Consider the following 288,358-nt stretch of genomic DNA (forward strand, 5'->3'; position numbering starts at 1 on the left):
TATACAGTCCAGGGAATTCTCCAGGCCACAATACTGGAGTGGGTAGCCTTTCCCTTTTCCAGGGGATCTTCCCAACTCAGGAATCAAACCCAGGGCTCCCGCATTGCAGGCAGATACTTTACCAGCCGAGCCACCAGGGAAGCCCAACAATACTGGAGTGGTTAGACTAACCCTTCTCCAGGGGATCTTCCCGACCCAGGAATCAAACTGGGGTCTCCTGCATTGCAGGCAGATTCTTTACCAACTGAGCTATCAGGGAAGCCCATGCAAACAATACATCTTTGCAATTCTACATCAAAACTAAAATGAACATGTGCTACTTCAGTGTTCTCAAAGCTATATGAAAACTGAAGAGAAAGCAAAATAATTTTATAGTCTAGCATCCTGTATCTGGCAAAAGTTTAGGCAGGTAATCAAAGAACTGACCCACCTGAGGTGGGAGGGAGGAGCACAGTTCTAAGAGTATAAAACCCAATCTGCACCCAAAAGGCCGAGAACCAGGAGCTGACTTCTCATGTCCGAGGGCAGGAGAGGACGGATGTCTCAGCTGAAAGACAGGAAGCGGACTCACCCTTCCTCTGCTTTTCTGTTCTCTTGGGGCCCTCAACAGATTAGATGATGCCTGCCCACCTTGGGGAAGGCCATCTGCTTAACTCAATGCTTTGATTCAAATACTAGTCTCTTCCAGAAACACATCCACACACATGCCCAGAAATAATATTTGGAGTCTGGCACCTCTAGTATTTAATTCCCTTCGTTGCCACATTGTGAGCAGTCACGTGCTCTAAAACAACCCAGGCAGAGTTTATTATTATCCTCATATTTAGCCCAGGTAACACTATTAATTTGGGCCTAAAAAAAAACGAGCATGAATTTTTAAAGGGCAACACGCTTTAGTGGGACAAGCACCAAAAGCCCTGTTCTCAAACTCTGATATGCAAATAAACCACAAATAGGGGATGCCTTAAACTGCAGGTTGTGATTCTGTGAGTCAGGAATGGACCGGAAATTCTGCACCCATGCCGTACACCGGTACCAAGTTCAAACTCTTGAGTAAGAAAAACCTAAACGATAACTAAATCAGAGTCCAAAATACAGTGTAGGCATACTTTTAATTTGCAACTTAATGCTTAAATTAAGTAATATACATACATAATTTATAGACTGTATAATTTGTTATATTATCCATAATAACACGTTATATTATTTCAGACCTCAGAATATATGTTGTTACATTCCCCTTGCCAACATGTAACAAAATTTCTGAAGCCCTTGTTTTCCATATTTATCTCTCGCCTCTGTCTGCTTATATTCTTTTTAATAGGTTCCAAATGAGAAATGTTCACTTCACAGATTTTAATTACCTGAAATCCTTTTTTCCTTATTGATCACCGAGAGCAAAGTAGCTTTTGCGTTAACCTTTCAAAATGTCCAATTTAATTTATGAATACAATATTTTTTCAGCTCAGTGTGTTTAGATGATGCATACTGTTTTATACTGCCGTTATAAAAAGATCGTTTTAATTACCCACAGAAATGTGCCCGGGATGGAGAATTGCGAGAATTCATGAAGAGAAGTGCCCAACCATTTGTTGGAAGAGCACCCGGCACCAACAAAGCAATTGTATCTGTGGTAGATAAAGCATTCTCTCAACTACTGGGGAAATTTGTTTTGACATCACATTAGGATTAAATCAGTTATGCAATATTCCATAATGGCTGCCTTTATTTTGTATTTTTGAAAACAAAAGCCTGATTTTCTGGATTCCTGCTAACATCTAAACATTGGCATAGAGCCTGGAGACATGTCAGGAAGAGGAAGGGGGCTGTTGGTGATGAGGTCATCCTGAGGCATCTGAATCCAGGGCTTCCATTATTCCCAATGTGGTAGCTATTCTGGGAAGCTTCAAGGTCACAAAACCAACACTGCTTGATTGCAGTCACTTCTCTGATGCCTTCAGCAAGTGTTTGCTCCTTTTTCACATTGTCTGGGCTTTGAAATTCACACAGCAACTTTCTCCCCCCAGCCCAATCAGAAGGCTTTCATGCAAGCTATTCTACAAAACACAAAATCAGGGGGAAAGGAAGCTAAATCAAACTCAAATAAAAAGCAGTGATAGAAGGCTTCAACAAAGTCCACACAGGGAATCAAACCTGCTTTCAAACAAAAATATTGACATAGCAATTTAAAATAAACACCAGCTTCATATGCTGAACACTTTATTATTGGCTCACAGGACTGCAAATGTAAGAAGCACATTCTTCTCTGAAACACTGCCAAAGGCAAGCCTCTTAAAACCCAAACAATGTGACATGTTCTTAAGGAGCTTGCCATCACGTCGATTGTTGCATTTGGTATAACATAACGGCTGCCTGTTCATTAAGCCCACATTTTGCAATTAAGGTACATATGTTTTGCTTCTCCAAATGTCTGAAAGCCAGGTGGAACAAGTCAATCGCTCTGGTGACATTGAGCATTTCTACAACAATGCGGAATTCTAGCTCAGTATTTTGCATAGTATTCCTATTATATAGAAAACGGAATTGCCAATATGCCCTTTTGTGTGAAGCTGTAAAAGCTAAGAAGATCTCAACAAATAATGGCTATGTTGCTGCTAAGGTAACATGAAGCAGATGTCTACAATTATCCTGTTTAAAAGTTTCATTGTAAGAGACCCCTCAGATAAAGCACCGATGCCTGTAATTGTACATTATCTGGCTTCATGCCTCTGTGAAGGTCTACCACAGCATGGACGACCCTCTGATTTGCGGCCTTTCCAAAGCACAGTGTATGCTAAAAATATTAAGAGTTTCTTGTTCTTTCATTACCTTTTAATCTTTAAGAAATGTGCCTATAGAAATAAACCCAGTGATCCTATCCTGACATTCAGTATTTCTTCACATTTTTTAAAAAGCAAAATAAAAATGACTTCACTATGACTTGGGACTTGTAATACCTAAAGAAAAGAGGCAGAAACAGAGTAAAGAAACTGACCTAAAGTTAAAACAGTAAGTTTCAGTTCATTGGAACCTTTAAATTGTGAGCACTCGGGCAACCGAAATGTGAGGTGTCAAGCAGCTAAACAAAGTACGGTTTTTACAAATAAATCCCAGCAAGGCTAGAGTTGTATGACCTCCCCCAATCCACCTTACGAGGTAGAGCACAGTAAAACTCTCATTGAGGTGTCAGGAAGAGCTAATTAGCTGAAAGCCTCATCCGGGGTGAAAGGGCAATGGGAAGAACACCAAGGATTGCTTCAAAATTGCTCTTACTCTGTGTCTACAGGAGAGGGGTTTGGGAAGATTGCATAAAGTGCAAAAGCTCTTTCTGATATTTCTGACAGTTAAAGTACCCTAAATTGGAATGCATTCCTATACAACAGAAAAAGGAAGAAAACAATTTTGAGGGCGTGTTGATGGTCATGAGATGGTTAGTCTTTGCTATAAAAGCCCATGCAATTTGGTGAAGTTTAAAAAAATAAAAATAAACCTCTGCAAATAATAGATAAGCATGATGCATGAAATCTTCCATGTTTAATCACTCACCACTCACCTTTACCCAGGCTCTCACCCCTAGCTCAGCACATCTTTCACTGTTTCTCTTTTCACGATTTCAGGAAAAGGTTTAGAGGTACCTGGTCACTTTTGATTTACTCTAGACCAAAGAAAGCAAGGACTGAGGTGAGGTGTGGACATCTGGGCAACCTATGATTTACCTTTCAGGACAGTTAGGTTGAAAGAGCACTGGAATAGGTGTCTGAGGATCCTTCAGTTACCAACAGGCGTGCTTCTTGGACAACTCAGTCTTCCTTTAATTTCATTTCCTCATATGTAAAATGAAGAGACATGTCTGTATCCAGTTTTGACTCACTACGGAGTTACAAAATTCCCACTTCTACATTTCCTTCAACGTTCTTAAATATGGGAATTCTCTTCTTTCCTCTTTCATGGTTCATCAAAATGACAAGAAGAAATTTAACAAGAAATTTAACCTACATCTCCCTCTGTACCCTTTATTCAGAAATTTTCACCTAAAAGCTTATAAGTGATATTCAATGAAAAAATAACTTTGGAGTTTCAATAAATCTAGAAAAACAGAAAGGAAAGGAATAGGACATCTGAAATTGCCAAAAATATCTCCGATCCCGGAAGGAGATCTCATAATGAGGTGTTCAAAAATGGTTTGGGGAGACATTGAAAGAGTTGAGAACATCCAAAGTTACTAAACTAAGATTCCAGAGGAATTCATATCAGAATCACATAGGTGAAGTCCTAATTAATGGTATAACCTCTTAACCTATATCTTAAATAAAAGAATACATAAAGATTTAAAAAACAAATATTGAGATCCTACTGGGTAGAAAGCACTGTCCAACTGCTCCAAGAAAAATAAACACAATGTGGACCCTGCCAGCGGGAGATGACTACTTTGTAAAAACAGCAAAAAATAAAAACGCACAACCTCCAGCCCTTGAATTACTTGCACAACACAGACACCCTGAGGCAACTAGTTAGAGTTTACAGTGAAGGAGGCAAAATAGACTCAGTTAACCAACTCAGCTTACCAAAGGGCAAAATCATAGTATGAGTAAAAAACCATCAACCCAGTCCAGACGAAACTCAGACAACGTGCTCAGGGTGTGAAGGCAAACCGCTGTTTGCTTAGTTTAACAGACGCTTCACTGAACCCGGTGTCTGACCGACACTAAGATTCATCTAGAAAGTGGTATCTGACTTATTTCACTGTATTTGTTCTAAGGCAATATGACCAAGACCAAACACGTGGGAAAACAAAAATAAAACCAAATGACCAGAATGAACACAGAAATCACATAAAATATAAGGCAAAATAAAAGTGAGGAAAGGAAAGTGAGAGAGCTGCGTTAGATATCTAAATGTCTTTTTCAGTTCTTAAGAAAAAATCCCTTTGAGTATTTCAAATATCAGGAATTAGAAAAAACTGGTTCAGATGATTCAAATACCACAAATAACTCCAGGATTATATATATATATATATATATATATATATATATATATACATGAAATAATGTATTTCAAAGTACATTTATCCAAAGTCCTATTTTAATTATTTCTATTCAAAAATTCTAAGAACTTAAGTGCCAAATTCACTGCCAAGTTTGAAGATGAGTAAGACACACTTAACAGTTACATGACAAACACGTGCTTACTTCCATAAATTGACATTTCTTTCTTGTGATCACTTGGGTTTTTGCACTAAAAATATTCCAAACATAATGGTGCTTTTCATCCAGTTACATAATTGTATCCTATTTTGATACTTTTCTTGAGAAACAGATGAAATTAGATCCATATACTGGACTGAACATTTCCAACTTATTTTATATGGCATGTTGCAGGTGGTGGGCAAAGAAGAACTGCTCTAAGAAATATAAACTGAAGCAGATCAGGTTTGTATTATAATTATGGTTCCATGTTTAAAGCTGAACTACCTCTAAATGTCTCTAGATATGCTTGCTCCCTTACATCTCACCCTTATATTTATCTTAACCAAGACTGCATAAATGAATTCTAGAAGTTTCTGTAGTAATTTAAAAAGGTTGCAATTGAAATGCTTTGTTTACTGGACACTAAAATAGTACCTCCTATGGGCTTATCAAGAAACAACACCAGTGGGTAAAACTGCAAGATTATTTTAAATTAAACTAAAACCTGATATAGATGAATTATGTTAACTGATGCTAACTCGAGTTTTCTATGGCAAAATTTAGCTACTACTTTTATATGCTGCTTGCACACACTTATCATGTAGCACACAATGTAAAAATATTTTGAGTAATATATAAAACCCAGAACCTTTAGAAGAAACTGTTATGAAAGATAATAAGATTTTCCAAAAGCATTCACTAAAACATATTTTTACTACCTTACATATAAAATCTTATCATTGCCTTTACTGCAAAGACACCATATAATATACTAGGCATTCCCAATCATTGAATTTTAGAACTCAAAAATATCTTAGAGACTATAAAGTCCAAGATAGCAAAGACACCACACAGGCAAGCTGCCATTCATCTTTCCTAAACCCAAGGCAGACAGCACCAATCAATCTCGGGTTTCGCTTCTGCTGCACCTAGGCGTGGCCGCCAATGCTTATCCACACAGCACTCGAGGCTGCCCTTACCAAACGATCACAGCTGGCATGGAAGACGGACTGTGTTTGCTAACTCAACTCCAGTCCAGAATCCTCAACATACAGAAAGGAAATGGAAGAAATTTTGCCCCATTTTGCTGTTCCATTAGTTCTGCAACAGAGCTAAGATTAAAACAGATTTCAAGCTTTTATAGTGATAGCTCGTTGCCTTGGAGAACTTTTTAATAGGAAGAGACAGGAGGTTTGAAAGTAGAATATTTTTAATTTAAAAATCTCATTGGCTTATTTTCACGGCACTGCAGCTGCTGATTTTCATATACATAATATGTTATTTTTTATGCTGTCTCTCTTTGTAAGCCAAAAACACTTCTTAAGAAAAGGCTATTAGTCTCCATTTAAAAAAAAAAAAATATATATATATATATATATATTGAAGAAGTTACAGTTTGTGACAGATTTTGTTCAAGAATTCATGAGGCCAGTCAGAGCTGGGAACAGTTCCTCCTAACTAGCGTATCTCAGGTTTGCTTTATGACTGAGCAAAAAATTCTGGGGTTGTCCAGCTTCACATGAGGATATCTTACCTGGCTACTCTGAGGCCTAACAAAGCTCATCATCCACCTTTACACTACATCCTCACTCAAACAGGGAGAATCCCCTTCCAAGGATTGTGATTTGGTGCCAAACGGGCGACACCTGGGTTCTAGCCCCATTCTCCTTCCACACATACATCCTTCTCTCCCTCCCCATGATGCCACCCAAACAGAACCCAAATTCAGTCCTTAGAACTTTAAAAACAAATAAGAAACACTCATCTCCCTTACCATCCAGCTATCTACCCATTCAGTAAATATTTACTCAGTACCTATTACGAGACAGACGCTGTTCTAGGTACTAGGACTCAGCAGTCAACAAAGAAAGAATCCTGACTCAGTGAACATACAGCGTGTCAGGCATTGATGAGGGCTGAGGGAAAAAAAAAAGTGGCGGGGAGCCCAGGGGTATCCAGAGTGATGGAGGAGGCTCCTTTATACAGGCTGGTCGGTATGGAAAACCCATTCAGCCACGTACAAGTCAGATATCCTTCATGAAAGCTGTTTCAAGGTCATCAGGTGAGCTCAAAGACAAACGGGAACAAAGGGCACACAGAGTGTAGAGAGCAGCTCTTTCTAGGGGTTTTGCCCTAAAGAAGAGCAAAAAATGGAGGGAAGGGATTTTTTGGAGTTTTATTATTGTAGTTATCTGTTTCTAAGAAAGCGAAAAATAACTTATGTGTTTGCTCATTGGAATTATTTGATAAAAAGCAAAAAAAAAAAAAATCATAAAGGAAGACAGAAAAAGATTTGCTAGAGCAATGTCCTTGATTAGACCAGAGGACAGGGTCTTAAGAGCAAATGGCAGGAGTGTGGTAGGGGAGGAGAAAGGGACAGCTGCCACAGAAAGAAATGCACGGCACCCACCAGTGATGGATGAAATGGAGGATTTAGTGCATAGACAGAAGGGTTGAATAATGTGAAGAGAGGAAAACAGAGAAATTCTCTCCAGATTACCTCTGTGAAATAATACTTCTTTTCTGCTGTGAGATAAGAAACAAAGTTATTGCTTAAAATGAGAAGAAAGAAGTGTTGAAGTTTTGAGGAGAAAGACTTCCTTTCTCTTCTATCTGCTGAACAATCTGAACCAACCACTCCCCTGCCCACGTTAATAGAAAAGCATGGGGAACTATTGACTCTTTGCTAATTATCCACACCACTGCCCCCTTACATAATCAAAGGTTGACAGTATGTTCCAGAGACACTGGCAAATGGTCGGCTTATTACTTTCACCTTGAAGACCGTTTTCAAAAGTCACTTAGCTCACAAATATGTTATATAGGCTCTCCCCCCATCCCCAACCATTTCCTAATCATAATCTCATCATTTCAGTGTTTTCTCTGACTTCACTCAGGATATAAGCAGCTTTCTAAAACAAAGATCTTCACAAATGCATTCACTGGGGAATCAAAAGAGTGGAAAATTACTCACTGTCCTTTAGTCCTTCCAGCCAATTTTCTTTAAACCTCATCTTTATCTCTTTAGTCCCTTAATCCTTACTTATTTTAAGTTGCAGTCTGATAACTATGCCACAGAACTTTAAAGACTGGAAATACCTAGAAAGTGTAAATTATACCATAACATAAAATCTGCTATACTGAAATGAGTTAAATATCATATTGAGACATAAATATAAAGCAGTTCACATCTGTGATTTTTTTTCTAACACACAAAGTAAGCATGTTTCTGTTTATCTGGGGAAGAGGAGTGAGAGAGAGCTAGCAGGATTGAGAGAGCTGTCCAGGGATGCTTCTGGAATCTTTAGACTCACCTTCTCCAACATGCAAAATATATGGCCTAAGTATTCTGACCAGTGTATCCCTGGGGCAGAAATCTGTTGTAGTAGCAAGTCACACTTTGTTTAGGGCAGGACAGTCCCCTTACAGGGAAGAATATAAAAATAATTCTGCTGACTTCATCTGCACACTGAGAGCTAGAGCTGGAAGATCTTAAGACAATCAGAGGGTTCTCCTTCCCTAGCCTTTCTTAGGAAGAGCCTAAAATACCTCTAATTTATTTGGCACTCATTACTGTGAATGACTCAACCCGATTTCCTAAAATCTGACTGACTACTACACAAAGGGTGGAAGAGAACATTCAGAGGATGGCAGATGCCCCAGGGCAGAGTCAGCAGGCTTTGTGACGTCTGGTAGCAGAATGTGAGGGAAATATAGAGATCCAGACTGAAAAAATCAAAAGCAAGCAGAAGGAAACAGAAAGAAAAGGGAAGCTACAAGAAGAGAAAATGAGAAAAGGGAAAAAGAGGAAAGTGGAATTTAAATAACAGGAAAAAAAAAGTAGCTTAGATCTCATGCCCTCACATTAAAAGGCAAAATGTCTAACTGATTCAATAATTAAATGCCAAAAAGCTTAGAAAAATTAATATATTTTTTAAATATCTCAGTGGGGCTGCTGCTGCTGCTGCTAAGTCACTTCAGTCCAGTCTGACTCTGTGCGACCCCATAGACGGCAGCCCACCAGACTCCCCCATCCCTGGGTTTCTCCAGGCAAGAACACTGGAGTGAGTTGCCATTTCCTTCTCCAATGCAGGAAAGTGAAAAGTGAAAGTGAAGTCGCTCAGTCATGTTCGACTCTTCACGACCCCATGGACTGCAGCCTACCAGGCTCCTCCATCCATGGGATTTTCTAGGCAAGAGTACTGGAGTGGGGTGCCATCGCCTTCTCCGCTCAATGGGGCATCACATCTTAAATGTAAAAGGATAAGAAATCACTCCAAAAGATGGACCAATTTACTTAAAGAAAATCCAAATTTTATAACATCAGGACACACCATAAACTAAAAGATGTTTTTTTTTCCCCTACATCCTTCTCCTCCTCCTTTCCTTTCCTGCAAATTCTGTCAAACTGACAGAGAAGGCCAAGCAAGGTAGTGTCAGAACACGGGTTCAAGAGTGCAGCTGAGCCAGTGAGAAGCCGGAGTGTCTGTGGGGAGAAGGGTTTGCTCTAGGAAGCGGGGAGGGAACACAAGCTGATAGAGAGCCCAGCAAAGCTGCCTGAGCTCAGGGGGAAGAGACAGCCGCACCCAGTAAGGCAGCAGTGCAGCACAAGAGGAGGATTAGGAAGCCGGCCAGAGGAATGGGAGGGGAGGAGGCAAGATGGGATGTAAGTTATGGAGAAAGGAAGAAAGTGAAGTCGCTCAGTCGTGTCCGACTCTTTGTGACCCCATGGACTGTAGCCCACCAGGCTCCTCCATCCATGGGATTTTCCAGGCAAGAATACTGGAGTGGGTTCCCATGTCCTTCTCCAGGGGATCTTCCCGACCCAGAGATTGAATCCAGGTCTCCCGGGTTGTAGGCAGACGCTTTACCGTCTGAGCCACCAGGGAAGTCCAAGCTATGGAGAGATCAACCAAGTAAGTCAATACGTGGAGGATAAAAGGAGCCAGGTTTGATACTCTGGAGAAAGCGCGAACGGATAAAGGGCAAAGCTCCAGTGGAATGAAACGACACAGCACTGGACTTAAACACCTCAGTGTGAACTTACTGATCCCATAATACACAGAAGCTTGGAGAAGTAAATGTAGCTATAATGGCAGGTGTGTATCATTCACCTGTCTGTCTGCTGAGAATGCACCACCAACACCCATAAGTACAGTACACCGAGCGCCCCGGTCTTGTTTTCTGGAGTGACTAAAAGATGCAAACTGAACCGAAAACATCTGCAGTGACTGTTGTTGCTGCTGCTGCTGCTAAGTCACTTCAGTCGTGCCCGACTCTTAGGGACCCCATGGACTGCAGCCTACCAGGCTCCTCTGCTCATGGGATTTTCCAGGCAAGAACACTGGAGTGGGTTGCCATTTCCTTCTCCAATGCATAAAAGTGAAAAGTGAAAGTGAAGTCACTCAGTCGTGTCCGACTCTTAGGGTTGTTAAAATGATAGACATTTTCCCATTCTTTGCTCTCTTTAACAAGTCTGTAATACTTTCATCATGACAAAGAAAACACATAAGAGAAAAAGGAGGGAGATGAAGGTTCTGTGGCCTTCATGGACCATGTCCCTTTCACGGGCCTCCTTGCTCTTGCCTTGCCTACAGTTGCAGCTAGAAAACAAACAAACAAACAACGAAGTCCTCTTTTCCAGCTTTCTCTGGAGCCTGTTAAGTCACTTCAGTCATGTCCGACTCTGTGTGACCCCATAGATGGCAGCCCACCAGGCTCCCCAGTCCCTGGGATTCTCCAGGCAAGAACACTGGAGTGGGTTGCCATTTCCTTCTCCAATGCATGAGAGTAAAAAGTGAAAGTGAAGTCGCTCAGTCATGTCTGACCCTCAGCAACCCCATGGACTGCAGCCTTCCAGGCTCCTCCGTCCATGGGATTTTCCAGGCAAGAGTACTGGAGTGGGGTGCCATTGCCTTCTCCATTCTCTGGAGCCAGCTGTGGACATATATCAGGGTTCAGGCCATAACAAAGAGGAGGAAGTCTCTAGAGAATGTGCCCGTGAATCAAACCTATCAGGAACTAGCCTGCTAGCTCTTTTGCTCTCTTGCTTCTTCCCACCTGGAAGACATGTGTTCTTCCAGTGGTTCAGCAGGCATCTCGAGACCCTAAATCCAGGTGCATGGGGACAAAGGCCTAGACAGCAAAGAGAATGGAGTGGGAAGAAGGAGAGCCCACCTCCCCGAGCTTCTGTGACAGCTCTGGACTCCTCACCCATCCATTTCTCATTTCATAAAACTGGGAAGACTCATGAGTGTCAACTGCGATCTACAGCAGAACGCATCCCTAATGATACATACATTTAAATAGAGAGGGAAGGAGAATAACAGAGAAAAGCACTTACACTGGGTACAAACAGAAGGCCTGGGCCAAGGCATCACGTGACCTTCATGGCTGGGCTCAGAATAGCAATTTTGATGTTCTCATTCCAGGATTGCAAACATACCACGTGCCTACCACCAAACACGGGACAGTTTTCTAAAACCTCTTCTTCCTTGGATTGAGAACTACTTGTCTCCTAAAATATGGCATTTAATTCAATTACATATGCCACTCATCTCTTACAAACACTAATTTTCTGATATCTCTTAAATGTAACTTTGTATCCTAAATTCTGTAATATTCCTGAGACTATGAAGTACATTAGCAGACTTCAAGGATCTTGCCTTTTTCATTGTTTCTTGAATTTTCCTGGTTTTAACTTCAATGATAGGGCACTTAAGACCAGGACAGGGCTGGGGAATATGGTACCTACAACCTTTAGTAATAGTGGAGCAAATACATAAGTAAACTTTCATCCTTTGGGGCACAACCCAAAGTGACCTCTTGCAAGCCAAACTGCAACAAAGTCTTATGCTTATGCATTAGCTAACAATGTGTATTCAACACAAGGTATAAGAGAAGATATTTGCAATATAGATACTTGATAAAGGGCTAGTACCCAGAATATACAATGAACTTCTACAAATCAATAAGAAAAACACAAAAACAGAAAACTCAGTAAAAAGGTGGACAAAAAAATGAATGTTTAACCAAAGAGAGTATCTAAAGGAAAAGAAAATATTTAAAATTATGAAAATATCATATTCAAGAGATACAATTAAAATTATAATCAAATATCTCTGCATAGTCATTAGAATGACTAAAATTAAAAAGATAGAAAAATTATGTCAAGAATCTGAAGCAACCAAAACTCTAATATACTGCTAGTGTGAATATAATTTGCAACACCACTTTGAAAAATTATATCTTTTAAAGCAAAACATATATAAAACTATGACCTGGCAACCTGGCTCTTAGTAAATGCGTACATATGTTCATGAAAAAAGTTTTATATCATATCGAAGCTCTTTGTAATAGTCAAAATCTGTAAATTGCCCAAATACCCATAAAGAGGAGAAAGTATAAACAAAATGTAGTATATTCACATAATGAACACAATACAAGAAGAATGAACAGACTACAAGTACTCACAGAGAACAGTGCTGACTCTTCCAAACTCAATGCTGAGTGAAAAAAGCAGGACTTTTGTGCTACCCTATGGTTCCATGTCGATGAAGTTCAGAAACAGGTGGAACTAATCTGTGCTGTTGGACGTCAGGAGGGCTTACTCTTGGTGGAAGGAGGCAGACGCTGGAAAACTGCACAGTGAGGCTTGAGGACTGATACTCTATTTCTTGGTATGCTATTAGTTGTTATCAGTGAAAATTTATCATCTCCATACTTATGTTCACTTTTTTTCTATGTATATTTCAATAAACAATTACCAAATTTTAAAAATGAAAATACACTTTCCATGCTTCTTTGTAAATTATCTATATTTAGTATTTTTTAATTTAGGATTTTTTTCTTCTGGGTGGGCTTCCCTGGTGGCTCAGATGGTAAAACAAAATCTGCCTGCAATGCAGGAAACTTGGGTTGAATCCCTGGGTGAGAAAGATCCCTGGAGAAGGGAATGACAACCCACTCTGGTATTCTGGCCGAGAGAATTCCATGGACAGAGGAGCCTGGAGGGCTACAGTCCAAGGGGTAGAAAGGAATTGGATACGACTGAATGACTAACACTTGCACTTTCTTCTGGCTAGTCAGAAAATGTTGATATTACAGAGAGGACAGGTTTATATATTGGCCTCTGTACCACTTAGAAACAACCACATATTCCAAGATATCTGTTCTTCATTTTGAAGAACATGGAAAGAAGTTCCCATTCTTTGCTGTGAGATCAAAAGCACACATTCAACTCTCTTTAGCTTTATTTTCAGATACAGTTACAGGTAATAATCTATCCATATCAAATATTTACTATTTACCATTGTCTCATTCCCCCAAATCTCTACTTATTTCCATTATCTAGAGGCTAAGACCTAATGAATACTCAATATTTAACAAAATAATAAAAAGTTGGCATGCAAGTTGATGTTCAGCATTGATGGCTACTCTGTATAATGATCCCTTACTCATCACAGAAGTTTCTGGTGGCCACTCTCCTTGGGGATCTGGCATACCACAAACTCCAGACAATTTTCTGCAACAAACAGAAAGTACAAACCATGCCCTATGGGGAATTACATGCTCAGATGTCAGCAGTTAGGATGACAGTTTAAAAAACTAAGATGAACACAGCTTGGTATGTTACTCTCTAGTCTACCCACACATTCTGCACACCCCCAAACCTTCACCTCACCACCACCACCACCACACACACACACACCAAATATATTGATTTTATGTTAAAAAAAAAAAATGTGACTCAGCAGATAAAAGATGGAATAGCCTACTTACAAAGTGTGCACTTTCGGGTCAGACAAATCTGAGATCACCTACTGGTTCTACCTTTCTCAGAATATAAGTTTTTCGACTTCAGCAATTTTTGTCTTCTAATTCACTGCTCTATTGTCAGCATCTAGGCTAGACTGTGGCATATGCCTGGCACTTAAAGATTACTGGCTGAGTGAATATGTTAGATTGGCGGCATCCAAAACTGGGCACAGAGCGTTTGATATCCCCAAACCAGTGATGCTGAAGTTGCTACGCAATTCAGACTTCTTATGAAGAGAGAACATGTGAAAAAATATAGCTGTGTCACCAACAAAGTAGAATCCAAACACTGACCACAAACTTCTATACACTGTACAACTATTTGATTAAAAAACGAAGAAATATGCAATAAATTACACGATCTGGTTTTCAGAATAACCATTCCAAATTTACTAAAACTGGAAACAAAAAAAATTACATTTTTTTTTAACAAGAAACCTCAATTGGAGCAAAAAACAAAGTGAAACTAATTAAAATATTTATCGAGTAATGAATATGCAGAGAGGTGACAAGAGTGTTGGGCTTGGAGTCAGATGGACCTAAATTTTAATCCTACACAACCTAGACAGCATATTAAAAAGAAGAGACATTACTTTGCTGACAAAGGTCCATCTAGTCAAAGCCATAGTTTTTCCAGTAGTCATATATGGATGTGAGAGTTGGACTATAAAGAAAGCTGAGTGCCAAAGAATTGATGCTTTTGAATTGTGGTCTTGGAGAAGACTCTTGAGAGTCCCTTGGACAGCAAGGAGATACAACCAGTCCATCCCAAAGGAAATCAGTCCTGAATATTCATTGGAAGGACAGATGCTAAAGCTGAAACTCCAATACTTTGGTCACCTGATGCAAAGGACTGACTCATTTGAAAAGACCCGGCTGTTGGGAAAGACTGAAGGTGGGAGGAGAAGGGGATGACAGAGGATGAGATGGCTGGAAGGCATCACCAATTAAATGGACATGAGTTTGAGTAAACTCTGGGAGTTGGTGATGGACAGGGAGGCCTGGCGTGCTGCAGTCCATGGGGTCGCAAAGAGTCGCACGTGACTGAGCAACTAAACTGAACTGAAATTTTAATCCAGCTCTGGCGTTTATTAATAGTATCAGTGACTGTGGAAAAGTTTTACCTGCAAAAAGAAGATAATTATATACCTCATATGGTTTTTATGAGGAATAAAAGAGATAATGCATTAAAGTTCTAGTACACAGGCTGGCAAAAGATAGACAAATTCTCAATAAATGTTAGATCTTATTATTAGAGTGACTTCTTGACAAATATTATGATAGATATTTCACACTTTAATTTTTTTAAATATTTTTAGAGAAGATTCAGCAGCACCCATACTTCTTGGAGTTTCTGAACCTGCTGATAGAAAAAATATCAGAAACTTATTTCACTCATGGGGTCAAACTTGCATATGAGATCATCACCCAAACTTCCTCTATTATGTTGAGCAAAATCATTTTCCCAAAGTGATCCACCTTTAATCCAGCCATAAAGAGTTGCAGTTCCCAATTTTAATTGACAAATCTAATTACTGTGATGAGTTTATTTATAGTCACTATTCAATATCTATTGATAGTTTCTTGACCTTGAAGAATATCATCTAATTAACATGGCAGTATGTGTTAATGGATTTTTAAATTACTTCACACTGGATAAAAGGTAAAATGAAAAAGGGAAATTCATTTTCAGAAAGAAGAATCACAATTGATGAAAACAAGCCTTACACATGGCACTAAATATGGAACATGAAGGATTTCCATGGTATGCATTTGATATTATGGTGTATGGGGGCAAGTTATTTTACAGAAGGGGTGGTACCTGTTTTGGAAGTTCCGTCAGAAACATTGTTAATCAACTCTGCCTCAATATAAAAGACTTTTTTTTTTTTTAATTTAGCTCAGAAAAAAAAGACTAAATGAAGTGGTAAGATTGGGGACCTAATTAATTATGAATGATGTCTCTGAAGAAAGTGGAGGATCCCAGGGATGAATGTCCACGGAGGGAGACCAAGTGAAGATACAGTAAAAAGACAACCAGGGAGAAAGACTTCAGAAGAAACCAAACCAGCCAACACCGTGAACCCCAGAACTAGGAGAAAATAAATTTCTGACTGTAAAAAACCCATTCTGTGGTATTTTGTTATGACAACCCTAGCAGTCTAACACAGGGAGTTGTGTACCAGCAACTGGTATAGTAGCTGGCACAGAGTAAGTGCTCAACTTAGAAAGAAAGAAGGGATAGATGAAGTAAAGGAGCAGGATAAAAGGAAGGGGTTTCTTACAGATGGAAGTCCGCATCCACAGGACCCAAATTCAGGACGGAGAAGCCTGGAAGGCTGCAGTCCATGGGGTCGCCAAGAGTCGGACACGACTGAGTGACTTCACTTTCATTTTTCACTCTCATGCATTGGAGAAGGAAATGGCAACCCACTCCAGTGTTCTTGCCTGGAGAATCCCAGGGACGGGGAGCCTGGTGGGCTGCCATCTATGGGGTCGCACAGAGTCGGACACAACTGAAGTGATTTAGTAGTATTAGTAGGCCTTTTCCACTGCAGCAAATGCTGTGACACCTTTCAAAACCTGGAAGGCACTTGGTTCGCATGTGCCCTGCTTAAACTTTCAACCTTTTATGTTTTTTTACCATCTGGCCCCTGCAGGACACTAATGTCACCCTTCATGGGGCCCAAATCGACAAGACTGAAATCAGTAGTTATTTTTAAAGAGAGAAAAGTAAACTAACACCTGTTAAATTCCTATTTTGTTTCTAGCAGTTTATTAAGAAATACTTTCTGTATTGAAAAGAAGTGGGTTAGCTAGGCTACACCTTAAGAATTTGCACAGCAACCACAGACTATTCTGCTCTGATATCTAATCTTTTTAAAACAAGGGGATTTCCTGGTGCCTCGGGGGTAAAGAATCAGCCTGCCAATGCAGGCGTCATGGGTTTGACCCTGATCCGGAAAGATCCCACGTGCCTGCAGAGCAACCACGCTCAGGTGCCACAACCACTGAGCCTGCGCTCTAGAGCCCAGGAGTCGCAACCACCGAAGTGTGCATGCCCTGGAGCCCGTGTTCCAAAACAAGAGAAGCCACCACCGTGAGAAGCCCACACACAGCAACGAAGAGCAGCCCCGCTGACCACAACCAGAGAACGCCTGTGCGCAGCATGAAGACCCAGCACAGCCAAAAATGAAACTACGAAGAAAAACAGAGATGAGAAGGTGTGAGGGGGAGATCTTTTAAGACTCTTTTTATTTGGAAATGACATTTTCTTTCACGACAGAAAATATAAGAAAGGAAACTGTACCTCTGGAATTTGGGAAATACTTGTTTTCTCGGCATAAGACAAATGGGAATGAACTACTGCAGTGAGAACTATCGCTAGTACAGTGAAGTGTAGCAAAGTTGTTGCAGGAAGGCGGACCCCGTCCAGGGCCGCACACTGGGCTCTTGTCTAACACTCGGAAATGAATTGTCCAAGAAGACACGTGCACTGACAAAGCAAGAGGTTTTATTGGGAAAGGACGCCCGGGTGGAGAGCAGGAGCATGAAGGAAGCCAGGAGAACCATTCTGCCACGTGGCTTACAGTCTCAGGTTTTATGTTGGCGGGATTAGTTTCCGGGTTGTCTTTGGCCAATCATTCTGACTGACGGGATTAGTTTCCGGGTTGTCTTCAGCCAGTCATTCTGACTCAGGGTCCTTCCTGATGGTGCCTGCCTTGTTCAGCCAAGATGGACGCCAGAGAGAAGGATTCTGGGAGGTAGTTGGACACGTGGTGTCTCCTTTTGACCTTTCCTGAAAGCTTCTGGTTGGTGGTGGCCTATTAGTTCTGTGTTCCTTACCAGGACCTCCTGTCGTAAAACAGCTCATGCAAATGGTTACTATGGTGCCTGGCCAGGGTGGGTGGTTCCAGGCAGTGTGCTACCCCTAACAAAGAGATGTTCAGTGAGGCTCATTGTATACGAAGATGTTTCAGTCAAATGCACTCAAGCACAGTTTTAGAATGGTTCTTTATTATTTGAAAAGAAGCTAGCTAAAAACCTATTTAAAATCATGTCTTCCAATACTTTACTTTTCTCCATCAGCAACAAGGGTTGAAGGAGGCAGTGTAACTAGAGGAGATGACAGAAGACCTTCCCAGGAAATCTGGAGAGCCAGATCTTGACCAGTTGACAATCACATGGACATGGTCATCTCTCAGGTCTATCTGTAAGGTATTCACAGTTCATGGCTTAGTCCCTATTGATTCTGTGACCCTGTGGATTCCAGAAGTGCCTGCTTGAAGGAAAATCTCTCTCCTTTTCTGTTACCTGAATCTTTTGATACAATTATGGCCTACTAATTGATTTATTTCGGCAGTTTTATCAATATCATGTCTGATCCCATCATTTAAAGCCATTGAACAATTTGAAGGGAAAAACAGTATATATACATATGTATGTATGTGTATGTATATGTATGTATGTATGCATATTTGTATTGTGTGGGTATATCTGAGTATATGTGTGTGCATGTGACTGTGTGTCTTAGAGACACGGGGAAAAGAGTAAAAGACGACTAGTACTTCCATTAAAACATTCTCAGATTTGTTTATGCAACTCATTCATTTCAACCTCAGAAGCTACCAAACCCATCACAAATTACTCTAGTCAAAAAGTGAGTAATGCTTGTTTGGCTACTGAATCTACTGTTACACAAATTAACTTTTTTCTACTTAACCTCCCTAATTCCCTAACATACTTTGATCTACCTACAAAAACCCTAAATATTAAGACCCAAGTAAAACCCTTTTTAAAATTTTTTATCAGACTGAGCCCTGTGTTATAGCCTACATAACGTATAATCTCAAGTATACAAACTTGGCAGGTAATGTGAGTGAATAGTGTCAATACTTGGTATCTGTGTATGTTTCTCGTCTTCCTCACACCTAATACAGTCATGAATATGAGAAATAATCTTCCTCCTCTTTCACAAGGGAAAAAACCTCTAGAAGCAGGAGGGTATATGGCAGCTGGCACACAACATTCAAGTGGGAGATAAAGGCAGTGGTGGGGACTACGGCAAATTGAAGAATGATGCACTTCCAAAGTGAACTGGAGCTACTCAGCTGCAGACACTGCTCTCTCATAAAATCGTGGGTAGAGGATCTACAGCTCTTCCAGATTCTCAAGAGAAGAGAAACTCTGCATATTTATGTAAAATATCTGTTTTTAAATACTGGCAATTAATTAAAATCTCTTTTAAATACACCAAAACTTTTCTAAACAACATGCAGGCAAAAGAGTATGGTCCAAACATCTAAGGGCCAAGTTTAGCCCAAGCCATCATTTGCCACCTCTGAAATAGACATTCCTAATACATACAGCTTTAGGGCATCTCTTCAGTTCAGTTCAGTTCAGTCGCTCAGTCGTGTCCGACTCTTTGCGACCCCATGAATTGCAGCACGCCAGGCCTCCCTGTCCATCACCAACTCCTGGAGTTCACTCAAACTCACGTCCATCGAGTCGGTGATGCCATCCAGCCATCTCATCCTCTGTCGTCCCCTTCTCCTCCTGCCCCCAATCCCTCCCAGCATCAGAGTCTTTTCCTTATTACTATCTAAGACAGTCGGACTGTGTAGCGTACATACTCCGATGCATAGCTGTCTGGGTTTAAATTCTGTTCCTCCAGTAACTTGTGGGATAATTTGGTCAAATGACCTAACCTCTCTGTGCCTCAGTTGCCTTCTTTGTAAAATGCGGATAATAACAGGATTTTTATAAAGATTAAATGAAGTCCTATCAGTACAGAAATTCAGTTCAGTTCAGTCACTCAGTCATGTCTGACTCTTTGCAACCCCGTGGACTACAGATTTTCATAAGCAAAAGCAAAACTGTAGTGCCTTATATACAAATGTAAAATATTTCAGGTTTCATTATGTATCACGTTGTTTAAGACTGCCTGCTTTTGAGCCTAAAGATCAATTACTACTTTGTGGTTTAAAATTCAAACAACACTATAATGGACAGCAGGGAGATGAATCCTATCAATCCTAAAGGAAATCAACCCCCTATGTTCATTGGAAGGACTGATGATGAAGCTGAAGGTCTAATACTTTGGCCACCTGATGCGAAGAGCCAACTCTTTGGAAAAGACCCTGATGCTGGGAAAGACTGAGGACAGGAAGAGAAGGGGGAGATAGAGGATGCACAGAAATTAGAATAGTTTAAATCACAGGGTAATTATTCACTATAAGATGGCTGTTATTAAATTTCATATTGAATTATAACTTATGGTATTTCTTTGATTACTTCTCCCTCACTAAACTGTAAATGTCTTGAAAGTATCATTTTATATAATGTGACACTTAACATAGCTTCTTTTTCTAGAAAGACCTTAGTATATTCTTTAAGCCCCGAATGTAGTAGAAATATTAAAAAGACATTTTAAGAGACTGAGTGGAAATAAGGTCATGACACCTGTCCTTGCCTCTGTCCTATATATTTAAATCTACTGTAAGGCCAGCACATTGCACTGGTTCATGTCAATTTGTTCTATGATCAGTTATAATGAATGTTTTCCAAGTCGCAGACATATAATTTCCTCTTTGATATATTCTATCCAGTCTGCAGTACAACAGACAGGAGCTATTTCATGTCCTTTTCTTTTCTCCTTTTGAAAAGACTAGGAGAGAGTTAGGGTTAGATAGAACAGTAGGTACATGTAGGGCAGACTTGTGTGACTAGAGCCCCTGGGTCTTTCTCACCTGCCTTTACTTAAATTGACAGAGGTTACATCACAAAACCCTGACAGGGGGCTTGTAAAAATGGAGCCATTATTATCCTCATTCTTTTCTTCCACTATAATCCTTGTTCTCTTTGAAAATAAAGAGTAGGTTCTAGAAAGGGAGTGTTACAAAACGGAACCCCCATATTTCGCAGCATGAAATTCAGAATTCTGAGACCGGCAACACAAATAGAGCTTTACACTACAGACCTACGATAATGACTGTACCTCAGAACTCTGGGAGACAGGCGCTAACACACAAAGTTAAAGGCATGTCCCGGTCCAATCTAAACTTCTCTCCTCCCCAGATGATATTTTAAAACGTTGAATACAACCATCACAAATCATGTGTCACTAAGCAATCAAAAACCTTCTCCTAAGACTTAGTGGATTGAAAGTAATACAATGGAATGGGGCCAGAGAAAGAGAAAATACGAGAGGGCTTAAAATATAGTGACATCAATACTAAGGTTTTTTCAGAGGAAACTTTTATTGTTAAAACAATAGTCATGAGCCTTGGGCCACCTTGCTGTATTAGTGCTCATAGGCTACACGTGGGTTTATGTGGAAAGGGAGGGTAGAGAGAGAATCTGGAAAAGATAGGGTTTTGGAAGAAGCCAAATGAATCAGGAAAGCTTAATAAAGAATTACATAAACTATGTAGATAAACATCTCTTGAAAATTTGGCTTAAACAAAGGTGAAATCTGAAGACAATTAACCAAATCAGAATTTACAGTACCCAGTAGTTTCTTCAAATAAATATTCACTGACTGTTCAGTCGGTTCCAGGCACTGGACTTGATTTTGGAGACAACAATGCAAATGAGACATGGTATCTGCCCTTGAAGAGCCACTGATTCCAATGTTTGTTTGTACCTGTGTGTTGGGAGTAAGCTTACCCCAAAACGGAGGCAGGGTGGGAGGGAGGGAGACAAGCAGGGAGGGAGGGATGAAGAAAGGGTGACAAAGAGAGAGCGCGTAATAAAGAAGAATGGAAAGGCCAAGTCAAAGGAGACATCGCTCAGTTAGGAAACAGAGGAGCAGAGGGCAGAAAGGCTTTATGTGACTTAACTTCGCTCTAACTGACCGGGTGTCGCTAGACAGGCGGTAACCGAAGGGTATCACTTCACAAATTAATCTCTTGAAATGCTTATTTTGCTTCTTTTCATAAGCTCCAAGCCCATGCCTGTTAACTTATGGGAAAACAACTCACTCAACGCTCTTGCATACTGCCAGGTACATAACAGCAACCATATCCTTAATATCTTAAAAAATCACCCTTAGTTTGTAAGGAAACGGTAGACAATACTTTGAAAAATATATCCCAAAGTCATACTCTCCAGCTCTCTGATAAACTCTATAGACCCCAAACACAGAAAACAGAAGTCACAGAAGAAAACAGGCTGGAGACTGGAGCCTAAAGAAAAGAAACTAACCCTAGATGATTTAAATTGAAAGAGATTTATTGAAAGGATATTAGATTGATATCAGACTCATTAGAAAAGTCGGGGCGGGGGGGAAGCAGAGGTGTGGACACACAGCCAAGAATAATCCCCAAAATTAGCCTAATGACCTGATGAACTGGAACACCACGGCTGCCATCTCACGGCGCCGACCTCTGCAGCTCGCTCTATCGGCACTGCTGCTCTGTAACCGGGACACAGGCACGGGCAGAACTGTTCTGTTGACCAGTGAGATTCAACCCGGCAATGCAACTTCCACTGCCAATGAGAGAACTCCCCAAAGTGCCTACTGTTCTGGGCTGGGCACATCTCACTTCATGGCACCTAGATCACGTATCCTCGTCCTAGCTGCAAGAGGGGAGGGGCTCGGGAAGTAATATTTTCACTAATGGGGGGAGGATACGCCCCTGCAGAGACTCATAATGAAAAAGCAACTCCCATATTTGGGAATACGGTTCAAATGCTGGCCAACCAAGAGGAACAGGAAGCTAAAAGGTACTTTTCTGTAGCAGAAAGAGCAAAGATTCAATGTTAGCCAAACTTGAATAACCCCTCTGCCTTTTATTAGGTATGTGACAACTTCTCTGAGACTCATTTCCTCATTAGTAAAACCAGGAAAACACTGTCTACATTTCTTATTTGTGGGAAGGAAAACACACACACACACTTTGGAATGGATGGTTGTTCACTCAGCTGTGTCTGACTCTTTGTGACCCCATGAACGGCAGCACACCATGATTTCCTGTCCTTCACTATCTCCCAGAGATTGCTGAAATTCATGTCCATTGACCTGGTGATGCTATCCCACCATCTCATCTTCTGTCGTCCCCTGCATCTCCCACCCTCAATCTTTCCCAGCATCAGGGTCGTTTCTAACGAGTCAGCTATTCACATCAGGTGGACAAAGTATTGGAGTTTCACCTTCAGCATCAGTCCTTCCAATGACTATTCAGGACTGAGTTCCTTTAGGATTGACTGGTTGGATCTCCTTTCAGTCCAAGGCACTCTCAAGACTCTTCTCAGCATCATAGTTTGAAAACATCAATTCTTCAGTGCTCAGCCTTCTTTATGGTACAACTTGCACATCCGTACATGACTCCTGGAAAAACAGTAGCCTTGACTAGATTGACCTTTGTCAGCAGTGATGCCTCTGCTTTTTAGTACACTGTCTAGGTCGGTCATAGCTTTTCTTCCAAGGAGCAAGCGTCTTTTAATTTCATGGCTGCAGTCACCATCTGCAGTGATTTTGGAGCCTGAGAAAATAAAGCCAGCTTTTTCACCCTCCTCTTTGACCTTCATCAAGAGGCTCTTGAGTTCCTCTTCGCTTTCTGCCATTAGGATGATGTCATGTGTGTATATGAGGTTGTTGGTATTTCTCCCAGCAATCTTGCTTAGCCAAGGCCTTTTCTCTCTTGGTATCTTTTAAATTAGGAGAGACATTTCATTTACCATGAAATATTTACATATTATTTGGCCTAAAGAGAACAAACAAAAAACTTGTAAAATTCATTCCTAAAAGATTCAGATCCACTCAAGAACTGTGTGAAGATGTGAAGTAGAGGAGTCTCTATGCTGATTACCTGGCATTATGAGTTTTGAATGAAACCAAAATCTTGCCCCCAAAAAAACAAAGAAGGAAAAAAAGCCCAGATGGGGAAGAAAAGAGCATTCCTGGAGAAGAAAGCAGAAGGGGAGACTTTGCAGCACTGGCACTTTCTCCTCTCCCTTCTCGCCTCTGTGTGAGTAAGCAGATACCTCAAAGCAGCTCACAATTTAGCCGACTGTGTTTGCTGACCACCAGGACCAGCAAACATTTGGGAATAAGGCAAAGACTGCCCTTTTCAGTTTTCCCCTGAGCCAAGGCTCCTTGGCAGGGCCTCTGAGACTTTGTCAGAGCTTAGAGAAGCCTGCAGAAATAATCTCGGACAAGGCAAGGGGGTCACTTAGGGGACCCACCCAGGGACATCCACTAGGGGTTTTGAGGAAAAAGAGGCGTCACTGTTTTCCACAGACATCTCTGAAGTTAGGGGTCTGCACATAGAATGTCCCCTAGGTACCAAAGGCCATCTCAAGTGTCACACCAGAGAGCCAGCATCGGAGACCTGCTGCACCAAATGTCACCAGGCATCCTTGTTAGATGGACAGGAGGCGATGGCCGGTCACAGAGGCACCCCGAATCCTCACAAGGAGCACTGTCCTCACAGGAGCAGCAGGCCCTCACCCAAAGCCCAGGCTCCAGCAAACATGGGTGAGCAAGGGTGTGGGATACTACCCCTCCACTGAAAGACACTGACCATAATAAACACTGAACGTGTCCTGAGAAAACTATCTGCACAAATTGGGATATCTCTACTGTAAAGATCAAGCTTCACTCCTCAGCCTTATCAGGGGGTGGTAGAACAGAAAATAATGTTAACAAGATATTAGGGGAAAAAATTGAATACTGCATGTTTGTATGTTGCTGACTTGACAGTATTCAAGGTATGGCTTTTATAACTATTTGACTGTTGTATGTGAAGGAGCCTAGGAGAGAGGGTATATGAAGGGAACAGAATAAAAAACTGAAGCTGGTCAGCCATTGCTGAATTGAGGAAATTTCATCTAACAGAACTGATTCTATCTGGTACTAGGACACCTTCCAATTTCAACAACAACACAAAGAAAATGTTTCTATGGATCCTAAATAAATATATTGTTCAGTGCTTTTCCAAGAAAAGAAATTACTATACCTGAACCTTGTTATCCATCCCAGTAGAACTCTTATATTATTTAACCTGAACTTTGTTGATTTTTAGCTAAAAAAATACTCAAGTCTTGACTGACAGTGCTGTTTACTCTGAGCGAGTGAGTGAGTGAAGTTGCTGAGTCGTGTCCGACTCTTTGCGACCCCGTGGACTGCAGCCCACCCACCAGGCTCCTCCGTCCATGGGATTCTCCAGGCAAGAGTACTGGAGTGGGGTGCCATTTCCTTCTCCAGGGGATCTTCCCAACCCAGGGATCAAACCCATGTCTCCTGAATTGCAGGCAGACACTTTAACCTCTGAGCCACCAGGGAAGCCCCGCTGTTGACTCTAACGTACCACTAACAATAATTACTTAAATAATAGCAATAATTTACAGTACACAATGTGTCTTTGCTCTGAGAAATTCTTAAACAGCCTCACATTTACTACGTTCCTTGTTCACAGGCATCCCTGTGAGGACTGGAAACGAACACAGAGTGTATCGATTGTGCTGTACAGAAAAAGACCCACTGAGGTTACGTACTAGACCAGATCTGTGGCAGACCCATGACAGACATCTCTAAAGGTAACTACATAAACCAGCATTGGGCTAAACCCAGTTATAACAGATTTAATTAAGACCCACATCTCCACAACACAGGAACTGGACCTCCTCAGCAGAGTCAGGAAATCTTAGCTCCGGATGGACCTCAATCTCTCTCTAAAGAACCTTAAATCAGCCCATCAGCCTCTGTCATCTTACTTTCTTCAGGTTGTGAGGGTTGTGGTACCTTTCTGGTCTGCATCAGGCTAGATGTCTTGGCCAAGAAAATGGGCCCCAGGAGCGTGACTACAAGGGCTTGCCTGACAACAAAGTAATTCTTCAATTGAAGGAAACTCTTTGTTTATCACAATATTTGAAGATCACAAAGTTCCCTTAATGTGTGATCACTGTAAAATTACTGTTAAAGACTACTTTAATAAAAAGATACTATCAAGTTGATATCTGATTGGCTAATACTTTTGCCTTTTTTATTTGCTCCCGCTGCTGCTGCTGCTAAGTCGCTTCAGTCGTGTCTGACTCTGTGTGACCCCATAGAGTCAGCCCACCAGGCTCCCCCATCCCTGGGATTCTCCAGGCAAGAACACTGGAGTGGGTTGCCATTTCCTTCTCCAATGCATGAAAGTGAAAAGTGAAAGTGAAGTCATTCAGTCATGTCTGACTCTTAGCGACCCCATGGACTTCAGCCCACCAGGCTCCTCGGTTCATGGGATTTTCCAGGCAAGAGTACTGGAGTGGAATGCTATTGCCTCCTCCGTTTATTTGCTCCTACCTGCCCTCATACCTGTAGGCATACCTCCCACTTCTGATATTTGTCTTAGGCTAACGATTTTGGTGACTTGGTGCTATTGCCAAGATCGCCTTCAACACGCTTTTGATTCTGGTTTTTGTCCATTATTTATAAAAATCTACACTTTTCAACTCATCTTGTCACCTATTTCTTTAATTAAATATGGAAAAATCTTGGCTAAGAGCTCAATTTTCTAAGACAACAGATTATTTGAATACAAATTTTAGCAAGAATTTGAGTATGCTGACAAGCTGATGGAATGGATTTTTCTCCTAATTACAACAGGTTTTTGAAATTACTTTAGCTCTATGCTAAAAGAACAAATACTTTTAAATCCTCGCTAAGACAGTCAGTGGGCCTCATCTGTTGAAAAATGGAGTCATTTCCCAGGTTTTCCCGAGAGTTTATAAAGTCCCTCTCTACTAACACCTGCCCTCCCTCCCCAGTGCCACCAGTATAGACTAAGGGGAGGACTGAAGTCCAAGAAGCTGCCTTCTCACGCAGACACACAAGTAAGGGCCAGCAAATGAGCCATGCGCTATACTCACGAGTTGCAAATAATCAGGAATTTCATTGTCTGCAGTGCAGTTATCAACCAAGTCATATTTGGTAATGTTAAGCAATCAGGAGACAGTGTCACATTCTAGCTTCCCTATAGGGAGCTGCTTTTATCTCCTTATATTATCATTCCTTAGGAAATTTCTTCAACGTATTCTTCTAAATTATACATAGGGAAGCAGCATATAGGGAAGATTATAGAGATCCATGTATTAATTCTGGTTCAACCATCATTCATTGAGAATCGGTTTCCTTAGCCACACAATGGAGGCAATGATATTCACCTTCTCTCTCTAGAAAAGCTTTAAGAATAAAGCAATGCAAAAGTGCTTGGTATCTGAAAAAGAACCACTGAAACAACTCTACATGTAACACTGATTTTTTTTTCAAGAAACCAGGAGTAGATGTACTCTCTTTTCTCAAGGAGTGAACAGCACTTTTCAAACCCTAATAAATGTCAAGGTTACAAAGGTACAAATATCACTTGTAAAGTTCAGCATAAAGGTAAACAGGGTGGCTTATTAGCATCCACAAGAACTGCATGTAATTTGAACCTAATAAACATCCTGAAAATATACATAAGAAAATAGCTCATCGTGTGAAAAAAAAAAAAAAAAAGTCCCTTTTAATGTCATACTCCACTGGTTTATTGAGCATGCCTAGTTTACCCTTTCGCTGTTTTTATGATGCCACTATCTTCAGCAATAGAGTCTATCTAGTACACAGGTGAGCTTTGAAGTCAGACAGCCTAGATTCAAAGCCCTTCTCCCTACACATTTCTTCTGTGACTTTGGGCAAAGTACATAATCTCGCCATGCCTCAATTTCTTTAACTGTAAGATAGAAAAGGTCAATGCCTGCTGCATAATAAATGCAGATTAAATGAAATAGTGGACATGAAACACTTAGCACAGTATCTGATATACAGTAACATGACACAGTGCTAGTTACCAATACTATTAGTAGCGATTATTATGCTGCTGCTGCTCAGCCATGTCCAACTCTTTGCAACCCCATGGACCGGGGTCCTCCAGGCTCCTCTGTCCATGGGATTTTTCAGGCAAGAATACCGGAGTGGGCTGCATTTTCTCTTCCAGGGTATCTTCCCAACCCAGGGTTTGAACCCACGTCTCCAGCATTGCAGGGGAACTCTTTACCACTGAGCCATCAGGGAAGCCCAACGGTCATTATAATGGCTAATATTTATGATGTATTATTAGAACATATCTGTACACTAGGAATCTTCATAATCACTTTAATACTGAATGACCTAGTATATAAGCATGAGCAGTTCTGGAAGGGAGCAAGAGGTTTCAGTGCAGGGAAATGTAAACAGGACAATTGCTCACCACTAGTTTGCTTTGAATAGGCATAAGCTAGTTACAATCATTTCCTGAGTGTCTTTTTTCCCTCTCTCTCAGTTGTTAATTAAATCATCCAGTATGGCAGAATTCTCAGAAACTTCCATGCTCTAAGTAGGATTTTGAGGTGCTCAACCACAATAAAAAAAAAGATACAAGAAGATATCTAACATAGGTAAATAAAGGTATAAGTATATAAAATAAAGGTATAAGATATATAAAATAAAGTTTAAGTTAGTTAGATGTTGGAAATACATTAACAATTATCCATGACAAGTCACACAAGGCTTTTGGCATAAAGCCTACATTCTATGTTATAAGTGATGACAGTCATAATGCAGGCAAAAGATGGCATCCACTTTTCATGATTCATAGATTTATGTGAAAACCCGGTATCTCCTTCTAGGGACACTACTCCCACACACATGAACACACATGGGGTGGAGATCATAAACAACTAGTATGTATGGAGATTAGAGTCCTGCCCCTTCTTCCAAAAATTAAAAGGAACATTGTTTCATAAACGTTCAAGCCCAGAAAAAGTACGTATTTGAGAAAAAATAACCGTGTATGTTTATCACTAAAATAGTCATAGAAAAGTTTGTAGGAGGCATATTGCAATAATTCAGAACTGCTCTCAGTCCCTGAAAAATTATTTACTCTTTTAAATTTAGAACCCTTCCACTTGCTGCTCCCTCTACCTGCAATATTTGTCCATCCTCAACCAAGTCCTATTTTTACTGGGTTAACTTCTCTTCATTCTTGACTTCTCAGATGAAATGCCTCTTCTACTGACAAAACTTCTCAGACAGCACATGTGAAGATGAACTGCCCTTGCTAAGTACTCACATGTCCTGTATTTCACCTCAGATGTGCATTTTCATAGTATATCTTACCCCTTATTTATCTATGTCCCCAACTAGACAGTAAGCTCAAGAAAGGCAGGAGTTGTGTGTGCACTATTATCACAGCATCCTAAGCAGTTAACACATGTCTGATACTCTGTAGGTTCCTGTTTAATATCTGCTGAAAAATTTTAAATGCTCTCAAATTTTAACATCACTTCCAAATTGCATCTAAGCAAATACAGTTATTATGTGCTTTGTAAATAACTTCGTTGTTTGCTTTTTCAAATAAATATATAATATGCCATGTTGTGTGGTATAGTCTCCATTATGGTTTTATATTTTTCAGTGCCAACAACTAAGAATCTTTTAGTAAATACTGAAAAATAAGCAATCAGACTTAGCTTCATTTTTCTTTGCTAGGAAATAAGCTCAAAGGACTTTCAAGGGCACTTCAGCCATTTTTGCCTTCTCAGATACCAAGGGAGACATTTACTCCAGGTTTTAGTCGGAAAATGCATGATGTAAAGGAAGGATGAATGGACCAGGAGGCAGACAAAAGGCCTGACCTGTCCTTCTCATCTTAGCAAACTATGTAAACAGAAAGTCACTTAACTTCTCCAACTGTCTCATGTGTCGTAGAATAAGACTGACTCAGACAATTTCTAACAGGGAAACATTTATATGACATTAAAACAGAAAGAATACAGTCAACTACTCAAAAACTTGTCAATAAACTGGTTGCTGGAATCTGGATTAAAACCAAAGAAACTGAGGATGAAACAATACACGGAGGAGGAAGAGGTCTGAGCAGTGGGATCTCCAGCAGAACAAGAAGGGGAAGCTCACTTTGGTCCTCACCAGAGCAATGCATGGAGGGACGGGAGATCCAGTGATGAGGCCTGCCTACAGGGATACTGACACCCCTGGGTAGTCAGTCTCATCCCCAATTTGTCTGATGCTGCCTAAGTTCTCATTCATCCACTCAGGTCTAGTGTTAAAAGATTATGTTTGACTTGTTAATTCTAATCAAGGCTTAATAGATAAAAATTGGGACTCTAGAAACACACATGCACACTAATTAATAAGGTAGCTCACGGCACTATTGGTTAACGGGCAGCAATAACTGCTTCAGGCCCCCAGAGTTGTGCTGGACAGATTACTACATCTTTCAGTGTACAAAGCTGAATTCTGCATGAAACCAGATCTGCATGATCTTAGCCTATCATATTATTATGCCAAGATTCTTTCCTCATTTTTGCTTGTTTTTTTGATGGGTTATTATAATGCAAAACAGAAAGGAACACAAAGAACAGATTTTTTCTTGATGATTGCTTTGGACTAGTTTTCCCAGCAACTACTAGCACCTACCTTTTCCTGCTCAGTGATATTCTGTGATAAATGTGAAGATTCTCATGTATAGATGGGGGTAACGATGTGAGTTAGGAGACTAAAATGGACCATCTGGCCCTCTCCTCAGAGAACCATCAGCGGTGCTGGAGTGCCCTTAGAGTCCAAAGAAAGTTACTTATCTGGAGGCAATTCTGGAAGGAACGAAACTATAGGGAATTAGGGGATGTGATATGGGGAACACCTGAATAATATCCCCTCATCAAAAATCTGAACTTCAAGCCTGCCGCAGGGACTAAAATCTCACCATAGGGGCAGATCTTTGAGTTTCAAGGACTTCATTTCTAGTGAAATTTCAAAGTCTGATAACATTTACAAAGTAGTGGAACATATTTTAGGTCATTTCCAGTCATTAATATAATAACAGAAATGAGTATATCAAATGAGTCATTCCTTTAGCAAGATTCTATTGATTAGGGCACCAAATAATAAAATTTAGAATGATAGGGAGATGGAAAGAAGAAGGGAAAATAGCTCCAGGATAGAGCTGCCTATTAGTCTAAAGATAAAATCAAGGTAGGAATACCTGAAAGGTGAATAAGAGTTAATGCAGGTAATGAGCACTGAAAAGGGGAAATGTCTACTTCCTAATTTTGGTAATGTCTGAAGAAACAGCCTTGGCCTTGAAGCCACGTTCAATGCATTCATTCACTTAGCAATTTATTAGGTACTAACATGCTCCAGGCAGTGTTCTAGGTACTTAGAATACCAGCATCACAAGAATGTCTTAATAGGGAGGCAGTCTACAACTGCAGGAACAGAAGCACATGCAAAATATCCAGAGGACATCATGGCCAAAGCTATAGCTCAGGTGAGACGGCAGGAAAGTCTTTTTGAAAGAAGTGACATCTATCGAGATAATTAGAAATAAGACAAAACCACATCCATGTATAAGAACCCTCCAGAATTTTCTCTCAGTGAAGACTGGATTGGAACTGATCCTCTACTGACCTCCACACGTGTGTCTTTCAGAAGCCTACCATCTACAGCAATGAGAGTGATGGTGTCTGGACAGGAAAGACACTAGAATCTTGAGAGGATATGAGATCTCTGAGGGCTTTAAAAGAAAAAGAAAGTAAGTTAAAACAAAATCCAATGAAGTTTCATGATTCCAAAGTTACCAGTATCCTAATGTTATCTTTGAGGATAATATGCTTCAGTTTTACAGGCTTTTCGGTTATACAAAGTTGAGCAAAACTACATTCTGGAATGTCCAACTTACTAAGGAGAGAGACGTATATAATAGTATGATGGTGAAGTAAGTCCTTCCTTGCAGTGTTTGGTAGTACTCCCTAAAAAATGCACCTCTGACTCCAAAGTCTCCAAACGTTTACCTCGTTTTCATTTTTCAGGACACTTTCCTCTAGGTCAAATGATGACTGTGTGCCCTAATTTATAAATAAGATAAAAGCAACATTGTAATAACATAGCAGCCTGAATTTAGGCACAAATGCTTTTTTACTATTTATTATGGAATGATTTGGCTAGTGATGTGATTTGAAATGATTAGTTTATTTTCCATATGAATCTCCTAGCCCTTAAATGCCAGGCCTCTCTCAAAAAGAAGCTTTAGGAAGGCAATATCTCTGTTTTGGAGGGGAAGTGGTCCAGAGAAAGCTACAGAAACACAAAGGATGTAAGATCGCCTAGGGACCTGCTGATAACCAAAGCAACAGTTCAACAAAGAAAACAGGGGAAATATCAATAGTAAACTCTTCAAAAAAATTGAAGTACCTGGGGAGGAAACTGGAAGGTGAAACATGGGTTCAGCTATCAAAAGGAAGGTGAACCTATACACCTTCCTTGGAGAAGGAAATGGCAACCCACTCCAGTGTTCTTGCCTGGAGAATCCCAGGGATGGGGGAGCCTGGTGGGCTGCCGTCTATGGGGTCGCACAGAGTTGGACACAACTGAAGTGACTTAGCAGCAGCAGAACCTATACAACTGCACAATTTGGGACTGACGTGAGTTCAATGTGTGGGGTGGAGAAATGCATGTGTGCCAATTACCAACCTATCACCTCTCAGCTAGAAACCCAGCTTCCTCCTTAAGGTATTGAACCCACACTTTACAATGGTTTGCTTTTGCCTGCTGGTCAAAACGGGGCACTGAGAGACGTGCAACCCTGGAATAAGAAGTAGCAGTTGACATTCTTCTGCACATTTGTTTTCTGTTTCCATGTGGCAGAGAGAAGACCAAGATCATGTGGGGGCACAGTGTCCCCCACAGCGTTCTCTGAAGCACTGACCACCCCCAGGCCGGCCTCGGGTTTCTGTGAGGAGACCCCCGAGTCCTTCACCCCAGTAGAATACAGTGTATTGTGGGCAGTCATGCTCCTCCATCTGAGGCCACATCTCAGCCTTATGGGGATCTTCCCCTAAATTCCTTCCTGATTCACTAACTCTACAATCACAGAGATGGTCTCTGTCTTCTGCAATTGCTAACTCTATTATTCCTTCAAATTTTCTTTATCTTTTTTATCGATTTAATAATCATTATCTTTTCCCTGCTCAAAATATTACTGTTTATTTTGTCTTCTGACTGGACCTGACTGATACAAGGTCACACTTAATAGTCAAGAGTCCCAATTTCCTAGTAGCTTTTCTCCACCTATTAATTCAGAATGTCCCAATCCTACAATGCCCAACACTAACACCAGCACAACTAGATATTTCTGAGATCCACAAAGTGTCTTATACAGACTCACCAAAAAGTATACTCCCGGTGAGTATACTCAAAGAGTATACTCTCTGCATTAACCGACGCAGGGAGTATCAAACAACAGGGAACCATACTTCCTGGGGACTGCCACTGGACCTGCATATAATCAAAGTTCTGGAGAAGTCTATGGCAAAGCACAGCAGGAGTTCTGTCTTGTTCTATTTAGGGAAAAGACTCACAAATCACTGATGCTAGAGTCCTAATATTTTACACAGATTTTGGGAGAACTGAATTTTATGATGGCTTCTTTTGTTTTCATCCCTCTCCTACTCAATCTCCATGGGATTTAGACACGTGTGCAACAGGAAACCGAATGAGAGATGGACAACACGTTGAACTTGAGGCTGGCTTTGTTCTTCTGTGGCCAAGGTTCACTTTTTACAACAGCTTCATCCTTATCTTCCCCTCAGAACAGGTTCTTCTAAAACTGCTCTCAGTGCACAGAAAAAGTGCCCACCCCAATAGTTTTCCAGACCAATTATATTTGCATTTTACTTAGAACCTCTCCATACTTGAAAAAATGTACACGGATGTGGCATAGTATGGCTTAATAGTTCAATATAATTTAAATACAACATGAGAGAGGACAGAGAAGAGAGGAAGAGGAGGGAGATAAAGTCATTTAACTAAAAGGGACTTGTTTATGAGTTCTACAACTCACAGTTATTCATTATTTATAAATAATATAAATAGGAAGGCATTTGTATTATTTATAAATAGATTAATTCAGAGGATAGACTGGGATGAGGAATAAGGGCAGAGGAATCTAAAAGCAGAGAATCCCTTATCTCTCACCTGTCTTTCTAAAGGACAGAGACTATCAACAGAATCTAGGCTAATATTGACAAAATACATTAAATTCCTTTTAGAAAAAATGTCCTCTAACACAAAACAAGATAGAGAAAGTCATCCTTTTCACTTAATCTGATTTTTAAAACATAACATTGAACATAATCTCTATTCTGGCAAAGAACAATGAGTTTGATTTTCAATGGATGCCATTCGTGACTTTCTCATCAATTTGTAAAAAAAAAATGACTATACCTTCTAAAGATGATATATGAGAATTCAATATACAAAAACATCAAAATAGGAAGCTATTGTTAAATGTAAATGGATGAATTCTTTCTGGGATGAAACTGAAATAATCTTTCTGTATATGTCAGTTCAGTGTACTTTCTAAGATGCATTTATATAACTGATGCCTTTTTTCTAACAGTCACATCACTTTAATTCTTCAGGGTAGATTGCTGTCACTATTTAATGAAAAAACTCATTCATCTTATGTGTATTTAAACATTTGTACAACTAAAGAAGCAAAAACATACCCTAGTTGGTTTGTTTAAGTGAATATTTTTAAAATATACCTTGTTAAGGAACAAAAGAGATCTTCTTTACTCAGGTGCAGTGTAATATTAATAGACTGCACCCAGGACAAAAGAGAAAATTCGCAGTCTCTTGTTGTAAAGATATACTTCTGAGCCTGTATGGAAGAAAACTATGAATGTGAGGTAATTATTCATAAGGCAAAAACAGCTTACTTACTTGTGGGGCTGAAAAGTTTCAAAAGATTTGTAACTACCTCTTCCTAACTTCTCAGATGACTGTGGTCCTGGAACTGAATTGTGATCCTTGCCTGTTTTCTATTCTATAACCAAAGGGTTAATAAATTCTATCCTTTAACCATCCCCCCAAACAGATAGAGAAAAAAATGGCTTTATCAGAAAGAATGTTACAGGAAGAGGAAGAAAACATGTGCCTGAATTGTCTATTTCATGAATACCGTTCACCCTCCAAATCCTTGGATTCCACATCCTTGGATTCAACCACCTGCAGATTCAACCAATTACAGATCAAAATGTTACAGAAAAAAATTCAGAAAGTTCCAAACAGCAAGATGAATTTGCCACATTCCCCACAACTGTTTATCTATAAGGAACAGTTTATTTACATAGTATTTGCATTATATTAAGTTGTCCAGAGATAATTCTTTAAATCATCTCTAGATAACTCAAGCTAAAAAGTATCACTATTTTATACGAAGAACTTGAGTATCTGCAGACTTCTGTGTCCCAGAGGTTGCAGAACCATTCTTGAATACCAAGAGACAGCTTCATAAATTTTTTATTTTGCCCTGTCTAAATTTTTTCTTCAGTTTCTCCCTCTCAATCCCTGTTTCCCCCTCTTTCACCCAATTTCTGGTCATTTGTTTTTGCTACAATAGAATGTGTGTTGCTGAAACGTTAGAAAATGGTGGTGATAAAATGAGAGTGTATTAGTTTTCTGTTTGCTGCCATGACAAATGACCACAAACTGGATACCTTGAAAACACCAGAAATCTGTTCTCTGACAGCTCTGAGTAAGAGAAGCACAGAATCAAAAGTGCCCACGTGGCCACTCTCTTCCTCCAGGCGTGAGGACAGACAGCACGCATTGTCTCTTCCAACTCTGGGGGCTACGGGAGCTCCTTGATGTGAGTATCCATCACCCTTCCTCCATCGTCTGCCCTCGACAGTGCACCTGGAGTGTCGCAGGGGCTCTTTCTTCCTCTTTCTTCTTCTGTCTGTCTTCTCGATGTCTCTGGAAAATGGAGGATGATCTTCTCTCAACATCCTCAATTTATTTATAGCTGTAAAAACTCATTTTCCAAATAAGATTTGGAAACTACAACAATTTCAGGATATGCGACTTGCCTTTTTAGAGGTCATCATTCAATCCACTACCAACGTCAGAATGCTGCTGCTGCCGCTGCTAAGTCGCTTCAGTCGTGTCCGACTCTGTGCGACCCCATAGACGGCAGCCCACCAGGCTCCCCCTGTCCCTGAGATTCTCCAGGCAAGAACACTGGAGTGGGTTGCCATTTCCTCCTCCAATGCATGAGAGTGAAAAGTGAATGTGAAGTCGCTCAGTCGTGTCCGACTCTTCTCGACCAAATGGACTGCAGCCCACCAGGCTCCTCCATCCATGGGATTTGTCAGAATAAGGAAGTGAAAATAATTGATAGAAATGATGTATTTCTGTGTGACAAACATTATTAAAGTCATTATTACTGATATAATCAATGGAAATTTGATGAGTCTAGAGGAGAATAAAACATGTACTAAAGAGCTACTATGTACCAGCTAAAGTGTGAACCCAGGTTTTCTATAGCCAGAGGATCTATTTTTTTAGAAAATAATATAAAATTATGAATACAAAGGTAGAAGTGAAAATAAGTACATATTTAGAATAAGAAAAGTGTTCATAACAAATTACAAAGTTTTTAAAAGCTGACAAATACCAAGAACATAAAATTCAGAGAACAACTTAGCACTTTTGCATTAATAATTATCTCTTCTATGTACCTATTCCCTATATTTTGGTGTTAATTCTCTCTGAGAAAGAGAACAGCATTTGTTCAGATTTTTTCCTTTGAAATCAAAAACAGGATCCAGATGAACAATGATATCTACCAAAGTCAAGTGGGTAGACATGGAGATGATGACGAGCCAGAACCACCACCTACAGCACAATCTGGGCTTCCTCCCCACATCCCTAAAGTAGATGCTGACATTGAAAGGAATCTATGCAAGTGAGGGCCCTGAAACTTAAGCTTTGTGGGCTTCATCTTAAATTCACTTTTTAAATCAGGTGCTACATATATTTTAAGAATTACTAAGTTTAAATGGTTGTTTAAATTAGTTTGAGATATAGGATTACAAATAACACATGATAAATATTATTTCCAAGTTAGGGCTTTGTAAAATTTGAATCACATGCATTCAGTCTAAGACGATATGATTAGATTTGGCATTAACCAGTGAAATCTACTACAGAAATAATTAAGATCACTTCCCTTACTAATAAATAACCAAGGGCAAATTTTATACCATGACACGTAGGAATTTGCATATATGCTTTAAATACGGCACTAGTTTTATTTAACACTGAATAAACATCAATCAGAATGCCTGTGTACAAAACAAGGAAATGCCCATTTGCAAATAACCTTTTCCCTCTTTCAAAAAAAATGACCTATGTACCATAAATGTGATCACACAGTAAGAAAATAAGGATTAAGAATAACAAAATAGCATCTAAAGTACTGTCTTACCGTAGTTCACTTAAGCATGTAAGGTGCACAATGCAGTTCCTAAGAATAAACTAGTAGAATAAAATCTGTTTTATGCTTTAAAAAAAAAAATGGCATTCCAAGATACAGCTGCATAGACTATATGATGAATATTCAACATATGAGAAACTGACAAATTTATCTTCACTCCATCATTAAGCATTTTTGTGACAAGCTGGGTATTCATCGCATTAGGGGTCTTTTTTGTGTGTATTCTTTTTGTTTAATGCTTGCTCATGCCCTTTCCTGACATCCTGCAAGACTAGTCTTTTCTTTTCTTTTCCAAATTTCTGATTGCTCATATTGTTAGAAACTCATACTCAGAGAACTCTTTTCAATGACAGGAAGACAGAACCTTGGTCAAAACTCTTTATTCCATCATCAAAAGCTTGATCTAATAGTTTTTCCCTTGGCCAACAACAAAAAAAAAAAGGTATCAGAAATAAATGTAAGTTTTTCATTGGCAAATATATATTCTTAATCATATTTGCTCACTAGAATTTCACTTCCTTTATAACTTTCATATTACCCCTAATTCAGAGAAAGATAACTCCTTATTTTATATCAAAGCCTACCACTTCAAAGATTTCCATTTCTCAAAGTAAATTATTCTTTTCATACATCTTTTACTGCTGTATACAAGGCATTTGATGGGGGGAGGGGGCATATGTCACCCAGTTGTAGATCACTCATTGAAATGACATTCATCTACTAGTTCACTGAAAAAAAAAAATCAATGTCCAAAATGAATTCCTAGTGTTAAGCTGGGAAACAACAGAGGTAATAGGACGAAACTTTGATCTCTCGAAACCTAGTACGCCACCTTCACTAAGAAGCTTGCAGTACGATTTTTCAGTAAATCCTTAAAGTTTGACAAAGCTGTGCACTAGAAGATTTCACAGTTCCTTTCCAAGATTTGACAAGAAAGAATACTGTTCACGTAAAAATAAAATCCATATGAAAGAACACCATCAGTAGAACCTTAGAACTGTGGCTCCTTCATATATTATGTATTCAGGGCCTTTGAGTATTTCACTGTCTCTGAGTTCATAACCAAACATAAATACAGGTTAACACATTTTCAATATTCATAAGCTAAGGGCTTATGTTATCAATAACGGTCCAGCTACTCCATTCATACTCCTAAGCATCTCAATTATACTGCATACCAAGAGGTATCCTTAAGAATTTGTGCAGGCTAACAGTTTTTAAAAATCAATTTTAAGTGTCCTTTAGAGTTTGGAGAGCCAAAGGTCTCACTTTCTTGAAATATTTATTCTAGAAGAGATTTTGTTGGACACAAGACAAAATATGTAAACAGGTGGCTGAGCTCAAAACTATACTTGCATGGTGTTCATACCAAAGTTAAATAGGAAACTGCATTACCTACCAACATAAACAGCAGTGACCAGTAAATAAAATAGATAAATGTCAGAAATGCATGTTTGTCTAAACAAAGATGAGTGTGAAATGGCATGTATTTATCATAAATATCCAGCAACAAAACAGCCTGTTTCACTGAATACCAAACAGAATCTACTTACTTTGTTAAAACAAATGTGACAATCAATGCAAAGTGATTTTTCAAATGATACTGATTTCCCATTAATTATGCACATTCATAAAAAAGACTGATATAAAAATCTTTCCATTTATATAAAAATGCATATCAAACACAATTTTGTAAGTATGTCTAATCAGACTTTGATTTTTAAGAATTTAAAGAATCCACAATTGCCTACTGTCCTGAAAGGGGGAAAGATTTTTTACCTTAAAATTACTGTTGTGATAAGAATTCAACTAACAATACTCTATCAGAAATGGAATGATAAATCCTGGCTATCTGAGAGTTTCCTAGAAAGCCATTTTTTTAATATTGACTTATTACTGAACAATATTTTTTAAACATTAGGTTATTTTATTATTATAGAGTAAAAATTATTGTACTGTTGAAATCTATCTGATTTATGTCCGTAATGTATTGATTTCTAATTAATTAAGGTTTTACTGACTGAAGTCTAAAGTGGGCACTTGAATCATAATATGCATTTATGCCCCAATTGGAAGGGTTACTCTAATTTGAAAGTGTGGTTTTAATCATTCAATAATAAGATATTGCTATGATAACAGGTTATCATCAGCAAGATCTGAGAAATAATTTTTTCAGTGTTCTAGACATTTAGCTGCACACTAGAATCAGAAGAGTCATAGCTCCAACGGGATGTTTTTATGCTTTATTTCCCTTTACATTCACCCACATACACACATCCTAGTGCCTCTTCCAAACTAAATATATTCTCTAAATAGAAGAAAGGTAGGGGATGTGAACTAAACAAAACAATGATGAAGGTGAGATGGCTGTTGGCTGCCAATAGTGCTGACAACTGATTCAGATTAGTGATTGTGCTAGAAATGGGTACCACACAAGTTCTAAGCCATCTGTTTGGCCCACTTCTTTCCTAGGAAGAGAGTTTCTCTCTCTCTCTCTTTCTCTCCCTCTCTCTCTCACACACACACACATGCATACACAATGTGACCATCATGTATCAAATGCTTGAATATAGGATACATTTAATCCTCACAATATATTGATATTTGACCTCCTGTTAACACAAGCATTGCATCAATCAATCAATTCAGTCGCTCAGTCATGTCCGACTCTTTGCGACCCCATGAATCGCAGCACACCAGGCCTCGCTGTCCATCACCAACTCCCAGAGTTCACTCAGACTCACGTCCATCAAGTTGGTGATGCCATCCAGCCATCTCATCCTCTGTCGTCCCCTTCTCCTCCTGCCCCCAATCCCTCCCAGCATGAGAGTCTTTTCCAATGAGTCAACTCTTCGCATGAGGTGGCCAAAGTATTGGAGTTTCAGCCTCAGCATAAGTCCTTCCAAAGAACACCCAGGACTGATCTCCTTTAGGATGGACTGGTTGGATCTCCTTGCAGTCCAAGGGACTCTCACGAGTCTTCTCTAACACCACAGTTCAAAAGCATCAATTCTTCGGCACTCAGCTTTCTTCACAGTCCAGCTCTCACATCCATACATGACCACTGGAAAAACCATAGCCTTGACTAGACGGACCTTTGTTGGCAAAGTAATGTCTCTGTTTTTCAATATGCTATCTAGGTTGGTCATAACTTTTCTTCCAAGGAGTAAGCATCTTAATTTCATGGCTGCAGTCACCATCTGCAGTGATTTTGGAGCCCAGAAAAATAAAGTCTGACACTGTTTCCACTGTTTCCCCATCTATTTCCCATGAAGTGATGGGACCAGATGCCATGATCTTAGTTTTCTGAACGTTGAGCTTTAAGCCAACTTTTTCACTCCCCTCTTTGACTCTCATCAAGAGGCTTTTTAGTTCCTCTTCACTTTCTGCCATAAGGGTGGTGTCATCTACATATCTGAGGTTATTGACATTTCTCCCAGCAATCTTGATTCCAGCATTACATAGAAATAGTCAAATATTTCAACATCACACCTGGCCAACAACATTAAATCTCTGTAATCCTATTAAGAATCAGGAAATAAAGTATTTTATTAAAGAGCTCAAGGAAGCAAAAATAGAGGTCAAAAGCTATGTACAAACTCTATTTTTAAATATTATTCAGTGACTACTTATTCCAGCTTCAGGTAGAATTCTATGAAGGATAGATCCCATCTTTCTAGTTCACAGTAGATTAAAAGTTGCCGGAGCCAGCCGGCAAAGTCGATCAGGTCCTGAGAACATGCACGGCGGGGCTAAGAAAGAAACTAAAGCAAAAGACTACAAAGATGGGGTCGAGAGGTTCAGACACATCACCACGAAGGGATGCAGTCTGACACCAACTTTATTCAACATCTCATATTTATACAGAAAAGCGTGAGAAAGACAAGACAGTTGACATTTTTTCTTGGTTGGCCTATACATCTTACAAACAGTCACAAGAAATCTTGAGAGCATGGGAATGGCTCCCTGTTATTATTTCTTACACCAGATAACATTTCTCTGTGCGTGAGAAGTTTGCACAGAACTCCAGGTGCCTGCAGTAAATAAGCGCCTAATCTCTGGGGTGGCGGGACAGAGAGCTATGTTTGCAAGCAAACCCTCAAGGACTGAGGCAGCTCCCAGAGCTGTGTCCTTCGGACAAAGGACCCCGTTCTCACGGGCAGCTCCCCGCAAAAAGTAGAAAATTAGAGAAGAGGAAAAAAGTGTGTAAGACAAAGAAAAGTCAGCTGATTAAAGACAAATATATATATATATATATATATATATATATATATATATATAAAATAGGGTATCAAAAATCACTGTATATATATATATATATATATATATATATATATATAGTGAAACAACAAAGAATCTCAGTGGTCATTCAATTTGAGGAGATAATGACTCAACGGCCCCCCAGACTAGTAACAGCACCTATTATATAGTATATACGGGTGATGTTTCATCACCTACAAGTGATTTAATTTGGTTCATTATACTTGCTGTAAGTAGATAAATCAGTGATTTCTAGTGAAAACTTCATGTAGAAAATGGCTTAAAAATATATTCTGACAATAAAGCCAAATTTTTGTTGTTATAAAATTTATGAAGAATATTATATTCCTTGGTGATAAGTATTCATTAATTGCTATATCAACTTAATGTTTTTAATACTGCATACTTTACTACACAAGCATATGCAGTCTCATGTACCTACTTTGTATCATGGACTATACTGTGAAAACTGAGAAAACAAAAGGACATATTAATACCTTTGAACCTGTCTAGAAAAATAAGAAATTAATTCATGTCAAGAAAACAATCAGTCTAATTAATGAGCCCCAAACCAATGAAGTTCCATTGTTTCTGAAATAAAAAATAAGAGCATAAAGGAAAAACAAATTAAAAAAAAAAAAGAAGGAAAAAAGAGTGGAATAATCTGCCTCCAGGTGTGGCAAAAAAAGAGTAATAACATATTGCATACAGACAAAGAAGATCCACATTACATGAAATTCATATCACATAAAAGAGGATAACAGAAGGAAGAACAGGAAGAAGGGAGGAAGATCCAGTGTCTTAGGACAGAAGAAAACAATTCAGAATCATGACCTTCTTAAATGGAGCTAGGAAATCTGATCTATAGAGAAAAAGACTGTGATCGTGGTGACCTAAAGATCAGCCTTCAAATCTCTGAGAAAAAGAAAATAACTACCAATGGATACTCTGGTTAAAAAAAAAAAAAAAAATCTGCATTTCTATTGCAAAGTACATAACCATAAGTGTTACTACTTTGGCTTCAGGAACAATCAAAAAATTCAACTACTGTGAAATGATGGACTTATAAATAAATAACCTTGCAAAAGTATTAGAAGTTGGCCCGTGAAACTGGAAGATGATTCAAGTGTTTTCTTTAATCTTTTCCCCATCTCTAATAATTTCTTTCCTTTCCTTTCGTCCTTTGTGTAGAGGACAAAGCCTGTCAAGATTCATGTCTGCAACACAAACACAACCATCTCCCCTCCAGGTCCCAACCCAACTGTAAATCCATCATTTCAAATGACAATTCCATAGGAAATCAATATCTTGGAAGGAAGACTGCTTCAACTACTGCAGCACGGACTGTTGGTACAGGCAGTGAATTCAAGAATTCAGACCCATTTGTATCTGCCGCTCACTCTAGCAAGACTGATTGCAGGTAACTTCCTCAAAGAGGAGCTGGAGGAGCTATTTATTTCTTGTTATTTTTTTCCAACTCACTCCTCTATTCTGGATCTAATAACAGTCTTAGGTTATAAAGAGCAGCAGGAGATAAACAAGCACCCTGGCCCACTCACAATGCTAAATAATAACTCCACCTATTGTTTAAAGGCCGATGCCCTTTCCATTTAACATCCTATTTTTTCATGTTGCACGTTACTGACAGTGGCTGTAAGTCATTGAGGTTACATCTTAGGATATGCCATCCAAGAAATTGTGTTAACATCCCAACTCATGAAGTTTCCTTAAAAGCTGTAACCAAATACAAACTAAAACCTGAGATTTTTCCTGCTTCCAGTGTTTTTAAAAAATATTACATATTTTTAAAATACTTGACTTTTAATTTTTTAAAATTTTTTCTGAGTATGTACAATATATAGTATTGAAAAAATTAAGACTCAGAAGGGAAGAAGAAAACTGGATCAGTGTAAACCATCTCCCAGAGATAATCATTATTATATTTTGATTTATTTCCTTCTAATCTTTTTCTATTCAATTTTTATTAGTTAATCTCATATTGAGGATGCAATCTTAAATCTTTTTATAAAATCTTTCAAAACACAAACTTTCCCCATAACCACGGACACATCCTCAATATCATATTCCAAGACTGGATAACAATTTATTTTCTACAACATTTTGCATAATAATTTTTATTTTAAAATGGATTTATTATAATTTACTTAATCATCTTACTGATGACTGTTGTTCAGTTGCTAACTCATGTCTCACTCTTTAGGACCCCACGGACTGCAGCACACCAGGCTCCTCTGCCCTCCACTACTCCCAGAGTTTGCTCAAATTCAGGTCCACTGAGTCAGTGATGTTATCTAACCATCTCATCCTCTTTTGTAAACTTCTCTTTTTGCCCTCAATCTTTCCAGCAACAGGATCTTTTCCAATGATTTAGCTCTTCCCCAAAGTATTGGAGCTTCAGCTTCAGCATCAAACTTTCCAATGAATGTGTGTGTGTTAGTTGCTCAGTCATGTCCAACTCATTGCGACCCCACGGATCATAGCCTACGTATTTTAGATACATATTTTTAAATACCGCTTTTTGCAGATCCCTGATGTACATCATCAGAACTGTCCAGATATCTTTAGGTCAGTGTATGAAATATGTTTCCCCTAAGATGAGTTGAAATGGAAGATGGTGCTATTAATATATTACTGGCTAAAGCCAAAGAGTAAAGTGACTATCAGTTTAATCCCCCCAAATCTATGTCTTACAGCACTTGAGTTTTAGGCTCCCTAATACCACAGTTTAAAAGTGACCCCACAAAAGTATAGGCAGTATTCTTTACTCTTCTCCCAAGAATGAAATAAAAGAAAAGACAGAATGTAGAAAATCAGGAACTACCATCAGACAGAATGAATACTTCAACCTCAGGTTCATGAAGAAAGAGGAAAAAAGAGCTAACAATCATTAAGTACATGGTGAGAATGAGTTTCCATTCCATGTTAGTGCTTCATATGTGCTTTCATTTTACCAATACTCTGACTTTAAGAAGAGAATGAATAGTGTTAAGTAGAAAAACTGGTGACATGACAGTCAAGAGCCAGGGGTTTGCGTTTTTGGCTCCAACGAGTTCTGTGGCCTTGGACAAGCCAGATGATTATGTCTCATTGAACCGCTTGGCTGGGAAAATTAATGTCTCTGCTTTTCTGTGGTGTTCTTAAATTCTGTGGTTCTCTGTTCTGATTTATATGTATCAGGATAAAATCTGTAGATTTTTTGCTCTCATTTTTCTTACTGTTTTCTGCCCGTATACTCAGAGGTATTCACGGCCAAAGGTGGAGAATAGGATACAGGCCAAAACAAATAATTCAAATGAATTTTCTAAGCACACTGCATAGATACTGGTCTGAAGGTCAAAGCTCTTTTCATTTGCAAGATCCAACCACTTGAAAAGGGATGATGTCTACTAGAATTTAAAAATCTGGCATGGCTTTGCTTAAAAGGAACAAAGAATGACTCAGAACAGAGGTTTAGAGCACTGCTTTTCAAACGGCTGATCAAGGCCCACAGGAAGGTCATGAAATCATTCTCCTGAGTCTAAAGCATTGAGTTTTTGTTTTTGTCTTTTCCCCCTAATGAAATGGAATAGAGTACTCTGCAATTCGTAAGAGTAAGGTAAACGTGTGGTATCTGGGGTTGATAAGGAAATGTGTTATTCACAAAGAGTTTCTATCAGAAAATTCTGAAAAATACCATTTTAAATTACAAACTACCTTGGGCTGGGAGGAGCAACATGCTTACGTATTGGGTGGAACCTTTGTATGTACCTATTGGAAAAGACCCTGATGCCGGGAAAGATTGAGGGCAGGGGAGAGGTGGGACGACAGAGGATGAGACGGTTAGATGGCATCACCGACGCATTGGACATGAACTTGGGCAAATGCTGGGAGATAGTGGAGGGATAGGGAGACCTGGTGTGCTACAGTCCATGGAGTTGTGAAGAGCTGGACATGACTTGGCAGCTGAACAACAAAAGCAACAGATGTGAATGGGAAAGAGAGCTTGGAGAAGCTTGGGGGACGGCAGCAATGTGCAACTGTTAAACTCTTGTCCCTGGCGCCTCCTTTTCTCACTGAAGGCTTGAAACCCAGATAAACAGAGACTTCAGAGGCCACCAAACTTTCATGAGACTATGTGGCAGGAAAAGCTCCACCTCTTGGCAGGATGTTGGAGAGAGAAAGCCTAGCAGTGTGATGCTTAACATGGAGCTGCTGCTTTGGACAACACGGCATGTCTAGACATAGAAATATCCTGAAATCCATGTCCACTCCATCACCCTTTCTTGAATTCTTTGGAATACAAAGAGAATCTAAGAACAGTCAGCTGCCCAAGTACGGCACAGAGATAAGGTAAAAATTGAGATTATGGCAGCCCTAAAAGTTAAGATGATAAGGAATGTTTGGGGGTGGTGAGGGAGACTTAAGAGTACAGAATAAGCTTTTCAGAATAATCACTGCACTTTGCTGACACTGAGAGAACAGAGGGAAAGTTATTAAACAGCAGTGAACACAAAAGATAGGCACCTCAGAGCACACTGTCTTCCCCCAGTGTCAGGAAGATATGGAAGCACTCAAGAACCTAGAGGATCCTAGAAAGGAGAGTAGGAATGAAGCCTTGAAGTTGTCAGAATTGGTTCAGAAGATATGACTTAAACTGGACACCATCTTGATCTGGCAAGAATGTTTTCCAATATGATGGAAATGAGGGCTTGGAATGCATGTTAAGTTCATTTAAACAGAAATAACAAATCTGAGTTTGTAACACTTTATTCATTGCATATCCCTCTTATGTTAGCTTTTAAATACTTTTTAAACCATAAAAGGGCTTCCCAGGAGGTGCTGGGAAGAGAATCTACCTGCCAATGCAGGAGATGCAAGAGACATGGGTTCTTTCCCTGGGTCGGGAAGATCCACTGGAGTAGGAAATGGAACCCCGCTCCAGTACTCTTGCCTGGAAAAGTTCATGGCCAGAGGAGCATGGTGGGCTACAGTCCATGGGGTTGCAAAAGAGTCAGACACAACTGAGCAACTGAGCACCTAAAAGCATAAAATATCTTGTTCTTTGTTTTTAAATCACTTTTATTTCTTAGGCCAGTATCTTTCACAGAATTGCTGTTCAGTGTTTTCATTCTTGTCTGGAGAATTCCATGAGCAGAGGAGACTGGCAGGCTGAAGTCCATAGGGTCGCAAAGAGTTGGACACGACTAGACAACTAACACTTTGAGTGGTTAGGCCAGTATCTTTCACATAATTCTGCTCAAAAATGCTGGATCCAGGGTTTCCGAGCCATTTTATTGGCAGAGCGTGTGTCAAAATTGATATGTATATTTTGTTGGGCTTCCCTGCTGGCTCAGTGTAGAGAAACCACCTGCCAATGCAGGAGATGTAGGTTCGATCCCTAGGTCAGGAAGATCTCCCTGGAGAAGGAAATGGCAACACACTCCAGTAGCCTGGGAAATCTGGACAGAGGAGCCTGATGGGCTACAGTCCATGGAGTCACAAAAGAACTGGACACACCTTGGTGACTAAACAACAACAGATTTATACTGTGTACTCAGTAAAATGGAAGAGGCTGACCTGCCCAAAAGTCTGGGGTCACCACATGCCCCAGTGATGTATCTGAAGACTGAGGGACTCAATCAAAGAGTGCACAGACAGTCATGTCAAAGCATGTGGTCTATTGCATTACTAAATACAATTTGCATAGTGGATTAAACTTGCCTGTGATATTTAACATGGCACCATAAATTTATATAATACCACATTTACTAAAGTGGTAACAGTGTTTATATACAAATACTGTTAATGAATGTCTGTGCGATCAAATCTTTCAACATCTTGTAAACATCTGGAAAACTTCTGCTCACACGTGTCTATAGTGATCCGTGTATATCAGAACATCAGGGTGATAATGCTGTATAGCAGGCAAGTACTCAAGAGATTAATTCAGAATTTATGCCAACTATGAACCATTATTTCTTGCCTATTTCATAAATAATCAGCAACACTTCCCTGCTTAGCAATGGCTCCATGAACAAGCCCCTGAACAAGTACACAGAAATGTCAGAGGTCCTGTTGTAATCAATTACAAAGAGGTTATATATTATTTTTTCTATTGCTTCTAAATACCATGATGATTTTTCCTGTTTCAAAGTGTGCTTTTATAATTCTGAAAAGCCATGAGTTATTCTTAAATCTAAAAGTATATTTTACTGAGTAACCACATTGATGCTTTTGATCTCTACTGAATAAATAATGTTCATTTTTAATGATCTACTATTTCTCTAATAGATAATGAAAATTTTAAAATAATTCTCTTGCTGGAAATCAGGTCAATCAACTACAAATAAACATACAACATAGAATTTTTGGCTAAACATAATAATAATATTCCATAATGATTTAGATAATGAATAATTTTCTTTTAGGTGTTGCTTTTTCCATGTGCAATGGCAGGAGATAAGATCAAAGAGGGTGTGATTTTCCTGTTATAATACTTGGTCAAGAATCCAGCCATATGGATTTATTGATTTCAACTGCTGCTGCTGCTAAGTTGCTTCAGTCGTGTCCGACTCTGTGCGACCCCATAGACAGCAGCCCACCAGGCTCCTCTGTCCATGGGATTCTCCAGGCAAGAACACTGGAGTGGGTTGCCATTTCCTCCTCCAATGCATGAAAGTGAAAAGTCAAAGTGAAGTCGCTCAGTCATGTCCAACTCCTAGCAACCCCATGGACTGCAGCCCACCAGGCTCCTCTGTCCATGGGATTTTCCAGGCAAGAGTACTAGAGTGGGGTGCCATTGCCTTCTCCATTGATTTCAACTATGGATATTCAAAACACTGTGAAAAAGAAATTTAATTACTTTTTTGAAGGTGAATCGTTTACCTGAGTCTTAAGTTTAGTACCTTACAAGCATATTAATTTAATAAAGGTATTCTTATTAGTGTCAATGGTCTCTGGAAAAAAAATAACTTAAATAACTTACAAGGCCCCATCCCAGTACCACCTTGTCCACCAAGCCTTCCCTGATCCTCCAACTCAGCAACTGACCTCTCCCTTTTCTCAACTCCAGCAGCAAGTAGCATCTGAACCACTAACAGAACCTATCTGTGCCCTTACAAAATGATTCAACAAAAAAAGAGCATTAATCCCCAAGTAGAAGGATAGCAAATTATCTTATTCTGTAAAGGCCATAGCCGATATTTAGAGATCTTTTATATCATTTGTATTTTAAAAATCTCTTCCAAAGGAAACCAGAAAGCTGAATATTGTTAGAACTAATGGAAATAACAAAGTGCTTTAGCCATCATGGTTTCAAATCCCTCATTTTAAGGCTTTCAATTCATGAATATTTTATTTATTAATATATACACCAAGGAAGTAATCTACATATGCATGTGTGAATTCATAACAAGGTGGCTTGTTCTTTTGTGCAAAGTAGACTTGTACTTTACTTGTCAACATTAAAATGCCTGTATTAAACAATAAAGTCATTTGTAATGAAAAGTATACTTCTCCAAAAGCAAAAATGTATTGGCAATGCTTGACAGAATGTTTATAACACTTTAGTAAACACATTAGTTTCACATAAGGTTATTTATTTTCATTTGCTCTCTCTTTTTCAAAACAATGAGTTAAATTTTCATTGCAACCAGTGTACAAGGCTGGATAACCCCAGTGAATTAATTATAAAATGCATGTTAAGAGTTTAGCACAGTAGCTAGCTCCCTCTAAGGGCTCAAAAAAATATTGCCCTAATACAAATCTTTCTTCGGTGGCACATGTCAGAAATCCACTTAGAACAGCCTAAAGGGATAAAAAATAGATTTTCCAAAGGACATTAGTTTGTTTTGTGAAATTCAAAGAATAACTGGACAACCAAGTTATGGGATAAACAAATAAGCATCTGGATCTTGGCGGGGGAATGAGATCAAGAACTTATCCTCGTTACAAGTACTTCCTCTCTTCTCACACTACTTTCATTCTTTCTGGTCACACATACCTTCCTCCACATACACTACCATATCAACCAGAAATTCCACTTCTGCATATTTACTCAAGTGACATAAAAACTTAGCTCACACAAAAACCTCACCCACAAAATATTACAGCAGGTTTATACAAAATTACTAAAAATCAGAGAAAACACAAATGTCTCAATGGAAGAATGAAGATGCAGACCATGCTACTGGTACATCTACATGCTGGAACATTACTAAGTGATTGGCAATTAAAGAATCAGTTCAGTTCAGTTCAGTCACTCAGTCGTGTCCGACTCTTTGCAACCGCATGAATCGCAGCATGCCAGGCCTCCCTGTCCATCACCAACTCCCGGAATTCACTCAGACTCACCTCCATCGAGTCAGTGATGCCATCCAGCCATCTCATCCTCTGTCATCTCCTTCTCCTCCCGCCCCCAATCCCTCCCAGCATCAGAGTCTTTTCCAATGAGTCAACTCTTCACATGAGGTGGCCAAAGTACTGGAGTTTCAGCTTTAGTATCATTCCTTCCAAAGAAATCCCAAGGCTGATCTCCTTCAGAATGGACTGGTTGGATCTCCTTGCAGTCCAAGGGACTTTCAAGAGTCTTCTCCAAAACCACAGTTCAAAAGCATCAATTCTTCAGTGCTCAGCCTTCTTCACAGTCCAACTCTCACATCCATACATGACCACATCCATACATGACCAACTCTCACATCCATACATAGCCTTGACTAGACAGGTCTTTGTTGGCAAAGTAACATCTCTGCTTTTGAATATGCTATCTAGGTTGGTCATAACTTTCCTTCCAAGGAGTAAGCATCTTTTAATTTCATGGCTGCAGTCACCATTTGCAGTGATTTTGGAGCCCAAAAAAATAAAGTCTGACACTGTTTCCACTGTTTCCCCATCTATTTCCCATGAAGTGCTGGGACCAGATGCCATGATCTTCATTTTCTGAAGCCAACTTTTTCCCTCTCCACTTTCACTTTCATCAAGAGGCTTTTGAGTTCCTCTTCACTTTCTGCCATAAGGGTGGTGTCATCTGCATATCTGAGGATATTGATATTTCTCCCAGCAATCTTGATTCCAGCTTGTGTTTCTTCCAGTCTAGCATTTCTCATGAGGTACTCTGCACAGAAGTTAAATAAGCAGGGTGACAATATACAGCCTTGACATGCTCCTTTTCCTATTTGGAACCAGTCTGTTGTTCCATGTCCAGTTCTAACTGTTGCTTCCTGACCTGCATACAGATTTCTCAAGAGGCAGGTCAGGTGGACTGGTATTCCCATCTCTTTCAGAATTTTCCACAGTTAATTGTGATCCACACAGTCAAAGGCTTTGGCATAGTCAAGAAAGCAGAAATAGATGTTTCTCTGGAACTTTCTTGCTTTTTCCATGATCCAGTAGATGTTGGCAATTTGGTATCTGGTTCCGCTGCCTTTTCTAAAACCAGCTTGAATATCAGGAAGTTCACGGTTCACATATTGCTGAAGCCTGGCTTGGAGAATTTTGAGCATTACTTTACTAGCGTGTGAGATGAGTGCAATTGTGTGGTAGATTGAGCATTCTTTGGCATTGCCTTTCTTTGGGATTGGAATGAAAAGCGACTTTTTCCAGTCCTGTGGCCACTGCTGAGTTTTCCAAATCTGCTGGCTTATTGAGTGCAGCACTTTTACAGCATCATCTTTCAGGATTTGAAATAGCTCAACTGGAATTCCATCACTTCCACTAGCTTTGTTCGTAGTGATGCTTTCTAAGGCCCATTTGACTTCACATTCCAGGATTAAATTAAAGAATAAACTTTAATTAATTAAATTAAATTAAATTCCAGGATTAATTAAAGAATGAACTATGATAACTGCAACAGCATTTGTGCATCTAAAATGTATTTCATTAATGAAATAACTCAGACACAAAAGACATACGTACGATTTCTTTTATATGATATTTTTGTAAATACAAACCTATAGAGACAGAAAATAAATCAGTGGTTGCCAGGGACCGGGGTGGGGTAAATTTTCAGTTAGAAAGGAGACAGAGGAATTTAAGGGATGAGAGTGCTAGAACTATTTCCATATCTTGACTGTGGTGACATTTACAAGATTTATGCATTTCTTAAAATCCAAAGGACTTTACACTAAAATGGTTAAATTTTTTCTATGTACATTATATCTAAGAAATTTTTGGAAAAAGAAAAGATAAAGATGGCTTAGGAAAAAAGGAAAGATAAACATTGAATAGATAAAATACTGAAGATGTTGTCCTAAAAAGCCAATCCAAAATATAGATCACACAAGTCCCTAAAATAAAAAAAACAAACCAAGAGACTGGAACAAATCTAAAAACTAATATTCAAGAAAACTTCCTTGAATTACAGATTTGAAACTGCATTTAAAACAGCACATATGTACTTGACAATTTAAACTAAGAACTACTATCTAAAGCACACTCTAGTAAAATTACCAAACTTTAAAGGAAAAAACCCTTTGTGCAGTTTTTTTTTTAAAGGAAAACATTCATTTTATATGAAAAATAAAATTAGATTATCATCAGGCTTTGATGGCAATGCTTTATGCCAGAAGAAAATGGAATAATATATTTGAGAATCTCAGTGACAGAATATGTGAATCAAGGATTTCATATCCAGCAAAACTGACTTTCAAATATAAACAGTGTAAGACAAACTATTATCAACATTAAAGAATTCAGGAATGTTCTCATGAGCACTTCCTTAAGAATCTACCAGGCAAAGAATACTGACAATCAAAATGAGAAACAGCAACATAAGCACTGACAGTGAGCATTAAGTTTATAATTACATTTAGAACCAAAAGAAATGGATTACTAAGTTAAAAGGAAAATATAGTATGTAATTGTTATATACTCAGACCTTGTAATTCAACTACCAGAAAATGAGCAAGGAATGAGGATGGCATATGCAAAAATCACACATAAATGTGACCCATAAGCATATTGATAGTCATTATATTAGTATTGTCATTCTAAGACTACTATATGTATAATTTCTTAATAAAGAAAACAAGAAATTATAGCATAAATCTAATTCTGCAAACCCCTATGTTCTTGAGGAAAGGTTAAGTAAAATCCTGTCATACTTAAACTGATTTGAAAATATCAGTATAAATCCCTAAGATACATTATCTTTGGATATGTATACATTTAAACATATATTTCTGTATGTTTCACTTCTGCCAACATAATTAATTTTATTAAAATGCATAGGAACAATGACCAATCCAAGATAAATAAACATCCCTACCATCCAGACTTTAATCCTGAAATTCAATTTTCCACTAAACCATTCAGCTTGATTTCTCAGAAAAAGTGTGATTCTAGGACTGAGACAGGAAATACGTAAGATAAATACAAAAAAATCTTGTCAAATCAGAAAGTAAATACAAAGTAAGCAATCAAGAACTAGTAGGGTCCTGCCAAAACACTCAAAAGTCAAATGGAAGAGGTTTCCATTGGCCAAAAATGAGACAACTGAGTTTCAATAAGACAATAATGCCAATAGATTGAAATATACCAAAATACATTTAAAACTATGAGTCCCTGGATCGGGAAGATCCCCTGGAGAAGGAAATGGCAACCCACTCCAGTATTCTTGCCTGGAGAATCCCACAGACGGAGGAGCCTGGTAGGTTACAGTCCACGGGGTAGCAAAGAGTCAGACATGACTAAGCGACTTCACTTTCACTTTCACTTTATAAAGACAGAGGGAAAAAGCCAATGGGTCTCTAGAAGATGACTGAAAATCAACTCACTCTCCTGGAAACTGGTTAATTAAGAAAAATAAGCATCTATACTGCCTTCCTTATATGAATTCTACCATTGGGTAAATACCATAAAAGATGAGGAACAGCAACATTTCATAAAACTATTCCATCTGATAAATGAAAACAAAATACTAAACTTACATATACCACCAGTTCCCAATTAACACGAATGGTTGCTAACATTATAATACAAGAGTTACAGAGAGGGAGAAATTCTGGCCGGGCTGAGGGGACTGAGATAAAACCAGACAGTACGTGTCTCCTTGATGACAAACCAAGACAATCAATAGGTTTGCAAAGGGATCTAACCCATCAAGTCTTTGGAACCAGCTGCCAACATGCAAGAAGTCAGAGGGCAGAGGAATGTGAGCAATAGCATAGCACTAAGTATGAAATTACCAATCCACAGTGGGAAATCCTGAAGGTTAAATGAACTAAGTTCTTCAACAAATGAATTCCAAAGAAGAAACAGATAGAGAGAGACATTTTATGCTAAAAGATATAAAGGGCTTCCTTGGCGGCTCAGTGGTAAAGCATCAGCCTGCCAATACAGGAGACATGGGTTCAATTCCTGGTTTGGGAAGATCCCCTGGAGAAGGAAATGTAACCTACTCTGGTATTCTTGCCTAGAAAATCCCATAGACAGAGAGCCTGGTGGCTATAGTCCATGGGGGTCACAAAAGTCTTAGATATGATTTAGAAACTAAACAACAACAAAAGATATAAAAGGCACAGCAAATCTGTAAACAAGGTGTTAGACTACAGGGATGCAAAACTGGTAAAGAAGCTCAAGGAAGTGATTAATATAAAAATCAAGGTAGTAAAAGTGAACCTATATTATTCCTCTTTTCCAAACTTATATTTACTAACTTTTTCAGGTTATATTTTGGATCTCTTTACATACTGCTGGTACAGTATGAATTAGATATTACTTTGTAACTGTACTTAATAAACTGTCATTAATTAGATGAATGACTAGTTTCAGTGAGGTGATTAGGATTAGAATAAGGCAAATGGATGAATTCTAGGATGGTAGGCAAAATTCTGTTTCCTAACTCAGGTAGTAGCTAGAAAAGTACTCACATTATATTAATTCACAAAGGCACATATGTGATTTTCTTGTGGTTTTATATCTAGGTGTTTTATTTTAAAACAAAAAAAGCATAATTCATATAGAAGGCTGAGAAATATATTCAAAAGCTTTTTTTAGAGACAATAAATATAGAAGAATAACAAAGGTAAGTTTGCAGAAAAAGAATAATACAAGATCACTTTCTACCAGTTATAAATATAAATGTTTGGTAGTTTACAGTAGTCTGGTATTAGGAGAGAAATAAAGATATCAAAGGAAACAAATAGAAAATTCACACTTTTACCCTCATAGTAGACACATACATATCTAATATGAGAAAAGAACTGGCCATCTAATGTATATGATTATATGGTAACTAAACAAATTTCAAATTGATGTAAGATCTAAAACTTAAAAATAAAACAATAAAGGAGTTATATAAAATATACCTTAGGTTGGCGGATTAGCCAAAAAAAAAAAATTCTTCTTAAGATAATCATAAGATCTAGAAAACAAAAAGAAAATATTGACCTTCTGAATAAATGGGGAAAAAATTTATCTTAAGGACAGAATATAACTAATTTTTAATAGCAGATCAAGATAATGTATTTACAGCTTAAATGACTAGCAAAGTATCATTAGCCCTTAAATACAAAGAATGTTTATATATCAACAACAAAGCAATCATTTAATAGAAAAAAGCCATATATCTTGAGTAGGTAATAGGAAAACAATATATGCATTTATCTATCTTATATAGGAAATGATGTTCAACCTCGATAGTCATATAGATGCAAATTAAATACCATTCACAGTCTTTAAACTATTGGATTTTCAAGAAAAACTAATCAATAACAAGCTTGTCAATTTGTCCCACCCTCTCCATTGACTCACATACACTACCTCCTGTAAAACAAACAGGTGGGGGAGGAGCTGGGTAACACAGGGAGCTCAGCTTAGTGCTCTGTGACCCCTAGAGGGGTGAGATGAGGGGCGTGAGAGGGAAGCTGAAGAGAGGAGGGATACGTATATAATCATGGCTGGTTCACGTTGTTGTATGGCAGAAGCAACACTGTAATTATCCTCCGATTAAAAATAAATTAAAAAAAACCATGATAAGCAACTTTGAATCCTTTCAATTTACTGGGTCTTTGCCAACCATGTAGCTATAAAAGAAGACAAGTTACAGTTAAATGTAGAGAAGCAGAGAACAAATAAATAAATTTAAAAATAATAATCCATGTTTGAGAGTATTCAGGTATACGGGCACTGTCAGAAATTTTTCTCCTCTTGGAAAACTTTCAAATGGATATGGCAATTTTTAAACCCACAAGAATCATTTATTTTGTACTTTTCATCCTTTTGTCTTTGTGCTGAATTCTAGATGAAATCTTTCATTCAGTCTTCTTAAGATCTAATTAAACTTCATCTATGTTTATCCCACTATTCAGCCCATTTATTGAGCTTCTTTTTATTTTGATGATCTCTAAATGATCAACTTTTTTCCCCTAACAGCCTGTTATTGCTTCATGGTTGCATTAACTCATTTTATTTCTTTAAGGATATTGTACTTCCTTAAAGTCCTACTCGTTCTTTAATTCTGTTTTTTCTAGTACTCTCCATGGAATCTCATGGATTTGGTTATCGTACTCTTGCCTGGAAAATCCCATGGACGGAGGAGCCTGGTAGGCTGCAGTCCATGGGGTCGAGAAGAGTCAGACACGACTGAACGACTTCACTTTCACTTTTCACTTTCATGCATCGAGGAGGAAATGGCAACGCACTCCAGTGTTCTTGCTTGGAGAATCCCAGGGACGGCGGGGCCTGGTGGGCTGCCGTCTATGGGGTCGCACAGAGTCAGACACGACTGAAGCGACTTAGCAGCAGCAGCAGCAGCAGATGTTTGGCGACACTCAGTCGGTTGTTCGTCTTCTGCTCCAGCCATGCTGCGGTGTGAAGCTTCTGTCCAGTCACCTCCTTTGCTTCTCTTCTTTCGCAAGATCCAACAATGACAAAATAAACACCCTCAAACATCGTTATATTCTGATACTTTCCCTTTTGAAGGATGGATTCATAGAAGTGGGTGAAATATTTTCATTTGTAATTTAATAGAAAAGTCAGATTATGTTACTTGAAAGTTGGAATAAATCACAAGCCTACTAAAAATCAGTTAGCTACCCTTATTTCCCCATATGACCACCACATTTGCTGACTTCTTCAAGCCAGATTTTGGATTTCTTTAAGTACTGCTGGTACAGTATAAATTAAATATTATCCTCTTTGTTGTTCCACTTAAAAGATATTCATTAATTAGGTGAAGGAATATGTTCAGCCTCTATATGATAAAGATTTAAATGTCAATTTTCCTTGAAACCTAAGTCAAAGATAGACCCTCAGAAGAACAACTCAACTCTTTAGCAGTTATCCGAAGAGAAGCATAATGAATCCAAAGAAGTCACCAAAGGGTTACCTTAACTGTCTTTTGAGGAAATGATACGTTCATTAACTTTGTATGACCTTTTATTCAGTTGTACTAATACCTGGTTTAGTAACTTCACTTAATAAACCATCTGTTCAGCTTTGGCTTCTGGTAAACAGATAAAAATGTTAAGTTCCACAAAATAAGCATGCATCTTACTTTCACTTATATAAATGAGACTGACAGATTAAATGATTATTTAATTACAGTAGTCTCAATAAGACCTTAATATTTTTCAACTTTTAATCAAGTACATTTTACCATAGATAGATTATGCAATACCTCCTAAATGTTCACATACTACTTGTATTTTTAGAATGTTCTTCAATTAAGAACAAACAGAATAAAAGTCATAAAAATTTTTTAATGGAAAGAGTATAGAGACATCATATCCAAACACCCTCATATTTATAAATGAGGAAACAAACTTAGGAAATATTATTCCTAAGGCTAAGGTTATATAAATACCAATAGAAACAAGATGAAAATATAGATTCCTGGATTTCAGTCCAGTTTTCTTCCCTTTACTACAATCTGTAAAAGTCATCTCTGAAATAATTAATTTGGATATCATCACCAAAATTAAAAATCTAAAATGTATTGACTCCCTTCCTGTATTTGGCTGTAGGGATTGTTCATAGCAACTCTAAGAGACAGGTACTATTAATACCCCAATTTAATACCCCAATTTAGGTGGAGAAACGAAGCGTTAAAAACACTAAGCGACTTTTCCAAAGCCACTCCAATAGCAAGTGGTAAAAAGGATTCAAGCTAAGCAGCTTTCAAAACTTAAAATAATTTAGAAAGCATTAATTGAAAGACTACTACCAGTAAGACGCTATCTTGGGAGTTGAGTAAGATATGTAAGATACAGAGCTTAAAAACCAAGGCATACATCAATAACTGTAATACATAGTAAAATAGGTAAAGGGTATTTTTGTGTGAGCTCAGTCATGTCTGGCTCTTTGCAACCTTATGGACTGTAGCTTTCCAGGTTCCTTTGTCCATGGAATTCTCCAGGCGAGAATATGGAGTGGGTTGCCATTTCCTACTCCAAGGGGTCTTCCCAACCCAAGATCAAACCCGCATCTCTAGCACCTCCTACATTGGCAGGCGGGAGATTCTTTACCACTGTGCCACCTGGGAAGCCAAAGGGTATTTAGGGAAGATACAAAAAAGCAAACTGATGTTTCAGTTCAGTTCAGTCATTCAGTCATGTCCGATTCTTTGTGACCCCATGGACTGCAGCACGCCAGGCCTCCCCGTCCATCACCAACTCCTGGAGCTTACTCAAACTCAAGTCCATTGAGTTGGTGATGTCATCCAACCATCTCATCCTCTTCATCCCATTCTCCTCCTGCCTTCAATCTTTCCCAGCATCAGGGTCTTTTCCAATGAGTCAGTTCTTCGCATCAGGTAGCCAAAGTATTGGAGTTTCAGCTTCAGCATCAGTCCTTCCAATGAATATTCAGGACTGATTTGCTTTACAATGGACTGGTTGGATCACTGAGGGACTCTCAAGAGTCTTCTCCAACACCACAGTTCAAAAGCATCAATTCTTCAGCACTCAGCTTTTATAGAAGAGACAGCAATTTCAGGGCAGGGGGTGAACATGAAAATATAACTTGTTGAGATCTACTTTGAGCCAATCTGCTCCCAGTAGAGCCCAATGGATATAAAAATATTTCCTTTTAATATTTTTATAAGCTTGTCATCCAATTCAACTTTTTTTCCAAACCATACTTAACACAGCCCTTCTAGATTTAGTTAGCACTGAAGGCATTTATTTTAATGCCCATGTGCTCAGGGTAAAAAGCATACAGCAAATAAATCAGCTGTGCAGAAGCTCCCTTCATATATCAAGTCATCTTTACAGAAAGTTATTAGAGGCCTCAAAGTCTCCATAAAATAATCCATTTACATTCACTGTCCACTTAAGTGGCAATCTCTAAATTTATGAGTTAGCTACTTGCTGAAATATCATATAACTTGCTGAGTGTTAATTTCTTAGATGACCCTGGTCCTGTAAGAAAAGTGCAAGCAGGAGTCAGAGTAAAGAAATGAATACATCCTATTTCTGGACTCTTAGATATGAACCCAGACCACTCAAAAATCACTGTTCCTCAATGGAATTTTTTGACAAAGGCTTATGTTATGATATACTGAAGATTACAGAATATACTTACAATTTTTCTTTTAAAATACAGCTAAATTTTAGCTATATTTTCTTCAATTGTTACCAAATATGTTTTATTTTTAAATACCCAGTGTATGAAATAAACTTCATATGTTCAAAAAAAGTCAAAAGAAAAGCCTTTTTTTTTCCATTTTCTGACTATAAACATGAGTATTGCAAGCTAATTCATTCTAAGTGTGAGTGTATGGACGTGAAAATTGTATTGCGTTTCTTTTATTTCAAGAGTGGTCTATCCAAGCTTCCATTTCAACTATTTGATTGTTTCCCCTAGTGCTGAACAAGCAGAGTTCTGCCTCCCTCCCAGTGTACAGAGTTCTGACCCTTAGAAGGTGGAAGCACAAAGGAAAGCTTTAGCACATGCTCTGTGGCAAAACGTCTCCAAAATCTCTCATAAATAAGAGAGGGCTTGAAGCGCCTCTCTACACCACTGTTGGCTAAACGACCCTCATTTGCATTCTGCTGTCTTGACTTGTATCTTATCTCTGTAACACCTAGACTCATATACTTATATTCTAATTTAAATAGTATCATTAGTTTTACTTAAATAAATTCACTTAAAAAAACTTTCTACCTTTATTTTAAGTGAAAAGCCAATGCCATGGGTCATTTAAAATGGCCAAAAACATCTTGCTAGATGCAGCTGTTTGCCCAGGTCAGCCTCCGGATTATGCAATAGGGAGACAGCAAGTGCCAGTGGCTAGTTAGGACACATTAGCACCACACTGAGGTTTGGTTTTGCTTTTTTCCTCTCTCCCTAATCTAATTAGGGGAAAAAAAAAAAATATATATATATATATATATATATATATATATTTAAAGTGCTTCTCTTTCTAAAACGTGGCTTGGAGTTTTTACATGTTGCACCCGTGTACCTTCTAAAATCATCTCCAGTTTCTCCAAGCAGCCCAGCGGCACCCTCAGAACACTGCTGTCAATTATTCAGAATTTCACGAGCCCCAACCCCACCCCTTCTAGTTGGTTCACAATTCAGTAGCACTGTGGTCATCTACGGACTTATCTGGGCTCTCCTTGCCTCTCCCCACCCACTCAGACTCAACTGTGCTGTTCTCAGGGCAGGATCAGTCTGGTTGTGTGGAGAATTTCCACTGCCAGCAAGCAGGCACGATTACCTAGCAAACTGCTAGCTCAGTTCCAATTTCAAAAAAATAAAGGTGGGTCCCACATCTATCGGCTCATACTGTGTCTAGATTTACTTTTTCAGGCCAATGCTGCACTTTCAAAGGTTTAGACATTTGTCATAAATAATGAGACGCCTAAAAAGTCTGTCTTCCTTAACACAAACCCTTTTTCTTTATTCTCCTTGTTAACTATATGTTCCACTTGGAAACAAAGTTCATATTCTCGGTTCTGGAATAACTGTCTTACTCATTCTAATTTTTATAAACTCTAACTTTGGACAGGAAATTTTTCTTACCCATAACATTCTTAAAATATAAATTTCCCACATGATGTATTTTCTACTAGAAGATAGTCAAATAATGCTAACACAACACATACTTTCTTTTTGAAACTACCGGTAGAGCTGTGTGACCTCATAAAGAAATGTTAGCAGTCAAATGTAAGATGTTGTGCACCATCTCTACTGCAATAATCTTCTTCCCAATTATCCTAGCTTTAAAAAATCAAATTCAACAATGGTGAAAACTCAGCATTGATATAAAATATAAGTCAGTGGCCAGGATTAGTTAAAGTATATGCACTTGTTATGTTTCACACAACCAAACTTCTCCTAGGGTATTTCCTGAACATTACATGTGATCAAATGGCTTTTCACCCATTTTATGGGCTTTTAAAGGCTCACCATGATTTCACTTACAGCTATTATTTCTAATACAGTTGGGCATTGACCTGACGACCCATCAGATCATCCAGAATACAAAACAAAGGACACATACTGGTCAACTGCTAGCTGGCAAGTTCCTCAGTGACCAGGTCATGAGTGATCTAAAGGCATTCAGCAAGTATACAGGAAAAGATTAATGAAAGAGGAGGAAAATCTTCAGCTAACACCACAGTCAAACTAGCTGTTCTACAGAGACTTTAAACTCAAAATCCAGCTACTTTGGCACAGAATTCTATATCAGGGCATTAACCACTTTCAGACAACTTAAATATTCTTTCTCTAATTAAAAAATGGTGCCTACAATTAAGAGCCAATGATGTGAGCTGAAAAACAATATACACATTATATTGGATGACCCAAATATCAATGATTCATTAAAATAATCTCAAAATGAGTCTTTTTTTTAACATAAGAGAAAAATTGTAAGAAAGAGGCAATTAGATGATAGATATGGAATTTCTGTGGTGAGCTACTGCAGCAGCTCATCATATTCACCCAGGTATCTCTTTAGGGTCTTATTTGTGAAAGGTTGTGATAAAGTAGAATAGAACTCTAAATTCATTTGGCTTTTGAGATTATCACTCTATTTAACCTTGAAAGCTCTCTGCATCTTCTCATGCCTTTGTTTGCCTTCAGGAATTTATCTTCATTTTAACTTTAATCCATCTTATATCTCCTGCCTCATCTTTGATCCACAAGGTTCAACCTTTTAAAAAAAAAAAAATCTTCAGTGTCTACAGTGTAGGTGGGGGGTGGGAGGGCTTCAATCTGCTGTCTATAAAGATATATAATATGGTCATGTTAAAAAGGTTACACATACATACATACATGTGTGTGCACCTGTGAGATTAACCAAGGATCATTTTATGTGTTACACTGAAAAACTAGCCTCTGGGTAATACTTGTTCCATATCAAGTAGCAGTTTCACCTGGGATTTACGACACTGATTCTGTCAGTTACACTGTCCTCAAGGTAACAGCATTTTGTCTCAAGAAGCCCAAGCATTTCAACATTACTTCTTACAAAAGTGGGAGCAAACACTCACCAACGTTGCTATAAGAACCGTGAAACTAGCTTTGCAATGGCTATCTTAGACCTCCGTATAGAACCACAATAGTTTAGACCAGCTTTTCATAATTAGGGACATTTTTTGCATTAGCCATTGCAAACACAAAACCTAAGATCTGTTAGCTTTCCAAGTCTCCTCACCAAATTATATAGCACTGTCTTCAAAAATTTTAAATATATATATATATATATTCAAAGAATGTCCACAAAAAATAATTTATCCTTCTAAAATAAAATTATATTAAAATTTTACGTTAAAATCAATTTAATGAAATGCATTCTAGTAAGTGCATTAGGACTAGAATTTGATATAAGAAGAAGTGGGGTCTACCAAAGCAAACATGCCTGGGACATACTGTGATCACGGTAGATCTTCATTCACGTGTCAGCAAGGCAGTAATTATAGACTGGAACACTGAGAATTTCATAAAGCAATGAAAAATCTGTATTAGAGTTGTCTAGAAATTACTTTCTCGTAGACGTTAAATCAGATTAATTGGGATTTCCCTAAAATCTTACCCAGTGAGGACCAAATCCCAGGAGCCTTGGGTCTTCTTATTATAATTGGTCTTATTCTCATCTCATTTCTGAAGACAGTATGAGGCGAAAGGCTATATTCTAAGATAATAAAATGCAGTTCACACTGTCCCAAAGTTATCAGGAGTATCAAGGTGTCTATGATATATATATATGTGTGTGTGTGTGTGTGTGTGTGTGTGTGTGTGTGTGTATTTTTACCAACAATTTAATCATGCCAAAGATATACCATAGTAGAGATGCTAGGGAAATGTTCCCATACAATAGTAATTGTTTCATATTTATTTTATTTAACAACTTTGGAATATCTAACAATGACCCGCATGTGTTTCTTGCCAGAGAAAAATCAGAAAAAAAGAATTCTCAGGAGAATGCTATGGGCTTTTAAAGGTTAGACTTATAAACTACCTTGTATCAAACCACCACATCCTATTACAGTTCCACACCTTGTTGAAGGCCCAATATAAACTTGGACTTGAAATCAAGCACCCCAGTGTTACAAGCTAACCTGTTTTTTCACAGTAACAATTCCATGGAGAGAAACTGCTCTCACTTTCTAACAGTTTGAGACTCTGAAATGTGACTGCTTCTCTTCAGTAATTTTCCATCACATGTGCAAGCTGCATCTTGAAGGTGAAACAGTTTCTTATTTACCTCTTCAACAAGATTGAAAATATTCCTTCTACATAGGGGCATTCATTTTACTTAAATAAAACCAGGATTGATCTCAGTGGCTTCGTTTCTTTTTCCAAATCTTTCCTCATAAAAAAACATTGATTTCTTAGCTCATAGGACTTGATAGGGAAATTTTTTTTAACACACTACCTGTATCTAAAAGGGATATGCTGGCCTACCATTGTTACATGCTGTTTGAGTTCTATCAAGACAGTCACATTTAGTGGCTAGCTTTCTGGGTAACCACACATCTAGCTGCTGAGAATGCAAGTTGCAATTGTGGACACAGCTTAAAGCCATGAACTGAAAATATAGATTAACAATGCCATGCATATGACGCATGCTGGGGACTGAAAAGTTTTTAATTAAAGTAAAACATTTCCAGCAGTCGAAACGGAAATGAATAATTTTGAAAGTTTAAATCATAGTGATGAATTATCACAAACTTTCAAAACTGTGGCTCCCAATATACCCACCAGAGGATTCACTCTGTTGCATTATGAATGGGAAGCCCGATCCGCTTATAAATCAATCAAAAGCAGGGATGAAGTTCATACTGAACTTCAAGGCCTTTATAGGAATTTATCTCCGTCAAACAACCAGTGGTTCTATTTTCCCCAGGTGCTAATAGCTTGCTCCACTACAACAGTAGGTTTGATGATAAATAATAAGAAAGGTATTTAATCTTTAAGGCTTCCACCTAATAAACTTCAGTTAACTGTAAATGACACTAATGGCCTGAAATCTTCCAAAATTTCCTGGGAAAAGAGTAAAAGGGATATATAAAGTTTACATATGTAAAAGAAGAATCTAGATTTTATTATAAACAGGATAAATTTCACTTTAAAGCCAGGTAAAAAGAAGTGCCATCTGAAAGACTGAAAGATCATAATTATTCTGTCCATCTATAAAGAAATGCTAATGCTTTCAAACTACAAAGGTTGTAGAGATGACAGTAACATGACAGGTTGGCACTTAGGAACCATGTGACCCCAGCTCCCTCACTTACCTTGGTTACTTATATTCACAGTACCTCGGGTTCCCTGACTGTAAACTGGGACAGGTTAAAGGAGACCACAGTTACAAAGAATTTTGCACACTGCATTCTGAAACATTGTGAGTGCTCATAAACATTAACTTTACATCCCATAATAATTATACAAGAATAACAAAATATTTCCAATAACTATTTGGCAATTCTGCCTCAATAACATAAAACATAATTTTATATAACAAATTTTTTGTTTTGTTTTGTGGGTATCAGTTCTATGTGACTAAACACTTCCAGGGGTCTAAAAAACTGCTTATTGTTTAAGAGGTTAAGTAAAATTTTCTCTCTGGTAATTTATTTATACTTTTCATTTAGTTAGAACCACAAACAAAACAAATAAATGAAATTCTTCAGGTTTATCAAAATTTGAAAATTCAGTGTGTCATAGCAAAAAAGGATGGACTTTGGAATTAGAAATAGCTGTGTTTAAATCCTAATTTTACACTATAAACATGTTTAAGTCACTTAAGAGGTTTGAACTTCAGTTTTCTCATCCATCAAACTGGAGTAATACTGCTTTGCCAAATGGAAAGAACTAAATAAAAATCTTATCTGTGTGCCTATGTGTGTGTAATTATACACACCTAAATTTTTAAAAATATGTAAATCTCACAAGGTGTTTTACAGATAATTGCCTTAATTTTTAAATTAAGACTTTGTGATTAATGATGACTTGATTAATAGATATTTCTATATTCCACTTTAATTCCTGGTCCACACTCGTGCTTTAATTCATTTATATAAACCACAAAACCTAGATCTGGCCTTCTGTACCTAAAAGTATATGTTCAGAATCAGTGTGGGATAACATGTTTGCTCCTCACCTAACTGCCAAATCTGACTAGTAGAAAGTACCAAATTAGCAGTGGTCTTACATTACTTCCTTGGGTTATTACGTAGACTAGAGCTTTAGAAGACTCTCTAAACAGTGCCCTTGCTTGACATTGAATTTTTTTCTTCTAGGAAATAAAAAGGGCATAAATGTAAGAACAATATTAATCATTTGTCTTTTTACAATTGAGAAATTGTCTTGGTTTTCAGAATTAAAGGTCAAATTTTAGAAAGATAGCTGTAGGACTGTCAAGTAGGAGACGTGTTTAATGGCTCATGGATCTTTGTTAAAGACGGTTTACACAGAATTCTCTGCAGAGTCAATATGGGGAAATGGCCAGCAAGTTTCTTTCTGAGCATAGCCTTGTTCCCCTACCAGCTGCTGATCTGCTGTGCTGGCTCCCCGTGCTTGGAACATTCAGATCCCCACCAGATCTTCACATGTCACTGTCCTTGTCATTCCATTTTTAAATGTCCCCTCCTCAGAGAGGCTGTCCCTGACCAATCCACCTAAGTCTCCGCCTGATCCTGACCAACCACATCACTTTTCATGCCATCACTTGTCTTGTTTCCTTTTAGCAGTTATCTTATTCATGTACTGACTCACTTGTTTAATAAACATTCAGCTTGGCTTGGAAGCTTCTTTACCACCATACGGTTAATGTGGAAACTACACTACGACTCAGCCTATAACAAACACTCACTAATTAGGAACTGAAAGGATGCATCCTAGGGCCTGTTACATACAGTACAAAAGATAAACATTTTGGAAAAGAAATTGCCTACCTAGACATTCTTTAGGAGAAGGCAATAGCACCCCACTCCAGTACTCTTGCCTGGAAAATCCCATGGACAGAAGAGCCTGGTAGGCTGCAGTCCATGGGGTCGCTGAGTCAGGCATGACTGAGCGACTTCACTTTCATTTTTCACATTCATGCATTGGAGGAGGAAATGGTGACCCACTCCAGTGTTCTTGCCTGGAGAATCCCAGGGACGAGGAAGCCTGGTGGGCTGCCGTCTATGGGGTCGCACAGAGTTGGACACGACTGAAGCAACTTAGCAGCAGCAGCAGCAGACATTCTTTATCAAGGCATAATTCCACCTTCTTTACAAACTGCACTTGCCCCTAAATACAAAAGTCTAATGTGGAACTAATCCACATTAGTTGGCCTAATCCACATCAGGGCATCATTGAGTAAAAGGAGTCACTTATCCAAAAAGATAATAACAAAAGCAGATTCCTGTTAGGATCGAAAACGCATGGAGCCTCATAAAGTGAGAGCCTGAAAGAACAATGCCAGACAGTAAATCTAGGTTTTAGCAAAGTTGAGATTTCTTCACTAGGGCAAAAAAAAAAAACAAACCACTGTATGACAAGCTTCTGTTAGATGGCAAAATCGGACAACATCACTGTGTAGTTCTTAGTGACCTACCATGATGCACAGCTGTATAGTATCTACCCCTCCTGAATTAATTACTAAAAAGAGAAAGAATTTTGACACTGACGGATAGTTTGGACTTTAGGAATTGCTTTTTTTAATATCCATTTTATATAATATATCATCCCCCAATGGACGTGAGTCTGAGTGAACTCCGGGAGTTGGTGATGGACAGGGAGGCCTGGCGTGCTGCGATTCATGGGGTCGCAAAGAATCGGACACAACTGAGCGACTGAACTGAACTGATCCCCCAATATTTTTTAGTTATTTCTGAGTTGTCCCTCGGTCACAGCCTCTTTATATGCACCTAGAATATTGCCTGTGAATATTTCCTGGAAGTACTAATCTGAGCAAAGCCATAAAATTCTGACACCCAGCATTAACCTCCAGTTTTCTCCTCTTTTCTACCATCTTATTTCTCTAGTTTTTTAACTCTACTTCAGGCCTTCCCTTCATTTGCAACGTGTACTTTCTTTGAAAACCATTTCAATTTCCCATTTTTAGTATGTCTGGTTCCCTCCCACAAAAACAGACTCTTCTGGTTTTTAACACACTGGAAGAGAAGGAGAGCTCACACTTCTTCCATAGACATCCAAAGAATATTGTAAATCACACAGTGGTATTTGGGTATCAGGTATGTTATACTGCGTTCTTTATTCTTTGGTCATTGATAGCCTTTTTATGGCAATAATAATAATAATAAAGTATTATTGGGGCTTCCCAGGTGGCGCTAGTGGTAAAGAGCCCACCTGCCAATGCAGGAGTCATAAGAGACATGGGTTTGATCCCTGGGTTGGGAATGATCCCTTGGAGGAGGGCATGGCAGTCCACTCTAGTATTCTTGCCTGGAGAATCCCATGGACAGAGGAGCCTGGCGGGCAACAGTCCATAGGGTCCCAAAGGGTAGGACACAACTGAAGTGATTCAGCACACACAATAATTATTATTAATTTTTACTTAACTTCAAACTTTCCTTTTATGATGGCATTCTGCTTTGTTTCGTCCCACTTTCCATGTTACCAGCTCTCTGAGGACAAGGGCCATGTTTTACTCAGTGTGAAAGCCTTCACAACATGTAACACAAAGAACTTCTAGAGTGCTGTGTTAAAAAGCGGCTCCTCACCAGTCACCTGTTTCACACACGATGGTGTGTACACTCCCCCCCCTCTCTCCTTCTCCACTGTGTCCACACGTCTGCCTACATCTGCGTCTCCCTTCCTTCCCTGCAAATAGGCCCATCAATACCATTTTTATAGCTTCCGTGTATCTGTGCTGATATATATTTTTCTTTTTCTGATTTCCCCTCACTCTGTATAACAGGCTCTAGGTTCATCCATCTCACCAGAATTGACTTCCATTCATTCTTTTTATGGCTGAGTACTAGTCCATTGTAGATACATACCACATGTTCTTTATCCATTTATCTGTAGATGACCTAGAGGGGTAGGAGGCTTAAGAGAGAGGGGATATATGTATAATTATGGCTTATTTGCATTGCTGTATGGCAGAAACCAACACAACATCATAAAGCAATTTTTCTCCAATTAAAAAATAAATCAATAGAAAACACATAGTACTTTTTAAAAACTGTTAAATTAACTGAATTGAATTAAATCCTGAACAAATGGAACTTTTTTGTAAAACTTTAATGTCAAGTTTTAATTTCTAAGACTCCTATTTTATAGATTTTTTTTTTCGGTTAGCTTTATAATTCATTTAATAGTTGCTGCTTACCTGGGAAAACCAAACTTGAACACAAATGTATGCAAAACAGCATATAAAATGTTTCATACAAGTTGATCCTGGTGGTGCATGTTAGAATCAGGAAGATTAGAAAAGGAGAGAGGGCCTAATCCCAGACCTCCTTCCTGAATTAGAATCCCAACTGTCTGGGACACACATCACTATAAAGAATCACGGACAGAGGTGCAGGCAATTACAAAGGCCTTCAGGAAATGAAGACACTTTACAGAGAAATTGTGAAAGTTAAACAGACTTTGTTACAGGAAGAGTAGCACTGTAAAGTGATAAGTGGAACGTGCTGTAAAATGTTAATGATCAGCATCAGCATCATGACTTCCAATAGAAGTTTTTTGGTAGCTACTTGGGGAGAAAGTTTCCGAACTCAGCTTTCAAAGATGCACTGTATATAAGACAGACCATATTAAAATATATATATATTCCATGAGTCTATTTCCTTACTCTCATCTATTTTCAATTGTATACTGATTTTTTTCAACTCAACTTTTAAAAATCACCACTGCTGAACTGATTTATAAATTTTTCATCTTTAAATCTTACTACAATTTTAGATACATCCAATTATTTCTAACTTGGTGAATTATCCTTGTTAATTCTTAACAATTCATGAAAAGGGGACATATTTGTCTATTAGAATATCCAGATTATACACTAATATGTGGTATTTCTGTGATTCAAAGCCCTGCAGTACATTAAATAGTATCACTCACAACTTGATCTGAAAATATGAAAATGTTTATTATATTCAAAAGTTTGGAAATTGGTTGTTTTGTTTCAATATGAAACTTCACCAGATTCTATTTGGACTTGTGCCATAATTCTTAATTAATACTCTGAGGTTCCACAACATGGTTCAAAACCAATGGTAAATCATTACCTTACAGACAGTGATTTCTGAATTAATTTCTAAGCACCAACAGCAATTCTACTATTACAAGCTGTATTTAGATCATAAATTATTCTGTGGGCCCTGATGCCCATGCCAAACAGACATGATATTACTAATGTGCGTGAAGACAGCAATTTGACAACATAATATTCAGAGCACAAAGGGCAAAATTACTACTACTCTTGGTCAGGACCCTCTTGTAGCTGTAAATGACAATGAAAAACTAGCCAATAGTACGTGAAACATATATGTTGAAAATCAGCTTCATCTTCAGCAAACACCTGAGAAGAAACTAGTTAGCAGCTTGACAGATTCAAGACAGAGAGAAGCATCTTTCGTTGGTGCTATTTTAAATTGCTACATGGGAGGATGAGTCAGTGGAACTGGGGTCAGTGGGAAAAAAAATAGGTGCTTCTTAGAAAGGAAGAAGAGGGCAATAGAGAATGCTAAAGAAAATCACCAGAAAATACGTGTTAAAAATAAACCCACAGTAACTTCAATAACGTCATTTAGAAAAAATCACATCTAAGCAATAAAGTATATGCCTAGAAATAAAAATAAAGCACGATTTTTTAAAGTGTTGTTAAACCTCAGGAGTACATTCGAGAGTTAGCTTAATCTACAACTCAAGATACTGCAAGAGTTTTAACAGGCTCATAGGAAACAGGAAAGTATGTTCTGACTATCAGCTTGATGTAAACTAGTCATACTTAAAGAAGATATTGTGACATATTGTGACAGCAACTCTGCATACAGGGGTCAGCAAACATGTTTTATAAAGGGCCGGATTACAAACATTCTCCCTGGAGGAAGGCAGGGCAATCCAGTCCAATATTCTTGCCTGGAGAATCCCCATGGACAGAGGAGCCTGGTGGGCTACAGTCCATGGAGTCACAAAGGGTTGGACATGACTGAAGCAACTTACCATGCACACAGCAAATACTTTAAGATTTGTAGGCCATAAAGTCCATCACAACTGCTTAATTCTGCCACTGGTGGTGAAAAGCAGCCATAGACAGAATGTAAACACCTGGGCATGGCTGCATTCCAATCAAATTCACTTACAAAGACAAGCAAAGCCTAAGACAAAGACAGAGACGAGCCTATGGGAATGGCCAATATCCAGAACACTGACAACACCAAATGCCGGTGAGGATGTGAAACAAGAGCTCTCAGTCATTGCTGGTGGGAATGTAAAGTAATACCATGGTACGGCCACTGTGGAAGCCTGGCAGGTTCTTAAAAAACTCACCATATTCTGACCACACAATCCAGCAATCATGCTCCTTGGTATCTACCCAAAGGAGTTGAAAACTTACGTCTCCATATATACGCGCACTAGACGTTTACAGGATTTATTCATAACGGTCAGAATTTCGAAGCAATAAGATGTTCCTCGGCAGTGAGTGGATAAACAAACTGTGGTCCATCTAGAGAATGGAGTAGTATTCACTGCTAGAAAGAAATGAGCTGTCAAACCACGAAAAGACACAGAACACCTCAAATGCACATGACTGAGTGAAAGAAGCCAACTTCACAACTGAGCAATAACACGTTCTTTCCACAGAGACAGTAAAAAGATCCCTGGATGACGAGGGTTGTGGGGTAGAGGGATAAACAGGCAGAGCACAAAAGATTTTAGGCCATTCTACGAAGCTACAGTGGTGAACGTCTGTCATGATGCATTTGACAAACCTCACAGAATGTGCCACGCCAAGAATGAACCGTAATGAAAACTGTGAATTCCGGTTGATACGATATGTGGATGTAGGCTAACTGACTGTAGCAAATGCGTATCTCTGGCGGGGGACGTTGATGAGGGAAGAGACTGTGCATCTGTGGGGAAGGAGCTATACAGAAAACCCCCAGACCTTGTATTTAATACTGTTATGGACCCAACACTGCTCTGAAAAATAAAGTGCATTACAAAACAAAAAGAGGCAACCCACAGGTTCTGAGAGAATGAAAGGAGTTCCACCTATAAACCGTTCAGGAAAGTCTCTCACACACATGAGATACTTAATGATTTAAGCTATTATTTTTATATTTCTGCCATTCCATAAGCTTTCTCTGAACAAAGGAAACATCTACTCTTTTGACTGCACTCAAGAAAAAGGAAAAAATACAAGAAGAGAAATATGTTAAATGCCCAAAAGATTATCCTGCCACACAGAGTTGCCCCAACATGCCACTGATTGGGATAGGAACTAGAACGTGATCTCCTTAAGATACTCGCTTTGACTCTTAACAGAAGATCAAAAACACGCCATCTCTAAGCAGTTCATCACAACTCTTACGTGTGCCTATGGATTGAGAGAGGGCAATACGGAGAAAATATGGAGAAACTTGATAATAAAGAATAATACCAGCCACAACATCTTTAGGGAACAGACTGAGAAGCAGTACAACTTTTCAGCTCACCACCAGAATAAAGGTGGATACAACAGAGCAAAGGCAAGTGGCTGTGACTTGGAGCATCACCCACTCCAGCTAATAGTCAATGCAGCTGGGCACTGAATCCCAAACAGGCTGTGGCTAATAACTCCGTCATGAAGCAAATGCCTATTCCAGTACAAAAGTAGCACCATCTGAGCCACCAGGGAAGCTTGATATTTCCTATTGGATCAAATAGAAGCAAATCCTAATTTCCTAACATAGGAAACAAGTATATGGGGGTTCATATGAAAATCCTTATTCTCGGCATTTTGAAGAAACTTACCACGTGGACTTTGAAAACAGACACTTGAGTCACTTAACACACACTCAGTGCTGGCAGGTCTGGGCACAAGGCGATATTTATTATGTAACTTAAATTAATACTACCTTAATTTTGTGTGTGTGTGGGGGGGGGTGCCTACCCTTGTGGCTCAGCTGGTAAAGAATCCACCTGCAATGCAGGAGACCTGGGTTTGATCCCTGGTTGGGAAGATCCCCTGGAGATGGGAAAGGCTACCCACTCCAGTATCCTGGCCTGGGGAATTCCATGGACTGTATAGTACATGGGGTCGCAAAGAGTCAGACACAACTGAGCAATTTTCACTTTCACTTTCTTATTTTTTAAAATTCAAGTTACTATTAAGTACATGCTTTGAATTACAACTAAGATACAATAAAATAGTTACTTTGTATCCCAAGATGTTTTTAGGTGTACAATTCATATTCAAAAACTGGCCTACATAAACTTAAAAGCAAGTAACAACTGTGAAAATAACATTCATGATCAGCTTATTACCAAGATATAACAAAATATGTATTATATATATACCCTAAATAACACAAGATTGTTTTAATCATCTTTTAAATACCCAAATTAAAACTTTCTACCTATTCATTCCTTTATTTTATTAAAAAAACATTTTGAGGACACTTACTGGGTAACAATGGTGAAAGTATCCTCTCCCTTGCCAGCATTGCTAATTTTTCAGTATTTGGAGTATTAAATTTTCAACTGTAAGTTGTCTTACATCATACACATGAACAAATTCTGTACCATAAACTCACAGACCCTAAGTTTATCATCAAGTCAGCCTAGAGATGGCTGTACAGAGTAGCACCAAGACTCTTCTCTTCTTATCTGAATACCTACAGCAACTGGTATATTGAATCCCAAATATAATAACTGGTTCTTTACCTGTGCCTCAGATACCTAAAAGGTCTTCAGTCTCTCCTAGGAATCCTTTTCTCCTGTCACGTTGTCCTCCACTACCTCTCTGAGTTTGCTTAAATTCATGTCCATTGAGTAGGTAATGCTATCTAACCATCTCACCCTCTGCCACCCCCTTCTCCTTTTGCCTTCAATATTTCCAAGCATCAGGTTCTTTTCCAATGAATCTGGTCTTCACATCAGGTGGCCCAAGTATTGGAGCTTCGGCATCAGTCCTTCCAATGAATATTCAAGGTTGACTTCCTTTAGGATTGATTGGTTTGATCTCCTTGCTGTCCAAGGTACTCTCAAGAATCTTCTCCAGTACCACAATTACAAAGCATCAACTCTCTGGAACTCAGCTTTCTGTATGGTCCAATTCTCACATCCATACATTTTTACTGGAAAAACAATAGCTTTGACTAGATGGACCTTTGTCAGCAAAGGGACGTCTCTGCTTTTTAATACACTGAGTTTGTCATAGCTTTCCTTCTAAGGAGCAAGCATCTTTGAATTTCCTGCCTGCTGTCACCATCAGCAGTGATTTTGAAGCCCCCAAAATTAAAATCTGTCACTATTTCCAATTTTTCCCCTATTTGCCACAAAGTGATGGGACCAGATGCCTTCGTTTCTTGAATGTTGAATTTCAAGCCAGCTTCTTCAGTCTTCTCTTTCACCCTCCTCACAAGGCTCTTCAGTTCTTCTTTGCTTTCTGCGAGGTGGTATCATCTGCATATCAGAGGCTATTGATATTTCTCCTGGCAATCCTGATTCCAGCTTGTGATTCATCCAGCCTGGCATTTTGCATGATGTACTCTGCATAGAAATTAAATAAGCAGGGTGACAATATACAGCCTTCACGTTCTCCTTTCCCAGTTTTGAACCATTCATTTGTTCCACGTCCAGTTTTAACTGCTTCTTGACCTACATACAGGTTTCTCAGGAGGCACATAAGGTGGTCTGGTATTCCCATTTCTTCAAGAATTTTCCACAGTTTGTTGTGATCCACACAGTCAAAGGCTTTAGTGTAGTCAATTAGACCAAATTAGATATTTTTCTGGAACTTCTTTGCTTTTTCCATGATCCAACCAATGCTGGCAATTTGATATCTGCTTCCTCTGCCTCTTGGAAATCCAACTACCACATCTGGAAGTTTCCAGTTCAGGTACTGTTGAAGTCTAGATTGAAGGATTCTAAACATTACCTTGCAAGCGTGTGAAATGAGTGTAATTATACAACAGTTTGAACATTTTTTCGCACTGCCCTTTTTTGATATTGGAATGAAAATTGACCTTTTCTAGTTCTGTGGCAACTGCTGAGTTTTCCAAATTTACTGGCATATTGAGTGCAGCACTTTAACAGCATCATCTTTTAGAATGTGAAACAGCTCAGCTGGAATTCCATCACCTCCACTAGCTTTGTTTGTAGTGATGCTTCCTAAGGCCCACTTGACTTCACACTCCAGGATGTCTGGCTCTAGCTGAGTGATCACACCATTGTGGTTATCCAGGTCATGAAGACCTTTCTTGTGTAGTTCTCCTGTGTATTCTTGTCATCTCTACTTAATCTCTTCTGCTGCTGTTAGGCTCTTACCATTTCTGTCCTTTATCATGTCCATCCTTACATGGAATGTTCCCTTGATATCTCCAATTTTCTTGAAGAGAGTGCTAGTCTTTCCCATTCTATTTTTTCCCCTATTTCTTTGCATTGTTCATTCAAGAATGAATGTTCTTATCTCTCCTTGCTATTCTCTGGAACTCCACGTTTAGCTAGGTATATCTTTTCCTTTCCTCCTTGTCTTTTTTTTTTTTTTAATTTTATTTTTAAACTTTACAATATTGTATTAGTTTTGCCAAACATCGAAATGAATCCACCACAGGTATACATGTGTTCCCCATCCTGAACCCTCCTCCCTCCTCCCTCTCCATACCCTCCCTCTGGGTCGTCCCAGTGCACCAGCCCCAAGCATCCAGTATCGTGCATCGAACCTGGACTGGCAACTCGTTTCATACATGATATTATACATGTTTCAATGCCATTCTCCCAAATCTCCCCACCCTCTCCCTCTCCCACAGAGTCCATAAGACTGATCTATACATCAGTGTCTCTTTTGCTGTCTTGTACACAGGGTTATTGTTACCATCTTTCTAAATTCCATATATATGCATTAGTATACTGTATTGGTGTTTTTCCTTCTGGCTTACTTCACTCTGTATAATAGGTTCCAGTTTCATCCACCTCATTAGAACTGATTCAAATGTATTCTTTTTAATGGCTGAGTAATACTCCATTGTGTATATGTACCACAGTTTTCTTATCCATTCATCTGCTGATGGGCATCTAGGTTGCTTCCATCCTCCTTGTCTTTTGATTCTTGTCTTTCCTCGGCTATCTGTAAAGCCTCATCAGGCAAACACTATGGCTTCTTGCGTTTCTTTTTCTTGGTGATGGTTTTGATCACTGCCTCCTTACAACCTTTTGAACCTCCGTCCATAGTTCTTCAGGCACTCTGTCTACCAGATTTAATCCCTTGAATCTATTCATCATCTCTACTGTATAATCATAAAGGGTTTGATTTAGGTCATACTGGAATGGCCTAGTGGTTTTCCCCTACTTTCTTCAATTTAAGCCTTAATTCTGCAATAACAAGCTCATGATCTGAGCCACAGTCAGCTCCAGGTCTTGTTTTTTCTGACTATATAGAGTTTCTCCACCTTTGTCTACAAAGAACATAATCAGTCTGATTTCGGTATTGACCATCTGCTGATGTCTATGTGTTGAGTCATCACTTGGGTTATTGGAAGAGGAATTTCCTATATTCGACAAATTCTGCTCCCCTCTAAGCATAATTTCTATCAAGCTGCAAGATACAGGTCAGATGTTAGCATAAGTCACAGCTATGCAAATTTCCACTGCCAGGAAAACAAGGCTTGTATTAATTAGGGGTCTGCTTATACCGACATTTGTCAAGATAAGTGTTGAAGTACAATACTTGCTTATAAATATCCATAATATTGAAAGAATAAAAATGTCTTTGAATTTTCTCAAATATTCAAGTTAATATATAAACTGTTACACAGACCAGCCCAAATTAGAGTCAGTTCTTAACGATCTTGAATGGATATGATCTTTATTCAATTCATCTAAGGAGACTGTCAAAACTGCTGCTGAGACCTGTAGAATCCATAGTATTTATTTGCTAACACTTCTTCCATTAACAGCCATCATTTATCCCACTTAGTTTCAAGTGAGATGCTGATCCCTTTAAGTTCAACTGATCCATTTAAGTTCCTACAATGATATTCAAAATGTTCTAAAATAACACATGCACTAAGAAATTAGACAGAGGTTGTACATAACTTAGAGAGAAAACAGAAATTGCCTTCCTTCTCGCTCATAATCCTGGTGTTCTATGAACATCCTTCTACATTGTGACTCAGGAAGCTCTTTCCTTTTAGTGCCTTCTCTTAATTGTCTGTGACCATCTAGGAGACAAGAAAGCAATGCCTGCTCTTAACTGTCTTGCCCTAGAAGGGATACCCATTACTTCCACACACATTTCATTAGCAAGAATAAGTTATATATCCTACCACAATCCGAGAAGCCTAAGTGGTATAGCCTAGGAATATATTCACTAAGTACAAACACTGTCTCATCATATATAAAATATATTAGAAGATAAAAGAAAAAAGAATGGTTATTTGGAGTGCTGGGAGATAGGTCACCAATTTAAACAGCTTAACTCCAGAGAAGGTGTCACTGAACAGATTAGAGCTGAGCAAAGACTTGAAAGGAAATGTGTGTGTGTGTGTGTGTGTGTGTGTGTGAAAGTCACTCAGATGTAACCGACTCTTTGCAACTTCATGGACTGTAGCCCACAAGGCTCCTCTGTTCATGGGGATTCTCAGGCAGGAAATATGAGTAGATCCATATGCTACTCCTGCTGCTGCTAAGTCACTTCAGTTGTGTCTGACTCTGTGAGACCCTATAGACAGCAGCCCACCAGGCCCTGCTGTCCCTGGGATTCTCCAGGCAAGAACACTGGAGTGAGTTGCCATTTCCTTCTCCAATGCATGAAAGTGAAAAGTGAAAGTGAAGTCGCTCAGTCGGGTCTGACTCTTATCGACCCCATGGACTGCAGCCTACCAGGCTCCTCCCTCCATGGGGTTTTCCAGGCAAGAGTACTGGAGTGGGGTGCCACTGCCTTCTCTGAGATCCATATATGTGTGTGTGTGTATACACACATGGGAGAAGAGCACTTCAGTAAGAGTGGAGAGTCAGTTCAAAGGGCATGATATAGGATGGTGCTTGGACGGCTCAAGAAAAAGAAAGAAGATTTAAAAAAAAAAGAAAGAAAGAAGATTGTCATGGTTTCAGCAGAGTACTGCAGGAGAGATCTGAGAACTAAAAGGAGCCAGTAGTTCTTACAAGCTATTATAGACTGAATGTTTGTGTTTGTTCAAAATGCATATTTTGAAGCTATCTCCAATCAGATGATATTTGGAGTTGGGGCCTTTGGGAGGTAATTAGGTTTAGATGAAGTCATGAAGGTAGAGCACCCATGGCAGAACTTATGGGTGCTAAGTCAATTCAGTCATGTTCAACTCTTCGTGACCCTAAGGACTTCAACCCACCGGGCTCCTCTGTCCATGGGATTCTCCAGGCAAGAGCACTGGAGTGGGTTGCCATGCCCTCCTCCAGGGGATCCTCCCGACTCAGGGGTCGAACTCACATCTCTTATGTCTCCTGCATTGGCAGGTGGGTTCGTTACCACGAGCATCACCTGGGAAGCTCAGTGCCCTTACCAGCAGAGGAGAAGACACCACAGCTGCTTGTCTCTGCCGTGAGAAGATACAGCAAGAAGGTGGCTAGCTGTAAGCTAGGAAGAGGGCCTTCATCAATAATTGAGTCTGCCAGTACATTAATCTTAAGACTTCTCAGCTTGCAGAACTGTGATAAATAAATGTCTGTTGTTTAAACTACTCAGTCTACGGTATTTTGTTATAGTAGCCAAAGAAAGAAAGCTGAGCACCAAAGAATCGATGCTTTTGAACTGTGGTGCTGAAGAAGACTCTTGAGAGTTCCTTGGACTGCAAAGAGGTCAAACCAGTCAATCCTAAAGGAAATCAGTCCTGAATATTTATTGGAAGGACTGATGCTAAAGCTGAAGCTCCAATATTTTGGCCACCTGATGCGAAGAACTGACTCACTGAAAAAGATCCTGATGCTGGGAAAGACTGAAGGCAGGAGGAGAAGGGGACGAAAGAGGATGAGATGGTTGGATGGTATCACTGACTTGACAGACATGAGTTTGAGTAAACTCCAGGAGATGGTGAAAGACAGGGAAGCCTAGCATGCTGCAGTCCACGGGGTCGTAAAGAGTAGGACACAACTGAGCAACTAACTGAACTGAACTGAGCCAAACTAATACATGTTACATTGTAAGGCCTTTTGCTTTACTAAAAAGAACAGAAGATCCCCTTGGTAGATTTTGAGTTGAAGGGTGATAGGATCTGGGTTACATTTTAACAAGACCATTCAGAATTGTATTTGAGAACACACACTGAAGTGGGGCAGACATAGAATAGTAGACACCAGATAGGAAACCATCCCATACAACAGTTCCAGTGAGGGAAGCTGCTAGGTTGGACCCAGTTAGTAGCAAAGAAGATTGTGAGCAGTGGCAATATTCTGGATTTCAGGTAGAGTCAATACATGTGCTGACAGATTGGCTATATTCCATGAATGAATAAAAGAGGCAAAGATGATTGAAAGTTTCAGGGGCTGAGCAATCAGAAAGTGGGAGTTGTCAGTGACTGATATGGGCGAGACAATGAATGAAGCAAATGTGGAGGAGGACAAAAGTAAGAATCCTTTTTTGGACATGCTAATTTTGAAACAGCTACTCGACATCTAAATGGAACTGTCAAGTGGTCCTCTGGATATACAGTTCTGGAATCGGGGAGCAGTCTGGGCCAAAGATATAAATTTGGCAACTGTCAACTCATGGATGAGATTTAAGCCATGAAGCAGATGAGATCACCAACTTAACAAGGAGAAAAAGAGAAGAGGTGCAAGGTCTGAGCCCTGAGCCAAAGCTACATCAAAAAGGTCAAGATAAATAAGACACAGCAAAAAGGAGCTAGAAAAGGCATAGCAGTACTGTAGAAAGTAATCCAGGAGAGTGTGGTATTCTGGGAGCTAAGTGAAGAAAGAGTTTTCAGGGGGAAAAAAAGGAATTATCAACTCTGTAAATGCAGCTAATAGGTCGAGTTAGATGAGAACTGAGAACTGCATTTAGCAACCTGAGAGTCTTTACTGACCTTGGTGAGAGCAATTTTAGTGGGACATAGAGTGTCAAAAGCCTGAGAAAATGAGTGTAAGAGAGAAATGAAGAGAGGAATCAGGGACTGGAGGTGCGATAACTCTTTTAAGGACTCTTTCCACAAAGAGAAACAAAGAAAACAGGTTGGAGAGAAATTCTGTTAACAGACATATTTCTATTTTAAAATGAGCTAATACCAAGCTGTTTCCAATATATATCAGTGGTAAGATGCTTGAAATTTAAATATGACCACAGATATACTCTAATTTCCACATCTTCAGGTGCTACTGATAGTGTCAAAATTTTCAGTTCTAATTTGTTCAAAAACATTATTTTGGTTTTCCGTCTATGATTAACATAGAAATATGCTTATTCGGCTCCACTAAAAATTTAGTACTTTTTAAACATATTCTATCAACTAATACCATCTCACAATTCAACTTAAAGTTAGCATAACTACCATGTTGGGGAAAATGTGGATGGTGTGTACTTATCCATCTTTCCTTTCCTGCCAAAATATGATACACACTAGTGTTTTGCTCTTTAATCCGAAACATCAAATTGTTTCTCTCCTCCAGTTCTTTTGCTTAGAAGCAAGGAAAGATATATCCTCCATAATCAGAAGAAATATGCACAATGCATATGTATAGGAGATGAGTTTAAATCTATAATCTCAGATCCCCCTTCAAACAAGATATCACCCTCACCATCTGCGTCTCTCTCTGCAGACTTAAGGCAAGAGAGGACCATTGCTTTTCTAGAAGCAAGATGCTCCTCAACAAAGTCTGGCTATTCCACAGTCTCCCACCCCTAAGGAAAGTTCATGTGGCAACACCGCAGTGAACCACTGATAAGTTTCCACTGAACGGCATATGGCTGAAGCATTCAAGAACTGACATTAGCAGGACTTCAAAAACAGACTAGAAGCCTATCAATAGTTACCCATTTTCCCCACAGTAGCAAAGCTTAACTTTCTGAGTCATCTTTTAGATCTAATTGAGCAAAAATATGTAGAGACCAGAAGTATATAATGCAAAATTTTAAATATCTCTTTAAATAAACATTAAACACGGAAAATAACTGTTCTAGTATGAAAAAGCAGTGAAGTGCTACTCAATACTATTATTATTTCAGTAAGTGGTTACAAGTAAAATTAATTGAAACTGAACAAGAAGAAATTCAGTGCTTTCACTTGATCAAACATTTAATTAGAACCTATAATGTGCCAGGTTCTGTGCTAGGAATACAAGGATGAAAAAGAAACTTGTCTTGCCTTTGAAGAGCTCACATTCTATCAGGAAAGACAAAACTTGAAACAATGAAAATATAATGTGGAAAGTGCTCTAATAAAATATTAGAGATAGGTACAAAAAGAAATAGAAGCACGGAGTGATTAATTCCATTATTTTCAGTGGGGAAAATGAGAGAGGAGTTAGTATTTGAAGGGTGAAACTGTCATTCTAGAGTTTGCAGAGGGTTGGAGGAGGCCAGAAAGACAGGTGGAATAACTTAAAGCAGTACCTGGACATGGCAACTCACTCCAGTATTCTTGCCTGAAGAATCCTGTGGACAGAGGAGCCTGGCGGGTCACAGTCCATAGGGTTACAAAGAGTCAGACATGACTGAGCAACAAAAGACACAATGGTATACCCATGACTGCAGAGGCTCAGCAGCAAATATTACTTCTCACTACTGTGGAGGCTGAGAAGTCCAATATCAAGATGCTACAGATTTTGTGTCCGGTGAGAACAAGCTCCCTGGTTCATAGATGACCATCTAAATTGCTGCATCCTCAATTGGCAGAAGGGTCCAGGATCTCTTTCATAAGGGCACTAATATCATTCATGGGGGAAGATCCCCTGGAAGAGGCCATGGCAACCCACTCTAGTACTCTTGCCTGGAGAACCCCATGGACAGAGGAGCCTGGCGGGCCACGGTTCATGGGGTGGCAAAGAGTCCGACATGACTGAGGGACTTATCACAGCACAATCCCATGCGTGAGGGTGCAGCCTTCATAACCTAACCACTTCTCAAAGGTCTCATCTCCAAATACCATCTCAGGGACGTTCCTGGGGGTCCAGCGGTTGAGAATCCGCCTTCCAATGCAGGGGCGTGGGAAGACGCCACATGCTATGGAGTACTAAGATGGTGCCCCACAGCTACTGAAGCCCACATGCCTGAGAGCCTGTGCTCTGCGACAAGAGAAGCCACAATAATGAGAATCCCACAAGCCGCCACTAGAGAGGAGCCCCTGCTGGCCACAACTAGAAAAAGCCTGCTCTTATCAAGGAAGATCAAAACGCAGCCAATAAAAAAACAATTAAAAAAAATACCATCACAATGGTAGTTAGGCTTCCACATACAAAGTTTGGGTGGACATACTCAATATTCAGTCTATGGGCTGTGCAGCTGGCACTAGTCGAGTCGTAAAGAACCCACCTGCCAATGCAGGAGACATACGAGAGGTGAGTTCTACCCCTGGGTCAGGAAATACCTGCTGGACGAGGCTGTGGCAACCTGCTCCAGTATTCTTGCCTGGAAAATCCCATGGACAGAGCGGCCAAGTGGACAAGAGTCCATAGGATAGCAAAGGGTTAGACATGACTGAAGTGACTTAGCACACAGGCAGCACGCATTCAGTCTACAAGAAGGGGTAATGGCAAAAGCAAAGGCAGGTAAATATAACACTGTTTCCAAAATGGAAACATAAATGATCCTTATCAAAATTTTAATAGATGTGCAGCTCATAAACAAGACAGTCAGAGAAAAAGATGGATTTTTTTTCTAGAGAGTGTCTCTGCAAAAAAAGACCTGGAAGGGGGTCCATAACTAAACATGACAGGGGCAGACACGGAGGAAGCAAAGGAAGACTTGTTGTCACTCAGTCGCTCAGTTGTATCCAACTGTTTTTGACCCCATGGACTGCAGGCTTCCCTGTCCTTCACTGTCTCCCAGAGCTTGCTCAGACTCATGTCCATCAAGTTAGTGATGCCATCCAACCATCTCATCCTCTGTTGTCCCCTTCTCCTCCTGCCTCCAATCTTTCCCAGCATCAGGGTCTTTTCAAATGAGTCAGTTCTTCACATCAGGTGGCCAAAGTATTGGAGCTTCAGCTTCAGCATCAGTCTTCCAATGACTATTCAGGGTTGATTTCTTTTAGGATTGACTGTTTTGATCTTCTTTGACTGTCAAGAGTCCTCTCCAGCACCACCGTTCAAAAGCATCAATTTTTCAACGCTCAGCCTTCTTTATGGTCCAACTCTCACATCCATACATGACTACTGGAAAAACCATAGCTTTGACTAGACAGACCTTTGCTGGCAAAGTAATGTCTCTGCTTTTTAACAGTCTGTCCAGGTTCGTCATAGCTTTTCTTTCAAGGAGCAAACATCTTTCAATTTCATGGCTGCAGTCACCATCTGCAGTGACTTTGGAGCCCAAGAAAATAAAGTCTGTCACTGTCTCCATTCTTTCCCCATCTATTTTCCATGAAGAGATGGGATCAGATCCCATGATCTTCATTTTTTGAATGCTGAGTTTTAAGCCAGCTCTTTTATTCTCTTATTTCACTTTCATCAAAAGGATCTTTAGTTCCTCTTCGCTTTCTGGCATAAGGATAGCGTCATCTGCATATCTGAGGTTATTGATATTTCTCCCAGCAATCTTGATTCCAGCTTATGCTTCATCCAGTTCAGCATTTCGCATGATGTACTCTGCACAGAAGATAAGCAAACAGGATGACAGTATACAGCCTTGATGTACTCCTTTCCCAATTTTGAAGCAGTCCATTGTCCCATGTCCAGTTCTAACTGTTGCTTCTTGACCTACGTACAGGTTTCTCAGGAGGCAGGTAAAATGGTCTGGTATCCCATCTAAGAATTTTCCAGTTTGTTGTGATCCACACGTCAAAGGCTTTAGCACAGTCAGTGAAGCAGAAGTAGATGTTTTTTCTGGAATTCTCTTGCTTTGTCTATGATCCAGCACATGTTGGCAATTTGATTGCTCTGCCTTCTCTAAATCCAGCTTGAACATCTGGAAGATCTCTTTCAGAAATCTATTATAAAATCTATATTCTTCAAAGTTTTAAGAGGCAAATAGAATTGTCTTGATATCTAATAACATGCAGACTTGGGCTTCAAGGCAAGTGAAAATAAGCCTCACTTTATGTGAGATACCAGAATAAGCCTATGTGAAGACATACTGCCCCCAAATATTTACTTCCTGGGCAATGAGACCATTTATATACTCCTCTGTCTTTATGAGGTAATATTAGTTTACATGCAACAGTCAAAGGCAGTAAGAGCTACGTGGGGACTATAAGTCACGGAGGGTTGTGATAAGGACCTTCTAGAAAAACTAGATACTAAGAGAAATTAAATTTTACTGTGAAAAAATTATGATAAATAATAGAACTGGAAATGTGGAAGTTTCAGAGCTAAAACTGGCTCTACAAAGCGTCCAGCATATTCCACGGGAAAGAGAACTTCATTTAAGAGACATGGACAGTTACCAGAGGGATGTCCTCCCCTGTACGAGATATTCCTATGGCTTTCTCACGGGCTGAATAAAGTCTCTCCCTTCCCCTTGTTTTCATTCCATATTTCCCACACAACCTTCTAAGTACAATCCAGTTTTCCTGGTACCTTGGTGTAGGAAAATAGCTGAGCCAGAACAAGCATTCTAGTCACCAGAAAGGGTGGGATTGTCTGAAGTCCTTGCTGAGATTGAATTACAGTCCAGCTTCTCCCTGTGTCCCGTCAGCGTCCTTCACTGCTCTCCCCAGGTGTTGATCCAAATGCACTTTCTTATAGCCTAATCTCGAGCTCACAGTTCAACGTCCCTGAAAACTCAACCTCCAACCTCTATCTTTAAGCACAGTAGGAACCAGGTGTTTTCAATTGATGTTGTCAGCAATCTATCTTTCAGATCTGCATTAAATTCATTTTTAACAAATTACTCCTCTGTGATAGAAAGAGGTTTTTATGTCACTTCACCAAAGTTTTTTTTTTTTTCAAAATCAGCTCTGTAATAATAAATTTATCTAATGAAAATTGTATAAACAAGCACAAGAAATAAACTAAGCGATTTGTTATCCAAGGAGTTGTTACAAGAAAGCTGAAAATGTCTAAAATTAGAGAGAATGTCAGATTCTTTACCATCTGAGCCACCAGGGAAGACCTAGAGAAAATGCGACATTAAAAAAAAATCACCCAATAGAAATGAAAAGTGATTTTTGTTTTTCACAGTAAACTATTAGATATATGAACCTAGAAATAAGATGCTAAGGGATTTGACTTAGAACAATAAAATTATTCAAAGCAATGTCAGCAAAAATAGGATGACTAGAAGCAATTCATATTATTACTATAATACACTAAATGATTACTATGTCATTTATTGAAAATGAGACAAAAGTAGAAAAATTTGAAGGGTCAACACAGAAATTGGATATAAAAAAGCAAATAACCCAATCAAAAAAATGGGCAGAAAGTCTGAATAGACATTTCTCGACAGAGCACATGAAAGGATGCTCAACATTGCCAATTATTAGAGAAATACAAATCAAAACTACAGTAAGGGATCACCTCAAACTGGTCAGAATGGCCATCATCAAAAAGCCTACAAATAATAAACAAAGAAGATGTGGGGAAAAGGAACTCTCCTACACTTTTGGTGGGAGTATAAACTGGTACGACAGCTATGGAGAACAGTTTGGAGGTTCCTTAAAAAAAAACAAACATAGAGGTACCATATGATCCAGCAATCCTACTCCTTGGCATATACCTGGAGAAAGCCAAACTTCTAAAACATATATGCACCCCAATGTTCATAGCAGCATGACTTACGACAGCCAAGAAATGGAAGCAACTTCAATGTCCAGATGAATGGATAAAGAAGATATATATATACACAATGAAATATTAATCAGCCACAGAAAAGAAGGAAATAATGTTATTTGCAGCAATATGGATAGACCTAGAGATTGCCATATTAAGTAAAACAAGTCAGTCAGAGACAAACATTGTATTGCTTATACACATGGAATTAAAAAAAAATGATACTAATGAACTTATTTACAAAAGAGAAATAGATTCATAGACATAGAAAACAAACTTCTGGTCACCAAAGGGGATGGAGGAGGGGAGAAATAAACTAGAAGTTAGGGATTAAAACACACACATTCCTAAAGTATATAGATAAGAGCAAACAACAAGCCCCTACTTTATAGCACAGGGAACTACACTCAGTATCTCGCAAGAATCTGTAAAGGAAGAGAATATAAAAAATAACATGTATATGTTATATTTCTATATATGTATACTATATGTATAAATGAATCACTTTGCTATATTGCTGAAACTATATTGCTGAAACACATTACAAAATCAATTGGCTAAAAATCCCAAAACTGATACAATTAAACATAAAATTAACTAGAAAGCAAGAGGAAAATCACACCAAATATTAAATTTTACCACCATTTTTTATAAATAATCTAAGGTTTAAATACCACATGGAAAACTGGCAGAAGAATCTTAGTGCTAAATGTTGTTGATACAAAAACTAGCATTAAAAAAAGGTGAAGTAAACAGAAATTGAAAAATTCATACAAAATGGTACTGGTTTTTGATGATAAAATATTGCTTTCCAAATATGAAATATAAGTACTGCAAAAATAAGGCACCCTATGAGCCTCAGAATTCACCAACTATAACTTATTTAGAATGTCCATATAAAGAAAAATTGCCGAGGTCCAGCCCCGGCTGATCCAGGGAAATTTGAAGAGGAGATGGCTTCAGCAAGTTCACTGGATACACTGGCTTTAATCAAATATTAATTAGAGATATAAAGAGTAATAGAATAAGGATAGCTCAGTAGGAAAATTCAGTGGAGAAAAGAGGCTGAGTAGCTTGGTTTACACGGGAAACCAATAAAACTTCAAGAAAAGAAGCTTGCACCACTTACGTAGGCCACAGGCGTCCTTCCGTTCTCCTGAAGGAGAGGAGACACTGAGGCCTCCCCGGTTGGATCTTAGAAGCCCAGGCAAAGTTAGTAAGCTTGGCGGGCTCCACGCTCCAGATGGAGACTCAGCCAGAGTTTGAGAGAGAGAGAGACATTGGGAGACCAGTATTTTGAGGAACTGATTCCAATTCTTTATTTTCCAGGGTCTGTTTTTATACACTGAGATGTTATACAAAAGTCACACGGGGTCAGCAGTCCTGACTTTTATTAAAGTCGGGTGCTTCATACAGTTGTATACAGAGGTCTTAGGGGTGTTACATCATCTTCTGGCCAGGGGGCCTGCTGACAATTTATGACCCTCTCCTTGTGACAGCAGTCAGTCAACACTTATTTCTCCAGGGGTGATTATTCTTAAAACAGACGCCACCCAAATAAAGTTACATTCCTATAGGGTGAGGGTGTAGTGGGTTTTAATTAAGGAAAGAATTTACTTAGCCTAAGATCTAATGTGATTAATATCAAAGGTTAATACTTATTTCTTCTATATATTCATTAATGTGCGTAAGGGCAGGGGATGTGGAGACTTAGCAACAAACATTGGCTCAACAAATGAAAAACCCTTCACCAATACAATTTCTAATCAGCCCACTATACTTATACTAATAGTTTTCTAACTTCTCTAAAGAACCTGTTTTTAGAAGGTTATAAAGCATCTCGTGCCTCTCACGGTTGGGAGGCTGTGAGCAATCACATGTGGCCGGACAAGCCTGTCAGGCAGGCTAGAGAACCTTCAGAGGAGTTTGTAGGTTGAAACACTCCTATCATGCCCAGGAATTATTATTAACTGGAGCTCTAAGTTAACTCCTTCTCCGAAAGAGGTGGTGGGGGACAGCCCCCCGTAAAGTCAGAGGTGTAGGTGAGAGCACAAAGTAGTAAAGTAGGCAGACTCTGGTTTTGGGGGTAGATGCTCGAGAATTTCCAGGGGGACTCCTGAGGCTCGATCCCGCCTTTGCGTATGTCGAGCCTCCTTCCTCATGACCTTTGCCATGGTGGAGGTCCTCACACCGGCTCCCCGCAAAAAAGAAAAACCAAGAATACTCTAAAGCTTTGAAAAGCATCCCCAAGTATAAATTGTGGTAATCTTTGTAAGTAGTTAAAGGACATAAGATTTTGATAAATTGGTAGATGCATCATACAGTGAAGTTTAATCTGGGAAATTTAATTTCAGAAAATTAGTTTTTGTAGAATTGATTTTCATTGAGTTAATCTGCCTCTAGCAAGAAAGCCACTGGCAGTTATATATTCTACCAAGCTGACCAATGCCAGCTAAAATGTATACTTTGTTCCAAGACTTCGAACTGAAGTCCTAGCAGTAATATTGACCAAGACAGTTTGAGTCATGAGCTCATCCCTGTACCAGTGACCATGGCCAGGGGTATGGAATACAGTGATCACTCAAGCTTGATCCTTGTGACACCCTCTGAACTAGAACAATAATCAGGCCCATCTGAATCATGTGAACTGCAAGTAGGAGAGGAAAACTCTCAAAAGGAAAACTGGAATCTATCAGGTAAAAGAGATACATTTGTTACATATTTCATTCTGAGACTTCAAATAAACTTTTTTCTTGTTTAGCAGCTTTTCTCTAACCATTGCTAATGGAGCCAAGTTTAACCATGGCTTTCAAAAGAGGGTATCTTATCACGCATTCACTTGCTCAACCCACTTGAACTCAGAAAGCAAATGAAAATTTTTTCTTCAAAAACAAAAATGTGTTTGCTCCCTAATACCAAGCTATAAAGAAGAAATCTTATCCTTTTATCCACCTTATGATTTCTTTAATCACTCTGCTTTTTTTGCTTGGATTCCAACTTTCAAACTACTATTATTACTACACTTCTAATGATAAGTAAGAATGTTTCCAAGTTCAAGTAGATATAACTTGATGCATGTTTGATATATGATAGATATTAGTTATTACTTAATTTCACTGAAAATAGTCTTTCTGATATACAGAAGTTTTTTTGCTATATACCAGAATTTTTAATTATGTTAATTTTTAAAAATTTGAACTATCATTACTTTCTATAATGTTTAATCTCTAAATCAATTAGCTCCACCATGTGCCGGGAGCCGGTGAGGCATTCCACTCATGACAAAGGTCATGAGGAAGGAGGCTCGGCATACGCAAAGGCGGGATCGAGCCTCAGGAGTCTGCCCAGATATTCTCGAGCATCTACCCCCCAAAAAACCAGAGTCTGCCTACTTTATTGCTTTGTGCTCTCACCTCTGACTCTACTGGGGGCTGTCCCCTATCACCATCTCGCTCTCTCTGTCAAAGAGTTAACTTACAGCTCCAATTAATAAAGTTCCTGGGCAATTAGGAGTGTTTAAATCCAAACCCCTCAGATGGCTCTCTAACTGGCCTGACAAGTTTACCCGGACTCCTACAGCTATGCATACGATTGTTTACAGTCTCCCAGCCTCCAGAGGCACGGGAAGCTTAAGATATTCAAATAGCTTAGAGCCTCTCAGAGAGTTAGAAACTGTCAGAATAAGACTAGTAAGGGATTTCATTGATGAGTCAATGTTTGTTGCCAAGTTTTCACATCCCCTGAATTGTATCCTTGAATGTGTATTAATTAATAGTTGGTATGTAGAAAAAATTAGTGGCCTTGGTGTTAGTAACTTTAGACCCTTAAAGTAATAAATTCTTTCCTTTGTTGTAAACCCATTACACATCCACCCTATAGGAATGCAATTTTATCTTCGGAAGATGGCGCCAAACCTTAAAATAATTACTCTTAGAGAAAATAAGTCTTTGTTGATAAGTCCTTGTCAAGAGTCATAAAATGTTAATAGGCCTTCTGGCCAGATGATGTAAATCACCTAAACCGTTTGTATACGATAAATATGCAGGAAAGAAACCCTGGTTTTTGATAAGAATCAAAGACTGCTGACTTTGCATCCCCTATTATTGTCTATGTGTAATTTAGGGTATATAAGCCCCTGTTGAAAATAAAGCTACCGGCCCTGCTCACCAGCGCTTGGTCTCCCCATGTCATTTTTTCACATTCTGGCTGAAGTATCCATCTGGAGCGCGGAACCCACCATGCTTACTAATTATGCCTGGGCTTCTAAGACCCACTGGAGAAGGTGTCTAGGGTGAGGCACCTTCCGCTATTCGAGAGGGCGCCTGCGGCCTACGTAAGTGGTGCAAACTTCTTGTCTTGAAGTTTTATTGGTCTCCCGTGTAAACCAAGCTACTCAGCCTCTTTTCTCCACTGAATTTTCCTACTGAGCTATCCTCATTCTATTATTCTTTATATCTCTAAAATAAATAGTCACCTAGGCCGTCTCTCCTTCGAATACCCTGGATCAGCTGGGGCTGGTCCCCGGCAACCATGGATGACTGAGAGCTGGCATTTTTGTAATAAAGCAAAATCAAAGTATCAAATACAATTGCCTAAACTGAATCTTCCTGGCGGCTCAGATAATAAAGAATCTGTCTGCAATGCAGGAGACCCAGGTTCAATCCCTAGGTTGGGAAGATACCCTAGAGAAGGAAATATCAATTCACTCCAGTATTCTTGCCTGGAAAATCCCATGGACAGAGGAGCCTAGTGGGCTAAAGTCCATGGGGTCACAAAGAGTCAGACACAACTGAGTGACTAACACTTTCTTTTTTCCAAACTGAATCTCCATGTGATACTGAAAATGTTCTTATATGCTTTCCTTCAATAATCATTCAGTGAATGATGAACCAAGTAACTGTGAGCCAAGCACTGTTCCCAGCACTGAGAACACGGCTGAAACAAGTGGCTTACCCTCATTTAAAAGATGAAGTGGAGAGCAAATAAAGTAAGTACATTATATCAGGTATTGGTAACTATTAGGAAGAAAACAAAGCAGGGCAAAGAAACAAAGAGAGTGCAAGGAGGCTACTTTTGATAGAATGCTCAGAGTTTGGGGACACTCAATAAATAATACACTCAAGTTCTATTTCACTTGAGAAAAAAAAAATAAGGAAGAGGCAAATAAGAAACCAAATGTCATCTGTTTTTGTTGATAGCACTGAATTTGGAAAACGCGTCTGACATCCGTGGGAAACAGGACTACATAATATTAATATCTACAGTTCCACAGACCTGCCAACCCAGTTGTAGTCAGTGTTAGGAAACTGCAGGACCGCCCCCCCCACCAGTGTCAGACCCTTCTTCCAGCAGCACAACAGAGAACAGAGGGAACTCATACCTCCTGCAGGCAGCCAGATCCCAAGGAGGCCAAGGCAAACGCTCCTAATTTTTCATTTCAATCACCCAAATAGAGTAAAGTCCCATCTCCTTTAGTGCAGAGTGAATGAGAGGGTAGACACAGGACAGGCACGCTCCTGAAGCCCTTATACTATCCGCGGAAGGAAATAGAATGGTAAGAATAAGAAAGATCTTCCTGAACATACATTTTTCTCTAACCACATCCTGCTGCTCAGATGCAGGTGCAAAGTAGGTGGGAAGAGAGTTGGTTGGGCTTAACCGGGGACACATCCTGATGTTTACAGAAAGCAGAGGTGGGGAAGAGGGATGGGAGGAGGATGGCTGAGAGTGTCTGGAAGGGACTAATTGTAGAAGAAGATCACTGAATATAAATTGGATAAGGAGAAAAGTGAATCCATGAAGACAGGAGCAGACAGTGAATAAGTAGTACAGTAAATGGATTAGATCCAAATGCAGTCAAACCATGTTTGAGGCAGGGAATCAGTAAGTGACTTGGAAACATAAGACAGTGGACTCAGTAGGGAACAATGGCCCATTAAAGATGTCCACACACTAATCCCCTGAACCTCTGGTTATGTTATCTCTCAAGGCAAAAGGGACTTTGTGGATGTGATTAAGTTAAAAATCTTAAAGTGGGGATCACAAGGGCCCTTTTATGGTGAAGACAGGAATTTGAGACAGGGAAAAGAAATGTGATGATAGAAACAGAGAGTCAAAGTCAGAAAGAGGTTTGAAGATGCTGTGTTTCTGACTCTGAAGAGGAAGGTAGGAAAGTCAGTAGCCTCGAGAAGCGGAAAGAGCTGAGAAAAAGTATTCTCCTCTAAAGACTCACTTTAAACCTCTCACCTCCAGAATTACAGTATAAAACAAACATGTTGTTTAAACTACTGAGATCATTATGGCAGCAATTTAAAACTGATACAGTTGTTCAAAAAGTGGAAGACACGAAGTCATTGGTAATGACACAGACTAGGATAGGACACACGGACAGTGTGTCAGTGAAAATGAGGTCAAGGGGCTCAGATGTGTTGAGTTTGAGCACCCACATCGATGCTGAAGTCAGGAAGAATGAAGAAAGTTATTTAGATGCTCATATCATCAATGAACCAGCGGGGAGGTTTGCACATTAAAAAAAGGAATGTATTTCATAGGGAGGAAGGAGATGGAGCAGTCTAGAAGGGACAATGAAGTAGAATAAGGACAACTATCTCCTCCTCAAGCTCCATTACATGTGAAATATGAGATAAAAAAAAAATAGTCACCAGTAAAGAAAGCTATTGATAGAAGAGAATCAATATCCTCAAAGATGACCAGGATGCAGTTAAAGAAAAAATGTGAGGTGAAGATAATGATGAGGAGAAAGCCGAAAATACCCAGGATTTTAGATTTTGATGACAAACTGTAAGGGCACAATGAAAAAGTGTAAAATACAGGATGGAAGCAAATTATCTGGTCGAATTAGAGAATTTTTCAGGTTTACGGAGCATCAGTCTACTAATAACCTATGAACTGAGATTTTGCGCTTCTAAAGGTGACTTTGATAAACAGAAGTGTAAAGCATGATGGACTTTGTCCTGATGCTTTTCTCAGAAGGGTAAGCAGTTCAAAACAGCATTTGGGGAAGATTATTGTCTTAGGTGTTTGAAGTGACGAGGTGAATCCAAGAGTAACTGTCTTACCAACAAGGAACCTGAGCTCTTTGGATTCCTCATAAGCCTATTTGGGGCGGGGGCCGGGGGTAAGTTTGACTTATCAGCAACACAAAGAACTAGAAGGCTTTGCTAAAATCATTTAAGTCCATGGAGAGCCCTCAAGCCTCCTTTGCAAATTCCAGAAAGTGCACCATGGCTACGGGAGGGGCAGTGGACCTCCCACCAATCTGCTCTGGAGCTATGGTGAAGAGAAGGGCAAGCAAAGCGAAAAATTAGCATTACCTCAGAAGGGTTTTCCTTGGTCTACAGTCCTATTATTTCCATGAATTCAGGTATCTTAGTAATAAATATTACTCTTTTTAGAAACATAATCTCATATTTGGAAAAAACTAATGTATAAGAAAAGCTGAACAGAATTAGAACGGTGAGACCGAAGAAGACAAAGCACACTGCGAATGAGAAGCAGCACAGACTGAAATGTTTCACAAACACAGAACAAGAACTAGTTTTTCGACAACCTAGGAGTGTTTGGGCAATCTTAAAATCTCAAGCCTCTAGTAGAAAAATCCCAACATATTAGAGAAAATTTATGTTCATCAAACTGTTCTAAAAGTTAATTCTGTTTCTTTGCATCTATTTTCCCCAGGCAGGAGGCTGGTGCAAATTTTTCATCTTTACACATTAATTTTAGCTAATATTGAAAGAAATGTAGTTAGTACTTTTTTCCATGTAATAGAAACAACTACACAGAAATTGTAGAAGAAATCTACACAGAAATCTCTCTTGAGAATAGCAGTCCTTTGCACAGCTTCAGAGTGCCCTAAAACCAGTGAAGTTTTATATATGTAATAGGGTGGATATCAGTGAATATAAGGTGAGGGTCCTTAGTTTCCTTCAAATCCTCAAATGGTTTCATCTTTTTAAAAAAAGAAGAAAAACAGCACATCTCTAGGAGTTTCTTATAAAAACAAATTAATTCTGATATCAATAATATAAATTATAAGACAGTAGGCCAAAATGTTAGACTTTCATTTTCTGATTAGCGTGTAGAGAGGGATGTGAAATCAGTGGTTGCTAGACAGTAAGGGGAGAGAGGAATGCATCAGTACAGTAGACAAAAATTTTAGGACAATAAAACTGTTCTGTATGATACTCGAATGGTGAATACGTGTCTTTCTATATTAGTAAAAACCAATGAAAGTACAAAACAGTGAATGCTAATATGCAATATTCTTGTTTTTGTTCAGTTGCTAGGTCATGCCGGACTTTTTGTGACTCCAAAGACTACGGTATGTCAGGCTTCCCTGTCCTTCACTGTCTCCTGGATTTTGTTCAAATCATGTCCACTGAGTCGGTGATGCCATCCAACCATCTCATCCTCTGTTGTCCCCTTCTCCTCCTGCCTTCAATCTTTCCCAGCATCAGGGTCTTTCCCAGTGAGTCAGCTCTTCACATCAGGTGGCTAAATTATTGGAGTCTCAACTTCATCATCAGTCCTTCCAGTGAATATTCAGGATTGATCTCCTTTAGGATGGACTGGTTGGATCTCTTTGCAGTCCAAGGGACTCTCAAGAGTCTTCTCCAACACCACAGTTCGAAAGTACCAATTCTTCAGTGCTCAACCTTCTTAATGGTCTCTCACATCCGTATATGACTACTGGAAAAACCACAGCTTTGACTAGATGGATCTTTACTGGCAAAGTAATGCCTCTGCTTTTGAATATACTGTCTAGGTTGCTCATAACTTTCCTTCCAAGGAGCAAGCATCTCTTAATTTCATGGCTGCAGTCACCATCTGCAGTGATTTTGGAGCCCAAGAAAATAAAGTCGTCACTGTTTCCATTGTTTCTCCATCTATTTGCCATGAAGTAATGGAACCGAATGCCATGATCTTAGTTTTCTGAATGTTGAGTTTTAAGCCAACTTTTTCACTCTCTCTTTCACTTTCATCAAAAGGCTTTTTAGTTCCTCTTCGCTTTCTGCCATACAGGTGGTGTCATCTGCATACTGGAGATTGTTGATATTTCTTCCATAAATCTTGATTCCAGTGTGTGATTCATCCAGCCCAGCATTTCTCATGGTGTACTCTGCATAGAAGTTAAATAAACAGGGTGACGATATACAGTCTTGACGTTCTCCTTTCCCAGTTTCAAACCAGTCTGTAGTTCCATGTCCAGTTCTAATGGTTGCTTTTTGACCTGCACACAGGTTTCTCAGTAGGCAAGTAAAGTGGTCCAGTATTCCCAGCTCTTTAAGAAGTTCTCACAGGTGTTGAACTATAGATTTCTGTTAACAATAATGTATCAAGTATGGCTTATCAATTATAACAAATATAGCACAAAAAAGCAAGACGTCAATAACAGGGGAAACTGCTGGGGCCAGCGAAGTGTATGGAAACTCTACTTTCTACTCAATCTTTTTTATAAACATAAAACTGCAAAAAATAAACCCATTAATTAAAAAAAAAAAAAGATGATGCTGACCACTGTGAATAAAATGAATTGGAGTAGAGCTAGAGTGTAAGTAGGAATCCAATCAAGAGAATTCTACAATCATCAAGTCAGGAGATGATGGCAGACTGGACTAGGGTGGATATGAATTAAAAGTCCAGAATCAATATATATTTAAGGAGTGGTATGAGAATTGGTGATGATTTGAATATATGTAAAGAGGGTGGGAGATATATAGATATGCAACCTATAAATTTTGGGCTAATAGAAAATGTAAAATTCCAAAGTACAGATTTTGAGGAACAGATACTTTTTGAAGCCATCAGAATGGGTCCATGGCAGGAAGAGATTTATTAAAGATAGCATAAAAGGTTCAACAACACACTGTATAAAGAAAGCAATATAGTAATATTTTATGTCTAGAATCATTTTGACATTTCCATCCTGTCTTAGTCAACTCAGGTTGCTCTAACAAAACACCATAAACTGGGCAGCTTAAATAATAGACATTTATTTCTTAAAGTTTTGGAGGCTGATAAATCAAAAATCAAGTTGCTGACAAATTTGATTCGTGGTGAGAACTCTCTTGCTAGCTTGTAGAAGGTTGCCTTTTCACTTAGTCCTCACAAGGCAAAGAGAAAGAGCTCTGGTCTCTTTAGGACACTAATGCCACTGTGAGGATCACACCCTCATGACCTCATCTAAATATAATTACTTCCCAAAGGCCCCACCTCCAAATACAATCACATTAAGGGCTAAGGCATCAACACATAAGTTCTGAGGGGAGATAAACAGTTAGTCTGTAACATTCTTCTAGCCCTAAGCCAGAACTGCATTATTTTATAACATAAATTTAACTCCATACAACTTAAGTGTGCATGTAACACTTATATATTTGTAAGAATATACATGGAAAACAATATTTGGATTTAAAAGCAATTCGTTATTTTAGATAATTTAAATACTCAGGACTTTGAAATAAAACTTCTTTTGTCAAAGGAATGTCAATGTCAACAGATGTTTACAACATTTGTAAGTTCACCCTGCCCCTTCCTCCACCAAAAAAAGGAAGCTCCTGAGCAGGGCTATGCATCCACAACACATTTTATTCTCCAGTTCTCATCAGTGTAGTCTGAAAACTTTCAGCAAGAATATACAGAAGTCTAAATTTTTAATGTATCACATTAGGGGAGAATAAAGTAACCAAGATCCAGATAATTTTGGACTTTATAGTCTACAGTCAACACCTTAAATTTCATCTGGAACCAGACCAGATTACAGAACACTGACGCAATATCCAATGGAAACATTATCACAGCTTGATTATGGAATAATATGCTGCATTTCTCATGTTGCTTTCATTAAAATACCATCATATCCACAAAACTTTTGAACAGACCATCTCTGGGGAGAACAGTCCAAAATTATCATCTTATTAAAATATAACTTCTACTTTTGTTGCTTTTTCTTGTTTTCTTTCAAGTTCTAAACTATGTCGAATGGCCAGGGGAATACAGATTATGCCTGATATAGAACAGGCCTGGCCCTTGCTGTTACACACAGGGCCAGGAGTGTATTTTCTACACTTCTTCAAAACAGAAACTCTTCATCCAGTACCTGGTCCACCCTAATACCAGGGCATCAGCTTCCCAGTTAGGGTGGAGACAAACATTTCACATTTTAGGCCTACCCACCTCATTCACTGTAAGTCTGCTTTTTTTTTAATCTTCTCTTTCTGTCACAGAGTCTCAGAGAGTTTGGCACGTGAATGTCATGATTTGTCATGACCTCAGCACTAAGATCATGGCATCTGGCCCCATCACTTCATGGCAAATAGATGGGGAAACAGTAGAAACAGTGTCAGACTTTATTTTTCTGGGCTCCAAAATCACTGCAGTTGGTGACTGCAGCCATGAAATTAAAAGACTCTTACTCCTTGGAAGGAAAGTTATGACCAACCTAGATTACTTTGCCTACAAAAGTCCATCTAGTCAAGGCTATGGTTTTTCCAGTGGTCATGTATGGATGTGAGAGTTGGAATGTAAAGAAAGCTAAACACCGAAGAATTGATGCTTTTGGACTGTGGTGTTGGAGAAGACTCTTGAGAGTCCCTTGGACTGCAAGGAGATCCAACCAGTCCATTCTAAAGGAGATCAATCCTGGGTGTTCATTGGAAGGACTGATGCTAAAGCTGAAACTCCAATACTTTGGCCACCTCATGCAACGAGTTGACTCACTAGAAAAGACCCTGATGCTGGGAGTGATTTGGGGCAGGAGGAGAAGGGGACAACAGAGGATGAGATGGCTGGATGGCATCACTGACTGGATGGACGTGAGTTTGAGTGAACTCCAGGAGATGGTGATGGACAGGGAGGCCTGGTGTGCTGCGATTCATGGGGTCGCAAAGAGTCGGACACGACTGAGCAACTGAACTGGAACTGGAACAGCTTGGGTTCACTGACAGGAGCTTGTGAGAACATGAGCTGGGAGAAATAGATGTAACCAAAGAAAGTGAAAAAGAAAACTATATGTGTGTGTGTGTGTGTGTGTGTATTTTTTTTTAAGAAGAGGATATTCAGGAGTTCCCTTCAAACTCTCCTTTTCCCATAATTGCACACACTGCCTGACAACTGTTCACAAACTCCATTCTTTCAACATTCGCAGGATCAAGAGGATTTCAGAATACAGGGCAAAGTTAAGGCTGCACTCTTCTCCACAAGAGAAGAGAAGAGATGTGCCTCCCCCTCCTTGTCAGATAACCCACTGGAAATGAAGACTTTTACGTCAAACTGGGATTTTCTCCATTCTTTCTTGTACAAATGTACGAAGGTTTCTACACGCTAAGATGAGTCACCAAGGCGGCATATGAATTTTCCTTCCCTGGAGACCTTTACAGAAGATAAATATCAAACTGTCTTTGAAGGATGGCAAGAAGCCCTGACCACACCTTGAGGAATGAGTTAAAAAACCTCTGCTGTCCCTAGTGCCCTATGAGGAATAAAGACCAAAATAAAAGCAGAAATACTCATGATATAAAACAATCCCTTTTAAATGCTAACTCTTTATTTCCAATGCAGCCATTCCTCTTCTTGAAATATAACCCTCTGTCACCCTGACATTAAAAGCTGAAGTAGCCCCAATTCTCTCCAGTTGGGATACAAAATTAATTGAGTAATATGAAGAATATCAATTTAGCATAATGAACCATAAAAGACTCACGTCAACAATAAATTAGAAGACATAGCTAAGTTATACCCAACCTTGTAGGGTCCAGAAATTAATTCAGGGTAAATACAATGTTTATTAAAAGTACTAGGATATCTGATATATTCTGAGTTAGAAAGGATCTAAAGGAAAAATACGCTTTCTTTAGAATTCCAAGTACTAAGAACTGATTGGTCTTAAAATAGCAACAAGATGACCAATGTCTGGTACATAGTAACAGAATGTTGAATAAATGCACTAAGGGTAAAATCTTGTTTCTTCTGTATTTTCAGTCTTTTTGAAATGATTTGTTCCTTCCCCATACAATATGCTCAGACCTCTCTCTCCTTCAGGTATGAAATGTGAATTAATATATCTTTGTTTTCTTTTTTATTCAAAGTTTAATTACCTACGTCTGTAATCCTATTGGCTTAATTTATACATCTGAAGTTTTTTTTATCTTTTGGTAATTCTTGAGATTGGTATAAATGTTAATGGACCTTCCCAATCACTGTTGAAATGCAGTTTTTAGAGTTCAGCAAGAGCATTAATTTTCTTCTCTTACATTACCATCTTCCTCATCTCAACTAGAAACTGCAAGGCTACAGAACAAGCTGGATTAGCCCCAGAACCTCAATGACAATTTCTAAACATTCATACATAAGTCTATTCAATGCCCCAGAACCTCAATGACAATTTCTAAATATTCATGTATAATAAATCTATTCAGTGACTAATACTTTATCACTCCAAGAATTCTCGTAACACTCTGCATGTAATAAAAGGTATAAGCAGAGATATTCCTGCTATTAGATATGTAGGGCTATAATCTCGATATCTACCTCTTAAGCAAGTTCCAGGAACCTGATTCCTACGTGCACAGCAGTGTAAAGAATGGTGTTACTAGAATATTCCCTTACTTTAGTTATTGAGGAAGATGGTCACTGCAAAGATGGAAAGAGGGAAAATTTTAGGGTCTTCTTTTGAAAAAATGAGGAATGCTGTGAACTTTGGGGCATCTATTAGTAAATGACAGCCTACAACAAAAAAATATTTCCAATGACTCAACATCTCTTGTGAGATTTCATTTTAAAAGCTGATTTTATTTTGAAAAGCTAACATAAAATCACCAAAGACCATTACTTCTAGAGCAGTTTTTTTCAGATATGGCCTTAAAACTAAATACCCAACAAATCATTAATTTTTATTTCCTCTCACAACTAACAGAGAATACAGTTCTCACTTTCTTCTAAGATTCTCATGAAATAAACCAAAGATATTATTTTGAAAATATTTTTACCTCATCTAAATGTCCAACTAACAACAGGAAATGAAACTTTATGTAAACAACCGCTCTGTAACTGGCACCCTGCTTGTGGCTTCTGTCAACTATTAATACTTAAAGTTACTTTTAGGTAAGTTTTTTGTTTGTTTGTTGAGTTTCTTTCTTACAATGTGCAAAGGACCAAATAATTCATTAGAATCTGCCTACAAATATGTTTCATGAAATTACATCATTAAAATAGAAAATAATTCAAAGACCCAAAATAACAAATAGAAACCGTGTTTTGTATTTAGAAGACATTTTATGGCAGGGGTCCCCAACCTCTGGGATCTAACCTCTGATGATATGAGGTGGAGCTGATGCAGTAATAATAGAAATAAAGTGCACAATAAATGTAATGCTTCTGAATCACCGCGAAACCATCTCCAACCCTGGTTCATGGAAAAACTTTCTTCCATGAGATCAGTCCTTGGTGCCGATAAGGTTGGGCACCACTGTTTTATGGCACTTTTTGTCTTTCTTTCTCAAATTTTTCCAAAGCTTCTTATTCTAACAATTTCCTCTCGCCAATCAAAAGTCCACTTTTACAGATAAAATATAAAACAGGATTTATATTTGTCTAAAACAGTAATTCATTACTTAAAAACCCTAGATTCAGTTTAAACAGCAGCAACTATAATTATATCCTGCTTTTAACACTGCTTTACTGATATGATGCTATTCAAGCTTTTTAAGAACCAACATAGAAACAACTTGTTCATTCAAAAAAAATCAAGAAAAGTAAGATTATACTCGAATAAACATAAACTCATGTCATGTTCACCGACATGCTCTCAAAGCCTTGGATGTTTTCTGAAATGCTAAATATTTTGTGGGCACAGAGATGCCCTTCTCTCAGCGGCTCCTCACTCTGGACCCTGGGTCTATTCATCCTATGATGCCTCTGCACCGTCTGAGGGTCAGCGTCTCCTCACTCTGGACCCTGGCTCTGTTCATCCTATGACACTTCTGTGCCCTCTGAGGGTCAGCGGTTCCTCAATCTGGACCCTGGCTCTGTTCATCCTATGACACTTCTGTGCCCTCTGAGGGTCAGCGTCTCCTCACTCTGGACCCTGGGTCTGTTCATGCTGTGATGCCTCTGATCCCTCTGAGGGTCAGCAGCTCCTCAATCTGGACCCTGGCTCTGTTCATCCTATGACACTTCTGTGCCCTCTGAGGGTCAGCGTCTCCTCACTCTGGACCCTGGGTCTGTTCATGCTGTGATGCCTCTGAGCCCTCTGAGGGTCACTTTAGGATCTGCTTTGTTGGGAGCAACTTATTCAAGGTGGTTCAATGGTTTCTTCATCTTGCAAATTTGATTTTTTATTAGAATAATGACATTTATACACTTTCCACCTTCAAATCTGTAATTTCATAATCCCAAATATTAATTGAAGCTCACACTTATTGACACTGTTGAGAAAACAGAAGTATATGGAGTCAAGGTTACTAGGATAATAATTAGGAAATACTGCATATTTTCCAATCATGTCTGGCAGATTAACAAGCTAATAAAAATTTAAGATTCTGCCTCCTAGCACAAAGCAATTCAATAGTAATGCCATCATTAGATATCACAGTCTTTATTTTCTGATACTGGCATGATGAAATCAACTTAGAATCTGTTTGGTCCAGTTTATATAAAGCATGGATATGGCTTCTAACTTAGTACAATATCCTAAAAAGAACAGTATAAATGTGGCTGTCCTTCATTAAGAAATTGCAATAGGAAAATTAAGTATACACACACACACTTTATAATTCAATTGCCTCGTGTCATCTTGGAAACATTAAATTCCTCTTAAGTTCATTAAAAAAAAAAAACAAAAAAACCCTAAGGATCAATTGTTACCTTTCTTTTTTTTTTTTTTTAAGAGTTGAACATGACTTAGCCACTAAACAACAACAACTATCCATCCATATTCCTACCTGTTAGAGGTAATTCGTGTTACTCTTTTTTTTTTTTTTTTGTATTTTTTTACTTTACAATATTGTATTCGTTTTGCCATACCTCAACATGAATCCACCATGGGTGTACACATGTTCCCCATCCTGAAGCCCCCTCCCACCTCCTGCCCCATACCATCCCTCTGGGTCATCCCAGTGCACCAGCCCCAAGCATCCTGTATCCTGCATCGAACCTGGACTGACGATTCATTTCTTATATGACATTATACATGTTTCAATGCCATTCTCCCAAATCATCCCACCCTCTCCCTCTCCCAGAGTCCAAAAGACTGTTCTATACATCTGTGTCTCTTTTGCTGTCTCTCATACAGGGTTATTGTTACCATCTTTCTAAATTCCATATATATATATACGTTAGTATACTGTATTGGTGTTTTTCTTTCTGGCTTACTTCACTCTGTATAATAGGCTCCAGTTTCATCCACCTCATTAGAACTGATTCAAATGTATTCTTTTTAATGGTTGAGTAATACTCCATTGTGTATAGGTACCACAGCTTTCTTATCCATTCATCTGCTGATGGGCATCTAAGTTGCTTCCGTGTCCTGGCTATTATAAACAGTGCTGTGATGAACACTGGGGTACACATGTCTCTTTCAATTCTGGTTTCCTCGGTATATATGCCCAGCAGTGGGATTGCTAGGTCATAAGGCAGTTCTATTTCCAGTTTTTTAAGGAATCTCCACAGTGTTCTCCATAGTGGCTGTACTAGTTTGCATTCCCACCAACAGTGTAAGAGGGTTCCCTTTTCTCCACACCCTCTCCAGCATTTATTGCTTATAGACTTTTGGATCGCAGCCATTCTGACTGGCATGAAATGGTACCTCATTGTGGTTTTGATTTGCATTTCTCTGATAATGAGTGATGTTGAGCATCTTTTCATGTGTTGGTTAGCCATCTGCATGTCTTCTTTGGAGAAATGTCTATTTAGTTCTTTGGCCCATTTTTGATTGGGTCATTTATTTTTCTGGAATTGAGCTGCAGGAGTTGCTTGTATATTTTTGAGATTAGTTGTTTGTCAGTTGCTTCATTTGCTATCATTTTCTCCCATTCCGTAGGCTGTCTTTTCACCTTGCTTATAGTTTGCTTTGTTGTGCAGAAGCTTTTAATTTTAATTAGGTACCATTTGTTTATTTTTGCTTTTATTTCCAGTATTCTGGGAGGTGGGTCATAGAGGATCCTGCTGTGATTTATGTTGGAGAGTGTTTTGCCTATGTTCTCCTCTAGGAGTTTTATAGTTTCTGGTCTTATGTTTAGATCTTTAATCCACTTTGAGTTTATTTTTGTGTATGGTGTTAGAAAGTGTTCTAGTTTCATTCTTTTACAAGTGGTTGACCAGTTTTCCCAGCACCACTTGTTAAAGAGATTGTCTTTAATCCATTGTATATTCTTGCCTCCTTTGCCAAAGATAAGGTGTCCGTAGGTGCGTGGATTTATCTCTGGGCTTTCTATTTTGTTCCATTGATCTATATTTCTGTCTTTGTGCCAGTACCATATTGTCTTGATGACTGTGGCTTTGTAGTAGAGACTGAAGTCAGACAGGTTGATTCCTCCAGTTCCATTCTTCTTTCTCAAGATTGCTTTGGCTATTCGAGGTTTTTTGTATTTCCACACAAATTGTGAAATTATTTGTTCTAGCTCTCTGAAAAATACTGTTGGTAGCTTGATAGGGACTGCATTGAATCTATAGATTACTTTGGGTAGTATACTCATTTTCACTATATTGATTCTTCTGATCCATGAATATGGTATGTTTCTCCATCTATTAGTGTCCTCTTTGATTTCTTTCACCAGTGTTTTATAGTTTTCTACATATAGGTCTTTAGTTTCTCTAGGTAGGTATATTCCTAAGTATTTTATTCTTTTCGTTGCAATGGTGAATGGAATTGTTTCCTTAATTTCTCTTTCTATTTTCTCATTATTAGTGTATAGGAATGCAAGGGATTACCTTTCTATTATATTTAATTTGATAACCATAATAAAAACAAAGACTGATTGCTCCTTTCCTAACTTAAAATCTCCTCTTTCTACTAATTATACTTTCCTGTTTAGAAAACATTTAGGGAAAATGTGTAAACCTTTAATGACAAATTTTATTTTTGAATTCATGCTGCTGACAATTCATTTCTGCCTTTTAAGCTCAGTTTAAGCCAGTGATATGGATATCTGTTTTGTGGTAAAAAGAAATAACTGCTCCAACTGTACATATGGCAGAAGAACTAGTCTTTATAAAGAGTTTCTAAGAATAACTGTTGCACTGCCATACATTTTTTTTTTCCTTTCCAGGGTAACAGCTACACATGTTAAGACGTTTTCAGTTGAAGAGAAGAAAAACTTGAGTAACTCTGGGTTTTAAATGCTAAACATATTACATTCACACTTTTATCAGAAAAGTATATCAGAACATATACATATATTTAAAAATCGATATTTTGGTCTCAAACTACAACTCCTGCTATTAAAAGACACAAAAGAGTACTAACCCAAAGGGCAAGAAATCCTGTGACTGAGTAACAGTTAAGACAGAAGATACAATTTCACCATGCTAAAGTCAGATATCACACAGGCTGATGCTCCAAATATTTAAAGCTCCTATCAATTCCAAAATTACAAACGAAGTTTAAAATAAATTTTGGGTGGTCTATCCAAAAAATATAATTATCACTCACAGTAGGTAACAGCCTTTACAGAGATTGCCAATGCCTGCGAGATATTCATCTGTAGGTTTCCTGTGTGTAATTCACTGTATTAGGTGTGCTGACAGCAAACACATACCTCAGAACATTAAACTTATTACCAGTTGGAAAAATACTTTTTATTTACAAATATACTTTCAAAGAATCTAAAAACCCATGTCATCACTCTTATAATGCAATCACGTATGTAGTCTGAAACACATGGCTCATATTTCATAAATGTTGAAAAACACACTATGAAATTGCCAAGTGAATACTACTAACACCTCTTCTTGTATGCACTCTTCCACAACAACAATCATGGGCAACTGGAATCTGCTTTACAAGCATGTCTATCTTTGTAAAAACTGCACATGCTTTGTTAGTGGGCATTGCACTTGCGTCGGACAAAAGTCTGATAATTTAATTGTATATTCAAAGATACAAAACAGTTAAATCCACTAGCATCAACAACCATCCAGGAAACCAATAATGAGGGTTGTGTGAAAGTAGAGTAACCCAGAGGTCCTAAAGTACTTAACATAAAATTCCAGGCCCTTCAATATCAGCCACAGGATACTACATTTCTTCAGCATTACATGTTTTCACATTTCAGTGATTACACTCTTAGCTCCCTTTATCAGAAATAATTTCCTTTCTTAAAGCTCTAATTCTAAAGATACCTACACCTCAATGTTCATACCAGCACTATTTACAACGACCAAGACATGACAGCAACCTAAATGTGCATCAACTGATGAATGGATAAAGAAGATGTGATACATATACACAATGGAGTATTACTCAGCCACAATAAAGAATAAAACAATGCCATTTACAGCAACCTGGGTGGACCCAGAGATTACATACCAAATGAAGTAAATCAGACAGAGAATGACAAATATCACTTATATAGAGAGAATCTAAAATATACTAATTATTTACAAAACAGAAATAGACCCACAGACATACAAAACAAACTTACGATTACCAAAGGGGAAAAGGAGAGGAGGGATAAATCAGGAGCTTGGAATTCACAGATTAAAAACTACTATATACAAAATAGATAAATAATAAGGTCTTACTGTATAGGACAGGGGTTCCCTGTTCATGATAACCTCTAATGGAAAAATATGAAAGACAATATATATATGTAAGTGAATCACTTTGCTGTACAACAGAAACTAATAACATAGTAAGTCAACAATACTTCAATTAAAAAAAAGAAATAATTCCCTCTCTTACTGCAGAACATCATTATATACTGGGATTTATCATATGATAACATAAAATATTTGACTGTCTCTCCCAATTGACCACCATTTGAATTCCTTGAAGACAGGAAGTGACTTGATTCACTTTTTTCCTTTTTTTGGCTGTGGCTTGTGGGATCCTAGTTCCCTGACCACGACTGAACTCAGGCCCTCAGCAGTTAAAAGCACAGAGTCCCAACCACTGGACCACCAGAAAATCCACTTGATTCATTTTTACATCCCCAGTACCTAAAAACTAGGAGGCTCTAAAGCAACATGACACTTTCAGAGTCGAAAACATAATTCTGGAAAACTATGTTTTAATCCTAGGCTCCACCAGCCAATTTTGCAGTCTCCTTACATGTAAATCAGGACTAAAACACCTGGCAGGGTTGTTGGGAAACTGAAAGGTACCTACAAAGTGACTAACCCAGTGCCTGGCACATCGAAGACTGTAACGTGTACTCATCAAATGTTAATTGAACTGATCTTCCCCTACAGCTCTCTCCACTTATATGCTTATTCAAAATATCCCCAGACTTCTCAAAATTTAAACCGCCACCATGTTCCTTTGTACCCTTTTTATACACCAGAATTAAAATAAAACTATAGCTATAAAAATAAAGGGTTTTACAGTGTTTTCAGACAAATAGGCATCTGAGAGCACTAAGTTCAAGTTTTATCCAGAAATAAAATATCCTAAGAAATGGGAACTAAAGTACCAGGCATTCTGTTTTATTGTCTCTTCTACCTCCCACCAAAAGGGCAGGGAAAAAAAGCTTCAATATTTATAAGACTAAGAATAATGGATGTGCATAATTTTGCCTTAACATACATTTCTGCCTTTTTAGCTCAGTTTAAACTCAATGAAACGCCTAGAACACAGACTAATTATGCATAAAAAAGATGCTTTAACTGCAGTGCACATTCAGTAGACAAAAATCCAAAGAACGCAGACCTGCCTGAAACATTTACAAATCAATTCATTAAATTGATTTGGAATGAATTGTGCTGTAATTTAAAACATAGATTACCACAGGCCAAACTTGATAAAGTTCCATTTTTAAGGCACTTTCACTTGACCTAAGAATTTTCAAGAAACAACAATCTGCCTAATCTTAAAAAAAGCTATTGTATGTAAATACTAGCTTTTAAAGGAGTAATGTTTAAGAACATAATCATAAAGAAATTTCAAGAGTACAAAAAATTATATGTTTGAATTAACTAATAACTTCAATAAATCACTGATATTTTATTAAGAACAGGCAATGTGTTTCCATTTCAAAATGAATTATCCCACATTTAATGTCTAGAATGTTTCCATCTCATTTCATAATTCTAATATAATGGTAGAAGAAATTTTTTAAGTTTCCTTCTCTTTTCATGAAAAAAAGCTGTTCCTTGAGAAACAAATGATTATGCCTGAGTCTTTTTGTCCTACTCAAGTCTCCTGAAGACTTATTCTTGATCTTAATGCAAATTAAATATTTTGCTATTTTTTTCTCCTTATCTTTCTTACAATGTAATGATAATAATAGTTGTCACCACACAGGGTATAGCTCAAAAAGCACCAAAACTAAGGTTCAGAAAGACTCATCTAATTTTAATTACACATCAGGCAAATGGGGGCATGAAGTCAACTATTCAGTTAATTAAGTGGCTAAAATAAGTGCTTCCTGGAGGGGATAGGCTATCTGTTAAAATCACGATAAAATGGAGAAGGAAATGACAACCCACTCCAGTGTTCTTGCCTGGAAAATTCGTTGGACAGAGGAGCCTGGCAGGCTGCAGTCCATGGGGTTACATGACTGAGCATGCATGCATGAGGGTAGTGGGAGATGGGTTGGTAGCAATAAACTGGTAGAACTAAAAAAAAAAAACAAAAATCACAATAAAATATGGACCTAGTGAATCGGGTTCAAGATGGGGAGCACATGTATACCTGTGATGGATTCATTTTGATATTTGGCAAAACTAATACAATTATGTAAAGTTTAAAAATAAAATAAAATTAAAAAGAAAAAAACATAAAAAAAAAGAAATCTAGTGAATCAATCTTTCTCTCTCTCTCTCTCTCTCTCTCACACACACATCTCCAAAAAAAGAAATACACAGGAATCTGCAGAACATAAGTAATCAAAATAATACTGGGTTGACCAAGAAGTTCCTTCAGTTTTTAAGTACAAATAAAAGACCAATTTTTCATTTTCACCAAGGATTTTATTGAACAAAGTATTCACCATTTTGTTCCACTACCTTCTGCCATTTTTCAGGCAACCTGCTAAATCCATCTGCCCAAAACCTTTTATCTTGAGTAAAAAACTGTTCCAGGCACCTTTTACAGTCTTCCGAGGAACTTAAATGGTTTTCTTTCATTAAGAGAATTTTATAAAGACTGAAATAAATGGAAATCTAAAGGTGCAATGTCTGCTGAATATGGCACATAAATCAGAACGTCCTAGTCAAGTTGTAAGAGTTTCTGCCTGGTCACTAAAGACAACATGCAGTCTTGCACTATCCTTATGGAAGACAATGTGTTTGCTGTTGGCTACTTCCAGATGGCTTTTTCAAGTAATGCCTTCAGTTGGTCTAACTGGGAGCAGTACTTGTTGGAATTAATTGTTTAGCTTTTCAGAAGGAGCTCATAATAGAGAACTCCCTTCCAATCCCACCATAGACTGGCCTTCAGTGTGGTTGGTGGTGGTCGTTTCACTTGTCCCATGATCTCTTCTGTTCCGCACTATTGTACAGGATCCAGTTTTTATTACTCATCTCAATTTGTTTTAAAATGGGATGTTTTTGAACCTTCCTGGTGGAGAATTCGCCTGCCAATGGAGGAGACATGGATTCGATCCCTGCATAGGGAAGATCCTACATGCCATGGAGCAGCTAAGCCCTTGCCCCACAACTACTGAGCCTGAGAGCCACAGCTACCAAGGAGCTGCAACTTCTGAAGCCAGATACCTAGAGACTGTGCTCTGCGGGAAGAGAAGCTGCCACAATGAGAAGCCTGAGCTCCGCAACGAAGAGGAGCCCTGACTCGGGGCAACTAGAGAAAGCCCGCACACAGTAACAAGACCCGGTGCAACCAAAAATTAATAAATTAATTAAAAAATAATAATCAATTAAAAATGGGATGTTTTTGTTATGCTTAAGTAGAGGATCACAGGAAGAAATAAGATCAAGAAGGTTTTTCCACTTATGTGGAACCCAAACATCAAGAGATGACCGTAATGTAACCAAGCTGGTGCAAATGATTTTCAATGCTTGATGTGAACATTTCATGTGTGTTGACTATCTCTCATGCAGTATTAGCACTGATTCTTCTCAAAGTCTCAATATGATTTCTATCAACTTCAACTGGTCTATCCGACCATGGGCCATCATCCAGAGATAAATCTTTAGTACAAACCTTCAAAAACCATTTTGACAATTTCCACACACTGTATTAACCCTTTTTTTGTTTCAGTTGCATTTTCACTGTTCTTGAAACAATAAAGCATAATATGCCAGAAATGTTGCTTTTTTTCTTCCATCTTCAATATTAAAATGGCTACAGAAAAATTCATCAGTTTTGATACAATTTTTTAACGCACACTGATATGATAGCTGTCATACTACAATCTAACAAAACTGTTTCAAATGAAGTTAAAGACAGCTAAGCACTATTAGAACCAGTTTATAGAAAAAGCAGAACCAACCTAATAATCTGAACTGAGTCATTTCTGAGTCTGCCTAAGAAGCAAGAACCATTGTAACAGGTCTTTGCATACAATTAAGTCTCCTCCAGTGAAATCCCTGTTGGGCCTCAGTTTCCTCATCTGAGCATAACCCCATTCAACTATATGATTTCTCAATTCGATTCTAATTTTACATGTTCTATATTAAATTAGGTTAACAATAGTAATTAACTAAATTGCTGTTAATGTCTAGATGACATACAGACATGTAAAGATATGAATGTTTAAATAAGCAATATGTAAGTTACTGAAATACATATTATGAATCTTTTAAAATCCAAGAAAGAATTTTTCTTTGCTCCAAACAGTTTTTGATATGTCACCCTTAAAAGTCTTTGTTGTTTCTAGTAATATGACACAAAAGCTGAGAAAAACCAAACAATACCTCAATGAAAACAAAAATTATTTTCTATTCCAGGTTCCTTTTCTTTAAAATGAAAGAAGAGAAATGCAACAAAATCATGGTCTATGAAACAAACTGTAACTAAAGAGGGTATTTTAAATTATTTCCACAAATGCCCAAAGCAATTTGAACTTTCTAAAATTTGTCACCCTGTTGAACTAGAGTACTTTAGCTTTATAAAAGCTTTCTTGAAGTTTGCCACAAAATTTCAAAATAACTACCTTTTCTTCAGTGGAAATAAATGATGTTGCTATGACATTTTTCCTGAAAACTTTACAGTATTCAAACTACCTAATCTTTCTATTGTAAGTATTCTGGTTTTTTTTTTTTTTTTTTTTCTCTCTCTCTTGGTTCTATAAGCAAAAAATCAAGTAAAAAATAAGCTGATTTTTTTTGACTTATTTGGTTCCACAATTAAAACAAAATTTAGTCTCTAAATGAGTATTTTTAAACATATTCATCTTACAATTTTCAACTGAGGCTTAAAATAATACTTGAAATAAAAATTGGCAATAAATTTAAGTCTCTGCATAAAGATTCCTTTCTAATTGTATTATTCATGTAGATTTGAAAGACACATACATTCCAGTTCAAGCTGAGCGTACATGAAAAGTCACAACCTTTGCTAGTACTGCCACCTGCTGTTGATTCTAAATCATTTTCCAGCAAATATAAATTGAAATAAAAATAAATGGAATAGCATGGACAAATTGGTCTGGAAAGCAAACATGGAAGGATTTTAAACACAATTTGTGTGCAAACCACTGATAAAGTTTTTCTAACAAAGTTATATCTACATTGTAATAAGCCTCTTACTATGAAAGAGCAGCATAGTATATGACTGAAAAGACCCTTGAACCTTTTTCATCAGTCGCATTTCATTGAGGTATATTTGCTTTTAAGTTTTTTATTGAAGTATAGCTGTCATACAATATAATATTGGTTTCAGGTATACAACACAGTGATTTGACATTTATATACACTACAAACTAATCACCGTAAGTCTAGTAATCATTTGTCAGACTAAAGTATATTTTTTACAAGAGCATTAATTATGTGACAAAAAAAGAGGTAATTCAGTACCAAAAAACTGAAATTATTAAAGCTTTTTCAGAAAGAATTAAGTGATTTTCTTTTCATTGAGTAAACATGTCTAATAAATGAGAAATAAGCATATATGTACAAGGCATAAACAAAAATCAGTGAATCTAGTTGAAGGATACACAGAATATAATGTTTCTATCCTTTCTTTCTGATGTTTATAAAGTTTCTAAATAAAAAGTTGGAGAAAAAATATAATGCATTGATATTGTTGATCTGTTTTACCAGTGCAGCTAAATTTCAAGGAATTTAAGAGAACACTGAACTTGTATTTGACAAATTTAATACGTATTTTAAAGTCTGAGAAAGGCTGAAATAATACTGAGGCTTTCATTTTTCCTCATTCTAGAGAAACATGATTTAGAGCAACCCTGGTCTTATGGGAGTTGGCTAGTTATACAGTTGGAGCAGTGACCTAATACTCCTTCTTGGGTAGAACAGGAACAAAGTGCATAAAAGGACATGAGTTTACTCCATACTTTTTCCTTTCAAAATTTAACAGCTTTAAAACTGTTACTTAAAGCTTTATCAGTGTCCTTCCATTTTCCGTGTCTATCAAACATTAAAAAACAGAACCAAGACCTTTTTCAAAAAACATGCATGAGAATTTTATTATTAAAACTACAGAAAACTCATTTTAAAGCTGCCTATTTTTTACCAAGAAATCTAACATTTGCATAATAAACAGCTTCAGATTGTCTACTGAACTCTTTATGGATTTCCCCACTCACTTTCCTCATCCATATATGTGTGTGTATGTATGTGTTCAGCCATGTCTAACTCTTTGCAACCCCATGGACTGTAACCCGCCAGGCTCCGCTATCCATGGAATTTTCCAGGCAAGAATAGTGGAGTAGGTTGCCATTTTCTCCTCCAGGGGATCTTCCAACCCAGGGATCGAACCTGCAACTCTTGCATTTCCTGCATTGGCAGGTGGATTCTTCAACACTGTGCCACCTGGGAAGCCCTCCCTCATCCATAGAATTTTAAAATCCTTGATCCCAGAAGGTCATAGTCTATAGGACAGTGCTTATCTCTTCTTGAAGTTAAGAAAGGATGGTTCAGTATCTGATATTTTTGTAAAATGGCAACATATAAATTTAATGGTTATGGGGCTGTCATTGGGTACAAAATGCATTGAAAAGCAGAAAGAAATGCCCACAAGCAAAGAGAAAATAAGAAAAGGCAAGTACAATTTCCACCCCACCCCCCCTCCCCCAAAAAAAGAAGAAAGCACAGAAGGAGAGACAGGGAGTAATGCCTGGCAGCTTTCTAGTCCATAAGCCCAGCAGTACTTCCTTCCACAACCTCTCCCATATCCATACAACCCCCTTCACAAAGGGAACTCTGACTACTTTGCTACGTGATTCTGTTTCTTGAAGCCAAAAACCTTGACTCCAACAAGTCCAAAGAAAATTCTTGGACATTTTTGACACAAGAGAAAAATTCAAACCCAAATAAAAATGAAAAAAACTGAAAGATGTGGATGGATGTTGTCCGTGAAACACAATTTTAGAGACAAGTACTATCCATTAAAAAACTTGTAGTATTGACCTAGAGGAGAGTCCACACATCAGAATTTCAGTGGTTTCTGTGGTAGATGATATTATTTATTCAAAATATTCACTCCTCCTTATAAGTTCCCTCTGTAATGACTTGACTTACATAAGAAATATAATTCCTGCCACCACAATCTCAGGCTTGACCATGGAACTTGCTTTGGCCAATCCAAAGTAAGCCCAAGGAACCTGTGCCATTGTCAAGCAGAAACTTGAATGGCATGGTGCATTTTCACTGAGCTTTCCTTTCTCTCTGACCAAACTGGAATAACCAACAATGTGAGGTTGTATTACAATAATGTGAGGATGTGTTACATACCAACCTGCCACAGAGGTGTAACATGAACAAGAAATAAACCTATACTGTTGTAAGTCACAGAAATGTAGCTGTTGATTGGTACCACAATATAACCTGGAAAAAGCTGCTAGTGCAGGTCTCAAACAGATTCTCATTATAAATAAAGCCAATGGCTAAGAAAGCAAATATTTAATTCTGAGTGAGTGAGTGAGAGTCATGCAGTCGTGTCCAACTCTTTGCGACCCCATGGACTATGTATGTAGTCCATGGAATTCTCCAGGCCAGAATACTGGAGTGGGTGGCCTTTTCCTTCTCCAGGGGATCTTTCCAACCCAGGGATTGAACCCAGGTCTCCCGCATTGCAGGCGGATTCTTTAGCAGCTGAGCAACAAAGGAAACCCAAAGAATACTGGAGTGGGTAGCCTATCCCTTCTCCGGTGGATCTTCCTGACCCAGGAATCAAACTGGGGTCTCCTGCATTGCAGGCGGATTCTTTACCAACTAAGCTTCTGAAGTTCATTTAAATATTGCTAAAAGGTCACGTCTGAAATGTCGTTTTAGTTCTCAAGCTATCACAGTGTTGAATGATTTTAAGGCTCTTTATATAGAATACTCGGGGCTTCCCAGGTGGCACAGTGGTAAGGAATCTGCCTGCCCATGCAGCAAGAAACCCAAGAGATGTGGGTTCAATCCTTGGACCGGGAAGATCCCCTGGAGTAGGAAATGGCAACCCGCTCCAGTATTCTTGCCTGGAAAATCCCAGGGAGCCTAGCAGGCTACAGTCCATGAGGTCACAAACAGTTGGAAATAACTGCACACACACACACATACAGAATACTTACCAAGGAATAGATTTATTACATTATCCATGTTTCTAAAAATTGCCAACAGATTTATCAAAAGATATATTTTTTCTTAATATATATTTCAGAGATATTCTAATTTTAACATGTATACTAAATACTGAATAAAAAAATTTTGACATTTTAAAACAATGTATCAGTTGAGAAAAAGTTTCAACAAAATTTTATTTTCTCCTACTATAATTATGAAAATCTGATTCCAAGGATTTCTCCCAAATAGTGTAAACCAAAAGCAACTGTTAACATCACTCTTATTTTATTGGTCATTTTATAATATCTGAAGACTTACATGATCCAGACATTAATTCTGCTTTAAGTATCTTCTTCTGAAAAAAATATGCCTTATTTAATATTTTGATAACTGGAAAATGTTATCAAATAATTATAAAATTATATGTGAAACGAATTCTATATATCCTGCCACTAAGATTAGTTGCATGGCCTTAGGGAAGTCATTCAACTTCTCTAGTTGGACACAACTAAGCAACTAAGCATATAAGCCAGCAGAAAGGCTTAGAAAAACAAGGAGAATGATCTCTGCCAACTGCATAGAGTAGGAATCAAATGATGCTAGAAGTCCTTGCTCAACCTAAAAGAAAGGCCACATGGTCACAGTAAAAGAAGCAGAATAGTTACATACAGTTTTCATAAACCTTAGTATGAAGAATAAATAGTTTAAGAATCAAGTAGTGTGGGACACCCTTCTACTTCTCCACTAATCCCACCATTTAACCACAATAAACTAACTGTATTAATGAGAGAAATTTCTCATATAATTCACTTTTTTATTCTAGGTGATAATTTGATAAACACTCTCCATTTCAAGTACAAAATAATGTCTTAAAGAAAAAGATATTAAGTAAAGTTTAAAAATAAAATAAAATTAATTAATTAAAAAAAAAGGAATAACCCCAAAGTGTTTTAAGTTACATATGCCAGTATTTCTTAAACTTTTTCTCATTTACTCATCTAATCCTTATAACAATTTTATGAGGAAGATACTATTAATCAACCCATTATCCAGATAAAATAATTGAGGCACAGATTAAATTACTGGCTCAAACTCACAGTTCAAAGTAACAAGAGTCAGGTTTTGAACCAGGCAGGCGGTATTAGATTAACCTCCATGTCAACCAAATATTATCATACTTCCATAAGTGAAGCAAAAAGAATTTGGGAAATAAATGAAATGTAGTAGTGCCAATAAAATAATAAGCTATTATTTCATTAGTTCACATTAAGAATGTCTTTTGATTAATACCATTCACTTGAATTATTGAAATTCCATATTGGTGGAATCATGTGATTCATCAACTAATATAAATGTTGTTCACCTAAATGCATAACTTCCATTGCTACAATCTATTTCTTTCATCACTACTGATGAATCACCTTGGAAAAATCCATTTTGTTTCTTTACTGGGGCTGAGAAATTTTAACCTGTGAACTACATTGTGTCCTTGGTAATGAAAAGGTAAAGTTGGAAAGTTTAAGATCAAGAACAAATAAACATATAGTAGTTGTAACACTAAAAATAACAGCTACTGCACCTACAACAGATCTGTGATACAGCACAGAAGTCTGCAAGAAGACACCCCAAATTGTATATAGAGCATACATTTATTGTATCTTTTGGAGAATGAATCTGTAAAAATGACAATATAAACAAATAGCCCCAGAAGTATCAACACTGTGAAAATGACTATACTACCAAATGCAACCTATAGATTCAATGCAATCCCTGTCAAATTACCAACAGCATTTTTCACAGAACTAGAACAAAAAACTTCACAATTTGAGGGAAACACAAAAGATCCCAAATAGTCAAAGCAATCCTGAGAAAGAAGTATGGAGCTGAAGGAATCCACATTCCAGAATCGGACTATACTACAAAGCTACAGCCATGAAGATCATAGGGTACTGGTACAAAAACAGGAATACAGACCAATGGAACAAGATAAAAAGCCCAGAGATAAACCCACACATCTATGGGCAACTTATCTTTGACAAACAAGGCAAGAATATACAATGCGGAAAAGATAGCCTCTTCAATAAGTGGTGCTGGGAACACGAGACAGCTATGTGTAAAACAATGAAATTAGAACACTTCCTAACACCATACACAAAGATAAACTCAAAATGGACTAAAGGCTTAAATATAAGACCAGAAAGTGTAAAACTCTTTGAGGAAAACATAGGCAGAACTCTTCATCACATAAATCACAGCAAGATCCTCCATGACTCACCTCCTAGAGTAATGGAAATAAAAACAAAAATAAACAAGTGGGACCTAATTAAACTTAAAAGGTTATGTACAGCAAAGGAAACTAAAGTCAAGGTGAAAAAACAACACACAGAATGGGAAAAAATAATAGGAAATGAAACAACTGACAAAGGGTTAATTTTCAAGATATACAAGCAGCTCATGCAACTCAATGTCAGAAAAACAAACAACCCAGCAAAAAAAGTGGGATAAAGACCTAAACAGACATTTCTCCAAAGACATACAGATGGCTAACAAACACATGAAAAGATGCTCAACATCACTCATTATTAGAGAAATGACAAATCAAATCAAAACTACAATGAGACATCACCTCACACCGGTAAGAATGACCATCAAAAAATCTACAAACAATAAATGCTGGAGAGGGTGTGAAGAAAAGGGAACCCTCTTGCACTGTTGCTAGAAATGTAAATTGATACAGCCACTATGGAGAACAGTATGGAGATTCCTTAAAAAACTGGGAATAACACTACCATATGGCCCAACAATCCCACTACTGGGCATATACCCTGAGAAAACCATAACTGAAAAAGACACCTGTAGCCCAGTGTTCATTGCAGCACTATTTACAATAGCGCGGACGTGGCAGCAACCTAGATGTCCATTGAAAGATGAATGGATAAAAGAGCTGTGGAATATAATAATGGAATATTATTCAGCCATGAAAAAGAATGCATTTCAGTCAGCATTGATGAGGTGGATGAACCTATAGTCTATTATACCAAGTGAAGTAATTCAGAAAGAGAAAAATAAATATTATATTTTAATGCATATACATGGAATCTAGAGAGACGGTACTGATGATCCTATTCGCAGGGCAGCAATGGAGACACAGATATAGAGAACAGACTTACAGACATAGCAGGGTTGGGGAAAGGAACAGGTGATACGAACAGAGAGATAACATGGAAACATATGTAAAACAGACATATGGGGAATTTGCTGCATGACTCAGGGAACTCAAACGGGGGCTCTGTGACAACCTTGAGGGATGGGTTGGGGTGGGAGGTAGGAGGGAGGTTCAAGAGGGAGCGGACATATGTATACCTATGTCTTATCCATGTTGATGTGATGGTAAAAACCAATATAATATTGTAAAGCAACTATCCTTCAATTAAAAATAAATAAATTTTAAAAAGAAAAAGTCCCATGGAATGATCCATGTAAATGAATATAAAAACGCTGCAAATACCAGTGAAAGAAACACTTAGATGGAGATCTGAATGCTAATGACAATTTCTTGCCAGCTATTATTTTATACAAGAAGATATGCCACTGAAACAGAGAAATTTGAACTTGTGATTTGAGAAAGCATTCACTAGCTGCAAAAAAAAAAAAAAATACATTTTTCCAAATTTAAATTATATTCAAAACCTTCAAGAAAAAAATCACAAGATTCAGTTTAATTTAAATAACTTACATTTGATATATTCAAATAATTCAGAACTTTAAACAAAACACACACACACAAACCGTGTCCCCAGTATCAGAGAAAGGTGACAAAAATCCATTACTTTCAGGAGAAAAGAGTCAACCATTTCCAAGGAGACTATTTGACTCTCTAGAGGATCTAATTTCCCAGAATTGAGCCAGGGTTTTTATGACTGGTCCATTATGAAAAAGATCTTATGCATTTTGTTCCAATTTTTCAAATGAGAAAATTCACACAGATTAAATATAAAAGAACCTCTATATTTTTACATCTAAATTTGCTCAAATTGTCAACAGAATAGAAATTTGTTTTTATCAATATATCACAGGAAAATGATTTCTCAAAACAACTTTCCTTGGTACTGTAAACTACATAAAACAAACAGCAACTGAGCTATCACTACATCTTAGCTTTCGAGAAGGCTGATCAGGATCACATACTTTCTTTTTCCAGAACATATCTGTTGCTTTTCTAATAATAGCAATAAGCCCAAGAGGGCATCCATACACATTTCCAAGTTTCAATAATAGTCAAAGTATTAAGTAACTATCCCAGTATAATACACTATCCAAAACAGTCTTTGGCCAGTACACCTCTTCAAAGAGATCCTGTAATTGCTTCACTCTGCCTTCAATGAACTGTCTGTAATGAAAGTTGCTTTTTAGGCTTAACCTAGCACTGCGCCCTGTGGGAAATGATGGGTCTTTGTAAAATGTGTTACCGTTTACTAATAAGGATGCAGAAGCAGCAGAGCTGATGAACCAGCAAATCTGCTCTGACTAATTTGGGCTTTGCTGAATGAATTTGAATATCATCAAAATATATTATCCTTACCCATAACCTGCTTCCTATGATTCGCTCTATCTCCACACTCATTTCAAAAGTAACTTTAAGCACTTCAATATTTTACATACCTGTGCCAGTCCTATGGCATTATATAAAACAGGACTTTCCCTCCCTCCCCTAAAGGATAAGCTATAGCAAGCTTCAGATAAAAGTAACCACGTGACTATTTCAGACCTGGAGAAAAATGAGAACATTTATACAGCAATATTTACATTTGAAAACATATAGTAAATGAGAATTTCTCACTTAAATAATAGAAAATTACTTGAATATTTACCAACTAACCACCAGGAAACCATGAAAGAGTAGGTTAAAATTCTTTTACCAGTAACAGATTGTTTTATCTTGAACACACCTTCCCTCCCTCCCGCCCTCTCCCTCTCTTCCTTCCTTTCCTCTCTTCTTGGGTCATTCATGAATCTATTTAACTTCTACTAAGAGTATAACACATGCCAGGCATTATGGTTGAAAAGGATGAAAAGATGGACAGAAGAGTTGTTCCCCAAAGGAGCTCCTAATCTTTTGAGTGTTAGAAAAAGAGAAATACCTATACTATAAATTATTATGAAAAAGGTTTATTCAGAGTGCTCTGGAACCAGCAAAGCAAATATGAGTGCCACAGGATGGTGAAACAAGAACTTAGTTCTGAAAATCAAGTAGGAATTACTCAAGAACAGGTTATATGGGTGAAGAGGTAGAGTGTTTCTAAGAGAAGAAACAGAAGGAGCTGACATGCCACAGTGTCTGTAATAACTGGTGGCGTCCGTGGTAAAGAACCCGCCTGCCGATGCAGGAGACAAGAGACACAGGTTTGATCCCTGGGTCAGGAAGATCCCCTGGAGGAGGGCACATGACTGAAGCAACTTAACACACACATACATACACACACACACACACATACACGTAGAAAATGAGAGTAGGGGAGCTCCCCAAAGTTGGGTACATAAGACAAATACAAGAGTACAGGAAGAAAAAACTAAAACTTTTCTTACAATTATTCTTACCACCTCCTTTTCCCAAAATTATCTTTTTGTACATATGATATACTGTATACAATATTTTAGAATGCTAACCACTGTACATGTATATAATTTACAAATAAATAAATATATTCTAGATGTATGTCCTTCAAAATGCAATTGATGGCATTGTGATTAAATAAAAAGAAAGAACTCATATTCTACATTGTCTTGAAAGTGATGTATAGTAATAAAGTACTTAAAGCAAATGAACAACTGGATTTTAAAAGATCACTCTTTACCTGTAACCTAGGAGATAAATTAGAAGAGATCTGAGACAAGAAAAGTAGTAGCGAAGCCTCTTCAGTCATCCCAGCGAGAAGGTCTTAAACAATGACGGTGTCACAGTGGGAATGCCAAAGAGGAGGCAGAATTGCTTATAAGGAAAAAAGATTATCAAGTGTAAATCAGATTGACTTACGTCATTCATTAGATTTTGGCGCAACACGATTCCATAAACACAATTTATACATTCTTCCAAAAGCAGGCTTACAAATCAAGTTATAAGGTACTATTATCTATTTGAGGTCATTGAAACTCAAAGATGAAATTATATTCTGATTTCAGGAGTAGGACCAATCCTTGAAAAGCAATATGATCACTGTTCTAGCTATATCACTCCAGTTTTTCTCATATATGGTAAATTAAAATCTTGATCACTGAATATGGGAGAAAAAGGGAGGAGGGGGTTGGCAAAGGTGAGGGTGAAATATATTGGCTGATATTAAAGTAAGATGCTAAGACCAGTATCCAATTATGCCCTGGCTTCCCATCAGTGATGGAACAAAGGTAGTATTGTGTTTCTGTTGTTCTCTTTCTGCTTTACCAGGTTCCATAGGCCAGGAACTTTTAAGTAAATCTGCCTCCAAATCTATCACAGATTTTGTTAGCTAAGTAAAATAGAAACCATACAAAAGAGGATGAATGATGACCTATAACTTAGGCAGTTACTGTTGTTCAGTCACTAAGTTGTGTCTGACTCTCTGTGACCCCATGGACTTAGCCCGCCAGGCTCCTCTGTCCATGGGATTTCCCAGGCAAGTACTAGAGTGGATTGTCATGCCTTCCTCCAGGGCATCTTCCTGACCCAAGGACTGAACCCACGTCTCCTGCTTAGCAGGTAGATTGTTTACTGCTAAGCCACCAGGGAACCCCACAACTAGGTTTAAGTTGTAGTCATTGGGGTTTAAAGTTGGATTTTAAAAAATTAACTACATTTTGCATAACTGAAGTATAATATTACTCTCCATCAACATTTTAAGAACTCCTTATTTTTTGAATGAATGAATTAATTTTTAAATTTTATTGCAGATCAAAGTGCCTGGTCTTACCTAGAATGTATCATACTGATGATCCTGTTGCCAGTAAAGTTCCTTGTGATAAACAAGGATGTTTTCACTCACAGCATGTAACTTTTTAACTAGGACAATGTGGGATATTATAAGAGCTATCCCTAGTTGCATTTTGTAATAATTTCTTATTCTGCATTGTAAGTATTTCACATGCCTTGGGACTTCCCCGGTGGCACAGACGGTAAAGCGTCTGTCTACAATGCGGGAGACCTGGGTTCGATCCCTGGGTCAGGAAGATTCCCTGGAGAAGGAAATGGCAACCCACTCCAGTACTCTTGCCTAGAAAATCCCATGGATGGAGGAGCCTGGTGTCCATGGAGTCGAAAAGAATCGGACACGACTGAGCAACTTCACTTCACTTTCACTTTCAGTGGCATAGCTTCTCAAAGCACTCTATAGTTTTCCCACAGTTCTATCAGTCATATTTATTTTGGAACTGACTAGACTATAATGGCAATAGATGAATTTGCAAGGATTTTTCACAAGACCTTCAAATATTAGAAATTATTTTTAACATTAATGTGTGAAGCACGAATGTCAAAGCCACTAATTTAATCCTGAAAGTAGGTTTTCCATCCTAAAAATATGTAAGTACTTTTTGGAATAAAAACTCTGCAAGTTCACTGGATTGAGACTGACAGTTCAGATCAGAGAATAAAAACAAAATGCCATCCCACAAATTCAAAAAGTATTTATTAATCAGTTTAAATTTCACCCCTCTTTTTAATGTATTCTGAGAATATTGAAGCAATCAGCATTCTATTATTGTTGTAATGATAGCTTAGGAGGTGACAGAAATCCTCTCTGGGAGACTGAACTCAGACAAGCTGGAGACAGCTGACAGGGCCCACTGCAGGGGCACTTTGTTTAGCAATAACAGGATAGGTGCCCTCTAACCATACTAAAGTCATCCCAGTTTTTCATGCCAAAATTCCAGATTTACTCCTGAACTAACCCTACACAGGGCTCAAGAAAACAGAATATATTCACCTCCAGCAATAAATTAATGGACATGTGAGCACATAACATGTGGCTTTAAATATAGCACTATATTACCCATCTTCCATAGAGACAGAATGGACTCTGATTCATAGAGCAGGTAACAAACCTAAGGCTCTCAATCATGGCTGAAGGAATTTACGTGCACTGCAGACACTCACTCTCCTCGGAAGGTCATCTCTGCACAGCCTGGGAAATAATCCCTGCCAGCCGATTTGCAAACTGCCTGAGGCATCGCTCCTGAGAGACATAACTCCTCTTCTTTCAAGGCTAGAGGTCAGAGCCATGATCACAGCTCAGTCAAATTTAAAGGAAAAAGTATCTGGGGTCAAAAATATCCTAAGGAAAAATAGAAGACTAAAACTGACAAACTATATTGTGCTCCTCTGAGCTTTAGTATGATGATGGAAAAAAATCTGTTGCAGAATATTAAGTTTAGATTTTTTTTTATCTGACAGCTTCAAAGTAAGTAAAACTGAATACAGAATCTGACGAATGTCATGCTGCAATCAGTTTCGAGGACATTTTTAAATGCTACATACCCATTTAAATCCTCATCAGCCTAGACATTCCAAAAAAGTAAAATAAAATCAAGTGTAAGAGACTTAAACATGAAATGTGAGCAGCAGCTCAGTGATTAAATTACTGCATCAATTAACTTGAGTACACAGATAGAAGGCTGCTCTTTCAAGCAATGTTAATTGTGCCTCTGATCAGACAAGACTCCTCCTCACATCATGCTTGTCGCTTCATAAAACACAATGTACACAGCGAAAAGACAGAGACAATTTGTAAATAAGAACAAACTGCTCCTTGAAAATTCTCTATAAAATACATAAATTGATGTTTGTGTTAAAAAAAAAAGTAGTCATTTCCATACACTTCTAAAAAAAACAGTCATTTCCATACACTTTTAACAGTGAAAAACTCTGAAAACTGTTTTTGAAAATCATAAGACAGATGAAATTACCATTAAACTCAACAAGAGTCACTTGGTACCCATAAAAATCATAAATGAGCACATTTAAAGACTAAAGGCATTTCTGGATGTACACATCGCAAAAGGGTAAAGTGCTTCATTTTGGTCATCTCTGCCAACTGCTATTACATGCTGTCATTCTCAGTAAGAGGAAATGCATTTGAAGAAGCGGAGTGAGTGCAACAGGCCTTAAATCAGGCAAGCTGGGGACCGCAGACAGAGCGCTGTCCGCACTCTGCCGACCGGGGCCCTTGAATATCAGGATTTTATGGGGTGCTTTTCTGATATATCTGACTCTTAGTGGACTCTAGTAACTCCTTGGAATCTGGACTACTAACCTACTCAATATCTATTAATTTTGCTCCCGCTCTTTTTTAAGGTTCCAGCTTCTATCCAGGCAAAGAGAAAAGGAAGAATCCAATTTGTACTTTCATTTTTCCTGGCCCTTCAAAACTGAGGTCAGAGGTCACCTCCTCATTGTTTTCTGTATTACTCGGAACAGACTTGTTATGGCATGCTACCGATTAAGGCTGCTGAAGCTGCAGGGGTTCACACCTTTTATTTACATATGCAAAGTCCACTGCAAGTCTGGTGGCTCTCCAAAGCAGCGCCCTCCCTAGGCTAAAGGCCAGTCCTATCTCCTTAACATGCGACACCCAGATTACCACAGTAGGGTAAAAAGGATCTGGAAGACAACGTATGTCTCATAGCTACTTTGTCCCAAGAGAGCACCACTTCTGTCCAAAATGCATTAGCTATAACTAACCAGAAGTCGTACTGAGCTTGAAGGAAAGTGGGTCATATCCTCTTTCCAGAAGATCTGGAAGAAGAGAAGAATGAGACATGGGTAAGAACTTTGGGTGTCCACTGTACCCCTTCTAACCATGCACTGTACATGTAGACTGGATACCCAACATGGTCTCTGCTTTGTCTTCACTCTGTCATATAATGGAAAATGTAATAGGTTTATCATCTGCTTTACCTCATCAGGCAATGAACTCCCTGAAGGGAACAACCATATAATGTCTTCCTGGTAAATTCCATAAACACACAAACATAACCACAGAAAGGCAAGTGCATGCCATTTGAGAAGTTCTAATTTGGAGAAGACTCTTGAGTCCCTTGGACAGCAAGGAGATCCGACCAGTCAATCCTAAAGGAAATCAGTCTTGAATATTCATTGTGTAGGTAGTTAGAATAGGAAAAAGGGGTCCAGAATGGCTGTGGCTAAAAGACAAGGGGAAAGCCCCCAAAAATAGAACAGAGGAAGGTCCAAGGACCAGACTGAGGACCTCAGTTGGAACAAAGAGCACTCCTGGCTAGCCCCATGTACACAGGGCAGGCCCAGGAGGAGGAGAAAACACATACCAAAAGAGGAGCCAAAGGGCCAGGGGTCTCTCTGGCTCCCTCTCTTCTCTTCACATCTTTTGGGTCGGCATGCCCTCACACCTCGAGGATGTATTTCCTTTATTTTCTGAATAAAGCAGAGCTATAACACTGATCTGTCCAAAAGCTGTGACATGGTCTGTCCGAAGACTGTAATGCTGGTCTGTCACTTCAAATTTTTGTTGTGACAAGACAGAACTGAGGAAATTACACTCTCCCCCAACAACTGGAAGGACTGATGCTGAAGCAGAAACTCCAATATTTGGCCAACTGATGGGAAGAACTGACGCACTGGAAAAGACAGACCCTGATGCTGAGAAAGACTGAAGGAGGGGAAGGAGGGAGGAGAAGGGGACAACAGAGGATGAGATGGTTTAATGGCATCACCAACTCGATGGACATGAGTTTAAGTAAACTTCAGGAGTTGGTGATGGACAGGGAGGCCTGGCATGTTGCCATCCATGGGGTCGCAAAGAGTCAGACACAACTGAGTGACTGAATTTCCAAGGTATGGTAGAAACATCAAAAACACATTTGACTTAATATGAAAGCAACCATTTATTTAACATCAAAAAATATTAACTGAATGTCTCCTATATGCCAATTGAAACTTCAGGTCCTGTGAAAAGAGAAATAAATGAGATAAGTGAGGATCTTCTCATGTAGTAGTTTACATTCTAATAAGGATATACAATAAATAAAAATAGAAACAAGAAATATCAAAAACAAGAATGCCAGAAACAAGAAAATATTTTATCATTAGGAGAGCTACTATAAACAAGGTCATTAGGGAAGTCCTCTACAAAGGTGACCTTTGAACAACCCATGAATAGCAAAAGTGATGTGAAGTGAAGTCGCTCAGTCATGTCCGACTCCTTGAAACCCCATGGACTGTAGACTACCATGCCTCTCCATCCATGGGATTTTCCAGGCAAGAGTACTGGAGTGGGTTGCCATTTCCTTCTCTGAATAGCAAACGCTGCTGCTGCTAAGTTGCTTCAGTCATGTCCGACTCTGTGCGAACCTGTAGATGGCAGCCCACCAGGCTCCCCCATCCCTGGGATTCTCCAGGCAAGAATACTGGAGTGGGTTGCCATTTCCTCCTCCAATGCATGAAAGTGGAAAGTGAAAGTGAAGTCGCTCAGTCGTGTTCGACTCTTAGCGACCCCATGGACTGCAGCCTACCAGGCTCCTCCGTCCATGGGATTTTCCAGGCAAGAGTACTGGAGTGGAGTGCCACTGCCTTCTCTGGAATAGCAAAAGAGGAGGCTACAATTAGAAAATCTATGAGAGGAATAATTTTAAAAGAGGGAACAGCTAGCCCAAAGTCCAGAGTGAACTTGCTGTATTCAAGAATGCAGAATATGTATACGAAGTATGCTCAATCCCTATCCGTAATTAGATGTGACATTATTTTATATTAAAGACCTTATCAAGAGTTCAAAATATCTTCACTTTTACTGAATTCACCTCTAAATCATAAGGGCTTCCCTTGTGGCTCAGACGGTAAAGCGTCTGCCTACAGTGCGGGAGACCTGGGTTCGAGCCCTGGGTCAGGAAGATCCTCTGGAAAAGGAAATGGCAACCCACTCCAGTACTCTTGCCTGGAAAATCCCATGGATGGAGGAGTCCCATAGGCTACAGTCCATGGGGTCACAAGAGTCAGACACGACTGAGCAACTTTGCTTCGCTTCACTTCTAAATCAAATAGAGTTAAAGCACAATTCCCAGCATAGCTCATCACTATCAACTACCAACTTTTACTAAGTGCCCTTACATGTGAAAGAAAAGTGGCTATCACTGTAGAAATTTCTTAAAAAATCAGATTTCACTTAAAAAATTACAGTTTATTACAGGAAAAGGCAAATATAATGAAGTACTAATACAAAATTATAAAAGCAATGTGTAGCAAGAATGAGACATATTTCCAGGCAATATAAGATTAATCACCAAGTAAGATTATCTACATAAACATCTATCTATATGTTGTTCATAAGTTTCTATCTAGATGAAAGAAAATTGGACAGATTTTCACTAAATCTGCAGGAATCAGTTGACGTATTTCTGTCTTAAGAAACAGTCTATGTATGACACACAACATTCACTTGCGCGGTACCAAAAAAAAGTTGAGAGGAACTTTCCAGAGCAGCGAAAACTGGTTGTTGCACCCAGAAGTGCAACAAAGGGTCCATGAGGTCTTAGAGGTCTGGTAATAGTGAGGGATGAACAATTTTGGCAAGTAATACAATGGATGAACAGAGAGAAAAGTGTGATTTTAAATTTGAACGCCAAATTATGTGACTCAAAGGCAATCAATCCAAATTTCATGCATGAATATGCAATAACACTGACCCTAACATACACAACAAAAAATAATGTGAGCCAGAATGAGTGATAATAGTGATTTATTTATTAAATGATGGTTTATGATCCTCTCAAGTTATGCAAAGAAAGCTAACCACTATATGATTGAGGTTAAGAATTCAAAAAAGGAAAAAATCCTTGTCTTAGTTTAGTTTTTCCCAGAAGTAAATTCTGAGTCAAAGATTCACCAATTCATGAAACTGGTTATAAAGGAGGAAACAATTGTAAGAGAGGGAGAAAGTGAGACAGGGAAGGGAAAGCAGGGCAATAAAGAATTGGTTATTAATCAAGTGTCCACTATTGATAAAAAGAACCTAATCCTACTGGAGGAATCTGGTAGCAAGTCTAGACCAGTGTAACCAGGGTAGTGAAAGAGTAAGAAAGGCTGAGAAATTTATACACTCACTCATGTCACTAATTAGCTAAGGCTGTTCCCAGGCAATATTAATTAACTGGAATTGCTGATCTACTGGGTAGGAAGACAAAGTGGTGACAACAAAAAAGCTCTCAGGCCAAAAAAAAAAATACAATTGCTGGCAACTAGAAGAAGGGCTAGCAAATGCTGAAGTGGCAAGGAGAAGGGAATGTTGATGGTGAACTGATAAAAATATGGTCAAGAATGATCTGAAAAAACCAAGAGAAGAGGAACTTGAGCCAGGTTTGAGAAATGGGTTGGATTTAGTTAAGGGAAAACATTTAAGCTAGGAAAAGTGGCATGAACAAAAATACTGAGGTAAGAAAGAGTAAGAGGTATTAAGGTCAGTTATAAGTCAGTTTGGCAGGATCAGAGACAGTTTATACAGAATATTCTAGGGAAAATACAGCTAAATATACACACTGGGTCCATGTTAAGGAAGGTATCTAATGCTAGGCTAAAGAATTTCAACTTTTTATCTGAGGTATCGAGGAACCTTCAAGTTTCTAAATGAGAAAGTAATAAAATGAAAACATTATGGCATTAAAATCTGTGTTGGCACCATTATTGCCCCTGGAATATAAATGCCTATTGGATAGGATCTATAAACTTCCCTAAAAAAGCATTACATGCAGAGAAGTATTCAGTACCACATTAGCAACAAGCACCCCAAGCACAAAGACTGTGGTATCTAAATACCATTTTTTACTAAAAGGAACCAATGCACCTAGGAGAAAGGGCTGATTCCAGGTCTGCACAGAGTATCTACAAGAAGAGTCTAAAACATTTTGCTTTGCCAGAAAGAAAGAAAACTATCAAGCACTATAGTTGCCTGGTCAAAAGAACTCAGAACCCACTCAGTTCCCACTGGCCAAATAAGAAAGAATTTGAGCATAAAAATAATAAACATTTTAGAAATATATGAAAAATGTTAATAACCATGAGTTTATGTGGTGGTGGTTTAGCTGCTAACTCATGTCCGACTCTTGTAATACTATAAACTGTAGCCCACCTGGCTCGTCTGTCCATGGGATTCTCAAGAAAGAATACTGGAGTGGGTTGTCATTTCCTTCTCAATCATGAGTTCATAAATAAACTTAAAAACTAGAAGGTGACAAGGGAATTACCACATTCTGAAAACTAGGAAATACAGGAGAAAATCACCATTTACCTTACTCTTCCTATAAAAACTGTACAAATATTTAATGATGTAAAGTTTATTATTATAAAAGAATTTCTGTTAGTAAATGAAGACTTAATGATCAAATAAGAATATTAACATTTTGTAACTCAACAAATGTCTGTCTAGTCAAGGCTATGGTTTTTCCAGTAGTCATGTATAGATGTGAGAGTTGGACTGTAAAGAAAGCTGAGCGCCAAAGAATTGATGCTTTTGAACTGTGGTGTTGGAGAAGACTCTTGAGAGTCCCTTGGACTGTAAGGAGATCCAACCAGTCCATCCTAAAGGAGATCAGTCTTGGGTGTTCATTGGAAGGACTGATGTTGAAGCTGAAACTCCAATACTTTGGCCACCTGATGCAAAGAGTTGACTCATTTGAAAAGACCCTGATGCTGGGAAAGATTGAGGGAAGGAGGAGAAGGGGACAACAGAGGATGAGATGGTTGGATGGCATCACTGACTCAATGGACATGAGTTTGGGTGAATTCCGGGAGTTTGTGATGGACAGGGAGGCCTGGCATGCTGCGGTTCATGGGGTCTCAAGGAGTCAGACACGACTGAGTGACTGAACTGAACTGAACTGAAAGAAATGAACAGATGCTTTCAGACTGTGATGCTGGAAAAGACTCTTGAGAGTCCTTAAGACAGCAAGGAGATCAAACCTAATCAATCCTAAAGGAAATCAACCCTGAATATTCATTGGAAGGACTGATGCTAAAGCTCCAAAATTTTGGCCATCTGCTGCAAAGAGCCGACTCATTAGAAAAGACCCTGATACTGGGAAAGATTGAGGGCAAGAGGAGAAGGAGTGATAGAGGATGAGATGGTTGGATGGCATGAGTGACTCAAAGGAGGTAAGTCTCAGCAAACTCCAGGAGACAGTGAAAAATAGGGAAGCCTGGTGTGCTACAGTTCATGGGGTCACAAAGAGTTGGACACAATTTAGTGACTGAACAACAACAATGAAATAATGGACATAGACAGCAATCACCAGTGGTTGCTAAAACTATTAGCTGAAGAGGTGACAAGAAAATTTATGTTGTTTATCGTAAACTTCATCAGGTTGACAACATATGAACCCAGAAACCAAATCATAACATGACAGAAAGATAACCAGATAGTGAATGCTTCTTAAAGCTATGCAACAGGAAGTAAACAATAACACCTATGAAGTCTTTTCCAGAGAAAAAACAAAAATCCTGCAATCTGAATAATCCTGTGGATTTAACTATCAGTTTACAAAAAAAAAGAGAGAGAGAGGACATCATATGTATTCATACAATTTGCAAAATTCAGAATGTGTGAAATTCTACATAATCATTATTTTTTAACAGTCTGCAATGAAAAAATTAAAGGGGAACCTACAGACAGAAAAACATCAAATGTAATGTGGAGACTTTGTTTAGGTCTTGATTTCAGCAAATCAGTTGTAAAATATAGAATAAAATTTGAGACAATTAAATTTGAAATTGAGTGTCTCCTTTATGGTATTCAGTTCAGTTCAGTTCAGTTGCTCAGTCATGTCTGACTCTTTGCGACCCCATGAATTGCAGCATGCCAGGCCTCCCGGTCCATCACCAACTCCCAGAGTTTACTCAAACTCATGTCCATCGAGTCAGTGATGCCATCCAGCCATCTCATCCTCTGTCGTCCCCTTTTCCTCCTGCCCCCAATCCTTTCCAGCATCAGAGTCTTTTCCAATGAGTCAATTCTTCGCATGAGGTGACCAAAGTACTGGAGTTTCAGCTTTAGCATCAGTCCTTCCAAAGAACACCCAGGACTGATCTCCTTTAGGATGGACTGGTTGGATCTCCTTGCAGTGCAAGGGACTCTCAAGAGTCTTCTCCAACACCACAGTTCAAAAGCATCAATTCTTCAGTGCTCAGCTTTCTTCACAGTACAAGTCTCACATCCATACATGACCACAGGAAAAACCATAGCCTTGACTAGACGGATCTTTGTCGGCAAAGTAATGTCTCTGCTTTTCAATATGCTATCTAGGTTGGTCATAACTTTCCTTCCAAGGAGTAAGCATCTTTTAATTTCATGGATGCAATCACCATCTGCAGTGATTTTGGAGCCCCAAAAAATAAAGTCTGACACTGTTTCCGCTGTTTCCCCATCTATTCCCATGAAATGATGGGACCAGATGCCATGATCTTAGTTTTCTGAATGTTGAGCTTTAAGCCAACTTTTTCACTTTCCTCTTTCACTTTCATCAAGAGGCTTTTTAGTTCCTCTACAGTACTGTTAACACTTTAGTACTAATCATATTGAGAAGGCAAAGGCACCCCACTCCAGTACTCTTGCCTGGAAAATCCCATGGATGGAGGAGCCTGGTAGGCTGTAGTCCATGGGGTCGCTAAGAGTCGGACACGACTGAGCGACTTCCCTTTCACTTTTCACTTTCATGCATTGGAGAAGGAAATGGCAACCCACTCTGGTGTTCTTGCCTGGAGAATCCCAGGGATGGGGGAGCCTGGTGGGCTTCCGTCTATGGGGTCGCACAGAGTCAGACAGGACTGAAGCAACTTAGCAGCAGCAGCATATTGCAATAATGTTCTTTTTAAAAGCTTTTTTATAATTTAGATATATTCATAATTCCAGAAAGTGTAACCTTAAATATTTATCAATAAAATAATATGATGTCTGGAATTCATTTTAAAAGAATCCAAAGGACTGGAAGGAAGACTACGTATTCATCACTAGGGGATCTTCCCTACCCAAACATCGAACCCTGGTCTCTTGGCACTGCAGGCAGTCTTTAAGGTCTGAGCCACCAGGGAAGCCCCAAGAATACTGTTGTGGGTAGGTATTCCCTTCTCCATGGGATCTTTCCTACCCAGGGACCAAACCGGCATCTTCCGCAATGCTGGCAGATTCTTCACCATCTGAGCCACCAGGGAAGCCCTTATTTACACTAGTTGATTAATACAGGTGCATTTGTTAACGTACTTAAGATATGTATGAATACAGAGATTGGGTATTCCAAGTGAGTTGACTAAATTTAGTATCTGATCTCCTGCCTCATCAATAAAATCATTAAAGACTGAAAACTACTACTCAGAAAAAGAAACATAGAACAAAGTTAGAAGAAAAAAAAAAGTAGTTATGAAAGTACAATGTGGGTGGGCACGCAAAAACTTCACTGAGAAAAGGAACTTCCAATGCTTACAATCGGGGCAGGAAGCAATAGTCTACCTCGAGACTCCTTATCTGTTACGGAATGCCAAGGGAACAATTTAGTAAAGAAAAAAAAACACCTAATCTGGGAATTAGAAGGCTAACAATGCGGAGCTTTGTAAATCACAAATCACTTAACCTGAGCAGGTTCTGGAGCATGACAACACAGCAAATTAAATAATAACAGCAACAATAATAATTGTGTTGCATGTACTAGCTGCAGACCTCGCACTTGTCCTAAGGACTTTGCATACTTTATCCTCAATTTCATAGCAACCCAAGGAGGTGGTGTAGGCGACTGACGTAAACTTTTTTAGAGGAGTACTGAATGAGGTAGGCATCAATACATGGGACAATTTCTCAAAAGAGGAGACTGAGGGTCGGAGGCCAACAACTCGTGTAAGGTTCTACACTGGAACGACTCGGTCCAGCCTATATTCCACGTTTGTTTAAACACGAAAGAATGCTTTGAACACTCCAACGCACTGAACTATACATGAAAGAAGCTTGTGGGTGCTGGGTGTGAAATTCTGGAGAACTCAAAACTGTTCCCACAGACCTACAGGTTTTCGTCGCTTTACACACCTCGGTTCCACGGGGGTAAACAAAACAAAACAGCCCTTCACTCACCGCTAGGAAGCCTGTCCTCACCGCTGGACTTCAAGCCCTGGTTTCCCAACGCCTCCACCCGCCAGCCCCCAGCTTTCTCTCATCTTCGGTGTGTGACCTTCGAACTACATCTCCCATAAAGCCGTGCGCGGACACCTGCCCTTCACCGGAAGTTCTCGAGGCTCCATCCGGCGCCGCAGTGTGGGGTTTCCCCGGCTCTTGGACTACAAACCCCGGTGTCCGTTACTGTGGTCACCTGTGGGTTAGTAGCAGCAGCGGCAAGTTGGCGGGCCCAGGGCCCCTTCTGGAGCCGGTAACCAGTTCTCTGTGCTCTTTGCGTCTCCGCGCTGACGGGCCCTGCGCTGCTGGGTGGTGTGGCGCAGCCTCGCGCTACGGCGCGGACGCAGGTGTGGACTTAAGAGCCTGGGCTTCCGGGAGGGGGCTGAGCGCGCGGACCCAGCACAGTCTGAGAGGTGGGGATTCGCTGTGGGTTCATTTCACTATGTTTAAAGAATTCTCACAGTCCTGGCACGGAAACAGACATTCAAGGAACTTGGAGACGCTGGGGAGACCGTGTATGGGGCGGGGAGGGGAGCGTTTGGTAGGTGAGCTAGCCCTCAGGAATGCCCCAGAAATTCGGGTCGGTGACCGCAGTGACAAAGCTCTTTGTGAGGTCTGCCCTGTCTCTTGAGCCATGTGGCCTTGGACCAGTCAGGGGCCCTGGTCCACACACCCATAAAACTGGGTGTTGGTTTGGCTCAAGGTGTGAGACCCTTTAAAGTCAAGATTCTTTAAAACCGTCTCTGAGGATTGTCCATATTCTTGGAAAGCAAGAGCAGCATTAGGCTAACTGAATCACCTCATCCTGCCTTCAAACACCCTGTCTTCAGAAGAACCTGAGGAGAAAGGAAAAAGTAAATCGAACAGTAGATCTGGACTTCAGACTTTTGTGTGCTCTTCTGGAATGAGTAATGGTTCTGTTTCTAGATGGCCTTTCTGGCGAGAAAGCGTAAGGGGGGAAAGTATACATTTTCTACTTTTTTCTCCTGAAAATACCTTATGCATAACCATTGCACTGTGGGTACTGAATGGTACTGTGTTTTTGGAGGCCAATTTTGCAGTCAACCGGGAGTGAGTGGACTATGGAGGAAGTGAGGAAGTGACCATGACTTAAATATTACCTATAGTAAACCAAACTGAAGAACCTGGATGATATGATTTTAAGGAAAGGCAACTTCAAAGGGAAAACCATACATGAGTCTGTATACAGCAGTGCAAAATAAAATCCTGAAAAGTAGCTTCTGTTATTCATAATGTTTTTAATGCGTTTAGAAATCTTAATATGAAGAGAATGGTGAAGTAAATTCTAGGGTAAATCCAAAGAAATGAATTGTTTTCTAATCCAGAAGCCACCCCTCCTAATTTAAGTTATATACAGAATTTCAGTATTTTGTTTCTATTTCTGTGAGTAGTTTTAGCCTATTTATAGGTAGCAGAAAGATAATAAACAGGCAAGGTGAACAGACACAAAATAAGAAAGTTAATCTCCAGCCCATTTTTTTCTTTAAATATTGTCATGCTGCTACTGATAGACAATTGATAAACAAAATTGTAGTCAGAACCTTAAAGACAACTGCTGTCAAAAATTATGGATTATATAACCTTTCTTTATAGCCTCAGTAGGTTATCCTCAGAAGGTAGAAACCTAGTTAGAATCCCAAATATTTTCTTAATAGAATTTCACAGAAAAAAAAATCATACCATAAAAAAAGTACTTTGAGGAGTTTATAGACAATTGAAAAATGAACCATTTCCCCCAAAATTGTGCCCTACCACAATTCAGTGGTAGTTGTGCCCTACCACATTCAGCCCACAATTAGGAAGCATTTATTAGAGGATATGGAACAATTAGTTTCAATCCCTGGGTCAGGAAGATCCCCTGGAGAAGGGCATGGCAACCCACATCATTATTCTTGCCTGGAGAATCTCGTAGACAGAGGAGCCTGGTAGGTGGCAGACCATGGGGTCCAACAGAGTCGGACACGACTCAAGCAATTTGGTGTGCACACATGCACGCACACGTAGAACAGTTCTTTCTTACTGAAGTAACAGGGTGACAAAACAGACAAAGTTAATGATTTTAAAAGCTTCTGTGATTCAAGGATAGACAAAATGACCAGTAGAACAGTGTTCAATAATAGATCCAAAAATATATGGTCATCTCATTTATGACAAGTCTAAAACTGCAATATAATGGGACAAAGACAATAAATTTGAGAATGACCCTGACTCAAATGGATTTTATCTATTGGGATAAAAATGTATCGTGACCTTTACCTCACACCATGAGCAAAAATCAATCCTTGATGGACTAATCAATCCCTGTGAAAGGTAAAGCAATAAATTTTTTTCACATGAAACTTAGTTCTTTGAATAGGATCATAATTTCCCTGAGAGGACAGATCTGTTTCTAGTATCATGTAGTCTAAGAGAATACTACTTGTCCTCTGCTAAAACCACCTGCTTTATTTCTATCTACTTTAACTTCCCTCATGCTCTGATCTGTATTGGAGTCCCTCTGGTTTGCCTCCAATACACTTTCCTGTTTGTCATATCTTTTACCTTATCCCCCATCCCACTGATATCACTCCCTTCAACTCTTCCACCAAAGTTCTTTATACATTGTTTTATACATCCTTCATATTGAATTACATTTAAAATTCTCAACTGATAACAGTTTTTGTGTCCTGTGATGACACTTGACAGTTACCTTTTTAAGAGTAAATCGTTTTAGAAACCGTAACTAATGTTCTAATTATATCAACACTCTGATAATGTTCAATCACTGATACAAGAAAGCAATTGTAAATGAGTTTTTTCCTATTTTCCTGTTTTAAGGAAGAAATGTCTTCTGTAAAAAGAAGTCTGAATCAAGAAATAATATCCCAGTTTCACTATTCAGCTGCAGAAGGAGATATTGCCAAGTTAACAGCAATACTCAGTCATTCTCCATCTCTTCTCAATGAAACTTCTGAAAATGGCTGGAGTGCTTTAATGTATGCTGCAAGGAATGGGCACCCAGATGTTGTCCAATTTCTGCTTGAGAAAGGGTAAACATTTTAGGCTGTGCCACCTGGAGAGTGTCTGGTTTAATTTATGGATAATGTATTTTCTTTTCAATTTTTCGTATAGCCATATTTATAGTATTGGGTTTGTAAATAACTCATTGAACAGTCTTGTTATATAATGGCATAATTTCTAATTTAAAACTTTTTTATTGGGGAATTAACTTTTCATACTTAATAGCCAAGCAGTTAATCAGTTAATCTAATTTTTTTCTGAAATAAAAAATGTAAACCTGCCCACTATGACTACTGAAAATTCCTTGTAAAAATTTAATATCCCCTTACAGCACATAAAATGTATGCTTTTTATTTTACAAATCTTCCAGAAATTTTAATCATCCACTGTCTCTAACTTTTAATCATTTATGATGGGTTTTTAACCTTTCCATTAATATATTATGTTCTAAAAGAAAATTAAATTATGTAATTATTAAATAGAGGGACTATCATGTATATCTAGAAAATTTTATTGTAATAAATACTGAAGAAAATGTTTGCTATTTTATATTTTGCTTCCATCCATAGATGCGACAGATCCATTGTCAACAAATCAAGGCAGACTGCACTGGATATAGCTAAATTTTGGGGTTATAAGCATATAGCTAACTTATTAGCTAATGCTAAAGGTGGGAAGAAGCCTTGGTTCCTAACCAATGAAGTGGAAGAATGTGAAAATTATTTTAGTAAGACACTACTGGACCGGAAGAGTGAAAAAAGAAATAATTCTGACTGGCTGTTAGCAAAAGAAAGCCATCCAGCCACAGTTTATATCCTTTTCTCAGATTTAAATCCCTTGGTTACTCTAGGAGGCAATAAAGAAAGTTTTCAACAGCCAGAAGTCAGGCTTTGTCAGCTGAACTACACAGATATAAAGGATTATTTGGCTCAGCCTGAAAAGATCACCTTGATTTTCCTTGGAGTAGAACTTGAAATGAAAAAAGAGTTTTTTAATTATGCTGGGGAAATCTCAAAAGAAGAAGAAGATGGGTTGGTTGCCTGGTTTGCTTTAGGTATAGATACTGTTGCTGCTGAAGAATTTAAGCAAAGGCATGAAAATTGTTATTTTCTTCATCCACCAATGCCAGCTCTTCTGCAATTGAAAGAAAAAGAAGCTGGTAAGAAGTGAACACTGGTTTACTTGTATTGGTAATAATCTGGTTTTGGGTACTGGATTAGAATTGCATGTATCTGCAATTTCTAGGAAGCACACTTTTTCCAGGAAGCAATGAAATTAGGCTGTCTTCAGTAGAAACTTCCTGACATTCTTACCCTAGAGGACTACTCTTCTGGGTGGTAACAGCAGTTTTAATCAGCCAAGATTAGTTTCCCCAGAATTAACCCTAGTGCATACTGGTTTCATCTGATTATTCAGTGAATGATTACTGAGTGCCTGCTATACATTAAACATGCTGGCAAAGACCTTGACTACTTTGTTTTCTGTTGCTTGTTATACCAGTTCACATGGGGTCATATGTATCATGCTCAGAAATGAGGGATTTTAACCTAAATTCCATTTAAATGTTGTAATCTGGCCTGTGTTTTAAAAAAGAAAATCACTCTAGCTGCTTTGTAGCTCATGAACTGTAGATAGTAAAGTGTGGAAGTCAGGAATCCTGTTATGAGGAGGTTGAAGATTATAGTAGCCCAGGTAAGAGAATGCAATGGTTTGGATTAGTGGAGTAGAGAGAAAGGGAGAGTTCTGAGATATTACGAAGGTAGAACTGATAGGGCTTGAACAGTAGGTTGAGACTTGTAAGTGAGAGAGAGATGATGCTAACATAGACTACAGCCTGAGTTGTTAAGATGATAATAGGAGAGATGGAGGAAAAGTGATACAGTCAAGGTATATTTGGAGAGAAAATCAGCAGTACTTGTTAACGGAGTGGGTGTGGAGTATATAATAATGAAGTGAAAGATTAAGAAGGACTGCTAAGTTTGAAACTTTAATCATTTGGTAAATACTGATAAGCTTTATTGATAAAATAATACAGAGTCATGGGTAGAGCAAGGGAAGCAGAACAGACTTGAAGTAAATAAATGAAGATTTTATCTTTTGGCATGTTAAGTTTTAGAGAAAGGAAACAGAATCTGGAACAAAGGAAAGAACTAGAATATACCTGTATGAGAGTCATCAACACAATGGTGGTGTTTAAATCCCAGGAAACTTTCAGGTTGCATAAAAATTTGAGAGCAAGCAAGAAGGAGAACCTGAGAATCGCCTGAATCCCCCTGAGTTTTAGAGGTCAGATAGGAGAGGAGCCATCAAAGAAGATGTTGACAGTATGGCCACAAGTAAGAACAGGAGAATGTGCTTGTAGAAACCAAGAGAGCAAAGTGTTTCTTGGAGTTACTAGTCAAATATATTGAATGCTGTGGAGAGTTTGAGTAAGATGAAGATACAGAATTTTTTTTAAGAGTCTTTGGTTTGGTAATATGAAGCTGTTGGTAATTTGACAAGAGGAGTGTCCGTGGAATAGAAGGAGTAGAAGGTATACTACGGTGGACTGAAGAATTAATGGGAGGTGAGGAAGGGGGTCACTTGTCAGTGTCCACTTTCCCTTAGGTAACCTGACAGGCTCTTCCAGAGACCTCTTAGACACTCATCCCAAAATCGGGAGTGTTATGTTTTATTCTCTACGTCTGTGGAAAAAACACTATGAGTTTAAAATTTCTTCTCTGTATATGTAATTACATGTACAGCTTCAAAGAGAGTCGCACAGAGTCAAACACGACTGAAGCGACTTAGCAGCAGCAGCAGCATGTAATTACAATATCTTAAAAACCAGTAAGGAAACAAGCTCTTTTACTCAGCTGCTGTGTAACCTTATGTAGATCCATAACCTCTGTGTGCCTCAGTTTCTCCTGCCAAAAATGAGGATAATAATGGCACCTACACTATAGTGTTTCTCTAAACATTAAATAAGATGATGTGTGTGAAGATCTTTGCTGGGTGCTTGACACACAGTAAGTACTCAATAAATGTTAGCTTTTCTTATTGTAATGAGAGTGAGATAATGGCGGTACTCTGAGGTAAGTTACATATTACAGAGTAACAGAGCAGGCGGATATTTAATGTTGCCTATGTTCATTGAATGTCACTGTTCCATTTGTTTTAATTTATGGCTTATTCATTTTTCCCAGTTTAAAATGTTGCTATTTATGGTTATTTTATTTCAAAATCCTTAGACCAAATAATCTGTTTTAGGGGAGAGAAGTTTTGTCAGGCATTTGAAATGTAGCATTTCTACTCTTATTGCCCCAATTCTACTATTTTTGGTCAGGCCATATTATTTTTTGAAGTATCAGGGTAAAGGTTGTAGACAGGGTGTACATAGTCTAAGATTTATTCTATTGGGCATTTTTGTCATAAACAAAGTTAATCACAAGAGTTGTAAACATAATATTTAAAAAAATATTCTATTACTTTCCAGTTATAAACAGAATATGTTCCACAGTGACACACACCAGTACTGTCTTAGGCACCAAGGAAAGTAGAGATGGATTCCTACAGTTTCCTAGTAATATTTCATTTATGGTCCAAATCTAAGTTAGGAACTGTCTTTGTAGTGTATTTTTATGAAAGTCACTATTGTAAAGTCTTCCCTGGACTTCCCTGGTGGCTCAGATGGTAAAGAGTCTGCCTATGGTGCGGGAGACCAGAGTTTAGTCCCTGGGTCAGGAAGATCCCCTGGAGAAGGAAATGGCAACCCACTCCAGTATTGTTGCCTGGAAAATCCCATGGACGGAGAAACCTGGTAGGGATGGGATCACCAAGAGCTGGACACAACTGAGTGACTTCACTATTGTAAAGTCAGTATACACTAGAGTCATGTATATCCAAAATTTACAAATCACCTATGGTAAAAGCCTAAACTAATACAGTGTATATGGATGTTAGTACATCCATCTAATATGAGAGTTTTACTTCATTAGTCCAAATTAAAGGTAAATCTGATTTTCATTTGTCATCTGTAGAATTTAAATCTTTTAATTTAAAAGACATATACAGATAACAAAAGTAGGAAAATAAAACCTTTGATCACACACCTACAATATAGTACATGTCTTTATTATGACTTAAGAATGTTCTTTCCTTATGTATTAATTTGTTTACCATTTGTCATTGAATTAAAGCTTCTTTTGCTCCCGTCATAGGGGTTGTAGCTCAAGCAAGATCTGTTCTCGCTTGGCACAGTCGGTATAAGTTCTGCCCAACCTGTGGAAATGCAACTAAAATTGAAGAAGGTGGCTATAAAAGAGTATGCTTAAAAGAAGACTGTCCTAGTCTCCATGGTGTTCACAATACATCATACCCAAGAGTTGGTAAGCCTTTTCTTTTACAGTGAAATCTCAGCCATCTGGAAACCCTAGGGAATAAGACATTCTGGAAAGACAAGATTTTGAGTTGCTAAGGAGCTTTACCTTTTCATTAAAAACATGTTTAACCATTAAGACCATAAGTATTAAAGTATTACCTAATTTGATGACTTTTAAGTAAAGTTCATTGTACATAACTGACCATTTCTTAACCTTGGGTTAATTAGCATGAATTTGATGCATTGAGGTACAGGATTTCAAAAGCCCACCATCTGCGTCCATTTAGTGAAGAAAGGGAAAAAAAAAAAAATACACCCTAACAGTCCAGTACCTTCTTGCGGCATCACCAAAACAGCCTGGAGCTAGCTTCTCCATACTGCTGGTGTCTGCTTCTACCTTCTGTCTCCCAGTCACTGCTTTGAATTGGCTGTGGACTTGGAAATCTGATAAACCAGCCCTTTAAAACTTCGCAAAAAGGGACAGACCCAGCCACACCTGAGGGTGTCTGGGAGTAAAGCGCATGGCCTAGTGACAGGTGTTTGCTGCTTAGAGCATTTCACATTTGATTACTGATCCTCAGTCATAATCTAGTGAGGCGAACTCACTGAATTAGTGACTTCTTGAATCGTTCCAGAAGTCACTAATGCAGAGAATATTATTTAAATAAATTATTTTTTTTTAATGGCTTAAACTTAACCATCAAGCCATATTAGCTTTTAAAAACACTTTGTTAAGGACGAGAAAGGGGCGACAGAATGAGATGGTTGGATAGCATCACCAACTCAGTGGACATGAGTTTGAACAAACTCTGAGAGATAGTGAAGGACAGGGAAGCCTGGCATGCTGCAGTCCATGGGGTCACAAAGAGTCAGACGCAACTTAGTGACTGAACAACAAACAACAACAAGGATTGGAATGGAAGGAAATATTTACTATGGTAAAATTTGAATTTTATCCATGCTATATATTAGTTATTTAAAGTTCTTTCTAATGAAAAAAAAAAGCCTCACATACTATAAGTATACAATACTTACAATAAATCAACATTTATTGTATACTTACAGTATGCGAGGCTTATTTTTTTAATGCTTATTTTTTATTTTTATCTTATGCTTATTTTTTATGCTATTAAGATGAGAAAGAAGACAAAAATGGCCTTTCTTTAGCTTACTGACAGTATTCTATGCAATTTCCCTGAAACACTGTCTTTAGGCAGATAGAAACAACCTCTTGTAACTAGAAAAGAGTCTTGTTCTTACAGGAGGTACACATTTGTATTATCCTATTAGTGACTGTACACAATGAGTCTAAATTGTTTTTTCCTGTCATTCATACATCTGATTTTTTTAAACAGATCCAGTGGTAATCATGCAAGTTATTCATCCCGATGGGACCAAATGTCTTTTAGGCAGGCAGAAGAGATTTCCTCCGGGCATGTTTACTTGCCTCGCTGGATTTATTGAACCTGGTGCGCCTTTTCTTTATAATTTTTATAGTAATTTCCATTTAACATATGATTTCTAAATAAAAGTTTTGGACAGCATTTGAAAGTAATCTCTGACAACCTATCATGTTATAAAACTGGGGTATTTTAAAATATTTTCTGTGTTTTAAATAATATAATTTTTGTTGTTACTAGTGGAATAATTTCATCTGTTTTAAAAATTCTTTGCTTTTTCATATATTGCTCTTACCCAAGGCATCACTTCCTTCTGTACTAGACTCAGTTGTCACCTTTTCAGAGAGACTTTCCCAGATGGAACCAAGTAAAGTAGTTAACCCCATATCCTGCATTCACAGTCCCTGTTATCCAGTCTGACTTTTCCCTAGAGCACTCATCAGCACCTAACAGGGTATATATGTAAGTATGTATTTACTTATCTACCTTTCTTTTTATTTATTTATTATTTGCTAGTACCAGAAAGTAAGTTCCATAAAGGCAAGGACTTGGTTTTATTTATCGCTCTATCCCAAACCCTTAGTGCATATGCCTCCTATGTTGTAGAAGTTCAGTAAATATTCAATAAGTATTTGTGGAATAAATGAATATATCTAATTAGCACATGTTTAATCTCAATTTCCAGTATCAATCTACACTGATAGATAATAATAGTACTAAATATATGAACTTTTCCAAAGGCTTTCTGTATATTAAATCATATTGTCCTCATACAAATTTACATAGTAGTTACTATTTCACCATAGCAGCTGAATAACTTGCCCAAGAACAAACAGCTAGTGAGTGAGAGGACAGGCATCCAGCCCTGGGCAGTTTGGCTCTAGGTCCCTGCTCCTAATTACTCTGCTTGCTCTAGTAGCTCTAGGTCATTTTTTTAACTGCTATGTAGCCTCCCATTTATGAATATTCCACAATTCATTTATCCATTCTGCTATAAGCTTTTACCTTTACCAGCAACACTGCAGTGAATCCTTGTGTACATTTGGCCTTCGTAGGGTGTATATCCGAGAGCACGGCTGCTAGCTCATAGACCATGAGCATCTTAATCATTTCCACATATTGCCAAGTTATTTTCTGAAATATCCCTGCCAATTTACACTGCCTCTGGAAGTACATGAAATGTCTGTTATTCCTCATCTTTACAGAGTTAGGAATATCAGGACCATATTTGCTATTCTGATGGATATGAAGTGGTATGTCATTGTAGTTTTAACTTTTATTTCCCTGCTGATGAAGCATCTTTTTCAGATGTGTGTTAGGCATGCAGTTTCTTTCCCCTTGAATTTTATATTTTATATTCTTTGTCTGTTTTTGTTTTGGTTGTTTAATCTTTTTTTCTTATTGATTTTAGAGGTCTTTTAATATTCACTGTGTGCTAATATTTATTTAGGTTTGGTCTTGTAGATATGCTAGTGTAAAAGTTATCTTTTCAATATTTTTTATAAACATACATTAATTTTATATAGGAAATTTACCAATCTATTTGAAATAGAAAGCTATATTTAAATAACAGAATATTTCTAAACTTTCAGATAACCTTAACTTAAAATTATTCCATTTAGTCTAATTCTCAATTTCAATAAATCAGAAATATAAATTCATTTATGGGCATCACTTTATTTTATCATAGCTGGGTCAGTAATTATCTACAGAATAATTATTTGGAAAGAGAAAATGAGTTTCATTTTATGCTGTTTTTAAACTTTTAGTGTTATTTGATTTTTAACTCTTTGGAAAGTGTTATCTGTAATAGTTGTTTGACAACATAAGAAAAATGTTTCAAGATTTTAGTGAGGAAAAGGTTAACCACATAAACAAGATAATACATAAAATGTTTGCATAGTGTTTAGCCAATAGTAAATAGGTACTGGATATTTGTAGATGTTAAAATTTTTTAAATGTAACAAATTTAAGCCTTTAAGAAATGAAAAGTTTCCTGGCATTTTGATTCTGTATGTTATATTTAATTTTTTTTTTAAATTCTGTATGTATATTTAAAAAAATAATGTTTCTTTAATTCCAATCTACTTTTAGGTTTCTGCTTTCTGATTCTATGAACTGGGTTTCTGTCCAAAGTGATTTTCAAAGGTTTGAACCATTTGGAGGACAAAATGTCCAAGGCATGTTCATCAGCTACTTGTTCTTTTGCCCCATTTGATTAGGGGAGACAATAGAAGACGCTGTTCGGAGAGAAGTAGAAGAGGAAAGTGGAGTCAAAGTTGGCCATGTTCAGTATGTCTCTTGTCAACCGTGGCCAATGCCCTCTTCCTTAATGATTGGTTGCTTAGCTGTGGCAGTGTCTACAGAAATTAAAGTTGACAAGAATGAAATAGAGGATGCCCGCTGGTTCACTAGAGAACAGGTAAAGTTCAATTTAATTTCCTTCTCCTATTGATTGTTCTCTGACTGTATTGGTTTGGGCATGTAGCAAGGATACATGTTTTCAGCCAGTTGAATGAATGGCTATGGCCCCTCATCATTCACGGATTACCACGTAATTGATGTGTCCTATGTTACTCCTGCTGTGACATACTTCTAGTGATGATGAGTCTGTGCCATTTTCTTATTTCAGATGCTGTTCCCTGAGATTAATGATCTTTCAGTGGCCTTAAAATGGGTGGTCATTATTTCAGATGAGAAGCAGGAATATTATTATTAGACATAGTTTATAGTATTGAAACAAGTGACTCAAAAAATATCAGTAAAACTGCATAAAAGTTTAGAAAAATTCTTGATCATTTTAAATGCACTTGACAAGACTGACAAAACTGTTTAACAAAGATGCACTGAGAACTTTTTAAAACTCAGCCTTAAGTAGTACAGTGAAAGATAAATTACTTGTCTCTGTCTTATATAACTCAGTGTCTTTGTATAAAAGACAGAGGGGTACACTACAGTAGTGATAACCTGAAACCCTTTGTCACTTTGCCTTCACAGAATTAATTGTATTTTATGCTCAACCTCAAAAAGTAGAAATTAGATTTTTTTCAGAATTTGATAAAAGGAAATTTTTTCTAAAGGTTCATTTTCACTTTGAAAATATATGTGTAGCAAATACTTTGTTCTTTTATCACCTTATTTTCATCAGGAAAAATACCTTTCTGAAATATTTTTAAAATTGAATCACTAACTCAATGAAGCAACTAAAAATACTGTACTGAATTTTGCATGTTGAAAATGGATGTTATTACTTTCTCCTTTTGTTATTCACTGTGAAAGTTACTACATTTTAATTAAATTGTTTTAAGAATAGAGATAGTATTTAAGTGTGATAGTTTTGAAATCCTAATGCATTTTACTGTGGTGTATTTTAGGTTGTGGATGTTCTGACCAAAGGCAAGCAGCAGGCATTCTTTGTTCCACCGAGCCGAGCTATTGCACATCAGCTAATCAAACACTGGATTGGAATGAACCCCAATCTCTAAATCAAATAACTAAACTTTGACTATGTCTAATTGATTTCTAATCCTACTTATTCCTCAAGTGAGATTAGAAATGTTTAATGCTCTTTAGAATGTCAGCTTTTGTCAAATCTGAGTCAGCATTCTCTGAACTTTTTTGAGGGGGTTCTGCTCAAGAGTTTTATCTCACAAAACTGTATCTCTAATAAGAGAAATCATGTTGTAAAGAAGTAGATTCTAAAATGTAAATAAACCTAAATTTCATTGCCTCTTATAAGCATTCACCATTCACTAAAGTCCTTTTATGAAAAATGAGACAAAATATTTTTAATGAATTTTAAGCTTAATTTTTAATGTTTTCATTATTATGAAGGTCCTTTTGGTTGTCATTGGCTGAATTTTGCTCATTTTACCACTTTACGTGATCCACTTTTTTCTCCTGGTTCTATTGTTCTGTCAGTGACACTGTTATAGTGTTGCTACTAATCTGTTTTGATCAGTATTAAGAATTTCTTATTTTAACAACTCTATTAGTGATCAGTATACCACACCTTCAGGGAAGGAGAATTTAAGTGAGAGAATATCATTGTGTCTGGGATCCCCTCTTAAACATAAAATTAATTAATATATCTATTTGTTAACTATACTCAAAGTTGTTTTTTAAGACAAATTAAAAATCTCTTCTTTTTTCCCTAAAATTAAACATATTTGAAAGGAATTCTCTCCAAAGTCAGATATTAAATAAAATCTCAGATAGATTTACTTATTAAATAAAATGGCTTATGGCATTTTGTGATAAGGGAATGTATCTTCACTAGGAGAAAATTGTATAATAATTACTAATAGTGTTTATTAAACTCAAATACAGCATCTTGATTTTAGCCTTATTTCAACATTCTAAGAAGCATTTATACAATAACTATATTTTAGAACAGAATCAGTACGATTTTAGAGTAAGCAAATTGTAGTAGTTCACAATTTTGTAACATAGAACTGTTATATTTCACAAGGTTATTTTGAAATTGTTTTAAAAGTTCTTTTATAAATGTATAAATTTATATAATTTCGCTCTTTACTATTCTATGGTAGAACAGGAAGAGAACTTAAAAACAATATATGTATGTAGTTCACTGCCCTTTTTTTTATAGATAAGGAAATCCTAAAAGGTGAACTTAATTAATTTATCCATTAAAGGTGAATTGATTAATTAATTGGTGACAGTTACACAATTACTAGTTATAATTGTTAATACAATTAATTATAATTACAATTAAGTAACTTAATTATTGATACAACAGTCTGTACTGCACAGTTCAGGATTCTCACTCTAATAGGAAGTAAAAACTATTACTGAAAGTAAATAAGTAATAAAATAAAGGATGATAAGACTAAATTTAATTTACCAAATACTGTTAATTAAAATTTTAGGCACTAAAGTTCATTTAAAGAAGTTAACTTTTCTAAACAAAACTTTATTTTACTAATGAACAATGATTTTCTTAGTAATTGATAAAGATATTGATACTAGGACTTTAGAGAAAATTCAAACTATATAAGACATTTAGATACACAATAAGATTTGAACTATGTAAGTATATAGAAAATGATGTGCCTTGATTATTATGAAATATAATGACTCCAAGTTCCACTTTATCCCAAATGTACTTTTTATACTTATAGATTCCAAGATTACATCATAAAATTCTAGATTTTCATAATGTTAGGATAGCCAAGTAAAATATAAAGTATCAATAAAATTTATAAGTTTAGTTTTTTATATTTAATCCTATACCCAGGGAGAATCAATATCTAAGTAAATTATTGTTTTAATAATTATTCTTAAATTGCTAACCTCTGAGAGGTGGATAGTTCCACATAAATAGAAGGACTAACAAGAAATGTTAGAGATTCAAGTACCGTGATTGTGTCCTAATGAAAAGGAAGGTAACAATACATTAAAATATTTGTTTATTTTCTGTTTCATGTGTCATGTGTGGTTTTTTAAAATATGTTTTGATAAATGTTTTCTGAAAAATGGAAAAAGCCAAATTTTAGTCATCTTCCTCTGTTTAAAATTAGAAGTGTGTAAACAAAAAATACAAATGCCTTTTACAAAGTTGCCATATTTGGAAGGCTTAATTTTTTATAATTTAAATGTATTTAATCTTTTTAATCTTTACAAGTTGGGGTCACATATATTTGTATACATATATATTATGTTTTATATATATATATACACACAGAAACTTAACATATACACATGTACACATACAGTAAATTTTATCTTCTGATTTAAAGTTACATATCTAGTCTAATGTCTATTTTTATTACTTGTCTAACATTACCAGTCTCTGCATTTTAATTTTTCATTTGGCTGGAAAAATGATTAACTTTTTCAAATATAAGGTTAGGGACATCGATTAAGATAGAAGAGAATGAAGCAACAGAGGGTGAGACCATTAGATGGAAGGAGAAAGTATAAGTTTTAATAAGCCAATAAATTCAATTAAAATCTTATAAACAACAGTAGACAGATAGTCCTAGGACTGTGTTGCTAATGCGTATATAGCAAAATACTAGGTGAGACTGTACTATAAAACAAATCTATTAATTATTCACAATAAAATTCCCACAACGCAAATTTAATTAGGGATGAGAACCAGTTACTAGGTTCTGAATGTGTATGTGTGTACACATGTTGGTGTATTTGTGCAGGCTCACGCTCGCAAGAGGATGAGATGGTTGGATGGCATCACCGACTCAATGGACATGAGTTTAAGTAAACTCCAGGAGTTGGTGATGGACAGGGAGGCCTGGCGTGCTGCAGTCCATGGGGTCGCGAAGAGTCGGACATGACTGAGTGATTGAACTGAACTGAACTGATGCTTGCAAGCTGGGGGTGATGAGTAAAATTTATGTGCTGGGCTTAAAACAGCCAGTTTTCTCTTAGCAGAACAAGTATCTAGGACAAAGTAATCCAAAGTGCAAAATTAGGAGCGTCTGTCTACAGATGTGAAAGATCTGGGTCTTGAGGCAAACCAGAAGTACTTGCAAAGCAGTTGGAAAGGGAGGGCTGAAGAGTCTGACATCAGTGCAGATGAGAGGGGTGCTCAGTAAGGGGGCCAAGCGCTTGGAAGCTTTGACACCCCAGGGGTGAAGAGAGGCCCAGAGGCACCGTGTGCTTTGAGGAGACCAGAAAAATAATGTTGCTAAGAGCCTGCATCTTTAAAGACAATCTCTTCAATCAGGAGAGAACTGTTAAGAAGTCACTTGTAAAAATAAACAGTACTGAAAAGGATTTTTTTTTTCCTACACTACACCTTGTCCTTTTTCTTCCCTGGACACTTGGGTAGAATTCCAAACAGCTTCTGAAAGGTGGTGTGCAATTTATATTATATCCAATAGAGTTTTCAAGTAATTCCATTTACTTGCCCAACTTAGAAATGGTCACATGGAAAGTTACGTGAATGATGGCATGAGAAAAACGGGTCATCAGCAGCCTGAATTCTTTTATATGGGAAAAGTTCTTTCAACTATAAAGTAAAAATCTTGGGAATGTTGATTGGCGTACCAGGCAAATACTGTTTTCACTAAAGGATACCCACATATTAATATAATTGTACTCATTGGTGGAAGTAGCAGTTGTAACTTTATTCCTTCAAGAATGCATGTCTCTTACTGCTAAGCAGATAACATCATACATTGGACAACAGATATTTCTCCTTTTCACAATTCCCATTATAATGATGCTCTACAGAATAGTGGAGTGGCTGTGGAGTTTTAAAACAGATCTTAAGTTTTTGCTAATGGATACATTTTTGACCCTGACGCTGGGAAAGATTGAGGGCAGGAGAAGGGGACGACAGAGGATAAGATGGTTAGATGGTATCACCAACTCAACGGACATGAGTTTGAGTAAACTCCGGGAGTTGGTGATGGACAGGGAGACCTGGTGTGCTGCAGGCCATAGGGTCGCAGAGAGTCGGACACGACTAAGCGACTGAACTGAACTGAACATTTTTCTAAAGAAGTCTGACAAGAGACAAATTTTAGCAGAAAGAATGAAAAAATGTCCTGACTTTTCACTCCTGGGCTCATGGGAATTCCTTGTCTTATCCCTGATGGATTAAGAACATTCTCCTAACCACTTAATTCGGGAAGTAGTTTCATTTTTAGTAATGTGGAAGTTAGACCCAGCAGTAGAAATGGAAAATAGTACTCATATCTATTTTAGAACAGAGAACTAGACAAGTGATCCAGTCTGAAGCTTATTTTTGTTTACTTTTTATCCTGCCCATTTTACTCTAGCCTGAAATTACACTCTATTTGGAGCAGTATGATGTTTTGAACACCGCAGTAGAGTACCTTATAAGTATTTATTACTGCTTTCAGATAGCAGTGAGCTGAAGTCATCTCCATCAATGGGGTAAAAACGATTTAAAATGCCATTTATCCAACAGCTTTGCTGGTAAGAGTTACTTGACTTTTTTGCTTGGTTTACTTGTGTTTATAAAACAAGCTTAAATGTTCCAGCACCAAATAGTTAGGAGGATTTGGAACTCCAAAGAAAAGACGCCCCAACCATGTGCAAATTCAAATCTCAGGACTGTGTTGGGCCAGACCAGCATCTGCTCTGCATTGTCATAGTGAGGGCTTCAGTGGGAATCTCGCCAGGAGTGGGAAGCCAGTCGAAACACCGTGTGTTCTGGGATAACAAGAGAAAATACAGACCTGTGTAGAGGTATCTAATTATTATTATTTTGAAAAATACTCTTATGTTGTATAAATTACTAGGTTTGTCATAATGACCTTTTTCTTTATTTTCCCAGCCATTTTATACATCCATATGAATAATACACATATTTGTCATTCTATTAGATGATATATTCATCACATAAATGCTTTGTTTTGTTTTGGGGCTTCCCTCTTGGCTCAGCTGGTAAAGAAGCTGCCTGCAATGTGGGAGACCTGGGTTCGATCCCTGGGTTAGGAAGATACCCTGGAGAAGGGAAGGCTACCCACTCCAGTATTCTGGACTGTCAGACACGACTAAGCGACTTTCACTTCACTTAACATGATTAAAAGGTCACATAAGTCTCTTTGTTCAGATAATCTAACATCAATATTAATAAATTATAAGTTCAATTTAAATCTAGTTTTCTGGACTTTGTAAAGGTTATTTTTTCCTATTCTAATATATTTCTAAGAATTACTATGGATCCTTTTTTTTTATAAAGCTTCGTAGAAAACAACTCTAATTAGCTTGTTCTCCTAATACTAATAATGTTTACGTAGGCTTTACATATAGAATATTAACAATTATTTCATTTTATCCTTAACCCTATCAAATGAATAATAATATCATTATCCCCATTTTACATTTGGCTTCAGTTCAGTTCAGTTCAGGTCAGTCGCTCAGTCGTGTCCGACTTTTTGCGGACCCCATGAATCGCAGCACGCCAGGCCTCCCTGTCCATCACCAACTCCCAGAATTCACTCAGACTCACATCCATCGCGTCAGTGATGCCATCCAGCCATCTCATCCTCTGTCGTCCCCTTCTCCTCCTGCCCCCAATCCCTCGCAGCATCAGAGTCTTTTCCAATGAGTCAACTCTTCACACGAGGTAGCTAAAGTACTGGAGTTTCAGCTTCAGCATCATTCCCTCTAAAGAAATCCCAGGGCTGATCTCCTTCAGAATGGACTGGTTGGATCTCCTTGCAGTCCAAGGGACTCTCAAGAGTCTTCTCCAACACCACAGTTCAAAAGCATCAATTCTTTGGCGCTCAGCCTTCTTCACAGTCCAACTCTCACATCCATACATGACCGCTGGAAAAACCATAGCCTTGAGTAGCCATCTCCCCTTCGAATACCCTGGATCAGCCGGGGCTGGACCCCAGCACAGACCTTTGTTGGCAGAGTAATATCTCTTCTTTTAAATATGCTATCTAGGTTGGTTATAAATTTCCTTCCAAGGAGTAAGCATCTTTTAATTTCATGGCTGCAGTCACCATCTGCAGTGATTTTGGAGCCCCCAAAAAATAAAGTCTGACACTGTTTCCACTGTTTCCCCATCTATTTCCCATGAAGTGATGGGACCGGACGCCATGATCTTCATTTTCTGAATGTTGAGCTTTAAGCCAACTTTTTCACTCTCCACTTTCACTTTCATCAAGAGGCTTTTTAGTTCCTCGTCACTTTCTGCCATAAGGGTGTGTCATCTGCATATCTGAGGTGATTGATATTTCTCCCGGCAATCTTGATTCCAGCTTGTGTTTCTTCCAGTCCAGCGTTTCTCATGATGTACTCTGCATCAGATCAGATCAGATTAGTCACTCAGTCACGTCCGACTCTTTGCGACCCCATGAATCGCAGCACGCCAGGCCTCCCTGTCCATCACCAACTCCCAGAGTTCACTCAGACTCATGTCCATCAAGTCAGTGATGCCATCCAGCCATCTCATCCTCTGTTGTCCCCTTCTCCTCTTGCCCCCAATCCCTCCCAGCATCAGAGTCTTTTCCAATGAGTCAACTCTTCGCATGAGGTGGCCAAAGTACTGGAGTTTCAGCTTTAGCATCATTCCTTCCAAAGAACACCTAGGACTGATCTCCTTCAGAATGGACTGGTTGGATCTCCTTGCAGTCCAAGGGACTCTCAAGAGTCTTCTCCAACACCACAGTTCAAAAGCATCAATTCTTCGGCGCTCAGCCTTCTTCACAGTCCAACTCTCACATCCATACATGACCACAGGAAAAACCATAGCCTTGACTAGATGAACCTTTGTTGGCAAAGTAATGTCTCTGCTTTTGAATATGCTATCTAGGTTGGTCATAACTTTCCTTCCAAGGACTCATTCACATTGTTAATAAATAGGCGAGGCCACATTTGAATCCAAGTATTTCATTCTACCAGAGCTATCTTACAAAATTTTTCCACTTACCAGAGATATCTTACAAAATTTTCTTAATAATGCTGCCTTCACAAAAGTACATCTAGTCTTGATTTCCTCTTTCAGTCCTTTAAAGTTTAGTTATTTTTCAGGTTGGGCCTTCTACTCTTGTTACTCTGTATATTTCTGCAAGATCTTCACTACTTAATATCCAGATTTCTGTCTCTACCTGTCTGTCAGACATACCTACTTGGATGTCTCAGAGCCTCCTAAATATTACATGTTTTAAAATTATCTTTTCTAAAAAAATTTAAAATAAATTTAAAATAATAAAAGTATCTTTTCTCACAAGCATGTCCCTGCTTCTATAGCCCTATTTTAATAGTCTTGCAATGACTCAACATGGAACTTTGGGTATTGTTATCCTTAATTTGCCTACTTTATCCCTCACCCTGCCCTTTCCTACAGCAAACAATCTCCACACCCTATCCCTTTTACTTTTCCCACTACTTCAAGTTTTATTCCCAATCCATTCTTCACATTACAGTCAAAGGAGATATTGACAAGGAGAAATCTTTTCTAGTCTTTCCCTTACTTAAAGTTCTTGAAAAGATACCCCGTTGGACAAAGAATAAAGTCCTATTTTCTCAGCATAACAATTAATCTCTACAGTTTAAATTTTAATCACTTCCCTTGCTTCCAACCCCTCATATACCATAATTCATGTTCCTACAAAAGCCACAAGACACATCTTCTAAATTTTTATTAGGCATTAATAACATTCATTAAGGATCACCTGAATAATTATGATCAATATCATATAACACTAGCTTAAATAGAAATATTTCATTTATTTAAAAATTCTAAACTGTTTTTTCATTGATTTAAGATTTCAGAAATTCTAAATCAGGGTCTATCTATTATTTATCCTAGTTTTACAGATGAGTGCACTGAATCCAGGAGAAGTCAGATACCTCTCGAAGTCAACACAGGTTATGAAAATAGGACTCAAATTTAAATAATATTAATCAAAGTCTGCAACCTCCACGATACCATACACCATACTGCTTCTGCTTCTGAATCTACCACATGAAGATAAATCACCATCCAAGAGCCCAATTAGAGCATTTCAGTTCAGTCGCTCAGTTGTGTCCAACTCTTTGCAACCCCATGAATTGCAGCATGCCAGGCCTTCCTGTCCATCACCATCCCCCAGAGTTCACTCAAACTCACATCCATCAAGTTGGTGATGCCATCCACCCATTTCATCCTCTGTCATCCCCTTTTCCTTCTCCCACAATCCCTCCCAGCATCAGAGTCTTTTCCAATAAGTCACCTCGTCGCATAAGGTGGCCAAAGTACTGGGGTTTCAGCTTTAGCATCATTCCTTCCAAAGAACACCCAGGGTTGATCTCCTTTAGAATGGACTGGTTGGATCTCTTTGCAGTCCATGGGACTCTCAAGAGTCTTCTCCAACACCACAGTTCAAAAGCATCAATTCTTCGGCACTCAGCTTTCTTGACAATCCAACTCTCACATCCATACATGACCACAGGAAAAACCATAGCCTTGACTAGATGGACCTTTGTTGGCAAAGTAATGTCTCTGCTTTTCAATATGCTATCTAGGTTGGTCATAACTTTCCTTCCAAGGAGTAAGCATCTTTTAATTTCATGGCTGCAATCGCCATCTGCAGTGATTTTGGAGCCCAGAAAAATAATGTCAGCCACTGTTTCTACTGTTGCCCCATCTATTTCCCATGAAGTGATGGGACCGGATGCCATGATCTTCGTTTTCTGAATGTTGAGCTTTAAGCCAACTTTTTCACTTTCCTCTTTCACTTTCACCAAGAGGCTCTTTAAATCCTCTTCACTTTCTGCCATAAGGGTGGTGTCATCTGCATATCTGAGGTTATTGATATTTCTCCCGGCAATCTTGATTCCAGCTTGTGCTTCATCCAGCCCAGCGTTTCTCATGATGTACTCTGCATAGAAGTTAAATAAGCAGGGTGACAATATACAGCCTTGACATACTCCTTTTCCTATTTGGAACCAGTCTGTTGTTCCATGCCCAGTTCTAACTATTGCTTCCTGACCTGCATATAGGTTTATCAAGAGGCAGGTCAGGTGGTCTGCTATTCCCATCTCTTGAAGAATTTCCCACAGTTTATTGTGATTCACACAGTCAAAGGCTTTGGCATAGTCAATAAAACAGAAATAGATGTTTTTCTGGAACTCTCTTTCTTTTTCCATGATCCAGCAGATGTTGGCAATTTGATCTCTGGTTCCTCTGCCTTTTCGAAAACCAGGTTGAATATCTGGAAGTTCACAGTTCACGTATTGCTGAAGCCTGGCTTGGAGAATTCTGAGCATTTCTTTGCTAGCATGTGAGATGAGTGCAATTTGCAGTAGTTTGAGCATTCTTTGGCATTGCCTTTCTTTGGGCTTAGAATGAAAACTGACCTTTTCTAGTCCTGTGGCCACTGCTGAGTCTTCCAAATTTCCTGGCATTTTGCATGCAGCACTTTCACAGCATCACCTTTCAGGATTTGAAATAGCTCAATTGGAATTCCATCACCTCCACTAGCTTTGTTCGTAGTGATGCTTTCTAAGGCCCACTTGACTTCACATTCCAGGATGTCTGGTTCTAGGTGAGTGATCACACCATCGTGATTATCTTGGTCGTGAAGATCCTTTTTGTACTGTTCTTCTGTGTATTCTTGCCACCTCTTCTTAATATCTTCTGCTTCTGTTAGGTCCATACCATTTCTGTCCTTTATCAAGCCCATCTTTGCATGAAATGTTCCCTTGGTATCTCTAATTTTCTTGAAGAGATCTCTAGTCTTTCCCATTCTGTTGTTTTCCTCTATTTCTTTGCATTGATCACTGAAGAAGGCTTTCTTATCTCTTCTTGCTATTCTTTGTAACTCTGCATTCAGATGCTTATATCTTTCCTTTCCTCCTTTACTTTTCACTTCTCTTGTTTTCACAGCTATTTGTAAGGCCTCCTCAGACAGCCATTTTGCTTTTTGCATTTCTTTTCCATGGGGATGGTCTTGATCCCTGTCTCCTGTACAATGTCACGAACCTCCATTCATAGTTCATCAGGCACTCTGTCTATCAGATCTAGTCCCTTAAATCTATTTCTCACTTCCACTGTATAATCATAAGGGATTTGATTTAGGTTTCCTTTTTTGTTTGGGTTTCTTCCACCAGAGCATTTAGGTTTCCTTTTTGTTTGGGTTTCTTCCACTTCATCTGCACCACATGAACATCACAGCTGTGTTTCATATATGCCCCATCCAATATCCTAAGCCACAAAGGCATGCAGTGCAGCACTGTTTACTAAAAGCATATCTGAAAATAAACAGACTGTTAGGAATGGTTAAGACAGATAATAATAGAATGATTAAAGGATGGTAGATCATTCCTGACACTGCATAAGATTAAGATGCTAATCAGATTTTGGATTTAGACAACCCAGATAAATCCCAAGTAGAACAAGACAAGGTACTCAAATCTTTACTTCATATTCTTGCCTTTCAAAACACACATTTGCATTTTATCCATGTCTCCTTTAGAGCTGAGGAACTTATGAAGGCTTTACCCAGGTGAGCTGATTATATGTTCCTTTTGGTTTTTCCTTTTTCTTCTTTTTTATGCCATTTTGAATGAACTATACCCTATTTTAATTCTTGCTGTCCTAAATTAGTTGTTTAGCAAAAGGAAAATTGTTTGAGTGTTATATATGAAGATAATTTAACAATGTATTTCTTCCCAGTCACAAAAAAATCCAACAATTGTTCTTAACCTGCTTTGTTACAAAATAGGATGGATACATCCCAGCCCTCTCCCACCCCAAAAAAAATTCTGAATAGTCAATTTGTTCAGGCTTCTTATATTTATGCAAAGAAAGATATTATATGTACATTTGAATAGCCACCATCTATATCCTAATTTGGTTATTTGAAATAAATTGTACATTTGGAAAGCAAGGAAAATGTAATTGAGAAGCTAGGCTGCTCAATATAGTTGAAATTCTTTCTGAATTCAGTGAGGGTCAGTTTAATTTCAAAGCAGCAGTCTTTGTTTTGAATTCCTATATTCTGCTTTGTTTCATTTGCAGCATTAAATTTACTAATCACCAAATTTGATTTCCTCATCCAGTTTGGTTATAAGACTTTTTCCTGATTAATTTTATACTCAATTTTTTCTATTGTGTAAATGTTTATATGCAGTTGCTTTGAAAAATATTAATTACCCAAAACATTGTAATCTGATCTCTAGAAAGAATAAATTAAGAATTAAACATTTTTTCCATAATAATAATTGCATCTACTCTGAGATTTAGATCAATTTCATAGGCAAAATATTCTGACTGATACCTTTTGTATAAATAATCCCAAATCAAACTTGGCAAAATAATGTTTTTGCAACCTCACTTTGAGTTATCATTAAATAGCATGTCCCAAGATTCTGATGACAATGTATATTTACAGTCAAAAAATTCCTCTCTGGATCAAGGATTCAGCCAGTCCCAGTCCTTCTTACCTCCTTACTTTCACTCAGAATTTAAGTATTAGATAGGTTTTCATCTCTTTTTCTTCTCCCAGAATTTTAACATTAGTTCTTTTATTCTAGTGTCAGATTACCATAATGTTGACTAAGTATCCTAAAATTATTTATTTGGAAAGTAAACTGAAAAATAAATCTCTATTGTCTACTTTTTTAGAAAGATATTCTATTCCCTCAGTTGCTAGCAATTCATTTTTTTCTTAAATTTTATGTGAAGTCATTTAACTTTTCAAAGAAATCTATAGTAACCATGTGATAAAATTATAGGATGTTCATTAAATAATCTTGGCATCTTCTCTTCAGGGGGAAAACCATCCAATGACCAAGTTTTCAAATAAGTCTCTTAAATGATACCCAGAATTTTAACTGGGATGGATCAGATTCTCAATTGTCTCATCACCTATAATGCCTCTTTTACAGACTGTTCCTGATTGTTTTGGGGAAAAGCAGAATAAAAATTCTGAATGTGATCTGAATTGTGAAGATAAAAACTCAGCACACAAAATGTACTGATATATTACTCTTATCTGGAGACCTCAGTGAATTTGAGAGATGGGATAGAATGTTAGCACTGATTATCTGCCCAATACAAACTCAATCATAAATTGATCAAATTAACTTGGCAGACTAATTCTAAACATAATTTCTCATTCCTTCATCATTGGCCAGACTGCAATTTATACACTTTCTAATAACAGTGGGCAAAACTACAGCTTAGACAGATCAAACTATGTAAAAGGAATGAAAGCAAAACTATCAAGCATAGACATTTTAAAATAAATGCCATTTTACTGTTTTCAAAAACATGCATTAGTTTGGATTAAGCTACAGAAAAGTATTTACTTTAGTGAATAAATAAAGTGATCATATAAAATGTTTAAAAATGTTGATTCTAAAATTAGTGGAGAAGGTATATCCTCTAAACATTTTGAATAAATCCTCTATGAAGTCCTTACATCTTGTAAAGTAATATTCTTAGCAAATTATTTTTTCAGAGGTGATGCAAGTAATTTCAAGGTAATTCAGGTTATCCTGAATTATAAATCCTAAACTAGCAATGAGGTTTAACATTGCCCAAAGTACCCTAAATATTATTAGAATAAAAAGTTGGCTATTAATAAGTAGCTGATGATGATAACATTTCCAATGAAACATTTGAAAGAACATTGCTCATTAATGTCTTCTGAGTGACTTGAAGAAGTATAGTTAACCTGCAGCCATTTTTAACTTAAATGTTTACTTGAAATTACTATTACTCTTCAGAATTTAACAGTGTGCTATTATATGTGTTTTCCTTGATTCTAGGCTGGAAAGGAATGATATTACACATTTTCTACTTTGAGCAATCAAAAACTCTCTAGTATCATAGACAAGATGACATTTGTCCTGGGGGGAGTAGGACATGACCTCAGTGAATCACAGTAATTTTAGGTTTGGGGGGGGAACTACACACGGAGCTTTCTGTATGGAGATCAAGACACAGTGTATTCGAACACTGCTTCAAACAGAGATGTGAGCCTGAATGCTTCAAAATTAAGAGGGTGTCACTTAAACCCATCAGGAGTTGGTAATTCAGCAATTATTAAGCCTTCAGAGAAGCATAGCTCTTCTGGAACATAGTTATTGAAGTAGTGTAGCTCTATTTCAGTAAGTGCAAAAGGAGACAGCATTCCTCTTTAGAAAACTCAAAAGCATTCTTCATTTAATTAATAGGTAAGGGAAGGTCGTCCACAGAAAAAAAGTAGTCCCTGAGATTTATTCAATTTGTATTAGGTGCCTGCTCTTTTGCTGACTTTCACATATGTGCTTTATTTATCCTTTTTCTTCATCTTAATGGAAACACAACTGTTTAGTAAACTTTTTACTATTTGAAATATGTAAGTGTTGAAACTGTCATCTCTTCCCTAGTTTGCAGACAGTATAATCGGCCAAAGAGAAATATTATTAAGTGTCACATAAGACTGAATAGAGACTTATGAGATCTAGGAATGATGCTGAAGCTGAAACCCCAGTACTTTGGCCACCTCATGCAAAGAGTTGACTCATTGGAAAAGACTCTGATGCTGGGAGGGATTGGGGGCAGGAGGAGAGGGGGACGACAGAGGATGAGATAGCTGGATGGCATCACTGACTCGATGGACGTGAGTCTGAGTGAACTCCAGGAGTTGGTGATGGACAGGGAGGCCTGGCGTGCTGCGATTCATGGGGTCGTAAAGAGTCGGACACGACTGAGTGACTGAACTGAACTGAACTGAAGACTGAATACATGAAATGGGTCCCTTAAGATAGATTCTATGCTGGCCAAGGCCAGAGTAGGGGGAAACCATAGGTACAGATTTCTCAGATCTAGCAACTGAAAATGTTTTAGAGTAGGTAGGGCTCTAACTGTAGTTGAATAGGGCGATTCCTCCTTGTGCAGTGGTATTTAATCCATGCATCATTCTGCATGTGGGATTAGGTAAACATACGCTTACAGTCATTCCAAAGCCAAAGAAGATCTGCGGCAGAGCAAAATACACTTCCAAGGATGTCTAGTGTTGTCATGATAAGAGCACACAGAGTGTGCCTACACCTTCTAAAGTAAGAGATGCATACCATTGGTGATACGAAAAATCGCTTCCGGGGATGCAAGATGAAAATATTTTCTTTTCATTAGTTATTTGTTCTAATATGTATTAGCTACAACCCAGAATGTGACATGTCTTGTTATCTAACATGAAGCTAAAGTTCAAAATTTAGTGAATCAAAAACTACTAAGCAAATAAACAGCACGGCTATTTTACAGCAGTGGTCAAACTCCTAAAGGCGGTACACAAATCACTGGCAGGAAACAAGAAAGCAAGTGGTACTCAGTCCTGCAGCCAATATGATTGATTAACTGTGAGTTTTTTCCCACACGTGTGAAATAGGAGCACATTAAGGAAGGTAAGAGGCACCGCTCTTGTGGATCCTACATTCTTATCTCACTTCTCTAAGTGGAACCTCGGGAGACTAGGGTAATCTAAGGCTGTCTACACTGGGGTGTTTTATCGACTTTTGTTGGATCCCAAACTAAATTTCCTCTAAAGTTCTGGTGGCTCCAGTCAGGTTAGCTATGGCGCGGCCTGGTATCTGATTGATTGAACCCCAGGGAGACAGTCTCCCTAGTGGCGCTTCAGGAAGAAACACTCGCGCAGTCCTGAGCCTCGGAGGAGGATGAGCTTCCGGTGCACGTTGCAAACAGGAAGGCCAAGGCCTTGGCACATCATTGCCCTGCCAGGTACCCTCCTCATGAACACTTCCCATAATCCCCCCGTCCTTGCCCATCACGTCAGCTCTTACAGGCAAAGTCAAGCCCAAAGAATAGAAACCTTCGACTCCGAAAAACCACATGTGGACACCGGGGAGACAAGCAATTAAAAACACAACTTAACATCTTATTCTGCAGCCCTGGCCTGCTAAGCTGACTTGCTAGATTTTATCACAAGGTACCTTTAGCACAGGATTACAGAACGATCTTGTGGCCTTAACACCTAGGATAGACCTAGGATGCAGTGTGGGGCAGAGTCTCTTTATGCTGGGCTGAGACAAACTAAAAAGTGATCTCTTCCTAGAAGTTTGCAGATATAGAAAGAAAGAAAAAGCATCTGTGCTTAAACCAAAATTTAAAACATCCAAACATAAGCCTTAGTGTGTACTGCTTGGGAAAGGAGGAAAATGAGGTGGAATGAAATGAAACTCTATTCATTGCAGGTTTCCTCAGGACTGTTCTAGTCTACAATCTTAAGGCTGTTAAAGATTTTCTGAATGAGACTCTGTTCCATCTGACTGCATTGGGTTCAGTGGGGTTTCTGAATCAGAACCACTTGGTATGTTTGTGAGGTTGAGAGGGTGGGTAAGTGCTCATTAAAAATGCATATTTCTAGGCCCCTCCTCAGAATCCAAATCTCTTAAGAGGTTCCAAAATTGACATTTTTTGCAAGTTACTCCGTGATTCTTAAACCTCTTTAGTCTGAGAATTCTTGTGTTAAACCACAAATTCCTTGAAGTTTAGAATATGTTTACATTTTTATATTAAGGCCCACTCAGAACCTTGAGCCCATAGCACAAAGAGATTCTTCAGTCTGCCTCTGCAGGAAGCACACTGGGTTTTCCTAATTATGATCCATCTCCTTTTACCAGAATCATTCTATAAGGAAGTGAGAGAGGAAAGAGAGAGTTCCTAGACCATGTCAGGAGGAGGCTCCACATTTAACACCGTAGAGCAATAAAAATCTTCCAAAAATCTTAAGGTAAAAAAAACAGCTCTTCACTTTTCAGAGTATTCCCATGATGAAAAAGAAGAGAAACAGCATCTCAACACTGTTTCCTTGAGCAATCCGTTGCACTTCTCTATTTCCTCTGATGAAAAAGGAGGACGTTGAGTAGATGATTGCACACGAATCTGTCCTCAAAGGCTAGACACTTTTGAAAATGTAAGGGATTTTCATTTTTAGTTCATTCTTCCCTTCCTGTACTGGTATTACTTAACATAGCAAACCTTATTAAATACCAAGCTCAATTTTCTTTTGGTTTACTAATACAAATTTTTTTTACCCAATTTTTAAAACATTAATAATAATAATAACAACAATAAGTTCCACACTCGACAATGCTCTTTTCTATCTGCATTTCATTTCTGCCGAGATTCTGCTTTAACTTGTATAGAGTGAGCTTCCAGCCCAAGGGCTACCCTCATCCTCTAAAGTTATGTTTGAGCAACTATGGGTCAAGTAGGGTGATGATATTTCAACAAGGCTTATTTTTAAAGATAATTATTTTAGTATTGAAATTGTTTGTATCTATTCTTCTGAACTGAAGACCTTAACAGATTTATGCTCCAGTGATCACCAAGAGTCTGTTTTATAGATAGCCATCATACTCCCTATAAACTTTAACAGCCTACTCATAATATGGTACTTAGGGCAAGGAAAAGTTGGTTTCATTGAATGTGAGATTTGAATGTTTCTATTTAAAGCCATTAACCTAATAGATTCTAACATTTTATCCATATGAATGTATATAAATATAGGTATACATAGGGGCTTCCCAGGTGGCTCAGTGGTAAAGAATCTGTCTGCAATGCAGGAGACATAAGAGACACGGGTTTGATCCCTGGGTTGGGAAGATCCCCTGGAGGAAGGCATGGCAACCACTCCAGAATTCTTGCCTGGAGAATCCCCATGGAGAGAAGAACCAGGCAGGTTACTGTCCATGGGGTCTCAGAGTCAGACATGACTGAGTGAACAACAACAAAGCTGTTGAGTTTCATGATACTAGGAAACTTAGAGTAGTTATTAAGAATTACTGCCCAGCAACCAAGTGAGTAAAATTTCATTCTTGTAGACCCATAGAAGTGAGGGAAAGTCTCAACTGATACATGGGCTGAAACAGCTGTTTTCCAGTATAACTCTTCTTATGCTCATACATAATTTTTAGAAATTTAAGGACAAAAGAATACAGTTTACATTCTAGGCTATTCAAAAATCAGGAATGACAGTAGAAGATAATATTGCATACTTTAAATGCACTTTTAAAAGTAAATGGAAATTTTAGAATTTTCTTTAACTATTTTTAACTCAAATTTTTCATAATTTGGTTTACGTATATAAATTTCCTTTAAACATTTAGTACAGAGAACATAGTCCATGTGTGAAAACCAAGAAAACGAAGTTATAAGAAATGTATTAAGATTTCTTGAAAATTCTACAAGAAACTGGAACCAATAGTTATTTTAAAAAGTACTTGATAGCATGCTACACTGGAAGTTAAACATTTAACCTTCTGAGATTATTTCATAGAATTTTAATAGCTATCATTTTGTACCTTTTAATGACTCTTTCTCTTCTTATTGCCAGCAAAACATACCCTGTGAATGTTACAAGGAAATCACTTCAGCTTCAACAATACAATAGAGAATTTTTAAGTAATTTTTCAAAACAGCGATACCAGTAAAATTTTCTAACAATACCTTTTTAAAAATCTTTGCCATCTAACAATATTCTGAAAATAATGGTGTCACTTTATAATTGTGCAGTAGAAAGATATTGTTCATATTTCCTGTTTACATTTTTCCTCATTCTTCTGTGAATTATGAGTCAAAACCCAGTTTAAAAAAAAATCTATAAAATCCAATGTAAAGCTCTAAAATATGATAGGTTTTGACTGATATATAATAGCAATCATGGTAATTTTCCTGAACCTTATTGCCAGTTCTACATAGAACAAATAAACATTTATGAAAAATATAAGTCTAAGAAATCTGCAGTGGAATGGATACTATGATGTAAATCCTAAAAAGTCTAGTGGTGATATATTTTACTTGTGGATAAAATTATAGCTTATGCCTTTGTGTAAAAAAAACAGTAAAGTGCCTAGAATTTTTTCAAAGTGGAATAAGAGACTATTAGAGTGTATTAAACACAGGGAATGACATGATTTAATTTGTATATTTTAAAAATCTGGCTGCTATGTAAATTCAAAGAACATAAATATAGAAGTAAGAAAATCAATTAGAAAGCCATTGCAGTTGTCCAGATTTTAAAAAATATATTTATATATATACTAATAATATATATATTTACTTTAAATCTTGAATATATTTATATTATACATACACATGTATATGAGTAATATTAATAATAACTTTATTAACTATCAACAAATTAATACAGAGTAAAGGGAAAGAATACAGTTGGAAAAACAAGAGGGGCCATTATTTTTTTAATATTTATTTATTTGGCTGTGCCGGGCCTTCGTCTTGGCATGTGGGACCTAGTCCGCTGACCAGGGATGAGACCCAGGCTCCCTGCACTGGGAGCAATGAAGTCTTAGGCGCTGGACCACCAGAGACGTCCAAGGGGCGTCATTAAAAACATAATTATACACAGGGGTTAATTAGAAGCTGTCCATCTAGTTCATTTCTTCTTGCACTTTTAGTAGGTACTCACTACGCATGCGAAGAGTTGACTCACTGGAAAAGACTCTGATGCTGGGAGGGATTGGGGGCAGGAGGAAAAGGGGAGGATGAAGGATGAGATGGCTGGATGGCATCACCGACTAGATGGACGTGAGTCTGAGTGAACTCAGGGAGTTGGTGATGGACAGGGAGGCCTGGCGTGCTGCAGTTCATGGGGTTGCAAAGAGTCGGACACAACTGAGTGACTGAACTGAACTGAATGTGTCAGGCACTATGCTAGGCTGACACACTCAACAGTTTTTTCAATTCCCTAAAATAAAGTTGAGCTATTTCAGAGCTAAAGTGAAAACTGATTATAAAATTTGCTCTATGTGCTTAGAGATAATTCCATGGCATCTATACAATGCGTTGCTCAAAGAGTCGTCTAATTCCTAAGAGCCTGGCTTCTAGTCCTGAGTGATGCAGAAAGCAAGGGCTCTCTGGGTATGTCTTTCTCCTATAAAATTAGAACTTAATAAGATAATCTTGAAAACTTCTTCTAAATATTTCTAGCTCTAAAAGAGTTTATGGTTTGATCAGCTTTGTCTAAGCACTCACTCACAGCTCTGATCCAATGGACTATGTCCCAATGTCAAGCATTGTGTGTGTGTGTCTGTGTGTGTGCATGCTTAGTTGTGACCCCATGGACTGTAACCCAGCAGGATCCTCTGTCCTTGGGATTTCCCAGGCAAGAATACTGGAGTGGGTTGCCATTTCCTCCTCCAGGGGATCTTCCCGACCCAGGGATTGAACCCAGGTCTCCTGCACTGCAGGCGGATTCTTTACCATCTGAGCTACCAGGAAAGGCCAACGCCAGGCATTGTTCAACTTTAATTATGTGTGCATTCTAATAGTCCTATATATATACTCTAATACAAGGTTAAGGATAATAAATGCCATCTACTGGAAACATACATAACATATTTTCAGTTGTGTTTCTCCACGATAACTCTGCAAGGTGAAACGTGTTGCCGTTTTCTCCTTTGGAGACCAACCTCACAGAGATTACGCGGCCTGCCAAGTAAACAGCAGAGGCAGGACACACCCCAGATCTTCCCCTGAACAAAGTGCAGCAGGCTACATTTTACTGTTCAAACTAAATGGGATCATACAGAAATAATCAATAACCTAGTCAAGTGCTTTTGAAGCATTTTTTTTTTTTAATTAGAAAATCCAATATGTGTCAGACAGGGGTTAAGAAAAAAAGATTTTAATTATGTGTTTGTAATCCTCTCCCCAACCCTACCCCTTATTGGCCTGCTAAGAAGAAAGGATTATTACTTGCTTACTCAGCCATAGAAACTTAATTGTGTCTATTGGGGAGAGAATATAAAGGCTAATTAGAAGACACCAAATGAGTGTCAATTGCTCTATATAAGAAAGGTAGCCTAAGGAAAAGGAATTTTCATGAAGTTATGAGACTGAGAATTTATGGAAGAAAAGGGATTTTAAATCAACACATTACTATGATGGGATTTTGAGGAGAGAAATGGGTTAAGAAGAATTTAAATAAGTTTTTGCCAAAACTGGCCACAAAGCAGCCGTATTTTATTTGGCAAAACAGATAAAAGATGAGCTTTTCTGCTGAGATGTCCAAAGGCACAGGCTGCCCAGATACACTCAAAACAAACTGCTTCGTGGGAAGCTATTTTTCTTTGTATCTGTGCAGACAGTTAAATCCTCTGAAAGTGAAGCAATTGACTCGGGTTTAGTTCTAAGCACAGGCGGGTTTTTCCCTGGTTAGTTAGTAGGCTGCCTTCTCCCTGGATATCTCCCCAATACTTTCTATTAGTTAAGACATCAGCAGGGAAAATAATCCTTTATTTCATAGTAAAGGCAAAGAATTAATTTGATCTTTCACAAATAATAGATTCTTCTATAAAGAATACATGTTGTATACTAAAACAAAATTTTATATATAGTATATATGATAATGTAATGAAGGCAAAGCACCTCTCTACTCTACCCCACTTAATATAGAAGAGCTAGAAATTTGCTGATATTGAATTAAGCCAAAAGGATTAGGTATTTCTATTAGGTTAGGAAAAAATTGGAATATCAGTTCAGTTCAGTTCAGTCGCTCAGTTGTGTCCAACTCTGCGACTCCATGGACTGCAGCTTGCCAGGCCTCCCTGTCCATCACCAGCTCTCAGAGTTTACTCATACTCATGTCCATTGAGTCAGTGATGCCATCCTACCATCTCATCCTCTGTCATCCCCTTCTCCTCCTGCCTTCAATCTTTCCCAGCATCAAGGTCTCTTCCAGTGAGTCAGTTCTTCACATCAGGTAGCCAAAGTATTAGAGCTTCAGCTTCAACATCAGTCCTTCCAATGAATACTCAGGACTGATCTCCTTTAGAATGGATTGGTTGGATCTCCTTGCAGTCCAAGGGACTCTCAAGAGTCTTCTCCAACACCACAGTTCAAAAGCATCAATTCTTCAGCACTCAGCTTTCTTTATAGTCCAACTCTCACATCCATACATGACCACTGGAAAAACCATAGCATTGACTTAGATGGAGTTTTGTTGGAAAAATAACTGGAATTTCAAATGATCAAAGTAAACATAATATGACTTTATAACTTGCATCCTAAATGTCTACACATATGAAAAGAATTTATGTTTAAGTGTTCACATAGTATATAATAATGCACTAAATAGTTGGGATGGAAATAAACAGGAAAGGAGAACATAATTATGAAAACAAAATGATTCAGAGAAAAACTGTGGAATGTCAGAAAATGACATTGTGCTATCAAGTTCGCAAATGAATTGAGTTAGTTGGTAATTTTACTAAAACCTAAATTCTGAGTGGAAAATAATTTCAAATTTGATACTTTCAAAGGCCAGTGAAAGCTGAAGACCCTCAGGTCCCTAAAATGAGGAGGAAAAGAAGAAAAGCCTATAAAAAATGGAAACTCTTGAATCCCACAGTATGTAAGTCTAATTCATTGGCTTTATAAGTACATAAAAAGTGAACTACCTGGTTTATGTATTTTTATCTTTATCACAGGAATAACTATAAAAATAGGAAGATAAATGCACATATATATTATAAAATGATTTAGAAATTTGGTCAATTGTTACTATGTATGTATTTCTGCATTAACAATTGTATGAATTACAAGTGACAACAATTCAAATAAAAATATTTACATATTCAAACAAAGGCTATTAAAGTCCCTATTCTTAGACTCTGTCATCAATGCATTCCTATGTAACTGTCTCAAATCTATCTCCTGCTGCTGCTGCTGCTGCTAAGTCGCTTCTGTCGTGTCCGACTCTGTGCGACCCCATAGACAGCAGTCCACCAGGCTTCCCTGCTTCCCTGTCCCTGGGATTCTCCAGGCAAGAACACTGGAGTGGGTATCTATCTCCTACTTGCAGAAATTGAAGTATAGGCCATAGAAAGTGGCTATAAGCTGTAAAATTATCAAACTGAAATGGCTATATACTGTTCTTCGCATGAGGGTGCTATTTTCAGATAAAATTGTAATCTACAGTTCTGGAAGTCAGGCCACCACTCTATAACCTGCTGTAAATGGGCGTCAGAGAGCCGTGTCTCCGTGTGGTTTTTCATACAACTTCCACGTGACAGCTCTCAGACTATAATCAGGCCCACTGGAAACTCTGAGTATTTGCTATAAGAAAAGTCATTCCCTCAGACTAAAAGAGAGACAAATAGACAAATGGGAATAGTTAGACTCTCCAAGGACCTTCAGTATGCTCGACAACCTATATGTCAAATCAGAAGTCTGTATACCTCTCCTGAAATTGGAAAGTAATAATTCTTAAATATATGGGTCTTTATTTGATCATGAAACAGCAATTAGTTTTCTCCATCCCAAACTTCTATGCCACCTCTAGCAAAATTTTGGTAGGATATTTTCCTTTATCTGATTGAAGAGAATTTATTTATTTATTCTTTATATATAATTATTTATGTAATTTTATTAAAATATAAAAATATATATAAAATACTATTTAAAACAATTATAAATACTACTTTTCACATTTTTATCTTAATTAGCTTAATAAAGATATCCTTGTGGACACCTGGTTCATAGATTTCCATGACATCGTTATTTTTCTGTTGCTCATTCTTTTCTTTTCCCTTTGAATTACTCTCTTTCAGACATTTAAAACGTAAGTTGAAATCTTTGTATTTTGTCTGCTGTTCGTTACACAAGATACAATACTTCGTGCTCATGTTTGCAAATCTGCCAAGCAAAATATTCTAATATTATGAAGCAGAGGTGTAAAGGTTACAAGGTGTCAGTTTTGGGCCAAATACCTGACCATGGCAACTGGCTCTTTATCAAGAAGTCTCTTAAAATCCGTTTGCATAAATTTGCTTTGAAATTTTTATTTCACCCATCTTGGAAGTCTCTGCTTCAAAGTAAAACTTAACTTAGATTCCTACTTCCTAAAACTACCAAGTGATATTCTGCATTCTAAGATAATTGATTTAAAATGACATATTTATTAGAAATGAATGTTTGTGGAAAATAGCTTGACATAACTAGGAATGAATGTCAAAATACTTACAAAGGATATGCATTGAATTTCATCCTAGAATTTGGAACGGCTGCTTTCTAAATGGACACAGAAAGCTTTTCTTTTTTGCTTCTTCTTTAGGTGAACCTCAGGCTGCTGACCAAGCATGCCAAAAAAACATAAAAGATCTTGAAAAGGAAGTCAAAGGAGACACCGCAGGAGCTTTATTTCATCAGAATGGGGCATTAGGAAAATCTCAGGAAAGTGGAGATGACCATACATCTGCTGCTACGAGTAGAAAGCAAAAGTCTCCTTTTTTCCCTAAAGATAAGAAACAACTCCCCTCTGAAAGCAAAATAATTAAGGAAAAGGAAAGGGATGAGCCTCCTTCATTCCTTTCTGATCAATCAGACAAAGTCTTACCAGCGGTCACGTTCAATGACTGCGAAGAACCATTATCAGAAAAAATTGCACTGCGGGGCTTCCCAAACACCTCAGAGGCCCTTCAACCATCAAAAGGCAAAACCGTGACAGACGTGAGGTGTGGGGTTGTCCACGTACAAGTAGCAATCAAGAACAGCTGTTTCTGTCAAACAGGAATACGGCTCCCAACGAAAAAGACGCGTTCAAGATGGCAACCGTGCTACTCTGTCAGACACTCTCAGAGAAGCGACACTTCTAGAAGCTGCTCTTTGAAGTGCAAGAATCTGTCGGTCGAAGAAGGACAACCCAAAGCGTCGTCTAAATCTGAAGGGAAAATTGCCAGAACTGAGAGCCCCTCACTGAAAGTTAGCATCGTAGGAAAAGGAATTAAAGTCAAATACGTGAGTAAGAAAGAGAATGTATTAATAAATATAACTTGTCCACCAAAAAGTTTGAAAATAGCGAAAAACAGAAACATTGCCTCCAGCCACTCAGCTGAAGAAGGGCCCGAGTCTTCTGCACAGTCCGACACTGGGTGCCCTGAGAAGTGGCAGCTGGAAGACAAGCGTCACAGTTCAGGCTGTTTGCACGTCTCTCCCCCGACTGTGTTTGGTTTCCAGAAGGAGGAGAATTTTGATACAGTTGTGGTTTCCCTGTGCTCAAGCCCTGACAGCGAGAAGAATAAGCCTGACACAGTACCTTCAGTCTCAGATGACTGTGCGGTGGAATCTGCCATCTTTCAGCAAAAGAACTGTGCAGTCAGTAAGAATACCCCCCAAAAGAAACGTGTCTCTGAGGCTGAGACTCTTCTCACAAACATTCTTCCTACTTCACGTAGTACCTTAAAGACCACGAGCTTAAGCGATACCGACTTAAGTAAAACACCTTTTGAGGACCCTACAGATGTGAACAGAGACAGAAAAATCATCTCAGATAAGCCAGAAAAGATCACATCGGACCCAGATACACAGCCCAGCCCAGAAGGAATAAATTATTTGCCAAGTTCCATTACTGACATCTTTCCAGTTCAAGATGACAAAGGCTCTGACTTTGGTTCGTCTTCTCTGAGCGTGCAGTTTGTGGGAGAAAAGGCATCCAACATTTACTGCAAAGGCAGCAAAATTCCACCTGCAGATTGCTATGAGAACTCAGATTCTTTATCTTTCCCTTCTATTCAAAATGTTCTGAAGTCTTCCACTTCTTTCAGCCCATCACCCTGGGCCGCCGGACACTCAGAACCTAAAGAAACCCCTGGGGATCCCTTTTCCTTTAATCACTGTGCTGAAGTTTTGAAAGACTATGGGGAAGGGCTTACTGATGTGACTGAGAGAGACTTTGAAAACACCACTTTACATAGTGACCCTCATACAAAAGCACAGCTACTGGAAGTGAAGGGGACACCGCATCCACCTCTCAGCCTCACGTCCTCCGGCAACCTCTCTGCTGGCCAGCCACTCGGCAGTAGCAGCTGCATCACCGCAGAGTGGGGTCAGACAGGGTCTTGGGCAAGCCATCCAGACACAGCGGTCCCCAGCAAGACAAAAGCGCCAGTGATGACATTAATAGCTGATGAGTTAGACCAAAGATTAATTATTCAAGGTGATAAAGAAGACACTGTTTACTCTAATTATTCCATGGGAATGAAAAGTCCTAAAGAGCCTCCCAGCTCTCTGGGAAACGTTGAAAAAGACAAATTCCATATAATTATGCCTACAGCAAAGAATGCATGCTACAGAGATTTTGAAGCCCTGGCAAAGGAGAATCATGATAAAGTCTGTTTTCAGACGAATTTTCCAGACAGTGCCAAGTTCAGCTGTGCAATGTGTGCTACAGATAACCTGTTCCTTATGGAGAAAACCCTGACTACTGATGATGCTGACCAATATGGTAACCAGGATGAACAAAGCTTTGGACTAACCACTTGTAAACAGGAGCCAGCAGGGTGCCAAAGGACTGCATCAACAAAGCCAAACCCTGAAGAAAATAAAAATGACCCAAAGGAAACTTATGATCACCAAATAGACATCCTGTTCTCCCCTCAGAAGCAGAAAGCTCTGAAAGGTACAGTGGGCTATATAGAATCTTTAACTTTCATTGTTTTTACTTGTTTGACCTTTGGGAAGTCTTTTTTTATTGCTTGGGATTTTTTCTTTATGGCTGAAGATATATTGAGTATTTTAGAGTTAGATGAATATGGGCAAGCATATATCAGCCTGCTTTTTTCCATTATCACCTACCCCACCCATAAATAGTGCATAGCAAAATTACCAAGACTGCAGTTTAATATAAAGTTTAAAAAAATCGATTTCTCTTTAAAAGGTTGATGTATTGCCAAATCAATTTTGTGGGAAATGTTAGCCTTTTGCCACTCTTAAATAATCTGCCATTTCTTCCTTCTTGCAAGCTAAGCATGTTCAGTAGAGTTGGAAGAAAATGTTTGTGATAAAATGTGTTTTTAAACCTTGCCATGTCATTGCAGAAGCATGGCATACATGTTTCAGGAGGCCATGTGGAATAGTAATTAAAGCAAAGGACAAAAAACAGAAACAGTCATGGCTAATCCGCATTGAGCCATCCTAGGGACCTCTGACCACAAGCAGACCTCTGACCTCCCTTGTGGATTGGTTGGCCATTTTCAAACCACTGATAGAACCCAGAAGCTCTCTTGGAGACGGCTAAGATAGAAGCTCTTTCCTAAATATATAATACTGCCTGTCTGCTTTTAATCTTGGATCCTCATCGTATCTTTAGAGGCCCTTCTTGTTTCTCTTCAATAAGCCCAAATATTTTATACATAAGGTTAGCATTATTCTACATTGTGTAATTATTCTACATTAAATGCATCTTGAAAAAGTAAGGATCGAACCCAGATCTCCCGCATTGCAGGCGGATTCTTTACCAACTGAACCACAAGGGTAGCCCACGAAAAAGTAAGAACTTCCTTCCAAACTGCCAGTAACATTCCTAGTGCGGCCATAGATGATATTTGGAAGGACAAAACTTAGTCAAGAAGCTGCCTTTTCTTCGTTGCTGTTCTAGCCCTAAGTTTTTAATAGAATAAAATTTAGAAGTAGAAATAAAACACAAAGGCACATAAGTGTCAGCATGAAATGTGAAATTTACCTCGCAGAGAATTAAATGCCCTAAAACAACACATAGAGTCATCTGCTTAATATGAACCCACTAAGGTAAAGATCCACATCATAACAACAGCTGCCCAGTTGCCTGCCCACCCCTAGACACCAGAATCAATGGCATCAACCCTGCGTTTGCTTCAGCCCACAGTTATTTCAGTCTGCAGGAAGCCCATCTGCAGTAAGAGTACTGGTGTCTTCCAGAGCACGTGTGTGCTCACCTGGATGAATATTCCTCCCAGGCTGACTCCTCCTCCATGGACAAGCTCCTCCCTGAACTGCCTTTCCCAGAAAGGGCTATTTCCTTAAGAAAATCAATAATTCAAGTCAGAATTGATAATTCAGTCAGTCCTCCCAGAGCTGATCCTGTGCTTCCGTAGACTTTGAAGTAGTCCCATTTCGTGCACAGTTCCAGCTACCAGTTCCTGGTATCGCTGTGCTGCGTTGAAAGGCTATTCCTACAACTCTCTCCTTCCTCTCTTTATTTCTCTCCCCTAGATCACTCTGTTCCAGCCACACTGACTTTCTTGAGCTGCTGGAATCTGCCAGGGAAGTGCCCACATCAGTCCTTCGCTTGGGCAGGCTCCAGCCCACATCGGTCCTCCTCAGCCCAACTCCCACTACCTGGACTCCCCTTCCTCCAAATGTGCACACGGTTCACACTCATTCTTGAAATCTTTGCTCACCTAGCACCTTCTCTGTGAGGCCCCCTCAGGCCACTCAATTCAAGACTGCAAGCTGAGCCCTGTCCACTCCAGCCTGGGTGTACTATATTCCTTTCCCGTGTCTTGCTTTCACACACAGCAGCTTCCCCTGCGAATGTGCTGTGCATTTAATTACTTTATTTCTTCTGATTTCTCTCGCTAGAATGCAGTCATGAGGGCATGGATTTTTTTTTTTTTTCTATTTTGGTCTTTGTTGTATCCAGAGCACCTGAACACTGCCTGCCTGAAAAGTAGGTATTCGGTGAATGTTTGTTGAATGAAAGGATGAATTCAGGAAAGTTATTCTTTGTGGAAAACTCTGTTCACATACAAAAAAGCAAACAAACAAACAGGAAAACAGTTCAGAAGTGAAAATGTTTATATTAGCTGTTTGAATATGTAAGTCTTTAAATGGATTTGACTCTCCTAGAGCTGTGAGTTTTTTATACTTAATTCAATACCATTGTTATTATACTATTGCTACTTTAGGCCAGGATTTTGTCATTTTTTTCAGAGTATAGATTGCCTTGAAGAGTTGGGATATCTTTGTACTAGAAATTTTTGTTTTTAATATAGGCACGAATGTATGCCTTTATTTGCAGAGGGGTCCTCCAGCTTCTCAACATCTATCCATGTACCTTGGATTAAGAATCCCTGATGTGGGTGCTGACTGTATTTACGGAGTTCCTTCTACCACGTGCGTGCTTCGGAATTAACTAGATTAGAGGTCACAGCCTAGAGGGGCCGGGCAGGTAGTATAAATGAGTAAAGCAGGCTGCAAGTCAGAAATAATGGAGTGTGGGTGGACCAGAGGGGTCGCTGTCCTGAAGCAATGAGAATTCAGGCCCTGAGTGGCCAGGCCTTCTTGTTTTTCAAGAAAGCTGGAGATCTGGGATTTTTTAGTCTATATGAATCTCTAGATTATATGACATGTAAGACACAGTACAGGCTCAGCAATCTACCACCTCTGAAGTAGATTAACCCAGGGTAGTAGGGATGGGCATGCTACAAGAGCTACAAAGCCAGTGCTGTAAGGGAAAGCATACCAGTCCGAACCTCTTAAGACTAAAACTCTGGGTTCTGATCTGCACATTCTTAGGTAAAGAGGTTTCTCAGGGCCTCCTTTCTTCAGCTACAGATTGCCTGACATATATCTTTAAGACCTCTGCCAAAGAACCAGGAATTCTGTATCATAAGGCATTTTAATGAGGGAACCAAATCTAGGTGACTCTGAGAGAATGACAGGTAATGAGAAGGATTAAATGATATTTTGCCTGGCGTAGAAATATTTGTAATTAAACAGTCCTTTCTATGTAATATGATACAGAACTTACAGGTAACATGTGAGATCGTTTATTTCCCCATGCCCCTAAGGAAGGACTGATTCTGCAAGCCTGCATCCAGGCAGAAGGTGCCGAGGAGTGTAGCCGGGATGAAGTCTGTGGCCCTAAGATCTACACCAAGTATTAGGGGTCCAAAGATGCATAAAACAGCCATCCCTTTTCTGGTAACAGAATTATAGCTCTTGGGCTACTTTCCGAGCAGCTGACTTCTGACGACATTGGGGAATGTCCACACTCATGGCCACTTCGGTGTCTCTCGGCGTGTGAGCAGGGCCAGGGGCCCGGGGCCAGCTGGAAGGCCCCGCTTTCTGCCAACAGGGCTCCACCCAGAGCTGCATTTCCCTCTCCTTGGCCTGAACTCACTTCCCAGGCCCCCTCTGGCTTTCATGGTGCTAGCTCTCTACTTTTGCAGTCACGTTTTATAAAACACCAACGCGCTTGTTGATGGACTAACATGTTGTCCCTAACAAAGGGATGGTATGTGTTTTGAGTCCTTCAAGATCCTTCAGGGTCCTCATCCCCATCTTATTCCTAGAAAGGCTCAATAAACCATCTATCAGGTAGTCATGGAATGAGGGAGAGGCTTATACGTGAGCAGAGGTTACACGTGAGCAGAGGTTACTGAGACAGAGGTTAAATTCACCAGGTGAAAAACCTCTATCAGCTTCAAGTATTCAACGATTATGCAGATTCAGGTAGTAAGCAGGTCGTAAATTTGAGACTGAGAAGCTCAGACCAAATAATTCCTTGGTAGACATCTTGCAGAATTGTTTTAAGCATAGAGTGGGTGGTTGAACAAAATTACCTTCTATGTGTTTGCAAAGCTGAGGTTCTACAAATACCAAGTAACAGTGGGAGAGGTTTTACTTAGCAAGCATCACGGTGGCTCTCAAATCACACTTCAGAACACACTGGAGGGCACGGATGTGTCCTCGTTTGAATGTTTAAGATTCTAGAGGAAAACTTATCTCTCCATGTCACGGTCATATTCCCCTTACCTATACTTTCCTAGATTCATAGGACTTCTTTTTTTTTTCCCCAGCATTTTCAGAAAAGAACTGCTTTAAATGTACAACATTTGACATGAGAAAAGTCTCCTTTTCATGGATGCCTTCAGAGTCAGCCTGGCCTCCCAATCTCAACAAACTGTGGAACTAGAGTGAGCACTGAAGGAAAGGGCGACAGGCCAGCTCTGTAGCATTTTTGAGTTTCACCACTCTGTAAAACTCCAGAGGGCAAGAGTCATCTTGTTCATAGCTGCAGTCCTAGTAACTAGCACGGTAGAAATTAGTTTAGAAAGGAACAGTAAATATTATAGAATGAATGCCATTTTTTTGATCAACTTCTTAAGCCCTAGGGAAGAGATAGGACTCAACAGGAAAATTATGGAAGATAAGAGGAATTGAATAATGACTCTTCTCTCCTCCCATGTCTTTGGCTCTGCCAAGTGAAGTGAAAATTGTTATGTAAATGGATGAGTAGTAACTATATATAAACATAAAGAAGAATATGTATTCATGGATATACCACATTTATTATTTAAATAGTTCTGAGAACTGAAAGGTTGTTGTTGAATCACGCGAATACACCGGGATTCTTGGCCCCCGGAGGAGAAGAATTCAATCCGGGGCCAGAGACGAGGCTTGATTGCTCAGAGCTTTTGTGTAGTAAAGTTTTATTAAAGTATAAAGGAGATAGAGAAAGCTTCTGACGTAGGCATCAGAAGGGGGTAGAAAGAGTACCCGCTTGCTAGTGTTAACAATGAGGTTATATAATCCAAAGAATGTCTGGAGGTTGTAAAGACCTCCTCCAACCTACTCCCATAATTTACATTTTAAGATAACACTGTCCTCAGGCAAGATACATCCTTGTAAAGACCAGGTATACTCCCATAATTAACATTTTAAAATAACAGAAGGTTGAATCCAAAGACTGTCCTTAGGCAGGATACATTATTGGTATATAATCCTAAGGAATGTGGAGAAAGAAAAAAAGTTTGTCTTTTTTTCCTCCTTGAGAATTCCAGACCCCTCTCTCCTTGGGGACCCCTAGACTTCCTATCAACCTGCCTAGGAAATGACTCTCTCAGAACAAACTTTGATACTGAAAAATTAGATTTTAAATTTAAAAACATTAAATTCTAAAAACTCATTTGCTGCTGGAAATAAAGTTTAAAATTTGGTTTCTTTTTGCACAATATCAAAAAGTGAAAGAAAAATCCTAACCAAGTCTAGCCTTTCAAATCACTTTCAATGTTATTATGTATTCTGCTATATGAGTTTTGTTTTTCACTTTGATAATTATTTTCTTAAAGTTTGCTTGTATTGTAATTAGTTTAACTGTAATTTTCTTACTTCTAATTAACGTATAGTCTCATAGCTTGTGCTGACAGAAAGCAGCAGTTTGGAAGTAAATAAAGTATTTCAAGTTGTTATTTATTCAAATATAAAAATATCAAAGCCTTCATGTAATTTGGCTTTTATCCTTCTCATTTTGAACCAACACATACAGCAAGAAAAGTATGAAATCTGTGTCCTTCTGAACTGAACTGACCTGAGAGTTCAATAGTAAACTTGTTTTCAAAGACCATACCTGAACTAATTCAGATAATAATAATAATATCTTGTACAGTATTTCAGTAGACGTAATTAACAATTGATTTACATTGTGTGCCTCCAAAACAGCTAATAAACACAAACTAATACAATGTATCAGGCATACTGCTGCTGCCCAAGGAATATCTGTTGAATTGAATCCTACTGAGGAAATGCATGATGATTCCCTTTTCCTACATAAATCTCTCTTCAGTCTATACAGCTCTTTTTTCTGCTTCTTACTCTCCTGTTTCTTCCTCCTCCTCTTCCTCTCTCACTCTCTCTGTTTTAGTAATGCAAGTTGAGAAAGTGCATCAGGAAGGAACTGAGTGAAATCACTCTAGTTCGAGTCTTCAGTGGTTCTGTTTCAAAGACTGGAACATTTGAAATTCTGTTTTGAAGTGCTGTCTCACTTTCAAACTTCATGTGGTTTAATGTAGATGGGAATTTGGAAACCAGCAGTCTTCGAAAGTTATCCCAGGAACTGGCTCCAAAAGGTAAAAGGGCCAGCGACGGCTCCCAGGAGGAAGCCCTGGAGCAGTGGGCCAGGAGGAGGCAGCAGTTCCGAGATGGCAAAAGGTCCAGCTCTGCGGGAGGAAGTTCGTTCGCCAGCAACGTCACCGAAGGGTCCGGTGAGTAGGCCAGTGCCTTGTTCTCCAGAACCAGAGCAAAGGCCACAGCTTGCTGAAGCTCACCCCCGTCCTCTCCTTCTTATTTTCAGAATATACACCCTGTTGCTTGACCACGGCAACGTGGTCACTATATGCTTTTATAGAAAAGATGCTGTTAGAATAATCAGCTCTTTATGACCCACTAAGGAATCCCAACTTGGTAAATTACCTCCTTGAAGACACAACTGCCTACCAAGAAGACTGTTCTCTTCAGAAACTGAAATAACTCACTATCGGGCTCTTTACTATAGTTTTGCAATGGATCCTATTTCTAAGAATTTGAGTTGGCTTACAAAAATACCTATAGTGCAAAAAGGTAAGAGTAATCTGTTTTATTATAAGAAACCATTTTCTTCTTGTTTTAACATTTCTGAAATGAGGAAGTAGACGTGTACTTTAGTGAGAGAATGCTGTTTCTCTTGCTGTTGAAAAGATGCTGTTAAATTAGTATCATCCTTCTGTCAAGGAGAAGACCTTCCTCAGCCTATCTGTGTTCTTTTGGCTGGCTTAAGAATTAAACTGACATGAGACAAATTAACAAGAGAAAATCAAACTTAATTTTATAAGAGTGGGAACCCCACATCCATGAGAGGGTCAGAGACTACATACACGTGAAACATTCGAAGACAGAAATGCATCAAACTCCCACTGGCTCTCTGTCTTACATATAGTAATATATTTGTTTTAATGCTATTCTCTCGAATCATCCTACCCTCTCCTTGCCCTACTGTGTCCCAACATCTCTTCTTTATGCCTCTGTCTCCTTTGCTGCCCTGCACACAGGATCGTCGGTACTACCTTTCTAGATTCCATATACATGTGTTAACATGTGATATTTTATCTTTCTCTTTCTGACTTACTTCACTCTGTATGATAAGCTCTAGGTGTACAACACAGGGAACCCAAAACTGGTGCTCTGTGACAGCCTGGAAGGATGGGGTGGGAAGGGAGGTGGAAGGGGGCTTCAGGAGGTTGGGGACACGTGTATGCCTATGGCCAATTTATGCTGATGTGTGGCACAGGCCATCACAATATTGTAATTATCCTCCAATTAAAATAAATACTTTAAAAAAAGAAGCCAGAAATGTAAAATGAGGTGTATATGCCATCCTGAGATAAAAAATGGAGTAGGTTTTTGGTGGTTTCAAAGACAGAAGGGTCATTCATGGGATGATAAGAATGGAGGTTTGGTATAGATGTTTGCACTGCCATAAAAAAAGGAACCACTTAAGCCAGAAAGAAAAACACCAATACAGTATACTAACGCATATATATGGAATTTAGAAAGATGGTAACAATAACCCTGTATACGAGACAGCAAAAGAGACACTGATGTATAGAACAGTCTTTTGCACTCTGTGGGAGAGGGAGAGGGCGGGATGATTTGGGAGAATGGCATTGAAACATGTATAATATCATATATGAAACGAGTCGCCAGTCCAGGTTCGATGCACGATACTGGATGCTTGGGGCTGATGCACTGGGACGACCCAGAGGGATGGTATGGGGAGAGAAGAGGGTAGCGGGTTCAGGATGGGGAACACATGTATAACTGTGGTGGATTCATTTTGATATATGGCAAAACGAATACAATATTGTAAAGTTAAAAAATAAAATTAAAAAAAAAAAGGAACCACTTAGATAAGACTTATCTCTGGCAATAACTCTTTCTCTGGGAAAAATCCCCAGTTTAAGTTTTTATAGGCAGTTAGGGAAGGGGCAGTATTCTCTTGAGCTCAGAGAGTTCCCCTGCCTTTAGCTGAAAGAAATCAGCATGCCAAAGTGCACATCTTGAGGAGGACGCTTCTGAATCCCTATATCTCAGTCCCACAACCTATGGCAAACTGAGGGTGGAAAGTAAGTCATCAGTGAGGAAATCTAACTTCCCCTTCAGGGAAATAAGGATTAAGAAATGGAGGGAGGGTATTAATATACACCACAAATATTAGGTCAACTGCAATTTTTAAAATGCACAAAGTTGTGGCTGTGAGTTTCAGTGTTATTTGGAGAGCTTACTGAGGACTGTAGCCCAGAAGACTGAAGAGATGGGAATACCAGACCACCTTACCTGCCTCTTGAGAAATCTGTATGCAGGGCAAGAAGCAACAGTTAAAACTGGACATGGAACAATGGACTGGTTCCAGATTGGGAAATGGGTACATTAAGGCTGTATATTGTCACCCTGCCTATTTAACTTAGATGCAGAGTACATCATGCAAAATGCTGGGCTGGATGAAGCACAAGCTGAAATCAAGATTGCTGGGAGAAATATCAATAACCTCAGATATGTAAATGACACCACCCTTATGGCAGAAAGTGAAGAAGATCTAAAGAGCTTTTTGATGAAAGTGAAAGAGGAGAGTGAAAAAGTTGGCTTAAAGCTCAACATTCAGAAAACTAAGATCATGGCATTCAGTCCCATCACTTCATGGCCAATAGATGGGGAAACAATGGAAACAGTGACAGACTTTATTTTCTTGGGCTCCAAAATCACTACAGATGGTGACTGCAGCCATGAAATGAAAAGATGCTTGCTCCTTGGAAGGAAAGCTATGACCAACCTAGACAGCGTATTAAAAAGCAGAGACATTACTTTGCCAACAAAGGTCCATCTAGTCAAGGGTATGGTTTTTCCAGTAGTCATGTATGGATATGAGAGTTGGACTATAAAGAAAGCTGAGCACCAAAGAATTGATGCTTTTGAACTGTGGTGTTGGAGAAGACCTTTGAGAGTCCCTTGGACTGCAAGGAGATACAACCAGTCCATCCTAAAGAAAATCAGTCCTGAATATTCATTGGAAGGTCTGATGCTGAAGCTGAAGCTGAAGCTCCAGTAGTTTGGCCACCTGATGGGAAGAGCTGACTCATTGGAAAAGACCCTGATGCTAGGAAAGATTTAAGGCAGGAGGAGAAGGGGATGACAGAGGATGAGATGGTTGGATGGCATCCCTGACTCAGTGGACATGAGTTTGGGTGAACTCCGGGAGTTTGGTGATGGACAGGGAAGCCTGGTGTGCTGCAGTCCATGGGGTCGCAAAGAATCAGACATGACTGAGTGTGAGGTTTTTGGAATCTAGTTGGTGGGTCAGAAGAGCACATAACCTGGACTGGTGACTGGCAGCTAAAATGGGGGTAGGGGTGAGGGGTGGGGGGGGCACTCTTGTAAGATTGAACCCTTAAATCTGTACCCAGTAAGTAGTGTCAAAATCAAGTTGAATTGCAGTATATACCCATGTGGTTTCTGAAGAACTGCTCCCAACACACACACAAGAGTTGTGATATTAAGCCCAGGAACCCAAAAGAGTTGTGATCCAGAGACTGGTGTCCCTACAAGAGAGACAGTAGAGACTGTGTGAATGTCCTGGGTTATGTCCTAAGGACAAGCTGTTGGAATGACCGAGGTACGGTTCAGAAAGACAGTGGTATACCTTATCCAAAGTGAGTTAGAGGCTGGCATAGGTTAGAGATTGACTGTAGCTATAAATGTGGGGCAAACTTTTAAGTAATTTATTTAAATTAAACACAATACTGTGTTATCCCACCACAGTGCTCGTACATTCATGTGAACAGTGAAGAACGCAATGTAAATGTTCTACTTTGTCCTGATAGTTTTTTTCTTGTCTCTTGATCATGTCTAATCCCTCCAGTTGCTTCTTCCCATGTGGCAATAAGGACTCAAGAGCTCGAATAGTTTTTTTAATCTAAATATTAATGCCATAATTCTAGATTCACAGGCATTTATAAGAAAGAATAGAGAGAGCCCAGTTTTCCCCAATGATTTTTTTTTTGCTTTTTATTGAAATGTCATTTATGTCCTATATTATGTTGGTTTCAGGTGTACTAAATAACTATTTGATATTTGCATACATTATGAAAGGATCACCATAAGTCAAGTAACCATTTGTCCCCATATAAAGTCATTGCAGTATTATGACCATATTCCCTATATTGTATATTACATCCCTCTGACTTACTTATAACTAAAGCTTTGTACTTCTTATTCCACATGACTTATTTCTTAAATTTTTATTTGCACATATACTACTGTATAGGGTTGTTTTATCATCACTTTGCTGTTCATGGACTCTTTAAATACCTCCCTGGGGAATACTTTTCTTTTATTGAACTTCAATACAATATTTCTGCTGCATAACCTTGTCAATTTCTGGATTGATATAGTCTAGAAGCTGATTTAGATTTTTAAAACTCAATACTTTTCAAAATCAACACTTAATGTAGTTCATCAATGTTTATCACTGCTTTTTACACCAATGACTTCCAACGAGATTTGTTTTCTTTTTCTTCTTACTATCAGATCAGATCAGATCAGTCACTCAGTCGTGTTCGACTCTTTGCGACCCCATGAATCACAGCACACCAGGCCTCCCTGTCCATCACCAACTCCCGGAGGACACTCAGACTCACATCCATCGAGTCAGTGATGCCATCCAGCCATCTCATCCTCTGTCGTCCCCTTCTCCTCCTGCCCCCAGTCCCTCCCAGCATCAGGGTCTTTTCCAATGAGTCAACTCTTCACACGAGGTGGCCAACGTACTGGAGTTTCAGCTTTAGCATCATTCCTTCCAAAGAAATCCCAGGGCTGATCTCCTTCAGAATGGACTGGTTGGATCTCCTTGCAGTCCAAGGGACTCTCAAGAGTCTTCTCCAACACCACAGTTCAAAAGCATCAATTCTTTGGTGCTCAGCCTTCTTCACAGTCCAACTCTCACATCCATACATGACCACTGGAAAAACCATAGCCTTGACTAGACGAACCTTTGTTGGCAAAGTAATGTCTCTGCTTTTGAATATGCTATTTAGGTTGGTCATAACTTTCCTTCCAAGGAGCAAGCGTCTTTTAATTTCATGGCTGCAGTCACCATCTGCAGTGATTTTGGAGCCCAGAAAAATAAAGTCTGACACTGTTTCCACTGTTTCCCTATCTATTTCCCATGAAGTGATGGGACCTGATGCCATGATCTTCGTTTCCTGAATGTTGAGCTTTAAGCCAACTTTTTCACTCTCCACTTTCACTTTCATCAAGAGGCTTTTTAGTTCCTCTTCACTTTCTTCTTACTATAGTTATTCTCTAACAGTTTTTGAGAGAGTTTCTTTGGGAGGTAATCTGAGTATTTATAAATCTGAAAATGTATTCATTTCCTTCTTAATTCTGATGACAGTTTAACATAGTTTGGTAGACAATTCTAGGTTCAGATTATTTAAGAAACTGGTTCACCATCTTCCAGTAACCAGTGGTGTTGATGAGCAGTCTGAATCCAATCTCATTCTCACAATTTATGTCATAAGTCCAACTTTTGTCTATTTTACCTCTTAGGGTTTTCTCTTCATCCTCGGAATTCTAAAATGTTCTAGTACATATGTCAGTATGGCATATATTTCCATGTTTGGCATCCCATAAGCTATCACATGCTGGTGACTCATGCCTTTCTTCAAGTTTCATAAATTCTCAGATACAAGTTCTCTCCTGTCTATTTTCTTCTGCTGTGACCCCTTTTAGAGAGTCATTTAAACTTGTAGATCTATCCTCCAGATGTCTTAACCGACCTTTCATACTTCATATCTCTTCATTAATTTCTACTGCATTCTGAGAGAATTCCTTAACCCTATCAGCTTAACAAGTCTCCCTGCATCCAAATCGTTCTTTCTCTTTAGCCTCTTTTTTTTAATGTTTTTTTTTTTTTTATTTCAGCAACATTCAGCATTTTAAAATGTTTTTTATTTTTTTGAGTTCAAAGGATATTTAGGTGGTTCTTTTTTGTTGATCTATTTTTTTTAATTTTACCTCTGAGAACATTAAATGTATTATATAAAGTTTTAATCTAGTTGCTCTATCAACTATTTTCTCAGTACTCATTTCATATTTGCCAAGTTTGTTATCTATATTTCATAGTGTTGGCTTTCCCAAGTGCTTTGTGATTTTTGATTGGGTGCTTATTTTTTGGTTCAAATTTCCTACTCACCTAACACCTCTAACTGAGCCCCCGGGCAGGTAGCAGAGGCTCCACTGTGGTTTTTGCTGTTCTCTCTGTAAGAAAGCGGCAAGTTACAATAAAGACATAACCCTGCACAGAATATTCTATAAGCCATCTGGGTGTCCTCTGTCCTCAATCTTTAACTTTTTAAACACTCATTTTCTTCTTGGCTAAAGGCGGGTACAATCACTGCTGCTACTTGACTCATGGCGGAGTTTCTAAGTGAGGGATGTGCAGACATCAAGCTACGGGCTGTTTCTGGCATGGTGCTCCAATTCATCGCTCTGTTGACTGCACCTGGGGCCTCTCTAGCTCTTCACTCTTGGTCATGCTTCCACCATTCTGCATCAAAACTTCCTCACATACAAGTCAGAGAAAGACAAGTACTGTATGATATGATTTATATGTGGAATCTAAAAAAGCCATACTTGTAAAAATAGGAAAATGGTGATTACATGGGATGACAGGATAGATGTTGTTAAGGGTACAACAGGCAAAGGGCACTAAATAAATCTTAGAGGTAAAATGCACCTCTAAGTATAAGTATAGTGAATGTAGACAATAATACTGTATTATAGCCATCAAACTTACTAGAAGACTAAAACTTAATTATTCCAACCACTAAAAAGAAAGAATAACTAATGTTACTATGATAGAGGTGCTAATTGTCACTACAATGGCAATTGTTGCTATAATGTATAAATGCATCAAATGAACATGTGCACACCTGAAATTTACTCAGTGTTATATGTCAAATGGGCTTTGCTGGTAGTTCAGGTGGTAAAGAATCAGCCTGCAATGCAGGAGACTCTGGTTTGATTCCTGGGTTGGGAAGATCCCCTAGAGAAGGGATAGGCTACCCAATCCAGTATTTTGGGGCTTCCCTGGGGTCTCAGATGGTAAAGAATCCACCTGCAATGAGAGAGACTTGGGTTTGATGATCCCTGGGTTGGGAAGATTCCCCAGGAGGCGGGCATGGCAACCCACTCCAGTATTCTTGCTTGGAGAATCCCCATGGACAGGGAAGACTGGCATACTGCAGTCCGTGGGGTCACAAAGAGTCGGACACATTGAGCAACTGAACAACAGCACACACACACACACACACACACACACACACTCTCTCTCTCTCTCTCTCTGTTTCCTTCCTATTTTTCTTCCGGAGTTTGAAATACCTCTCTCCTTTATTACACAGAAAAATTTACCTGCAATCCCCGCTTGTACTTGTGTTTAATTGAACTTACCACAGTGTTCATAAAATAAAAGACCTTGTAGGAATTAGGACCCATCCAAAAACAGGTTTTCTAGCATTCCTATTAAATTGGGATACTGGGCCAATGCTTCCTCTACTACCTTGAATCCATGTCTGCACATAGCTTCCATTTGTCCCTCTAGCTTCTTTTTCAACCTTTCTCCACCTTACTATCTGCCCCAGGAGTCTCACCCCCAGGCTCCCTATGGGTTTGGCCTCCAGGGAAGATCAACAGAAGCCTGGAGGGAGTGTTGTTCATTGTTCAACTGCTAAGTTGTATCTAACTCTGAGATCCCAGGGACTGCAGCAAGTCAGGCTTCCCTGTCCTTCAGCATCTCCTGGAGTTTGCTCAGGAGCATGTCTGTTGTGTTGATGATGCCATCCATCCATTTCATTCCTCTCTCGCCCCTTTTCTCCTCCTGCCCTCAATGCTGAAGCTGAAGCTCCAATACTTTGGCCACCTGATGTGAAGAGCTGACTCACTGGAAAAGATCCTGATGCTGTGATCAGGCTGAGGAGGCAGTAAGGAGACAGATTCTGGTACTATTGCCTCAGATCTCTCCCTGTGGTGTACAAAGGCTGCCTGTGTCCCTAAAGTCATACTCCTGTAAAACCATCCTTTCCACACTGCCTTCCATGGCTCTGGGGTCTGATAACTCTCTTCAGATTACTCACTGAGTGTGTCCCCAACTTTAAGACATACCAGTGCTCTAACCTAATATTGTGAGGATAATATGAGCTGAAACTCCAATACTTTGGCCACCTGATGTGAAGAACTGACTCATTGGAAAAGACCCTAATGCTGGGAAAGATTGAAGGCAGATGGAGAAGGGGATAACAGGGGATGAGATGGTTGAATGGCATCACTCACTCAATGGACATGAGTTTGAGCAAACTCCAGGAGATAATGAAGAACAAGGAAGCCTGGCATGCTGCAGTCCATGGGTCGCAAAGAGTCGGACACAACAGCAATGATTAAATATCACCTACATTACAAACTGATAAGACACAGCTGTCCACTGCTTACAGAGATAAGAGAGGACACCCCTCACCAGAGGTCTGGTAGTGCTTCAGAGTGGGGAAAGACAAAGTCTTATTCTATTGACAATTAGAAACTTGATTTAAGGCAGGTGTTTCAGTGTGCGAACTTGATTAAAACTGGGTAAGGATCATTATTTAAAAGATCAGCACTTAGGGAAAAGGCAAGGTGAGGATTTTGAGAATTTCAAAGAGACTAAGTAAATGAGCTATCTGTTGATGCATTTTGTTGAAGAGCTGATGGTTGGGAGAGAAGTACCTGTAATGAACAATAAAGATATTTGCCCGGTCAAGGGTCTTCTAGACTATAAAATGTATAAAATAATGTGAAACAAGGTGTGTAATTTAGACAATAAGATGTGTGGAAGTAAGTGGTTTTGGTTTTCAGTTTCCAAGCTGTAAAAGAGGGTGGAGGTTTTGTTCTCAATATACTCAAATCTTCCCTAGTCTTGGGGTAAGTAAATAGACAAAATTTCACTAAGGTGAATTACTCCAAACTGTATTTCCTAGATAGCATTATTCTTGAACTGCCATTCATGTTTTTCTTGGCCTTTAATTTGATTAACTTGCAGTCACTGAAAATTTTCTTTCTTTCCACCTGAGAAAATTTGTTTCCAAGGCAAACCATTCAAGACCACAGTAATCCAAGTCTGTGCCCCAACCACTAATGCCAAAAAAGATGCAGTTGAATGGTTCTATGAAGACATACAAGACCTTCTAGAACTAACACCCCAAAAAGATGGTCTTTTCATCATAGGGGACTGGAATGCAAAAGTAGGAAGTCAAGAGATACCTGGAGTAATAGGCAAATTTGGCCTTGGAATACAAAACGAAGCAGGGAAAAGGCTAACAGAGTTTTGCCAAGAGAACGCACTGGTCATAGCAAACACCCTCTTCCAACAACACAAGAGAAGACTCTACACAGGGACATCACCAGATGGTCAACACCGAAATCAGACTGATTATATTCTTTGCAGCCAAAGATGGAGAAGCTCTATACAGTCAGCAAAAACAAGACTGGGAGCTGACTGGCTCAGATCATGAAGTCCTTATTGCCAAATTCAGACTTAAATTGAAGAAAGTGGGGAAAACCACTAGACCATTCAGGGATGACCTAAATCAAATCCCTTACAATTATACAGTAGAAGTGACAAATAGATTCTAAGGATTAGATATGATAGACAGAGTCCCTGAAGAACTATGGATGGAGGTTTGTGACATTGTACAGGAGGCAGTGATCAAGGCCAATCCCCAAGAAAAAGAAATCCAAAAAGGCAAAATGGTTATCTGAGGAGGACTTTAAAATAGCTGAGAAAGAAAGAGAAGCAAAAGGCAAAGGAGAAAAGGAAATATATACTCATCTGAATGCAGAGTTCTAAAGAATAGAAAGGAAAGATAAGAAAGCCTTCCTAAGTGGTCAATGCAAAGAAATAGAGGAAAACAACTGAATGGGAAAGACTAGAGATCTCTTCAAGAAAATTAGTGATACCAAGGAAACATTGCATGCAAAGATGGGCTCGATAAAGGACAGAAATGGTATGGACCAAAGAGAAGCAGAAGATATTAAGAAGAGGCAGCAAAAATACACAGAAAAACTATGCAAAAAAATATCTTAATGACCCAGATAACCACAATGGTGTGATTACTCACCTAGAACCAGACATCCTGGAGTGCGAAGTCAAGTGAGCCTTAGGAAGCATCACTACAAACAAAGCTAGTGGAGGTGATGGAAATCCAGTTGATTTCCTAAATCCTAAAAGATGATGCTGTGAAAGTGCTGCACTCAATATGTCAGCAAATTTGGAAAACTCAGCAATGGCCACAGGACTGGAAAAAAATCAGTTTTCATTCCAATCTCAAAGAAAGGCAATGGAAAAGAATATTCAAACTACCAGACAACTGCACTCATCTCACATGCTAGCAAAGTAGTGCTCAAAATTCTACAAAACAGGCTTCAATAATATGTGTACCATGAACTTCCAGATGTTCAAGCTGTATTTAGAAAAGGCAGAGGAACCAGAGATCAAATTGCCAACATCTGTTGGATCATGGAAAGAGCAAAAGAGTTCCAGGAAAAACATCTACTTCTGCTTTATTGACTATGCCAAAGCCTTTGACTGTGTGGATCACAACAAACTTAAAGAGAAGGGAATACTGGAATACCTTACTTGCATCCTGATAAAATCTGTATGCAGGTCAAGAAGCAACAGTTAAAACTGGACATGGAACAACAGACTGGTTCCAATTTGAGAAAGGAGTACATCAAGCCTATATATTTTCACCCTGCTTATTTAACTTATATACAGAGTATATCATGAGAAATGCCAGGCTGGATGAAGGGCAAGCTTAAATCAAGACTGCCAGGAGAAATATCAATACCCACAGATACGCAGATGACACCACCCTGATGGCAGAAAGTAAAGAAGAACTAAAGAGCCTCTTGAAAGTGAAAGAGGAGAGTGAAAAAGTTGGCTTAAAGCTCAACATTCAGAAAACTAAGATCATGGCATCAGGTCCCATCACTTCATGGAAGCAAATAAATGAGGAAACAATAGGAAAAGTGAGAGACTTTATTTTCTTGGGCTCCAAAATCACTGCAGATGGTGACTGCAGCCATGAAATTAGAATTTGCTTTACCCTTTGGAAGAAAAGCTATGACCAAGCTAGACAGCATATTAAAAAGCAGAGGTATTACTTTACTAAAAAGGTCCATCTAGTCAAAGCTATGGTTTTTCCAGTAGTCATGTATGGATGTGAGAGTTGGCCTATAAAGAAAGCTGAGCACCAAAGAATTGATGCTTTTGAACTGTGGTGTTGGAGAAGACTCTTGAGAGTCCCTTGGACTGCAAGGAGATCCAACCAGTCCATCCTAAAGGAAATCAGTCCTGAATATTGACTGCAAGGACTGATGCTGAAGCTGAAACTCCAACACTTTGGCCACCTGATGCAAAGAACTGACTCATTGGAAAAGAACCTGATGCAAAGAACTGACTCATTGGAAAAGAACCTGATGCAAAGAACTGACTCATTGGAAAAGACCCTGATGCTGGGAAAGACTGAAGGCAGGAGAAGGGGACGACAGAGGATGAGATGGTTGGATGGCATCACTGACTCAATGGACATGAGTTTGAGCACGCTGTGGGAGATAGTGAAGAACAGGGAAGCCTGGTGTGCTACAATTCATTGGGTCGCAAAGAGTTGGACATGACTGAGGAACTGAACTAGACTGAAGAAAATAAATCTTGGTTAGTCACGTAAATTAGATACAATTGCTGTTGGTCCTATTCTTCCTGGTCCCCCAAAGAATATCTCACACAAAAGCAATGCAGTTGGTACTCTGGATCCACAAGTGATTGTTTCCAGGACCCACCTCCATGGTCACCAAATCCCTGGATGCTCAAGCCCCTAAAATAGAAGGGCTTGTCTCACATACTCCACAGCAAACAACCTGAAATCCTTAGTTTTATGGACAAATCCTCTACTACTAGTCTCTTTCACAGTCACGTCTGCCCTGCAGAAAAAGGAACAACTAGAGCTGTGTTGGAATCAGCTCATCCAGATGGCACTAGCGGTAAAGAACCTGCTTGCCAATGCAGGAGACGCCAGAGACGCAGATTCAATCCCCGCATGGATCCCTGTGTCAGAAAGGTCCCCCGCAAGAGGAAGTGCACCTCACTCCAGTGTTCTTGCCTGGAGAATCCCATGGACAGAGGAGCCTAGTTGCAAAGAGCTGGACACAACTGAGTGCACACCAAGTAGCCAAATAATAGGTGTGTTGGAATCAGCTCACAGTGGTTTATTTCAGCCAATTGTCCATTTTATCAGCTTCCCTGGTGGCTCAGAGGGTAAAGCACTTTTATCCCCTCAACACTGTAATTCAGTAACATCAGGCTGGTAGCTTGAAACTGGCCATGGAGTATTTATTCAATGGAAACCAGAAAACACTACAAATCAGGGCTTATTTTTTTCTTTTTCTTTTGGACAATCACTTGTTAAACATTTACCACTGCCCACTAGAAACAACACAGGAATCAGTTGTATGACTTCAATTCAAATTCAAGCCGAAATACCATGATCATTTTAATTAAAGCAATTATTGTTTCCTTTGGGATGGATTCTGTTTTGAATGGAAACGTATACTAACAATTTGTTTCAGATTAGACATGAGGGAATTGAACCACCATTTTATTTTTCCGTTTATCCAAGGCACCAACACTCAGTAGGCATGTTCTATTTCCTCAGAAACTTCTCAGTAGAGGCTGCAATTCACTAAGAGCTGCTGGAGCTAGCATTGCTTAATGTGTGCTTTAAATTTTATCTCATTTACAGAGTCAGTATATGCTCCTAATCCATGACTTAAAATCTGACAGCTTTATCGAGCGTCATTAGAGCTGGTGTTTTTCAGTCTGTTAATCTCACTCAGCTCTGACTTCCTACATAATAACTGGAAAACACATTAGGAATGGCATATTTATGTCTGTGGACACAGTTGATCAATCCGTCTAGGCTGTGGGGAATGCTGACTAAGGCATACCAGGTAAATAACTTGAAGGCTGTATACTGAAGTCAGAAGGGTCTGCAGCATGGAGCTCTGATTTTCATAATCTCGAATGGTTCCTGTAGTACAAACAGATGTGGCAAGAATTTGGGTCTAATTGTGTGAGGACTCTTGACAGCATTTCCCTTATTTCATTCTGCAATAAGAATTATTAAGGAACTGTATTTACATAATAAAGGAACTTCAATTTCCAATAGTAAGAGCTAACAATTACATTGTGCTTACTATGCCAGGCTTTATGATATAAATGAGTTAAGCATGATATTTTCATCCTGACTTTACCAAAGGAGGAATCTGAGTCATGGAGAGAATAAGAGAATAAGTCATGGAGAGAATAGCCAATGTCACTCAGCTATAATTAGTGGCAGAACTGACTGGACCATTCGTATCTGACCTGGTCTCTCACTGGAAATGCCCAGAGTCTTACTTCATAAGATACCATTTTTTTGTTACCTTCAAATACAGTAGAATGAGAGAGAGATGAGAATGTCTAAAAACATCTGAAACTGAGCTGAGTATTTTTTTTTCCTTTTGATTCTCAAGTCCAAAAAAATGAAGTATTTAAATTTTTTAAGAGCAAAGAAGTGAACATGCCATTTCTGTCGTACCAAGAATATTTAAGAGCTCATTCTGTGTACATGTTATGTACAAAGTGCTTTGTATAAAATAGATAACAACAAGAACTACTGTAAAGAATTTTAATTTTTTAAAAAGGAGCCCATTCTGTTTTAAAGTTTCATTTATTAAAAGACTCATCTAACCAGCCAAATTTAGATGACCAGATTTTGGTGACAGAAATGTTTGGTCTGTTTTTTCTCGGCTCAAAGTTCCCAAAGGGCAGTCACTGGGAAATCCAGCAGCTCAAAACTGCAGCAGGTGTGCGGCGTGCTGCTTCACTGGATTTTAACACAAATTTTATGTCTCCGTTTATGTAAGAATATGTTGATCAGCTCTGTCTTGGTAACTGAATGAACAGAGAACTGCTCATCCACATAATCAAATCTGTATATAAATAAGTGAGCTATTTTAACAGCCTCATGCAGGCTGACAAAAACAAAGATGTCTATAATTTAAAGGCCCACCCTCAGACCTTTAAATGATAGGGGGATGATTACCCATCCAACCTGGACAGCTCCTATTCAGAAAAATAAGATAAATCCTTGCCCAGGAATCTACATATGCTATATTCATAAATATTAAAATATAACTGAATATTTAAGGCTAAGGATATAGACAAATCAAATCATGGAAGACACTTCAGGGCTTCTGTAAATTTAGCAAGTATGTAAGAAGCAGTTTTGATTTAGGCTTAAAGCTCAGATAGGTCAATGAATTATTATAATTTTTTGGTTTACTTTTCCTACCATTTAATGTCAAATGTTACACTCAGATTTATTAAAAAATGAGTGCAAACATACGTAAGGGATGATGAAATAAGTTATGTGGAACAAGATATGCTATATCCAAAGTTAAAGTATTCTCTTCTAAAGCTTTCATCATTTTTATTTCAACAGACAAGATGTCCCATAATATTCTCATATCATTTACATTTTAACTTTATCATTACATTACCATACATCATCCCCTTTATTTTCACCCACCAAAACTGGATTTATTCAATCAACATAGTCTATCTTTCCAGTACCTTCTTCCCTACTTATCCGCATATGTTTATCTACCAATCCATAACCCCAACATTTTGTAGAAATTTTGCCCACTCCTCACATGTGTATGCTCAGTCATGTCCAACTGTGACCCCATGGACTACAACCTTCCAGGCTCCTGTGTCCATGGAATTCTCAAGGTAAGAATTCTGGAATGGGTTGCCATTTCCTCCTACAGGAGATCTTCCCAACCTAGGGATCAAACCCACATCTCCTGTACTGACAGGTGGATTCTTTACCACTGAGCCACCTGGAAAGCCCACCACTCTTTAAGGTCCAGTCTAATGATACCCTTCCTTTTTCTTTTTCCTTTGGTCATGACTACTCTCCTTCTTCTGAACCCTCTTATCTCATCCTAAGTACCACATCCGACTCATCTTTCTATCCCCATTATGCCTAAAATTGTAGCTTGCTCATGACAGAGGAATAATTATTTTAAATTAATTCAACTTGATAAATGAGTAATTTGTTTTTAATTAGTTTATTTTAATTGGAGTCTAATTACTTTACAATATTGTATTGGTTTTGCCATACATTGACATGAATTAGACATGGGTGTACATGTGTCCCCATCCTGAACGCCCCCTCCCATCTCCCTCCCCATCCCATCCCTCAGAGTCATCCCAGTGCACTGGCCCTGAGAGCCCTGTCTCATGCATCGAACCTGGACTGGAGATCTGTTTCACATATGACAATATACATGTTTCAGTGATATTCTCCCTCTCCCACAGAGTCCAAAAGACTGTTCTTTACATCTGTTCTTTGCTGTTTTGCATATAGGGTTATCGTTATCATCTTTTTAAATTCCATATATATGCATTTGTATACTGTATTGATGTTTTTCTTTCTGACTTACTTCACTCTGTATAATAGGCTCCAGTTTCATCCACTTCATTAGAACTGACTCAAATGAATTTTTCTTTAATAGCTGAGTAATATTCCATTGTGTATATGTACCACAGCTTTTTTATCCATTCGTCTGCTGATGGGCATCTAGGTTGCTTCCATGTCCTGGCTATTATAAACAGTGCTGCGATGAACATTAGGGTACACGTGTCTCTTTCAATTCTGGTTTCCTCGGTGTGTATGCCCAGCAGTGGGATTGCTGGGTCGTAAGGCAGCTCTATTTCCAGGTTTTTAAGGAATCTCCACCCTGTTCTCCATAGTGGCTGTACTAGTTTGCATTCCCACCAACAGTGTAAGAGGGTTCCCTTTTCTTAAATGCATCTAAAACCACTTAACTCACTGTGGATTGATATAAAGTGACTGGTATAATATCATTTGGTATATAAAATAAAAACGGTAAGAACGAGCATTAAAGATATTTAGGGTTTGTTCTTGACTGTCTGTGAGGGGCTGTGCTATTTCATGCTCTGTCAGTGTACCACCCCTGAGCATTTCCACACAAGTTAAACGAACACTTGAGCTAGAAACTTACTGTTGCTTGTGTCTGTGTATCAGGACCACTAACACTTGCACCCTTCAGTCTAGTATTAGGACAGCAGAAGTAGAAATGTAAGCTGAGTGGCAAGAACCATCGGGAGTGAGTCTCCAGAGAAAGGCAGAGAGAGCGAAAGAACCTTTCTTTCTAGGGGCTTTACATAACTGACCTTCAGCAGAAGCACAGTACTGATGACCGATGGACACAGTGAGGGGAGTAAGGGAAAGGCTTTACCTATGATGTTTAAGACAAACATACAGGAGCAGATATAGCATGTGAGAAGAGATTAAAAGAGTTTGCTGTTGTTATTGTTGAAGAATCATTCTGGGATCGTCAAACCCCACTCTCTTCATGATAATGAAGAAATGTAAGTAAAGGATCTATGCTTTTCTTGAACGTATGCCTTAATTACATAATAGTGCTTCTCAAGTTTGTATCCTTGACAGACAGAAAGACGTGGGGCATGACTTTATTAAGTTTTTAATTACCCAAATAGGACCACAAAGAAACACTTAGAAGCTAAAATAGAAATGCACTCTCCTTCCCTCAACTGACACAGCCTCCCAGAGAATCCAATAAACTCCCAAATACACAGAAAATGGTCAGCTGCTATGAATGAAAGTGTCAGAGAAAACTTTACCTGCCTCCCTACATGCTTTATTCCACATGTAAGAGCATAGAGTTTTCTCGGAATATATGTTTTTGCAGCACCTTCTTTGAAGCACAGAGAGACAATAGGGATTTTTTTTTCCCCATGCTCGGTATTTTGAAAGGGATTGTAAATCTAATTCTCAGTCTTATGTGGCTTCCTCTTAATACCTGAATACTCACACGTAAGTTTCAAAAACATACTTCTCCACAAAAGGATTAGTATACTGACTCCCACCGCACAGACCCTCAAGCAGTGCCTGTTTTATTTACGATATTTTAGGACTGTGCAAGTTCTTCCCAACACAACTGTCTAACAAACTTAGCTGCTTGTTTTCAGGGATCACACTGCTTTAGTACAGATTTTTCCCCTGCATATATATTCAGTGCTTCCTCACCCTGGCCATCAGCATGTGCACAGCTTTCTTCCCAGATCATAATTCATGTCATCACCTTTTCTGCTCCTCAGTCACCTCAGAAGATGGCTGCTCTGTGGACCTTGGCTTTCGAGTCAGTATCGAAGAAAAAGGATTCTACACAGAGAACTTCCATTCAGCTGCATGGGTTTTCCGAGGGGATGATGGGAATCCTGAAGACAGTCCCAGATGTCTTACCAAAAAACCCCGACCAGTAGCCGGTAAGGACCTCACAGTTACAATAAAATGCATATGTCTTAGAGAATCTGTAAGCAGGCAAATCTCTAAAGTCGGCAAACTTGCATGCTGAGAGAAGCATTTGGAAAGAAGTGTGAGTGTGTATGTACATATATGCGTGTGTATGTGTATATAGAGAACCTTCTCAATATTGTGAAAGATTCTGAAGCTATTAAAATAATAACTGTCTTAGGAACCTATTCCAAAATAGACTAATAATTCCAAAGTTGGAATAAAGATGAATGTAGGAAGAGTCAAGAGTCTTTTTCATTCTACAAGTAAAAAATACTGTTATAAAAAATGTACTGAAGAACACAAACAAGCAGCAAATCATTTATTGCTCCAACACTGGACTATGACCACTTTATTGTTTCTGCCTCATCTTTTTAATATACATAGGTCTAGTCCTGTTTTCAAATGCATACAAAATATGCATCTCATATTCTCATGTATACTGCTGCTGCTGCTGCTAAGTCGCTTCAGTCGTGTCTGACTCTGTGCGACCCCATAGACGGCAGCCCACCAGGCTCCCCCGTCCCTGGGATTCTCCAGGCAAGAACACTGGAGTGGGTTGCCATTTCCTTCTCCAATGCATGAAAGTGAAAAGTGAAAGTGAAGTCGTTCAGTTGTGTCCGACTCTTGGCGACCCCATGGACTGCAGCCCACCAGGCTCCTCCATCCATGGGATTTTCCAGGCAAGAGTACTGGAGTGGGATGCCATTGCCTTCTCCTTCATGTATACACTTTGATATAAAAGGAAAATCCCCAACCAGTAGCTGCTAAGGATTCTACAATTATTCAATTAAATTCTATAGCCTGACATATTTAATAATATAATTATTTAATAATTATACTTTCATTTCATAAAATAAATATTTTCATGTTTTTAAAATGCCATTAATAGTCTGATAGTTTCATGATGTTTTTTAAAGAGATTAAAATTCAGTTTACTAAAACTGTATTTCCTTAATGGAATAATAGCATGGTGATTTTTTTAAAAAAACTATACCTGAATAACAAATTTAAGAATGTGAAATTACGATTTCAAGCTAATCTTTGCTGCAAAATTTAAGCTATAGAGCGTTTATAAACTTTTATAAACAAAGTATAAATAAATTACTTTGATGAATAGTAAACAATGATTCAGATTTAAAATAATGTTTTAAATTAATTTTACAATCATGCATTCAGCAAACACCATTCCTACTATGGTCCAGGCACTGGGGGAAACTACTAAAGATACACAGACGTAAGAGGAGTGAGTAGGAGAGGTTTCTATAAAGAGGTACTTAAATTTTCAGTACAGGCATCAAAGTGTGCCTCGTTTCATCCAGATCCCATTTATGAGACATGAGTAATTGTTGTTACGCATAAGATCATCATTTGCTTTATCTGTAGAGGAAAATAGAGCCTCTTAATTTTTTCTTTTAAATATGAAAGTCAGCGTTGGAGGATTTTAATGAGGAAAAGTCGTAACTCTAAGTGAATTCCTGTGTACACGCATAAGACAATGCAAGGTTTGTCCACTGCACATTAAGAATACTTGTTTATACTCATCTCATAATATGACTTAATTGAGATTAACCATTCACTGAAAAGCATGCAGTATGAAACTTTAATTCTAAAACTTAAGGAATTTAGAGTGGAATTTTTGAAAATTAAAATGGATGCCGAGGAGCTGCATGTAAGTCAATGAAATTAAAATACTTCCTCATATCATACACAAAAGTCAACCCATAATGGCCTAAAGACTTGACTAGAAGACACGACAAATAAAACTCCTAGAGAGAACACAGGCAAAACATTCTCTGACATAAATTGTAGCACTATCTTCCTAGGTCAGTCAGTCTCCAAAGGCAAAAGAAAGAAAAGCAAAAACAAATAAATAGGACCTAATCAAATTTATAAGCTTTTGCACAGGAAAGAAAACCATAAATAAACCAAAAAGACAATGTATAGACCAGAAGAAAATTATTGCAAACAATGCAACTGTCAAGGAGTTAATTTTCAGAATATACAAAAACATCTCATTCAGCTCAATAACCAAAAAAATAATAATAATAATAACCGAATCAGAAAATGAGCAGAAGACCTAAACAGACATTTCTCCAAAGAAAACATGAAGATGGCCAAAGGGCAGATGAAAAAACGCTCATCGTCACTAATTATTCAGTTCAGTTCAGTTCAGTCGCTCAGTCGTGTCCAACTCTTTTCGACCCCATGAATCGCAGCACGCCAGGCCTCCCTGTCCATCACCAACTCCCAGAGGACACTCAGACTCACGTCCATCGAGTCAGTGATGCCATCCAGCCATCTCATCCTCTGTCGTCCCCTTCTCCTCCTGCCCCCAACCCCTCCCAGCATCAGTCTTTTCCAATGAGTCAACACTTCGCATGAGGTGGCCAAAGTACCGGAATTTCAGCTTTAGCGTCATTCCTTCCAAAGAAATCCCGGGGCTGATCTCGTTCAGAATGGGCTGGTTGGATCTCGTTGCAGTCCAAGGGACTCGCAAGAGTCTTCTCCAACACCACAGTTCAAAACCATCAATTCTTTGGCACTCAGCTTTCTTCACAGTCCAACTCTAACATCCATACATGACCACTGGAAAAACCATAGCCTTGACTAGACGGACCTTTGTTGGCAAAGTAATGTCTCTGCTTTTCAGTATGCTATCTAGGTTGGTCATAACTTTCCTTCCAAGGAGGAAGCGTCTTTTAATTTCATGGCTGCAGTCACCATCTGCAGTGATTTTGGAGCCCCAAAAAATAAAGTCTGACACTGTTTCCACTGTTTCCCTATCTATTTCCCATGAAGTGATGGGACCAGATGCCATGATCTTTGTTTTCTGAATGTTGAGCTTTAAGCCAGCTTTTTCACTCTCCTCTTTCACCTTCATCAAGAGGCTTTTTAGTTCCTCTTCACTTTCTGCCATAAGGGTGGTGTCATCTGCATATCTGAGGTTAAGAGAAATGCAAATCAAAACTATAGTGAGGTATTATATCACACCAGTCATAATGGCCATCATTAAAAAGACTGCAAACAATAAATGCTGGAGGGTATGTGGAGAAAAGGGAACCCTCCCACACTGTTGGTGGGAATGTAGAATGATTTAACTACTGTGGAGAACATTATGGAGTTTCCTTAAACAACTAAACATAGAGCTACCATACGATCCAAGAATCCCACTCTTTGGCATATATCCAGAGAAAATTCTAATCTGAAAAAAATATATGCTCCCCAATGTTCATTGCAGCACTGTTTACAATAGCCAGGACAAGAAAGCAACCTAAATGTCCCTCAACAGATGAATGCATAAAGGAGATGTGATACACAGACACACACAGACACACACACATACACACACAAAACGAGATATTCAATTCAGTTCAGTTCAGTTCAGTCGCTCAGTCGTGTCCGACTCTTTGCAACCCCATAAATCGCAGCACGCCAGGCCTCCCTGTCCATCACCAACTCCTGGAGTTTACCCAAACTCATGTCCATCAAGTTGGTGATGCCATCCAGCCATCCCATCCTCTGTCGTCCCCTTCTCCTCCTGCCCCCAATCCCTCCCAACATCAGGGTCTTTTCCAGTGAGTCAACTCTTCGCATGAGGTGGCCAAAGTACTGGAGTTTCAGCTTTAGCATCATTCCTTCCAAAGAAATCCCGGGGCTGATCTCGTTCAGAATGGGCTGGTTGGATCTCCTTGCAGTGCAAGGGACTCTCAAGAGTCTTCTCCAACACCCCAGTTCAAAACCATCAATTCTTCGGCACTCAGCTTTCTTCACAGTCCAACTCTCACATCCATACATGACCACTGGAAAAACCATAGCCTTGACTAGACGGACCTTTGCTGGCAAAGTAATGTCTCTGCTTTTCAATATGCTATCTAGGTTGGTCATAACTTTCCTTCCAAGGAGTAAGTGTCTTTTAATTTCATGGCTGCAGTCACCATCTGTAGTGATTTTGGAGCCCCAAAAATAAAGTCTGACACTGTTTCCACTGTTTCCCCATCTATTTCCCATGAAGTGATGGGACCGGATGCCATGATCTTTGTTTTCTGAATGTTGAGCTTTAAGCCAACTTTTTCACTCTCCTCTTTCACTTTCATCAAGAGGCTTTTGAGTTCCTCTTCACTTTCTGCCATAAGGGTGGTGTCATCTGCATGTCTGAGGTTCTTGATATTTCTCCTGGCAATCTTGATTCCAGCTTGTGATTCTTCCAGCCCAGCGCTTCTCATGATGTACTCTGCATATAAGTTAAAGAAGCAGGGTGACAATATATAGCCTTGATGTACTCCTTTTCCTATTTGGATCCAGTCTGTTGTTCCATGTTCTAACAGTTCTAACTGTTGCTTCCTGACCTGCATATGGGTTTCTCAAGAGGCAGGTCAGATGGTCTGGTATTCCCATCTCTTTAAGAATTTTCTACAGTTTATTGTGATCCACACAGTCAAAATTACTCAGTCACAAAAAGAGAATGAAATAATGCCATTTGCAGCAACATGGATGGACCTAGAGATGGTCATACAAGTGAAGTAGCCAGAGAAACGGAAATACATGATGCTGCTTACATGTGGAATCCGAAAGAATGATACAAATGAATGTATTTACAAAACAGAAACTGACTCACAGACATAGGAAACAAACTTATGGTTAACAAAGGAGAACAGAGGGGAGATCAACTGGGTGTTTGGGAGTAGCAGATACAAACTACTATATTTAAAATAGATAAACAACAAGGTCCTTCTGTATAGCACAGGGAACTCTGATATATTCAATATGTTGTAATACACTATCATGGAAAAGAATCTAAAAAGAATATGCATATACATATACGTAACTTAAGAAATATATATATAATATAAAAATTATATATATATATAATTGTATAATATATAAAGTTTATATATAAATATATATAAAATATATATTTATATATATAATATATATTTTTTAAGTTAAATATATATATATATGTAACTGAATCACTTTGCTGTATGCCAGGAACTAACACAGCCTTGTAAATCTACTATAAAAAGAAGATGCTGAGAATCAAGCAATAAACTTTCTAAAATAAGAACCAAAATCTTCTATAGTTAACTTTTATTTGAGTAATAGCATGGCACAGGGTAAAAACACTAGGCTGAAAATAGGATTTTCAGGGTTAGGCTCTCTATTTGTTCGTTGATGTATTCTCCACACCAAGGACAGCGCCTATTTCATTACAGAAAGCCAACATATATTTGTTGCATGAATGTATAAAAAGTAATTTACTAGCTATGTGACCTTAGAAAATTCACTTATTTACTGTTATTATCTCTCTGCCTATCTTACAGTGTTATAAAATGTGAAATGACACAATATATGTGAATAGTGGGCTATTTTTATCTGTCTTGACTATTTCTATCTCCTATCCTTATTTTTATTTGATGGGAATTTTAACTAAATATTAAATACATATTCATACATGTCTGTTTATATTTATATATATATTTTATGTAAACTGCAAACAATTCCTATTTCATAATATACTAACTAAATTGACCAATATGTATTGACTGTTTGTGGCAGGCAGGTGAAAAGATACATTAGATAGAATTCATTCTTCCCTCACAGTATCTTGGCTAACACCTGATGTAAGAAAGTACAGTTATCACCATTTCTACAACTGTGTATGGTCATCAAAGAACAAGCATTTAGTTGATTCACCATTATTTGCTTTAGCTAAAAAAAAAAAAAAGAAAATGTGCTTAATTTTGCCAAAAAATTCATGCATGTGTGCATATACACACACACGTACATGCCCACACACATCCACACAACTAAACAAATTATGTTTAAATGTAGTAAGTGAGTTTTAAATATTAATATTTATTGCACTGAACCTCAGTCCAAGAATGTGCTGATTGTTCTTGCTTACTGTTATTAATGCTTGAAGTATCCACATACCAGATACATGTTTTTAACGATGTGATTTTGAGACATCAGTACAAGAAGCTGGAGATAGGGAGGAAACATGAGTTGGAGGCAAAAAAATAATTTTAAAACAGAAAGATGTCTGTATTAGCCTAATGACATTTTGAAGATATTGCAATGCTAATTTATGTCTACCAATATGTATTGTGAGAATAAATTTTAAACTTACAAAATTCAATCTGTAATACTCTAGAAAGTGCCCTTCTATTATTTGGAGAAATAGATTTTTAAAAGTTTTGCATCACTACAGAAGTGTATTTCTGGAGCTATGAGAAAGTTTTAGGGTATTTTCAATATCTAAGTGGTGTTGTATTTATGGAACTATGTGCCCTTCATTTGAACTTTTACATCTAACAAGATGATTCCAAGGAAATGCTATTTGAGGGGATAAGTTACTTGATGATGTGACCACACAGTCTCTGAAAAGACAATGACATTTATTCGTGGCTTTTCAGCAGCTGTGTGGCACTCACAGATTACCCACCAGACAGCAGCAAGGGGCTCCAGGACTATAAATCTCAAAATGTGAGAAAACTGTCTTCAGAATGGGAGGGGAACATGTTGCAAAACATTCTGAGTGCATTTTCTCCCACAGGAGTTCACTATAGTTGAGCTTACCGTTTAAAGATTTTATTGAGTTGTTTATACTTTCACACATTGTTGACATTCGATTTACCTGATTAGGAAAAAGAAAAAAGAAAACACTATGCTACAGCCTTGAAAGCAATAGCTATCTTATCATCGCATGTAAGACAAAAAGCAAACATGATTTGATTTGAATCAGCTCAGTAAAAATACTCCATTAAACAAACATCAATTGGATAAGCAATTTGTCAAAAGCAGAAGCTAGTATCAAGAGGGTAACCTACAGGGAGCAAGAAGTTTTGACAAGTAGGATTGTTAGAAATGATTTCTACTGAGGTCAGAAGTAGGATTCCCGATTTTCTTTTTTGCCCTGATTAGCTACCAGATTGCTGCAGACTGCTAACATATTCATTTTGGGGTCCTTGAATTTCCCAGTTCTGTCCCTTAAATTATGCTGAGATCCAGTAAGTGGCAGTCCAAATAGTCATGTAAAATAACTGCCAAAAGGGAATTGTATTAACAAATGATAAGAAATCTTCCCAGGAGCACAGAATTTTAGCACTGGAATACACTTAATACTTGCACAGCAACTTTGGTAAGCTTTTCCTGATACTGTTTTAACCAACAGAGAAACAGTGTATTTTGTTCAGACATATTGGGATAACAAACATTCCTTCAGGAATCCATATGAAGAGGCTCTATTCTTTCTTTGAATGTTTGCCAATTCGGGTAGCCAAGGTCCAGGATGTCAACTCCATGAGAAAAAGTCTCTTCTCTGTCCTCAACACCACAGTCCCCATATTGATACATAAGAAAACAATGGGACACATAGATACTCAGTAAATGTCTGTGAATGAATTACCTCTGATATTAGGTACCATGGATTATTAAAAACAAAGATGCTTATTTCCTTATTTTTATTAGATATTTTTATTCCCTAGCTGACCAAGAAGATGGTCAGCTAAGAACATTTGGAAAAATTGCCTAATCCTTTACTATCTTTGTCATCTTTTTATAAGAAACTTAATTTTTAAAAAGATTTACCTCAGTAATACCTGGGAGGAAATGTAATAAAACAATGGCAAATCTGTTTACAAGCTCTGAGAAATATAAGGTAAATTTATAATAACAATATCTCTCCAAGATCAGGGAGTCACCCACCCAGACATCTGTCGGCAATGGCAAAGAAAGAGATTTCTCATCAAAGGGGAAGCTGAACAAAAGTCCTTAGCCACTCAAAATACAATTGTTACGAACTCCTTTGAATGCTTGATTGCTTCTAACTTTATCCATATGTTGCCTACAGCAGACATTTTTTCTTAGTATGAATCTTTTTATAAGAACCTAGAGGATGCAACTCTTCAGAGAAGAAATGTCCCTGATCTCCAATATGAAGGAAGATGTAAATATTTCTGAGGAATGAAAAATGATACACAAAAATACAAAAGAATGGCTGAAAAGAAGCTACAAAATATATTACCCGTAAATTTTAATGTATTCCTATTTTTAATGGAAAGAAATTCTATTAAATTATATCTTAAGGTGTGAATTTGCCCTGCCTTTATTAATAGATAAGCATTCTTATTTTATAATTAATTGCATTTTTCCTAGAGACCTAATAATACCTTTTTTCCAGAGGCATATTACTATTAATTCACTTCTGGAGCTCAGGAAGTTTCTCATTGTACTGTATTATGATTTATTCTTTATCATTTTAAGATATTCATTAACATACAGGAAAAAAAGCTCAACTAATAAAGTATTTCAATCTAATTGTCGGGGAAAGAGTAATTCTCCCAGTATTGCATTAACACTTCTCCCCGATGAAGTTGGTCTTAAATACAACCAAATAATATTTTGAAGTCTTTCATTGTGATTCTTCCTTGGATAACTTTGTCAGCATTTTAAAAGGGATTCTTCTGAGATCACATAAGCCCTTCAGATTTTTTATTTCGCTTTTGTACTCTAGAGTGATTCAGGCATGTATTTTTTTCTAAATAAAATGCAAGGTGTAAATATAGTATAAAGAAAACACATCTACCACGGCAACATCTCCTTTACGGAAAATGCCCTTCCGCAGAAGGAAGTCTTCCTGAGACGTGTTTTCTGCCTTGGAATCCTGCTCTTTCCTTGTCTCTGAAGAGTAATAGCCCAAAGAGTTCTTACCTGATAGATTTTATCTTTTAGGAATTCAGCTTGGGAAAATGCCCTTGGATAGTCTTGAGGTAGAAATTTAAAATGTCTTGAGGTAGAGGAAGATCAAGAGGGTCCAGGAGTGAGTTATAGTTATGAACTTATCAGCAAGCAGAAGTCTTGAGGAAGAAACACACCCACCCACACCCACACCCACACCCACTCATCCACACACACACACACACACTCACACCTATATTTACACCTACAGAAAAGACTGTATAAAGATAGCAGGAGGAAACAGGAGAAGACACATGGAAAAGCAGACTGGTAAATAGCTGGACCACATTAATTTAAGATGATTAGACTAATGTAAAAAATTTTTTTTAATTTTTACTGTCAAGCTTCTGGAACTCTTCACTTTCAATGCAGCATAACCTTACCATTTCTGCAAGGCCCAGCTGCTTCCCTTGTTTCTGAGAAGCTCAGTTGCTCGGGATTTCCTGGGGTCCTTAAGACCTGACTATTATGGATGAAGATTCGCTTTTCTTATTTCCACGTGTATTAAAACCTTGTAGAACCGTCCCATGGTTCACAGCTCCGCGTGCCTGAAACCTGCAATGGTCAGCGGCCTCGGGAAGAAAGCCCTGCCCCTTCCTCACCACGTGACTCAGCTGACTTGTTTAGCGTCTATATGCCTCAGTTTTCCCCTCTCCAAAAAAACATTAATCTTAGGTCAATGTGAAGATTAAATTAGATACTAGTTGTAAAGTACTTTGACTTTTATTAAGCCTGGTATATACTAAACCAGCAATAAATACCAGCTATATTTTCATTGCATTTGTAGTATCTAAAGATTAACTCAAAAGAATGTCCTTTCCGCTTCCTCTTCAGTTCGTGAGCGCACCGTGAAGCTTGTCAAAGGGACCGGCGATTACCCCTGGGGATTCCGTATTCAGTACTCCAAGCCGATCGTGGTAACTGAAGTGGACGCTAGTAAGTTGTTTCACTACAGCAGTTGTTATTCAGACCAGGACAATTAGCTCAGGCCTCACGCAATATACTAAGTACCCTCCAATACTGAAGTCTTGTAAAACACACATATACACTAGTAGTTTGTAAATCTCAAGTCTATCAAAAACTCATAAAGATTGGCAAGTGCTGACATCATGATCAATTGTTTTTTAGAATACTATGCTTCCCCGCTGAAGTGGACACCTCTGGTAATTACTGGGCCTCCCCATTAAAGAAGAATCCTGTCTGTACCTACAAAACCAGGGCTCAAGCTCTGCAGACAAAAAGGGTCTTGAGTAGGCAGCTGCCAATTTATTACTATTTAATAGTTTCTAGGAGGAGTTCCATTCCTCATAGATTATTTCCTTTATGGCTTCTCAGATTTATTTCCTAACAAACAAATTAGGAATTAGTAGATACCTAATGAAAGATAGATCTTTTTCTCCCTAATCCAGAACATGAGAATAATTTAAGATATAAAGATAAGATAAATATACCCATACCCAGCATGCTGCATTGTTGCTATTGCTCAGTCGCTCAGTCGTGTCCGACTCTTTGCAACCCTAGGACCGCAGCACTCCAGGCCTCCCTGCCCATCACCAACTCCCAGAGTTTACCCAAACTCAAGTCCATCAAGTTGGTGATGCCGTCCAACCATCTCATCCTCTGTCGTCCCCTTCTCCTCCCATCTTCAATCTTTCCCAGCATCAGGGGCTTTCTAATGAGTCAGTTCTTCATATCAGGTGGCCAAAGTATCGGAGTTTCAGCTTCAGCATCAGTCCTTCCAATGAATATTCAGGACTGATCTCCTTTAGGATGGACTGGTTGGATCTCCTTGCAGTCCAAGGGACTCTCGAGAGTCCCTTCTCCAACACCACAGTTCAAAAGCATCAATTCTTTGGCACTCAGCCTTCTTTATGATCCAGCTGTCACATCCATACATGACTACTGGAAAAACCATAGCCTTGACTGGACGGACCTTTGTTGGCAAAGTGCTGCATTAAAGGAGGCCTAATGGAGTTATCACAGAAGGGGGCCCAGGGCTACTAGGGTTTTCTGAATTACATTATAGTCCTCATCTGGACTGGGAGTTTTCCAAGATCAGAAACAGTATCATATCCATTATTTTAATCTGCAATACTTGGGGCAGTGTCCCAAAGGTAACAGAGCTGATGCTCCCAAAATGCCTGTGGAGGGAGCACAAACTCCCTAAGTGTGTGCCCGCCAGGGCAGGGTGGACAGTCAGGGAGGGACGCATATCGTCCGTGAGGACTGCAGCCCTTTCTGATCTGCCCTGCAGCCCAATCCTGTCTCTGATTTCATTAAAATCCCACCCCTATACCTGATTCAAATGTACTTAAATTTTTACCTTTTCCTCCTTTCCTCCTTCTCTAAAAAGATAATCCTTTTACCTCCTCGTGACTTACAAAAGTTAAGTATAGGAACAGATGTAGAATTCTTTAAGGTAATAGAGGAAATTCCTTTTTCTCAGTTCCTATAGTCTGAGAGGTAGACACCAATGCAGAAGTAGATGTGCAAAAGATTAGAGGAAAGCACTGTGGCAGACAAGTGTAAGTAGGGCCTTTAGACCACAGTGCGGGTCTGGCACCTACGAAAGGACAGGGAGAAGGAAGCAGAATTGTGTAGGAAGAAGTCAAACTGCACTGTCGTTCTGAGAAATTCCGAGATGACCCAGAAAAAACCATCCACTAGATCAGTCTCTCTTTGGCCAGAAAGAGGCTGACTCCAGTACCTGCTCCAGATCCAGTCACAGGCTGGAAGCAGTGACTTACCGGGGAGAATGTAGCCTTAGTAGAAGGCAGGATGCCCAGAAAGTGTGGCAGTTGAAGCCTGCCTTGCCTGCCCGCTGAGTCACTTCAGTCGTGTCTGACTCTTTGCAACCTCATGGACTGTAGCCCGCCAGGCTCCTCTGTCCATGGGGATTCTCCAGGCAAGAACACTGGAGAGGTTTGCCGTGCCCTCCTCCAGGGGATCTTTCCCACCAGGGATCGAACCCATGTCTCTTGTGTCTCCTGCATTGGCAGGTGGGTTCTTTACCTCTAGCGCCACCTGGGGAGCCCCAGCTTGCACTCGGAAACAATCCTCACGGCAGCTTCTCTAGAAGCTGTGTCTAGGTAGTGTGGATCTAAGAATCTATGTAGAGTATGAAGTATAAAGCTTTCAGGAAGGAAAAACATGGCACATTGAAAGAAATAATTCTTATAAAGGTGTGCTGAATATTACTTTGAAAATAACAAAATACAGAAAGAAATTAAGGAACACCTAAATTAACAGCAGAAAAAATGAGAGCAGTTTGTAAATTTTAAACATGTCAGTTCTTCCTTAAATTCATCCATAGATACAATCCCAAGTAAAATTCTAGAAGAGTATCTCTTTCGTTTTTCTTCATAAAAATGTTTCAATTAGATCCTAAAATATTTATAGAAAAGCAAAAGGCCATGTTATTAACTTTGATGTGAATAAATTTCAATTAAAGTTTAATCAGCTAATCAAATACAGGTTACTATCAAGCAGGTCATTCTCAGAATAATTGGATAAGGCAGGAAGTTTACCCAGATGTTGGTGGCAGTTGGAAGTATACAGGTGGACCACAGACAAGTGAGGAGAGAGTAGAAGGGGAATATGGCTATGGCCACAGAACTCAGATGACAAAACATAAACATTGCAAATTTTGTCCAAGGACACCCTTACTCTGCCTCTTAGCGCTCTTCAAATTAGCAAGAACAAGAAACAATTGTGGCTGTAATTATCTCTGTATAGACAAAGACAGTTCACTATTTTTCTTTTAATTTTAATTGGAGGATAATTATTTTACAATAATGTGGTTGTTTTGCCATACGTTGACATGAATCAGCCATGGATGTACGTGTGTTCCCCATCCTGAACCCCTCTCCCACCTCCCTCCCCATCCCATCCCTCAGGGTCATCCCAGTGCACCAGCCCTGAACACCCTGTCTCATGCATCAGACCTGGACTGGCGATCTATTTCACATATGATAATATACATGTTTCAGTGCTGTCTCTCATATCATTCCCCCACCTCGCCCTCTCCCACAGAGTCCAAATGCCTGTTCTATACATCTGTGTCTCTTTTGCTGTCTCGCATACAGAGTTATCGTTACCATCTTTCTAAATTCCATATATATCCATTAGTATACTGTATTGGTGTTTTTGTTTCTGACTTACTTTGCTCTGTATAATAAGCTCCAGCTTCATCCACCTCATTAGAACTGATTCAAATGCATTCTTTTTAATAGCTGAGTAATATTCCACTGTGTATATGTAACACAGCTTTCTTATCCATTCATCTGCCGATGGACATCTAGGTTGCTTCCATGTCCTGGCTATTATAAACAGTGCTGCGATGAACATTGGGGTACACGTGTCTCTTTCCCTTCTGGTTTCCTTAGTGTGTATGCCCAGCAGTGGGATTGCTGGATCATAAGGCAGTTCTATTTCCAGTTTTTTAAGGAATCTCCACACTGTTCTCCATAGTGGCTGTACTAGTTTGCATTCCCACCAACAGTGTAAGAGGGTTCCCTTTTCTCCACACCCTTTCCAGCATTTATTGTTTGTAGATTTTTGGATAGCAGCCATTTTGACTGGTGTGAGATGGTACCTCATTGTGGTTTTGGTTTGCATTTCTCTGATAATGAGTGATGTTGAGCATCTTTTCATGTGTTTGTTAGCCATCTGTTAGCCATTTGTTAGCCATTCTTTGGAGAAATGTCTGTTTAGCTCTTTGGCCCATTTTTTGATTGGGTCATTTATTTTTCTGGAATTGAGCTGCAGGAGTTGCTTGCATATTTTTGAGATTAATTCTTTGTCAGTTGCTTCATTTGCTATTGTTTTCTTCCATTCTGAAGACAGTTCACTTTTTATCATCAAGGGGCTTCAGTATTTTTAAAGGACATCTGGCTTTAAGAAAATGCATGTTCGTTTACGGGGAAGGTATTCACGGATATTGGTCCCTTCCGGCTTCACTTACTTCCTTCCCCCTTCCTCCTCGCCCTGCTTTCTCTCTCTTCTGTTCTCTTTCACTTCTCCCTGCTCGCCTCTTTCTAGCTCTGACTTTGCAAGATTAGTGTTAAACAAAGAAATAATTCATAAGAAAGATAAAAATTACTCCCCTTTAAAACTCAAATAGATCTGACTTGGTAAGTTTAGCAAATTTTTGCAAACTATCAAAAACCTGGACATACTTTTCATGCCTGCCTTTCTAGATAAAATAAGTAAATGCCATCTAATAAAAGGTTATGATTTTTCTAATGTCTGATACCTTTATAACTGTCCAGGTGAGACAGTTAACCATATCTAATCCATTCAGATGTGAAACAAATCAAAATATTTGCATTGTAAGTGATGTGATATTCAGGAGGACCTGAGGTTTTGAAAGAGGAAAACTGAAGCATCTCTACTGTAGCAAAAATGCTCCAACAATACACAGTTAACCTAGGATTTTATTCAACATCAGAAAGTGCTTCCCTGGCAGGGATTCATGTATGCTGAGTCTACTTCTCTTTTTTTTAAAATGCATTCCTCAGTGCTGAATAGCAACCTCTGAAATCCATTGTCTAGTCAAATCTACTAAATGAAGGGTTGAGGGACTTTAAAATTACACATATTTCCAGCATTTCAGAGAATCTCATTCACACCACAAAACATTGTTCTGCATGCAATAGAGAGACTTAATTACACACTGACGATAAAAAAGATACAGCATGAAGACCTGTAGGTGGGATAGAAATGATTATCCATAAGTACACAGAAAGGGAGCTTGCTTGTAGCTTACATAACTAATTGCCCACACCCAGCTGGCACTTGCATGAACATTTTCTATGAAGGCCCAAATGTTTGTGAGATCTGTTGTCATAAACAAAAGAAACAGATGTTCCAACTCTGATACCAAGCAAAGTTGAAAAGGAAATGATACATTTAGGGATGGGCAGACCACATACGAAATTATGGACAGGCCCATCTTTCGGGAAGCTCTAGAGTTTAAAATGCTACTGTTATAGTAAAAATTTTTTAAATGAAAAGGACAAACCCCTTTTTTAATTATAAGTTTTCAGACTCTACATTATATGTAAATATGCATAAAAGGATGAAGTAGCTCAGCATTTAACTCTTTATAATCAATACAGAACTATGTCGTCAAGTATCCTATCGGGGAAACCAACTTAGAAAAGTGTGGGCTTGTTTTCTTAACACTTTGATCCTTCCTGTCCAATGTAGGATACTTCCATTCTGCTCCCAAGAGCAGCCTCAAGTAGGGCAACTGTCTGTGTGGTATATTAGAGTCACCTTGAAACACCTCCCTCCTCCAAGAGATCATCATGCCTCAAACTGTCACCATAATTAGTAGATAAAGGGAAAATTTGTAAGTTGCATTCAAATTAGTGGAACACAGTCAATACCCTCTATAATTAAAGCTGAAAGCTATCACATAAGCTATCAGGAAGAGTAACACTACAGAAGTAATTCCTCTACAAACAAGAATAATTTTCACTCATAATGCAAAGATAAATAACACAGTTTTTAAATGAGCAAAGGATTTGAGTAGATCTTTCTCCAAAGAAGATAAACAAATAGCCAAATAAGCACATAAAAAAATACTCCACATCAATAGTCATCAAGGAAAACAAATGAAAACCACAACAAAATACCATCCCATACCCACTAGGATGGCTATATGTAAAAAATATCAAATGTTGGCAAGAAAGTGGAGAAGCTGAGAACACTTATACAATGGTGATAAGAATGTGAAATGGTATAGCCACCTTGAAAAAAGTCTGATCATTCCTCCTACGTTAAATAAACAGAGTCACTACTTCATCCAGGAATTTCACTCCTAGGTGTATACCTCAGGTGATGAGACACATGCTCACACACACACACAAAATTGTACTCAAATTTTCATAGCAGTGTTATTCATCATAAAAATGGAAAACAATGCAAATTACCATCCATTGATGAATGGATAAACAAACTGTGCTATATTCTTACCATAAAATATTTATTCAGCAATTGAAAAAATGTAGTGCTTGCTACCATGTGGATGGGTCTGGAAAATAGCTTGCTGAGTGAAGGACACTAAACACAAAAGACCACATATTATATTATTTCACTTATATAAACTGTTCACAACAGGCAAGTCCACAGAGACAGAAAATAGGTTAGTCGTTGCCTAGAGCTGAGAGATTAGGGGTGATGGAGAATGGCTGCTCTTGGTTACTTGGTTTTTTTTCGGGGCAACAGAAATATTCTAAAATTATATTGTGATGATAGTTTCACAACTCTGTGAATAGACTAAAAAGCATTTAATTATACACTTTAAATGGGTAAAATGATATGGTATGTGAATTTTGATTCAATCAAAGTGTTGAAAAAAACAAAGTATGTCCATACTGATGGATTCCTTAGGTCCAATATTGTTTTTAAAGTGAGGTTTACTTGGAAGAGAAGATCTGTTACCAAACAATCATACTTTTGATTTCATAGTAGTTTATCACTTCATCTAATCAATCATTTAGCATATGATTCAGTACAAATAGCTCAAACATTTGTCTTTCACTTCTATCACACTCCTTAAAACTCTTTAGCTATAATTCGCTTTTCCTAATCCAGAATCTGCCTGCAGTGCAGGAGACCGGGGTTCAGTCCTTGGGTCGGGAAGATCCCCTGGAGAAGGAAATGGCAACCCATTGCAGTATTCTTGTCTGAAGAATCCCATGGACACAGGAGCCTGGTGGGCTGCAGTCCATGGGATGGCAAAGAGTCGGGCACAACTGAGCGACTAACACTTGTGACTTCACTAATCCAGCTTTAGTCACATTTCTTCCATCCTTGTTCGTCTTGACCTTGTGAATAGACAAGGATTTAGAACCATACTATTATTATGGTTACTTTTGTGGTGTCACCATAGCACTGTTGACCATTTTCTCCATCTTGAAATCTTTCCTTTGCCTTCACCAATCTTTTCCAATAAATTTTTATTGGAGTATAGCTGCTTTACAATGTTGTGTTAGTTTCTGCTGTACAGCAAAGTGAAGCAGCTGTACATATACCTACATCCCCTCTTTTTTTCATTTCCTTCCCATGTAGGTCACCACCGATCACTGAGTAGAGTTCCCTGTGCTATACATAAGGTTCTCATTAGTCACCTACTTTATACTTAGTACCAGCAGGGTGTATATGTCGATCCCAATCTCCCAATTCATCCTACCCCCCATCCCCCTTCGTGGCATCCATACGCTTGTTCTCTGCACCTTCACTGATCTTATACTCTTGCCTGCACACTCCCTAGGACCTCTCTGCCTTTTCTTTATGTTCCTCTTTAGCTGCCCATTTCCTCTCTCTCCTTAAAGGGAATTATGATTATTTTTCAAGATCTTATTCTCAGTGCTCTGTATTTCTCTCCTTACATTTTTCCCTTTCATTCTAAATTCCGAATCCATTTCTCAGGCCAACTTCATATCCTAGATCTCAAAGATCTTTTATATCTGGCCCAATGAACATTTTCAATGTTTTCTCTTCCTTGGTTATCTCAGTATATTTAGTCAATGTTTTTAATGCCCCAACCATGTGCAAGAGATTATACTAGCCATGGGAAATGCCTAAATCAATAAATAAGAAATTTTACTTGCTCATGAGATGCTTACGGTCTAAGAGGGATGGAAAGGCATCTGGCCCTACTCATGCGAATGAGTGCCTTGAGGTAATTTAGGTCCTATGGCAGCATTTTATACCTTCTATTCATTTCTAGTTCCTGTTTCCAGATTCTGTATTGATTCTTATAATAATATCTTTGCTGTAAAGCTTAACTTAATCCCTCCTTATTCTAAATTAATCTTCTGAAAACCATCGTGTATCTATTTTTCTGCTCACAAACTTCCAGTGGCTCTCTTGTTTAAGGACCACCAAGCACAAATTTGTCATCTTCACATTCAAGACACTTTATATACTGGCTGTCTTTTCATCCTTATCTTCCAGGCTCACTGTATCCATCCACAGCATCTGCTCCAGTGGATCTGAATCACCACCTTTTGGCACGTGTTTAAGACATTCTGCTTGTGTACCTTTGCTCAGAAGATTTTCTTTCTTGGCTGGCTTGCTGATTCAAGTTATGACATTAATGGTTTAAGACAATAAAAGATCATTAGTCACTCAGGCTGATAGTCTCATGTGGAAGTTCCTGGTTGGAAGATGGCTTTTGTCCCGCATAATGTTTTGAGATCCAGGTTTATTTTTTCTTTAGTGTCTCACACCATAGGACCTTGAAGTCAGGAAGATGGGTGGAGAACGTGGAGCGTGGCCCTTGGGATGTTTTTATGAGCCACACCTAAAAGTAGTATACATGGCTTCTCTCCAACTCCAAGGTCTGAAACTCAATTATATTGCCTCCAAAACTGCAAAAAAGTCAGAGAAAAGCTTTCCATATATGAGCCCAGATGGAAAAGGAACTGGGTCTGTGAACACCAAGCAGTCTTTGTCACCCTGCCTTCCCCATTACTCCCCACTATGGAGAATCTATTCATCAAGGTCAGACCAAATTCCACCTCTCTGGAAAGCATTTCTTAACCACTCCAAATGGGAGTAAGAATTCTCTTTTCTGAAGTTTTACAATGCCTATTATATTCATGTTTTTTATACTTGCCATTCAAATATTATAGCATTTCTTTTTGATTATGCATGTGTTTTCTTCTCCAATGGAATTTTAAGCTCCTTCAAGGTATAATTTTTAGGTTTTTCATTCATTTAATATGTATTTATTGGATAAGTACTGTATAAAGATATAATATTTAGTAGCATATGAAGTAAAAAATTGATAAGAAATTGCTTCTGGATCTATATCATCATTCTGGAATTTGACTCAGAAGGCATTGCTTTAATCAAGTCCTTTAGGACAGTGGAAGAAATCTTTTCAAATGATCATACCATGAGATGTCAATTCATCACAAGGATGATATTATGTAAATAAATAGATATATGAAATATTACTCTTCACTTAGCCTTCCTACATTGATTGACCATTGCCTATTCACGCAGAAAAGATCTTCCCTACTATACTAAACAGACTTAAACAACTACACTCATTATTAAAAATATCCAAAACCATGTGAGCTCACTAACTGAGTCACACTTCAAGATTAAAAGTATTTGAGGAGGTTTATGACATCCTATATATGACAGCCTAATATTGTTGTATAATTATTCTGCAAGACCATAAACACGCACCCAGCACTAGGATCTAAGCAAGAGAAAATGGGTTTAAACTGAAATGAAAAAGAAAAAACAGATTTAAACTGCTGCAGAAAGACTCTTGGTCAAATACATAGGAGATCTTACTTAAAATGAATTAACTCTGAAATGATTTATTACACCCTTTTTGACTCCTAGAGAATATTAGGTATGTTACAGTAAACGTGGATGCCTAAAAACCAAGGGGTAAACTAAACAGCCTCTGGAGAGATCCTACCTTCCAAAAGTTAAATCTTAACGTTTGAGGCTATTTTTGGCTTCCTTTCTGAGATGGCTCGGAAAGGAGCCTACACCATGAAAAGGAAAAGCAGCTCTTTATCTCTTTTTTCTCTGACTACTTCAAGATCTGTTTTTGCCACCACTTCATAAGTATTTCAATTACTTGTTCCCTCAACAATCCTGCAGAGAAGCTCTGCCCCTATCCCCCTTTTTACAGATGAAGATATTGAGGTTAAGTGATTTTCTCAGGGTTACAAAGAGACCTAGCAGCAATGAAGGAATGAGAACTAGCAGTTCAACCTGCCGGTGGATGAATAGATTGAGTTTCTGAGCAGCCTGGCTATTATGTTGCAAAGAGGCCACGCAGACGCCTGGGTGGACGTGTAAAGACACCACGCACTAGAAATGAAAGGAGGCTGCGAGGACAGGCTTTTCCTTCTTATTAATGACACCGGCGATTGTCTAGAGTTGGAAAGAAAGGCCCGTTAGAGAAAGAGCCTTTTAAAAAGAGGCCAGGCAGCGGGGGCACTCAGTTTGGGACCCCTCCTCAATGAAACCCTCGTTGTCCCTACTTGCAGACAGCGCCGCCGAGGAAGCCGGGCTCCAGGTCGGGGACGTGGTGCTGGCCGTCAACGGCACGGAGGTCACCAGTGTGGAGCACGCAGAAGCCGTGCACCTTGCAAGGAAAGGTAGGTGGTCTGCAGGGTCCAGGGTGACTCTGATGAGGCAGCGATCTAAAACACAGCAGGGAATACCAACATGAGGAGGAGGAAACCCGCAGAATGGGCACGACTTCACTTCTCTCCTGAGACTACCATTACTGCCTTGTCATCAACATGATCTCTCAGAGAAGCTGAATCACATGTCTGTCCCATGTTCCTTCCATATTGATGGAGAGCCACAAAGGTGAAATCAGCAAATGGGAGCGAGAAAAATGTGCTCTGTTTATTACCGATATATCTTCTTAAACTCCTTGCCATGAAAAATACCACTGCCAGAATTCATTTACTGGGTCTCTTTTTTTCTTCCTTTTCTTCTTTTCTGTAATTCCATCAGTTTTTAGGATTAAAAAGCCTCAGGGTTTTCATGTTATAAAAGAGAGAGAAGGAAATAAAGAAATTATAAACCTAAAGCTCCGACAGGTTCTACTTGAGGCCTGCCTTTAAAGCAATCTGACACAGATGCACCCACCAAGAGAGCAATAGTAACACAAACCCTTCACCCCTGTATCCACTCACCTTAAACTTTTGGGAAAGGTTAATACCATCTTCGTCTCTGCAAAACAAGTTACTTTCTTTAGCACCGTTTTACAAACCCTCATCTCCCCAGAGACCTAAAAATATACAGGTGATAACTGCTGTGTTCCATCATGAGATTATTCGGTGAGGTGTCCTATTCCCAGCTTCCCAAAGGCAGCGTGTGTACCTCTGTGGCCCCGAAGTATACTATCAGGCCATGAGGTATTAAAATGTGTGCATTTGGAACAGGACACGTGTGCTAGAAGTATAACTTATCGCTGAGCAATAACTATCTCTTGACATACATTTCTCATGATGCCATCACGCTTGGGGGTAAGTGACAGCAACAGACTTCACTAGTGCAGACCAGCACCAGAAAATTGCCACCAAATGCTGCGTCCAGACAAGCACGCTGAAGCTTTTGGGGTAGAATTTAGCTTAAAGTGTTTGGCTGTCTGTCGAGTACTTGCTGCACCAGGAATCCAAGGACACTGTCGACATGTGCAGCAACTCCTTCCGAGCCCTGCGCATCTCTATCCTTGTGCGGCACACAGTAGGAGCTGGGGCAACGTGGCAGTGATTATACTAATGAGTTGACGGGCTCTCATTCAGTAAGGGAGGCGTACTAATCCTTGCTGCTGCATCTAGCTGTTCCCACGGTTCTTTCTCACAAATCAATTTTCCAATTTTTGAGTTAAATAAAACTGAACTATAGTAATATTTCCGCTCTTAGTACTTCTTCTATTTTTCCCCAAGAAGCTTAATGTTCTTTATACCTCTGAAGCATTCAGCCTCAGTTAATGGAAGACAGAAAACATCTCTAAAATTTGAATGGGGTTTTGGGGGCTCTCTAAAAGTTGATGGATTAACATAGATACTGGGGAAAGAGCATTGAGCTGTCCTGGGCAGTTAGTGGTAGGCTGGTTTTACCCGCTCTTATGAGCTGAGTTCCACCACTCCTTGCTTGCCAGCGTGGACTTCTATCCTAAGACCCTGACCCTAGGGAACCTCAGTGTGTCTTTGCCAGTCCTTCTCAGATCCAACAGTGGAGATGCCTTGGAAGCAGAAAGGTGAATTCGAGATCTGAGATGCTAAAGTGAGAACAGTGTAAGTCTTTTAGGGAAAGGAGATCGTTTGGAGGGGTAGGAATCATAGCCAATAGCAAAAGACACACCTGAAGACACATAGGGAATGGCTGAGGGACCACCTCATAGTGTTCCTCTCCCCATGTGGCCCTCGGGGGCCATTTCCCCACCCTGCTCCACTGAAAGCCTGATGGATGGAGCACCCATTGTGGGCAGTCAGTGCGGCCCTTGAGACCGAGCTTGATTAGGAAGCTGATCATTCCGTCCTCAGGCGTAATCTTCTGCACATCTCTAAGGCTACCAGCTTTTAATGGAGAAATAATACAAATTTAAAAGATGCAAATAAAATGAAGAGAAAAAAAGGAAAAACAAAGCTTTAAAAATAAAGACTACTTTGAACACTGGATAATAAATTTAAAAACTAGATAAACAACATTGTTCAAAAGCATTTAAAGAGCCAACATTAGTGCAAGAATAAACAGAAAATCTGTGTAGACTATTATAAAATATTTATAGAATAAGATAAGAGACCACCTCTCCTTTCCCCCATTACCATCCCCACTCCATGCCCCACTCAGAAGCCCAGGATACCACTTTCATAACTATCCAACTTTCAAAGAACAAATAATCCCTATTCTATAGAGTTTTTTCCAGAAAATAAGTAAGAGTGAATGCGTGTCAGCTCATTTTATGAATCTACTAAAACTTTGATTCCAGAACTAGAATAGCATAGTATGAAAAACAAAATCATATGTTAATTTTATTTATGAGTGTATAGATACACAAATCCTAAGGGGAAAAAATAGTAAATGCCTGAATCAAACTATTTATTAAAATTATACATAATACATCATAATCAAGTAGGATATGTATGTGTCTTAGTCACTTAATCCTGTCCGACTCTCTGTGATCCCATGGACTATAGCCTGTCATGCTCCTGCAGCCGTGGAATTCTCCAGGCAAGAGTACTCCAGGTAGTAATGGCAAAGGAAGGGAAAAAACAGCAGTACCGAGAGGCAGTGGGGCTATGGGAAGGATACACATGACCATGAAACTAAAAAAAAGAAGAAGACAAAGGGGAAGAAATAACAGGAATAATTTAATTTTTATATAGTACTTTACAAGTTCAATTTTCTTAGCAAGCCCTATAAATTGGTCAAAGTATTTTTGGAGTATATGGAATCTGAAACAAGCTTTTGGAGGTTCTCTTTGGGAGAGGAAGTCACCAACTTGTCCAAAGAAAGTAAGAATTGTGAAACAAATCACTGAGCTTTTTGTTATGTTCATATGAAACACAGAGGTCTTGAAATATATACTTACCAGGTGCCTATTAACAGTGTGTTTAAAAACTTAATGTTTACACTTGACTCTTGTGTCTGTCTGTATAAGCTTCTTAAAAGTCTATCTGGTATCTTTTTGATTGCTATATATCTCTGCACAGTTTCACTCCCAAGTATGTGAAACTTTGGTAAAATCCTATCATATTACTGATTGCTACATTGCTGGTTTAGATACAGAAACATCAAGTAACTTTTCTCAGGACCTTAAATCCAAAATCTAACTGTATGCCAGACTCACCTGAGACACTCTTAAATACAGAATTCATGGTGGTGGCCTGCATGTTTGTAATTTTAATCAGGTCTCCCCGGCGTTTCTTTCACAGCCAGCCCAGCATCCGTATACAGCATCTTAGAAGCATGGCCAAAATCTTAAAGATGTAGATTAAATACCTATTGTGTTAGCTTCTGGTGCAGGTGTTATCATATCTTCCTAGCCCAGCATCAGAAAGAGGATCCACTGTATGTTATAAGGTCAATTTTTCAGTAGTTCCATTGAAATAATAATTCCATTCAATAAGAATAGACTAACATCGGAAAGAGATGGGAATACCAGAGCACCTGTCCTACCTCTTGAGAAACCTATATGCAGGTCAGGAAGCAACAGTTAGGACTGGACATGGAACAACAGACTGGTTCCAAATAGGACAAGGTGTACATCAAGGCTGTATATTGTCACCCTGCTTATTTAACTTATATGCAGAGTATATCATGAGAAACGCTGGGCTGGAAAAAGCACAAGCTGGAATCAGGATTGCCGGGAGAAATATCAATAACCTCAGATATGCAGATGACACCACCCTTATGGCAGAAAGTGAAGAGGAACTCAAAAGCTTCCTGATGAAAGTGAAAGAGGAGAGTGAAAAAGTTGGCTTAAAGCTCAACATTCAGAAAACTAAGATCATGGCACCTGGTCCCATCAGTTCCTGGGAAATAGATGGGGAAACAGTGGAAGCAGTGTCAGACTTTATTTTTGGGGCTCCAAAATCACTGCAGATGGTGACTGCAGCCATGAAATTAAAAGATGCTTACTCCTTGGAAGGAAAGTTATGACCAACCTACATAGTATATTCAAAAGCGGAGACATTACTTTGCCAACAAAGGTCCGCTTAGGCAAGGCTATGGCTTTTCCGGTGGTCATGTATGGATGTGAGAGTTGGACTGTGAAGAAAGCTGAGTGCCAAAGAATTGATGCTTTTGAACTGTGGTATTGGAGAAGACCCTTGAGAGTCCCTTGGACTGCAAGGAGATCCAACCAGTCCATTCTGAAGGAGATCAGTCGTGGGTGTTCCTTGGAAGGAATGATGCTAAAGCGGAAACTCCAATACTTTGGCCACCTCATGTGAAGAGCTGACTCATTGGAAAAGACTCTGATGCTAGGAGGGGTTGGGGGCAGGAAGAGAAGGGGACGACAGAGGATGAGATGGCTGGATGGCATCACCGACTTGATGTACATGAGTTTGAGAGAACTCCGGGAGTTGGTGATGGACAAGGAGGCCTGGCGTGCTGCAATTCATGGGGTCGCAAAGAGTTGGACACTACTGAACGACTGAACTGAACTGAACTGAACATGTTAGTTTATGTTATATATTATAAAATAGGGAATAATAAAAGTAATCAAATAGCAATTCTATTTAGAAATACTTATCACACACACCACAGTTTGATCGATGGGAATACCAAAGCCAGAGATTTAAGAAAGCATTCAGTATCACACTGGGAATGACAAGAGCTCCATGGGAATTTTTCTTACATTAGGTCCCTCTTACTTTCTGGTTTGGGCTTTTATAGGGCTTGGTTCCTTAGTCAAATGCAGGATTTAATCATCAGAATGCTGATTGAAAAGTGAAAAGTGCAAACTGAAAAGTGCTGAAAAGAAACAGAGGAAGGGAAAAACACCGATGCTTAGTTGACCTGGAAGTCCTTCGGATGCACGAGGGCTCCTCTGTGTCCTGACAGCAGGCTGGACTCAAAGCGGGCACGGAAGAGCTGGAGCTGGGACCTGCGGGGTGAAGGCAGTGCCAGCCCCCTGCGCCTGCCCTCGGGGACCTGGCTTGTCTTGCACGTCGCTGCTCCACGCCTGCGCGGGTGGTGGGGCTTGTCTGACAGCAGAGGTGTGACTCCGACGCCGTTTAAGAATGGTGGCATAAGGAGAAGACAGTGATCTGAGGAGGAAGTGTGAATTAGAAAAAGAAACCCTTTTTCTCACTCCTGTAGCTGCAAATAACCTCACCCACGACTCCTTACTTCCAAAACCCTCTAGGCCAAAGTGCTAGGGAAGGAGAGTTTTCTGGAGAGCACTTTCTTTTTCAGGACGTCGTCATCAAAGAGCTGAGTGTGCTGAAGGCAAGGATTTTCAAACTTTCGCATCTCAGGAAACAAAGCGTTCTCTTCCCGCTTTCACCTCCCTCCCGACACCCTTCCTCCCGCTCACACTCAAAAAGCGGGAAAGATTTCTGGGGTGTCCAGTGGAGGAGGGTGAGGGCTGTGTGTTCCATTTCACCAGGGCGGGACGGACCTAGAGAAAGAAGTAATTGGCCGGTGGGGAGAGGTGGGGCGGGGAGGGGGGTGGATAGATTGCAGCATCTGCCCCTGCATCGATCGCTGGGGCTGATCCAGCTGGCCTGGCCAGTGTCCCCTCCTCTCTCACGTGTGTGTCCCTCCTGGAGCCGCGCGCTTGTCGAAGAGGAGGACCGTCCCCGATAGGCAGGATCAGTCTCCGCATCAAGGGTGTATGAGTGGCTGCGGGCCCCTGCTGCTGCTGCTGCTGCTAAGTCACTTCAGTCATGTCTGTCTCTTAGCGACCCCATGGACTGTAGCCCACCAGGCTCCTCTGTCCCTGGGATTCTCCAGACAAGAATAATGCAGTGGGTTGCCATTTCCTTCTCCAATGCATGAAAGTGAAAAGTGAAAGGGAAGTCCTTCAGTCGTGTCCGACTCTTAGGGACCCTATGGACTGCAGCCTACCAGGCTCCTCCGTCCATGGGATTCTCCAGGCAAGAACAGTGGAGTGGGTTGCATGCCCTCTGCAGGGGGATCTTCCCAATCCAGGGATTGAACCCAGGTGTCCCGCATTGCAGGTGGATTCTTTACCATCTGAGCCAGCAGGGAAGCCCAAGAATACTGGAGTGGGTTGCCATGTCCTTCTCCAGTGCGCCACTGCTAGAATCTCCAAACAAGCTCTCAAGCAGTAATGGCAGGGGTGAGGAGGGGGGTGGAACTCATGATTCTGTTGTTGCAAAGTACTGGGGGTGAAAATGAACACATCCAGGGGAAATGAAATCAGAGTCAAGGAAAGGCAGAAGCGTGCTGGTTGCTGACAGACTGTGCTCATGAACAGAGCCTCTCAGCAGCCGAGACTTTGTCAGGACTCGCCACTTCAACTGTGGTCCAGCTTTATCAGAGGGCTTCTGACAAATCCGGAATCCCAGGCCTCATCCCAGGCCTACCGAATGGGGATATGCACTTAAGAAACCCACTGGGTGACTTGTGTGTGCACTTAGCTTCAGAAGCTCTGAACTCGGACACTGACATGTTTCAGGCATCCAGTAAATTAATAAAGAAATAATAGCAGAACCAGAAGTGTTTAATTCTTTGTACTGAACATTTTTTTACTTTTGCAAGAATACTGGAATGGGTTGCCATTTCCTCCTCCAGAAATGCTCTTCAAGGGGATCCAGCCAGTCCATCCTAAAGGAAATCGATCCTGAATATTCATTGGAAGGACTGATGCTGAAGCTGAAACTCCAATACTTTGGCCACCTGATGCAAAGAACTGACTCACTGGAAAAGACCCAGATGCTGGGAAAGATGGAAGGTGGGAGGAGAAGGGGACAACAGAGGATGAGATGGTTGAATGGCATCACGACTCAATGGACATGAGTTTGAGCAAGCTCCAGGAGATGGTGATGGACAGGGAGGCCTGGCATGCTGCAGTCCACGGGGTTGCAAAGTGTCGGACACAACTTAGCGACTGAACAACAAACCTAATATTTAATTATTTTAACATACACATTAAAATGACTGTGTATGAATAATCAAATGTGAAGATAACATCAAAAGTCTAATGTCTCTGTAAATGTCAGGTCCAGGTCCTCCTGGCCCAGTATGGACCTGCAAAGAGTATAACATCACCACCACCTAACAGCTGTTTGGAACTCAGTAACTCCCCAAACATCAGACACATGTCCTAACTGTGAACATGAAATACTTTGCTTCTAATATAATGACACCATGGTGCGGCAGGACCATCTGTAGCCCTGCCCCAGAGAGAATTTTCTGGTGCACCAAGTTATGTTTTGGGCCAGCTGAAACTCAAGTTTAGCTTGATTGGTATCAGAGAAACCCATATGCAGTCTTTGTAAGCAAGAGGAAAATGACCTCGAGGGGCGGCCCGCTGTGGCAGCACATAAATAAGTTGGCAGATGTATCAGCTATGCATATTAGTCCAGGAGTACAGTTCTTTGGGGACTAGAGTCCAAAGACAAAGACATTTGTGGGTTGCTGGTCAATCTGGAGCATTTCTTCTAATTTTTCTGGATGTGTTTTTGACAGGAGCTTAAGGGCAGTTCAATAAATTAAAATGTATTTACATGGCAATGAAGAATTTTCTTGACACGCAGAGTTATTTAATTACCAAGGTGCTTTGCGTGCTGCTAAAGTTAAGACTGTGTCAGCCTTTCTGGGACGGATCTTTATTTTCAGGGCCATGTGGCTCAGCCAGGAATGATCCCCTGGGTTGGAGCTTGTCATTTATATAAGAGGAGTCTCCTCACTGACCCCCATTTCCATAGACAGCTCTAAACAGATCAGTAATCTCAATGTCAGACATCATGATGAAGTCAGCGCTGCCAAGGCCAAATGTCCCCCTTCAGGGATGTGGCCTCCATCTCAGAGGAATTGTAAATGAAGTCATACCCCATTTGCAGTCTTCAAAGCATGTCAGGGTTGCTGTCTATCTGAGTGACATTCAGAGAATTTTCTTGCGGCATCAAGAGGTAGGCGTATGATGAAAGTCTGTGTTCATGCTGGCAGCATCGAAGCACAGTTGGTAGACACTGACCTCATGTTATCAGGGACAGGGACAATTTTTCTCAAGCTCTTCACCAAACCAGTTCCATAGAAAAGGGGACTTGAAGTCCAAGCACTCTAAGAAGCAAGGAGTAAGAAAGACAGTCTAAGAAGGACACTCTAAGAAAGTCAGGCACTGAAAGCTCTGAGTCCAATCCTCGGTACTAATCCAGGTTGGCAAGAAGATAGGGTAAAAGACATGTATGCTTCAAGCCTCCTAGACTTCCGGTCAAGTTCAAAGGTAAGTAATTGATTTTGATCAGAGACGACATTGGCAACATACATTGGCAGTGGTTCAGACCCTCCCTTTAGCTAACACAGATCAAAGAAGCTAATCATCCTGAATAAAAGTGAGATGGAAAAGCCAAATATCACCCATCATCCTTCTTTGGATGTAAATCAAAATACATTCAATACTTAGCTTGCTGTTGTTACAGACAGAATGAGCAGACCCAAGTCATCCATAATCAGACCCAACTAGGCCATGTGGTTGAAGAAGAAGAATTCTGTCTTAGAACCAGGTAACCCAGATCTCACATTTGATTCAACCCTTAAAGGAAATCGGCCCTGGGTGTTCATTGGAAGGACTGATGTTGAAGCTGAAACTCCAATACTTTGGCCACCTGATGTGAAGAGCTGACTCACTGGAAAAGACCCTGATGCTAGGAAAGATTGAGGGCAGGAGGAGAAGGGGATGACAGAGGATGAGATGGTTGGGTGGCATCGCAGACTCAGTGGACATGAGTTTAGGTGGACTCTGGGAGTTGGTGATGGACAGGGACGCCTGGCCTGCTGTGGTCCATGGGGTCACAAAGAATCAGACACGACTGAGTGGCTGAACTGAACTTATGAGCTCTAGGTTCTCAGAGAAGTCACTGGGCCTCCCCAGTTTTCATTCTCCTATTTGACCTGAGAGTTTCATTACTGGAGAACTCTTGGATCCATTCCAGTGGTAGAATTCTATTTCATTGATTCCATTTACGGAAACTACAATCTCTTTTTCATCCATTCCTTCTGGAAAGCAAGAGTCCTTGCAGTTGGTTTAAGATTTGAAGCCGAGTGAGCTGTCTATCATTCACCTATCTCACACTCACCCCTCCAGGTCCAGACCTCTTGACTCTGGTGGTGGGATCCGACATCAGCCGCTGTCCCAACACCCCCCGGCCCGCCTGCCGCGGCTACCTGCATAAGAGGACGCACTCTGGGTTCATGAAGGGCTGGAGGAAGCGGTGGTTTGTGCTGAAGAATGACGGTTGCCTCCAGTATTACAGACACAAGAAGGTGAACTAAGGGGAAGGTGGAGGGCTGGAGCGTGTAAGAACATGCAACTCTGGGGTGTGAGGTGGGTGCATTAGCAAAGGATTGTCTTGTCAGGTCCTGCGCATGGTGAAGGATTCTAGAAACAGGGCTCTCTCCTGTGACTTCTAAAGAACTTTTCCTTCTCCAGAGGTTCAGAGGAGTGTAATTTATTTTCTCTGCAGCTGCATAAATCAAGGCTGGCATGAGTTTCTATCTCATTTATTCCTATTCTCAGACGCTCTGTGAAAACTCTCTTATCAAAGTCAAGAAAATAAGAGCCAAACCATATACCTAGTGCCCTAGAGAAATCAAGGCCGACTAAGGCAAAGCACAGCTAACACCTCGCTGGCCCGCGTGTGCGGGCACTGTTTCCTAGGTAACAGGGGCTGGTGTCGGCCAGGCTTCTGAAGCAGAGGACCTGAGAATATACTTCACCTCCTCACCTAGGGTCCCGTAGAGCAGCGGTTTCTGACCGTAGGTAAAGGTTGAAAGCTTCTGGGGAATGTTCTCAGAATATGAGCTCTGGTCCTCCCCATGTTTCAGCCAAGTCTGAGGTGGGGCCTGGGCCTGTGGGTCTGGGAAAGGGACTTGGGGTGACTTTAGCCCACAGTGCAAACAACCAACCAGCAGGCCGTGTCCTGTGGGCAAAGGGTTTTCTCTGCCCTATGCAATACAACACCAGGGCTTCTCTGGGCGCTCAGTCAGTAGAGAATCTGCCTGTGGTGCAGGAAACCCAGGTTCGATCCCTGGGCTGGGGAGATCCCCTGGAGAAGGAAATGGCAGCCCACTCCAATATTCTTGCCTGGAGAATCCCATGGACAGAGGAGCCTGGCGGGCTACACACGGGGTCACAAGAATCGGACACAACTTAGCAACTAAACCACCACCACCATGCAATATTCCATGCAATTCCCTGGTGGCTCAGTGGTAAAGAATCCACCTGCCAGTGCAGGAGACGCAGAAAATGCAGCTTGGATTCCTGGGTTGGGGAGATCCCCTAGAGAAGGAAATGGCAACCCACTCCAGTATTGTTGCCTGGGAAATCCCATAGACTGAGGAGCCTGGTGGGCTACCATCCACGGGATCACAAGAGTTGGACACGACTTAGTGACTAAACAACAGCAACATGTAATGTGGTTTAATTTTTTTTTAAATCACACGCAAGCATCATATATTTCAGAGATTTTGCACAGAAATTCCAATGTCCAATTAAAAGTCTCCAGCTGAGTAGTGGCTGCCTCCTCCAGGGAGGCAGACAGCTGCCCAGTCCAAGAGAGGGCCCACTGCTTCCTATGTCCTCTGCCCTACTGGCTTCTCTCCAAAAATTATATTGCCCTAGTTTCTTAATTTTAAGGGTTTTGGGCGTATTTTATATATTTTAACAAAGACATTAATTCCTCTCCGTAATAAGGAATATCTATATATCTATCTGTGTGCTTAGTCACTCAGTCATATCCAACTCTTCGCAACCCCACAGACTGTAGCCGACCAGGCTCCTGTGTCCATGGGATTTTCCCAGGCAAGAATACTGGAGTGGGTTGCCATTTCCTTCTCAATAGATCTATCTATATGTATATAAAGAAATCAATACATTTAAAAAAATAGGGAGTGACTTTGCATGTGGAATCATTGTGAATACTTCTTATTTCTAGACTGTGGATCACTTATTTGTGACACAGACCAGGAGGTGTCTGCCTTTCAAGGCAATGTGAGCCAATCAGCTACTTTGCAAAAACCCTGTCTCCCTCCAGTGCAGGAAAATCAGATTCTCTGTAATCAGGGTGAGAAGCCTTGCTTTCTGTATTCTGAGTATGAAAGGGGAGCAGACCAGAAGGTTCCAACCTGGGTATGCTTCAGAAGCCCCTGACGAGTTTGCCAAAGTACAGATGCAAACAGTCTCCCACCCCCTTACCTCCTGAGTGGGGCCCTGGAAACTGTATGTTTTTTTGTAAGCAGTCAAGGTCATTCTGAAGGAGCAAAGTTCATTCCCACCTATAGTCATAGGAACAATAATGCAAGCCTGCCAGTTGTTCTTCCATGGAGTGGAAGGTTTATCCTGATGGTGTGTGCTTCCCACCTCCAGTAATGATGATTTTTGTTTCCTTTTGTGAAGCAGTGACAGTAGTATTAATAGATGCCAGTTTTTCTTTAATGGCCTTCTTCAGCAAAACAAATGCGTAAAGCAACCTCATGTCAGGCATCTCACACTTTTAAGATTCCTAGTTCCTGAGATTTAGAATGGTTCAATCTAACCAAGGGGCAATCACGGAGCTAGTGGTGCCTGCAGATGTTGTATTTGGCTCGCACAATGTTTTCATAAATTTTTTAATGAAATGCATTCAGGTGAAGCATGTGCTCTCCAATCTGCCATAATCCCTACTCCTGCTCATTTCCTCACGCTGAGCCCAGTCATTTAAATTACTCACTAGGCCCTGTAGGGATATGCGTGTGTGAGTCCTGGGGTAGAATTTATGTGAAAAATTAAAAGGGTGGTGGTAGAGTGGTTAGAATTAAAATAGATTAAAAAAAAAACCCACTTCTATTCCTGTTTGGAAAAGAAATATGCATCTTATAGTGAGTTTGGACACAGCTAAGAAAAGACGCATCTTGAGTAACTGCAGTTGGAAGCATCACCACCACAATAGGTTTAACACGGAAATGGTAGAATATAAAAATATGGCTTTATTTTGTTTACAAAGGGCCAAAATCAGATCTCTTGCAATGCAACGAATTCCAGAATACATCATGCATAATCTTTAGGGTAGATTGCAGTGACTGAGAAGAGTTAAGGGGGCATCATAAGAACACAGCAGATTAAATTAGCAGAAAATCAACTCAGCTATACAGTATTCATTCATGCAACAAATATTTATTGAGTGCTTTTTAAGAGCCAGGCATTATGCTAAGCACTGGGAATTAAAAAAAAAAAAAAAAAGACACAATGCCTGCTCTGAGTGTACTTACAGCTCCTGTTATTGCTCCGTTTCTGCTTATATCAGTGGAAGAGACTGACATGAGGAAATGGACCCACAAATAAAGATGCAATTGTGATTGGTGCAGTAAGAAAAATTATGGGATGGGAGAAGAGAATTGCAGCAGTCTGAATTCAAACAAGAGGTGCAATCAAACAGAGATTTAAAAAGTGAAGTTTCATATAAATATGGTTTTCATGATGTCTCAGACGGTAGAGAATCTGTCTGCAATGCAGAAGACCCAGGTTCAATCTTTGGGTCGGGAAGATCCCCTGGAGAAGGGAATGGCAACCCTCTCCAGTATTCTGGCCTGGAGAATTCCATGGACAGAGGAGCCTGATAGACTATAGTCCATGGGGTCGCTAAGAGTTGGACACAACTGAGCGACTAACCCACATGCACACATAGACTCTAAGAAAACTCTGTGTCACCAAGAGAGAGCACTCAAGGAAGGGCAGACCTAGAAAGGGCAGCCCTCTCCAAGGCTCTCCATAGGAAATGTAGTTGAAGCTCCCGGCTATCAGAGCAGCTCGCCGGTTTGTTGAGACAGAGGTAGTTAGTCTGCAGTCAGAGAGCAAACAGGAAGTAAGCCTGTGGAGCCCAAGACGGGGCAGGCAAACTGAAGCTGGCGGCTGATACCTGGGTGAGTCACAGGAGCTGGGGATGCCTCTCCAGTAGGGAGCCCGGAGCATGAGAGATCCCTGAGGGAGGACCGCAGGAGCAGGGGAAGTGAGCAAGCGGAGGGCATCAGGGCCCCCGGGTGGGCAGGGGTGTCCCCATGGGGAGGGTCACGGGAAGGTTTGCATCACGTCACCCGAGGGCCACAAGGCTACCAGGGACAGCGTGTCCTGGGTGAAGAGCTCAGACAGAGCTTCCCCAGAGGTCCACGACTCAAACTGCAGACCCACCCACAGCAGCTGCAAAAAGCAGAAGACCCCTTCCCCTTGCAATGTTCCTCTGTCGCCCTCTACTGAGAAAACAATGTGTTTGTTGTTTAAAAAACAAACACAAACACAAACCTAGGGGAGAAATTGCATGCATTATTGCAGAGCAGGTACTCGGGGGTGAATTTGGAGCTGAAAGCCACAAGTTCACAACTGACACAAGATTCAAATAGAGGGTTTAGTATAGATGACACAGGAGTATACAATGAATTCCTTCTTGAAGATGTAACATTTTAGCTTAGGGCTAAGGGCTGAAGAATTGATGCTTTTGAACTGTGGTGTTGGAGAAGACTCTTGAGAGTCCCTTGGACTGCAAGGAGATCCAACCAGTCCATTCTAAAGATCAGTCCTGGGATTTCTTTGGAAGGAATGATACTGAAGCTGAAACTCCAGTTCTTTGGCCACCTCATGCAAAGAGTTGACTCACTGGAAAAGACTCTGATGCTGGGAGAGATTGGGGGCAGAGGAGAAGGGGACAACAGAGGATGAGATGGCTGGATGGCATCACTGACTCGATGGACATGAGTCTGAGTGAACTCTGGGAGATGGTGATGGACAGGGAGGCCTGGCATGCTGCGATTCATGGGGTGGCAAAGAGTCAGACACGACTGAGCGACTGAACTGAACTGACTGACTGTATAGGACAGGGGTTCACCTATGGCTGAGTCATGTTGAGGTTTGACAGAAAACAGCAAAATTCTGTAAAGGAATTATCCTTCAATTAAAAAAAAAAAAAATAGCCCACTTGGGCTTCCCCAGTGGCTCAGTGGTAAAGAATTTGCCTGCAATGCAGGAGACACAGGTTCGATCCCTGGGTCAGGAAGATCCTGTGGAAAAGGGAATGGCAACCCACTCCGGTATTCTTACCTGGAGAATCCCATGGAAAGAGGAGCCTGGCGGGCTACAGTCCATAAGATCGCAAAGAGTCGACTGAAGCGACTTAGCGCACACACACACAGGATCCCACTTAACTTGGTAGTTACTAAGTCTTTTACTGTTCTTTTAGTGATTACCAAAAATATTACACCATGCATTGAGACTTTCTAGAATCAAATATGGATTACTATTTAAACTATTTTATGGACATCACAGCATCTGATTCAACCGTGTCTTAAGTAATATGTTTGTGTTGTCATATGCTTAAATTCTGTACAGATTGTAAATCTGCTGAGATATTATCAGTATTATGTCATACAATCAATATTCTACTTCTCAGTGTAAATTGTTTCTTTGTGCTCTATTCCGTATATATTCTCCTGAACTTCTTCTGTCTAGTTTGATAGCAAATAATCTCCAAAAGGCCTTACTTTCTGCAATTATTTTTCCAGTTCTAGTGCCCATTTAATTATTTGTTTATAGTTTCCTGTTCATGCTGAAATGTTTAAACCTGCGTTTCATATTTTGACATATTAATCATAGTCATGCTGAGTCTATCCTTTATCAGGATCCCCTACAGATGCCTGTTTCCATCATCTGCCATTTCTGCAATTTTGTCTCAGAATTTTAAGCAACCTTCAGACATTGTGAAGGTGGTCTTTTTGGCACTCATTCTGATTCCCGAGATTGGTCTTCATGATTCTAACCCAGAATCTGATTTATCAAGATCTCCTCCTTGATGGGTCTGAACTCCACGAGCGTGTTGAAATCTCTGCTCAATGTCTTCACCCCTTCAGATAGGCGTGACCCCAATGTTGGGCTCATCTTCTGCTAGGTTTTAGCCCCATTATTCTTCACTATCTTATAGGCTCTCTGATGTTTTCAAAGAGGCATTTATATACACTCCAGCTTTTCTAAGTTTCTTAGTTGGTCCTAATGAACCGGTCTGACATTTAAAAAAAAGGGCAATTCCAGTGACAGCTGAAAGGGAAGGAAATGTGAGGGGTGAATTGTTTTGTTATTCTTTTTTAAGCTCTAAGATACCAGTTTAAGTGTGAGTGATTCTGAAAGTGGAGTCAAGCAAGGAGAAAAAGGCTGGAGATACAGAAAAAGAGGAATAACTGGTGGATCCATTTACCTTATACGCCATCTACCCTAAAAGTTGGGTATATATAGCTCTTTGGTACCAGCAGAGGAAAATGAACTTTATGAAGGATAAGACAGAATGCTCAACTAGGTTTTTAAGAGAAAGGGAACATTCTCTGTCCATCAGAGCAGAACAAGCCAATTTTTGTTCTGTTCTGTGACCCTACATCCGCAAGAATCCACACGTGGGTGTGTGTGTGGGAAGGGGGGTCGCTGGAGGACGCCGGACACACTGGCCCCACAGATCTCAGAGAAGAAAGCGGCTGTGCTCTAAGTACTTGCCTCTACTTCAGGAATTCTGATCGTCACGGCATATTTACGTTGCTGTGTTGGGGGAAGACTCCAAGGGACTGAGCAGCACAAAGTAGTATGAGAGACTTCACTTTGAACAAAGCGGAAACTTTGGAGCATGAAATAAGATCAGTTATTTTAGCCATGTGTCTTGAATTCTTTTGTAAATGTGAGCTGCTAATCTTTGATTTCCTTCTTTGAAAAGAAAGCAGATAATACTCTCTTCCAAAATTGCCGCTATGTTCACAGTGCACTCTCAAAGGCTGTTAAGCTCTAACCCCAAGTGCAGGTAAGGGGAAGCAGACTGGAGTCCAGGCTTTGAAGGTCAGTTGGCTCTACAGTGCCCAATGTTATAATGACTTTCATAGTATACTAAAGTATACTAAAGATTATCAGAAAAAATAAAAGAATTGCCCTAGAATTGTCTCAAGACAAGTCCAAGTCCCTTGAACTGCAAGAAGATCCAACCAGCCCATTCTAAAGGAAATCAGTTCTGAATATTCATTGGAAGGACTGATGTTGAAGCTAAAACTCCAGTACTTTGGCCACCTGATGTGAAGAGCTGACTCATTGGAAAAGACCCTGATGCTGGGAAAGGTTGGGGGCAGGAGGAGAAGGGGATGACAGAGGATGAGATGGTTGGATGGCATCACCAACTCAATGGACATGGGTTTGGGTGAACTCTGGGAGTTGGTGATGGACAGGGAGGCCTGGAGTGCTGCAATTCATGGGGTCGCAAAGAGTCGGACACGACTGAGCGACTGAACTGAACTGAACTGTGTCAAGACGCAGAAGAAAACCAGCCCCGCTGAATGGGCTTGAATGGACCGCAGGAGTAAACAATACAGTTGACTTCTGATGGTATTTTATGCTCTTGCTTGTTAGCACAACGGTTCTGTGCACGTAGCTCTCCAGGTGACCCTATGGAGGGGATGGAACCCTGGAGCTCTGAGGAGAGATCAGACCAAGAGATTCAGTTATGTTCTATATGAAACCATGTGCATGTGGAGTCGGCACCATACGTCGAAGTCCGCTAGGAAGACTGTCAATTCCAAGAGAAGAGAGCTGAGGCCAAAGCTGCGGGAACAAGGGCAGAGCCGGTCAGAAGTCTGGCACAGGGAGGAGGGTCTGGCCTCAGAGGCCGAACACAAAGGCCAATGGGACCGAAAGGAGACCGAAAGGAGTTTTATGCTTGCAGAGCCCAGACAAAAGCGTGTTTCAAGATGCAGGGAGCAGTCCATGGAGCTGACGCAGCCGTGAAGTAATTGCCTGCCAGACACAGGCCTCTTAGAGGGAGGCTGCATCTCCCTTGCTAGAACAGGCCTCACTTCTATCTTTAAACTCACTTTTTCCCAGTCTAAAGGCATGCTTGTCTATACTATCCTGAGGGAGGTAGAGAAGGCTCTCTCGAACGTACATTTCTTTGACGAACTTTCTATCCCTCATCTCCTTTTCTAAGGCAAATTCTTGGGAAGAGTTGTCTAGCACCACATTCCTTCATTCCCTTTCCTAACCCACCGCAATCAGGGGTCTGTCTCTGCTATATGTGTACACACTGAAATTAGGATCATGCCTAGGTAATCCAGGAAAAGAGAATAAGATGAGAAAAGCAGTGGGCCACCAACATTTAACGGGACGTGATAATGTCTACCTGATTAGACTCTTATGTGGATTAAATTAAGTATGTAAACCAACAATTACAGGGTCCGGCACAGAGTGTCAACAACTAGATTTCCTCCCCTTGACCCATGTTACTTTCACCTGAGTAATTTGCCTGTGGTCATGTAGCTGATAAGTGAGTATAGATGCAAACTCACGTCTTCCTGGCCCAAAAGGGTATTTCCGTCTTTCCACGACTCCAGACTTCCTTCCCAGGGCTTTCGTCCCCAGTTTGGTGCCTCCCTGCAAACTACCTGGAAGAGAGAGGTGAACATAAGAAATAGTAACTAAGATTTGTGTCATTTGCGGATTTCACAGGAATGGAAAAAATGAATACCACATCGTGAAAGAATACTCGTGGCATTCATAAGGCAGGGAATGAGTCAAATGTGCAATCGATATAACAGAGGATTTCCAAGTTTCCAATAAAGTCTGGACTCAGTTCAGCTCGAGGTTTCAATACTGCACCTCGTTGCAACCTTACTTTGTAATTTAAGAGATTTCCCAGTAGGTGGCGCAGCGTACTCACAAATGGTTTCTCAGCGCCCATCTGGGACCGTAACTTAAAATTCTTGTGAATGCAGGAAAAGACTGAGAACTAATTTAGACCAACTTCCTCCTTTTCCCAAATATGAAAATGAGGATTAAAGATTATATAATTTATAAGAGAAGACCCAGCATTTAAACCAGGTTGTTGATATTTACCTGGAATCCACCTCTTTATATAGGCTACCAGCCTCAGACTTAGGGTGGTATCCGCTAAGAAGGCCATGCAAAGATAAAGCAGCTAGCTCTGGGTTAGGAAAAGTGTCAGATACATAGGGAGAGTTGTCTTCCATGAGATGACCATTTTCTTAAGATGATATTCTCTTGGGGCTATGTATCCAGTATTAAGAAATCTCAATTTAAAAAAGGACATTTAAAATGGGAAGAAATCCAAATCCCTTTCACCTTCCTGACTTCCTCCCACCACCTTCTGCTTTTTCTCCTACGACAGAGTCCCCCTTGATAGGTAGACTTTCAGACTGAACTAGAAGGGAGCCAGCCTCCCAAAACAGCTTCCTTTCCAGGCTGCCCCGGTGTGGGAACTCCCAAGGACAAGGCAAGGCCATCTGCCATGTCCACTTGTAAAACACACTCTTGGGAGAAATCCATGGCCATCCTGTCACTGGCAAAATAGTTACTGAAACCTTACTAAGTGTCAGAGACAAGCTGTAAAAACAATAAAAGGCCAATGGCTCTCGTAGAGTTTCTCCTTCCTGTGGGAAGAGATAGGAAGTACAGTGGATAATTTCCAACATTGATAAGTATCTGAGTTTGAGAGTGGCTGACATTACTTTGCCAACAAGGGTCCATCTAGTCAAAGCTATGGTTTTTCCAGTAGTCATGTATGGATGTGAGAGTTGGACTGTGAAGAAAGCTAAGCGTCAAACAATTGATGCTTTTGAACTCTGGTGTTAGAGAAAACTCTTGAGAATCCCCTGGACTACAAGGAGATTCAACCAGTTAATCCTAAGGGAAATCAGTCCTGGGTGTTCATTGGAAGGACTGATGCTGAAGCTGAAACTCCAATACTTTGGCCATCTGATGTGAAGAGCTGACTCATTGGAAAAGACCCTGATGCTGGGAAAGATTGAGGGCAGGAGGAGAAGGGGATGAAAGAGGATGAGATGGTTGGATGGCATCACCGACTCAATGGACATGAGTTTGAGTAAACTCCGGGAGTTGGTGATGGACAGGGAAGCCTGGCATGCTGCAGTCCATGGGGTCACAAAGAGTCAGACATGACTGAGCGACTGAACTGAACTGAGAGGAGTGGTTGGGTTGGGAGCCTAGTTTCAAGGAATAGTCAAGGAAACTTGTCTGAGAAAATGGTATTTCAGATGAAATAAAGATCTGCAGGAACGATTTTAGTAGAGGAACTGTTAGTACAAAGGGCCTGAGGAGGGAACATTAAGCTATTTCCAGTCATTATCATCTGAGCATTAGGCATTTCATCCTGTTAAGCACTTGCTGCCTGGTATAAAGAAACATCTTGAAGACACTGAAGCTGAAATGAGGGAAAGGAGAGGCATCCCTCTGGAACACACCAGGTGCATCTCCTTTCCCTCACATGGACGTTGTAAGGACGTGTGAGTCCTGCAGGCAGGCCCTGGTCTGTGGGTAGGCAGGGATCACCAGGAGCAGAAAAGACTCACTAAATACACCAAATACAAGCTACTGCTGCTGCTACTGCTAAGTCACTTCAGTCGTGTCCGACTCTGTGTGACCCCAGAGATAGCAGCCCACCAGACTCCCCCATCCCTGGGATTCTCCAGGCAAGAACACTGGAGTGGGTTCCATTTCCTTCTCCAATGCGTGAAAGTGAAAAGTGAAAGTGAAGTCGCTCAGTCATGTCCAACTCTTAGCGACCCCATGGACTGTAGCCCACCAGGCTCCTCCGTCCCTGGGATTCTCAGGCAAGAGTACTGGAGTGGGTCGCCATTGCCTCCTCCAAATACAAGCCTGCTTATCTCCATCTCATTGTTTCTCAAAATGTGGTCTGAAAACACAAATTAGAATCACCTCAGCACTTGTTAGATACCTCTAGACATCAGATTGGGTCTTCCAAATCTGACTGTAGGGGCTGGGGCTCAGGAATATGGATTAAAAGGGTACACACACACACATACACACACACAGTGAATACTATCCACACTAACATTGAAAACTGATGCTCTGTGGAATTTGCGTTTCCCCAGTGTTTCAGCTCTTCAAACAGTATGGCCTTCAATTTTTTCCTAGCACAGGCTCCGTCCTTTCTTTAAAGCAAGAAGAGGTTACAAAGCCTCTGGGAGAAAAAGGGAAGATTAATGCATGGCCAAAAGCCCTGTGAAACATTAGGGGGCTTTAAAGAGATCTTTAATAGTCTTTGATAATTTGTGATTTTTTTTAATCTATAATATATGAAGGAGCACTTTTCTCTTTGGATTTGAATAAACAAAGGACGTTAGGCTTTCTTCATAGGTGTAGTATTAGTTTTCCTGTGGATGGTGTAATTTTGTGGGCAATAATGAGGTCTTTCTACATCTCACTGGCTCTCACAAGCTTCCCTGGTGGCTCAGAAGGTAAAGCATCTGCCTGCAATGCAGGAGACCTGGGTTTGATCCCTGGGTCAGGAAGATCCCCTGGAGGAGGAAATGGCAACCCACTCCAGTACTCTTGCCTGGAGAATCCCATGGACAGAGGAGCCTGGTGGGCTACAGTTCACAGGATCCCAAAGAGTTGGACACAACTGAGCGACTTCACTTTCATTTTCTTTCACTTTCTACACCTCAAGAGCACCGAGTTCTCACCTCATCCTGTTCTCAGGGACACGGTGGGAAGAAAGTTCGTTTAGTGAGATGTGGGCTGGGGGGATGCGACTTCAGATCCTGCAGCACAGCAGTGAGGACCCCGTGAACGCATGTCGGGTGATGAAGAGAGCGGGCGTGCGCCTCACGTCCACTGGTATCTTTGCATTTGATTCAGAAAACCACGGCCAAAAGAGCAAGGGTAACTTCACACTTCATACCCACCTCTCCCCTATCTACCATTAGAGACTGAGTTTGCTTCGTTTTTTTTTTTGTTTTTGTTTTTTTTAAACTTTACATAATTGTATTAGTTTTGCCAAATATCCAAATGAATCTGCCACAGGTATACATGTGTTCCCCATCCTGAACCCTCTACTTTGTTTTTTAACTCATCCCTCCACGGACAAGCAAACCCCCGTGGAAGTAAACAAGCAGAAGGAGTAGGATTATGTGGTTGCCCGATTTAGACCAATACACTTAATGCTTGGTTTCTTTTCTAGTTTTAATCATCAAAGAGCGTGAAGGGAAAGCACATAAGTGTCTCCCACAGACTTTTCTAGCAGGCCATAATGCCGACAGCAGCAGCAGCTGCAGGACCTACCACAGCGGAGCCTTTTGCTGAAAGACAGTTCAACACTCTTCAACTATTTCAACCAAAATGTCAGAGGCTTCATCAGGATGCATTGTATTTCCTTGGCTTACACTTATCTCCTCGTTTCAGTACAACGTCTGCTAAAATCACAAAAGGAGAATCAGCCAAAGTATGTGTATTTGATCTTCATGGGAATTCTTGGGGCACAAGTTTAAGAATGGACAGTTAGGACAAATTATTCAGGAAGGACATACTTGTGTTAGTTTCTCAGTCGTGTCTGACTCTTTACGACCCTGTGGATGGTAGCCTGCCAGGTTCCTCTGTCCATGGAATTCTCCAGGCAAGAATAGCGGAGTGGGTTGCCATTCTGTTCTCCAGGGGCCCTTCCCAGCCCAGGGATGGAACCCTGGTCTCCTGCATTGCAGGCACACGTTTAAGAATGGACAATTAAGGCAAATTATTCATGAAGTCACATGCCACATGCGTCTTTCCTTTTGGGATGTACTTGTCATCATCATTTCCATGGAGTGTATTTGTTTGCAGACCTGTCCTTTCACCTCAGAACTAAGATCATGTTTCCTTTTAAACTGAGTCATCTTTGTCCTAAATATTGCATAGTCACACAGGTCTGCCATCTCCTGTTTCCTTAGGCCAAACAGGATGACAAAGCAAAGTAGGCAACCATCCCCAAGTCTCTTTGTACTCACTGCCATTGTGTGTGGTGGTCAGATGTGTTTGTTATATTGCAAGGAATTACCATAGTGAATGAGTTGCAAAAAATTCTACCCAAGAAATTCTAAAATAAAGAGCTTGCAAATGGAGTGCCTGCTCTAGCTATGAAAAATGTGTTCCGAAAGCACAGAAGGAACATTTGCAATTTGAAACTTTTCATCAGAAACTGAGAGAACTCAAGGTCAGTTTAATATTAATTTTCTCCTAGCTCTTTCATCTAAGAGATATCAAGTTGCATTTGAATCTGGTAAAGAGATATGAATATAGGTCAGTTTAGCCTTCAAAGGACAAATTTCTTGAGAAATATCCTGTATGCATCTATTTAGTTTTGAGTATCATTAGGTTATTGTAAAGTGAAAATGACCAAAGCTTGCCTTTTTCATAGAAAGGGAAATTTGTTTCCGGTAAGTCGAAATTGCTTTTGAATAATTTATAGGGAACAGAGAATTCATCAGGTCTGATATCAGCAGTCATGAGATTGCCTTATTCTATAATGGGTGTGATGGGAGCTGGAAAGCTGGAGTTGGTTAGCATGAGAATTCCTATCTGGAACCTCATACAGGTTAAAGGCAGGCAACATTTAAGAAATGGAAAGCTGGAGTCAAAACTATGTAAAAAGTAACCTTTGAAAAAAATAGCCTACTGTGAATGATACTCTCTAGACACTCCTCCCACCCCCCCACCACCGACCCGAAGCTGATATTGATTCCGCCATAGTTGACAGTAAGTAAGCAAAACCTCATCTCTTATCACCACCCTCCCCTCTTTTTCACTGGTGGGGAGATGGTAACAGGAACATGATAAAGTAGTAAAGCCAAATAAAATGAAAACAGATTGCTCCAAATAAAGTGAGATAAGACCTTCAATTGATAACTGTTCAGTTCAGTTCAGTCACTCAGTCGTGTCTGACTCTCTGTGACCCCATGAATCGCAGCACGCCAGGCCTCCCTGTCCCTCACCAACTCCTGGAGTTCACCCAAACTCATGTCCATTGAGTTGGTGATGCCATCCAACCATCTCATCCTCTGTCAGCCCCTTCTCCTCCTGCCTTCAATCTTTCCCAGCATCAGGGTCTTTTCAAATGAATCAGCTCTTCGCATCAGGTGGCCAAAGTATTGGAGTTTCAGCTTCAACATCCTTCCAATGAATACTCAGGACTGATTTCCCTTAGGATGGACTGGTTGGATCTCCTTGCAGTCCAAGGGACTCTCAAGAGTCTTCTCCAACACCACAGTTCAAAAGCGTCAATTCTTCGGTGCTCAGCTTTCCTTATAGTCCAACTCTCACATCCATACATGACTACTGGAAAAACCATAGCTTTGACTAGATGGACCTTTGTCAGCAAAGTAATATCTCTGCTTTTTAATATGCTGTCTAGGTTGGTCATAACTTTCCTTCTGAGGAGTAAGCGTCTTTTAATTTCATGACTACAGTCACCATCTGCAGTGATTTTGGAGCCCCCCAAAAATAAAGTCTGTCACTTCCATTGTTTCCCCATCTATTTGCCATGAAGTGATGGGACCAGATGTCATGATCTTAGTTTTATGAATGTTGAGTTTCAAGCCACCTTTTTCACTTTCATCAAGAGGCTTTTTAGTTCTTCTTCACTTTCTGCCATAAGGGTGGTGTCATCTGCATATCTGAGGTTATTGATATTTCTCCTGGCAATCTTGACTCCAGCTTGTGCTTCATCCAACCCAGCATTTTGCATGATGTACTCTGCATATAAGTTAAATAAGCAGGGTGACAATATACAGCCTTGAAATACTCCTTTCCCAATTTGGAACCAGTCTGTTGTTCCATGTCCAGTTCTAACTGTTACTTCCTGACCTGCATACAGATTTCTCAAGAGGCAGGTCAGGTGGTCTGGTATTCCCATCTCTTTCAGAATTTCCCACAGTTTATCGTGATCCACACAGTCAAAAGCTTTGGCATCATCAATAAAGCAGAAACAGATGTTTTTCTGGAACTCTCTTGCTTTTTCCATGATCCAGTGGATGTTGGCAATTTGATCTCAGGTTCCTCTGCCTTTTCTGAATCCAGCTTGAACATCTGGGAGTTCACAATTCACGTACTGTTGATAACTGATCAATTCCCTATTTCTTACACTGAGATATTAGAATTCTTTCTCTCACTCCTTTACACCTGCTGCTGAATCACTCTACCTTGAATCTCATCATAAATTTTAAAATCTATGATCTTGGACTTCCCCAATATCACGTTTAGTCTTGTTCTTTAATTTTAAATGATCTTATTAATCATCTTTTTGTGTGCAAAGGATACAGATAATCATTCGCCTAGAAACCAAGTTGAGTAAGACTAAGTTCCTAATATCAGAATGGGCGGTGACTGAACTTAAGCTTTTAGCATGACTAAGATTTCTGCACATATAATGTGGGAAAGAAACTCTGAGATGGAAGCAACTGCCTGAGAAAAGGCTATATAGGGATATACTGAGATCCAACCAAGGAACCATAGTGGGGTTGACTGCAATTTGACTGCATCGTGGGGTATACAGAGAAGACTAGGAGAGACTTAGACTGTAAAGACAGACCAAAGCCGATACTAACAAACCTTGAATTCACAATAAAGAGCTACACCCCACGTGGGTGGCAACGAAGAACCGCTGAGTGGCTTTGAAGCCCAGAAGCATAACTGAAAGATGAATGAAGCCATTCCTCAGGACTGTGGAGAGGTGCCAGCAGATTGGATTGTAGGGTGAGCTAGGAAGCTTTGCACGGACAAAGGTAAGAGACAGGAGGCTGCATTTGGCTGATGGCACTGAGAATCAGAGAAAGAAAATGGACCTCAAAAATATTTTGCTATTCCCAACTGTTACCCTACACTCTGTTCACCACTGTTACATCCTCTGTCCCACTGAAGACACCCTCCTTGACAGTTCCTTGCCCCGCCTCTCCAGCCCTTAGCTATGGAAGTTCTTAACTTGGAGTTCAAGGACTCCCAGGAATATAACATTAAAAGGTTCTTGAACTTGGATGGAAAAAATGTTACATCTTTATGTTCACTAACTATTTCACTATTTTTTCTCCAACTGAAACTTAAATGTTTCCTCAATTATAAAATAGGAAACAAACCACCATAAACTTAGCTATTCTGTCAACTTTTTAATGACAGAAATTACAGATACTTTGTGTCATAGTTATGGTTCATATACTAATATATAACTTGTATTCATCACTATTTCAAAATTAGGTAGCAGTTAGTTCCATTACCAGATCCTATTGTTTAATATGTTATTTAAAAAAGCAGATGCTATCATATCATATATTTTTCTTTAATATTTTGATAATGGTATTTCAGTGTAATTAGTTTTCTGTGTAATCCTAAATGTTTTGATTACGCACATAAAAATGTTACTCTAAAAAAAAAAATACACAAGCTTATCCAGACTGCCAAATATAAAAACGCTTGGCAGAAATCTAGGTCATCATTTGAGGTCCCGGCCTGACACAGTTTCCTGACCATCTTCAAGGTCTTGCTCTGTACCCTTGAGAGAGAACATTCCTTCTCTCACTCCTTCTAAACGTAGCCATGCCTTTGTTCAGCACCTGCAGACAAGGGAAGGAAAGATGTCCCCTCACCTGCCACCTCATTGCTGGTTTCGGTTCTTGCCCCCCCACCACCATTCTATTTTCAGTTTTTCTTCTATTTTATGAACCTTCTTTTATATACCTTCAGAATTCCACTGCTTTCGTAACCAAGCATAATCTGTCTCCATTTTATCCTATTTTTCTCCCTGGAAAATTCTTTCTACACTAAATAACATGCTGCACTCCGCTAGATCTAGTCAGTTCACTGTTGCAGCATCCCAGAAGCCAACGGCTTTTCAAAGTGAATGCCAAGCTTCCATCGATTCACTTCTTAAGAAGAGAGAGCAGGAGGTGAGACAGGAATTTCCTGCTGAGAAACAAACGCTGTGTGAGGCCCCTCAACAAGGCTGTGGACCATACAGTGATGTGGGGAGGGCAGGAAGGAAATTGGTGACTAACAAAGAAATGGAGAGGGGGTATTTTTAGGGGTCAGGGAGTGCGCCAAACATGAATTTTGTTGGGGTTGAGCCTGACTGCTCCCACTGAATGATCTTGTGTGTTGGGAGTCTTGGCACGTGTGCATAAATTGATAACCTCTGCTGTGTAACTTCTCAAGGGCACAGGCTTAGGCCACGCAACAGAAATGAAACCACAATAAATACTGTCTTTGTTGACATTTGTGATTAAACTAGAATAACTTGAACAGATTTAGTTTTTATAAAAAGTTTCAATTTACCTCATTTCCTGTGACAGAGAGATAGCTCTGGTGATGGAAAATGCCACACATTCTGGAGAATTTTGTGGGTTTTTTAGTATGGTTTTGTTTGGTTGGGTCTTTTTCTCCTTTGATATACATACCAAATGACTAAGGAAAACAATTTGGTGGAAAATTATACACAGAATTTTCATCAGTATTCTCTCCCAATATTGCAAGTAAATACTGAGATTTCAGTGGTTGTTTGGAAACTGAATAAAAAATCAAGAAAAATAGGAATAGGAAGTCTGACCAATAAGATTGGACCTACACATGCAAAGATGTCCAATATCACAAAATGTAAGTTTAGAATTAAAAGGACTTTTATAATGTGAAGAAGTATTTGGTGGGTAGGAACTAGTGTGTACTGAGGGAAGAGGAACCAAAGGTATCTTTGTGTGAAACTGAAAATGTCAGGGGGTTAGAGGGGCCTTACATATTCAGAAAGCAAAACTAAAATGGAAAAGGCAAAAATGCTCCCTCCCTGGCCACTGGGAAGTCTTTGTTTTAGTAAGGAGAGCACCAGGGTTACCTTCCTGAGCCCTAGGCCCAGGAAGACACGGATAAAGAGGATAACTATCACAGGAAAGGAAGGAATTTTAAAAAAGTACAAAGGACCTGACATGTCACATATGGAAAAAAGAAGATGGTGAGAATTAGGGTAAGCAGACTGTTACTGCTCCAAGGTGGTATTCAGAGCCCGTGGTTTGTGGGATCTCAGTTCCCTGATGGGCTGAACCTGGCCTCAGCAACAAAGGCCCAGAATCCTAACCACTAGGCCATCAGGGAACCCCCTTAAAGGACAATGTATTAAGTTGTTCATAACTAAATTTTTTTTTCTAATTTAATGCTTTACCCTTTCTTCTGCAATTACATCCCTTCTAATTTTCTAGTATTAAATTGCCTTTCACTTTTTAAAATACAAATAATAAATGGAAGATTTTTCCTAAACACTCCTCTTTGGGAAAATTTTTTTTAAAAGAAGTGAAAAGTCTATCCAACCTCCCTAATTTATTTTAATTTTCTACTCTGAATAGTTAGTTCAGATTAGTGATCCATGAATTTATTACATAAACCTTTCAGAAAAATTTTAACACACATCCTCAGTGTATGGAATCTTTTTTATAAACCACATACATATGGTGCTCTGATAATATATTCATATTATTAAACTTATACAAAAATATAAATTTAAAAGATGAAAAATAAAAAGTAAAATTTATTTTACTTGTTAAAGATTCAAAAGACCCATTATGTTTCTCTCATCTTAAAATACTGAGGCCACTTTATTTCATATACCTTATTTTTTTTTAAGTTTTGGGTTAACATTTGGTGAGACAGGAATCTGAAGGCTTAGCTCAGAATTCTGTTTATTTTCATTCATAATTTTCATTGCTGTCACAACTTTCATGTACACTTTACAAAGATAGAAGAGATCCAAATGGAAGAAATGCCTTATTGTCTGTACTTCCTAAATCACGGTGCTCATTTTTCAACCACATCCACCAGTTATGCAAAAAATTTTCCTTCAAATTTGGCTAGTAAATTTCCATCTTCCATGGTGTCAGTCACTTATCCATGCAAACTAACTGGGCAGTATTGCTTTTTACTATTTTTAACAAATGAATTCATAACATCTTATTTGGAAGATTTTTAAATTCCAACTTCCTTAAATATGGAGATGTGAGTTTTTACAGGTGAAACCCACTGTTTATGTCAACTAAATCATTAATGAGAGAAACATTCCTAAAATGCTTTTTCCGTAACATGAGCGTCTTTCAAAAGTATTTCCTGTCTCATCCATTATTAAAAAGTGACCTTTACCTTGAAGGGGCAAGCTAAGTTTGCTTATTATTTCAAATATCTGCTAGATAACACACTACTGGTAGCTACTTGTCATCACAAGAAAGGTCAGCAAACCTGGTAAGTGAGGGGGTCTGGGATTTTTATTTTAATGAGGGAGACAATGTACAATTAATCTTAAATTTGACATGTTACCTTTCTGTAACATAACCAACACACCTCTGTGTTGCATAGAAGATTTTTAAGATCACTGGCCCACAGCATTAGAAAATATTGTAGGAGTTTTTCCATCAGAAGGTGATACAGTTTCTGAATCTTCACACTGCTGTGTGCTGAAAGTGCACACGCAGCTGTAGTGTGCGACCAGTGCTCTGAGCATGGAGCTCACACTCTCCCCTGGGGAAGTGGAGTCTGGGTGGAGGTTCCTCACCTGTAAGCACCTGAACTAGAGGCTACATGATGATGCCAGGCCAGCTATGTACTCAATATTCATAAACCTTAGTTTATTTTATGTTTAGCTAAAGGTCTAAAAAGAGACGTTCTCGTATATCCTTCTTGCATCTCCATCTCTGAGCTGTACATACCATAGAGACCAAGGTCTTAATCGACTTGGATAATGTGTTTCTCTATTTTTCTAATTGACTGTGAAAGGCCAATAGTTTAAATGGCAAAATTTATTGCTTAACATTTCAGTTGTCTTTCTGAACATAGTGGGCTATTATACCCCATATGTGAATGCGTGCAAAGTCGCATCAGTGGCGTTTGACCCTTTGCGACCCTATACACAGGGTGGGGCCCACAAATTCTTGAAATTTTCCAAGAACAAATTAAAAGTAAAAATGACATAAATCCTAGAGAGTAACTAACAATAAATTAAAATAAAGAATTTATTTTTAAGGAATATTATTAAAAATAAACTCTGAAGAAAAATAACTTTTCTCTACAGATCTTTTCTAAAATATTAAACTGCCTGAGATGTAAGGAACTCTATATTACAGCATGGAGTTGGAGCCAGACTTTTCTGCTGATCCATGAACACACAGCCCTCGGGCTCTTATGTCTGAGTTTTCATAAGAGGCACCTCAGCACAGCCCTTTCTGGTTCACTAAGAATGTCATTCTCCCTACGATTAAAAGATGTATTTGATTTCTATCAATATCACAACAATCATGTTATCTTGTGATCATTATTCAAAAAGCTCAACCAACTGAAGTTAAATACAAACAAAAATGTAACTGAAAATTCCTGAGACTTATAAACAGTCTGACACAAGTACCCAAGGAATAAATTACTGAAAACACTTGTTTTTGACAATTTGTTTTTTAGTTGTTTTTCACAAAATTGACATATAAAATTAGGAGACTACAACAAAGAGCTATAAAAGCAAAAGCAAATGAAATTACACCATTGGGCCATATAAAATTACCAGGAAATAACAAGTGGCCAGAATGTTTTTTTAATGTTTATATATTTGCAAAGATACCTATTCTAATAGTTTGTGTTGATTAAACAACATACACATAATATATTCATTGTTAAATGGTCAAATGTAAACAATACAGTCCATTCTTATTAGTCTCAGTACTTATGTTCTGTGAAGTCACTGCAAGCACTGAGTTAGTGAATACTAAAGGGAAATCACACGGCCAGGTTCCGCAAGGCCTCTGGTCATGTTTTCATCAATCATCCAATACATAACCTTGTTTTATGTGGGTTTCTGTTTAAATATTCTTATTTAATACATATTGTTGATTAATTAATATTGAATTCACAGCCTACAGCCCTATAGCTTATGCTTGAAAGAAACTTAACTAATACAGACACAGGCATGTCTCAGAGATATTATAGATTTGCTTCCCAACTACTACAATAAAGTAAGCATCCCAATAAAGTGAATCACAATAATTTTTTGGTATTTCAGAGCAAATAAAAGTTATATTTACACTTTCATGTAGTCTATTAAGTGTGCAATAGCATCGTGTCTAAAATATGTACATACCTTAGTTAAATTACTTGTGTTGCTAAAAGTTGCTAATCATCATCTAAACCTTTAATGAGTCATAATCTTTTTGCTGGTGAAGGGTTTTGCCTGTATGTTAATGACTGCTAATTGATCAGGGTGGTGATTCCTGAAGGCTGGAGTGGCTCTGGCAATTTCTTAAAATAAGACAACAATGAAGTTTGCCATTATCAACTGACTGTTTCTTTCTTTTCTTTCTTTCTTTCTGACTGTGAATGATTTCTCTGTAGCATGCAATGCTGTTTAACAGCATTTTTACCCACAGTAAAACTTCTTTCAAAATTGGAGTCAGTCATCTCAAACTCCAGAGAAGGCAATGGCACCCCACTCCAGTACTCTTGCCTGGAAAATCCCATGGATGGAGGAGCCTGGTGGGCTGCAGTCCATGGGGTCGCTAAGAGTCAGACACGACTGAGCGACTTCACTTTCACTTTTCACTTTCACGCATTGGAGAAGGAAATGGCAACCCACTCCAGTGTTCTTGCCTGGAGAATCCCAGGGATGGGGGAGCCTGGTGGGCTGTCGTCTCTGGGGTCTCACAGAGTCGGACACGACTGAAGCGACTTAGCAGCAGCAGCAGCATCTCAAACTCTGCCACTAATTTACCAACTAAGTTGAAATAATATTCTAAATCCTTTGCTGTTTCAACAGTCTTGACCAGGAGTAGATTCCATCTCAAGAAACCATTTTCTCAGCCCATTCATAAGAAGCATCAGTGAAACTCCACATCAGTGAAAGTTTTATCATGAGATTGCAGCAATTCAGTCACATCTTCAAGCCCCACTTCTAATTCTAATATTTTTGTTGCTGTTATTTCCACCACCTCTGCAGTTACTTCCTCTACTGGAGTCTTGACCCCCTCAAAGCCATCTATGAGGGTTGGAATCAACTTTTTCTAAGCTAATGATATTTTGAACTCTTCCCATGAATCACAAGTGTTTTTAATGGGATTTAGAACCGTGAATCCTTTCTAGAAGACTTTCAATTGACTTTACCCAGATCCATCACAGATATTATCTTTGCCAGGTAGAGACTTATGAAGTGTATTTCTTAAACAATAAGATTTGAAAGTCTAGATTATTCTTTAATTCATGGGCTGAAGAATGGTGTTGTGTTAGCAGGCATAAAAATAACATGAATCTCATCATACATCTCCATCAGCACTCTTGCATAACCAGGCACACTGTCAGTTCAGTTCAGTTCAGTTGCTCAGTTGTGTCTGACTCTTTGAGACCCAGTGAACCGCAGCATGCCAGGCCTCCCTGTCCATCACCAACTCCCAGAGTCCACCGGCATCATCAATGAGTAGTAAATATTCTGAAAGGAATCTTTCTTTCTGAGTAAGAGATCTCAACAGTGGGTTTAAAATAGTAAATATACTGTGTTGTCAACAGGCTTTGTTATTCCACTTATAGCACACAGACTGAGTAGACTCAGCAAAATTCTTAAGGGCTGTAGGATTTTCAGAACAATCAATGAGTACTGATTTCAAGTCACCAGCTTCACTAGCCCCTAGCAAGAGAGTCAGTTTGTTTTCTGAACCTCTCTAGCTATGAACGTCCTAGATACATCTTTTGCCAATAGATGGCTGTTTCATCTACAGTGAAAATCTATTTTTAGTGTGCATTCATTCATGCTCAACTGTTTTAGTTTTGTCCAACTCTTTGCAACCCTATGGACTGTAGCCCTCCAGGCTCCTCTGTCCATGGGATTCTCCAGGCAAGAATACTGCAGTGGGTTACCATGCCCTTCCCCAGGGGATCTTTCAAACCCAGGGATTGAACCTGGGTTACCTGTATCTTCTGCATTGCAGGTGGATTCTTCACCCATTGAGCCATCTGGGAAGCCCCTCTTTAATGATCTTAGGTAGATATTCTAGATGGCTTGCTGAAACTTCTATATCACCACTTATTACTTTACCTTGCACTTTTATGTTTTGGAGATGGCTTCTTTCCTTCAACCTCATGAATCCAACCCAATGAACTGACCTCTGCTAGCTCCAGACTGTTCTTCAGCAGCTTCCTCACCTCTCTCAGCCTTCATAGAATTAAAGAGGTAGGGCCTTGCTCTAGATTAGGCTTTGGCTTAAGGAAATCTTGTGTCTTGTTTGAACTTCTATTCAGACCACTAAAACGTTCTCCCTATTGGCATATGGCTATTTTGCTTTCTTATCATTTGTGTATTCACTGCAGTAGCATTTTTTTTTTTCCTTTAAGAACTTTTCCTCTGTACCCACAACTTTGCTAACTGGCACAAGAAGCCTAGCTTTTGGCCTATCTTGGCTTTCAACATGCCTTCCTCATTAAGCTTAATCATTTCTAGCTTTGGACTTAAAGTGAAAGATGTGTGACCCTCCTTTTTCTTAAACCCTTAGAAGCCATTGTTGGATTGTTAACTGGCCCAATTTCAATATTGTTGTTCCTCAAGAAATAGAGAGGACCAAAGAGAGGGAGAGAGAAGGGGGAATGGGGAAAACAGCTGTTTGGGAAACAGTCACAGCACACACAATATTTATCCATTAAGTCTGCCATCTTGTATCAGCACAGTTCATGGAGTCCTAAAAATTTACAATAGTAGTATCAAAGATAGCTGATCATAGATCACCACAACAAATATAGTAATAATGAAAAGTTGGAAATATTGTGAGAATTACCAAAATGTGACACAGAGACAGGAAGTGAGCAAATGCTGCTGGAAAATGCTGCCAATAGATTTGTTCACTGCAGGGTTGTTAGTTCAGTTCAGTCGCTCAGTCATGTCCGACTTTTTGCGACCCCATGGACTGCAGCATGCCAGGCCTCCCTGTCCATCACCAACTCCCAGAGTTCACTGAGACTCACATCCATTGAGTCGGTGATGCCATCCAACCATCTCATCCTCTGTCGTCTCCTTCTCCTCCTGCCTTCAGTATTTCCCAGCATCAGGGTCTTTTCCAAGGAGTCAGTTCTTCACATCAGGTGGCCAAAGTATTGGAGCTTCAGCTTCAACATCAGTCCTTCCAATGAATATTCAGGACTGATTTCCTTTAGGATAGACTGGTTGGATCTCCTTGCAGTCCAAGGGACTCTCAACCACCTTAGCTGCCTATAAAGATATTTTATTACCCATGGGTTTGGTCAATCCAGATCTTGGACTGGTGAGATTTAAATCACATTAGGAAGTATCTTCTGATCTGTAAAGTATGCAGATGTCATTCGCAGTGCTCTAGTGAACAAAAACATGCCCATGTCTTCATGCTTATCTCCCAGTCTGAGAGTGAAGGATGACTAACGGCAGGTTCTCCGTGAAGTGGAGGGTGTACTGAGGCAGCAGTTAAAGGAATGGGAAATAGTATCAAGAAATGGAGCTCTCCAGGCAGGTTGGGATGAGATGGTAGAGAGATTTATTGAACAATGAAAGGTGTTTGGGTTTCATTCTGAAAGGACTCACTGGACACTTTAAGCAAGGGTATGACATATTCATATTAACATTTTTTAACAGACTTGCCTTTTAAACATGGCAACATGAAGCGGTATCTGGGAAAGAAATTGTTAGCAGGAGAGCTTAAGTTATTAAGCCTCAATAACCCTCGTGGTGGATAGGAAAAGCATAGCTTTCCAAAAATATTCCACTAGGGGGGCAGTTTATGAAAAAGTGCACTGCCGGGTCTCGGGGCACTTTCTCTAACCCACTTGGGAGACCATTTCGTTCTTCAGTGTTCAGCATCCTAGATGAGATGCTGCCCCCCGAGAACTGAATTTCACCACTGACAAGTGTTTACTCTCTCCTGAAAACTCTGAGTTACAAAATATTCAGTATTGATGGTAAAACCTGTTTCAGTTAAGCTGAGCTTGAGAACATTTGTGACAGGAAGAAATGATGATGAAAATATAGACCAGGGGCCCTAGTGACCCTATTGACCCAATGCCCCTATTGACCATTTCTTTCAAGCTTCTTTCTCAAGTTTCCCTTAAACTAGAGGGAAAAAGGAAGCAAAACACCTCGAAGAAGAAGTTAGAGTAGAAGGTTTCTACTAATACTACTTTAAATCTCCCATGTGGTCAACATTCACTTTACTTCCAGGCACGGTATTAGATACTTGGCACATCTTATGTCATTTACTCTTGTAACAATGATATGAGATATTGAAGTTAAATTTCACCAAGATTAAGGCACTTACTCAAGGTAACATACACAATTACTAAGTGTCATTAGAATGTAATCTTCCCTGGGGTTGCAAAGAGTCGGACACGACTGAGTAACTGAACTGAACTTGCAGCTCAGTCAGTAAAGAGTCTGCCTGCAATGCAGAGACCTGGGTTCGATCCCTGGGTCAGGAAGATCCCCTGGAGAAGGAAATGGAAACCCACTCCAGTATTCTTGCCTGGGAAATGCCATGGACAGAGGAGTCTGGCAGGCTACAGTCCATGGGGTCACAAGAGTCAGACACAACTTAACAACTAAACCACCACCACCATCAGAATGTAAGTTTAGGCCCCCAGTCAAAGCTCTTTTGTATTGGCTACACTATTTGTAATATGCAGGTATGTACAGCAGCAATGGTACTGAGTTTGGTAATGGTGTCAGACAAGCTGTATTCAGGTTCCACTCCACTACTTACTAGCCTTGTAAATTTAGACAAGTTATTTAACATGAGCTTCGGTTTCTTCTTCTGTTAAGTGGGACCCATAATGCTTGAAACTCAGGGTGTATTTGAGTATTAAGTAACAAAAGGTCTTAGCTCAAATACCAACAACTGCATAATTAATGTTAGATTTCTTCCTTAAAATAAAAAGTAGATTCCATAACTGGAAACTCTTCTGCTATATACCTGCAAAGTGAAAGTGAAAGCCGTTCAGTCATGTCCGACTCTTTGCGACCCCATGGACTATACAGTCCCTGGAATTCTCCAGGCCAGAATACTGGAGTGGGTAGCTGTTCCCTTCTCCAGAGGATCATCCCAAACCAGGGATCGAACCCAGGTCTCCTGCAAATCTTAGACAATTATGATGTTTGTAAATCACATACAAATGGAAAAGGCAACAGCATACACAAAGGGGAGAGAGATGCTTCACGCTGACCTTGTTCCTAGGATCGTCATGCCTCTGTTTCAGTAAAAAGAGAGTCGTCGAATGCCAGCTGTTTGCCAGGCGTCATGGTAGGCACTGGTGATCCTGTTGATAAACAAAACAGAATGGTGCCTGCTCCCATTGAGCTTACATTGTGGCGAGAGAGATGACAAATACATAAATGATTTTACTACCAGGTGTGATACGTAAAATTAAGTTCTGGGGTATTAGTGACCAGGGTGAAGGCTTCTTTCAAAAAGATTTCCCAGGAGTGGTCTCCCAGAGGATGAGATCCAGAATAAAAGAACATACACTTTTGTGAGTATCTGAAACAAGACCAATCTAGAAGCACTGACTCATTTGAAAAGGCCCTGATGCTGGGAAAGATTGAAGGTGGGAGAAGGGGACGACAGAGAACGAGATGGTTGGATGGCATCACCGACTCAATGGACATGTGTTTGAGTAAGCTCCGGGAGTTGGTGATGGACAGGGAGCCCTGGCGTGCTGCAGTCCATGGGGTTGCAGAGAATTGGACATGATCGAGTGGCTGAACTGAAACTGAACCAGAGAGAACCACCACCACCAAGACCCTCAAAACAAAATGGCCTGAGGTTTTAAGAGGAGCAGGCACAGGCCAGGGTGACAGGAGCAGAGGGCCAGGAAAAGGCTGGTTGGAGAAATGGTTGGAGAAGCGGGCAGGGCCTTGCAAGTCTTGTACTGGAATGTGGGTTTTATTTGTCACGGAGAGTCATGGATGGATCTCAGCCAGCTGAGAGGCATGGTGCATGAGGTAGAATAATGCTGCCCTCCGCTTCTGAATTCCCAGAACCTGTGAATTTATTACCTTACATGGCAATAGATATGGAGGTGGGAGGGTAATTAAAGATATGGAGGTGGGAAGAGTCCTGGATTATCCAATGTTATCACAAGGCTCCCTGTAAGAGGGAGGCGGGAGAGCCAGACTCAGAAAAGAACACATGACAAAGGAAGCAAAGGTTGAAGTGTTGTTGGGCCATGAGCCTAGGAATGCAAGCTGGAACAGGCAAAGAAACAGACTCTCCCCCAGAGAATCTATAAGGGAGGCAGCCCTACCGACACCCCGATTTTAGCCCAGGAACATGATCTCTGACTTCTGACTTGCAGAACTAAAAAAGAATCAATGTATGTCATGTTGAGCCACTACGTTTGCAGCGATTTGCTACAGCAGCAATAGGAAACGAATGCAATCCCTACACAGCTTCTGAGTGGACAATAGTGTGGAGGGGATGAAGGGTAGGACTGGAGGCTGGCTGAGGCGCTGTTACGGGAATCCAGATAGGCAGGTCTGTACAAAAGTCAGGAAAGCCGCGCATACCTGAGATAAGGAGGCGTCCTGGAGATAAATTTTGAAGACAGGGATGGCAGGACTTGCCAAGCTCTGCTCCTAAACCATCCTTTGTTTTGGCCGGCGCTGGAACCGCTGGGTACCACCGGCACACGAGAGTCATCAGCCTTAGAAAGCAAGTACTGCCCTACTAGGTGCTGATTTGACACACACATAATTTACTTACGAATCAGAACATCTAGCCAGTGGGGAAAACAGCTCAGAGCCCAGACTGAATAAGTCTTAAGGCACACTCTTTGGTTCTGTACTGTCATAAAGAAGGAAAAAGCCAAGGTCAAAGATAGAAGCAGGCACTGAAGTGGATGCCTTTGAGGGGATAAATGTACGCTTGTGGTCTAATTTGAGGCTCCACAGAAATTCCTCCTTCCAAGAATTAAAAAGAAGGATTTTCTCCAGAGTGGAAAAGAGGAGGAACGTGACAGTTTTTGCAACCCCAGCATGGTTTGCCGAACCCCTCTGAGTACTGTTCTCCTACAATCTGCAGGCCAGCCCTCTCCACCTTGGCTGTTTGCAGTGAGATCGTGAGTCCTACGTACCAGATTTCAGGTTGTGGTCTCTGCCACTGCCTTCTCACTGCAGAGCTGTCTGAAACGCCAGCTTGGGAACTGCAGACCCAGAGAAGGGGAAAAATCCCACAGGAGACCAACAGGGCTGCCCTGTCACACAAGAGGCCTTTCCTTCCCAGGAAGAAGACTGAAATAATCAGCCCTCAGACCTCCCAGGAGCTGGCCTGCAGGACTTCCCCGCAAGGACCTCCCCAACACCAGCTCCACCACCCCGCATGGTTACACCTCTCTCCATCAGCACCGGGGGCCAAGCTCCGTCCTCTCAGCAGAGAGGCTGCCATCAGAGGTGCTGCACACGGGAGGGAGAGCGGGAGTCCTTGTCATCTTCCTCACGAGCCATGGGAGTGTCCACAGGGGGCGCTGAGGCTTCGCAAGGCGCTCTCTGAAGGGGGACCGGAAGAGGAAGTCGTCCGAATTAGTTTCCAAACGTGGCGTGCGTCCTGCCTTCTTGCTGGACCTCTGAACCCCTTGGCCTCGCACACTGTGCACTCTGTTCCCCATGGCCCACGGGTCACATGTGGCTCCAGATTCTTCTTGCAGAACTTAAGCAGCCTCCTTCTAGCTGAGCTAGGCAGAACCTCAAGTCCTCCTGGCCCGGAACACCCAGCACTCATCACACCGCGGCTTTTCTATGTACGCCATTTTGTTTCATGGTCCCATTTCCGCCCCAAACCTGCCACTCTGGAGATGAATGCCGCATCTCACCTTCCTCACGCTCTCCAGAGGCCTCACCTCAGCCCTGGGTGAGTACCTCCACTTTTATCGAGGATGGAAAACAAAGTGCTTTGCTGAAAGAAAGCCTGATGTGGGGTGACAAGGTGCCCTCTAGCTCTGATTCTCTCCCACTGGACTTCAACCTCATCCCTGCTCTCTATTTTGGGAAGCTTTCCATCCCACAGGCCACAGAGGCAACCAACAGCCTGAAGAGAATGGCACAGGGATGAGCACAGAGGTCACCCTGGATACCGTGTGTTATGAGCTGATTACACACTGTCCCAAAGCCGCCCTTGGTACAGATGCCGTGACTGCTAAATGGCACCTACTTCTCGTTCCAGCAATTAGTTTTGATCTCTCTGCGTTAATGCTGTGTCCGGTTGTTCTGAGAGAGAAAGAAATGCTCTGCCTCTGCACCATTTGTTTTTATGTCTGCATTCAGTGAAGACTTGCTGAAGCCTAGGTCTCTGCTAGGCGTCCTGAGTGATAAGAAGGAATCATACACCCCACCGACCTCAAGAAGGGAATAGCATAGAGAAGGAGATAAAACATGTACGCAAAATACAGCGTACTCCAGTGTTTGGAAGAAGGAGAAGAACATTCTGTTATTCAGTGCTTTAGTAGTGTCTGACTTTTTGCGAGGCTATTACTGTAGCCCGCCAGGCACTTCTGTCCATGGGATTCTCCAGGCAAGAATACTGGAGTGGGTTTCCTGCCCTCCTCCAGGGGACCTTCCTGACCCAGGGATCAAATTAATGTCTTTTATGTTTGTAGACGGGTTCTTTAACACTAGCGCCACCTGGGAACTACCAGGTATGTGCTGGGCAAAGTTTGAGGCCTGAAGATACAGAGTGAAAAAGGTAAAGGTACCCACTCTCATGGGGACAGATGATCATTACACTAGTAAAATATTAAATATACAAAGTTAATTTTAAAAGTGGTCAATGTGATTAACAGGAATAGGATGGGATGGGGTGAAGTTTAGCAGCTTAGAGCAGGCATTCAGGTAGACCACTCCAGACAGGTGACCTCTCTGAACAATGAGATGGCTCTAACTGTACCAGGCCTAGAGAAAGAACAATCAGTTCAGTACAGTCGCTCAGTTGTGTCTGACTCTTTGCAACCCCATGGACTGCAGCACGCCAGGCCTCCCCATCCATCACCAACTCCCAGGGTTTACTCAAACTCATGTCCATTGAGTCGGTGATGCCATCCAACCATCTCATCCTCTGTCAGCCCCTTCTCCTCCTGCCCTCAATCTTTCCCAGCATCAGGGTCTTTTCAAATGAGTCTGTTCTTCATATCAGGTGGCAAAAGTATTAGAGCGTCAGCTTCAACATCAATCCTTCCAATGAATATTCAGGACTGATTTCCTTTAGGATGGACTGGTTGGATCTCCTTGCAGTCCAAGGGACTCTCAAGCATCTTCTCCAACACCACAGTTCAAAAGCATCAATTCTTCAGCACTCAGCTTTCTTTATAGTCCAACTCTCACATCCATACATGACTACTGGGAAAGCCATAGCTTAACTAGATGGACCTTTGTTGGCAAAGTAATGTCTCTGCTTTTTAATATCCCATCTAGGTTGGTCATAGCTTGTCTTCCAAGGAGTAAGCGTCTTTTAATTTCATAGCTGCAGTCACCATCTGCAGTGATTTTGGAGCCCCCCAAAAATAAAGTGTGCCACTGTTTCCACTATTTCCCCATCTATTCGCCATGAAATGGTGGGACCAGATGCCATGATCTTCATTTTCTGAATGTTGAGTTTTAAGCCAACTTTTTCACTCTCCTTCTTCATTTTCATAAAGAGGCTCTTTAGTTCTCCCTCACTTTCTGCCATAAGTGTGGTGTCATCTGCATATCTGAGGTTATTGATATTTCTCCCAGCAATATTGACTCCAGCTTGTGCTTCCTCCAGCCCAGCGTTTCTCATGATATACTCTGCATATAAGTTAAATAAGCAGGGTGACAATATACAGCCTTGACATACTCCTTTTCCTATTTAGAACCAGTCTGTTGTTCCATGTCCAGTTCTAACTGTGGCTTCCTGACCTGCATACAGGTTTCTCAAGAGGCAGGTCAGGTGGTCTGGTATTCCCATCTCTTGAATAATTTTCCACAGTTTGTAGTGATCCACACAGTCAAAGGCTTTGGCATAGTCAATAAAGCAGAAATGGATGCTTTTCTGGAACTCTCTTGCTTTTTTGATGATCCAACAGATGTTGGCAATTTGATTAGAAAAGGCAGAGGAACTAGAGAAAGAATGATAAGGGCAGAGAAAACAAGTGCAGAGGCTATGAGGTGGGCACAGGCTGGGAGCTTTAGGAGAGAAGTGATAGTTGAGCTTCAAAGTCTAGTAAAATGGCATTTCTGAAAAACAAAATGGCACAAGCATGAACTGCATTGAGTTGGAAGCGAGCATGAATTTGAATCAAGGTCTACTGAAACCTGAAATTCAGAAGATAAAATGAGGTGGGTTATTTATGGAGAACCCAGGGTCAGGCTACAGCTGTGGAGTCTGGCCTGTGAACAGGAAGCCCCATGGGGTTTAGCACAGTCTCTGACTTGATAAGAATGTGCTTTAGGAAGATTTCTCTGGCATTAGTGGGAACCATTTATACCTTCGGCACACAAATACGCCTCTGTGCTTTAGTCAAAGCTTCCTACTTCCTGATAAATATTCATCTTCATGCCTAGGATTTTTTGTAAGAGGCTGGGCTATAAAACAGTTTTCAGAAGGACTAGCAATATGATTTGTGGGGCCCAGTGCAAAATAGAAATGCCAGGCCCTTTGTTCAAATGCAGAGTAAAGGTGTCTTCCTTCTTTCAGCTGTCTTTGTCTTGACTTGTCGTGGTGGTTTGTATTTGCTCTTTAGTACAAAATAACTCCTCAAGAACAAGGATACTTGCCAGACACATGCAGACCCTTACGGGTCCCAGATGCCTTCCCCACTGACCCAACAGTCCGGCACCCACACCCAGGATTGCCCAGCGGGGAAGGCAGCAGTGGGCGTGGGGCAGAAGCAGAAGAGGCAGAGGTCAACACCCCATCCCTCAGAGTCCGGGAGGTGGAACCACCATGAACCAAGGCTCCAAGCCCCGGTGGGGCGTGCTCCACTGTTTCTTCAACTTCACTTACAAAATGCAAATTCAAAGATCAACTCTTTGAAGAATTTCAAAATGCTGATTGCACCCTTCTGCTGTGGGCGCTTGGTGCAAAGGCACAGGTGGAATGCCCTTGAAGCCTGCTCTGGTTGGGGTGTGAGGAGAGGGCTTCCATGTAGAGCTTTTCCCCAGAACTTAAACTTGGTGAGCTACTGCCCTTCAAAACCACATGTGCTGCTACTGTCTTATAAGGTGCTGCCATTGGGGAGAACTGAGGGCAGGGCACATAGGACCTGTCTTTATTATTTTTCAACTTCCTGTGAATCTACAGTTATTTGAAAATGTTGCTGTTCAGTTGCTCAGTTGTGTCCCACTCGGCCACCCCATGCACTGCAACACAACAGGCTTCCCTGTCCTTCACTATCTCCCAGAGTTCACTCAAACTCAAGCCCATTGAGTCAAAGATTATATATCAAAAGCCCTCACACATATGCTATTTTTCTGAAGACAGGGAGGGGTGGGGCAGTGGGAAGGAAACCAAGAGCAAGATTGGGAGGATGAAGTTGAAGTTAAAATACTTGGTGGTATTCAGCTGGACATCACAAGTTAACTTGCAACCCCAGCTAGAAATGCAAAAGGAGAGTGGTCAGGCTCGCATTCCACAGGTGAGGGATTGATCAACTTATTTCTGACTATACCCCCTTTTAGCCTGTTCAGGTACATTAAATGATCATTTTCTGATCATTCCCCATATACAAAGACACTGTACTGTCATATGCTGTCTGGGATTACAATACAAGTGCATTTTATGTCAGGAATGCATTTCCAGAGGTGATGGTATTGAATACAAAGAACTTCTAGTTGCCAGCTAAAAGCAGGACCACCTCACGGCAATGGAGTGAACAGAGATGTCTTGGCCCGTGTGTGTCAAAATTCTCGATTCTCATTTAACAGTATTCACCTCATTTCTGACTTCATGCCGGGTGTTTACATAATACTATTCCAAATTTGCACAGTTTGAATTGGCATAAAAGAATCTACACAGATGTTAGAGGGATAATGTTGGAATTAAATAAACATCTATAAAGCATCTAGCATAATCCTTGAAACAAAATAGGCAGAAAATTAAAGTTAGCCATTCTTATTGCTACCTGTAGCAATAAGGTAATATTATATTCAATAATACTTCCAATAAAATCGCAGTTTTCTAATCCAAAGAATAGTATCTTTAAACTATAAAGATGAGTTGTTTAGTTGCTAAGTCATGTCTGACTCTCCTTGCAAGAATTCTTTTTAAAAAATAATAATAATCTGTGTGAACAGACTCAAATAGAGCTCACAGAGTTAAAACATTTTACAAGAAAATACCATTTAGTATTGAAGTTTTAAGTGTTTTTCCAATGAAAGAAAAGTTAATGCCCAGTCAATTCTGCTTCTGTGCAAATGTGGAACAGAATAACAAATTAAACCTACCCATCCTCCCCAAGCTTTGTTCTGGTCAGTGATTAGAATACCTCTTCCATGATGTTGTTTTTCTTTGCTCATATCATGGGAGAAGGACTAGTAATCAATGAGATATCTGAATTAAAAGCAAACAGTGTAGAGGCACTCTGCATGGTCCTTCCCTGAATGGACATAAGTGGCCCCTCGTGTTCTTCCACTCCTGGGTAACAGCTCATGCTTGAAGGACATTTGAGCAACAGCGCAGGGCCAGGGCACCAGCATTCAGAACACCCAGCACCATCTTCATGTAGTCTAAAGACAAGCCTGCCCTTGGGTCTGACCGTTGTCACCATCATCATCTGTCCCTAGCAGCATGTCCTCCAAAGCCACTCTTATACTGTGCTGGGGCCTCAAGGGTTCAAAGAAGGCTAAAGCTGCCATATAAGTGCACACTGTTCCAGAGAGACAGAAATGTTCCTGAAAACAGAACTAGGGAGACTTAGCCCCAAAGAGTTTATGTTATAGCTATGAAGAAACACAACAGAACACCAGGAACTTGTTCCAGAAGAAACTGTCATGCTAGATACCAGGTCCGAAGGCTTCTTAATAGCTGGCCAGCTGGATCATTTGGTGTTTTAGTCAATTACTTCCTCTGGATCTTTCCGGTAAGCACCGGAAGCTTACCGGAAGTAGGTAAGCACCGTGTTACCTACTATCTGTGAAAAAACACACACTGTCTGCTCAAATGGAGCTGGTATCTACCTTGGTCCATAGCACCCACGTGAAACTGTTCGTCTAATGACAGATGAGGAGGACCAGCTTTGGATCCAGGCCTCAATATTGCTAACTTCCTGCCTCAGCAGAATTGGGCAACTCAGTGAGCTTTTCCAAGCCTTCCTCCTGAAATGCAAGAGGGGGATAATAATATCCCTGACCTCCTAAGGTGAATGTGAGCCTGGCAGGTAGGAAATCTTAACTTTATGAAATGAATTTCATTTCGTGAAGACAATTTCATGCTGTGGTTAGGTAAGCCATGGTTCACACCCTGGCTTTACCACCTATTAGCTGCATTTCCTTGGTCCAATTACTTAACCTCACTTGCTCCCATTTCTTTGGTTGTAGAATACAGATAACTGTCATAGTGAGATGATTTTCCAACCTCACTGAACTCAACAAAATTAAGACCAGTCTTTCTGAATGCAAAGAATCAGAATCAGTTTTTCACCATTCAATTTCCACTCCCTGGTAGCTCAGATGGTGAAGAATCTGCTTACATTGCAGGAAACCTGGGTTTGATTCCTGGGTCAGGAAGACCCCCTGGAGAAGGGAATGGCAACCCACTCCAGTATTCTTGCCTGGGGAATCCAAAGGACAGAGGAGCCTGGCGGGCTGCAGTCCAGGGCTACACCATCGGACATGACTGAGCGACTAACACTTTCATAGTTTTCACTCCAGACAAGGCCAAATGGCATTAAGAAATCATGCACACTATTTTTAGTAGCATGCTCAAAATTTATTTTCCCTTTCTCAAAAGTCTAAGCCATTCAGAAGATTTCCTGAGGTTGAACAGAAAGGGGTTGGCTATAAACTGCCAGTCAAGGCTATGGACATAACAAAGCAACTACTGCAAAGAGCAGGTGGAATTCTGACTTTTTTTATTACCTCCCTGGGGTTTCATAGTGAATAGGCAATGGAAGCAGGTTCAATGAGAAGGCTGCCATTATTTACTAAATATATTAAACCAGAAGGCCCCCATAATTTTCAAATGCACAGAGAAAATTCTCACAAGAGTTTGGCATATGTTACATGTTCTCTACCCCCATTTATAAACTTGCTTATGGCGGTCTTCTCCTGTGGTTAAGACTCTGCCTTCCAACGCAGGGGAGTATGGGTTCAATCCCTGGTCAGGGAACTAAAGTCCCACATACTATGCACCAAAAATTTAAAAGAACAACGGAGCATAGCTCTGATTTCGTTCCCCAGAGAAAGAAGAAAAAATTTTAATTATATCGTGACTGTTAGGAGAGCACATAAACCCATACACAGAGTATCTGATGGAGAATCTCCAAGATGAGACATCAAATGACTGAAAGTGCACAGCACACAGCCTCGTGTATGATAAGAACTCAGTCTCAATAAGTTACTAGCCAAAAAGAAAAAAGAACCCCAAGGGGCGCTATATAATTCCGCACTCAATTATACAGTACAGGCATGCTTTGCAAGAAGAGAAAGAATGGTTATGCCTATAAAAAGCAAAAGTGTGTGTGTGAAAGTCACTCAGTCCTGTCCAACTCTTTGCGACCCCATGGACCATATAGTTAGTGGGATTCTCCAGGCTACAATACTAGAGTGGGTAGCCATTCCCTTCTCCAGGAGATCTTCCCAACCCAGGGATCGAACCCAGGTCTCCTGCATTGCAGGCAGATTCTTTACCAGCTGAGTCACCAGTGAAGCCATCAAAAGCAAAAACCACTTCATAAATGAAGAAGAATTTGAGCTAGACCTCAAAGGATGGCTACAATATGATTTAGGGGACTAGAGACAGGAGGGCATGAATGGTGAGGGAAACCTGAGCATACACAGAGAAGAAATGAGTGGTTTGTTCCCGGGTCCTTGAAGACTAGTGGTGGAATCTGATAGAAACAATGAGACCTGTTTGTAGAGGGGATTGGCAATGAGCAGGAGAATCTTGTTTGCATATTTTGATGTTTCTGTGAATCTTATCAGTCTGGATCCATTCAGGAGATGAAAGTCACACAGTAAAGTTACTACTCCCTGGTGTCTGCACTGCAGCATCCACAGAAACAAATGTCCATAGTGCTGGCAAGCTGTGCACACAGATGGTGCTGGGGTACCACCACATATGCTGCTGATGGGTCCTGAAGAGGCCTCCCTCTGTAGGAACCTAATGGACTTTTGTGTACCTCAGCCAAGTGTTCTGGAGTTCCCTCGAAGTCCACTCTCATAGGACTGAGGAGAAGGTGTGCAGGCAGGAACTTTGACTAAAGCACAGGTTTCACTGCAGTCCAAACTAAGAGCTGAGGTCCCCTGGGGAAGCTGCATCCTGCAAGCTCTTAGCATGGGCAGAAACCTCTGGGGCTGAGGAGTGGAGAAAAATAAAGCACTCTCTAAGTCCACCGGAACAATCCACAGGATCCAGGAAGAAGACCCCTTCATGTGCTCTCTCTCCAGTGCTCTGTCCTGGCAAAGTTGAACTACATCAAGCCGTCTGGCAAAGGCAAAATATTTGAAGGTTCAAGCTCCATTTTCAGGAGTCGGGGAATGAAGGGCAAGTTAGGAACTAAGAAGCGATAAATTGGCAACTGCCTCCATGGGCAGACTTTCCATTGCAGTATCAGGCAATGTGGATTACCTCATCAAGACTGTACTGGCATCAGAGATCAGCCAGGAGGCTGCTGCAGCGACACAGTCATGACAGGCCAAGGCCTCGGATCAAAAGGATGTCAGCTGGGATGAAATAGAGAGGTCGGGTAAGACAGTTCAAGGGAACAGGATCATGAGGAAAAATGAATGTACTGACTTGGGAAAATTCCAGAGTCTCAGAACATGTCCAGAAAGGGGGCTATGGAACTGTCGAGAACTTACTCTGAGAGGCTGAAGACTAGGAAATCCACCTAAGGCTGAAGCCTTTGTGGGTCCTTAGTGCCTAGCACGACTGGCGGTAGGTATGGACACACTTCAGTAAGCGTTGGTGGAAGGGAGGGAAGGTGGGTGGGTGGGAAAGAGAGAAATCCTTTACAGGAAAAGTAGAGGAGTAGTCCAGAGTCCCAGTCTGAGCGTGACCAGAGGCAAGGACTAAATCCTCCAAATCCCTGAGTAAAGGGGCAGAGAGCCTGTAACAAGCTTCGTCACCCAAGTGACCAGAATCCAAGCACAGGAGCCTCCCCTGAGATCATCACAACTCCCTTCCAAGACATGACAGGGAAGTGCCCAGGCTCTCCCCATTGCTGCCTGCTCCCTCCACGCCAACCCCACCCCGTCCAGCCTGGCTCTCCACCCAGTAATACACCCCCAGCGCTTCCAGAGCAGGAGCTTCACCTGCACAGCCTCCCTGGGTCCTGGGGATGTAGCAGGGATGGTTCATTCGTGCTTAAACTGAAAGTTGACCCTCTCTGGGAGAGAAAAACTTCCTTTAGCAACAGTTATGCACCTCACAGAGAAAGGTGCCATTACCCCCATTTTTCAATCGAGGATCCAGGTTCTGAGAGATTAAGTCTTACCCCTTGTTCATGCAGCATCTAAGTCTTGGAAGAGAAAAAAAAAAAAAGACATGTATAGGAACTTACTTTAAATAAAATTATCCTGTCACCCATATTAAATTAAAGCCTCTTATTCTTTTTTTTTTTTAGTTTCTTACTCTTCATTTTCATCAAATTCTACAGAATAATGAAAGTTAACATGTACAGGTCACTTATGAAGTGCCTAGCAGTGTTCCTAACACTGCACAGATAATATCACAATCCTTAGAGCAACCCTGTTTTATACAGAAGGAAATTGAGGCACAGAGAGGTGAAGTGACTTGCCCAAGGTCATGTAAGTGACCTAATAAGCGGTACAGCGAAGATTCAAATCCAGCTGGTCTGGCTCTAGAATCCGTCTACAAACTAGCAACACACTGAGTTCAGAGAGAAACCTTGTAAGCCTAACATTCAACTGTAGAGTTTAAGGTGTAGCATGTCTTGATTTTACAGTTAGCCTGATGACTCCCGGACAATTTTGAACAGGGTCATGACTATGACTCAGATTCACTACTTCACGGTTTTTCTGTTGTAATGAAACTATTGCACGGCGGTTGTTATATTCTAAGGGTTGGTTCAGGATCCAAGGAAAATGTTGACAAATGAGATGTGATTGAGGCCGGAAGTGTATTCAAATCTGTCGAGCCCAGGCAGCCAGGACCCCAGCATCATTAGCATCCTTCCGTTTGGCTAGTCTTCCAGCAGGAAGCCTGTCTGTCTGAGTGCAGCGTAACGTGTTGGTGTTGATGAACTCCCTCAGCCCCCAGAGCCGCCCGTGTTTTCTGGAGCCCAGTGTCTCCCTTGTGCCAGGAAACACTACGGTGTTGCCAGCATGTATTTATCACTCTGAAAAAATGGTTCATCCTTCCAGGCGAACTGAAAAGAAAAGCACAAAATTCTGAGTTTGCAGCCAGTTACCTCTGCTGATGTCTCAAATAAGCTAGACTGCATTAAAAGAGCAGAGAAAGAACAGTAAGCATACATTTATCCAGATTACAGAGCTTTTGCATTGTGGGGGGCACTGCTCAATGTCTTGATAAAATCAAAAAGAGAAATAGTAAATTCACAAAGCTTTGACAAGGCACCCAGTACCTCTTAAAAACAAGGGCCTGACCTACATGCTTGCTTAACTTTCTGCTCTGTACTTCATTCATCCCTCCTTGCCTGCCCAAAAAGCAAAACATAAATTTAAAAAAACATACACGCATCTTACAAAACATGATCTGCTGGAGAAGAGAATGGCAAAAACCACTCTGATTTCTTGCCACAAGAACCCCATGAAAGGCAAAAAAAGATGACACAGGAAGATGTATCCTCCAGGTTGGAGGATGCCCAATTTGCTACTGGGGAAGAGCAGAGAAATAGCTCCAAAAAGAATGAAGAGGGTGAGGAAATCGGAAATACCACCCAGCGGTGGGTGTGTCTGGTGGCAAAAGTAAAGTCCAATGCTGTAAAGAAAAATATTGCATAGGAACCTGGAATATTAGGTTCATGAATCAAGGTAAATTGAATATGGTCAAGCATGAGATGGGAAGAGTGAACATTGACAGTTCAGCAATCATGGAACTAAAATGAACAGGAATTGGTGAATTTAATTCAGATGACCATTATATCTACTACTGTGGGCAAGAAACCCTTAGAAGAAATGGAGTAACCCTCATAGTCAAAAAGAGTATAAAATGCAATACTTGGGTGCAATCTCAAATATTACAGAATGATCTCAAGTCATTTCCAAGACAAACCGTTCAACATCACAGTAATCCAAGCCTGAAGCTGAATGGTTCTATGAAGACCTACAAAACCTTCTAGAACTAACACCCAAAGAAGATATCCTTTTAATCATAAGAGACTGGAATGCAAAGTAGCAAGTCATGAGATAGCTGGAATAACAGGCAAGATTGGCCTTGGAGTACAAAATGAAGTAGGGCAAAGGCTAATAGAGTCTTGCCAAGAGAACATACTGGTCATAACAAACACCCACTCCCAACAACATAAGAGAAGACTGTACACATGGACATCACCAGATGGTCAGTACCAAAATCAGACTGATTATATACTTTGCAGCCAAAGATGGAGAAGCTCTATACAGTCAGCAAAAACAAGACCTGGAGCTGACTATGGCTCAGATTATGATCTTATTATTGCAAAATTCAGGGTTACAATGAAGAAAGTAGGGGGAACCATTAGACCATTCAAGTATGACCTAAATCAAATCCCTTATAATTATACAGTGGAAGTGACAAATAGATTCAAGGGATTAGATTTGGTAGATAGAGTGCCTGAAGAACTGTGTGCAGAGGTTCATGACATTGTATAGGAGGCAGTGACCAAAACTATACCCCCCAAAAAAAAGAAAGAAAGAAAGAAAGAAATGCAAGAAAGCAAATGGGTTGACTGAGGAGGACTTATTGAGAGAAAAAGAGAAGTGAAAGGCAAAGGAGAAAAGGAAAGATATACCCAACTGAAGGCTGAGTTCCAGAGAATAAGGAGAGATAAGAAAGCCTTCTAAAGTGAACGATGCAAAGAAATAGAGGAAAACAATAGAAAGAAAAAACACTAGATCTCTCTCTTCAAGAGAATTAGAAATACCAAGGGAACAGTTGATGCAAGGATGGGCAAAATAAAGGACCGAATGGCAAAGACCTAACAGAACAGAAGAGGTTAAGAAGAAGTGGCAAGAATAAACAGAAGAACTATACAAAAAAGATCTTCATGACCCAGATAATCACAATGGTGGTGTGATCAGTCACCTAGAGCCAGACATCCTGGAGTATGAAGTCAAGAAGACCATAGGAAGCATTACTAGGAAGCATTACTATGAACAAAGCTAGTGGAGGTGAGGGAATTTCAGCTGAGCTATTTAAAACCCTAAAAGATGATGCTGTTAAAGTGCTGCATTCAATATGTCAGCAAAGTAGGAAAATTCAGCAGTGGCCATAGGACTGGAAAAGGTAAGTTTTCATCCCAATCACAAGGAAAGGCAATGCCAAAGAATGTTCAAACTACCATACAATTGCTCTCATTTCACATGCTAGCAAGGTAATGCTCAAAATCCTTCAAACTAGGTTTCAGCAGTATGTGAACTGAGAAATTCCAGATGTTCAAGCTGGTTTTAGAAAAGGCAGAGGAACCAGAGATCAAATTGCCAACATCCACTGGATCATAGAAAAAGCAAGAGAATTCCAGAAAAACATTAACTTCTGCCTCACTGTCTATACTAAAGCATTTGACTGTGTGGATTGCAACAAACTGTGGAAAATTCTTCAAGAGATGGGAATACCAGACCACCTTACCTGTCTCCTGAGAAACCTGTACGCAGGTCAGGAAGCAACAGTTAGAACCGGCCATGGAACAATGGACTGGTTCAAAGATGAGAAAAGAGTATGACAAGGTTGTATATTGTCACCCTGCTTATTTCACTTCTATGCAGAGTACATTGTGAGAAAATGCCAGGCTGGATGAATCACAAGCTGGAATCCAGATTTCTGGGAGAAATATCAATAACCTCAGACATGCATATGATACCACTGTAATGGCAGAAATTGAAGAGGAACTAAAGAACCTATTAATGAGGGTGAAAGAGGAGAGTGAAAATGCTGGCTTAAAACTCAACACTCAAGAAATTAAGATCATGGCATCCAATCCCATCATTTCATGGCAAAGAGATGGAGACAAAAGTGGAAACAGTGACAGATTTTATTTTCTCCATTTCCAAAAGCACTGCAGCTGGTGACTGCAGCCATGATGTTAAAACAGGCTTGCTACTTGGAAGAAAAGCTATGACAAACCTAGATAGTGTGTTAAAAATCAGGGACTTTGGGGACAAAGGTCCATATAGGCAAACCTATGGTTGTTCCAGTAGTCATATGCAAATGTGAGAGTTGGACCATAAAAAAAGTCTGAGCTTAAGAACTGATGCGTTTGAATTGTGGTGTGAGAGAGTACTTTTGAGAGTTCCTTGAACAGCAAGGAGATCAAACCATCCAATCCTACAGGAAATCAACCCTGAATATTCATTGGAAGAGCTGATGCTGAAGCTGAAACCAGTACTTTGACCACCTGATATGAAGAGCCAACTCACTGGAAAAGACCCTGATTCTGGGAAAGACTGTGGGCAGAGGGAGAAGGAGGTGACAGAGGATGAGCTGGTAGGATGGCATCATCGACTCAATGGACATGAGTCTAAGCAAACTCTGGGAGATAGAGAAGGACAGGGAAGCCTGGAGTGCTGCAGTCCATGGAGTCACAAAGAGTTGGACATGACTTGGGGTCACAAAGAATTGGACGTGACTCAGCGACACATCAACAACGACAATATATGCATGCTGCTGCTGCTGCTGCTGCTAAGTCGCTTCAGTCATGTCTGACTCTGTGCGACCCCATAGATGGCAGCCCACCAGGCTCCCCCATCCCTGGGATTCTCCAGGCAAGAACACTGGAGTGAGTTGCCATTTCCTTCTCCAATGCAGGAAAGTGAAAAGTGAAAGTGAAGTCGCTCAGTTGCGTCCAACTCTTACCAACCCCATGGACTGCAGCCTACCAGGCTCCTCCATCCATGGGATTTTCCAGGCAAGAGTACTGGAGTGGGGTGCTATTGCCTTGTCCGAATATATGCATACATGTATCTATATAATAGGGCTTCCCCTGTGGCTCAGTGGTAAAGAATCTGCCTGCAGTGTAGGAAATGTGGTTCAATCCCTGCACCGGGAAGATCCCCTGAAGAAGGAAATAGAAACCCATTCTAGTATTCTTTCCTGGGGAATTCCATGGACAGAGAAACTTGGTGGGCTACAGTCTATGGGGTCACAAAGAGTCAGACATGACTAAGCAACTAACACTTTTCATCTATGTAACCATCTTGAGTTGTGTAGTGAGGGGTTTGAGTCCTTAAATAGAGTGAAGACCTCTATTTACTCACAGGACAAAGATAGCAAAGGTCACTAAAGCGAAAGTACTCGTATCTTTCCTTCTCGCCTTGGCAGGCTTTGCTGCTCTCCTCATCCTATTAGGTAGTATATGAACAGAGATCATTATCTTATAGCTATCGCAGAGTGATGGCTTCAGTCACCAGTGGGCAGGGTTCCCTCCAAACTGCTGCCTAGAGATAAAGTTCTCTCAGAATCATTAATAAGGAGAGACACTCCTTGTTCAATTTTGCTTCAGTTTGCTAGCTTTAAATACAGTACCTGAAGTGTGTATTTCATGCACCCTTTCACGTGGTACATTGCTTTAGGATATACTTTCTTTCCCTCTAAATTCATCTTGGGTCTGTTTTACCCACTGAGGATCAACTCTTTTTCATGGTTAAAGATGCCTTTTTCCCTCCTCCTCAGTTTGTGGGTTTTCATGGCTGTGCCTTCAGATAAAATGAGCCACGTTGGTATAACGTCCCAGCCTTTTCTCTCCTCTTAGATAAAGAGGCCTAGCAACAAGAATAAAAAGTTTCTAAAGTGTTCAAACCAAAATTCTGAGGAACACAAATAACCCAAAACACCTGCAGGCAATTTTACCAGAGAGCCCAAGTTGCAGACAGACACAAATGTCCTTGTCTATATTTTTCTTTATAGAAATAATTAAATTTAGAAGTGGATTCATTCTGGGTTGGGTTTTTATCGTTATTATTTTTTACTATTTCCCTTCTCTGAGCAGTCTGACCTTTGGGATTATTGCTGTAGAAATCTTATTTCCAAGATAGATAATGTCAGCATTATCTAAGGCCATATGGCATAAACAGTCCAAGTTCTTTTCTTCTCAGTAGATAGCTTCTGGACCTCGCTAAACAATTTTGTTGGTAAATCCCTTCAGCGTCCCTGCTATTTTAATCAGTCCTGCACACAGGAAGTAGCTAGATCTCTGCTTCATGCTTTGGCTCAGGAATAGAAAAACGGAGCTAGAGCCTTTCCATGCCTTGGAAAGGAGAATATAAAGTTGGGAAAGCCAAAGTCTTTAAGAAATCTTCATTGTTTCTAGTCCTGGTTTAAGGGAAACTTTTGGCAGAGCTAGAAGGAGGGAATCAGACTGAACCTATTTAAGAATTATTGCCAAACTGAAGGATTGAGTTTTGCTTAAGGGAGGAGTTAAAAACCCCAGGCATGGCAATAAGACAGAAGAGAGATTTCAGCTGTTCTTTATCTCTAGAAATTATTGGATTGGGGAATCACAGTCTAAGCAGAATTAGGATTAGACTGAATGAAGACTCCATTCCAACCCTTGAACCTCCATGAGAGTGGAATTTAAGGTGTTTGGGGAAATCCAGAGGAAAGAGTAAGATGAATATGCAGAGCTGCAAGGGCACCCACGCCTGCTACACCGGCTCTGTGTCCACGCTTCTATTGCAGCTGCTCCCAGGCCTACAGCAGGCTCGTGCTCAAGGGCAAGGAGGCGGCAGCTTAGATTAGTAAAAATGGAATCTGGGCCATGATGGATAGTAAGAGATAGCAGCTCTCATTTAAAATGATTTTTTAAAAGTTTTTAATTGGAGGATCATTGCTATTCAATGTTGTGTTGCTTTCTGCCGCACGACAGCGCGAATCAGCCACAACCGTACATATATCCCCTCCTCTTTTAGCCTCCCTCCCGTGCGTGCGGACTCAGTTGCTCCGTTGTGACTGTGCCACCAGCAAATCCCACATGTGGCAATGCAGACACTTACATGCTGCTCTCTCAATTCATCCCACCCTCTCCTTCCCCTGCCGTGGCCACAGTCCATTCTCTACGTCTGTGTCTCTATTCCTGCCCTGCACGTAGGGCAGTGCCATTTTCCTAGATTCCATATATATGTGTTAATGGGCGCTATTTGTTTTTCTGACTGACTTCACTCTGTATGTAGGCTCTAGGTTCATCTACCTCATCAGCATTGACTCGAATGCATTCCTTTTTATGGCTGAGTAATATTCCATTGTATATATGTACCACAACTATTTTATCCATTCATCTGTCATGGGCATCTAGGTTGCTTCCATGTCCTGGCTATCGTAAACAGTGCTGAAATGAACACTGGGGTGCATGTGCCTTTTTCAGTTGTGGTTTTCTCAGGGTATGTATATCCCCAGCAGTGGAATTGCTGGGTCATATGGTAGTTTTATTCCCAGTTTTTTTTAAGGAATTTTCATGTTGTTCTCCATAGTGGCTGTGTCAATTCACATTCCCACCGTCAGTGCAAGAGACCAGCCCTTATTTTAAATCTACTCCATTCACCAATCACTCATTCTCCTGACACAGATGCAGCCTGAGTAGAGGCAAAGTGACTTCCGGTGCTTTTCTTGGTTGTGTGTCATATGCTGCTGCTGCTGCTGCTAAGTCGATTCAGTCGTGTCTGACTCTGTACGACCCCAGAGACAGCAGCCCACCAGGCTCCCCCGTCCCTGGGATTCTCCAGGCAAGAACACTGAAGTGGGTTGCCATTTCCTTCTCCAATGCATGAAAGTGAAAAGTGAAAGTGAAGTAGCTCAGTTGTGTCCGACTCTTAGCGACCCCATGGACTACAGCCTACCAGGCTCCTCCATCCATGGGATTTTCCAGGCAAGAGTACTGGAGTGGGGTGCCATTGCCTTCTCCATGTGTCATATGCCGCAGGAGTGTATTCTTTTGCCTTGCCCCACAGCAAGGGATGGAGGAGAGCACTGGTAGTTCAGTGTTAACTAAGAGTGCTGATACCAAGAGCCAAACGTGTCGTATCATCTAATCTGCCTAATGGGTCCAAAGGGAAGCAGCCCCACTGAGTATTTGCTCTTAGCAAACAAGCACATCTGTCACTTACTAATAGAATAAAATCTCCAGGCTTTATTGATGTTTCCCCATTTCTCTCTGTAGTTTAAGATGCTCCTGGGAAAATAATATAAATAATTAGCTGCTCTTTATAGGCATGCAAATTCTTTACCCTGATTAAAGCAAATGAACATATATTCTCCTGGTTTCTAATGTCATATTCTTGGCCAAATACAATTGTTATAAGATGTGCTACTTTCTTTCTACTTACTAAAACAGAGCAAAATTTTAGATCTCTGTCTGTATTCCAGGAAAGCTCATGGCTTTAGGAAATATTCTGTCTCCTAAAACATAAATATTGCAGCTTTCAACTGCTGACTCTAAGAGCCATGGCCCAAAAAGCCAGATGTGTGAAAGATACAGTGTGGAAGACATAGCCAGAAAACCAGTGCTTAAATCCTGTTTCTATATAACCTTGGGACATCTCATTGAAACTCTATTTCTTCTTCTAGAAAATGGGGATAACATTAGCTTCCTGCTTTACAGAGTAGTTGTGAAGAATAAAAAAGACAGGGTAAATGAAAATGTTTTATAAACTAAAGTGCCATACAAATAAGAGATATTACTTTTAGTTGGAGAATATCTTTGCATCTACCCCCTGTGAGTTGCAAGAAATTTTTCGCATGTGTGTATAAATTCACATCTACACATTTACGTATTTTGGTTTGTGGAGAGGTGTTGAGTTTTCATCAGCATCTCAAAAGGAAGTCGTCACCTAAAATTGGTTAAGAACCTTTGGGCTAGTTGGTGTTCTGCATCAACAATCATTAGTAATATGCAAGTTAAAACCACTAGGAAATACCACTATACACTCAGTAGGATGGCTGTTATCAAAAAGACAAGCAGTACAGGCTATTGGTGAGGGTATGGAAAACCTGGAACATTCATACACTGCTGGTAGGAGTGTAAAACGGTACAGCCACTTTGGAAAAAGTTAAAGATAAAATTAGCATATGGCTCAGCAGTGTCCCTCTTAGTAATCTACCAAAGAGAATGAAAGCATATGCCCACACAAAGACCTGTACACAAGTTTTCATAGCAGCATTATTTGAATTAGCCCAAAACTGGAAAGAAAACTCCCCATCACCTCGTGAACGGGTATACTAAATGAGGCATATCCGTAAAGTAGAATATAGCTCAGCAAATAAAAAAGAATGACATACTACTGAGAACTGCAACGTGGATGCAACTTGAGAACATCACACTAAGAGAAAGAAGACCGTAGAGGATATGATTCTACTTGTGTAAAATGTCTAGAAATGACAAGTTTGTACAGATGGAAAACAGATCTGTGACTGCCTGTGATTGGAAGGGTAAGGGTAGCAATTGATTGCAAACAGACTCAAAGGAAATTTGACACAGACAATATTTTGACATATAATTGTAAAATAAATACAAATAGCAAAATATTTACCTATAAACTGATTTCAGTTTTGCATACAAGTTTCAAACTACTGTTATTTTTAGAAAAGTATTCTTCATTCACTCTATGCTGCAAGTTGTCTCTAAACTTTGCAAGTTTCCTGACTTGCTAAAAAAAAAAAAAAAAAGATAATAAAAGTAATGATGAGCATTTGTGACAATAAATCTATTAATAAATTAATAGATGTAAAGATATTAGAAGAGGGCATAACACACAATAAGTATGGAATATAGGCTAAGTATAGACACTAACTAGATACTACCAAATACATATATTTTGTAATATCAATTTCTTTTTATATTCTTTTTTCTGATGGGGAAAAATAGATATGAATGATTAATGATACTCTCCCAAGTTGGCATAAATGAAATGCATATTAATAGAGGCGATTCAAAAAGGATGTGGGAAATTTGGAGTTTGATGTAATATATCACAGACAGCATAATCTACAAAAGCTCATTTTGGTTTTATTTTCATTTCAGAACAATCAATTCAGAAAAATAACTTTAGTCCTCCTTTCCACTCTCATTTTCTCCCTTATCTGCTTAGCTGCAGTGCCCGCGCTGAACCTCTTCCTTATCAATTACAGGATGAAGGAAAATGCTCGCCTCTAGAGGTAATAAAATTAGAAGGTGCAGAAGTTGGCATTGATAGCAGCTTGGGAAAACCATTTGTGTTTAACTGTGTGCCTCAGTCTGGAAATAGAACTTTTTGCCTCTGCGCAACTTCAAACCAAGAATTCAAAAGGTAATTGATTATTCTTTTATCTTACTAGTTTCACTCGGAATGGGGGAATGCATCTTCAACAGCAACCTGACAGAGCCTTGGGGTTGGAAACAGGAAAGGGAACAGAAAACTCACAGCACAAGTCAATAAACTATATTTTTCTTGTGTATGACAAGTTGAGTTTTTCATATTTCTGCCAGTTTTTTTCCTAACGGAATCTCAAAAAAAATAGATGTATCGTCTAACTTAATTACCTTAGTTCTCTAAGTTTTCTAAAACAGCTCACTACTGCCGCAGGTCACATCTGGCTTCCCCAGAAGTTACAAGATTCATATATTTAAGCTAATCGGATGGTTAGTCAGAGGAATAGAAATAATGTATTAAAAGTAGGGTTACAATTTAACAGTGAAATGAGCAAAATTCATCATCATCATTGTCACAATATAAGTTCCTGGGGGAATTAACACAGTTGACAATTTGTAAGCATATCACCCAGTTTGAGGGTCAAAATGTGAAGGCATTCTAAGAGGGTGGCCCACGAGCTCTAAGCATTCAACAGCTTATGGTCATTATTCAGTGTGGCCCTGTGGAAGTGGAGATCATGGGTCAATCCAGTGAGTCAGCTCAGAACTGTGGTCTATGTACTGCTACTTTACGGGGAGGGGTGGCATGGAATGGGGTGAGGGAGTCAATGGCTGAAAAATGGGTCAACAGTGTTTAGAAGGATGTCATATCTCTTTATGAGAATTTGGACTCCATTTGTAAAGACAGCCTTAGGTCTGAAACCTTTTAGGCAAAGGATATACTGTCTCTGTTTGTGGAACAGTGTGTGCTGAAATGCATATTTTTCTTTAAAGGACAAACAGGGAAACATGAGGACAGCAACGTAATTGTATTTCAATTCATGGGGAAGATATTTATTGGGTAGCTAATATGTCCAAGACGCTGTTTTAAAATCTCTAAGAACTGTTAGAATGATGAAGCATCAATTTTTGCCTTCAAAAAAAGCTCTGCACCAAGAAGATAGGACATTTATCCTAGTATTTTTATTGCAAAACAGAAATTGAGTAGTGAGATAGGGGAAGACAAAGTGGCACAGGAATCTAGGGTGGGGAAGGAAAATTTCTGGACGTGGGGATGAGCAAGGAGTGTATGAGTGGTATGGTATAGCATCAGATACACACACACAAGAGGAAATGGAGCAGAGATGGGCAGAGGGATTATATCAAGCTTGCAGTACACTTTGATTGGAAGTTACAGGGTTTAAAAGAAGCTTGAAAAAGATTGGCAAGATAGGGTGGAATAGATAGGCTGATATCTATCTGGCTAAGGAGACACGATGAAGAAAGTTCAGTCCTCTAGTAGAGACACCAGAGCACTAACAGTGGTCACTCGGTCTAAGGAACACTTGGCAGGTGGATAGGGCAGTGGCCGTTTACCAGTCTTTCCATTGACTAATAGGGCTTTACAGTTGTTATCAGGCCTGCTGGTGTTAAATTCACGTACTGTAGTAAAATAGTGAGTACATTTTCCCTTAAGCACTAATTATAGCAAAGGAGAAGGATGAGAATAATTTATCTTAAATATGCCTGGTAGGTGTGGGATTTTGGCACCTAGTAACACCAGTTTTGTAAGAATATGCCTCTCTTCAACCATGAATTTAGAGTCACGAAACATATGTGAGTCTCAGGACTCTTCTGTCCAGGGAGAAAACAAGGCCCTCTGGAGTACACTTAGCACGTTCCCTGAGAAAAGCACCTCTCATCTCTCTTTCAGGTGGCTGGAAGCAATGGACAAAGCAGCCCACCCTGTCCACCAGGTAAGGAGTCCTTGCCATCCATCTATGCCTTCACTCCGCTCTTCCCTGAGGGGGAATTCTCCAGTTGGGCATCCCGTCCAGCCCAGAACGTCTCAGATCCACCCTAAACGCTGGGAAAGGGGATTTCCGGTCAATAGAACTTCCCGCTTAGGTTTTATGGAGGTGCTTGTTCTTTTGGTTTTCAGGGTTTGGATGCTGTTCCTCTCGGTGAGCTCGGCGGGTAGTCCCAACCAGGGTGGAATTGCTGTTTGATACAAAACAGTTGAGTGGATTCCCTTGAGGCAAGACCACTCCTATGCTTTTCTTCTCAGTCTCTGAGAACAAGGGCGCAGGGGTAGCTTGGGACAGTGCTCTTGGCCAAGCAGCTTATTGGGAAACGTGTCTTATGTTTAGAAATGTAGTGCTTTATATTCCTATCCTTATTCTGAAGACGTATTAGGTCAGCTTTCATTGTTCCTGCCTATTCATGATTCCTGGCCTTGAAGTAATAGAATTTTTAATTTAGGCTTGACACACAAACTGATAGATAACTTCGTAACACCAACATGTGAGTCATCACTTCAGCCCCCAAGGCATTTGATACTCTTCTTTTTGAGCTAGGACCTGGTCAAGAGCAAAGAAACTGCTTCCATATTCAATTGTTTCACTTCTGTGCCGTAGATACAATTTCTAACAAGGTCACACATTTCATTTAAATATGCTCATTTCCTCACAAAAGGAAGCAGAAGAAAAAGGCATTTACTATCAATTATCTTCTCTACGTATTTTGGTTTTTGTATATTCCAGAAAATTTGGGTGGTCTGAGCTTAATGTACTACCCTGTGCCCTGTATCTGTCCTTTCAAAATAATCACCAGCATTATCCTCAGATGACAAACAGCAGGACTTGTGTTTCATTTTACCTGAAACACAACACTCAGTACACTCGCGCATCTCTCTGATGCATCACTGTAACGAGCCTCGGTACTTTCAAGAGGGATCTATTCTGCTAATGCACTTGGAGTGTCTGCAGCAGAGTGAAAAGGAAATACCCAAACTCCCAGCAGGCTCCCAATTCACAGCAAACAATTCTGCCAGCTCTGCATTCTGAAATCTTCTGCACTGCCTGGTTAAAACTAAAGAACAAAAATGAAACCAAATGAAAGAACCCAGCTAGCTCCCAGCAAGCAGTTCGGATAAAGGGATGAAGCATCACACCCCCAGACTCAGGTCAAGTTCCCAGGAAGAGCCTGCCACTGGCTCAGGCCTGTGGACGTCCACCTCTCCAGGGCAGAGGATCCTGATTTATCGTGGGCCTTCCCCACCACTGACCATGTGAGCCTCGGGCCTGATCTGGCCTGGGGCATTTCCCTTGTTCCTTGGCACAAATAGGAGGCTGCTGCTGCTGCTGCTAAGTCACTTCAGTCATGCCCGACTCTGTGCGACCCCATGGACTGCAGCCCACCAGGTTCCCCGTCCATGGGGTTTTCCAGGCAAGAGTACTGGAGTGGGGTGCCATTGCCCTCTCCAAATAGGAGTGCTAGATAAAGTAAATCATGAACCAGGGCCTGCAATTAGTCACGGTGGACATACCAGGAACAGGGCTAGAAGGACATCCCACTGGTAAGTAAAATAGCTCTCTGAGGCCGGCACTTAGAGATGGACCTTTAAACAATAGTCTTTGCTGAGATCCCCATTTTTCTTTCTATACCTCACCGATATTCTTTTAATCTCCTCATGATAGAATAGAAGCCAAAGAAAGGGGATACCTACGGACATGAAAAGGGAAAGTTCTCTGTGGCCACTGGATAGGTTCAGATTGTCTGGCTCATTTCTCAGATGTGCAGATTGCCTTAGCAATGGGACCGCTTAGCACAGGGGCTTCTCTGAAGTCGGTCTTGGTGCTGATGTCACTGGCTCCGGGAGGCAGGGATTGCTGGGGCAGGATGGCCCCTCAGGTAATTCTTTGGTGCCACCCCTGCAGAACCATGTCTGGGAAGACGTTACCCTGCACAACAGTAGCCTCCCGCCCCTGGCTATCAAGAACCCAGAGTGCCTGGGCCTTCTGCACCGGCTGGATGGGAGCACAGACGTGTGGATGCAGCACTACTGCATCCTGAAGGACGGCTGCTTGTACTTCTATGCCAGCATCCGCTCCACCCAGGCCTCAGGTACGGAGTCAACTTTTACAGTCGTGACAGTAAAGCCGCCTCAGCCTCACAGAGCTTTTACCAAACTTTATGCTGTGTAAATTAGTTCACATTTATCTTTTGGAGAAAGGGTACTATTCTTATTCTCATTTTACAGATAGAAAAATTGGCTGGAAAGTCTACACAACTCGACAAGATCATGTGTAGTAAGCAATAAAGCTGAGATCTGAACAAGGCAATGTAACTCCAGAGCCTGAACCCCTGTGCTGTGCTGGGCTTAGTCACTCAGTCGTGTCTGACTCTTTGCCACCCTATGGACTGTAGCCCACCAGGCTCCTCTGTCCACGGGATTCTCCAGGCCAGAACACTGAAGTGGGCTGCCATACCCTCCCCCGGGGGATCTTCCCAACCCAGGGATTAAACCCATGTCTCCCACATGGCAGGCAGGTTCTTTACTGTCTGAGCCACCAGGGAAGCCCAAGAATACTGGAGTGGGTAGCCTACCCCTTCTCCAGGGGAACTTCCCAACCCAGGAATCAAACCGGGTTCTCCTGCATTGCAGATGGATTCTTTACCAACTGAGCTACTAGGGAAGCTCCCTGAACCCCTAACCCCATGCTCTTACTGCCTGGAAAAGTGAAAAATAAGCCCCTTCATTTTTTTATGGCATTCAGAATCAATGCCAGTAGTTCTCTTGTGTAGTGACTCTACTCTTTTCTGATAGTGTTCCTAATCTCAGACAAGTGAGTAATAAAAAGAGCACTGATTATCAATTTTCCCTGAATAAGTTACTCAAGTTCCTGAAACTTAGTTTCCTCATTTATAAAATGGAAGCAGCAATCTATTTCACAGGACTGTGGTGAAGACTAAGCTTCCCAGGTGGCGCTAGAGGTAAAGAACCCACCTGCCATTGAAGGAGACTTAAGAGATACGGGTTCAATCTCTGGGTCAGGAAGATCCCCTGGAGAAGGAAATGGCAACCTACTCCAGTACTCTTGCCTGGAGCATCCTGTAGACTGAGGAGCCTGGTGGGCTACAATCCATGAGGTCACACAGAGTCAGACACGGCTGAAGCAACTTAGCACGGTACACAGTGCACATTGGAAGATTAAATGAAGTGATTGCCATTAGAGTTATTTACGCTCTCTATATAAAGTACTCTATACAAAAAGCTCTTTCTATATAAAATGTATTCATTAAATTATATATATTAATATTATACATTGTAATATATTGGGCTGCCCTTGTGACTCCAGCTGGTAAAGAATTTGCCTGCAATGCGGAAGACCTGGGTTCAGTCCCTGGGTTGGGAGGATCCCCTGGAGAAGGAAAATGCTACCCACTCCAGTATTCTGGCCTGGAGAATTCCATGGACAACAGTCTATGGGGTCACAAAGAGTCAGACATGACTGAGCAACTTTCACTTTCACTTTTAATATATTACAGGCCATACATACAAAATGAATATGTAAACAATACAACTTAGCAGTAAAATAATTATTCATGATAAGAAAGATTATTTATCTTCTTAAAATTTTTGACAAAAAGATTACTGGTGTTTTATTTGCAGTTGGACTTTTTTCACAAATGAATAATCCCTAAATAATGATGAGTAGTGAAGATCCAGAATCTTGGTCATTTAATTTCCTTCCCGCCTCCCCTCCATTTTTAGCATAAATGCCTCTGTTTAATTAAGCTAGAAAGTCGTGCCAAGTGGGTGACGATGTCCCCTTCTTGGAAGGGTAAAGAGGTACAAACTGAGCCTCACTCTGTGGTCCTTTTCTCATCGCTCAGGATGAACAATAAATCTCCTTTACTAACATACTCTTTCACTTTGACAGTATTAAAACATAACCCAGAATATTAACCAACTATTAGGAAGTAGCCGGCATGCCTAAGCATTTACAAGACAGACTGTTCCTATGAGACCCAAATTCATGGCTCCAAGTACCTGGTACCAGGATGAGAATAAAGGCAAACAAACCAAGCCTCTGAAGTAGTCATCGACTGGAGCTTTCATTATAAAATATCACTGCAAAAGTCTGAACCATTTTAATCAGCAAATCAATGAAGTTCACTTTCAAGAGATTGTTTCCATAGATACAAAGTGAATGTTTAGGTTTGATCGTTCATATTACTCCATGTTAACCAAGGGCTTCCAAACCCCTGGGGCCCGGAGACTGTTAACTGATTCCAAGAGTTTGAAATGGGAATGATAGCCCTTATTCTGAAAGGTCAGAGAAGGCCCTATTCAGAAGAATCCTCGTTGGACAGCTGGAAAACGGCTACTAATAAACGGCCTAAAAATAATAACAGTAAAGTGAGTACAAAACCTTTTGTACTCACCACTCTAATAAGTGTTTTTACTTATTATTTCATTTAATTTCTATGACAATCCTATAAATAAGTTATTATCCCACCTACAAGTTTGGAAACTGATACTTAGCAAGGTTAAATCATTTGCCCATGTTCCCTTAGCTAGTAAATGGTGAAGACAAAATTCAAACCCAGGTAGCCTAAGTTAGAGGCTTCCCAGGAGGGACAGTGGTAAAGAATCTGCCTGCCAATGCAGGAGACACAAGAGACGCGGGTTCGATCCCTGGGTTGGGAAGATCCCCTGGAGTAGAAAATGGCACCCCACTCCAGTACTCTTGCCTAGAAAACCCCATGGACGGAAAAGCCTGGTGGGTTGCAGTCCATGGGGTCACAAAGAGTCAGACACGACTAAGCATGAGCTCAAGGGAGCCTAAGTTACAGCAACAAAAGAAAAAGCAAAGAGTGAAATGTGAAAAGTTTCCTTGTATTTCACTCTTATTATTTCCCACATCTTTCCAGAGCCTTGGTTGCAGCCAGAGCCCTCTATGGCCTTGCACTTTGTCCCCAACCCCTTCTTTCTGGCTTTCTCTTCCACTCCTGTGTTAAAACACCCTGCATTCTCCCCAGACACGGTCACCTTCTACCTGCTGAGCGTACCCCACCTCTTGGACATTTTTCTGACCCCATGTCTTTGCTTGTGTTAGTTCCTTACCCTGAAATATTCTCTACCTACTGATTCCCCAACATACATTGTCCAGATACTACCTGTCTTCCAAACGTGTATTCAAACACTGGCCATCTCTGCTAGACAACAATCCCAGATGGTCCTAAGCAAACAAAGCATCTCCATTTCCTGGGCTTCTGTGCTCACCTATCTTGCAACACTTATCGCTCTCTATTTTGTATTTTATCTCTAGTTGGCCATTTTATCTCTTCTAAGGGATTATGCACTCAGAGATGACTCTATTTTACGTATGCTTAATGAATAAACAAATAAACCACCAAAGGGACTCAGTTGGCCATTATTCCCATGAAGAACCATCCCCTCATTCAACAGCAGGACAGACAAGATTGTAAAGATGATTCAAAGGCAAAAACCAGCACTCAGGCCACCAGATGCCTGGGCTTTGGGCCGTATCATACTCTTTTCAGCTGGAAGAAAACAACCAATTTCTACCTATTTTTAAGTTTTTTCTCTTGAAAATATTTCATGTGTGACTAATAAAAATATTTAATCCAAAGCCATTCATTCTTTCCCAGCCTTACTTCTCGAATATCCCATCCTTAATTTCTAGCCCAAATTATTTCACATATGAAATAATGCTCCTTACAGAAATTCCAACAGAAATTTTGTATCTAGGCCAGGTTATAAAACAGAGGCCTGTGATTTCGGGTCTTTAATGACTCTACTCTTCCTGGAATAAAAAATGCCTGAGCATGCACCTTGTTCCGGGAGGAGTACTTTATGGCTACCAACTCCCCCCACCCTGCCCACTCCCACCCTGACAGCTGCTGGGTCCAGCTGGAAGCTCTCCCAAGGTTAATCCGCTGCTTACCCTTCTTTTTCCGAAGTAGTTTACCCTTCCCTAGACTTGAACTTTAAATTGAAGTTTATATCCTTTTTCTAAGAGTCCTTTTCCATCTTCCTGTACATCCTGACTGCGATCATGACCTGAGGCTCACAGCCAGTGGTCCCACCCAATGAAACTTGAGATAGGTTTCAGGTGAATCCAAATTTCCAGTGGGAGATTCCCAAAATAAATATGCCCCTCTCCACTGCTCACAAAAAGTCACTGCCCTGGCAAACCACATTTTCTCCCCCCCAGAGGACTGGATCATACTGCTCAAGTGGATTTTATGTTTGAATGTTTCCTGTGTGTCCAGAACTTGGATAAGCTCTCTACGTCTATTATCTAAAACTAATATTTGCAAGACATCCACGGCTGTTGGCCCATTGCAAGTAAGAAACTAGGGCTTGGAGAAGTTGACGTGCCTTTGGTCAACCAGCTATTCAGTGACAGAGACAAACTGCGAACAAACGCTACCTAACTCCTGTGCTTAAATGCTCTGCACGTAGCACTCCCTGATGGAAATTAGTCTTCTAAAAGTAGTCCTCACACTCCGTCAGTAATGCTGCGCTCCGAGCATTAGCGCACTGATCCTGATGGACAAGGTCCACCCAGTCCAACTGTTTAGCACAGTAACCACAGGAGTTAGGAGGACAGCAAAGGAATTTATTGAGAATGGCTGAAACCACATTGTACCATGAACACCACATGCACTAAAATGTTTAGTTTAGCTTAGTCATTTTATATGCAGGGAGTATAAATTTTTATTATACTAATAAAGATTACACAGAGTTCTAATGCTCATTTTCTTTTAGATGCCACTAAAGAAATGACTTTGTGCTGGTCTGATCTATGATTCCGTCTTTACCTTTATTTTTCAAGCTCCACTTGGCTCTTGCACCTCCTACCCTGGTTTGATTCCTAGTTCCCCAGCCCTCTGAAGGTCATAACCTAGAAGCAGGCCTTGATTACCATTTATAGCAGTATTTATCAAAATGCAGGCTTTGATCCTGTATGCGTGATTACTGAGTCACTCAATCAATGTAGTAAGTTGTGACCAGTATTTAAAACACAATGACATCAAAGTGAAAGTTGCTCTGTCATGTCTGAGTCTTTGCAGCTCCATGGACTGTAGCCCGCCAGACTCCTCTGTCCATGGGATTCTCCAGGCAAGAACACTGGAGTGGGTTGCCATTGCCTTCTCCAGGGGATCTTCCCAACCCAGGGATCAAACCTGGGTCTCCTGCATTGCAGGTGGACTCTTTTCTGTCTGAGTCACCAGGGAAGCCCTAAACAATTCTAAAAAACAATAAAATTTAATATAATAGAAAATATCATGGTACATCTCAATGTTTCACAAACTTTTGGTTTAATTGCATTAAAACATGTAGAGGTCTATATTTATTACATCTTTAGATCACAGCCCAAAAAGTTTGGAAAAATACTAACGTACAGAAACTCTCTGCATACATGCCTGTTTAAATGGTCAATTTCTGTGTTCAGAATCTTAGAGTATTCAAGGAAGGTTCTTTACTTTCTATCATGAATAAGCATGATAATATGCCTTTGTAATATGCCTTCTTTGTAAGAAGGCTAAGTCTTAACAACATTGTCCCCTGGCTGTAGCCTCTCAGTTACTTTACTGTTTTATTTCATTTATTTTATTATTTATTTATTCCATTGATTTATGTTCTTCATTAGCTAATCTGGGAGACTTCATATGATATTTCTTCTTTCTGAAGGTATCCATAGTGTTGGGGCCAGGGGGCTTCCCTGGTGACTTGGTGGTAAAGAATCCGCCTGCAACGCAGGAGATGTGAGCTTGATCCCTGGATCGGGAAGATCCCCTGCAGGAGCGCATGGCAATCCATTCCAGGATTCTTGCCTGGAGAATCCCATGGACAGAGGAGGCTGGCGGGCTATAGTCCATAGGGTCACAAAGAATTGGACACGATGAAGTGACAACATGCACGCAAGTAGTGTTGGGGGCATGACTTAGTCCTTGTGACAGTCACTTGAGATGCTAAGAGAATACAGAGGACAAAAAAGAGGAGACAGGGAGGAGATAACAGTGAAGTGAGGGGAAAGAGAAGCCTTGAGAGCCATGCTGGCAACCCTAGCGTCTAACAGGTTTTCCACGGAGTTTCTAACCCTGTTAGATGCTAGTCCCACAGTTTTTGTCATTTAGTTGCTAAATCGTGTCCAACTCTTTTGCGACCCCGTGGGCTGTAGCCCACCAGGCTCCTCTGTCCTTATATTTCCCAGTTAAGAATACTGGAGTGGGTTGCCATTTCCTGCTCCAGGGGATCTTCCTGACCCAGGGGTCGAACTCATGTTTCCTGAATTGGCATATGGATTCTTTATCACTGAGCCACCTGGGATGCCCTAGTCCCACATTTTACTTTCAGCTAAATATGCCTCAGATGTATATCTTGGGAGTTGGAAAAATAGCCCCAGTCAGTTAGATTCCTGAGGTCTTTTCTCACCGTTAAGGAAACTGCTAGTACTTTAACAATATGTATGACTGGCTGGCGTATGCCTGCTAATGCTGAAAAAACACTGTGATAATTCCAGAAGCCTTTTAGTCAAATGCCTCTTCCTAGACCTGAAGTCCCTTGTCATTCACTGTACACATGATTTTTTTTTCTTTTTATCTCTCTCTAGCAAGAGCTGGAACAAATTGTGACTGTTAACTATTATTGTTTTTATTTTTAATTTGTTTTAATTGGACGCTAATTACTTTACAATATTGTGGTGGTTTTTGCCATACATTCACATGAATCAGCCATGGGTGTACATGTGTTCGCCATCCTGCCCCTCCCTCCCCATCCCATTATCGTTAAATAAATCACATCAAGGTCTATATGCACTTCTCAGATATATTTTACATTATTGCAACAAATATATAATTCTTATGAGAAATCTCTGTGCAAACATTGTGTTAGCTTGTTATTTATTGCTGCCACCCAATGAATGATCATGACCAGCCCAATGAGGTCACTTAAAATGGGGCAATGCGGTTATAACTGGATGACTTTTATGCTGATCATTCCTACGCTATAACTGGTTAGCAAAGGGGTCAGAAACTTTCCTGTTTGTAGCAGACACCTTTGGACATGGCTGTCTGTTTATTCTCAGAACGGATAGGGATGGAGGAAGGTATTCTTATCTGCTCAGACATATGAGAAAAGGAAATATAAGCAGGAAGAAGGTAAAACCAGTACATAATAAAAATGCCATGTGCTTCTGTTTGGAGCAGAGAATTAAAACAGCAAAATAACCCTCAGATATCTCCTTAGGTTTCCTATAGTCCTGAAATATCTAACAGATTGCTTATTCTACATCTAGTATATATCCCCAAACACATCTATGGAAAAACGCACACATGGATATTCCTAACAATATTATTCATAATAGCTAAAAAATGGAGGAAAGCTCAAATGTCCAAAGTAACAAATGGATAAATAAAATGCTGTGTATCCCCACAATGAAATATCATTTAACAACAAAAAGAAATGGAGTACAATATATGATACAACATGAGTGAGCCTTGAAAACTGGCCAAGTGAAATAAGCCAGTCACAAAAGGTCACATGCTGTATAACTCCATTTATATTAAGTGTCTCAGGAAAAAGAAATCTATAGAGACAGGAAGTCAGTTAGGATTGCCTAGGGTTAGCATGGGGAAACAGATGGGGAGTGAGCATGGGTATGGAGTTTCTTTTTGGGGCGGTAACTCAATGTTCCAAGATTAGGTTATGGTGATGGTTGCACAACTTCATAAACAAACTAAAAGTCAGTGACTGTACACTTTCAATAGACAAATATTGTGGTGTGTAAATAATATCTCAGTAAAGTTTTATGTCTATCTAGCTCAAAGAAAGAAGTCATTCTCTGAGTTCGGTAAACACTGATAGACTGGGTCCTACTAAAAGAAAAAACTAGCCATTTCTGAAATGAATGCTTTCCTAGAGGTTAGTTCTAAAATGGACTCTTAAAATAAAAATTTTAAAAGACTTTAACATTGCATCTAAACTCCCTCTATAAAGTAAACAATTTCAAAGTCCAAAAGCCACACATTCTGTTTAAAAAAGAAAAATGTGTGACTTTATGACAGTGTATGTTGGTATCACGTGTAGCCAAAAGAAAACCAAAAATGAGTCAAATTTTCCTTTCACAGTTCCTTATACCAGCATAGAATGTTTACCCTGTAGTGTAGCAGAAGTCCAAGTTGCATTTTGGCATTTTCTTTGTTAGTATAGTACACGAAGCAGGCTTCTCAGATGGCTCAGTGGTAAAGAATCTGCCTGCCAATGCAGGAGACACTGGTTGGATCCCTGGGTCAGAAAGATCCCTTGCAGGAGGAAAGGGCAACCCACTCCAGTATTCTTGCCTGGAAAATTACATGGACAAGAGAGGAGCCAGGTGGGCTACAGTCCATGGAGTTGCAAAGAATCGGCCACTACTGAGCAAGCACAGACCATAGCTCACTAAAGTGGCTTCTGGAGTGGTGGGGTTTGGGGAGTGAGAACAAGAGTTAGCAATCACGAGAAAGAGAATTAAAATCTAATCATTGCTATTAATGATATGACCTAGAGTATCTGCATGAGATTCAGGCAGAACATCAAGACACCATAAACAAAGCTCAAGTGTTTTGACTTTTCAGCACCTTCTCCTAGACTGATGTCTTCCCCCTCCAACCCCAACTCCTAAATAATGTAAACAAAATTCTGGCCAAGCAATATATAACTGCTAAGATAGAGTCAAAGGACCACGGGAAAGAAATTATCTTGTAAAACCGGTCATTTATTCTCATTTTAATTCAAGTTGGTTCCCTCATATCACCCTGTGCGTTCATATTTTAGAAGTGCTTTGCATTTGCACAAAGGTGAGAATCTATGTTGGTCATAGAAACCTCTGGCAATCTTCGTTACTCCTCAGAATGCCTTAATGGTTCTGTCCAAGCAGATACTATTTAATTTTTCCTCTAATGTAATTTTGTAGGTGTCAATCTTCGATACCAAGATATGTATTTCAAAATGTGTCCTTCAGGAACACACTAAAAAAAAAGCTACGTTAGGCCCACAGTAACACGAAGCTAAATATTGAACATGTAATGAAAAGACTGTAAAAATGAAAAGAACAGGAAATCCAAACTTTGTTCCCGTCTTGCCATTAATAATTAATGGATAACCTTAAATGATATATTTTTTGGAGTCTCGTTTCTTCATCTGTTAAATGAGACACCTGAACTAGAGTTTCATTTGGAGACAAAATTTTCTTGACACCGTGTCAGAATTTTTCTCCACTTTACTCTTTCCTTATTCTCCTCACTTGCTTTGTCCTTTCACCCTCTGTAGGTGGCCTTTATCTACAAGGATACAGGGTGAATGAGCAGACCCTTAGTGTCAACCAATCAGTAATTGAACTCAAGCCTCCATCAGAAGAATTTAAGACTTTCTATTTCTGTGCAGAAAATAAGACAGAAAATCAACGGTAAGTCAAGTCTGTGTATTTCTTCTTTGTCGGTCCTGACAAGAGCTTTCTAAGAAAACCTTTGTATTCATTTTCCAACCTCAGCTCAACATCTTCTACTAAATATTCCCCTTTCTTTGCATTGTTCCTATAGTTAATATTCCTCAGGATTTTTTTCTTTCAATATACAGAAGATGATTCTTCTAGAAGTAATTTTTTTAATGAAAAAGGAGTCCATAGTTCCCCCCAAGCTAACTCAGGCTTCAATATAAAAAATTCACTAACACTATAACCTGTAAATATTAATTTATTATTAAATAAAATATTAATTTTTCAATTCACAGATTGGCTGTTTCACCACATTTCACTTAACTCTTATTGATATGTCCATCTGGTCAGATGTTCAGTTTTGTTATAAGTAGTTGAAGGGCATAGGACTTATCCATCTAAACGGATACGTTCAGTATCCAACTTGGTATGCACAAACGGGCACTTGTTTCATAATGATGCTGAAAAAAACCAGCAGGAAAGCTAACAGAGACAAAACCAAGAAGCAGAGCAGGCACTTGGAGGACCTTCCTTCATCACCCAAGTCTGCCTGACCTAACTGCAAGCCCCTAGACACTCGTGTTCACTGTCTCCCATTCCTACCCTCAACTGATGGTGACCATCCAGACACTGTCTTCCAGCTGTCTGGATAAAAGGGATCTAATCAAGAAGTTTATAGTGACTTTTTACAACAAAGGACGGGGGAAAGCTTTCAGGGCCATTTGGAAGAACAAGATTCATTGTTTCAACCCAAAGAGATAAAACTCCCAAAGTATAATTTTAGGAATCTCCAGCAAGTAACCATTTGGAAAAGGGAAAAAGGACCTTCTTAGGCCTTCCCCCATTATGTAACCTTCCTGTCCCACTAACCCCTAAGCAAGGGCTAGATGGCAGAACAATGACTAGAGAATTGCTAGATATTTCCCAAGATCTTCCTCAGACTTGTGCTGTATAATCTGGTGGCAGATTAAGATTGTCCTTTGAAGGCGAGCTTTAGCAGGCATATTAGAAAAAGGGCCAATGAAACAAAGTTAACTCCCAGCTGATAAAATTTACAGCTTCTCGAAGAGAGAAAGTTAACTAGTTAGATCTCACTGCCAAATCCATGAGTGGGTACTATAAAGAGGAAGCAATATTAAGTCATTAAAGAAATATTTCAAAGTAGAAGGGCGACAGTCTAAGTATGGTTTTGGGGACTCTGGTTCCAAAAGATAGCCCACTCGCAAAAAGTAGTAAAATAAGTCTAGGAAATGATAGAAATCATATTCAGAGATTTCTATCAATCTCAGAGAATCTGAGAGTATATTAATTCAGTGTTTCCGAGACATACTGCTAAAAGGAATCCTGGGTGACTCCCCTTAACTCCCACTGCATAAGCTATCTGACTCAAACCATTTTTTAAAAAATAATGCCTATTAACCACTTTTAGAATAAACATTATATGGGCAAATTTTATAATATATTATCCAAGAAAGTGAAAGGAATGGAGAAGATGAGAGGGGAGATTTAACTAGAGTTTGCATTGGCTTCCACAACGTGATGAAGGACTATTTGGCCCTAACAGCAATGTTTGATCACTGTACATTTGATCAACCAAACTTTAGAGAGAAACAGTAAAATACTAGTAATGATTTTAAAAGGCCCATAGCTTTGGTATACGCTCTTCTGGCCGGGTTATTTATATTAACTTTACTTCATAGTTATCACTGCATATTTCTCTTCTGGTGTTTTACCTTTTTGTTCAATCCAAAACATGAGGATCCTGGTTACTATATTAATTTCAAAGTAAATATCCAAGAGAAACAGCTGTAAAATAAATCAAAAGACTTTGTAACATTTCATGTCCCTAGAGAACAATTTTTTAATGAATTGTCCTGTACTATTACTTCCACAGCTGGATTACAGCTCTGAAAATGTCCATCAAAAAATGGCTTCCTTTGCACCAGGCTATTCAAGACTTCATGAACCGACCTCTAGAGGAGACCAGAATGTGACTGAAATCCTAATCTTAAGAGAAAGGATCCACAAAATCACCACTAGCCAGTTACAAAAAGAAATAAAAACATTTATCATTATATAGCTTTGCAAGTGAATGTTCCTCTGATATATTTAACTATTGTGATGGCTATAATTTTGATTTTGAACCAAAATACCAAAATACAATATGACATTCAGATAACTTATATTAACATCATTAATAATTTCATGTTTTCCCCCTCAAAGCAGCACGTTAGCATCAAAATATAGTATGCTGCATATCTCTGGCTTTTTGAAAGCATAAGTACAATAAAAGCTGATTTATTTTATTTTTATTTTATATTCTTTGCTAAATATTCCACCCTGTGCTTTGGCTGTAGGCTTCCTAGAACGTCTGCAAGTCATGATGTGGGAAGTTGATACTTGGGAAATTTAGGCTCATGAAAATGAAGTGGCTCAAATGAGCAAATATTTCAGCTAAACAAGGACCTTTCTGTTAGGTTATCTTGAAATCAAGTGACCCAAATGCCTCTCAAAATTTCCTGTATAAAAGAAAAGAATTATTGTTATAAAAATAAAACAAGGAAATAAGACTGAGTTTAGGGGAGAAAACTCAGAGGCATGGGTCATATTACCTGAATTGTCATCTGAATATCTATCACACATCAAAAGGAAAGCACAAAATAAATCAAGAATGTTCTATTCTTGCTCCTGAACGTGAAATTCAGAGAAATTCAAGAGTGAATTCCCAGCACTGAGTTCCTTTCTGGGTGGAACAATCCAAGTGTGCATCCCAGATGCTGTGGTTCACTCAGAAGCCCCACACCCTCACTAACGCAGCATGGAACACAGCTTTCAGGGCGTCCACCGGTCAGAGTCAAGCACTCTGGAGCAACTCAGTTCAGTTCAGTCTCTCAGTTGCGTCTGACTCTTTGCGACCCCATGAACCGCAGCACGTCAGGCCTCCCTGTCCATCACCAACTCCTGGAGTTCACCCAAACTCATGTCCATTGAGTCGGTGATGCCTTCCAACAAGCTCATCCTCTGTTGTCCCCTTTTCCTCCTGCCTTCAATCTTTCCCAGAGTCAGGGTCTTTTCTGATGAGTCAGCTCTTCGCATCAGGAGGCCAAAGTATTGGAGTTTCAGCTTCAACATCAGTCCTTCCAATGAACATCTAGGACTGATCTCCTTTAGGATGGACTGGTTGGATCTCCTTGCAGTCCAAGGGACTCTCAAGAGTCTTCTCCAACACCACAATTCAAAAGCATCAATTATTTGGTGCTCAGCTTTCTTTTTTTTTTTTTTAATTTTATTTTTAAACTTTACAAATTGTATTAGTTTTGCCAAATATCAAAATGAATCCGCCACAGGTATACATGTGTTCCCCATCCTGAACCCTCCTCCCTCTTCCCTCCCCATACCCTCCCTCTGGGTGGTCCCAGTGCACCAGCCCCAAGCATCCAGTATCGTGCATTGAACCTGGACTGGCAACTCGTTTCATATATGATATTATACATGTTTCAATGCCATTCTCCCAAATCTCCCCACCCTCTCCCTCTCCCACAGAGTCCGTAAGACTGTTCTATACATCAGTGTCTCTTTTGCTGTCTCGTACACAGGGTTATTGTTAGCATCTTTCTAAATTCCATATATATGCGTTAGTATACTGTATTGGTGTTTTTCTTTCTGGCTTACTTCACTCTGTATAATAGGCTCCAGTTTCATCCACCTCATTAGAACTGATTCAAATGTATTCTTTTTAATGGCTGAGTACTACTCCATTGTGTATATGTACCACAGCTTTCTTATCCATTCATCTGCTGATGGACATCTAGGTTGCTTCCATGTCCTGGCTATTATAAACAGTGCTGCGATGAACATTGGGGTACACGTGTCTCTTTCCCTTCTGGTTTCCTCAGTGTGTATGCCCAGCAGTGGGATTGCTGGATCATAAGGCAGCTCTATTTAGTCCAACTCTTACATCCATACATGACCACTGGAAAAACCATAACCTTGACTAGACGGACCTTTGTTGGCAAAGTAATGTCTCTGCTTTTTAATATACTGTCTAGGTTGGTCATAACTTTCCTTCCAAGGAGTAAGCATCTTTTAATTTCATGGCTGCAATCACCATCTGCAGTGATTTTGGAGCCCAGAAAAATAAAGTCAGCCACTGTTTCCACTCTTTCCCCATCTATTTGCCATGAAGTGATGGGACTGGATGCCTCATGACCATAATAAAAACTTGAAAAACTTCATAAAATAATTGTATTTCGGACTCACAAGGACCTAACAGTTCAGCCTCTCTTCCTTGTGGCTGAGGCTCAAACATCAATGTTGGCACAGTGGGTGCTGAGCCCTGGAGCTGAGACCAGGTCTTAACCCCTCCATCCAGCATTGTCCCCACTCATCCTACAGCCCCTCTTTGTGCGCAAGAATGTGGGGGGTTTCACAGAGATGGTGCGACTACCCACCTCTCAAACCTGTGGGATGTGTCTAGTCTTGGAGAACTGAAAACCACTGATTATAGAAATAAATCATATTTATGTTTCTAGTCTCATGGAAGGCCTTCAAGTTAATTCAAGTTACATCCTCTTCCAGAGACTCTTAAATGCAAAAAAGATTCAAAACTCATGCCATTTTTCCTACATATTTCACCTCTGTCCCTCCACCCAGAAGACCAAACTCTTCAAGTTAATGGCTACAGTTTGCAGCTGTCATTGAACACAACTCAGATAAAGGAGGCTTATGAGTGTGTGAACATATCCAACTTGGTTCCCATCCTACGAGAAGTTGCCTGAATGAACTCATGCCCTAACAGGCATGCTGTAGTCCTCTGACCAACTTAATACCATAATCTGAAATATTCAATTAGCAATAACAGATAGCCCTCTGTTCTGACAGTGGTCCCTTTGTTCGCCAGCATTTGTCATGATAATAATGAGGACTTTCAGCAGGGGCATCATCAGTAATGTTCCTGTCCGAAACCTGGAGCTCACACATCCTCTCCCCAGCGGAGCCCCCGCCTTTCTGGAGCCCCGCCAAGGCATGCACAAACTGTGCCGTTACCAGGCATCCAGCTAGTGGCCACAGCCAACTGTAACACTGGCACGAAGCTTTCCCCTTTAGGAGAAACATAAAAGCAACTACCTCAGTAAAATGTGAATACCGTTGTCTCAAAATTAAGCAATCGTGTAAATCACTTGAAAGTGAAAGGTAGAGCAACATTCAAAGTTCAGAGCTACTCTTCAAAAACTACTGCAGTTATTCCTGGAAGGTTCTAGAGATCTAAAAAATCCAAGACATATTAACTAAAAAGTTTTATGTGAGCATTTTCATGTGGAGAGGATTTTATGTGGTTATTAAGGGATATGTAACTCCCAAACAACTTTTTAGTTCTAAGACTAAGAACATATCCCAAGATCCACAAGATTTCCATCCTCAATAGGAATATCAGGGAGGGAAAAGTACAGACCAGCCGTCTACATAAGCCCTATCTGATTGCACATTTTAGGGTCAGCCCACCTTTTAGCGAATCAAGGAGAGTTCGCCACTGGCCCAAGTGTCAGTGAGTCAATAAAGGTTCACTGAGCACGTACTGTGGGTGAAGGTGCCAGTTGCCACCAGTGTGGTACCGTTCAGGAGAGGCAGAACAAGTTGTTCAAAGCATGCTCTCTGCAGCCAGAGGGCCTGAGGTCAGCTTCTACTGGGCCACGTCCTGGCTGCGACCTTGGGCGGATTACTTTAACTCTCCCAGTTTGAGTTTCCTTATCAATGAATGGAGACACAGTGTCTGTCACACGTGCTTATGAGAATTAAATGAACAGTGTGTGAAAAGCCCTGTAACAGTGAGCAGCCCCAGTGAATCCTCAATACAATTATCAACATCGTTAGCAGGAGACTGTCAGCTCGTTATATACAGATCTCCCATTTCTGTGGACACCTTCAGAAAAAAATACATAGTGTCTCTTTCACTTCATTACCTGAAGATGGAGAGAGTGGAGGTGAGCGCCATCTTCTTTTTTTTTTTTAGTTTTTATTCGAGTATAGTTGATCTATAATGTTTCCTTCTTTAATAGAGAGGACCAAATAGTTTCAGACTTTCAGAGCAGCATAATATTGCCTATTTGGAGCCTCTAGGACTCACCTGCAGTTGTCAAAACTCTGCTAGCCCAACTCCTTAGTAAATTTGAAAGATTTCCCATCAGCAATCCCAGAAGTCCTAAGTTAGGCCCAAATTATTCTCAGAAGGTCCCTGCAGGCCTAAGTTGGGCTGATCTAAGACCAATTCTTATTCCACCTCATCTGTTGACAATGTGCTACTCTAAGGAAAACCCCTGGACTGTTCTGTACTTGGGAATTACATTTG

At 39.6% G+C, this 288,358-nt stretch overlaps 2 protein-coding genes and 1 long non-coding RNA gene across 6 annotated transcripts; 2 read left to right on the plus strand and 1 right to left on the minus strand.

The window, feature by feature from the left end:
• Positions 1 to 1,708: 1,708 nt before the first annotated feature.
• Positions 1,709 to 131,051, minus strand: LOC113894957. The gene is made up of 2 exons (XR_003511715.1): positions 130,981 to 131,051; positions 1,709 to 2,057 (listed from the first exon to the last, which is right to left on the minus strand). It is a non-coding gene; the product is annotated as an uncharacterized LOC113894957 (long non-coding RNA).
• A 78-nt stretch (positions 131,052 to 131,129) lies between these two features.
• On the plus strand, positions 131,130 to 145,240 carry NUDT12 (nudix hydrolase 12). 4 transcript variants are annotated; one of them, XM_027545483.1, is made up of 8 exons: positions 131,153 to 131,366; positions 133,858 to 134,069; positions 134,610 to 135,199; positions 138,240 to 138,407; positions 139,756 to 139,869; positions 140,202 to 140,262; positions 142,023 to 142,222; positions 143,175 to 145,240. In XM_027545483.1, the coding sequence occupies exons 2-7, from the start codon at positions 133,864 to 133,866 to the stop codon at positions 142,171 to 142,173; spliced, it is 1,290 nt and encodes a 429-aa protein (XP_027401284.1). In that variant the 5' UTR covers positions 131,153 to 131,366; positions 133,858 to 133,863; the 3' UTR covers positions 142,174 to 142,222; positions 143,175 to 145,240. The 4 variants fall into 4 exon arrangements, with proteins under 4 accessions (XP_027401285.1, XP_027401284.1, XP_027401282.1 ...); XM_027545484.1 differs by lacking the exon at positions 140,202 to 140,262 and having other exon boundaries at positions 131,130 to 131,272; positions 143,175 to 143,923; XM_027545481.1 differs by lacking the exon at positions 140,202 to 140,262.
• Positions 145,241 to 157,549: 12,309 nt separating this feature from the next.
• On the plus strand, positions 157,550 to 284,318 carry LOC113894958. Its single transcript, XM_027545486.1, has 13 exons — positions 157,550 to 157,647; positions 164,545 to 164,636; positions 166,338 to 168,680; positions 174,835 to 175,026; positions 192,129 to 192,296; positions 201,901 to 202,002; positions 212,100 to 212,210; positions 221,354 to 221,532; positions 268,522 to 268,679; positions 270,435 to 270,477; positions 272,440 to 272,626; positions 281,850 to 281,985; positions 283,907 to 284,318. The coding sequence occupies exons 2-13, from the start codon at positions 164,579 to 164,581 to the stop codon at positions 284,004 to 284,006; spliced, it is 3,777 nt and encodes a 1,258-aa protein (XP_027401287.1). The 5' UTR covers positions 157,550 to 157,647; positions 164,545 to 164,578; the 3' UTR covers positions 284,007 to 284,318.
• The last annotated feature ends 4,040 nt before the right edge of the window (positions 284,319 to 288,358 follow it).

Source organism: Bos indicus x Bos taurus, chromosome 7 (genome assembly GCF_003369695.1).
Source record: "Bos indicus x Bos taurus breed Angus x Brahman F1 hybrid chromosome 7, Bos_hybrid_MaternalHap_v2.0, whole genome shotgun sequence".
In the NCBI taxonomy this organism is placed as follows: Eukaryota; Metazoa; Chordata; class Mammalia; order Artiodactyla; family Bovidae; genus Bos; species Bos indicus x Bos taurus.

Bases quoted from the DNA above. Each gene is read 5' to 3' on its own strand.
- LOC113894958 (XM_027545486.1), top strand. From the start codon at position 164,579: ATGAGGAGGAAAAGAAGAAAAGCCTATAAAAAATGGAAACTCTTGAAT. The intron at 175,027-192,128 runs GTGAGTAGGCCA...TCTGCTCCTCAG, and splicing joins CAACGTCACCGAAGGGTCCG to TCACCTCAGAAGATGGCTGC. The intron at 270,478-272,439 runs GTAAGGAGTCCT...CCACCCCTGCAG, and splicing joins CAGCCCACCCTGTCCACCAG to AACCATGTCTGGGAAGACGT.
- NUDT12 (XM_027545484.1), top strand. From the start codon at position 133,864: ATGTCTTCTGTAAAAAGAAGTCTGAATCAAGAAATAATATCCCAGTTT. The intron at 138,408-139,755 runs GTAAGCCTTTTC...TTTTTTAAACAG, and splicing joins TACATCATACCCAAGAGTTG to ATCCAGTGGTAATCATGCAA. The intron at 139,870-142,022 runs GTGCGCCTTTTC...CCATTTGATTAG, and splicing joins CGCTGGATTTATTGAACCTG to GGGAGACAATAGAAGACGCT.